This window comes from Sylvia atricapilla, chromosome 3, assembly GCF_009819655.1.
Source record: "Sylvia atricapilla isolate bSylAtr1 chromosome 3, bSylAtr1.pri, whole genome shotgun sequence".
Classification (NCBI taxonomy): Eukaryota; Metazoa; Chordata; class Aves; order Passeriformes; family Sylviidae; genus Sylvia; species Sylvia atricapilla.
The window spans coordinates 45,550,045-45,838,402 of record NC_089142.1 but is presented as its reverse complement, the minus strand read 5'-3'; the positions used below and the strand labels follow the sequence as shown (position 1 = coordinate 45,838,402).

At 40.2% G+C, this 288,358-nt stretch overlaps 6 protein-coding genes across 10 annotated transcripts in view; 3 read left to right on the top strand and 3 right to left on the bottom strand.

The window, feature by feature from the left end:
* The window catches only part of RPF2 (ribosome production factor 2 homolog), a 13,904-nt gene extending 708 nt beyond the window's left edge, over window positions 1-13,196 (bottom strand). Inside the window, exons 1-9 of one of the 3 annotated variants that reach the window (XM_066315246.1) lie at window positions 13,059-13,196; window positions 9,259-9,391; window positions 8,407-8,444; window positions 7,735-7,774; window positions 5,854-5,935; window positions 5,686-5,762; window positions 5,267-5,366; window positions 1,062-1,164; window positions 1-128 (exon numbers count right to left, since the gene is read on the bottom strand). The exon at window positions 1-128 is cut by the window's left edge and continues 17 nt beyond it. In XM_066315246.1, coding sequence (XP_066171343.1) covers window positions 1-128; window positions 1,062-1,164; window positions 5,267-5,366; window positions 5,686-5,762; window positions 5,854-5,935; window positions 7,735-7,774; window positions 8,407-8,444; window positions 9,259-9,315 — 625 coding nt within the window. In that variant the 5' untranslated portion in view covers window positions 9,316-9,391; window positions 13,059-13,196. The other 2 variants (XM_066315244.1, XM_066315245.1) reach the window with 2 other exon arrangements.
* On the bottom strand, window positions 12,561-18,993 carry GTF3C6 (general transcription factor IIIC subunit 6). 2 transcript variants are annotated; one of them, XM_066315247.1, is made up of 6 exons: window positions 18,913-18,993; window positions 17,900-17,980; window positions 15,513-15,576; window positions 14,992-15,036; window positions 14,744-14,857; window positions 12,561-13,201 (listed from the first exon to the last, which is right to left on the bottom strand). In XM_066315247.1, the coding sequence occupies exons 1-6, from the start codon at window positions 18,970-18,972 to the stop codon at window positions 12,906-12,908; spliced, it is 660 nt and encodes a 219-aa protein (XP_066171344.1). In that variant the 5' UTR covers window positions 18,973-18,993; the 3' UTR covers window positions 12,561-12,905. The 2 variants fall into 2 exon arrangements, with proteins under 2 accessions (XP_066171344.1, XP_066171346.1); XM_066315249.1 differs by having other exon boundaries at window positions 14,744-14,854.
* Window positions 18,994-35,734: 16,741 nt separating this feature from the next.
* AMD1 (adenosylmethionine decarboxylase 1) lies at window positions 35,735-53,612 on the bottom strand. The gene is made up of 9 exons (XM_066315251.1): window positions 53,063-53,612; window positions 43,202-43,288; window positions 41,803-41,929; window positions 41,237-41,339; window positions 40,422-40,464; window positions 40,192-40,336; window positions 39,090-39,182; window positions 38,847-39,002; window positions 35,735-37,910 (listed from the first exon to the last, which is right to left on the bottom strand). The coding sequence occupies exons 1-9, from the start codon at window positions 53,191-53,193 to the stop codon at window positions 37,770-37,772; spliced, it is 1,026 nt and encodes a 341-aa protein (XP_066171348.1). The 5' UTR covers window positions 53,194-53,612; the 3' UTR covers window positions 35,735-37,769.
* Window positions 53,613-83,951: 30,339 nt separating this feature from the next.
* Window positions 83,952-203,344, top strand: CDK19 (cyclin dependent kinase 19). The gene is made up of 13 exons (XM_066315259.1): window positions 83,952-84,655; window positions 103,324-103,399; window positions 130,721-130,831; window positions 141,385-141,525; window positions 170,337-170,394; window positions 171,454-171,585; window positions 186,904-187,047; window positions 187,309-187,378; window positions 188,562-188,634; window positions 192,416-192,513; window positions 194,027-194,105; window positions 197,986-198,246; window positions 201,144-203,344. The coding sequence occupies exons 1-13, from the start codon at window positions 84,528-84,530 to the stop codon at window positions 201,273-201,275; spliced, it is 1,503 nt and encodes a 500-aa protein (XP_066171356.1). The 5' UTR covers window positions 83,952-84,527; the 3' UTR covers window positions 201,276-203,344.
* Window positions 203,345-236,571: 33,227 nt separating this feature from the next.
* SLC22A16 (solute carrier family 22 member 16) lies at window positions 236,572-271,257 on the top strand. Its single transcript, XM_066315241.1, has 8 exons — window positions 236,572-236,668; window positions 253,762-254,238; window positions 256,777-256,894; window positions 258,723-259,272; window positions 261,145-261,272; window positions 261,666-261,775; window positions 262,269-262,368; window positions 267,498-271,257. The coding sequence occupies exons 1-8, from the start codon at window positions 236,619-236,621 to the stop codon at window positions 267,708-267,710; spliced, it is 1,746 nt and encodes a 581-aa protein (XP_066171338.1). The 5' UTR covers window positions 236,572-236,618; the 3' UTR covers window positions 267,711-271,257.
* A 3,613-nt stretch (window positions 271,258-274,870) lies between these two features.
* DDO (D-aspartate oxidase) lies at window positions 274,871-284,926 on the top strand. 2 transcript variants are annotated; one of them, XM_066315238.1, is made up of 5 exons: window positions 274,871-274,948; window positions 279,153-279,360; window positions 279,550-279,658; window positions 280,356-280,532; window positions 283,074-284,926. In XM_066315238.1, exons 2-5 carry the CDS (start codon window positions 279,189-279,191, stop codon window positions 283,639-283,641), a joined length of 1,026 nt encoding a protein of 341 aa, XP_066171335.1. In that variant the 5' UTR covers window positions 274,871-274,948; window positions 279,153-279,188; the 3' UTR covers window positions 283,642-284,926. The 2 variants fall into 2 exon arrangements, with proteins under 2 accessions (XP_066171335.1, XP_066171337.1); XM_066315240.1 differs by lacking the exon at window positions 274,871-274,948 and adding an exon at window positions 277,141-277,306.
* Window positions 284,927-288,358: the final 3,432 nt, after the last annotated feature.

Sequence of the window (288,358 nt, the reverse complement as noted above, 5' to 3'; positions counted from 1 at the left end):
GTTTCAAAGACAGCTTACAAAGGTCATCTGAGGCTAAATGTGTCCTCCTCATAACCAGATCTAATGAAGGTCCCATCTCTTCCAGTTCAATTCTGGGTATTTTACAGCCAGATTTCTTCAGAAGCACTCTAGGAGCATAAAAACAACCAAAATCAACATTGTCCCCTGTGCTAGAGATTTATCCATCTTCCCTAACAACAGGTTCAATCCTGCAGTTCAAAATACTGTTAAATCAACTGCTGCCACTAACTCTGTAATTGGCAAAGGCATCCATAAATAACAATTTATAATAAATCAGTCCCATTACAATTTGAACAGATCCAAAACATGACCTGGCTAATGTAATTTATTACATTTTTTAAATGAGACCAGTATAATCAGTATCACTTTTAAAACTCAGCCCCAGTACCCAGAAAGCCATATCACTTTTGAAATTCAAAACAGCACCCTGGGTATTATGAGACATGAAAAAAATTCATTATAATTCACAGCAAAATATCCTATGCATTTATCTGAGAAAGTGTTTTGTTTTTAAGAGTGAGGCTGATTGAAATGATTTTGCATTAGGAGAAATCAAAATCACATGGAACACAAGCTACGAATGTTCACAGCCTCCTAACGCAGGGAGTGACTGAGGGTGAACACCAATGCAACAAGAAAGTTGCATTGTTTTGCCTTTTCCTGGTTTTCCTTGTGCATCTCTGTCTGCAGCTTATCCCCTGTTGTTCCCTGGCAAACACCTAAGTGAGGAGAGTCACAGAAATCAGCCTGAGAACAGACTAAGTCCATCACGTCTAGACAGTACCCAGAATTCACTAAGTTAATTCACACCACCTTACTGAGCTATATGGAAGAGCAATCCTGAGCCAGGAGGAGTTCAACAAGGAAGGAGGCAGCAGATCTAGGGCTCAAGTGTTTTCCTTCTGCTGTACAAATTACACTGGAGCACCACCATACACTGCCTGTTCTAAATGCACCTCAAGCCAGTTCAATTTCACAACTGCAGATTGAAGTTGACAAGTGTACCAAACCCCAGACAAATAGATAAAACACATACTCACTTGTAGCTTCTCATGTAAATTTTCCCATCCACAGCTGTGAAATGCAGAACATACTCTAAACCAGCCAGACGAATACTGGGCACAGTGGGACCTCTGAAGAAATCTAAGAGTATTTAAAAGGAATAAAAGCCAGGCTGAAAATAAAACCAACAGATACCTCTAACAAATTGGTGCTGTGATGTGGGCCCATTTTGAAATAGGAATTTCACAAATAGCCACTTCTTAAAACTGCAGCCTGGCCAATACACAGGACAGAAACTTTACACTGCACGTGTTAGTGTGCACTGGTGAATCCAAATGTGTGTGGATATCCTGACAGGAACACAGTGACTTCCCAGAGATAATTTGGTAGCAATATACATGCTACCTATATATATACACACTTCCTCTAAGTGAGTGCATGGAAAAGAGCAAATACACTTTCAGAGCAGTAACTTAGCATTATTGAGCTAATGCAAATAATTGCATTGTCTATTCTTTTAAATATTCACTTCTAAAATCAGGGGGAAAAAAGATCTTATTTGGTGTTTAGGCCAGTCAATTCTCAGACAAACACAGATCAGTACAGAGAAGTCATTTCCTCAGGTATCTGTTTAAAGACATCATTCAGACCTAATCCTTAAATCTTAAGCATAGCCAGATCTGGAATACTAGAAAGAGGGATCGAAACTAGTACACAGCAGATCAAAACTGCACCTTTTCTACTCTTACCTACATTCTCTCTCTCTGACTTGGGGAAAAAGTTCAGATATATAATTTCTTTCATATCTCCCTCACAAAACACTTCTTTTCTCTAGGTAAAGCAATATTTGTCATTATGTCTAATGTTTTCTCTATTAATAAGCAACACATCTATGAAAATAAGACACTTCAAATACTTGCCAGTTTGCAAAGAGAACACTGAAATACAGGTTAAATACAAAATGAGTGACCTCTAGTAAAGTTCTTGTATCAGGCTATGAAAATCTACTGTGCAATCAGAGAGCCTGCAATGAGCACAGCAATCTGTCCAACATATGCAGAGGGCGGAGAAAGAATGTGACCTTGACCAAGGGAACAAGGTGTGCTAATAAACATGACAGGGCAATGCTGAAACATAGGAGAACTGCTAACAGATGCAAAATACATCACTCTTTTCTGCTCTGTCCTCTTTTCAAATCCCTTGGTTACTTGTCTTTTCCTTCACTACCTTTTTGCAAGGGTATCAGCACTGGAGTAACATCCAAAACACAGTTTGGCTGGCAAATACCAGATTGGAGTCAGCCCAGGAAACTTTCTTGGTCAAGTAAATACTCCCTTATTTTGAGTCTAACTTGTAGTTAGAGGAAACGTTGCAAAGAAAACATTATGTTGGCTTGTGGCATTTTTTTTTTTCACTTCAGTTAGTTCTCTGCAGGTACACAAGCTTACATTCATAGTGGTTTTATTGGCAACACTTCCCTTTCATATTTTCCTGTGGCATCATACATCTTTTTACCCACAGGATGATCTCTTCCAATAAACGCAGGTGGTCAGGAATTTGTTTCCTGGCAACACTGAACAGCTGCAGAAACCTTACACTTCACTACACCCAGAGAGTTAAAGTTTTTTTAAAGTACCATAAATTTACAACTCTTGCTTTGGTTGGACTAGAGATTCGCTTTCTTCTTTCTTTCCATTCCTAGTTCTCTCTCCCCCTTGTCCTCAAACATGTTTCCAGGAAGTCTAATTTACTGTTTGCTACAGAGAGCTTTTCAGGACCTTTCTATTTCCAGATTAAATTCCTAATTGATTTTGGAATGTAACTCTTTCTGTATGAATTCATATCCAAAAGCTGGTAACGCTGTATTCTATGTAGCTTTGGTTAGCATGAGTGCAGTTAAAACATTTCCCAGCCATCCCCTTTTCCGGCCAGAAAAAGCCCTCAAATCTTTTCAGACTCAAAAAGAGTCTGTGTGAGGAAAGGCTGTTTGAAGGTGGCAGTCAGTCCAAAGTTGTGGAGATGTGCAAAGCAACATTTTAGAAAGTGTATAAGACCTATAGTGGTCTGGCCGTTTTTAGGATAAAATAGATGTGCAACAACAGAACAAGCAGGCAGTGTTGTAAGAAACATCTTACAGATACAGGCATAAAAAATTATTAGTACTACTTTAAATGCATTCCAAGACTTACATCATTTAAATGAACTACACTACCATGTTGGAGAGCAATGAAAACCAGAGAAAGGGATGTCTTTGTCTTCCAGGTCTCCAAGAAAATGCATCTGTCATTTATTTTTCCTAAACAGCTTCTTCCACTTCACAGTTGAACTGCAGCATTTGGTTACCATGAAGATAATAATTGACCCTTGCCCTTAAATTTTTCAAGAAGCTGCTGTAAGATGATTGTCGAAACACGCATAAGCCCCTCTGATATCACAAAAGCCAGTTGGCCTGTTGGTTGTTCCTCAGCATCACTGGCATCACACTACTTGGGCAACAAGAAGCTGTCAGCTAGCTGATATTCCCTCTGGGATCCCAACAATACTGGTACAGCAACAAAAATCTGCAGCTGTTGTTATAAAGACATTCTTCTATCTTTCTTAGTAAAAATAGCAGCTTAAGGGTACCATCTTTTGTAGAAATGGAAGGAATCACTCCTTCCTTATTGGTTAAGGGCAGTTTTGAAGCAGGTCAGATTAATACCCAAATGATTTTCATTTGTTAGTGATACCTTCAAGCCTTTACTCTCCTTAACTTTTGTCTGTTTTGCATCTAGGTATTTCACAGAACTCAGCAGAAGAATTAGGACCTGGAGTACCTGGCATATGTTCAAGAAGAAAGATTGGGTGTGGAGTGCATTTGATTGCCTAGTCATTAATGGCTAATAAATAGGAGAGGGGTGAGGACAGGCAAACATCAAGAGAAATAGGAAGGACTAATCAGTTATTTGGCAACTATCTTATTATCCATGTTTCCCATTTCAGCTGTTTGACCATGGGGTACTTGAGCACATCTGGATGTCCATCACTGTGCAGATACCTGAACAAGATACACTTCAGAAAATACACCTGCTTCCTGTGTAAATACTCATTTAGTATTTACACAAACACGAAGCAGTAAAACTCACTTATCTTTGTATTCAATCATCTTCAGAGACGTATAAGTTCAGTTACCACCCCTTCCTCCATCCCCAAGAACCAATCAGTCGTACTGAGAGGACAAAAATTTACTCCTCTCTTGCTCCCTTTCATTCTCATTCCAGATGAAACAATTTGCTTTAAGGAGTATATACTAAGGAAAAAAAAATCTCATTTTTAAATTCTCATTTTTAGGGTCTGTTTCTAAAGACCAGTCATTTACCCATTTGCCTAAAAACCCAAGCATGGAACTGAAAGAACAAGACTATTCTTATTGGGCCAGGTTCAGTATTTTACCAGAACTAAAAAAAAAAAAAAAAAAAAAAAAAAGTAACCTACTTTCAGGAAAGCTATTAAAAAGAAAAATCATTCCACCCCACTGACTAGATCTAGTTTTGCCAAGCAAGAGGCATGTTTGAAGTGTCAAGAGATACAATATCCTATAACTTCTATGTCTACATATAGCTTCTATAAAGCTACAATGTCCTTTATGTTCCAGAGCCTCCAACTTTAGGATAGTAAAAAACTTCATGCCAGTTTGTTTCCTAAGCTCTAAGCCTGCCTTAAATTTAGGGCACAACTTGTCTACAGCTGATTTTTACTGCACTGGTTCTCTCCAGATATCCTATGCAATGGCACACTTGTCAGAATTGGTGGAATTTCCAACAAAAAGGCTTCTATTACAAAAACTGAAGCTGACTTAGACTGATTTGACTTTTCTGTAAGCAAAAATGTGTCACTTTCTGAACTTAATCCACTGATTTCAATTTAGATACTGCAAGACATTACACGAAAGTGACAACCCAGTACAGTTATAAGGCCAAGACATTTTGGAAAACTACAGTTTTCTCACAATCAAAGTAAGGAACTCTGGTGAAGATGAAGTTTTATCTTCAGAGTCTTTTAGGATATTCTTTTATCCTCCCTTTAAAAGTAATCAGAATTAGTTAACTTTAATTTTATGTGACATGAAACCTACAAGTGCTCATTCTTGTTTTCCTTCTGTGCTGAACATAAGCAAGCATTTATTGACAAACTAGCTTTTCCCAACAGATCATATTACTACAGATCCATGCAATTCTACTGCCCAGATCATCAAAATACTGACCAATAAGAAGGCTCTTCAGTCTTTTGTATTCTTCATTCACATCAAACATGTCACCAGCAAATATCAACATAGGTTTTGTCCCTTCGGGACACTTACTGTTCTGTGGAACAAGAATTTTAAAACAACAAAAATTTAGACAGTTAGGGAACATATCACTGATTTAATAGGTGGCAAGCCATTCAACACTGAAATAAAAACTGCTGTGAGCTGTGATCAGTAGGGAGAGAATAGACCAACCAAATTAAATTAAAAAGAAGAGCATAAAATTAACATTCTGGAGTACACAAATTACCAATCCTCATATATTGCATGAAACACGTTTTAAAAAGAACTTCATTCATTTCGGGGGACAAAAAAAATTGCAACAAAGAAAGTCCACCAGTAGGTGTCGCTGAAATACTGAATTAGCAATCCCTTGCCTTGATATCTTTTAGGGATACAAACTTCTCAACGCCCAACTCAATCATGTCTAGCACGTGGTAGTCAAACATGCGACCTGTGAGAGTAAAAAAGAAAATCCAGCTAATTAAATATTCACTGAAAACTACATCTATCATCCCAATAAAAACCCAAGTGAGACTTATTACCTATTATCAGGTTGTTAGGTCGCTTCTTGTTATGAGAGCCAAAGAGAAACAGAGAACAATCTGATTTCTTGGAAAAAAACTCCTGCAATTGAAGGACAGAATCAAACTTCTGAGTTGCAGTTCACAGGGTTTAAAATATTCTGCAAGGACATTTGGCACAAACACATGAGTTTAGGAGCTGCTTAATGAGCAGAGCAACTGCACTTACCAGAAGAGTTTTGAGCATGTCATGAGTGGTTTTCAGCATTTATGCTAAAACTGACAGCTGGATTCAAGATTCAAATAATTTCTTTTTAATTTACCATTGCATCTTAAAATACAAGTCAGGCAATTTTTTTCTTTCCATTTTTTCTTTAATACCCTTTCTTGTAATTCCTGATTATTTGGTTTCACACACAAGATACTTTCAACCACTTCTCCCTGCCTGATGAGTAAGTATTGGCAAGCTAGGCTGCTGTTGTCACATCTCATAGTTTCCCAGCTAAGCTTTATGCAGCACACTGGCTTTGCCTGACAGCTTCTGAACAGCCCAGTTAATTCCCTCAACAGCGAGTCTAACAACATCTGCACTCGGCACAAGAGTCCTACTACTGTGTAACTTCATGTCCATTTATTATTGAAGACTAAGATGCTGCCTAAAACCAAGCCACTGGTGACTATCACACAGATATTTTCTGCAGGAGGAATAGATTAGAGAATCTATTATGGTACAATGTCCAGAGGCAACATTACAGCAGTTCTTTCTAAAGATGTCCAGTTCCAAAGTCTTTTTATGCACTTCTGCCTTTCAAGGCAGCTCCTCATCTTGTGTATCAACAGTGGCTGTACACACACACACAGCTTCCCACAACTGTATACCTGCACTTGGCAGTTGTGAAACACAGGACACTTCATCTCCCACCCCTGCAACAGCAGCAGTAAGAGAGGATATTGCAGCTCTGCCCCCCTGAGAGGTCAGAGAGACACTTGGAGAGGCTGGATTAATTACATGTACAAATCACAGAGCTCAGCATCAAGTTTTGCCACCAGATCCCTGAGAAATGCTGACTCTAGACAGGCCAAGAACAGACCAGAGAGGACTCCCCTTGAAACACATGCTCATACAGGTCTGTTAATCACTGTGTGTTGATATCTATATTCTGTCATAGCTGTATATTTTATTAAAAATATGTAAAAACTCAAATGCTTCAAATGTGCTCCGCACATATTGCAACAACACATACACTGCAAAACTGCCCTTTTAAAAACATGCTTCTAGCCAGTCAGCCAGGACTGCTGCTAAATGATGGAAAGCGGCTTGGTGAGCTTTTCCACCAGCTCCCTAAGCACCCTTAATGGATCCCATGGAGCCTCATAGATGTGTCTGTCAAAGTAGTGCAGCAGGTCACCAACTATTTCTTCCTGCATTATGGGGGCTTCATTCTGCTCCCTGTCCCTGTCTCCCAGCTCAGGGTACCCAGAGAGCAACTGGTGCTGCCATTATAGACTGGGGCAAAGAGGCATTAAGTTACCTCTGCACCTCATCCTTTGTCCCTCTGTTACCCTCTGCAGCCAGTAAAGGATAGAGATTCTCTTTAGCCTTCATTATGCTGGTGATGTAATTGCAAAAACACTTTTTATTGTCTTTTATGGCAGTAACTAGATTAAGTACTAGTTGGGCTTGGGCCCTTCTAATTTTCTCCCTGCATACCCTCACAACAACACCTTTGTGGTCCTCCTCAGTGGCCTACCTCTTCCAATAGTGATATTCTCTCTTTTTACCCCTCAGTTCCAGCCAAAGCTCTATTCAGACAGGCTATTCTTCTTTCCTGGTGGTTCATCTTTTGGCACACAAGGATAGCCTGCTCAAAATTGTAAGAGAAAAACATTGTTTTTTCTTACCAATGATGTCTGGTCCTCAAAAGGCCTGGTAATATTTTTCCTGAGAGGAGGAGAAAAAAACAAGTTAAAAGAAAAGAAAAGGAAAAAAAAAAAAAAAAAAAGAAAAAAAAAAAAAAAAAGGAACAGGCCCAGACAACCATTTCTTATTAATTCCCTGATAATAAAAAGTTTTACATTCTACCAGAAAGTAAAGTAGTAGAGGCTCAGTTTGAGTTCAAATCACACGTTATATTACTACTGCCAGGAATGCCTTAGTGCCATCATTACCATTCTCCTCATTTCCTGTCTCCTGCGGCCTAACCTGCAGAACACTTCCACCAGTAACACTATGAATAACTGTCCTTGCCTGTTCATTCATTGAATTTAGCTATTACAGTTGTTTCTGCACTACATTCAGTAGTATATTCACTACATTCAGTCATACAGACACTGGGTTCCCATTTCAAACAAGACTTAGAGCTGAATCCTGCTCCATACAGAGCAGGGGTTAGCAGCAGCACTGATCACACATAGCTTTTTTCCAGTCTACTGAAAATCATGATCAGTCATCTTCTGCAGCCTGGCCACTGTTCAAGCCCTCATACAAGCCTGCATCTCTATTCATGCCCTGAAACTACCAAAAGCTGTCTGTCTGTCAGAAGACTCAAAAGATGTCAAAGTGAGATCACTTACCTTTTATACAGTACAGCAAAAGGCTTCTTCACAGCATACTGCAAAACACAAAGTTTAACCTATCATCTCTAAAACATGCACAGCACTGTTGTTTTTACAACCCAATGCTTTACAGGATCACGTGAAACAGTAACTCTGAAGAGCAGGCTGGAAGAAGGTACCTCAAAAGGCCTGCTCACAGTAGTACCCTTTGAGCTGGTGACACTCAAAATTAATTAATTTCCAAATTAATTGCAAGAGAAATTATTTGTAGAAACTAAGAAATAAAAAATTAACTGAGAAACAGCTGAAATCATAGCCATGTAATGCAATCCCTCTGCTTCTAAGGGGCATAAGGAAAAGCAGGGAGAGAACAACAACTTAATTATAAGAAGCATAAAAGAACAGGAAAACAACAAAGCCAAGAGAAAAACTAGTGTAGGAAGAGCTGTAATATTTTGAGCCATGGAGTTAGGAGACAAGATTGGTAACTTAGTTTTAGGAGAGGCTGAAAGCTGCCTATCAATACACACAGTCAGCTTACAGGATTCTGGGATATGATTTAGCTGTGTGATACAATCCCAGCTCTGTACCAAAGCCTCTTAATCCTCTTGTTTTCAAACAGACTTGGTAACACTTGGGCTTATATACTAGACAATTGTGAAAATATAAGAGAACAAGCTCAAAACTTCTAGCAAAGAAGAAGCTGGAAGAAAACAATCTCCAAGAAGCTGGTAAAGACACCTTTGGAGTACTAGTCACTCTGAGATTTGGGGTACAGGGACAGTATGAAAATGCTGATAGTGCAGCAGAAACAGCAACTTGTAAGAAAGAAAGAGAGAGGCAGGTTGCATGCTATGTGCAATAACTTACAATGTCTTTAAGCACTTTGGTAACGGTTAAATTTGCATTTCCTCCTTTAATGAGCATAGCATTTTTTGTATTTTCATTTAGCTTGGGTTCTCTCTTCTCAAGAAATCTTTTTGCCCTCTTAGTTTTAGGCTTTCTGTAAAAACAAATTAAAAGTTAAAAGCTTAATATATGTAACAAGACTTGACACTACAGAAAAAGGTGAAGCCAAACAAGGATTGGAACAAGCTGTGTTCAAGTAACTTGTTTCAATGACTCTAATCCCAACCTTCAGAATTACAATCAATGCCAAAAGCCCTGTCTCAGGTCAATGTGTTTTTACTGCCACTCCTCTTCCTCTCTGTCCTCCCCCAAATAAGCAAAGGCGATTTTACAGTCTTGTGCTCTTCAGTTTCTGCTAATTTAGAGATCAAGCCACACTAGAATCCCAGCCCACTGCCAGGCTGAAGGATTCCTGTCAACCAAGCTCCCTCAAAAGGCCAGAAACTTGCTTATGAGAAGAAAACAATTTTCCTCAAAGACCACCAACAGCCCCCCAAAAAAGCACAGGTACAGCACATCCACCTGTTGTCAAGAATCAGCAAGCAGCACTGGGCACATCTAGGTGAAATACCCAAACCATTGCAGGGGCACAGACCTTATACAGGTGGCTACACGGTTTAAGAATTACAGTTCTCCACTAGATTATCTTCTCAGAAAAGCACTAATTTTACTTTCTTCTTTAAAACAAACAAGACCGTCCCCCACCAGAGGCATCACAGCACCGTCAAGGTGGAACAGACCTCTGGAGATCACTGAGTCCAAGCCCCCTGCCCAGGCAGGGCCACCTGGAGCAGGTGACACAGGAACGTGTCCAGGTGGGTTTGCACTGTCTCCGGAGAGGGACACTCCAGGATGTCCCTGGCCAAGTCTGTTCCAGTGCCCCGTCACCCTTCACGTAAAGAAGTTCCTGCTCATGTTGAGGTGGGACTTGCTGTGTTTTAGTTTATGGCAATTGCTCACCATGCCGTCGCTGGGCATCGCTGAGACTCCAGAAATGAAAAGAATTCTCTCAAGTGTACGGAAACACACAAAGTCAACACCAGCTGCTCATCGTGGTTATTTTAAGCTACCAACTGAGAAAGGGCCGTTCGGCCGCCACTAAAAAGACGGCAGCGCTCGGTTTTCTCTTTCCCGCACGTTTTCCATCAGGCTTATCTCTCTGCTGGCTCCCCCAGTGCAACCCGCCCCGGGCCGCCTCCCGCTCCCGTTTCCCAGCGCGGGGTCCCCCGGCACTCACACCACCCGGTCCAGCGCATCCATCGCGGCCCTCACGTGCGGGAGGCTGCGCGGGAGCCGCCGGCGCCGTCACATCCGCCGGGAGCGCGGGGCGGGGCACGGCGCATGCGCGGGGCGCGGCCAGGGCGCTGACCCGGCCCCGCGGAGCCGCCCCGTGTGGGGAGGGGGCGGGAGGGGATCCGCGCCGGGAGCCGCTCCGGGCACCCGGGCTGTGCAGCCTGGAGCTGGGGACACTGAGGAGACAGCTCACTGCAGTCTGCGGCTTCCCCGTGAGGGAACAGGAGGGGCGGACACTGATCTCTTTGGTGACCAGTGCCAGGACCCGAGGGAATGAACTGAAGTTGTGTCAGGGGAGGGTGAGGTTGGATATCAAGAAAAGGTTCTTCACCCAGAGGTTGTATGTTTGCAAAAGTTAGGGTTAATAATAATAATAGAAACAAAAGCTCGACCATTAAAAGTAGCATTTAAAAGATTCAAAAACTCCACCATTATTGTGAATGTACTCATCGTGTACGATACACAAAAAATGTTTTCAAAAAATAATACTGATTACCAGATGAATGAGAACAAAGAAACAGCTTCAGTGTAGCACTAGCTGAGAAGGCCAGAAGCCAGTGATGCTGGAATACTCCTTGTACATAGGGATAAAAGCTCACATACCTAGTGCCAGGCTAAGTTACCAGTTAACAGAACATGAGAGAGTTGTGTGTTTGCATTCTGCCAGAGAACAAACCCTTGAAGCACCTCTCTGTTCTCAATGGCTGAAGCAGCCACAGCAAGAGCCCTCTCTGCAGGAGAGGCTCAGCTGCCACCAAGTGCACTGCGAACCCTCCCTCTGGCACTCCTAAGCCTCCATACTCCCAGGACCATTATTCCAGTTATAATTGTCCCCTGTCTATCAGCACTACACAAATCAAGTGTGAATGATGATGTTTTTAAACTTCCATGGCTGCAGTTAAATCCAGAGGGATGGCTGTGCGGTCTCCCTGAAACCTCAAATGCAACACTACCATGTGAAAGGTCCACACCCAGGCTGGAGGCACACAGAACATGGTCCCTGCTCTTCCTCTCCCTGCCTCCCTTTCCCTTAGGATTCAAGTTGCTTCTACACAGAGAAAAAAAATAAAAATAGAATAATGGGATTGATGGTTTGAAGCTGTTGCCATGTTAATGACTTCTCTTTACTGATGCTGTGCTGTGAACAACGCTGTGGGTGAGAGTTTCTCCTCTTGATCATTACTAATTAAAGTACTACATAATTATGCTGGAATTAATTAGGTGTTCCCATCCTCACAGCACTGTTGCAGTTACACTGTTTTGAGGGAGGCAGAGAAAAGTAGGAAAGAAGAAGGGTCAGGGAGAAAATGTTTTATGTTTTAAAATTGTTGTGCTTTTGAAAACTTTCTCCCGAGTGCAGCACACACTCAACTGTGATACGGAATGGTGCATGGCAGCATAAATAACATAGCAGTATCAGCTCACAGACTAGCTAGGCACCACAATATGGTCACATGGACTAGTCTGGGAACCACTGATGCATGGGTACAGGAACTTAAGTATAAAACCCTTCAGAAAAAAATGCCAGAGAGGAAGATTAGAGCCAAGAAGTGACTGAGGAAGAAGAAAAATGGGGTGACCACACTTCCTTTTGTGTAACACACATTATAGTATACAGAAAATTGGGGAAGCAGCATGACACATGCCTCTTTAAGACCTGGATTTCATTTGCTGACAAGTTTGCAGGGGTTTTCAGTACTTGAGTGGACAAAGCCCTGACCAGCTTGCCCTGAACTTCAGTGTTGACCCTATTTTACATAGGAAGCTAGATAAGAGACCTCCTAAAGTCCCTTCCCACATGAAAGATTCCTAAACTCCATAAAGGAGACAAAGGACACTAGAGAGAATCTAAACTAAGCAATTTGATAAGTACTCAGTCAGTAAAAGCCACACATATTTGGTTTGCTTTCTTTCAATAACTGAAGTACAAGAGCAGAGTATGTGGCTGAATACAACACACAAGGTGAATCTATAGTTGAAAAATTCAGGACTTTATTTTAAACAACATAATTTCTTTCTTTTTACAAAATGTTTCAGACTGTACAATACATCAACGTTTTTCAAAGGTAGGACTTTCTTTTAATTATGTAACCATTTCCACTTGTTCAGTTTTGAGGTAGGGATACATACATTTCCAGTCAGTAATTTTAAAGAACACTTAAGCCCTTCCCACTATAATTCAAGCACAAAAGCAATGCACAAGAGCATAATGTCTGTCTTTCCACTGTTCATTTTTTAGATAAGGTGGAAACCATGTCATGGTCTATAAAAGTTGGCCCATTAATTCCATGAAGAAATCCTGATCAGAGTTAGTATCACAGAGGTACATCCTCTAAGGCAGCATTTCCAGAAGGAGATTCCTCTGCCCCAGAAGCAGAGCTGCCAGGCAGAGGAATAGGGGCATCTATTTCCAAGGTCTGCTGCTTTTCCTGGTCGCAGTTCATGTTAGAATTTCCTTTGCCACTCACCTCTCCCTCTGACTCTTCAGTTGACTTATCTTGAGCCTGAGCTGACTCCTCAGAATCCTCTTTTTCAGGCAGGAAACTGCAAATCATATTAGGCCTGCTGTAGGAAAAGTCTCTGTCCTTGATCTGCAACCACTCTACTCCACCTGTTTTAAAGAAGGATAATTCTATTAGTGATAAAAGGAGTTAACAGCATTTTTTTCTCAAAGTTCACTATTATTAAGGCTGAGCCTGACCAAGATCTAAGTAAAAAAACAACTTAAAATAAGATGTCCATGTCCCTCTCCTAATACTTTTCACATACCCATTTCCTACTCTTCATAGTCAAAAAATAAAATGCAGGACTAAAAAGACCTTTCCTCTGATCCAGTATGGCAGCTCCTGTTTTATTTAGGTGTCTGATGCCACCCTTAGGCTCTTAAAATAACTTAAACATAAATCAAAATGCAGAGAAATAATTTCACAAATGCAACGAAGAGAACAGAATATTTGTTCACCTAAATTTGTTCACCTAAATTAGACCTTCTGGCAACAGGTAATCACAACAGAGACAGGACACAAGTTCTTGCACTCTCTCTAACTCAAGTGTAACAAGTTGGGACAACAGGCTGAAACCAACCCCAAACAGAAATGGGATTTGACTCCCATTTTGATTTTTACTCAGTACATGTTGTCACTTCTTTGTGTGCACAAGTGAAATTCCTGTCACTATACAGAAACAAAGTGGTTTTCAGTACCTATCAGCATTGCTGCTCCAGAATAAAAAAAGGCCTGTGTATTAAGCAAAATACTCTCTAGTCTCAATTTAATATTACTTATACTATCACAATCATAGTTTCAGTTTAATATTACACAATTAATTCTATAGAGAGAAGTGGTGTGTGGTGTTGATAAGAATGCTGATGTTTGGTTAGATTCTGGATGACATTTCATTTCCTATGGCCAGTGTCCAGCTGATATACTACTCATATAAGATAATATAAGTTCATATACTGCTCATATATACTGCTTATATTAAGGTAAAATGGCTATATATTCTTAAAATATGAAACAGTAACACTGACTTGAGTGAAACAAGCAGCTAAAAGCAGCAGGACAGTTCTAATGGGTACTGCTATATATAGTAGGATATTCAGCATTTGACTATGTAAAAGTACTGACTTTTGTACAAAAAAATAAATAAAGGAAACATATGAGCCCTGAGTTCTGCCTGCAGAATGAAAATCAATATAAATGGTCTTCTATTTACATCCATGCAAGTAATTTAAATTCATTTCCATTCAACTGTAAATTCAGTGAGTACAATTCAGTAAATTCAGTAAGTTATAATTCAACAATTACAGAGACTGAGAAAGAAATTATGCAAGTAGGGAAAAAAAATCAACAAAAAGCTACTAAACAGAACTTCTGATTTTGAAACTTCTAGATGACAGAAGAAGGCACCAGGGAGCATTAGCATATGTTTGCCCTGCTCTTACACTTGCTTGTAGTAATCTCCTACTGGCCATTCTGGAAGCAGCACTGGTCAGAAATGCATTTAATTTTTTTTATTTCAATATACACATATGGTGCCTAAAGAAGAAAGTTCCTTTAACTTCCTGCATGCTCTTGAACCAAATATTAATAAAGGCTAACGCTCCCAGGCATAATCTGCTCATGTCCACATGCATAAAAGCAGAATCACTCACCAACATTCTCTTCACCTTCCTTCTTTTCTGTCAGAAGGGTCCGTGTCATGTTCAACTTCTTCACTGTGTGGCACTTGTATTTCAGCTGAACTTTTTGATTGCCTTCTGCATCTACTAAGAAGAGATGAGAAAAAACAATACCCAAACCCAAATCATTACAGTGAATTCCACCAGCAACTGAAACAAGATAAATATTTTTAACCTCCTCAGCTACTGAAATGAAAAGAACATCAAATCACAACAATTACCTTGCTCTGTGTTTTCTTCAAAAACCACACAGGTTCCCAAGGTATCTATGAACAATAAAGTGAGAAAGTTTTAGAGACTAATTTATATCAGCTGCAGATAATGGAACAAGCAGGAATATTATGGTCACTGGAAGTCACTACAAGGGAGGATCCCAGACCATTTTCTTCCAGATCAGTTGTGTCACCACAGAGCAAATGAGACAACTACAGCTTGTGCAACATGTCAGTCCTGCTTACATAGGAGACAACAGCACTTTAAGGCATTTTATACCTCACATTTTTGTCTGCAGTAATAACAGCTGGTGCACCCCACAGTCAGCTTCCAGACATATTTTCCTGGAAAGGATGCATGGTTAATTTAGCAGTGAACTCAGGCTGCTGCTGCTGCTCTACACGGTGTAATACAACCACCCACAATTTCAGCATCTCAGAGGACCAACTGCAATAAACCCACCTGATGTTAAGACAGGTCTTTGGGTCATGAGAAAAAGGAGAGATTGTATTCACGTAAGTTTTCCTACCTTCATATTCTCCTGCAAAAACGTATCTGTCCACTTGTAAAATGGGCCTCTCTGTCTCTATTCCCTATGTAAAGAAGGATGAAATTGCATAATGTCAGGTCTGTATTAGCCCAGGTGAATTTCTCACTGTAAGACCAGCAAAGACAGGCATTGCAGAATCCAGATTATATCAATTCTTCATCATACATGTCCCTTTAAGTATATTAAATAAAAATTAAAAAAAAAAAAAAAAAAAAAAAAAAAAAAAAAAAACCACAAAAAAACAACAACAACAACAAAAAAAAAACCAGATAATACTCTTCTAGTAATCATAATAAAACCTAGTATAGAAAATGCTCTAGTATATTACAATAAATTTAGATCAAACTGCAGCCAATGGTCTATGTAAGTTAAAGTGCTGTTAAATCCTCTAGGAAATTAATGAAACCTCCATTTCAAATTAACAAAAACATAAGTGTTTGCATGAAGATGATGTTATTTTCTAAGCTTCAGTTAATGCAAGTTCTAGAAAGTGGAATAGCTTTCAAATTGGAAAACACACCGGATGAAGATTTCCAGCATAAGGCATTACATCAGCACCAGAAGTGCCACTGCAGGGTCACAGAAGCTTCTGTGATTACTGTGTCTATATGGTGAAGCAGTTAGAAATTGTTGCTATTTTATTTTTTTTAAGCAGGGAGTGGAAGAGTAAGGAAGCACTTCTATCAGCTCGTTCCCTTCCTCTAGAGCACAGGTTTTCCAAATACACAAGCCAGCATCCCATTTTTCTTATATAAGATATACCTGTACACTGTATTTTGATAAAACTCAGTGTCTGAACAGAACACAATATTTGAGGCAAAATGACTTTGAATAGTGAGCATCAGAATTATTCAGGACATGAAGACAAGCACAGGCTAAAAGTTTTGAAGATAAAGCATTATGTGGTAAATTGCATAAAATACAGATTATCACACAGGTTAATATGAATTTGTGCAATTTTCCTCTTAGATACTTCTGTGTTTCAAAAGTACAAGATTTAAGCTCTGGCATTCTCTTTTTTTCCTGCATAAATTGAGAACACCAATAACACAAAGCTGAAATATAGAACATATTTTTGTCGGGTTTTTTCTTCTAGAAGAAATAAATAAAAATAAGAGCACGTCAGTATTAAGCAATAGCATTATGGAGATTTTACATTCAAAATTTTATGTCTTTGGCTGATTTGCACTCCTTTGTAGACTATGTAGACTTGGAGACTGTCTCCCCCTTATGTGACCAGCATCACAGAAAACTTGCTAAACAGAATAATAATGAGCAGACTCTCTAATTAAGGTTTTAACAACACTTAGGAAAAGCCTCAAGGAACGCTTGCTCTGTGGAGGGAATTCAAGTAGACATGGGTACAAGCAGGATACAGTATGGATACTTTAACCTTTTACTAGTAACATTACAAGGGAATCTCAAAGCACAACGTTTAAAAGAATCCCACCAGCAGTACTGAAGCATCTGTAGCCCTTCAGCCATCAGTATGAATGATACATGTAACAAATTTCAAGATAATTAGGTCAAATCAAGGAAGAAAACCTGCTTAAAAAGCATATCCATCCAAAGATGACTATTTTATTAATTTTGATTGTATTTCTACTTCTGAGACATTCAGAATTGACTTTACCACTCACATACATTGTGATCAGCAGCACACTCAGATGTTCTCTTGCATCTTTTCAGACTATAATAAAGGTCTGCTTTCAGAAAGTATTTGCAAATCAGTAGTACTTGTGTCTATACAGCTCTCATAGTCTACATAGGTTTTGAAGGGCAAATAAAATCTGTCCTATACAGATAAAGTGATTAAAAGTGGTCAAAAGGAACAGGACAGGAAAACCAGATTCCTACAAAGACCTTAGAGTGAAGCAAACAACATCAAAAACTGTTTACCAAATGCTTAAGACCCAGTTATCTTTTACAAGACTTGAACTTGCCAGAGACTTGAACAACTGCAAAAAAACCCATTGTAAATACAGTGCAAATCTTAAATATTTTGCTTTACCTGTCTGCTGTATTCCAGTTATTTGAAAAAGTGTGATTAACATATTTTTAATGTGTGAAATACATAATTTAAAAACCCCACAAACCTAACTTAGAACTTGAAATCTGAGCAGGTTCTGGCCCAAGCTTATATGAACTTTAGAAAAAGTTTCCTTATATTTACACAATAATATATTCAAAGACTTTATGCTGTTTCTGAAAGACAGCCCACAACACGCAGCCAAGCACACCACACAAAATGCTCTATCAAAGATCTGATCTAATGTTATCAATGACAAGAAATTCAGAAGCAGCCTCAGTCCCTTGTTCACATCCATAACAACTTACCCCTTTCCTATTGTGCTGTAATCACTCACCAAAATCTTGCACTTGTTTTCACATTTTTCTAAGAAGTCTGAATCAATAATTCCTGATAGCTCGACCATGACCAGTTGCTCCTACAAGAAAAGTTAATAATGTACAGCTATAACAGATAGAACAGAACTCAGGGCGGGGAAAAAAGGCCCCTCAGAAAGCAATCTGCACCAATAAGAACAGCATACAAAGAAACAACCTTTCAGGAGAAATGGACCCCAAGTTGGAGTTCATGCTGCATTTTGTGAAGTGGCAGAACTCTTGTAACATCCAGGGAGATACAGTAACCCACTACTCCCTAAGACGCCTGTTTCACACCTGAATATCCCAGCTTTTTCTTCCTAAGGAGCAATGGGGGAGCACTTTTGTCACCCTTGAAAAATGAGCATCAGCATGGCTCTGGGGACACCCTACAGCAACTTCCAGTACTTAGAGAGTTGGAGAGGGACTTTTTACAAGGGCCTGTAGCGACAGGACAAGACTAACAGATTAAAATCGAGAGTGGATTTAGATTAGGTATCGAAGTTTTTATTAATTTTTTTTTTTTCTGGGGGTGCGTGGCATTGGAACAGGTTGCCCAGAGAATCTGTGGATGTCCCATCCCTGGAAGTGTTTAAGCCCAGGCTGGATGAGGCTTTAAGCAATCTGGTCTAGTGGAAGGTGTCCCTGCCCATGGCAGAGGGTTGGAACAAGATAGTTTTTAAAGGCCCTTGTAACCCACACCCTCTGATCCTGCGATTTTACGGCGATGGGAAGCAACAGAAACTGGAAGTTCGCTCTCTGACCACGCCGTTTCCCGGGAAGCCCGAGGAGGAGCTACCAGCAGCACACAGCTCTGGGGACGGGACCGCTGTGGGGACTGACAAACCCGCCGGCCCCAGGGAAACGCGCTGGATCCGAGACCGGCCCCTCTCCCTGCCTGCCCGGCCGGGCGGAGCGGGGCCGAGCCACGCCCCGCGGGGGCCGGACCCTTCCCCCGGAGCCGGGGAGCGCCCCGGTGTCGGAGTCCACCAACCTGCACCTCGTCCTCCTCCGCTCCGTCGCTCCTCCCGCCCTCGCTGCCCGCCGCCGCCATGTCGCCAGCGCCCGCCCCGCGCCCGCCTCGCGCGCACCACGTGGGGCCCGCGCCGCCATCTTAGAGCGGAGCGGCCCCGCCCCGCCGGGCCCGCTGTGTGCTGAGGGCGGCCACACGGGCCGCGGCCGGCATAACACAGCGCAGCACAGCGCTCCGCCAGGCTTCCCTGCATCTCGGGGGCGGTACTGCAACATGGCAAAGTACTACCCTTACCCCACCTTTTTTTTTTTTTTTTTTTTTTTTTTCCCCCCCCCCTCCCTTCAAAGAGAAAAAGGGCTACCAGACACATCTTATTATTAACGCAAATAATGTCCTGCCTCTGCTACAGACCATTAGTTGAGAACGCTTATATTAGATAATAAAACGTGCAATTAATTTTTACCACTTGCGTCCTTTGCATGGTGCTTTCTAGTTGTCTTGACAGGTTCAAATAGACCCCATCAAATACATCCTTCTGACCGGGGTTTCTGAGATTACGTTTTACTTTATAAGTGCAGGATGTTGTTGTCCACAAAAATCGGATTCGTTTCCCAGTGTGCAACAATAATAACAACATAAGCAAATAATTACACACGTGAGAGAGACATCGATTATTTTATTTCGGATTTCTACAAGGCTGGGTGCCCAGTGGAATCCCACAAATCAGGTCCAACAGCTATCAACATTTTTTACTATTTATACATTTCAGCAAACAGGAATTAGTGTTCAATGGCTACACCTTCCATGATTCTCATATTAATTAGCATTCTGTCTTCTATTGGCTAATGCTTCCCTCACTTCTCGTGCTCATCAGTCCCACGGTGTTTCTCTTCTTTTGGGTGATGGGTTTTGGGTCAGTGATCTGTGAGTTGGTGGTCGGGATCTCCCCCTGCAGAATTGCCTTTTACCCAGTCAGAGCTGACTCAGCACAGGTTCTGGGCAAGGTTTGTTAGTTTCTTCCTTATCTTGGGGATTCTGTCCAATGTCCTTGTGACCCATAAATTGCGCATTCTTTGTATCTGCTGTCAGTGGTATGTCCTTCTCCCAGCTTTGTTAACCTCCCTCTAGGTGTGGGATCACTGAAACCTGTCAGGCCCTAAAGCTTAACAAGGCGATTCTACCAACCAGTAATTTGTCTTTCTAACACCTGGACATCACTTAGTGCCTGTGGGCTGCTCTCTGTTTCACAGACTAAATCTCCCTTCTTGTTGATTAGGTTGAAGGTATAAAAAGATCAAAACATTAAAGAACATCCTTTCTTGAGAAAATTTTGCATATTCCACATTTTGCTACAATGTTGTGCTCCATAATTCTAAGTCTTACACTGATTTTGTAGTTTTCTCAGGATTTTTCCCATATGCTATAGTTCTTATTTTGTATCAAAGGTGTCTCCCTACTCATTGTGTTGAAATCATTATCAAAATGTTAAATAAAATCTGTTTGCAAGAGAAATTGCTGGAAATTTTCTTGCAGCTTCTCCTTCACTTTCATAAGATAGACATAAATATCAGCATTGTACCATATCAAGTGTTTATGTCCAGATAAGTGTGATCTAATGCATTTCTCTTTTTCCTAGAAAAATTATGGATCTTAATAATATCAAATAAGTTGAGCTCTTTTTTTCTTTGGCTTTAGCCTTTGTCTCATTTTCTGTTAAGCTTCACATTTTTAATTACTTTGTCTTAGAGCTTGTTTGGGAATATTGCATACTGCTGTGGTAAAAACAGCCTATAAATCTGGACTTGTTCTAAATACAGAAAAAGATGCTGGGTCATGTTACCTTTTCACCAGGCAAATTGCAAAGGCTTCAATTTTGACTACAGGGAATAAAAGCTGTGGAACAGATGTTTTGTATACTACAAGTGTTAATTATCAGATATTTTAAAATAACATTTTGTGTCATTGTATTTAGCTTTAGTTTTGCACCAGGTCTTCTCTACTTTAGATAAAATTTTTGTTGTTTTTACAAAACCTCTACCTCAATAAAGCAGAGTCCACTCTGTACTCTGAATATTTTTTTTTCTTAATTGTCATAACTGACAGTGCCTCTGTAATGTTAGATGAATACCATCATTCTGTTTTCATAGCTGGGGGGAGGTGAAGTGATCCAGTTAAAAACTACAGAAAGCCCTTACAGGAATGTAAATGTGTGCCAGATCAGCCTGTGTAAATCACAGGAGTGGCATGAACTGCTGTGAAGGAGCAAGTACATTTATTTCCCTTTAAAGCAGCCCAAGTGTCGTGTAGGATTCGGGGTGATCTCAGTCCCCCAGTTTATCGTGATTCAGGGCGTGTAGTTGGACGATGGGAAATTTTTGGTGCATTAGTGCCAAAGGTATTTTAGAAGAGATTACTGCCTTGTCAGGCTGAATTTGCCATGGGCATTAGTGGTTTACCTTGCTCTTTCCTATCCTGGCAGGAGTATTTTGACAACTCATCTCTTAAAAGAGACTGTCCTTGGAGTCTGCCAGTGATATTGAATTGCTTGATGGGATGAATATGGAAATACATATCTTGAGGACTCAGATTTTGGGATTTTGAGGTCTCAGTTAACAGTCCTGTCAGTGCTTGAAAAAGATTTATGTGTGCACGCTGCCAGAGGCCAGTTCCTTGGTGGCACTTACGTAATTCTGAGTCAGTCAGAACTAAATGGTCAATTTAAAATAAATGCTCATGTTTGAGATCTACATACGTAATATGGATGCGCTGGTTTCCGTGGGCTCACCTCCAATTTAGGCACATTAGTATATATTTTATTTTGGGCCATGTAGCTTGCAAATTTTAGCTGTGGAGGTTCATAGATTAGAGGCTTGGACTATCTATTTAGCAAATAAACATTGTTACAGGAAACACATTAAAGGAACATGTTGCTGGAAATATGTTACAGGAAATCAGAGAAAGTTCACTGAAACGAATAATGAACAAATTCTGCCTTACTACTTGGTCTCATTTTTCCATTTTGTTTTGATTTTTATCTTCATGTTTTAAATTCCTTCTCAGCCTTTTTGCAGAAGGGAAGTGCCCTTTCTCCATTCCCTCCTGAACATATTACTTTCTTTGTGAGGCCCTGGAACTAGTCTATCTAAGTAAAAGGTTAAATGATTGGAAATGCACAGAGTAGAGATAAGAGCCTTTGTTTAAAAACTCTTGTGATTTTTTTCTGTCTGTTTAGATTGTGTCTTTGGTTGAAATCCTTTTGTATTATGTAGTGAAAAAAACATAGGATTTAGCATTCAAAAATCACCATAGATCATATTCTTTCAAATATACACACACAACTTATATTTAATCTTTGTGCTATTTGCTGAATTGACAGCCTTGGGAGAAGGGCATTGTACTGCCTATGCTTGTTTTCATTTGAAAATGTAACTAAAAGCAATGATGTGACAAAAGGTGATTGCCTGTGGATGTCAGACGAGAATAAAATGCTACCATATGAAACGTCTAAATGCCTTAATACAGCACTGTAAGGTGCAGAGAGATGCAGGAGAAAGCTTGTAAGAGAATAGTGTGTGTTTCTGGCTGTAGGTCGGGTTGCAAAAGGTAAAACAGCCCCAGGACAAAGGTAATTTGCTGATATTACAGAAGATGATTTCCATTTCTCTGCAGCTACATTGCTGAGCCTCTTCAGTTAGGAATTTGCAAGCCAAAATAAACCCCACAAAACCCCCACTTGCCTGTTTCCTTTGCAAATGTGCCTTTGTCTTTTTCAGAAGTCCTTAAACCCCTTAAGGAAATCCTAGGAGTTCTATTAGACAAAGCAAAGAAGGGTCGGTACAGTAAGCGGTACAGAGCTGGTTCTGTTTACTGTGTCTAGTCTAAAATAATGGAGTGAGATTGTATAGTAGGAAGGGGAGGGGGAGCAGTGGGCTCACATTTTTCCCAGTCTTCCATTTGTCCCCTACAGAAGCACTTCTTGTTGTCTTTGACATCCATCACCAGCTTCAGTTCCAGCTGGGCTTTAACATTCAGGAGCTCATCCCCGCATACCTGAACAATGTTCTGTATTCCTCAGAGGTTACCTATCCTTGATTCCACCTTCTCGATGCTTCCTTTTTGTGCTTGAGTTTGGAGGTGCTCCTTGTTTACCCACAGAGGTCTCCTGGCATTTTTGACTGACTTCCTACACGTTTCCTGGGTTTCCTCTTCCCTCCAGGGCCTTATTCTATGGGGCTCCTGCAAAAGCTGTCCAAGAGACACATTTTGTCGTATCTTCCTTAGGGAAAAAGAGCTTAGCTATTGAAAGTGATGAATGCTGCCTCCAGCATGCTGTCATCTCAGAGCTTCAAATGCTCCTTCCTTGGGAACACCCTGAAGAAACCTGGTGCTGCATCCTCCTCTGGAAGGGATACATCTTCATGTTGTTGAGTGATAGGTCAGGAGGAGAGTGGTGTGGCAAAGCTGAGAACTGTCACAGTGTCCTTCATGGAGTTCTAAAACAGGGATCCCTCTCAGTAAAACTTGGCAGGTGACAATCTTCTCAAGCAGGTGGTAACAGATAGGGAGTAAATTAAATTACTCGTTATCCAGCTGGATCAGAAGGAGATGTCTATCTATAGAGCTGACTTGCTAATTTATGAAATGTCAAAGTTTGGGATCTTTTACAGGACCTCAGATAATCTGGCATCAGTTACATGAGATACCAGGATGAAAATTCTTACTCCTGTTGGGTTGAAAGCAGCTGAAAGCCCTTGACTTCAAAATTCACCAGGAGTAATTATTATTCAGGGCCAAGCTTTTATATAATCCCAACTGGCCTGTCTGTATTTCACCAAATCAAAGAATACCTTGGGTTGGAAGGGACCTTAATGGCTCCCCATTGCAACCCCATTGCAACCCCATTGCCATGGGTAGGACACCTTGCACTGAACTGATTTGCTCAGAGCCCCATCCAGCCTGGCCTTGAACACTCCAGGGATTGTGCATCTACAACTTCGCTGGGCAACCTGCTCCAGTGCCTAACCACCCTCACAATAAAGAATTTCTTCCTCATATCTAATCTAAACTTGCCCTCTTTCAGTTTAAAGCCATTCCCCCTCGTCTTATCTTTCACACTCTTGTAAAAAGTCGCTGTTCAGCTCTCTTGCCATCCCCTTTATGTACTGGAATGCTGTTCAAAGGTGTCTCTGGAACTCTCTTTTCCAGGCTGAACAGCCTCACATCTCTCAGTTTTTCCTCACAGGAGAGCATTTGTTTAAAATGTGTTTTAAACAAACTGATATAAATGACCCTTGGAATTTTTTTGAATACAATTACGTAAAATCAGAAAGTTATTTTTCATATTTATTCACTGATTTTGATCAATGTTCCCATGACTTACTGTTTTATTGAAGTGAAATATTTTTATTGAATTGTGTTTTGGTTTCCATCTACATGAACATCTTTTGTTTGTTAGTGAAGTGCTGCTAAAAGCAATTTTTACATACCTCAAGAACTGCCAGAGTGGTTTTCAGTGCAGGAAATAAAAATTAGTTATTAATCAATCTGCATCAGAAACATCAGTGTCTTGTTCAGTAGACTTTTATTGAGGTGTAACTTGGCAGCAATTTGGAATTCCTGATAGTTTAGTGCTTGTGTAATTATGCCCACTGACCTGCAGAACATGTTTTTAACACAGTATAAAAAGTAAGAACCATATTGTTGAAGCCTGAGGGTCAATACTATATGTATTGTTTTTTCTTACTGTGATATTACTACAAGGTATAAGAATGTTGTTTTTTTCAGAAAAAAAATGAGCTGTTTTAGTTCATATTGTGTGGGTAAAATCATAAAGGGATTCTGTGTCTCCAAAGAGGGACAGAAATGCCCAAAGTGAGGCAGGATAGAGTGGATTTATTGAGCTACTGCTCAATAAATAAGACCAATTGTACAACCAACAGAAGGATGCACTGATTCAGTTGCCTGTGTGTGTATCTCTATAATTACTAAAAATCTATTGTTTCATTAATACCCAAACCTCCCAGAATAGGAGACTAGGAAAAGCTAGTTTAAATTGGGATAGCGTGATACTGTGCAAGTGAGACACTGGAGGGAAGAAAGATAAACACCAGATATAAACTGTGGAGAGAAAATGAAAAGAGCCTTTTGCACTGCTGAAGGATATTGAGACAAATCAGAGTTAAAATTCATTCTAAATAACAAATACATCTTGTTAGAACTGTAGTATCAAGATGGTTGCAAACATTTCCTGATAAGGAAAATCAAGCACTGTAAAAAGAGAAAGCAGTAGAGTAAATATTGTCTGTGCACTCTTGAGTGTTGTAGGTTAATGTCATATTGATCAGAGTCATGAGACTGAAATCTTTGTTGCCATAAATTTTAGGCTTCTTGGCCTGGACTTGATTTTTGATCACCATCATGCATGGTCTGCTTCAAACTGCTTTTATAGAAGAGCCATTCTGAAATAGTGATCTTGTACCAGCAGTTGACGCACTTGCATCAAGAGAAAGATCTGTTTGCATAACAGACTACAGTGGACTGTGGCTCTTAAAAGAAACTGGACTGCCAAGTTGTTGATACAGGTTAGGAGAAAATGGCCTGTTTTCAAAATGAAGGGTGACTATTAGTGCATTTTCATGGAAATTTGAAGCATGAAACATATTTCTAAATTCTTTGTTGAGAAAAACCCTTTAAAAATCAAAGATGCAAAGTGAGACATGGAAGTTAGACAATGGTACTAAATTTTGGGGGTTCTAAAAATGAAAGCAAACTGAGATGTAACACGAGTAGATAGTAAAAAGGCAGGTGAATTGCAACCATTTTCTGTCTCTAGCACTCCTGAAGAATGAGGAAATACCTTTGCATGCTAGTCCTGCCTGTTCTGCTGCTTTGTCCAGGCAGTCACCATAGGCTGATTTAGGTGACAAGGGTACTGGCTAGGTGGGTCTTTGATCTGTCTCACTGTATAGCTGTTCTAGGCTCTCAAATTTGGTTCAGAATGACAACCAAAAAGTTAGCAAACTTGCTACATTCCTTTCCAAAATTTATAAGGGCAAAAATTTATATGAACTCAATGAGAGATTGGACGAGTACTTGAAGGAGGGTTCCACTGGGAATAATAACATGGGCAAATCCTATCCAAGGCCATAACTGAGCTGACAGCTGGGAGCACACCATAAGTACTCGTGTTCTTCATTTGGTGGCCACTGCTGCAGACAGTGTAGTGAGTGAGCTAGACCCAAAAGGTGAAACCTTTTAGGAGCAATAAATTGTGTTTAGCAGCTTTATTTTGAATTCCAGATATTTAACTCCACTGTCTTTTGTACAGAGAAGCACAAGAATATAATACAGCAGAAAAATGACAGCAGATAAAAGCCCAAGGGATGGAAATCCCTGTCAAGTCCCCATTGTCACTTAACATATCATGACATTTGGTATGCCTACAATTACTGCTTTTACTCATTAAGAGATCAGTACTTGGAAAAGACTGTTACTGGGCTCTTTAGGAATTGTGTGTGGGAAGACTGTGAATAGTACTGTGAGTGACTTTTAAGCTACTGGAAAAGTAATCTTGAGGAGTTGTGTGCAAAGCTGGTGCACCAACCCACTGACAGCATGTCTTGCTTCATTTTCAAGAGGAAGGAAGAGTAATGAATAGTGAAGAAGGACCTGAATCTATACCAAAGCACAGTTACCCTTTACACTGACTAAGGAATACCATTCAGAAACACCAAGAAAAAAATGGAAAGACAGACACTGTCACAGTTGACCACATTCTTTCTGTAGTCCTTCCTTCCTGACTCACCTTTTTGTTTGATAGATAGTGTGTTTGGAAAACAAGAACAGAAATGCAATCTTTCCCATGGCAGCTGGATCTCTTAAAATATTTTATATTTTTATCAATCTCTCTGTTTGACTTTTTAAAGTTAGTTCATAGACCAGCTTAGGCACCACACTGTCGTGGTGATGTTGACAAAAACTCACATCACCATTTCCTGTAAGATTTCATTACTCCATTTCCAGTATAGTTTGTATTACGCAATTAACATGCAATTAATTGGAGAACCAATTCCTAAAACTAGCTTTTGTTACAGCACACAGTGCCTAGGGTCATCTGAGGGTACATCCACATGGATGGGGGCAGACAGGCACTCTGTCTGTCCCTGAGCCAGCCAGCAGAGCAGCTGTAGCTGTGATTTGTGTGTTGCTGAACCTGAGTTACTGAGGCTGGCTGCGAAGCAGGATGCATTAGCTTGGGCTCAGAACTGTGCTAATGTGGCCACATGATTTCTGGAAAGAAGCTGGTCCTATGTCCAGCTGGCTCAAAGCATGTAGAGCAAAGAAATTACTGTCTCTGTGAGCTAGTTAGAAATAAGTGTGGAAGAGTTTATCTATACTTTCATAGCCACTGTGAATGAAATTTTCACTTTTATGTAGGAAAATAAACCCACTGCTGATAGTGCTGCTCATTTAGCTTGCAGTAAGCTTGTGATATTTTCAGTAGCCTATATCAGGACAGATTATTTTTAAAAAATAATAATTTTAATTTGTTGTTTTGTTTTTTCCCTACAAAAGCAGCTAGGCAGTTAAAAAAAAAACAAAGATCTATTACTTTTAAGGCTTGAAGATCTTACTGTCCTTTATTACTTATATTTGCAGTGAAGCATAGCTGTTTTTTTCCCAGCAACCAATTGAGAGGGAGATACAATTGTCAGCTCAAATTCCAAATTGGACCTAGGCAGCTCTGGAGGGAGTTATTAGCTGACAGAAAATGCCTCAGCAGCACTTACTGCTGATATGATTTTTTTTTTCCATAGAGATCTGCTCTTACAGGAGAATAATTTATACTTTCTCATATGTATTTCCAAATGGTGGATAGACTTGAGGCACTTTATACAAGTCTATAATGAAAATGGAAAATATTGAATTCTGATGGCATTGACTTTTTTAGCTCTCTTTTATTTGCTCTCTTGGAGATTCTGAAGGCAAGCTGTTTACACTAAGGATCATCTTTTACAGTCAGTAGCAACACGTAAATAACCTCTACACATAATTAATTCAGAACTTCCTGTTCCTATTTCTGCTTTTACAAGTGTGTGTTGTATTTGTAGGTCCCCAGTGCATCACCTTCTAACACCTTCTTTTGTAACTAATTTCATGATTTTTTTTATTGCAGTTCTTGCATTCTGTGTAGCTTATACTGAATAAAATGTTATTGATTGAATGGTGACTGATGCTAAAGTACATTCATCTGAACATGTACTACATGAGGGTTTTTAAAGGAGATTGCTATTAAGTACTGCTTAATCTGCCAGGGTCCTCATACTGTAATTGAACATCAAAATTATAGGAGGTGAGAGAAGATGCCCATAAGTTTATACTGTCATATCTGTATTTTAATCCAATATTTTTGCTTTATCCTCCTTAAAGGATTGAACATGACATCCAAATGGCAGACTTGAACATCTTAGCCATAAGGTCAATCATTGGTATCTATCATGGGCTCAGAATCCCCCTGCAAAGAAGACAAACAGAAGTTTATTTCTGCCATTCAGATACATATGTTCTTATGAAAAAAACACCAGTTACCAGTCTTAAGATACAAAAATACTTTACTTTTGAAGAGGATAATTTTTCAGAAGGTATTATGGTAAAACCCCAAACTTTCTGTATTTAAGTAATAGTTATATAATATTGTACACTTCCACGGTGAATGAAAGCATGCCCTTGGAAGCAGGAGAGTTTTTCCCCCTCTAGAAGCTACAAAGTACCACCTTAGACTTGCTCTCCCTTATTTTCAGAGTGTTAAAACACATAATGATGTGTAACTGGCACGATTTCAGTTCCTTTAAGCTTATCCAGCCAGAACCGCTCTGGAAACCAGAAAAGGCAAGGCAAAGCATTACAAGCATTACAAATACCCTTCTGTCATCTTCATTTTGGGAGCAATCCAGATGGAAAGATACTGCTGGAAAGATCAGCTTTGGACCAGTCTGGGCAAGGGATTGTGTGCTTGGCAAGAGCTTCAGAATGGCCAGATCTGGCATTGCTGACAGGAGCAGTGGTCACTGCCAACATCTCTCTTTTCCTTCAGCTTCTCTAATCAGCTCAGAATTAACAAGCAACAGCCCTGAATTTGTGACTAGAAGCAACAATTAATTTTTTCTCTTTCCTTCTTCTATGCTATTCCAATCAGTTCTTTCCCCCATATTAGCAGATACACAAAGTGACCAGCAGGAAATGATTCATTTACTTGGCTTTGCTGCTTCTCTGGAATTCCCAAACTGCATCCTTTTTTTAGGAACTATAAAACTAATCCTAATCCAGCATTGAAACAAGAGATACTATGATGAGGATTTTCACTGCTGGACACAGCAAAAACTTAAAAAAATATTTGACTTATGCACTATTCAATCTTTACCCTGGTGTCCTTAATCAGTGTCATTTTGGTTACTCAGAAAAGGATGAGTAGTTCAAATCTCTTGACCTGATTTAGAAAATACATGTTTTTATTCTTATGTAGCCTCAAGATCATCTTGTCAAAAGAATCCTCATAATACTGTGGATTTAGGGTAACTACCACTAAAGGATCATTGCACTCAGCCTCTCCATATTACCACATTTTCTAACATTCTAGTTGCCACTGGTGCCTCTGTGAAATGAAGTAAATACCCTTATTTCCATACTATACAACTGGTTTACAGGATTGTGAAAAGAGCAAGCACTTCCATTCCAGCATGCAACCCTCATGACTCACTAGAAGCTCAAGTCTCAAGATGAAGACCTATAAGTCATGTCTCCTTCCCACTTGGCCCTTAAAGCATTTATAGAGACAGTTGTCTGTCTTCCTGTGTGGTTTCAGATTCCATCAGATTTAAGCGTATTCCAGGCTACTTATGAGTACAGTAAAATCCTGCATGGCTTTTTTTTTTTTTTTTTTTTTTTTTTTTGTATGGCAACAGAACAGCCTTTTAAGGGGCAGACGTGTGTGACATTTTTATTCTCCTCAGCATACAAGCAACCATTCCTCTGATTCCAATAGGGTCCCTGAGGCAGTAGGAGGAATGATCCAGCATCTGCAAAAAGGCCTGACTTAAAATCTTCCCATTTCACCCTAGAATACCTTAATATCTATCTTTCTGTGGTTGGTTAGAAGTCCATTAAGAAATTGTATGGGATGTATGGTTCCTGGAACAACAGAAACTTCCCATCACAGAGCTCAGGCTCTACTGCTAGAGTGCAATTTGGTTACATTTGCAGATAGAGCAATCAAAATAATGCAAAGTGCCTACGGAGTTTTAAACAATCTTGAAAATAAAGGATTCCAAAATAATAAAACTTGAGGAACTGCTACAGAAATGGTAGTCTAGAACTGCTTATTTTTAAGTGTCATTATAGTTTTCCATATTTATATATATAAATATATACTTTATATACTTGTGTGTATTTACATTGTATCTAAAATGTGCATTACACATGAAATACAGAGGTTGTAAAAATTTCTTGAGTCACCATCACATGAACTGAAAAAAACAGAATACTTTGAGATTTCAGTATGGACTGAACATCTGTTTCTGTAATCATCTATTTTTTTGTCTATTAATTTGGCTTGACTACTACAAGAAATTGAGCAGTGGCCCAATGAGATGGCAGTTTCCCAAATTCAGTAAGAATAGCTAGGATTACAATTCTTTAAAAAGGAGTTAAGACAGTTTTATTAAAGCTGGTTTAAATGTGATTTCTGTGTGTCTCTGGACTCTTTTCATTGTGAAAAATCAAACTGGATAGCTTTTTTGAGTAGTTTGTTCATTTCCTACCAACTGCTTGACAGAGTAACATGAGCAGTGGAAGAGAAATTTACTGGTTTGAAACTTCTTGTCTGCTGAGCCCTTCTGGGTGGTCTGCATAGTTTAAATATTTCAGGAATGAAGTATTTAAGAGATTACAATGTTAAGAGAGCAGGTAATCACAAAATACATCTTTCTCCTATGTAGCAGCCCACTAAATGGAAAAACTGAAAGACACAAATATAAACTGTTCAGCTTTTTCATGTCACGGCACTTAACAACAGAGTACAACTACAGCTAAACATTTTACTATGCTTAAAACTGGAATATTAAACCCTATGAATTTACAGTTGTTTTCCTGCCTAAAACCAGTGCCAGCACAGCTGAACTAATCAAATACTAGCATTAAAACCAATATTAATCAAGAACACAGACAATTACAACACTGGCTGTTTGCTTTACTGCTTTTCCTAGCCCCATCAGCTTTGTGCTCAGTATCCTTCAGTTGTAGGTACTGTAGCCTCAGCAATTACACCCTGAAGCCTTTGCAGCTTTATCTTGTTGTTATATATGCCAGTTTTTGCTACAGGACTAGGGAAAATGTGCCTTCTGTAAGGGGAATGAGAAATTTTCTTATTTTTCTGTCCTCCTCCTCTAAGCCTCCCCCCACCAATATTTCACAACAGTTTTGGGGAATAAATAAATCAAGACCTTATTTAAATTGCAACTTCATCAACAGTTTGGGGTTTATATCAGGTTTTCAATCTAAACAAGATTTTAGAAACAATTAAATATCAGATCATCAAAGAAGATGAAGAAACAACTTCTGCACTCTCTGAAAAATACACTGTAAGAACCCTTAAAACTGGTAAATCTGGGCTGTGAGAGAGATGGTTTGGATAAATGTAGCTGATAATGGGGCTTTAGGAAAAATGCAGCCTCGAAAGAGCCCAAGTCTCCAAGCCTAATCAGGTGAGCATACAATGAGTAGACCTGATGATACATGTCTTGCAAGATATTGTAACAGTATTGAGGATGTTTTAATAATTGAATAAACACACATTCTTCCCTCTCCTCTCGGATAATGCAACAGCACTATCTTGGCTTTAGAACAACACTATGAAATAAAAACAGGAGAGAAGCACCTTTAACAAAAAGAAGAGAGTTTGGAGAGGGTTACCGTTAGAGAACAGCCCTCAAGGGCTTAAGCCCTCTGGTTAGTTTTAAGTTTCATCCTGAAATAGCAGGGTACACATGTGTTATTGCTGCCTAGTCTGTTAGGGGTTCTGGCTACAAAGTATCGCAGCAGCTAAGAAATAACCTTTTCGTTAAGTACAGCCTAGTTTTATCTACCTTTTTATAGCTTGGATTCTAACTTTGCATTTGAAATCTGACCTTGTATTTGGCTAAATATTTCTGAACTTTTAAGGTCAGTGCTGTTAAAGATGATCCAGTGAAGCTGACAGGTACTTAGCAAATTCCTCTTTGAAAGAAACAAGTCCAAATTTAGGGACTGGAGACAGCTGTAAAGCTACAGTGGCTGGTGTGTTTCAATAATTAACCTCTGGCAGGCAGAGGCCAGTACCTCTTCTGGAAGAAGCAGATGATGAAGAGGCACCAAATTGCTCCAAGTTTCTGAGCAAGAACAATGGATTTGCAACATTTTGTCTTAGTTCTGTTACATCTGTGTAACTCCTGTACACACAGAGAAGAAGCTGAAACTTAAGTCCTATAACTGCAATTTACAATTATGCTGGTTTTTCCTTGTCTCTCTATGGCTTTGCTGGTGCAGCAATTTTAATAGTGTAAAACAAGTACCAAATACTTACTTTTGCCTATAAAATAAGACAATGAAATTGAAGATAGAAATTAGACTGTGAAGCTGGACAAGCTTGAGAAATGAGTCTGTGGTAATCTTAGGAGGTTTAACAAGTGCAAGGTGCTACACCTGTGTCACAGCAGCTCCTGTATCAATCCAGGCTGGGGCATGGACAGATCAAGAGCAGTTCTCCCTAAAGGACTTGGGGTGGGTGAGGTGCTGGACGTGCCCCAGCCATGGGCACTCCCAGCCCAGAAATCCAAACATGTCCTGGGCTCCATCCAAAGCAGGGATGCCACCAAAGTGGGCAGCAGGGCCAGGGAGGGGATTCTGCCCCTCTGCTCTGCTCTGGTGAGACCCACCTGCAGGGCTGCAGCTCTGGGGTCCTAGCACAAGAAGGACATGGACCTGTTGGAATAAGTCCAGAGGAGAGACACCAAGTTGATTAGTGATGTGTCACCTCTCCTATGAGGCAAGGCTGAGAAATTTTGGACTTTCTGCCTAGAGAAGGCTTTCAGTGACCTATTTGCAGCCTTCCAGTACCTGAAGGGAGCCTGCCAGGAAAATGAGGAGAGACTACAAGAGCATGTAGTGACAGGACAAGGGGGAATGGCTTTAAACTGAATGAGCAAAGGTATAGATTAGGTATTAGGAAGCAATTCTTTACTGTGAGGGTGGTGAGACACAGGAACAAGTTGCCCAGAGAAGCTGAAGATGCACCATCCCTTAAGTGTTCAAGGCTGGGCTGGAAGAAGCTTTGAGCAAGTCAGTCTAGTGGAAGGTGTCTGCCCCATGGCAAGGAGTTTGGAATCAGGTGATTTATATCTTTAAGGTCCCTTCCAACCCAAAGAATTCTGTGATATGGCTTTAAACAGGCAGATGCCTTACATGCTATTTTGCAATCTTACTATTTAAGAAAAAATTAGAGTGATGGACTGAGAGGATCAATATAATCTAGAACAAGACGTGTGGAGAATAACAGGAAAGCTATAAATGATATAATTTAGAGTTAGGGATTAGGTAAAGTGCCTGCATTAGGAATTACACTATACAAAAATGTGTGTTCACGTTCTGGCTAATCCAGGAATAAAAAATGCTGAGCTTAAGGTATTCATGTATCTGGTCTTGCTCCTAGAAGTGACTGCACATATTTCACTTTTACACATATATTTAAAATTAATAGCAGCTACCAAAGGCAGAACTAAGCATGTTACAGAAAATGTAAAATTTATGTAGATACAGCTTTCAGACAGCTGCAGAATCAAGACTCTCTAGGGCCTGCTTAATTTTTTAAAATACAACAGCAGCTCCAGTATCATAAGTAGTGTATAACAAGCAATAGAAGAAAAAAGAAGTTAACTTGAAATACTAAGCTTGGGAAAACTCCACACCTTGGGAGCATTTTCTCAGCATTATTTCCAAGCCTTATGCATCTAGATAGTGGTGGCATTGCTTTTGGGATTATCACTAGGGAAACCTGAGTTTACACCACCCCAGTTGGCGAGCTTCAACATTTCCGCCAACACATTATCCTGCACCACCAAAGCAGCAGCCAGACTGACAGCCAGTATCTGTTTCTAGTCATCTCACCCAGAGACAAGTACCAGAGCAGTGTCATCTTTTTGGCATCAACACACTACAGTAAAGGTCTAGGACTGCAAAACCACTGGTTTTAATGCCTATTCAAGTGGCTTGGCACCATGGCAGAAAGCATTCCCTTTCTGCCTCATGTTGAAAGGATGTGAGTGCTCAGGCACAGAACTGCCTTACCCTCTTTCCTGCCCTAATCATGCTACCTTCAGTCTGCCCATCCCCACAATCTAATATAGGATCAGAGAATGGCTTGGATTGGAAGGAACCTTTAAAAATCCCCCTGACACTAGATGAAACATCCTCAGCTGTGCAACCAACAACACTGAGGCCTGGGGAACAGCACTGGTGACCAGCCACCAGCTGGATGTGGCACCACTCACCCCTTCTCCAGGTCTGATGACCCAACCAGTTTTTTAACTCAGCCAAAAGGGCACCCAGTTCTCCAGCATGTTGTGACACAGCATCTAAGCTTACTGAAGTCCAGGCAGACACCATCCCCCTTTCCCTCATCCAGAGCAGGTCAGATTGCCATAGATGGAGATCAGGTTGGTCAGTCAGGACCTGTCTTTCACAAACATATGCTGGCTGGGCCTGACTGTCCTGTATGCGCTGTGTGACAGCGCTCAGTGTCATGACTTACCCTGGCAACAAGGTCAGGTTGCCAGATCCTCCTTGTGGCCCTTTTTGTAGGTGGGCATCCCATTTACTACCCTCCAGCTAAGTCAGTTAACCAGGACAACTGTCAAGTGGCTTGACAAGCTCTTTCACCAGGTCCATCAGTACCCTTCAGTGGTAGATTACTGCTAATTTGTCATGGCTGAGATAGTTAAAACAGGATCTCTCTTGATGCTGCAAATTGGAATGTCTTTTTTTCATTGAGTTTGTTGGGCATTTTAAAAAGTCTTAAGTACTTGGAATAGCTACCAGTTACTCTTTCCTATTCAGAACACCATTAGAGATACGTAACATCACAGATAAGGTTCTGGGCAACTAATGAAACCTGTATTCATTAAATAAACAATTTAAAGGTTTTAGACTTCCAATACCAACACAACACTTAGGTGACTTTAGGGGATATCAGCACTGCTGGAGCTCTGCAGGTATGAATAAACCGCAGCTGCTTTTCCTGTCGGACTTAGCACATGAACTCAAGGAATTTTCTATTGAGCTGGTTGCATCTGCTTAGCACTGACATTCCTAGCACCTAGCTTCTGGTCTAGGTTACTATCTAGATTAGATACCTGCCTACTTTACCTTGAGATAAATCTCACCTTGAACTCTCAAAGCCAGTCTAAGCTTAAGTACATAAATGTATGTCAATTTGGTACTCAGAAGTGCAGTTGTCTTAATTCAGAGGGCTATTTAGAATACTTAATGCTCAAGAAAAAGATACAGGTTAAATGTAGACAACAAATCTTTTGGTTCATTTAGAGAAAGCGTTTTAGCTTCAAGAATAGTGTAACATTTTCACTTGGCTTCATTTCACATGCTGCCTCATTTTAAGCTGCCAGTGTGTTGAGATGCATCCCCTACAGGAGCAGTGCAAATTAGGACAGTATGGACATGAATCAATTTCAGAATTAAACCATTTGGTACTAAAAAGCATGAAGAGAGTGAAGGATAGAATTGCTAGATCATCACTACAAACAATTTAAGCGAACTTTTATTGAAGCGTTAAGTTGTGGTACAGATATTTTTAAATGATCAAAGTCTAACACCACAGAAATTATAAACACCATACTCCCCCCATCCTGATCACCCAGATAGTTCAATAACCCATTCAATAGCTTTCATTTTCATAGACGAGGCTTATACTTCTTTTTGTAAGATGCATTCTTTCAGTATTACTTGAAAAGGGATCTTCAGTCTACTTAAAGGACCTCAAGCCAAAAAAAGTCAGAACAATTGAGACAATGCAAGAACAACAACAACAAAAAAAACCCATTGAAATATTGGTCCTCAATATTAACACCAAAAAGCATTAGTGCCATTTACAGCATGTAATTGATAACATTGGTAAAGAACATCAATAATATGCTTAAAATAAAATAAAAAAAAAAAATCAAAATGTTCCAACCACTTGATTTCTAACCAAGCAGACTTTAGTTTAGAAGTACTGAAAAAGCACTTCATTTATAAATACGGAAGGAACAAAAGAACCATTGCATCAAACCAGAAAGTTAAAACATTGCACGGACAAGAGGGGAAAAATAATCTCAATTTTGTTGTTAACATGCTGGTCTCACAGCTGTTAAAATCCCAGTATTTGCAAACAAACATAGCTGAAAGTGTGCCAGCTTTTCAAAGCCTGCATTTTAGTCAATACTCATTAAAGTGACTTTGAATTACACACTTATTCATGCTCCATGAATAGCAGTCTACTTCACTTCTGTCCAGGTGTCCCAGACAGTTCTTGTTCTACACCTTCACTTAATGCCCTCGAGTCACAGTAAGAGGAACCACCTTAGCAATTAGGAGGAAAAAACAGATGAAGTCACAACACTCAAGTACAACATAAGTCACATGCACAACAATGTCACAGGACTGTCACAAGACAGAGGCATTAGCTTTGCTTGGAACAACAAAATGAAGTGACACTGGACCAGTTTAGAAGCACTCTTTACAGTCCGAAGTGGCAGGTCACAGGTTTTACTGACAATAATCCAAACCAATCAAGACACCCAGACTGGCAAATTCCACTCCTCCACTGGCCCTACCTGCCAGTGCTCAGGAGCATCAGCTTCCTGTTCTGACACAACAGGTGATTGGGACAGAAAATGCCAATATAAACCTGCACTTTGCAAAGCAGTCACACAATTACGCCAAAGCGCTCGAAGCCTGGCTCAGCCCTTCCCCTGTCAAGTCTTGGACCTTCATCATCTAATTCTGCCATTGCGTAGCGGTGTGACAGCTCGGGGATGTGGACAGACAAATGACCATTAGGGTGAGACAAAATTTAGCCTGCACTAGTACCGATACCAAGTTACTAAAGGTGAAAGACCAATGCATTAGCCCAGTTCTACAGGAGAGCTGAGCAAATTCCTACAAGCTTTATTAGAGTATGAAAAGTCAGTCTGATTTAAAAATAAATCAACCACCACCTGTAGTAGCAAAACAATTTGTAACTGTTTTAAGAACTTTCTCCAAACATGAAAGTGTTTATTAGGAATCAGTTTCATTAGAAATCATAGAAGTTCATCAAAAACTGTTTTAGACTGAAATCACAACATAGTTTTTTTTTAAAAAAAGAGTGACAATTTAACAGAGAACTGTCCCCAATGAATAGAGGTTGAGGCTGAAGTCTAATGAGGACGAAAGCCTTGTCTGTGGGGAATTTTTGGTGATACTTGGAGAAAAACTATACTGTGTGTAATTCTACCTGAATCATTTTTACAAGTGTTGTAAAGTTTCATACAGTAAGATTTTTCTACATGCACTTCAATTTCACAGCAAGAGTGGCATAGAGTACCTAAACACAGAAGAGAGCATTCATGCAAGATATCTAACTCCTTGATATAATAATGCATACAATTCAAAATGGTTATACTATGATTACACCTAGGGCTTTCCACAACTACAAGGTGGTGGGAGTGGAAAGCATGGCCCCCTGAATCATTAACTAGAAAGCAACCACCACCTTCTATATGGGATTTCTTTTTGCGCTTTTTCTTCATTCTTAATCAACTGTGCTGTTGCTGGCGATTTTTTGTAAAACTGGTAAAAACAAAATTATAATCACTGAATTGGGCAATCTGGTGATCAAGACGTTTAAACCCCTCAATCTTCTGGGCAGAAGAAAACACTGTGCGACATTTAGAGCTCTAGAAAACAAAAAAAAGGGGGAAGTTACTTCTAAAACTGTCATTTAGAGGTGGATTAGCACACTGCATTTCATATATGGTTCTTACCAACATGTTTTAAAACAATTCTTCCTAACAGCTTCACTCCCTAGAAGTGATTCTGCTCCCTACATATGGAACTGCTGTTCTGTGAATAATTATGGGGGGTGGAGCACCTCTCCTATGGACACAGGCTGAGAGAACTGGGACTGTTCAGCCTGGAGAAGAGAAGGCTCTGGGGAGACCTTAGAGCACCTTCCAGCACCTAAAGGGGACTACAAGAGAGCTCGAAAGTGACTTAGCATGTAGTGGTAGAACAAGTGGTAACAGATTTAAACTGAAAGCAGGTGGGTTTAGATTAGATAATAGGAAAAAAAAAATCTTCATTGTGAGGGTGGTGAGACACTGGCACAGGCTACCCACAGAACCTGTGGATGTCCCATCCCTGGCAGTGTTCAAGGCCGGATTGGATGGGGCTTTGAGCAACCTGGTCTAGTGAAAGGTATCTCTGCTCATGGCAGGGGTTGGAAGATGATCTTTAAGATGCCTTCCAACCCAAATAATTTTGTAGTTCTATGATTAGCTGAAAGCAACACCATTAACAGGAAGTGTTCTGCAAGCTGCAGGCAAATCCAGAAAAATGCCAAAGCAAGGAACTATGCTTATACAGAACTATACAGGAAGTCACTAGAATTCTGGGACTGGGATGCCACATCTTACTGATTCTGAAGTTTTCTGAATATTAGATTTAATACACAACAACGCAAGACTGAAGAGTATTTTAACTTTTTAAAGAAACTACCACTCAAATATAAAGGCAAACTGGAAACTGGTACTCTCCAGCAAAAATCTCTAGCCTTGCTTCCTTTGTGTCTATATGTATTTCATCAGCTGACAAGCTAATGCAAGAAAACTCACCTGATTAACAAAGAGAGTTGTCACAAATTTTCCTGGCTTGAAAACCTCTACAACTTTTCTAATCAGGTCATCGTAAGAGGTCTGACTTATGTTTGTTTCAAAACTAACATAAGAAAACTCTGGTTCTGGAGTGATGTGAATAGTCCAGTAAGTTCCCTGAAAAAAAAAATAAGGTATTATTACCACCAAATGTTTATTTCTTTTTATTTACCAATGTTAATTATTAATGAGTGTAAAACTTACATCCGATTTCATCCCATTCATTGAATACCCACAAGGATTGAACATTGTAGCATCAATAACAGAACCTGGTATCAGGTCACGAATTCCACTCATCTGAAAAAAAGTTAAACAACTCTGCTTATCATGCATCCTTACAGGTGTTTAGATTTAACCCAAAGGCAGAATGAATGTCCATTTAGCAAAAAACCAGAAGTCTCCCAATAACAAGTCAGTCTGGTTGCATGTACCACTGTAGATGACCTTGGCTTGCATCCTGTCACTACATCAATGGCAGTGACAAGCTGCATGCAAGCTATCACACTGCCTCTTACAGAGCCCAGCTGATCCATCCAAGACAAGGAAACAGCTCAGAACTCCAAAACATATTTGCTTTTGCTGCTGAAATGGAAAACAGAGCTTCTCTTCAACCACTATCCACAAAGTGAAGGCTGTTTACATTTACTCCACGGTAAGGATATACTACTTTATACCCTAAGAAGAAGTGTAATCCCAAGTGCTTTGATTTACCACACAGTACCTGAGCTACAGCCAAATCTCAATAGCAAATACAGTATGAGAATCAAAGCTAAGATGGAAAACAAGATGAAGTCAGTGTACTTGTCAGGAAAGCTTGTTCATGTCACATAACTTCCCCATCTGGGAAAAGGAGGCAAACCCATCAAGTTATGCTTAGACCCCAAATCTACCCTTCCTCTCATCCAAATGGCTCCTCCTAATTTAACTCTGATTTGATACCTACTTAACCTTTGCATTCCTTATCCCCAGTCTAAGCCTTACTCCTCATAATCTACATCCTTGAAAGTTACTCAAATTGTGGTTTTATTTCTACTCCTACATTCTTCTGAGTAAAAGCTTCTAATCAACCAAAGCACTGCATATTGCTGCTTTCACTAAAGGAAGGGAATTGAAAACATGAAGTTATATTCCCCAAAACATTCCTAAGTTAAATCCATTTTCCTCCCAAAGTATTAACCTATCACTTTCTACAACATCTCTCCTACCACAAAATAAACCTTGTGAGTGAATGAAGGTAAGTGAATGAAGCATTTTGTTGCCCAATTTCCACCATTCCCCAAAACACTCAGTTTTCAAGCAAACATACACGAGTGACATCATTTGCAGTAACACCATCTTTCATGTAGAACTGGTCCATAACTACTGGGTCAAGCTCACTCATCAGAATTTCCAGTGTCTGATCAGGCTGATTGGATATCCGACTCTCTGGGAAATCCAGGGTGTACAGGTACCTACATAAAGCACAAACCAAGTATGTAACATATACTGACACAACCAAGTTCTATTGTAAAGACTTCAAACTCTTCACATACATACCAGCAATCAGAGTTCATACGCCCCATGCAATAAGCTGCTCCATCTGACAAGACAAAAAGCCGACAATTAATGTAACACAGCTCAACATTTATGTAAAATATTATATTAATTTCTTATTTAAAGACAGGAGGATTTCACAGAACCTCACAAGGTTCACTGATACAGTCAGTGGCTGTAGCAAATAGCCAGGCATTAAACTTCAGGAATGCAAAGTTAATGATGAGAAAAGCAAGAAGTGGGTCTGGACACCCTAGCTGAGAGGCTACTATCAGGAAACTGATATTACAGTTTAGCTATGCACAGAGAGAAACGACCTGGTACTCTTAAAGCCTCTACTAAATGCATTTATGATTATCATTTATTTTCAAATAACTCAGGAGTACCATAGCTTCCATGTTCCTTCAAAAACTTGTCACTTTAGAATTTAGGATTCTTCTTGTAAGTCTTAAACTGTATTAAAGGTTAAATTCAGCTTTTAGCATAGTAATTTCTCTGAGAAAAGCCCACATTTCTCTTCAGTGTATTACTAAATTTAATTTACTACTAGCTTTTTAATAGGGCTTTCAGAATTCTGCAGAGTGACTGAAGTCTGAAGATGACCCCAGTTAAGACAAGGTGCTAAATGTCAAGCTTAGTATAGTTTAGATTTTGATCTTGGCAAGCTAGTATCAGAAATTCAGAAAACAAGTAGCTTTTGACTTTTATGCAAGGACTGCTGAATTCTTGGCCTAGCAGCCTACACCTATTGTGCTGCTCATCACTTCTCACATAACATAAATCCTTCACCCAACTTTGCTGAAGTTTGATCAACTTACTTGGGAAAATTTCATTAAGAAACTCTACTTCTTCCTGGAAATTCCTATGTGGGTACTCCTGGTGGGAAGGCTTCATGAAATTCTTACGTGAATAAAAGAAGCTCTGAAAAAAAAAAAAAAAAAAAAAAGGTGCATCTTCAGTATTGAGCATATCCATCCATCTTGTATCTAAGAATTTAGACAAATGCAAGCATTTATCATGAACTTTCACAGGACCTGCTTTCATTGTCAAAACACTGCTACCTGTACTCCTGTTTCACAGGCACACAGCTATTCCTATCTTAATTTCTAAGCTTCAAGAGACAGTTTACTTACAAACTTGTTTTGCACTAGGCAGCATGGGCACAGTTACCTTTAAGTAACTCAGCACAATAGCATTTGTTAGTTAGCATCAACTAAGAGACAGATCAAAGGGCAAATGCTACAGCAGAGCAATCTTACATTACGGTCTTCCCATTATGGGAAGCATAAACGTCCACATTTCAGGATATTTAATACAAAGAGTGAATTTGAAGTAGTAGCAAAAAGCTTTTTGTACATTCCAAGGAAGATTTTTGACACCTTACCTGAATTGAGTCAAACCCACTGTACTCCCTAGCAAGCTCCAACAGGGGAACCAGTGCTTGCAGTAAGAGGGTGGTACCACACGTCTTCAAAATGAAACGTCTCTTGGAGACAAACATGCTACTCTCACTGTAAAAGAGGCATTAGGAATATACTCAGTGCTCATATAAAACAATCCAGGAGGTAATTGTTAGGTCTTGGTCCTTATCCCAACCAAATGCACTACTCTTACGCAGCATATGGCACAAACATACTTAGCAAATAGATCAAATCAATAGAATACAGCTAACATTTGAGAGCTGTTACAATTTCCCCAAACAAACGCCTGCTCCAAGTATGACAATTCAGAGTTGTCACACTACAGGAAAAGGCACACACATTACACACCCTCAAACTATCTGAGAAATACAAACATGCTGTGAAGTGGGTACACAGGCACAGCTGTATGATATGCCTTATAAACAAGATATAGAAACTAACTATACATAAACTAAGCCAGATCCTTATCTACAGCCCAGCTGAACTGGAGCCAGGCATTGATACTACACCCAGAACATTTAAACATGCTTAACAAGTATCCTTTAATCAGGTAACTGAACAATGGGACTAAAAATTAGCTTAAATAATTTAATTTGGAATGCTGTTTACAAATTCAAAATCAAGGTTAAAATTTCATCCACGATGCAGTGCAACTAGTTACTCTTTCCAGAATTTTGTTTTAAATACATGAAGCTTGATGAAACAAGACTTGAACAGAGTTTCTTTGGCTAGCTTGTTCTCAGCACAACCTTGCCCTCAAGGCAGTCTTTAAAGAGTACAAAAACTTCAGTGTTGGTAATCTGAAGTAAACCAGAGAAATGTCAAATGTGTCTGTAAAGTTCATGTACAAAAAGCAGGAAAGTATTCTGCAAGATGAAAAACACATGGCAAAAGTAGCATCCTTACAAGTAACTGCAGCACAACAGAAATTCCAGGGTTCCAGGAAAGCTACAGTTTTACAGATACTCTTCTACAGATACCAGCTGCAAGATTGTCTTGATTGTCTTATGCACAGTTAAAGCTGATCTACCAATAAAGTTTTTTTGCTGATCTATAAGGGACATCTATAGCGTATTTTGCTGACGTAATTAATACTGAAATTCTGTATTGAGGGCACTTATCTACCCATGGACAAAATTCAGTGATGAAGTGCAAAGCCAGCACAGCTCTGTCCATCCTTTTGGTTAAAGGAAAGAAGAAACAATCATGAAGAGATTTGCACCTCTCAGCAGGAGATCCCTGAAAGTTGTAGCCACCAATTTGCCATTTACCCAAGACTGGATTCTCAGCCAAATGAATCGCATACGGCAGCTTTCACTTTTTTCCCCTCTTAGGGACTGAAAGAATGAGCCAGCGCCTTACCTGAGTACATAAGCTTCCTGCTTGTCAGTTTTTGTCACACTTATGATCAAACAATGCACATTCTCCAGAAGTTTGTCCCACTCAATCCTGCGAAGAAATTACAGAAGAGCACAAACAACAGGTTAAACAAACCAAAGCTTGCTGGAGCCCTGGGTAAAAAGCCCAAATAAGACCAGTTTTGAGTTACTGGACCCGAGAGCACAAAATGGGAAGAGTTTTCATACAGGGACTGTCTCTCACAATGCAGTAATAGTCCCTTCTTTGCTCTTGATAGCTCAGTAGTCCTCAAAATCTGTTACTAAGATTTGCTGCATGCAGAAAACTCCCGAACAGCAACCTCAAGATTCTAACCAGGTGAGCCAGGATAACCATAAATCCTGCATCCCACATGTTGGTAACCTAAGGTATGCTTTAGGTTGAACCTCTATGCACTTCAATCACAGTAGTCATTGGCAACTACTACAGTAATAAACCAGCAAGTTATCATTCAGATGTTTTCATTGACCAGTTTCAAGTCAAGTTAATAATTTAACTGAAAAGCTAAAAATTAATAGATTTCAATGGCCTGAGTTCCTCTTTGACCAACCAGGATCACAGAATTCCTTCATACAGTGCAAATTGTAGCTATGGTGCTAGAATTCAGCATGGTGGTAGAAGTTCAATATTTTAATTCTTTACTAATATTACTCATTCTACAAGGAGTCTGAAACAAACAAAAAAACCCAAACAAAAAACCAAACAACACAAAAAACCCAAGGGCTCAAATTAAGCTAAAAGACTTGCAAGTTCTCAAGAGAAATGATGGACATGCAAAAAACCTACTTTAGTTGTTACTCCAGTCTTGTGTCTACACCAGATTAGTTGCATTCAATATAGTCAATTTTGCTATAAATAAGACAGGAACAGACACAGCTTCCTGACGTCACAAAATTACAAGACTGCCAGCTGTCCTACTTCTCCCTTCCCATAGCATATTCCACCTGCAGATTTCTGCTGGCTCTTGTCCTCAGAGATGTCACAATCCAAAAGATTTACTAACCCAGCATAAAATTAAGCTGTCCATCAGTAGAGCTGGAATAACTGCAGGAGCTAGGAGCACGAAAAATTTGCCAATTTTTCATCAACAAGCAAGCTCAGCTTGCCCTTATAAAACTGTCAGCCTAATCCTTCTTCAGGAGACGGACCTCTCACCCTTTACTGACACTGCAAAAGCCTCATGGCTGTACTCCAGGACAGAGCACTCACTGTTAATTCCATCAACACACTTTCTCCTGCAGCCACCAGTCCTTCCCCTTAGAAAACTGATCAGCTCGTGAAGTTGAAGTTTTAGATTCTGTTGTATGTATAACTAGAATATCCACATATTATTTACCCTTTCTAAACAGCCAGCAAGCAAATGCCTTAACTTATCCCTCAATGAATTCATCCATTCCGGAGAAATGCCTTTTGAAACTGAATTCTGTGCCTTTACTAATACTGGATTATTTTCCCATTTAAAGAACATAATACATGAGAATAGTAATATTTATATATATATGATTCAACCAAAATATATGTTAAGAAAATCCTATCCATTTAAAATACCCTCATAATCAAGTGTACATCTGATTAACCTAGAAATTCAGTGATATAACTGGATACTTAAAATCAAAGGGAGGTTTACCCCAGTTAGTGACCCTTGATGAAATCCTTTTCCACAAACACAGACACTCAAATCTCCATATCAAATTAAAAAGGTTATTTTGAGTTCTCAGCTCAAGTCCTGAACATTTACTCAGCTCTATGCTTGTCTTGTTGACTGGATTTAGCTGTTCCTAAACCTCAAGTGTACATGAAAATGCAAGTGGCTTTTCATCTTAAAAAGATTGGTAAATGCAAAGAGTGAAAGAGATATAACAAACTATCTTCTAAATGGTCCTAGAAAATCATACTATTTTGCTAAGTAAGAGTACTAAAAGGATTTAGTTTTCTCTGGCTACAGCACACCAGTATAAGTTTGCCAGCCACTGTGTGTAAATTGAACTAGGTAATGTATTAGATTGTTCAAACTGTTCCAGCATCCCTACTGACATTTCATCTGCCGTTAAATAAACACCCTGAGTCTGACATTCCATTTGGGAAAGGTGAAGAAGAGTTCCCTGATGCTGAGCTGTACTAACCCATTTGTACATTACAACAAATCTGATTTTGTACTTGTCCAAGTATTAATGGGCATGTAACTATCTTAGGCTTTGCAAGAGCATACGTCTCAGCCTTCACAAGCTTCTTACCGGGTCAGACAGTCAAAACCTCAGCCTTATGCAGGCAAGTGACACCTTTCCTTAAGTATCAGTGTAGTGCAGTTCTGTGAAACTGAACTGAAGGGAAATGTCTTGCCCATGTTTCAGACACATATTAACAGAGAAAGATGTAACAAGTTTGGTAGTTCAGTGAGGGGTCAGTATAGCACCAACAATGCCCTATCATGTGCTAAGTGCAAAGCCCACGATGCAAAGGAAGTCCCATTTTGCTTGCTGGTCCTACAGTTGGTTTTAGGTACCATGGCTGAAATCTGCAGTTGCATGAGACCTTTGCATATGACAACCTTTGCTCAAGTCCTCACTATCATACTACAGAAACCATAGCTGAGAATACACTAAAATGTTGTGTTCAGCTGAGCATACACTAAAATGTTCTGTTCTCTGTTACAGAAACAAAGGGCAAGGTCATAATTTGATCTGTCTAGAGCAGCATTAAGGAAAAACCCTACAACTTTAGAATCAGACAAGATGCCAGGTTTGCTCTAGAAGCATACATAGATTAACAAAAGATTGCAGCACCCAGGATGAGACTTTGCCACATTAGGGAGAAGTTCTGCAGGGATCCAGGCCTGTATCCCTCGTCGTTTAAGAGTACAGAAAACTAAAGAAAGGCTGGATTTGATCCAACATAATCTATTTAAACAAGATGACCTTCGTATTTGGCATGTTCTATTGTTTAAAGCACAGCTAAGGAAGAACATCTGGGACCACTTTGTAACAAGTAGATTAAGTTCACTACAAGCCTAACTCTTGCATTTCTTCCCTTTTTTTTTTCCTCTGGATCCACATAATTGTCACTAGTTGAGACAAGCAATATCTATCCACACTTGAATGAAGAAACAAAATCAACCTTAAAAGTAGTATTTCAATGGTTATGGCTACATGTATTGCTGCTATTTGATAATAAGTAAAAATTCACTAAGTTAGTAATTTAAATATCTGAGAACATTACTAGTTTCATAACTGAGTTAAGTTTTAACTTGGAAGCAAAGCCTGCAACTACAAAAGGGTACCCAGGTAAGACTGATTCTAAATGAAGTGCCATCATGGACTTCTGCTCTTCAAAACTCCCCCTTCAATGACCAATGTGCAAGGCATTACTATTTCCTACAGACAGACATCAAGACAATGCCAGTTTGGAAGCTGCTTTCCTACACTCAAACATGGTAGAATATGATCCATGAGAGTCATTGGCAGCTCTCACTGGAAGCAAGATCTGCAGCAGACCTGCCGACACTGACTTGAGAGTGACTCCTCACTTACGTGGGCTTATTGACCACTTCATTCCAAAGCTGTAAGATCCCTTTTCTGAATTTTCAAATAACTGCTACTTATCCAGAGTCAAATTAGTTTCTGAATGGGCAAGCACAATGCACTTCAATGACTGCACCTTCTCAGAGAATATAAAATCAAAGTGGAATACATCTGCTCAAGTGTGAAGAACTGTCCTTGCTTGAATGGTAAAAAGCTATTTCTTCTACACCTGACTAGCAGAACATCCCAAAAGGGGGAAAAAATAATCGTTTAACCATCTACTCTTATACCTGTGCTGCAGTATTTAGTGCCTTATAAAAACACTTGTTACCAGAGTACAAATAATTTCTTTTCAAACTGCCAATATGTCAGTAGGGAAAGCTATTACAACTGAGAAGTAGCTGAATTTTAGGAAGTATACTTCATGAATAGTCAACAGTTCCTCTCACCCAAGTTCCAAAGCATCATATTTCAGAAGGAAGCTTTCCTTGACAGATAAACACATGCTTTTGAACCAAATTATTGGCCTCTTCTGAGCCTTCACCTTAAGGGGTAAAACACACTAACAAGAGCCAAGCATACCACGCACAATACTGCTGTTTCAGGCCAACTGGAAATGTGCTAACAGCAATTTGAAGAAATTAGGAACTACATCAAGAACTCACTCCTATCATCAACCAACAGCTTCCTCAAGCACACCACCCCAATAACGGGACCTTGCTAGGGCAGCCACTCAGCACAGGGCAGAAAAGCTGTATTGCAGTAGCGTAGGAATCCTTAGGAAATAAATCATATGGAGCTCCTAAAGACAGCTTAATCCATATATATACTCTTGCATAGCTTTTCATTAGAATAGAGCAGCCGATAATTCTATTGGACCATATGTAACAAGCCTTTTAATCTTGAATATGTAAGACTTTGTTCTAATGTCAAGCATTCAACAGCAGAAAAATCTTTTATCCCCTCACCTGTTACCTACTAAGCGTTTTTAGGAGACACATAAGCATCAGTTATCTCATTAGCAGGTTACAGTTAAATAGGCAAATTCCTACCAATACCATGATCCAAGACAGCCCAAAACTGTGTCTGAACTGCCTACACAGAGGAGATGCAGCCAAGACACACGAATGCTGCCCTAACATCGGTGTCAGCAGAGCTGGAACATTGCTTTCAACCATCCTGAAACAGGCAGGAACAGTACAGACCACACAGAAGTCACAAGCATTTTAAAGCACCTCTCAGCAGCTTGTGTATTTCCCTGCAGAGAGTTGCACGTGAATTACTTCCTATAAGAAATATAACTTATAAATTGCTGTTGAAGATAGGTTACCTTGAACTACTTACACAGCCTGAGCTTAAGCTCAACTTGATAAGTTTACATAGGCAATATCTGTGGGGTGCACAGAAGTGTCACACCCTCTATATACAGATACAGAGACTATCCACATCTCCCTTATCTCAGGCCTAAGAAGCCCTCCAGGAACATGCACTTAATCTTGAGAGACAGCTGGGGGGAAATTTCATCTACACTGAAAGTGATTGCAGTACTATGCATTGACTATGCAATACTGCTCACAAAACCCTTCTCACCCAAGCCAACTACTTAGAGCATCACTCCCAAAGGAAACTGAGGTATTTCAGCAATGGCACAAAGATGGCCACAGCTGGGGCTCTGAAGGCTCCATATTTCTCCTGCTGTGGAACCTTACAGTTACATGGAATGGGGAGACTCCATCCTTTACATCCAAAGATACTCAATGGGTATTCCTCAAGTCTCTCATATCCAAGGACATCCAACGTGCTTGAGGAAACATGAGCTCTAGCAGGACTTACAAGCAACATTCAGGGCAAATTGAGTGTAACTTTCTCCAGAAGGAACATCCCGTAAAAGCAGCAGGTATCTACCAAATGCCCCAAGTCTTCCTGTTCTCCTGGCTGAGCAAACAACCATTAGGAAAGCCCTTTGGAGGAATACACCAACAGCTGCTTATTTATTTTCTACAGTCTCACTAAGGGCCCAGACTTTTGACGAGAAGTGACCACCCAAATGCTTCAGCACTTTTAGTGGTAAGGAAGGAAAATCTCAGAAAGTCTTCAACGTAAGTCTTCACTTCCTGCAAGCAGCATCAGAATCAGTAGTAGTGAGAATAGAAAGGCTTATTTCTGTGTATGAAACCATTTTTAATTACAATTTTGAGTTACGAGAAAACATTTTACCTGTAGTTTTGAACCTGATCTAAAATCTAGTTGATTAATATCCTTTCTGATGAGGGGAAGACTGCACTCTTACATACAGTTCTCCAAATAACCTTGCATTGCCCATAAAAGCTCCACCAAGTATATGTGAACAGAAGCACTTATCTTAGCACAGCCCTGCCTTCTTTCCAGAGTCCCTTCAGTTTTGTCCCAAAGCACTGCAGGAGTAGGAGCAGAGCAGGGCTCACACCCAGCTTCCTTGTACCTTCAGTGTTTGTGGAAACAGGCAGGGAACAGTGCCCAGGACTGGGGGAAGGGGCAGAGGTGCAGCAGCACTGCAGCAGTGAGCTAACTCAGGCTACAGGGTGCAGCACACAGCAAGGATTTACAGAACTCCTATCAAATCCTTGACTGTCGGTGCTTGGGAGCTTTCCTGTGGCACAGGATCAGAATGTCATGTCAGTGTCACCCCATACTGCCCATTGCTGCAGTTCTCTCCAGCTTGTGGCCCTATGTAATACAGACAAACTGGAAGCAGGTTAAAAATCCATAAATATGCTCAATTTCAGAGTATTCCTCAGGGTTGAATGCTTGAGATATGAGCTTTTAACACCGGCAACGTTTATTTATGGTTTCAAACGTCTATGCATTCAAGATCTTGATATCCCTTGATATGGAAAATGCATAGCTGCACATCATCTGAAGGAATAAATAGCTTATTTTACTGTGGGGGATAGTGAATGCACTACAATCACCATGGAAATTCAGGGCTTGCAGCAAGTTCATCATGTTTTCAGAAACCCTCTGTTTTCTATATATAGTTTAAGGCTATTTTTTTTAAAAGAAAAAAAAAACCCATACTTTACAAAGCACGGTGAGAACAAGCAATAAAATTAAAGCAAATTATTTTGAGACCACAAAAACATTAACTTCATTCCCCTGCTAGATATAAGCAGGGTAGGCATATTTAGATGCTTGCCACCAACTATTTGAACCACAAGACCTTTCTGTGTAATTCATTAAGAAGTGAGCAAAAACACCCCAAAAGTTAACAACAAAGTACAGCTCAAGTTCCGTATGTTTTAGTTGGGACCTTTATTCAATGTGCTAAGATGACAGATCTTTCTGAAATACATTACACATAATCCAAACTTTTATCCAGAAAGCAGTTTTGCCCATAGGAGGGGAAAAAATGTGGAAAAAAGTCTGAATTGCATCAGCTCAAGAACTTTTTTTGCTGATGATATCCAGCAAAGACTTGAAAATATCTAATCCCTAACAAGCACGCACAACATGGAAATTTTTAGCTTTGAACACCAGCCTAGTCATTCAGTATGTGAATGGTTCGCATTTCGCTACTAAGCAGGTATTACAATACAAAAGGCAAGCTCAACTGGTTTGCAACTTGATTCTAATTTAGCTATTGTTCTACAGTTTCAGCTTTGATTTCAGACAACATAAACGAGCTTATTCAATCACCTCTATAGAATTAGCATAGCAGGATACGTAGTATTCAGACTTTCATTTGCATCTATCAGCTGTAACAGGTTAGTTATTTGTGACAGTTTTCCAAAAGAGAATGTTTGTAGAAGGTCATTTCATGCTAGAAACACAGTATCACTGATAATTACCAATGGACTCAGGTTAATAGCACTTTCAGACGTGTCACAGCTTCCTACCAAAGAAAGTAAGGAACTTCGATTAACATGTTGTATTAAGAGCCAATTAACACAGAAGTCTTCAAAGCCTGCTCACAGCTCTGACACTGTGTTAAAGACCACACGGTCAACAGTTAACAGTTTTTATCCACTCTATTAAAACTTTACAGCCATATCTAAACCACACAAAGGAACTGTCTCAGTTCCTACCCTGCAATTACATTAAATGCTCTGGGAGCAGTTCAAAAGTTAAGCTCGTAGTTTTGCAAACATTCGTCTGAGCTGACAAATGGAAGACCAGAGAGCATGAATGTGTCAGTGAGGAAAGTATTTGCAGAATATTCTCTCTAAACTACATCTGCATATTAACACAAAGTCAAACGAGTACTTTTGGAATCTTTTGCATTTTAGATCAAACACTACAGGACTACTCCAGCAGCTAAGTAACTCACATCTGCAAGTATTTCACCTAGGATTTTCCTTCCATGATTGCCTGGACATTAACTATATAAGCTGTTACCCTGTATCTGCTACACCACTAAGCCTCAAAGAGTTAAAACCCCGCATTTGATGATTTCCATGTTAAGTACATTATTTAGAAAGGTCTAAATAGCTCGACAAGGCAAAGTTACACAAGCAAATTACCTACTTACACCGACAGGTCAGAGGTAAAAATGTATTCTGCAGTGCTTCTGGTACAGCAGAAATGAAGCTCCCCCTAACCATGAGCCATCAGACATGCACACACATGGGCTATTCATTACTTTTTAAAAAAATACACTATGACAAACTCTCTTGCTCAAACTCCTTGACCAGAGGCCATTGGGCAACAGTGATATGCACAAGTAGATCTGGATAAACTGAGAGCCAGATCCTCCAGCAATCACCTGAACAGCTACCCATACTGAAGGTGAACTACTCACATGAATATAACCTTCAGATTTGCCCTGTTTGCTTAGGACAAGCCTACATTTTCCAACTATGCCAGCTGATCCCACCTACATACCATTTTTGTTGCCACTGCAAGCTCATCCATAGTTCTGCAGATTTCGCTTTGTACCTCAAGCTTACAGCCACCATTTTTTGATACTTGCAGAACACAATCTTCTGTGGATCTATATTCTCACATTCAGAAGTCTTAGTATTCCACAGAGTCCTAGAATGGTCTGGGTTGGAAGGGGCCCTAAAGACCACCTAGCTCCAGCGTTTCTACACTGTCCCGCTCCACCACAGAGCGCTAGCAGTGCGCACTGCAGACGGCCCATGCCCGGCCCCAGAGCGGCCCCGCGGGCCGGCAGGTGGCCACGGGCTCCGGCGCTAACAAAGGCGGCGCGGGCACATTCCTGGGCGGCGGGCGGGGAGCGGCGGGAGCCGGTGCCGAACACGTGCGCCGGGAGCGGAGCGGCGCGGAGCGGGCCCCGGGCCCTCCTTCCCCCGCCCCGGGCGGCGCCGAGCGCGGCGCCAGCGCATTCCCCACATGCCCATTGGGTGACGGGCGCGGCCCGGCCCTCCGCGGCGTCCCGCTCCCATTGGCCTCGGCCCCTCAATGGGGGAGAGCCACGGGAGCGGCGCGGCCCGGGAGCGCGGCCAGGACACTCACGTGTAAGCCGTGGCTCCAGCCACACTCCTAGGGGAGGAGGGGGCATCTCCTTCCCCGGTGCCCCCCGCACCGCTGGGAGACGCGGGAACGGTCCCCGGGTACCGCCTGCTTCCCTCGGCGAGAGCCGCTCTATGGACCTGTCCGGCTACGTAGTGCCGGAGGTCGCCGCCACACCGGCCATGTGAGAGGGAACTGCATCAACCCTCGCCGCGACAGCCACAGGGCTCGCCCTTTCCAGCCTGCATTAACGGGTTGGGAGATTCCCGAGCCCCCGCTCTCCGCAGTAAGGCACGGGCAGGGACTTCCCGAGCCTTCTCACCCCGCAACCGGCCGTGGGAGCGGGACGAGCCGCCGCAGAGGGGTGGGCGCCGCAGCCGTGCCCCTGCCGCCAGCAGCACTGCGACACGGCGGCCGCTCCCCCCGCCGCGCTCCCGGCCGGCGCGGCACGCCCGGCTCCGCGCTCCGCTCCGCCGCCACATGTTGCCAGCGGGAACCGCGCCGGGCCGCACGAGGTGGCGGCACGGAATGGCTTCCGTCCCCGGCACCGCCGCCTCCCGCCCGCCGGGACCAGGGGAGCCTCCCTGCTCGAGGGTCTCTGGAGGGCGGCGGAAGGTCACCCCCAGCGGGGAGGTACCGGGGCTGTCACCGGGGAGCGGGAAGGCGGCCGGCTGCGCGGGAGCCCAGCCCCCACCGACGGCCACCCCGGAACCTGCCTTCCCCCCCCCGCAAAGCGCCGCCACGCCCGGGCCATTCAGGGACCCTCCCGCCCCGCCGGCCGCCCCCCAAGGGCAGCGCTGGCCCTGCCGCCGCCTCTCCCCGCTCCGACCCCACCCCGCCCCGGCCGTTCGCGGACCTGGGTATGGTGCGGAGGTCGCCGGACCCCTTGCTCTGGTGCGGCTCCTGCTGCGCGGGCTGCTGCCGGGCGAACCACACCTCCAACAGCTTCTCGGTCCCTTCGAAGAAGTGTGCACCGCTCTCCTTCATGGTGAGACAACTCGGCAACCAACAACCACAGAAATTAAACGACAACCAAACTGCCGCCCCCGGCCGCCACCGTTCGCTGCTGCTGCACGGGCCGCGCTGCTGCCGCCGCCGGGTCCCAGTCCGTCCCGGGCGGGTTTCACCTTCTGGGGGGTTTGCGTAATATTAATTAAAAAAAAAAACCAAAAAAACAAACAGAGGATTAAGTAGAAGAAGGATTTTGTTTTTTTAACGGGCGAAAACCACCCGGAGTGCGCGGCGGCGGATGCGGCGTGAGCGTGTGTGAGCGGGTTACAGTCCGAGCGGGGGTGCAGGCGGGCGATGCGGTTCGGTTCCTTGTAGTCCGTGTGTTCCCCTGTTACAGAGAAGAGCGTTGAGCGAGCGCTAGCTAATGTCGCCGGCCATACTGTGTAAGCGAGGGGCCAGTGCGCACGCAGCCGCCTTTATACCCCCGCAGGTATCCGCATCACGCCGGGTCGCGCTGCACATTGGGCGGCCGCCGCTCCGGCCCGCCCTTCCCCGCTTCCCATAGGGTGTCGGCGATGCCCGTCGAGGCATATGCCGGTTTCTCTGGCCCCTCCCGCTGCAGCCCGCCCGCCCGGCCGCAGGGAGCGGGAGATGGAGCACGGGCGGCGGCGGGGCTGGGGCAGCGCTCGGGGCCGCGGCGTGGCGGCCGCACCGGGCTCGGACCGCGTCGCCGCGAACATGGGTGGGATGCACGGGCTGTAGTCGGCAGGGAGCAGTGCCAAGACAAGCAGGGCTGAACATGGCCTAGAGACGGCGGGGGAGCATCCCCCGAAACCATTCGGCGCGTAGCGAGGGGCGAGCCCGAGAATTCTGGCTCTTCCGGGGCCGCGGCGGCAGCGCTGCGCCCGCACACGGCGCTCCTTCCTCTGCGCCCCCCGAAAGGCGCTTCCCTCGCTCGTAAGAGGAGCCCAGCCGAGCGTTCAGGCGTAGTTCCCGTTCCCTTCCAGGAGCCCAGCGTGTGTGACCAAGAAATGAGGAGTCACCAGTACGCTGCTGTGTGGCACAAGGGGCTACAGACCGGGCAGGGCATGAGCGTCTGTGGCGCACATGGAGGGGACCGCGGATCTGTGTGCGCGGGTCATTACTTGATAACCTGCGACTCTTTTTTTCCCCCCTGATATTTGGAAAAAAATGCTGAAAACCACATAGATCAATGGTCGCCTAAAGCATTTTTAACGATTCTATAACACATTATAAACTCAGTGTTGCAATACTCCGTAATCTGAGGAAAGGCTCGCAACTGACCAAATGAAGAACAGAAAAATACCGTCTTCCCCGATGAGCCTCCGGTGCTCGCACTACATGGGACAGGCAGCAGCAGATGGCTGGGGGCAGATGAATGAGTCCCTACTAGGAGACAGTGAGATAGTATCGGACGGCATAATAGGCAGTGGGCTCTGTCCACCAGCGGAGGAGTGAAGTCACTGAGCCAGTGAGTCACTGCCAAGGCAGCTGGACATGAATCATTCCCTAGGTGGCTGGTTGCCGCTGCCTGCTCCCATGGCACAGCCTTAATAGCTGGCAGAGAACCATGTTCTCCAGTGCTGGGGCTTCACTGGTTTTTGTTAACTTTATGTGAGTTGTGACAACCCTTTAAAAAAGGGTTTTCCTTTCTCAGCCGTTTATCTGTACCTCCATGCTGCTTCCCTCCTTGTGCCAGTATAAGCACTTCACTTGCACGGCTGTGTAGTGGACTGCATCAGGTTTAATGCTGACTGCTTCATTTTAATGATGGTTAATAGTTTTTAATTGTGATCAGCTTTAATTTGCATCACATTCCCAAGCCAGTTCATGTCCCAGCTACACAAATGCTTGTATTGGTATAAATAAGAAGCTGTGCTTGGGCATGCACATGAAATTATGGATGTGGAGTGCAGGACCACTAGTTTCAGTAGTCAGAATGGATTAAACCTACCCAAAGTGCTAATAGAACTACATCTGAGGGTTTGTGGACTTAATCCAGCCATATTCCACATTTACTTTTAATATCAATCCACCCATCCTTCTTTCTAGCTGTGCAGTACTATTTTCTAGTTCTGTCTTCTGTTGATTTAATGTTTTCTCTAGTTTTCAGTCAGGTTTTTGATCCTACTTGCAAGTGATCTGTGTGACATTACTCCAGCCAGATATGTCTTTTTGTTGTCATGGATCCTGTCTCATAAGGTGTTTCTGACTTCCTGATCTTGATATGGTGTGGTCTCACAGTGTGTCTTGGACTGCATGCTCACAAACTTAATCATTTCCTGGAGTCTTGACTGTTCTCTTGTCTGCCCCCTTAATTTGTTCTTTTTCTAATTCAGGACTTGGCACCTGCTACCAGACAGCATTCACTAGAGTCAGAATGGCCCCAACCCACTAGCTGTGACTGTTGTCCCTTGGTCTTCAGGCACACCAATTACCTGTAAGAATGCTTCTAAGACATTTTGGAGGAGAACAAGATTAAGAAAAAAATGAAATACATTATTTTTTTTTTATTATTTCTGGGAAGCTTCCCAGTGGGATGGATAATCTATGAAACCACATGAAGTATTTGTTTGAAAGTTTAACAAGGGACAATGCAGCTCAGTATCACCAGCTGACATGAGGAGGGAAATGATCTCAACACTAAGGAAGATGAAATAGTATTTTTTCTGATGTGCTAGAAAAGTAGCAGGGTAATGTTGTATATTTAAAGCCAGATGACCTAAAAAGAAATTTGTATTAATGCTGAAGGCTGCATGCCTTCCTTCACAGGAGTCTGGATTGCTGACAGATACACAAAAAACAGGTGGAGGAGGGAAAGGAGAGAAACAGTGAAAGCTCTTTTTTGAACTTGGCTGACAACTAGACATGAACAAAGTATTGTCTGAGAGACAGGCTGAGGTTTCAGGAAGGACAGAAGGAGATTGTTTTGGATTAGAGGGAGTTTCTGTGAGTCAGTGTTAGAAAGATGTTTGCTGAATTCATGTTTACAACTGAGATTACCCAGAGATAAAGGGCAGGACAGGAGCTGAAGGACCAGCAGGTTTGAAAATGTCCATTCAAAGGGGTTGCACTAATTTAGCTAGACCAGTTTTGAAATTGTTTTAATAATATTAATCAGGCATTTGAATCTGGAGGAAGAATGGCTTGGGAAGACAGGAAGGCTCAGATATCATCATATGATTGTTAGACACAGGGCCAAAAATTGTTTATGATCGTGTTCCTTTGTAATAATCTGCTGGCACAACAGGCTGTAACTGGCCAGGTACATTCCTCTGTGTGCAGGAGGAAATTCTATGTCACTAAAAACCTGTTGTGACTATTGTTATAACCTCTTTTTTTTTTTTTTAATGTCAGGTGTGTTACCAAGCCCAACAGTCAGAGTGGTTCAGAGTTTCTGCATACCAAAATAGAGCTTTGGGGCAATCAGAAACAGAATGAAAGCTGGGTGCTGAAGCTGCTCCCCATTTTTATTGCTATAACCAGCTGCAGAGCACAGAACTCACACAGTTAGTGAGAAGCTAACTTGCTCTTACCCATATTCTTGAATGGGGTAAGTTTGGTGTCAACAAATAATCAAGTCCAGAAAGAAAGATGAGAAACTATGAGAAACTATGAATTTTTTTTTTTTTTTTTTTTTTTTTTTTTTTGTATGGAAAGTACAATGATGAATTCTGTTTTCTTAGCCAGTCTCTACACTTTCCCAGTAGCACAGAGGGCCTGTAGAGTTCTTGAAATTTCTCCCTAGGGAATACTTCTTGTGTAGAGGTTTCCTCACTTTGAACAGCTATTTTGAGCAGCTGGAACGATCCATAGGGGGCTGTGGCAGCAAAGTCATTTAGAGCAGCCAACTTACACGAGAAGCATTGCCAAGAAAAATTGAGATTCAAGTACGGAATTAAAGCTGCCTTTACCAGCCCTCCACCCACCGGGCAGTAACAGATCGTGCTCACTCTTCCTGAAGGAGAACATTCCTTGTTAATATTTATGTAAAAGTTATACTAACACTAATTCTATGCATCTCTGCTATGTCACCATGAAATGCAAAAACTAGTCTGCTGTGAGGGGCAGCACTCATAGTGTCTTTCTCAATTGTTAAAAAAGGAACAGGGAAAGCAAGTTGCTGCAGAGCCAGTGTAGGCAGAGAGAATGCATGACTTTCAAGGCATTTTTTCACTTCTTTTAGAAACAAAAGCACTCATCTCTACTGTTGCCAACCTGGCCCTGCTCCTCCATTTCCATTTTGATTTACTTGCCCCGCTTCTCAGGTTTCTGCTTACAGAAAGGACAGCAACTGCAGCCAACTTCACAGTTCAGAGAGTCAAAGGTCTCAGAACAGAATTTCTCAGCAAATCTGGGCTGTTCTGCTACATGGCAGAAGTTGTAAACTGTCATAGCAAAAAGCAGAATTGATCTTTCAGTAATGGGAGCTATTTTTAGCTCAAAATAGTGATTTCAGCACCTAATGTTGTTATTCTCCACTGAATAAATGGACTTATTACCCACAACCAGGAAATATCCTTCTAAATTAAATGAGGAAGGTAAATATGAAATATTACCTGTGAAACAATTTTCAGGGTGCCATTATGATTTCCTCTGCAGTTAGTTCAGATTTGACTGAGAATTGTAAGTGTAGTGCTGCTATATTGTTTATCTCATGATAAAAGATTCTTGCTGACCAAAAAAAAAAAAAAAAAAAAGAAGCAGCACTGACAATTACGTAACTCTTGTAGAATTCTGTATGTGTGAAATTGTAAAGCAGAAGTAGCATAACTTTAATACTTGGACAGTGTATGTATGTCTTATTAAGAACATTAAATTACTGAAGCTTCTTAAGGTTTAGTTTGTAGATCCAGTTGCAAATATTTGGCTAATGGAATAATCAGTCAATTACACTTGGAAAAGATTAATTAAATAAAAAAGTTAGGAATTTCAATTTTGACCTGAGTTACTCTTGCTGCTAGTTTATATGTGTTCTGCAGGCCTGGATGTCATGGTGATGGGCCATAAAAACTCCACTGCTGAAATTAACCATCACTTTAGTAATGGATGTGAAATTTGCTCCTCTCCATCCACCTGGCAGTAGACCCATGAACCCACATGTCAGTTCCTTTCAGAAATGTGGTGGAGAAGATGCAGAGTCTTGCATTAATTTTCTTGATTTCTGTTCTGTCCTTGTTCTGAATGATGCTTTGCCCCACACTCCTGCCATTGTCTAAACGGACTTTGCTCCCATGATCAGTCAATGTACTCATTAAAATCTGAGGCAAAGTATTCACTTCAGATCAATAGCAAAATGCAATTTATATATTGCCAAGATTATCTTCTGTTTCTCTGCACTTTTTATTCCATAGCATTATAGTCCTTTTCTTTATTGTCTTTTGTTTATGGGGATGAAGAATCTTTTTTGTTGTTCATTTTTCATATCTTTTCGAAAGTCTAATTCAGCCTGACTTCTGGCAATTCTCACTTTGTCCTTCCTTTTCTTCATCCCTCAGATAACATTTCCTTTATGCTTAAGCCTCTTTGCCATTTTGCAAGTGTTTTGGTGTTTGCTTGTGGTTATTTATTCAACTAGTTCTCTTCAGTAAAACCTTCCTTGCTTTCTTGAGACAAAGTCCACATGCTTTTGTCCTTTTCACTTCAAAGAATTTTATTATCCTCAATATTTAAATTCCTCAGTCCTTGACTTCACAAATAAGTTCTCTGGTTTCTCGAAGCTTGTCTTTGTGAAACTGAGAATACTGTTTGTTTTTGGATCTTCTGCCAAATCAATTTTTACCTTATTAAATTGTTGTATACCTGTAAAACTTCTGTCATTGGTCAATAGCAATGCAATTACTATCATGCCTATATGGGATTTTATATGCATTTGATTAATGAACATACTGAATGCAATAATGAATTTAATTCACAAATACAACATGAATGTTTCATCTTTATCTATGAAATTTACTTAGAAATACCTTTAGCTCAGTTGTAGTTACCTTCAATTTTTATTTGCACCTAATTTACTAAAGATACGATATTATCCAAACAAAATCTAAACCACTTACAGCTGATCTTCAAAGAGGGACCAAAGAAAGAGAATTGGGTAATCCTGATTTTTTCTTATTGGTATTAGTTTTTCAGTGTTCTAAGAACTTGTGTCAGCCCTTACATTTGGGCAATTTAAAAGTACATGGAAACTGTTGCTTAAGATGTCTTGTAGTTGTGCTCCTGAAAATGCAAAGGCTCACTTAAAAGGCTCCCTGAGCAGATTGCTTTACTGAAGATGACAATACACACATATGAGCAAAACTCATACTTTCTCCCCCTTCGCCAATCTCCAAAAGCCCCTCATCATATCAGTCATTTTAGTCCAGTCTAAAGGAAGTCGGTACACAAACTCAGGCCTTGTTCCTTCAAACATTTACACATTTAACTTTGAAACTAAATTTGAGGTCAACAGAAGTACACAAATCTTAGAAGCAATTAATGCACAGAAGTATTAGCAGGCATGACAGAATGTGAGAGAGGCAGACTCCTCTTAGCTCCTTTGGAAGGAAGGAATGGTAATTTACAGTATTATCTACTGTCTTCTGTTACCAGGGCACAGAATAATCAGAACTGACCTTCAGAGAAGGGGTTCCAGGGAGGAAAATTAACTGTGCCCTTTCTCCTCATATTTGACTTTTGATCAAACCAAAATTTTTTTCTACTTATTTTTACAACAGGAATTCAGGTAGCCATGTGCTTGACCTTCTTCCCTCCATCTGCCCATGGTGAGAGACCAGTAGAAACATCATAAAGAATAAGATAGATTAGATTAATTAATTGCATTGGCACATACTGTAGTTTAATACTGAATGAACATGTAAGAGATCTATATTAGAAGTTTCTGTGTCTTGTTTCCATGATGTAGATTGTTAACAGTTCATATCTGAGACCTTTTCATTATCTTCTGATAAGCAGCTGAACTAAGAAAGGTGCAGTAGGCAAAGAGAAAACAAATAATCTGTTAAGAAAAAATCCAACCCCTGAAAAGTTTTTATATTTTAAAGAAGAGATAAAGCTCCAGCTTTTCAAAAACCCAACCTGGGCTGTAGAGAAAACTTAGTTTGAAGGAACCAGCCTGGAAAGGATGGAATGTAAACCACGTGGAGGAGTTTTGTTTACACAGAGCTAACAAAGATGCATCTCTTTTTAATGTTCCCATATACAAGGCCTATGGTTGAAGCTGAAAGGATTTCTGGGGAGACAACACTGAAACCCATGTTTCCTCTAGAGAATCTAGGTATATCCAAAGTTCAGTTTAAAGTTACGTTCCTTTTCTTTTCACTTAGTCTGTCTTTGAGGTTAAGCAAGTTCATTTCTTTCAGACTTGATTGAGGAAAGCCAGCCTGTCTTCTCTTTATGCTGGTTGCTTCTGCAGAGAATGATTGTTAGTGATTTATAATCAGCCTTCCACAGGGAAAATTTCATATATTTATCAGAAAATTAATGAAAAAAATATTTATATAGCTTGTAATTGCTTACATTGTTGCTAATAGCTCATTTATATAAGGAATGGATTTACATTTGTTATATTATCATCAATTTTAATAAGCCTAAGCATAAAAAATCACCAGCTAGGTCTTAAACTAATGAGATTTATTCAAAAATAATGAGATTTCAGACATTAATAAATTGGGATTTGACCTCTGGGGTATTTGTCAATGTGTACATTGAAAATTTCAAAACTCTAAAAATGGAGTGAAAAGAAAACTTGAGGCTATCACATTACTAGAAATACAAATCTTAAATGGAGACACTGAGTGATACTGATAGGATAAAAACAAAATGGCTCTTTATATGGCTTGGGGCACACTTCTATATTTCATCCAGAGCAAGAAAAAAGCTTTATTATATTAAAGAGGAGTAGGTATCAGATTTAGTATCTAATTAGCTGATTTACAATTGAAATAATTTATTCTATTCTGTGTGACAGCATCATTTAAGTATCTCTGTAGACAATGCTAGAGCTAAGCTGCTGTCAGCATTTCAAAAATAAAACCTTTAAACAAAGGTTGTGACTGATTTCTGAAAGTTTCTCTAAGATAAATTGTTGCAGAGACTATATTTCTGGATGATATAAAAAGTGATCTGGCTGTTTTGGAGACTGGCAGACAAAGCTATTACACAATGTTGTCCACAACTGAAGCTCATCATAAAACCCTACAAGGTGCTGTCCGAAAATTCCAGTTATTCATAACGGCAGTCTTTTTTTTCCCTATGGATCAGTAGTCCTTGATTAAACTAGAATCTACTTTGTGTATTTCCTTCTCATAAATACTTCTTCAGTAGTTTAATAGTGCCCCTCCTTCTGTGTTTTCAAAATACTAGCTGAGGTCTAAATTACACAACTGTCTTTGATTGCAGCTTTGAATTTGTGCACCAGGTATGCCAACTGTGATGGAAGACGTACACTGAACTTTTATATTTACTGCTAACTGCAGGTGCAGGAGCCTTTTTGTCACTTGGTCAACAGAGTATCTCTCACCAGTGATTTCAGTCTCTGTGTGTGATTATGGAATATATACTGCCTGGTTATGAAAAGACACAAACCAATACTGTCAGTTTAATTATAATAATTTGATTTTTTTAAACTTAGTATTTGGAACATATAACACAGAATCATAGAATCATAGCATAGTTTGGGTTGGAAGGGATCTTAAAGATGATCTGGTTCCAGCTCCCTGCCAGTGGCAGGAACACATGCCACTAGACCCGGTTACTCAAAGCCCCACCCACACTTTGAATGTTGCATGGGGCATTTATAAATTCTCTGGACAATCTGTTCCAGTGCCTAACCACCCTCACAATAAAGGATTTCTTCCTAATATCTAATCTAAACCCACATTCTTTCAGTTTAAAGCCATTCCCCCTTGTGCTGCCACTACAGGCCCTTGTAGAAAGTCCCTCTCCAGCTCTCTTGCAGCACCCTTTAGGTACTGGAAGGCACTCTAAGGTGTTCTTGGAACCTTCTCTTCTCCAGGCTGAACAACCCCAGCTCTCCCAGCCTTTCTTTGCAGAAGAGGTGCTCCAGCCTCCTCTGATCATTTTTGTGGCCTCCTCTGGACTTACTCCTGAAGGTTCACATCCCTCTCATGTTGGGGGCCCAAGAGCTGGATGCAGTGCTCCAGGTGGGTCTCAGGAGAGCAGAGCAGAGGGGAAGAATCACCTCCCTTAAACTACTGGCCACTCTGCTTTGGATGCAGCCCAGGACAGAGTCGGATCTCTGGGCTCCGAGCACACATTCCTGGGTCACACTGAGCTTCTCATCCACCCCAAGCCCTTCTTCTCAGGGCTGCTCTCAGTCCATTCTCCACCCAGCCTATATTTATGTTTGGGATCACCCGAGTCCAGAAGCAGGACCTTGCTCTTGGCCTTGTTGAACTTCATGAGGTTTGCACAGTCCCACCTCTCAAGCCTGCCAGGGTCTCTGTGGATGACATCCCTTCCCTCTAGAGTCCACTGCACCACTCAGCCTGGTGTCACTGACAAATCTGGTGAGGGTGCCCTTGATCCCAATGTCCCTGTCACAGACATGGATGTTTAACAGTGCTGGTCCCAGTACTGAGCCCTGAGGACACCACTCGTCACTGGTCTCCCCTTGGACATTGAGCCATTGACTGCAACTCTGAGTGTGGCCATCCAGCCAAATGCTTATCCACCCAGTGGGCCACCTGTTCAATCTGTGTTTCTCCAGCTTAGAGACATGGATGTCATGTGGGACAGTGTCCAAAGATAACCTGATTGTACATATTAAAAACCATTATTTTTTCTTCTCCTACCTACCATCTCTTTGATCTCTTTAATTTATGTGTCAAGAAGGGCTTCAAGGCTTTTCATCTGAAGAGCTATGCTGATTTAGATACTTTATAACCAAATCATGGTCTGTGAGCTTGATATTTCTGGCTCTGAGAGATTTTAGCCTGCTAGCAGCTGCTAACTTTTTCCCAAGGAAAATTTTTCCAAGAAAGCTTCTTCCCAAAACAATCTTGGCAAACAACTATCCTTTCTCAAAACAATCTTTCTCCAGGTGGTGTTTTGCTGATTCTTGAGTTTAACCAATAGTATTAGAGAAGTATCTTTCCTATTCACCAATCATGTTAAGTCTGTATCAGAACACTTTATAAAAGGTAGTAAAAATTAGACAATAAAGTCTTTTTTCTATGCTCTTTGCCTTCCAAAATATTTGGAGTCTCTCATCTTTCTTTTTTGTCCTACAACGACAGTGGTCCAGATAAACAATGGTTGGATATTGCACTATTAACTCATAGTTATGTGACACAGTTGGGGTACAAGAGGTTGATAACTTCAAATTAGTTTGTCAAGTTGTGAACATCATATATGCAAATATACATGTACTCCAGACTTCTGTGATCTAAAACAAATTAATTCAGACATACTCTCCAATCTCTAGTTTTATAAGGGAAATGGCAAGATTTATACAGGTAATCTAAGAATTTATTTATATTTCTTTGTATCCATGTTTGTTTATGTCAGGAAAATAATGTAATTCAGTGTGCTAACACTGTTCATTTGACAGGATCACTAAAGCAATGAATTTTTTCTCTTTTTCAGTTTAATTTTCTAGTCTAGTTGGATTACTAAACTTTCCATACTGGGTTTTACATGGGAAACTAGAAAATATTATTCATCTAGAACATCAGTAAGTTCTGCCCAGGTTCTGTCTTTCCTCTGCCTCAGTTTATTGAAGCTAGATTTTTGTATGTTTTCCTGTTGGTGTATTAGTCTCACCTGTGTTTGTATGCATTTATTTTGTAGACAGTTTTAAGACATTAATCACTCTGTGGCAAAAAGATTAGTGGAAAGGCTGATTAGTGCTTTCCTTTGGTCAAATGACTTTCAAGTGCTTTTTTTAAAAAAAAACCCATGTATTTGAGCTCTTTGAAAGGTGACAGTTTTGCTAGGAAATGTCTGAAGCAATTGCAGATACCACCAGAAAAATGAATCTCATTCAACTTTTACATATGCAATGCAGATGGTGATAACTAAAATGAGTCACCCAGGGCTTCCCTTGGTGGTCAGTGTAGCAGAACAGGTAGGTTTAGGGCATGAATCACTCAACATATTTTAGACGAGGATTCATTAAATTTTCTAAGTACACCAAAGGATCTACTTGTTCTACTGGAAGAGTAAGTGGAAGTGTGGCAGTGAAACTTTATGTCCAGTCTGGGAAGAGTGAGCAGAGAAATGAACCATCTGTGCAGGAATAACAACAGTTTTATTACTAATTTTCAGGAGCCCTATAAACTATGTTATAATAAATCATAGTCTATTGAATAATTTATTTTATTAATATGATTTATTTACACTGCTAAGAATTTTGCACATAGACTGCATGAAAAAGTGGCTGCATAAAAATCATGCCTTGCTGTTTCAGGGACTGAAAGACTGATGCATACTCAATACTGAGTATTGAGTCAGTCTTGAGTCTCTCAAGACTCTCAATACTGGAGAGAAAGTATTAAAAAGTTTCTTAGAAAATTTTTAAAGAATTATAAGAAAGATCCCTGCTGAACATTGACCTAAGACCATTTGTCTTCCATCTTTACAGCATCAGCACTGGAATTTGCATTATCTAACTTAAGATGTCTGCAGTTCTAATGTCTGCATCTGACTTGGAGCCAAAGCAGGGTTGGTAACTGACAGCCCCAGGGTTTATAGATGTGGCTCCATGAAAGCCTCTGCTGTCAGCCTGCAACAGCTGACACTGCAACACCAGAGTAGACTCATGCAGGCCTGCTCAGCCTGACACATCCCAGCTTTACCAAGTGTGACTGTACAGGGTGGAGCCACCCCAAAATGTGATGTCACCCTGTGCTAACTTGCACTGCACTCCTCTGTGCAGAATTTTTCCATTCGAGGCATTAGGATCAGTTTCACATATTTCTCTGTTGCAGAGTTTTTATTTTCTTTTTCTATTTAACAAAAATCCATACTTTGCAACTTTCTGTCATCAGCACAAGATCTGTAAAAGGTAATATACCTTGCATTTCTCATCTGCATATCTTTCATATACATGGAACTTAAGCAAGTCCTTCTAAAATGATGAGTCGTGATAGAAAAAGAATGATTTAATTTTGAGGCGCAGGGAAAAAATAACACTATGGAATAATGCTTCTGGGCCTGAAAACCACTGCACCAGGAGGTGAAACTGTTTTGCAGGTCTTGTGTGACTAGCACTGGATGAAGAAATTAAGAGTGAAGAAAGCCACATAAATGAAATTGCATGCCGAAGAGGTGCTGGCCCTGGCCTTCATCAAAGAGACACCAAAGTGAGAGCCACTCTGATGACAGATAAGCAAATAGCATTCATGCTCTAGAAGTTAGCAAGCACAGCCAGCTTACCAGACAGTAGGCAATCAATTGGGCTGGAAAATCCACAGTGAACACAGTTGTTGTGCAGGTCTGCAAGATCATCAAGCATCCCCTACTTTCTTGAGATTATGAATCAGGGTGGTGCCTGGGGAACAGAGGAATCTGAAGCGGGGGATGATGAGGTTGTGGTAGGGAAATAGGTTGGGCGCATCCTGAGTCTGCATCCTCTGAATACAAATGGGCATATTTGTCTATGATGTAAACCTTGTCTGATCAAGGAAGATATACAATACTCAGAGGAAACATTTTTCTTTGGCTGTTTTTTATTGAAGGGTGGATAGTGAAACTTGGCCTTTTCTTCCCAAACGCAGAAACCGAGAAGAAGAGATTCAACCTCTCTTTTAGCAAATGCAAGATGGATGTGGTTGATTTTCTTAAAATTCAGAAGGAACACACTCCCGATTAAGCCTGGTCTGAGTGAAATAAGCATGTCATTATGACTGCTGTGTACTTTTAGTTCAGGTTTTGTGAGGCCTGCTTTAAGCAATAAGAGAAGCATGGGAGTAGATTGGTAAATTGAGTAGGCAAACATCTGGTCAGTTTCTATGGCATTGTTTGGTTAAGGGAAACACAGGATCCCTTCAGAACTGTGTTCTCAGGAGGGTTATTTGCTGATAGTCAGTTTTCCCATTATTGACCTTGGAAACAATAATCGGTTTCAAATTAACTACATTCATTACTGAATTCTCCTTGGTTTGAGGTCAGAGTCCAGAGACTAGAGGAGGGTTTGGAAATATCCAGGAGCACAGAACACACTTTGGAAGCAAAGAGAACATGCAGCACCGATGCAGGGTACTTCTGGGGAATCCTCATCTTGCTGCCACCTACACCATCTCAGTGCACACCTCTAGGAAGGGGTCTGCAGAACAGAAGACCTTGCGAACCAAAATACTAACGTGTATGCACTGGCTGCTCGGCCAGAACATTCTCTCTGAGTTCCCTCCCCCTCTCTTCCTGCCCCTAGAAATTCATCACTTCAGGCAGGCCCTGCTCCCTTTTGGAGCTGCCAGGGAGCGCGGTGCCCGAGGAGGAGCGGCAGGAACCACCCTGCCTGCGCTCAGTCGGGGAGGACAAGGCTGGGCTCGATGATCTCACAGGCCTTTCCCAATCTAATTGATTCTGTGTGGTGTGACAAGTAAAGCACAAGGCAGACGGAGCTGCCTGGAATTAGGGACAAAGCGCATGGCTGTTAAGGGAACCAGGATTGAGGAGGGGGCTGGGAGTCAGAGCTGAGGACGAGGGTGTGTTACAAGGACGTGTGGTCAAACTTTAAATGAAAGTGTTCTTACAGAAACGTCTGTTTTTCAGGCAGCATTGTCATTACAAACCTATTCTTATGCTAAAGAAACTGCTGGGCTTCAGTTGATGCTAACATTAGCATATGGGCACTCAGCACACCGGTAATGTACTCTGCAGTTTTCCACACTCAGGGAGAAAAGCTGAATTGGTACAGTAGAACAACTTCACAGGAAGTGAATTTTACAATTTAAATATCCTTATTGAAACCAAGCAAATAAAAAAAAGCAATGAGTGAGTATGCATATAATCAAGAATTTCTCAACAGCTGATAGATTAATGGCCTAAACCTGCCTTTTCCCAGTGAGCCAGTATGGTTTCTGCACAGGTCCTCGGAGTTTTGCTGGTTTCCCTGGCCGGGTAACCAGGCTGGTAAGGAAGGTGGCAATAGCTGCACTTCTCAAGGCAGACCGGGAATTACAGCTCTGCAGCCATGGACATTTGAGAAATTCCAAGGAGGAATTTGAGCCTGAGGGAAAGCTTGTTTCTTTTGCTCCATGACTCCTCAACTTGTCTAAAGAGCTGATTGATAACAGATGCACCTATCTGCCTTTCTGTTTTTATTGAAGCATGTTGTTTTTCTGCAACAGGATTTTTCCTGTGATCTCCCCAGGATATTTCTCCCTTTACTATATATACTCACGGTCAGCATTCTTTGTGGAATAAAGAGGCTCTGAAAGCATATTATCTCTTGTTTAACCCGTTTTCCCCCTTAATCTGCATCCATCCTTCAGCAATTATGGAGACTGCAGTTTTCTAGGACCTTCCATCAAAGGAGAGATTGTTAGATTTTCTTGGTAACAGCAAGGAGAAGGAATTTGGAAATTCCTGAAACTTCTTTCCCAGCAGGAATTTCTGTCCCTTTCCAAACAGCCTGCTCTGGGTAAAGGCACTGCTCCAGGGAAGCTAAATTGCTGGGGGTTGCCTGTGAGTCCTATGAAAGGGGGAACTGATGTAGTGGATCTTAAAGTAGGAGGACTGGTAGAGTGTAGTCAGTGTCAAACTCAGTACAGGAAGCAGTGGTTATGACCATTGTAATGTCTCCAGCAGTGACAAAGGCTCAGCTACACACAGTTGCAGGTTCCCAACCATATGTACTGGGATGACTCAAGGGCATAACCTCATGGAATGAAAAAAAGCTTGAGAAGCTAAGAAAATTATGTGGAGGGATTATAAAGGACCCAGGAGGATGAAAAGGCCGTTTTTCTATAGGTAAAATATATATTCAGAGGAAATCAGAATTTTCCCCTTGTCTGCAAGCTGAGGAAAATCCAGCTACCACTAAAAGCTTGTTCCTTTCTTATGCTAAGAGACAGAAGAAAAGAAAAGGCTGTTCCTTTCAAGTGAAAAAAAAAAAAGTCAAGTTCAAGCATTCCCTCAAAGGAAAAATCATACCTTTTAAAGTAATATGCAGTAGGACATCCTTGAGCTCCTATCCCCTTTCCTTGATGTACTTGACTCTTTGTAAATCTGTCTCTAATCCCACCCTGTTTCAAAAAATCCCTTGTCTTTCCACACTGAAGCCTGCTCTGCCTTAACACTCTGCACTCTACTTGCTCTTCAGAGCTGGGGGTTTTGATCCATTTCAAATGTGAGCTGTTTGGGGGGATTACATTATTCAGACAACACAAAAGCTGAGTTTTCACATCAATTTTGTGGTGGAAATATGGATAGAGATGACAAAAGTTAACACTTTGCTTGCTATAGAGGATGTATTCATTATAGGTTCGAGAGAGTAAATAAAAAGCCACTCAGCACTATGGCATCATTATGGAGGCTGACCAGCAGAACATACTCTGCAGTGTCCTCTGATATGCTTATCATGATGATATACCAATTAAAAGCAAATAGATTTAGGATCAGTAGTCAATCTGTAGCTCATAGAAAAATAAATGATAAGCCCTTCCAAGAGCCCTTGTTGTACCAGAGAAACGAGATACAAACAGCTTTGGCTTCTTAGAATTACATCCAGCTTTAATAGAAACTGCAATTTTTCATGGGCTCTCATGTAAATGTACAGAGTGACTTGAGCAGGACTCTACCAAAAGCTCTGACCAGTTTAGTCAGGTGTTAAATATGATTAACTGCAGTGGCTTTGGGTGGCTTAACATTTTATTTCCAACACCCAGTTTCTTACAGTGCCATAATACATGAGGCAATCTGAAGATAATGTGGCGATCGATTGTTTTTAATGAAGAAGAGCATTTAATAGAAAACATTAATATTTCAAAATAAGCAAGAGTATGTATGATTACTAACAATACATAAGATAATGTAATAAACATAATACAAAAGTAGCATTCTTAGTATGAGAGTAGAGTGGTTAATTTTGCCACATAATTCCACATGATAATATGGGGACTGTACAAAGGTGGAACATTCTGAGCTACATTGGTTCAAAAAATGATAGAGACAACAAACTCCTTATTCTCTGTATTGTATGTTAAATTTCTCAGAGCCACAGCTGGATCTCAGAGAAACCTTAAGTCCATCAGCGAAATAACAGAGTATCTTCCTGTCAAACCCCACCTCCAGTGCAACTTCTTTCAAGCCACAAATTTGGCTTCTGAGCATTGGGTTTGTTTAGCTCTTCTGGGGCTTGTGCTCCTACCTGTACTGATATCTCACAGTATGTGAAGCTTTATGCAAATGACTTGAAGGTATTTGTGTCTGTCCAGGACACACTTTGGACCAGTTTCTGAGCGTTCTTACATTTTCTGCATAAATGCAGTAGCAGTAGCAGACAGGCATCTCACTGGGATAATGTGAAGGCAGAGTCTGCAGTTCCTGGTACAGCACAGCCACATGTTTACCTGCTTAAACACAGAGCAGTGAGGAACATGTGTGAAATGCTCTGGGCCAGGAGTTGACAAGGTGTGTTTTGGGAAAAAAGGGATATACCACTCCCTTATTTTTTATCAGCAAGGGTGATGGTGCAAGGTGGCCTCTACCAGACAAGAGAGTGCAAGGATAATGGGACCTGCTTCAGCCTTCCCACCCACAGTACCAAATGGTCGTGTTGTTTTGAGCTGCTGAGCAGTTTAGAGTCATGTTTTGTCAAACCTTTCTGAGATGGGGGGTACTTTAAGTTTGCCTTGTGTCTTGATTTCCAGTAGGAAGTGCTGGGTTTTTTGCTTCAGGGGTACTTTTTCTTCAGGGTTCTGCTCACAGGTTTCAGATTCTTGAGCTGGGAAGCACACATCTTCCATCAAACTCTCTCTGTTATACAAGGTTATTCTAAAGGAAGAACAGAGAAGGGTAGCCATAATCCCATTAACTCCAGCAGGATTACAGAATTATTATGGCTATCAGTGTGCTGTTCCAGAATGTGCCCCTGCTCTGGGATGCCTTTATACAATTCATTATTGGGAGATCAGCTCCTGCCACTTCTTTTTGGTACTTACAAGTCCAAATGTTTTTATTCCAGTAAATGGAATCTTGGCTAGAAATAGTAGGTGAAATCAGGTCTTAACATGTGCTTTTAAGCCTCATCTAAATTTTTTTTAATGCTGTATCTAAATAATTTAAATCAAGAAATTAAACTTCTTGCCTTCATATGCTAGTACAGCTATTTTTTAATATTAACAGGCTATTTCTTACATATATATATATATATATATATATATATATATATATATATATATAAACACACACATATATACACATATATATATACATTAAAAAAATTACACTGGAGCTTTCAGAATGACTTCAGCATCAAATCCACTGACTAAGAAAGAACCCCAGTTTGCTATTTTAATGCAGAAATTGTCCCACAGGATCAAATTATTAGATTTGGATTTGTTATAAGATTACAAAGAAGAAACCTCCTGCCAGGATCAGAGTGCTGCAAAATATTTGCATTCTTAAGACATTGTGGATTGCCTAGGTGGAGCTTCTATCAAGCAATAAGGCACTTCCGAGCTCTCTAAATCTGATGCTGCCTTTGGGAAGACTGTCATCCAGTTCCTAACTCTATTGGAAATTTGGGTGGCTGACAGGCACCGTATGGGATTACTTGCCCACCATGTGGCCATGGGCACTGGCAAGTGTTCAAATATGCATTATTGCCTGCAGGTTTTGGTTCTCCAGATCTACTGTGCTTGTCCACAGCTTCACAACTCAGCAGGAGAGTAAGTTCTGAGGACTGTGTGATTCAGGCAAAGGGAAAGGGAAGAGCAGACCTTTACAGTTGGCATGTAAACACACAGAAGGCACAGTGCTAAACTGCACCTAAAAGTTACACCCACAAAGTAAATGTACTGAGAGAAGCATCAAAGCAGCCTCACCTGCGTTAATGCAATCTTATGAGTAGAAAAAGGTAATAATTTTATGTGTCACGTATTTATGCATTCTATATATATTTACACATAGAAATGACTTCTGGCTAGGTTTCTTAAGGAAGAGATTTTTTTAATAAGGGGTGTAAATTTGAAGTATATTGTGTAATAAATAAAACGTTGTGATTGAAGGAATTTAATATCAGAAATTATCAATTTATTCTGCTGTTTTACTTGGTTTCAAGTTGTATCCTTTCAAATGGCCACCAAAGAGCATTCAGGAGACCTGGCTACAGCTGGGGGCTATCAGCAGCCCTCAGTGTGGCACATTCCATGTCACACAGCATGGGAACAACATAATAACTTAAAGCCTGAGCCTCTGAGCTATCCTGCAGCTTCATTTGGCCCTCCTCAGTAGTGTTTTTGGTTCTCCTTTTTTTTTGGCTAATGAAGGCATCTTAAAACTACTTAAAAATTGCACTATTTTACATTACAGTGCAATTAGATAACATTTAATTAAAATGGCCTTATGAGATGACAGATAAAGATATTCATCTTTTCTGCTTGTGTATTAGGTCAGGATGCAACACTACTTCATGCTGTAGATTATGACAAAATTACTTTTTGTATTAGAGAGAAATTTATAGGAATATCCCATCAGTGAAAAAAAATCCTTTAGAATACTATAAATGTGCTTGCACAGGGGGTTACCTGCTTAGCATTATTGATTTTCCAATCAATATAGCAAGTATATTACACAAGGCTGTGTGCAGTCAAGGCTTTAGCATGGTTTAGATCTGTTTACACTGTTTAGCTGTCAGCAGGGCAGCAGATGGATGTTTCCTTTCCAACACAGCTGGAGCTGATGAAGATCCTGCACCTTGTTGCTTGTCACCATCCAGCAGCAGGTTACGGCACCCACACCTGTTATGAAGGTGCTCTTTGGCTCATCCCCTTGGACACTTCACTGGAGGTTCCTGGCCAGGCTCGCTGGCACCAGGGGCCTCTTTGGGGTCAGTCTGGCAGAAAGAACTGTGGCAGTAAATGGCCTTTTGCAAATGGTAAGTGATAAAGGGCTGGGGAGAAGTAATGACTCTGAATGGAGCAAATGTTTGCAAGCTTAATTTGGGCTTATGGTATAAATGTATAGTCATAAAGCAAACAGATAAAAATACTTCCAAGTCGATGTAAGAGAAACCACACACAAAAATTGAACTTGTTTGGTTAATAGCACATGAAATAAGTCCATATAGTTCCTGTGTGAAGGAAAGAGGTCCTGAAGGGGATTTTACGTGACTTGCCTGCTGAAAGCTCTGCAGTGGTCAGGGCACAGCACTTAGATCTGCATTTTACACATGATCAGTTTGAGCTGGGAAATCAAATTGCCCATATTCTGAGGCCTTCTTCCATATTTTATCTTTATTTCCAATATTGTTTCTCATATACATGTGCAGAACTTCTCTATTAGCCCCTTTCTCAGTGAAAGTGTACTATGTGCTCTGCTGCCTGTGCAACAGGAGCTACAGTAAGTGCATACTATTTCCTCATCAGTAATTTACCAAATTTACTCCTCTATTTTCAGTTAATCCAGAATTTGTATGACCACCAGAATGCTTTCAGACATTAAGTTCATAAAAATATGAAACATATTCTTGACACTAGATGAATTTTTCTACTATTTCAAGGACCTGACATATTTTCAATGCAATCCAAATTATTGCCAGTCATAAATAAATTCATTAGGAATGCCACTGAGTTCAGCACGTCTTTGTCTTCCTTCCATCAAGGTCATGTCAAGGTGAATTTGTGTCTGGCTTTTTTTTTTTTTTCCCTCACTTTTAGTGTGTTTTGGAAGGGATAAGCTTGACATGTGGTATCAATATTCAAATGATAACAAGGAAAAGAGATTATACAGAAAAGAAAGCATTCTATTTTATCAGGCTTTAGAACAGGTATCGTGTTACCTGCACTGTGCCAAAACCAGTTCTTTTTGCATCTGAATTCAAGTCAGATACATCCTAGTATGCTCAAAATGTGAAAAAATAATGCACTTAATAAAAGCAGAAGTCCAGCCATACATACATGGCCTATGATTTTCATCTGTGGATGTTCAAGTAGAAGATCTTTTGCAAGCAGGAAGTCCTAAAGGAAGTGAAAATCTTTCATTCAGCAGAATTGTATAGGATGGACTTACGAATACTTTTTTCCTTTTTAATTTATATATAATCCTGTCTAGGATTGAATATAATTCTGACAATAAACTATAACTGTATAAACAGTTATATTTGTTTGGGAAATTATGCCTAACTGCTGGAGAGACATTTAAGAAGGACACATGTTCTGGCTTCTGAAATGTGCTCCCAGTGTCTACCAATTTTTGTATGAATCCAAATAAATCAAAACCACTGTGCTTTTTTCTGCTAAACAGCTTTGGAGATTTCCCTTGAATATTGTAAATGGTATGAAAACTCCCGAGATCAATATTTTGCATATTGCCCATACCTTTGACCGTTAAACCTGACTTATAAACTTCTGGGAACTGTATCTATTACATTGTCAAAGCATACTTCTCTGGGACTGTAAGCCTCAGGAAACTGGGCTTAGGTGATATGTTGTTTGCCCACCCATCTTGTAAGACCCTCTCTAATAAGTTTGAATCCATAAATTCAATTCAGTTACATTTGGCTCAGAAACAGAAAACTTCAGGCTATGAAATTCCTCTAAGTTTTAAGCAACATAACAGCTCAGTAAAGGAAAGACTACTTCCTTAAATTACTCCTGTGACTGAAAGGCTGCTGCCTGAGCTCAAAGGTTATTTATTATGTTGAGTTTGCTGGCAGCCAGCACATGCTCAGCCCAAAAGGAGCCACATCACCTTGTTTCTCACCCAGCTGGTAGCTGGGAGGCAGGAGGAGGGAGCTGTGGGCACTGGGGGAAGATTGATGATGGGCAGTGAACCTGAGGTGTGGACATGGGGAAAGCATGAGGAATGGGGCACAGATCCAAAGCCAGGGATTCTTCATTTCTTAAGAGCAGAACTTGATCTCTACTTGGGAACGACTAGAGTCAAAAGCAACACATCAAAATTAAGCAGACTGAAGTGAGCTTAGCACCAAAATGGATTCTTAGTGTACCTAGCACAATAGTCACCATTTCAACAAGTTTTCTTTATGTTAGTTTGTAGTCTTTTCCATAAGCATCCAGTTCACTACATACAATAGGTTGGGATTTCACTACTGAGAACAGCTTGGTAATCTGATACCAGTCTACTGTCATTATTTCTGTTTCCATTGATAGCACAAGTATTTCTATTTCAAGCATGCTTACTTCTATAACAAGTATGCTAAAGTTACAGCTCCCAGTGTTTTGTCTTATGCCAGAGAATCCATTGCAAGTAATGGAGTCAATGGGTTATATGACGAAAGCTTTGTTTGCACTAGCAGCTATCATTTTGCAATAATAAAGTACTATTAATAAAGGAATGGTCAGTACTCAGAGTGCCCATAATTACCAACTAGATTTGAGACAGCCCTATTAAGGATGTCTAAAGATGATTGTTCCTACTTTATAGCCAGAAGAACTGAAACATATGCAATTTTTTCCTAACAAAGGGGTTTGAAACAGACTGAGTTAAACATGTCTCCATTAACTTACTATTGAAGCTCTATTTAAAGAGTGTACTAAATGCACTTCCTAAAATTTGAGTCTCCTTACTCTGAGAAGACAAAAAATCATAAAACCCCCTTATAGTTGCTTTCCAGCAGTGCTGAAAAGCTCATGCATGTGTAGAATCCAAATTCCTGCAGTACCTCAGAAGTCTCAGGGTTACTGCAGGAGCTTGTTTTACCATAGGTTTACCCATCAATGGAAAAACTTCAGTCAGGGGAAAATTTTGGTTTGGGTGTCATGGTGTCAGACTGGAGCTGTGCAGAATAAAACACAACAGTTTCAGATTAAGGAAGATAAGAGATGAAAGCTCAAGTTCATGTGACACCCCATCACACTAAGGAGAGGTCAAACTTTAGAATGACATTATAGGCTGTTGGTAAGGATTCTGCTGGAGAGTAGAGCTGGGCCCAAGGTGACGGGGTAATTTTGGCGCTTCTGGCCTCAGTTTGTTTGTTTTTTCTAACAGCTGGACATACAGAAGGTGCAAGAACTTCCACAGCTGCACTGCCTGTTATCTGTCTGTCATATCGTGTAGCTCTTGCAGAAGCCACATATGAGCTATAGGTTGCCTATACCTGCATTAAAGGTTGGAAGAAGCAGCACATTTTTTTTAGTTGGTTCCCACAACAGGGACTATTACCAGTTTGTTAATCCCTTTGAGATCCATACTGCCTTCTTGCTGGCACCAGCAGATGGGAAAGAGAAAATTAATTGTAACTTCTTCCACTCAGGCCCTAACAATAGGGATTTGGTTGTTTCCACCTAGCATTGAATAAAAGAGCCATGGCAAAACAATTCGTCCAGTAAGATGCATCCCATTTCCTTCTCATTCTTTCCTTAGAGCTTTTTCTGTGGGTGGTGGGTTGACCCTGGCCAGCCACTAAACACCCACCCAGTTTCTCTCTGAGGTGGGATGGGGGAGACAATCGAAAGGGCAAAAGCAAGAAAAAGGCATGGGTCAAGATAAAGACAGTTTCATAGGGCAATGAAAGAAAAAAAGATGAAGAAAAAGAAGTAACTGATGGAAAGGCACTCACCACCTCCCACGAGCAGACTGATGCCCAGCCAGTCGGCAAGAAATGGCAACTTTGCAAAACCTCCCCCCCAGTTTCATAACTGGGCATGATGTTACACAGCGTGCAGGACCTCCTTGGTCAGCTCCTGTCAGCCTACGTGCTGTGGGGGCAGAGTGAGAAACAGAGAAGGCCTTGATGCTGTACAAGCACTGCTCAGCAGTAGCTCAAACACGGGTATGTTATCAACACTGCTTTGGTCACAAATCTAAAACACAACACCACACAGGCTGCTGTGAGGAAAATTAACCCTCTCTCAACCAGACACACTACCAGAGGCTACAGGAAACCAAGAGCACTTTATCCTTCAAGGAAACATTAACACGGAAGTTAAACGTACTTCAGCTTAGGTGCATTGATTTAACACTTTCGATTGTTCTAATTTTATTGAGTGACTGTGTAAAATTGGAGTGAAGGAAAGACAGAAGCAAGTGATAAGAAGTTAGCAGCAAGGGCTTTCATAATTTGTAGTAAGAGTGATTGTGAATGCATCATCTCCATGCTTCTAGTCTTGTTTCTGCATCTTCTGTGAGGCCAAAGTCAAAGTCACAGTCACCTTCTCCTTGATATTTCCTCCAGCCAAAAAACATTGTAGGAATTTGACAAAAAAATTTTTGAGGTCTGGTAGCAAGGGCTTAAAAAATATTTTTTCTTCAGCGGTCAGAGCTTAAGTCTCTTCTATATATGGCATTAACAATAGGAATTTGACTCAGGATAGTATTTTTTTCCCCTGAGTTGTATTGGCAATATTGTAGCCTGAAGTATAAAAAGATTTTGGTCAGTTCTTTTTTTAGGCTGACTGAAATTTGGAGTGCAAATTTTTTACTGGTTGATGGACAGACCTAGTAAAGCTTAGTGATAATTTTAGTAATACTTTAATATAAAAGTTTTCCTAAAGATGGGAAAATATTCTACCTTGCATTACAGGTACAAAACTTGATGGCCAAAGAAATAGAACCATGCAGGACAATAGAACTTCTGGTTTCTGCTGTCATTAGACCATCTGGCTTTCTTTTAAAATTCAGAGTTGCTCAACTCTTCAGCATTGTGAGCCAGCAGCCAATGCTGTCATTTCCTATTTGGCTGTAAATACAGTTCTGGAATCTAGATAATTTAGGATTTTGCCACTGAGGCACAGATGGAGTTAGGAAATAATAAAATTAGGGTGGAAATAAGAAAACCAGAACTTCAGCAACATATTGAGGCTCTCAGCATAGGAGTTCTTAGGTTTTTCTAAATCTAATTCCACCATAGTTACACAAAATCATTCACAGGCAGGAGGGATTTAGCTCTTGGATCACTTGTTTCTTTTGTTAGCATAGCTCCTCATATTCTAACAAACTGTGTTCCAGTGAATTCCTGTGCTGGAAGTTTCCTCTGGACCACAGTATACAATAGTTGTAAATGACACAATATTAATCAAATATGAATTTTGTCTCAATTTATTTTTTACCATTTATCATATCCCCTCCCCCCAAAAATTTATCCTCCCAGCTAACAAATCCAAATGTATTTAGGCTTTCCTCCTAGGATCATAAGAATGGCTGTAGTAGACAATTAAAAAGTATCTGAAAAGGGCAAGGAGGTAGCAATAATCCCTTCTGTATGCCTTTCCATCTTCCAATAATCTGAGTACTGCAGACTTGCTAAGGTAGTGCCAGTATTTTGTATTTAAAAGCTGTTGATGTATTTGTACTTTGCCATTTTGATTTTCTGGGTTTTGGTTACTCAATGCTGAATGTTACTGTAATCCTTCCTAAATGGACTTTGAGATGGGGTAACCAGAAATGAAAGCAACACGCAAGTAGTGCACTGCACTATAAATGTGTTTTACATTATGTTTTCTTATCCTTTTCCTAAAAAAGTTCATCTTTCTTGTGTTATAAATCACTTCTGAGCACTGAACTTTTGTTCAGAAACCTACTCACAGTGACTGCAAGGCCTTTCCTGGTTGACACTAGCTTTTAGAATTTGTCATGTCTCTATGTTTTTACCCCCTTGTGCATTATCCTGTTTCGTGCTTTGGAATACTGTGTTTCAACTGCCACTACTCACACACTCATTGAAGCCTCTTGCAGTACTTTTCAATCAGTTTTAGGTTTGAATTACTAAATATGTTCTTCAAGTGTTGTCAGATCATCATTCATGTCTTTTCCCAGTTCATTTATATACTGTGAACAGCTCAGTGTTAGGTATGAATCCTTGTGGGATAACCCTTCTGTCCTGAAAACTCACAGTTTACTTCTGTCTTTTGTCTTTTAGCTGGTTAGTCCATGAACTGGGGGTCCTTCTTATGCCACATTGAATAACAGAGACATGGGAAAAAAGGTCTGTAAAGAAACCCAAGAAATCTAATTTCTCATCATGTTAATGCTACCTTACCTACAAAATTTCTGACAGAGGTTTACCTGATTTCTTCTTAAAAATACATAAGGATTTTAATTTTAGTCTAATGATTACACAGTATCTTCAGACAGTTGATTATGTAATTGTCTTTATCACTCAAAGGTTTTCACATATATACATCTCATTTGGTACAACTGGTGTTTGTTATTCCTTGTCCTGTGTTTCCTACCCTAAGATGATTTACTGATGCCCTTATGAACATTTGCTGTTGAAAACACTTGTAATAGGGCATCACAATCTGATTGGCTAGGAACAACACTAAAGAATAATATATATTCTCTCTATATAAATTATGTACATTGTGCAGACCTGTCATCAAATACTGTTCTGTAGCTGTAGCTTGTATATAGGATGGATTCTGCCAATACAGTGGTATAAAACTTACTATATCCAAGGAAAAAGTTGAAAACCTAAGAGTAGAACTCAATGTTGTTCAGGTTATCTTTTTAGCACAATTCTATTTATTCTGTGGGAATGAATTTGGGAATTTGAATGAATTTGTGGGGATTAATTTGGTCTTCTGTGGGAACAGCAGAAAGCTATCAGAGAAGTTTGGCTGTATTCTCCTTTATATGCTTCCAGGGTAACCAAAGAAACATCTTTCCTTTTTCATTACACGATACTCTTTTCCAGTGGATTCTAAGGCAAAGTTTAGAATTACTTAACTCCCAAAACTTTAACGACTGGCAAGGAAATACAGCGGATTCAATGCATTTCAAATATTCATATTTGAGTATGATGGTGCTAGAATGAGAATGCCAACAATGCAGGAATACTGAAACCATGTATACCAATGAAGACAAGGAAACTCAGTTACACTGACTGTGCAGCTCCAAAAGATGAAATTTTAGGCTGCTATATTTGGAATGAGAGTTTATGCTTTCTCCATAATTATGGGTGACTTCTACATTTTTGGAATTCAAGGCTTTTTCTAAATCTCTGCTTTGGAGGTATTATCTTGCCTTCTAAACTAGCTGTCTATACTGATTCTCAGATGTGAACACAAAGGCATTAGTTAATAGTATCCTCTGGCTTTTCAATTATTTTTTTTCTGTCAAACTGAAGCCAGCTCACGATACTGCAGGCTGCTCCCCAAATGAAGTAAGCTTGTGCATTTTTTTTTTCATAATTCACAAGGAGTAAGTGGATATCCTAAGACAGATATACATGTGGTTACACTGCTTGAGCAATAAGGTTGATGTGTAGAGGCATGATGATGAACTCTAGCACAGTGAGCAATGCAGAATTATTTAATTTTAATTCATTCATTTTAATCACTATTATTTCACATTAAAAACTATTTTACTTTGCTGTCTCCCATTGTTTTTTAGTTTATGAATTCTGAATAATTTTGCTTTTGTGTAGTAAGTGTTCATACTTGCTAGTCTGTAAAGAGAAGGTAGGGAATAGCTTTTGCAAGGGTTCTCTTAACATGGAGTAAAGCAGTACAGACTATTCTGAGACCAGGTCCTTGGATTATGCTCAAGAAAAGCAGCACAAGGTTTCTGGTTTAGTACTGTTTGGATTATGGTAAAAATGAATCAAAAAAACCCCAACAAAACAGAGCTAGCCAAATAATTACATCATGAGTGCACAAGTCAGCACTCCCTTATTTCAGTCCTAGCATGCTCTCTAGATTTACTATAAAATCTTGATACAGCCTCTCAGTTATGCACTTTGTTTTTGAAATCAATATAATAAGGTTAATACTTTTACTATAGGGTTTACAAGTTAATTGACATAAAAGGCTCCAAAATTCAGAGTTTTACTGGGAATCATAATGTATGAACTTACAACCAATTGAGGACTTTCTCTGGTATGCTGTCCCACTTTCATTAGGCTCTTCACACTCACACTAATATGTTTAAAAATCCCAAGTATGCCTCTACACATTCTGGAATAGGTGGGCTAGTTTTTCTCTGCTTATGTAGGAATGATAATACTCTATTCATCCTAAGGTTTCTCTACTTGAATCCCTTGGAATTTTGAGAGCCATCCTTCCTACTGAAGAGAAGAAACAATGGCTTTGAATGTGACAGACAGAAGTCAACATTGAGTACATATGTTTGTTAATAACCCACTCAAGATCTACTGGAAAAAAATGCTATCTTGATCCCTAAGAATCAAAAATTTCCCATTAGATTAACAAGTAAAAGCTTACAAAGAGACCGAGTTAAGAAAAGGTGCTACTACTTCCAAATGTGGCCCAGAAAAATAAAAAAAATCCCACTACCTATCTTTTGGTCTCACTAACAAATGAAGAGAGAATTCCAAGAGATTGCCCATGGAATTAAACAAGATGAAAAGAAAATAAGAGTGTACTTTAAGTGCAAGGCAATCTACAAAGAAGAACAATGTTCTGCATGTATCACTTTCTTGACATCAATGCATTACCCCCAAATTTTCCTTTTTACATTAGAAATTAATGTCTTATCTGTGTTGGAGAATTGTTTAGAGATTTGGTGAGGATACTCAATGCTTCAGCTTTCAGTCTTGCTTGACATATCTTTCACCTCCAGTGAAACTTAACCACAGTGACTTGAGATTTGGAAGAGATGGTGATTCTAATGAGTGACAACGTGGCATCTTCATTTAGGCTGGCAGGCTGAAAAAAGCCTTGGCTGCAATCTGCAAGCCCAGAATTTTCTGTTTTTTATGCTAGGGCTACTCAAACTTTCTTCATCAGCACAATTAACAAATTATATGGCACTGCATATTAAAAATGTTTTAGTAATTTATTTTCTGACCAGAAATGAATAATACAATTGGTAAAACACTTTAAAAGAAAACATGAATGCTTTTAAATATGTGTTAGTGGTATCACAACTGTTCTACTAACTTGGAAGAGCAATGAAAATGTCACAGTATTTTTCTGTCTCTTTCTCTCAGACAATTTGCTATCGCTGCTCTGTAAATGGCTGCCTGCTGCTGCTTCTCCTCTGAGAATCACCTGGAGAGGAGATGTCAGGCAGCTGTTTTCCAGCAGGTCTGACAGCCTGTGCCCATATGAACAGTTTTTTCCACCTTTATGAACTTGAAACAGAATCTTGCCGTATCCTCCAATCTCAAGAAGAAACAAATGTGTTCATTTCCATCTTTTAACCATGAATCAATAAAACTTTTGCACAAATGACACAGTTGCCTCATTCTTCCCAGCCTCTCAACTGGCCTGTGCTTAAAGTTGTTTAATTGGCTCTACGCTTTTAGTGGCTTTTGTGTGGCCAACATTCAGGTTCAGAAAGTAGAAGTAGGGCTGTGTCATAAGAGGAGGAATCAGGGCACAGCTCACATTCAGCGTTTTTCACGATCAGCTTTGTACCAGTCCAGCTTTCACTGGAAAGGCTCATGAGAGGAATGAGAAGAGCATGGCTTGATTAGTCCAGCAAAATCAAGGCTGTGTGGGGATGAGACTGCTGTCTATAAATACTTTTGGCAGGGGTGCACACAGGAGAGCGGGAAAGGCTATTTCAGGACAGTATTTGCACAGGAAGAAAAGATGGACGTGGTACTGGTCACAAGGAAATGTAGGTTTGACATTTTTAAAAGGCTTCCAGCTGTTAGAGAGGTTTCTCTCGGACAGCCTCCCAGTAGCAGCAGTAAGAGCCAAAAAATTTACTGGCAAAGCACAATTAATTTACAGAAGAAAGGATAAAATGGCTGCTTGCAACACTAGGGAGCTGTGTACTGTATAGGATGGAAGGGAAAATATGCTGCCTTGGCTTACAGGTGGCAGGATACCATAATGGGGGTGCTCTTAGCCCTCTCTTACCAGCACTGTGGACTTCAAATGAATTATAATAAAAGATAGTCTTGTCAGTACATTGTAAAATTGAAAGAGTAAAAACAAATGCCTCGGTGGTGAAAATGGACAATAATGGCTATTTTTCTTGCTCAAAGAGGGCAATGGGAACTATTTGAAGAGTTTATTATTACCAAGAACAAGGTAGTCCATATTCCTATTGCCAGTTAAAACTGGCAGAATAAACCCGGGTAAAATAACATTCTACAGATAAGTTTTCTTTTTTATGTCTTTGTCCTTTTTTCTCACTGTTGGTTTTGATTACTAGGTGACCAAAGACATGAACACTTTGCAAAATTTAAATGGTTAGCTCTAATTTTAGTAAATGTCTTTAATGTTGACACTGAAAGATCAATATTGTTCTTCCTTCTGTTCAGGAAAATTGCCAGCTCATGATCAGTCCTTGCTCAGAAAGATCCATATCTGCAACTGCAAAGCACTTGCAGTTCCCTAGAAAATATTACTTTGGTAAGGGAGTGATGAAGTTTTCTGAGAATTTCACTTGCTAGCTACCTGTCCCAAGGGAAATTCTGAATCATCTACTGTCTTCTGGAAGAACTAATCACCTCTCAAAATGGTTACACTCCTGCCTTTCCCTGGGAAACAAACTTCTGGCTATGACCTCATGACTTAGCTATGCACTAGTAATCATATATAGCACCGTACCTTATCGTGCAGTTGACACCTCCCTGTGCTTTGTCAGCAATGACAGCTTCTCATCAGCTCCTCTACCCCTCCCATCCAGCATGTGGAAAATCTTTCCATTGTGGTAAGTAATGCTGGCAGAGCAGGTGATGAACTCAGATCGTTTCTGTATATGGAGAGATGCCATTTTTACTGTCCCCTTCTCTAATTTAATTCTGCTTCATTCACTCGCCGCTGGCAGGAGTAATCTAAGGTTGAATACACAAGGTGGGGATTGCCCTTGCTCCTACAGCGGGATGTAACCTGCGGGTTGAATAAGGTCACTTCAAGGTTGACCTTACACGTCCTTCAACTCCCTGAGAGGAAGCTGTAGGTGCGGGTCAGCCTCTTCTCCCAGACAGCAAACGACAGGACGAGAGGGGATACTCTCAAGCTGCACCATGGGAGGTTTATGTTGGACATCAGGAAGAATTTCCTTACAGACAGGGTCATTAGACATCGGAATGGACTGCCTGGAGAGGCGGTGGAGCCGCCATCTCTGGAGATATTTAGGTAAAGAATGGACATGGCACTTAGTGCCACGGTCTATAGTTGATATGGTGGTGTTTGGTCACAGACTGGGTTCGATCTCAGAGGCCTTTTCCAACCTACTTGAGTCCCTGATTCCGTGACTCTTCATAGATTGTTACCTCTCCCTGGTACTTCCATAACGCAAGTAAGCTTGCAGTGACGCTTTTCACAAAACAAATAAACAAAGCGAGAGACCGAGACATAACGTTAAGAGGCCTGAATGTTTCCGTGATCTCGAAGTACTTTTATGAAATCTGAACCTCAATGCAGCGCCGCGGTTGTCTAAAAATCTCTCTGCTCGGGGCTGAAGCGGCACAGCCTTTCTACGGCATCGGATCATAAAGTGGCAGCAATAGGCCTGGGGAGTATCTGACCGCAAACACAGTATGTGCCCCTGTATTTCTGTAATCGCTTTATTTAGCAGCATCTGACTCGAAAGGACGAACCCTCCAAGAACTCCCGTTTCCAACATGGACCCGCAGCGCCACAGCGCTGAGGCCAGCCAGCCCCGCCCAGCCCCGCCCCGCCCGCCGCGCGGCGGGGCAGCACTGACCAATCACAGGGCAGCATCCCGCAGGGAGGCGGGGCCGGACCATGAATGGCAGCTGGCGAGATAAACAAGTCGCAGCACTGTTCGGCGCCCCTCAGCATGGGGTGCATGCCCGCCGTCCATTCCTCTGGTCCTCCCTCCCTAGCTGCCTTCCAGCCAGAGGCGTCTCGTCCGGCCGACCTTGTCGCTCCCGCCTCTGCGCGCAATGTGAAGAGTCAGCAAGTTCCCAGCGGCCGCTGAAACGCTCCGGTGTCTCCGGGGAGGTCAATGCGCCGACGCCGCCCGGCCGGGGCGGCCCGGGGCATGCCGGGATTTGTAGTTCTGCCGCTCCGGAGTCCCGCCTGCGGCGGCGGGGCCGGCTCCCGCAGCCGCACTACGACTCCCGGCACCCCGCGCGCCGCGCCGCGAGGAGCCCAGTTGAAGCGGGTGGCGGCGGCGGAGCGCGCCCCCCTCCCCCCCGCCGAAAAGCCCCAAACCAAAACAAAAACAAACCGCCCCCCCCGGCCCCCTCGCTCGCCGCCCCCGCCGAGCCCCGGACATGGCGGCGCCGGGAGGGGGCTTCGCCAGCTGCGGGTGCTGATCCGGCCCCCGCGTCCCCCTGCCCGCCCGTCCTCCCCGCCCATGGGCGAGACATGGACTACGAGTTCAAGTCGAAGCTGGCGGCCGAGCGCGAGCGGGTGGAGGACCTGTTCGAGTACGAGGGATGCAAGGTGGGCAGAGGCACCTACGGGCACGTCTACAAGGCCCGCCGCAAGGACGGGTAAGGGCCGCGCCGAGCACCCCCTTCCAACCCGCCCCCCCTCACCAGCGCCCTCCCGTCCTCCCTCCCTCCCTCCCTCCTCGGAAAGTTTCTGGCAGCGCGGGGGCTGGGGCGCCGAGCCCGCCCGGGTATCCCCCGCCCGCGCCGGGAGCGGGCCCGGCTGCCCCGGCCCCGCCGATCGCTGCCGGCTGCTCGGAGTCACGGAGTCAATTAGGCTGGAAAAACCCTCTGAGGTCATCGAGTCTACCCTATGACCGAACATCACCGCGTTCGACTAGACCATGGCACTAAGTGCCACATCCAGTCTTTCCTTAAATACCTCCGGGGACGGTGACTCCACCACCTCCTTGGGCAGCCCATTCCAATGTCTAATCACCCTTTATGTAAGCAGTTCTATCTACCGTCCACCCTAAAGCTCATCCTGCTCTGCTCCGCTTCCCCCCGCCGTCTCTGTTGGTGCGGTGTCAGCAGGCTGTGCCCTGGGGTCGTCGTGTTTCAGGTCGTCGCTTTCGTCTTTTGTGTCACCGCGTTGGTACTTCGGCGACCTGTTCCGATTACTTGTGGCGGATTGAGAAGCGAGGGGCACCTGGCTCCCGAGGCCCCTCCCCGGCCGCTCCCTCCCGGGGCGTGTGTTGGTCCCCGGTGTGTCCCCAGCCCCAGGTACCCCTCTGATCCCAGCGCCGGGCACGCTTGGCTTGATGGCCTGTCTGGGATGCTCCTTGCAGGCAGAGCTGTCCAGTACCTACTCACTGGTGTGTCTCCATCAGTTTCCCGTGAGAGAGCAGAGTACAAGTCCCTGTCCCCAAACACCTGGCTGCTGGCTTGATCCAGAGAGGTCCTTTAGGCATTAAGCCCCTCACTGTATGTTGGCTGAGCGAGGTTTCTTCTCTTCTCTTCTTTGGGGAAGAGATAGCTGGCACCATGGGATAGGTATTCCGTGGATGCCATTTTCATGGTACTGTGGTTTGAGAGAGCAATGGGGAGCTAGGGTTGCGATTTGGGTTTGCTTGGCTGGCATGTAGTTGTTGAAGAGGAGCAGTCCTGAGGCCTGAGCAAGGCTCTCATGCAGGTGTGGTTTGCAAATAGAATCCTTCGCTTTCAGAAGAGCCATTGAGCACTTTTTCACTGTGGTGTGTGCTTGGTGCACAAACACAGGCTGTGTTTGCAGAGTATTCTAAGCATACTGTGAGGTTGGATAAAATATACCTGTGAATTGGAGGTGATTCCTTTCTGTCAGAATGCCAAAGGGAATAGCCTTCCATTATAGCCAACTGAAACTTTGCAAAAGAAGAGTCTGAATGTGGAAAAGTGACAACTTTTAAATAAAAATTTGGAATTGGTTAAGGGAATGCTGCTGCTTTAGATTAGTAGAGAAGTCTAGGGATTCTTCTGTAGGAATAAATGGCATTCATGTGTTTCTTGAAAATTTAAACTCTGAATGAGGAGGTTGTAGTATAAAAGTGATTAATAAAAGTAGACACTAATTCCAGTGAAGGATTAAATACTGGGAGATGAGGCCTGATTTTGACTAGCTTGCTATGCTACCTTAGAAATACTAGAGCATAGCTAGCTTGAAATATCAAAGCTTTTCCAGGTTTTAGAGCTGCCACTGAGCTCTTCCAATATTTTTGAGTTAAATGGTCATGGTTACTTTTTTTCCCTAAGCATTTATACATATGTGTAAAACATACGTGGGATATATGAAAGGAAGTAGTTATAAAACCACCAAAAATGCTAGTTAAATGTTTGTTGCTGTTCTTTGATACAGTAAGCCTAAAATTGCTGCTTGTAAGAGCAGCATAAAAAAAGGCAGAGCTTTGGATTTACTGTTTTATGAAAGAAAGAAATTTGATGTAAGTTAAAACCAGATATTTTTCATTTCCATCATCTGCAATGAAAAACCATCATAGGAATTACATTGCTGCTACAAAGCACCATAAAGGACATCTACAAAATCCCTACAATAATAGTATTATGACAAATGCAAACAGGTAGTAAAGGGAAAGTAAATATGATAAAAAGATAGCTGATATGTCAGAGCTGGGGAGTAATCAAAGGGAGACCTTGAGCTGTAAGAAAACCAACTGGTAAAAGGAAGTGCAAAGTTTCAGTGCTGTCAGATAGATTGGCATATAATATAACATGGCACAAATTCAACTGTACTGTATACTCAGAAGCTTTACTTCATGAAGCTTGGAAAGGGGCTTATTTTTTCTTTTTTTCTTGGTCTTTATTTTGTGGCATTGTTGAGTTCACTCTTAGATGCTTTTGTGTAACTTTAGATCCCTGGGTAAGATGTGAACAACTTAGGAAAAAAAATTAGAAAACAGCTAAAACCATTAATATCTGATGATTTCTGTATGTAAACACCTAGCTAAAGTATGTCTGCAGGTTGGAGGATATTTAGCATTAGTTCTGAGCTTTAAGGGGTCCCTAATGAAAGAAATTAGCAAAAGAAATCTAGCAGTGGTGCGTATTTATTGTGTGCTGATCACTGGGGGCTTTTGAGCATCATGTAAAGGAATTCTTCCTTAGCTGATTGCAGAGACTGTTTCAGTATTTCCAATTTGCGAGGCATTCCTGTATAAAAGAGAAAGATTCTGGCTTCTTGCTTTGTATAGTCAATTTACAGTCTCAGGAGGCTGAGGGCAATAAGAACCTTGTAGCTCTTCAGAAATTCCACAGAGAACTTGTCACTTCATGTTTCAAAAAGTTGGCATATGAATTTTATGAAATAGTAAAATGTGTTTATATGGAGCTTGGCAAGCTGTTCGATAAAATGCTTGTAAAAAAAGTGGTTGTGTTGCTTAGATCTCTGTGAATGGCTTGTGCATAAAAGCAGTTTTTTGACAAAGTAACAACTTAGTTTGACTTTTTCAGACTGGAGTAGAAGATCATTTGGGGATGTTTCTAGTGAGCTGATTTCTGTGAAAGTCAGAAGATTTTTTTCTTTAAATAGTCAGATTTGAACAATGTTGGTGTTACATTTGAATGCATGGCATCATTATGTTTTTAAAGATTTTGAGCAGCTGCAGCTTCTATTTAGTTCAGTAGTATTTGTGTGGTCTGATGAGGTCTGGAGGTGCTACTTTTGTTATACATTTAGCTGAATTAGGCACCTGGGTTTACAGAACTTCCATTAATACCTCTGTAGTCCAGAAGATGTATAAAATAAGTATTTATCTTAGCTGTCCAGTCCTTTATTTCATGTGCTCGAAAACCAGACCAGTGACTTTGATGAGGGAAATCATTGTGTAAGCCTCATGATTGCAATTCAGTTGTCAATATTAGGTGTTTAGCTCTTTATGTAGTTGGAAAATCTGTTACAGTTTTTTTGTTCGTGTACCGCTTCAAAGCATCATGTTGACTTTTGCTAAGTATTTTTTTGGACACATCTGCATCTGCTCAGTAAAGTAAAGAGTGCAGCTTTTCCAGTCATGGTTAGGAAAATGTAGTTTTGTTTCATGCCTACCTCTGCTCATTACGATCCTTGCCACTTCTTTGATCACATTTTCAGCTACAATGTTGTGCTTGTTGTTTCACTTCTTGTATCTCCTCCTCATATGAGAGGCAGGTTTTAGGATGAGTGAGGTTTGGTAATTCTGTTTGTTGTGTATGCCCGAGTTATTTTCTTTTACTTTTTCAAAATGCTCAGTCTTTGAGTCCAGACAACTACAGAGTATTTCTGTTCCATCACCAGGATGTCAGTCTACCTACAGGTGGATGTTTGCATGAATCAGCAAACTGAAAAGATACCACTGCTGGTTAGTCAGGAGCGCAGGGAATAGTGGGATACTTGAGTCAAGTAGAAAATAGGCCAGTCTGTTCTTCATTCTGTAGCAGCAACAGCAGATGCAACACTTGCAAAAGCTGTATCTTCATGTGAATAAAACTTTTCTATTTATTGCTTTCCTGTAAACAAACAATTGAGGTGGCTGCCTTTTCTCAGTCTAGGGCTATTTTATTTTTTATCCAACTCATTATCTGCATTTGGGCAACAACAGTTATTATAAATATTACCTATCTATTTATCTATAGAATAAATAAAAAAAAACCCCTTGTCATTTTAGTTGCATCTGTATATTTCAGAACACCTTTCAAAAAACAAGTATGTGCTTTTTAATCTTGTTACTGAAGGAATGACAAATACAAAGCGATCAGCTTTCAAAATGATGGCAGTAGAAGGGTCAGGATTTGTACCCTGGGCAGCTCCCAGGCTCACTGCCAGCTCAGTAGCTGGCGCTGCCCTGGCAGACCCTCCTGCCCTGTTATCCTTTGGCAAGTATGAAAGGTTTGGCACTGCCCTGTACTTACAATGTATCAGCTGAACCAAGTGTGTACATTTATATGCTACTGTAGTAGTATACTTCTGTAACTTGTCAGATTACTTTATTGTTACTGTACCTGTAACTATTAAAGGAGAGTTGACATTAGACAGATTTCACCTTAGTTGCCAAATATGGAATTCCCTTTTGAGAACTGGGCAGCAATGATGCAAGTCCAGAAACTCACTGTGGATTAGGAAGGGAAAGATAAATGAAATATTCTTTCCCTCTTCTTTCCTCTATTTTTCAGTAGTATAAGCTTGTAACTGAAGAGTAGAGTCTGTTTTCCTCCTTGGACTGATTTTGGTGTGCAGAACCATTAATATAAGGTTCTTAATTCACAACATCTAAGTCCACATAAGAGTTGAGCCCCCCTTCCTGGCAGTGTTCAAGGCCAGGTAGCATGGTGCTCTGAGCAATGTGGTCTAATGAAAGGTTTCCCTGCACATGGAAGAAGGGTGGAACTAGGTGATATTTAAAACTGCTTCCAACCCACACCATTCTATGGTTCTATGAAAGGTAGGACATGGGGGGAGAAAGAGGGATGAAGTATATAGCCAAGACAAATATATAATCTTAACACAGGAATGCTGGTTGTGGTTGTGGGCGTGTCAGCTTTTGTTTGTTTTAGGTTTTTTTATTTGATTTACATTTTTTTGAAAAAAATTATTTGCTATGAAACAAGGCTCCATTGCAAAAATAGAATTTCTCCTGGGGCAGCTTGGTGTATTTGGTATTTCTTCTAATACTGTTAAATTGTTTAGAGGTTGGCTTAGGTTGCTGTGGTGGTAGAAAACTTAAAATGTAGAAGAGGTAAAGGTAATCTGCTTGCTCTCTCAAATCAATATTTGTATAGCAATTAATTTGTGTACTGTTCTCCCCATATTCTTATTTTGTAATGTAAGTTCTATAGCAGGAGTTTGTCAGGAGATGAATCTTGCACTCAAGTTAACTAAATGCTGCAAATGAGCAACGTTGGTGGCAAAATGACGGGGGAATGAATACTTGTGTACTGCAGTTGCATTTAGTCTTAAAAGAGCAACAACTCACTGATGTGGTAAGGATTATACTTTCTTGAATGTGAAACTGGAATAATATTTACCAATGCAAGCTGATAAGACATTTGAGAGTCTATAATGATTTATACCTTTACATTTTCTTACTTGCTCTATTTGACATCGCCTTGAACATAAGTAATTTGAGTGTTGTGCTGTAGTTGCTCTTTACTAATATAAACCTGTGACAGGCTAAATCACAGAATTATTGACCAAAGTCAAAATGCAATGCATTAGATCCTAAACAGTTACTTCTCTCTGCAGGAAAATCTCTTATAATTTATGGTATCTGAAAACCTGTGATTTTCTTTCCACTTTCATATTTTTTCTTTTCCTGATGAAACTTCTTATTTTGAGGAGGGTAGAATGGCTGAAGGTGTTTATGCCTTGCTAAAATCTCTCCAAATCAAAGAAAACCTAAATACTAGATTTACCTGCAAATCCTGAAAATACCTCTTAACCACTTAACGCTCTGAATATGTGTGAGAAAGAGCAGCAGAACTAAACCAAACCTGTCTAACTAGTTCCCTGCCATGCACTTTAATAGAAAAGTTCCCATCTAGGAAGAGATAATTAGTACTTCATATCTGTGCCCTAATGAGAGCTGCTGTTGCAACTATACCATGGCTTTGCTTCCTGCCCAAGACTATAGTGCAAGTGGTGATGAGTAATTTTTAGTCCCACAGACTCTTGTATATGGTTTCTCCCATGGCTGTTATGTCGTTTCTTCTGTTACTCTCCCTGAAACAAAGTGCAGAAATGAGCTGTAAAGTGCACCATCACCTTTCAGAAAGCAAATCGCGTTTGCCTGATGTTCCTGTCTGATACTGTGGCAAGCACAAAGGTGGTGTGGTAGTGGTAGGAGCTTGAGGAAGAAAGAGGGTCAGTAAGATGTAGAAGGGGTTGTGTTTTAGAGAAACAGATGAGTTTTTCCCAAGCCTCCAAGGAAAGGATTGTACATAAATTAGCCCATAAGATGTGAAGGAAAAGCTTTCGTAGTTTAGTGGTGTTTTTTGATTTTTTTTTAAAGAAATGAAGCAGGCAAGAAGGTTCCTGTTACTGAGTGAGGAGGTTAAGAGCTTTCCAGTAGAGCTGCAGGAAAAGGAAGTAAGAGGTTGAAGAGGAAGAACAATTTCTTTTCTGCCCTCCATCTGGTAATAGGGTGCAAAGCAAGATAGACCATGGACTAGGTCAGAAGCTAAATACTTCTCATGTGAAGAAGTATTGACATAGCAAATTAATATGTTGTATTTTGGGGATCATCCAATCTAACGTGTTACATTGTGGGTAGATGTGTAGAGGTGTTTTTCATAAATGTATTTTCCACATGGGTATTTTCACATCATGCGTGATTTAAAAAGAAACCAAAAAATCAGCAAAAACCCTGAAGCCCCAGAAATTGCTGTGGTTCTTAATGCTGCAGATGTGTTTGTTCAAGTAACCAGCATTTCTGTGGAATATCCTAACAAAATTGCACTGGAGATTTACCAGTAACGTTAATTTTCCACCTATGTTTTGAAAATGCCTTCTGAAATGCCATTTGCCTCTTCTGCGGCCCTAATCAAGCTCATGATTTGCATAGACTTGGGTCAGGAGGCGCCTTTGTCCTCTGTTTGTAGCAACTGAATTCTGTGTTGTGAAGTGACTGTGTGCTCTTGCTGCTGCTTTATGTTCGGTCCAGTAGGAGGTCAGTCTGTGTGTGATCATGAAGGCATTGTTAGCAGCAGTGATAGGCAGCTCTTACATTCTGCTTACAAAGATGTGTCCTTCTCTGAGCTCCTTTGCTTGCATTTGAGAACTGACACACACTGCAGTTGTGGGGGTTTTTTTGTTTGGTTTTTTTTTTTGAAACAAATTGTTAGAATTTTAAAAAGATTTATGTTTCAATAAGAGTGCATTTGTTTGAAGGAATGCTGAAACTGGTCCAGGACAACTGGATTTAGAATAAATTGGCTAGCTCAGTATGTGACTTAAGGAAATGAAGAACAGTTTCTACTTGTGTAGCAAACACAAGAAGTTTATTATTTTGACTTAACTTGAGTTTCATGTTTTCCAAATAATATAGGTTTGTAAAAGACTTGCCAGCTCTTGGAGCGTGGTTTACATGGTTTGCTTGACTCTAAGTTAGATGACTGACAGATAACAATGGTAGCTGTGATCATACTCGAAATCATTATACCTCTTTTGAAGTTCAATATCTCAACAGATTAAAGAAGAAAAAAGTGCAAAAATATTTTAAACCAAAATTTGTTGTTGACAAAGTCCAGGGAAAGTCTTTAAATCAGCTGAAACTTAACCTCTATATCTGAATTTTTTATTAAAATTTTTTAGACTTTTCTGTGGGAGTACAATCCTTTTATTTAGTGGTGAGAGTTTGTTTGAGGGACTTTATGAAATACTAGTGTATCTAATAAGACTGGAGGAAAGAAATGTTTTGGAGATAGTGTTGACTAACCTGTACGAAATGGGTGTCTGTAAGTGTGGGTTGGTTTTTTCGGTTGGTGTGTTGAGATTGGGGGTTTTAATCTTTTATTCTTTTTAAAATTTTACTTTATTGGAAAGCAAAACTGACTTTTCTGGTTGTGAGAGAGATTGGAGAAGCTGAGATTATTGAAAGAGTGGATCCCTGAAGGGCATTTGTGGTTCATGTTCATGTTTGCTTCTGTCTTTTCTGGGCTTAGCAATCTTAAAAACAATATTTTCAAATGAGGCCACTGTAGAACTGCTCGCTTCTCCCTCAGTTGTCATCTGTTTTCTACAAAATCCATGATCCTGAAATACTCTACACTGAAGATAGATTTTCCAATAGGCAGAGCAATGGCCATAGCTTCCCTGTGTGCTGGGAGTGTCAGGTTGCTCAGTTAAGTGTCAGGGTTCTGGGCTAAATGTAAGCACACATATATAGAATGAGGACAGTCTGGGACAGTGTGGCTTTAAACATGATTTCCCATAAAGTGGGCCTTGTGTGCGGTATAATTTTTTTTTTCACTCCGTGCTGAGTTAAGTAGAAAATGCTATTGATTTCTTTTTGCAGTCAAGTGAAAATAAGAGTCATAGGCAATTGACTTAGAGGCAGAAGCTAAATCTGCTGGAATGGAAGCTTCATCTGGAAGTATGCTTTGCTATTTTGAAGCAATGTATCTACTTTCCTCATGCATTAGTTGAAGGAAGAATCAATCCTTTTTGTGTGGCCAGGTTTTCTGCTTCTTTTGTCCCTCTTTGTTTTTCCATCTTTATTAGAACACTTGGAAGCAGTCACACAGGTAATGCTGGGATTCAGCTCTGGCTGTGATTGTCCCTGACTTTCCCACCTCATTGGTTACGTTGTGGGGCCTGAGAGCCTGAGGAGATACAAGGGCCATTCATGCATGGCATTTCTAGCAGCATGTTTCACTCTGAAGTTGGTTGTTTTGAGAGAGATACTTCTTATAAGTAATGAATTCTGCAAATTCAGAGGTGTTTAGAGAAGATTCTCACCTGTGTTAATAATAAATTACCATGGATTCATGCTATGGTTTAACACCTTGCACATTCAAAAATGCTGTGTTTGTTGCTTGTGTTAATTATTGTCAGTGCAGCTGAGAGTGGGTGTCAGCTCATGTCTTTGAATGTGTCTGTTCCTGAAATGGAGTTTCTGTATCAGTTGTTGTCTTGTTCCCAGGGGCATTGAAGATTTCAAAGTTAGCTTATGTTCATATCTTTTGATTAAAACCAGTCATTGTACTGGATAACCAGTTGTTCCTTTGCTAAGTTCTGTCATGCTTCAAATGAGAAAGAGGTAGACAAATTGCCAAATTTAACTTGATTTTCAGAACAACCAAAAGACTTGTTATAAGTAGAATGCCATTTATTCTACTGCTAGTGTCACTTCAGTGAGGGGGAAAAACGGCATAAAACTTCATCAAGTGATGTTCTTAAACCTCAGATTGGGACAGTAGCCTATTCTGACTATGGGACATGGAGTTCTAAATTTCAAAGGAAGCAGAATGCCCCTCCCTTCCCCCAGGAACAGATATGATAGCTGACTAAAGACCTTGTTTGTTTTTGAGAAGTAGCAAGTATCTTAGTGGCTGGAATTAAGACCTCTGTCTTCAAAAAATCCTCATCTCCTGACACTAAAGTGAGGAAAAAAATGGAGATGCTCTATCAAAGAAAAATCATAAAAAATTATTATTTTTTTACGTTTCCGGCTGAATTAAATTAGACCTTGTGGTGACTTTATGGAGTTTCATTCCAGTCCTGCTTTATTGTGAAGGTGTTATTTCAACTTTGCAACTCTTTAACTGTAATAAATATGCTCTGTCTCACTCTGTCCTACTCTGCTTGTATGGAATTTGGGTCTTGCTTGTTATTTGTGATCTGAGTGCAGCTTTAGTACCTGAAGGCTAATTTACTACTTAAGAATTACACCCACATTGTGTTAGCAAGCTTCCATGTAGGTCTGGCATTGAGAATTGATAATTTCACTGTAGATGGTTTGAGTTAGGATGTCTGAAGGAAAAGAACAAAAAATTTGTGATAAATCTCTGAATATGGGCTTTAGGGGAAGCATTTGATGATGTCATGAATCAGAAAAGGAAAACTGAGTAACTGCAGCTTTTAGGCCATTGCCCTTCTGTTAGGTTTTACACTGGGTCAATAACTCTGCTCATTCTGCTATAGGCAAACCTAATGTATTATAGAGATTTAGAAAAAAAATCTGCACCTGGTATTTCAAACAGATTCTTGCTAAAAAAGACTCCAGTGAAGTACAGGCTTCCTACTATTTGGTGATTTGATAGTAATTTCCCACCTATCAAAGTTGCAGTATTTAGCCAGATTTAGCACTGCATAGAAAGAGCTATGATGCACATGAAGCTGCACTGTGTAGTTACGGTATGGCTTTAGGATTAAAAAAAATCCAAAACCAGACAGGTAGTTTCTTCACATTTGTAGTTAATTGCAAGCATTCTTCTTAAATGATTTTATAAGCAAATGGCAGGTTCTTTTTTTGGCATAGTCTTAGGACCCTGTTTCTATGACCTTGGTATGTAACTCGCTGACAAATAAAATTTGTTTCCTCTTTATTTCAGAGGTATTTTTCTCCTTGCTGCTGCTGCTCTTTGTTTTAAGGTAGCAAATCCTCATGTGTGGTATCCTTTCTGGCAGGGAAGTATTTCCTAAATCTGTTCATTATCTGTAATCAAGTCTGTCTGTAAAGAAATAGAATCAGGTGCAGCTCTCTCCTCTCCTTAAATGTAGCAAATGCTGGAAGAAGCTACCTGGAGAAGCAGAATAATTTTACAGCTTTCAGGGTTTAATATGAACACTTCAGTTTTTACCCTTACAAACAGCCTGTCAAGTCTGCTTACCCCAATCTGCTATGAATGTACTTGTATGAAATTCACAGTTCTCAGTTGCTCCAGATACTTAGGAATCAGTCTAATTTTAGCAATGGCAACAACCCTGTAGCTGGTTGAAGTCTTTGAATTTTCATCAATCAATTTGGATTGAGGGTGGCAGTGACTGAAGTTGTGCCTTCTTTCCTTGCAAATACAAAGTTTTATTATTGTTGTGTAAATGCTAAATTTTAATGGATTTAATAATTTTAATAAGATTTCCAGTGGTCTGGTATTACGTAGATCTTAGACTGTCTGTGATGTGAAGTAATCCGAAATTGTTGTTAGCAGTTAGAAGGTATCTGTGCTACAAAGATTTGCTTTTAAATTTCTGCATTAGAAGCTACTGGAATAAAGAGAAGAGCATATGGTTAGTCTCCTCACATTGATATGAAGAGACCTCTACTTCCCACTCTCAGTCTAGTGAAATTATAGCTGGGAAAAAGCTTCTTTTTTTTTTTAAATGATAGAAAACCTTATCAGTGCTCAGATTCACTTTTTGTCCTTTTAATCAGCTATCTCCTCATGCATGAAGTACACATCGTTTATGTTCGGTGAAGTTTGTGGGGGATTTATAGGTATTCAGCATCTTTCGTGAGGCTCTGTGGGAGCAGGCAATGTCAGGGGCGTCGTGTTTAATGACTAGTAACTTAGCATCACATTAAGAACTTGCCTTGTTCTCCAACATGCACATTTCCCCGAGTTCATAAACTGGTTTACAGAGGAGTAAAGGGGGAAAAGGATAGCTATATCACTGGTGTGATTTAGAGATACATTTCGGGTTGTTCTACTGATTATAAAGCAAAATCTGTTTCAGTTTCTCATAGGGTGCTGTGATAACACAGAGTGTCTATTAATAATATGATGCAGTTGGTATTTTATTATGAACTCTTTTAGTCTGACTGGAACATGGCAGGTTTTCCAGCAGGCAAAGCTGTGTGTAATGGTTATTCTGCCTATTTCTCATAGTGTATATGATGGAAGTCAAGTATCTCTTTAAAAAGCCTACTTGTAGTAATCAGTTGCTCTGTATGTGAATGTATCTGACAATTTATAGTAGATTTAAGCTTAGAATGCTAATTTCGACAAAACCTCTCTATTTTCTTGAAAGGCTTTTTTTTTTAACCAACCAACCAAAAAAGTAATTATTTAAAAATCTCACAGATTGCATTATGATTCCCGAGTTAGTCATTTATGCCACCTGACATTGGCAAGTCTATGAAATTATTGAAAAATGGAATAGTAAACCATACAGCATTCAGGAATTTGGAAATGTTGTATTTTGAGAAGAGTAACATCTAAAATGACACACAAATTTCTGCCTTTTGGATGTGTTTTTAGGTTGTTCTAAAGGGTTTAATGGGTAGACTTTAGGTCATGGAGGTAGTAGAGGACGGGGAAAAGTGCTGCCTCTTTGTGTTACTCTGTGTATATACTGAGCTATCGTGTTTGGAGTGAGACCTAGTCGAGTTCATTAGGGACACCAATGAGTTTAGAAGCATTTAAGCCCCTCTTTGAAAACTGGAGTTGTAAGGACTAGAGGAAAAAAAAATCAGAAATACTGTATTTACTGGAGCGTATTGTCTCCATTCCAAAAAGCATTTTCCTTTTGTTTACCTGGATTAGCCTTGGAAATTCTATTTTCACTCTAGTCCTTTTTAATATTGTATAGTAGAGACTGTCTGGTTGATGTAAGTTTGTTGCATTGTTCCCACTCCTCAAGTTTACTTGTAGATGTTTCAGATAAGATACATGCTCAGTTTTTAAAGATTGCATAGTTATTGCCTGATGGGGAGTTGATGTACCACCCTGCTGTTGTCCACAAAAATTGGATTTTTTACCCAGTGGGCAACAAGCTGATAAGTACACACTCTAGAGAGACATTGATTATTTTATTTCAGAGTTCTGCAAGCCTGAGTGCCCAGTGGAATTCCACGAATCAAGCACAGCAACTATCAAGACCTTTTGCTATTTTTACATATCAGCAAACAAAGGAATTAGTGTTCCATTGGCTACATGTTACATAATGCTTGTATTAATTAGCATTCTGTCTTCTATTGGCTAATGCTTCCCTCACTTCTCGTGCTCATCAGTCCCACGGTGTTTCTCTTCTTTTGGGTGATGGGTTTTGGGTCAATGATCTGTGAGTTGGTGGTCGGGATCTCCCCTGCAGAATTGCCTTTTACCCAGTCAGAGCTGACTCAGCACAGGTTCTGGGCAAGGTTTGTTAGTTTCTTCCTTATCTTGGGGATTCTGTCCAATGTCCTTGTGACCCATAAATTGTGCATTCTTTGTATCTGCTGTCAGTGGTATATCCTTCTCCCCAGCTTTGTTAACCTCCCTCTAGGTGTGGGATCACTGAAACCTGTCAGGCCCTAAAGCTTAACAAGGCGATTCTACCAACCAGTAATTTGTCTTTCTAACACCTGGACATCACTTAGAGCCCGTGGGCTGCTCTCTTTTTCACAGACTAAATCTCCCTTCTTGTTGATTAGGTTGAAGGTATAAAAAGATCAAAAATTAAAGAACATCCTTTCTTGAGAAAATTTTACGTATTCTGCGTTTTGCAACAGTGCCACTAAGAGGAAAGCCCAGGTCCAGGTGAGATGCATGTCTGCTCTTTCTGTGTGAGAAGTCCTTTCCTGTGACTGACACGTGTGATGTTCTGTTTGCAACACCAAGGAAGTTCCCACCAAACCTCTGGGGGATGCATCAGCACAGAGGCCAGCTATGCAGTCCACAGACATTACTGAAACTCTTCACAGTAGCAGAATGAGGTAAATGCCTGCTGGTTTAATCCATTCTTTTCATGGCCAAAACCAGCCAGTTGTAGTGAACTTGTCTGGATCTGGGTTGTAGGAACAGCTGTAGCTGCTGTGAAGTTTTAGCTGCTGCCTGTGAAGGTGAAGAAAGACAAACCTTTTAAAGGGCTAATGTGGTCAGGGATTTCTTTTCAAATTTCTGCTTACCATCCTTACTGTTTTACATTTTGAGTTTTTTATGTAGGTTTCAAAATGAGCTAATGCATGTGCATTGAAATTCAACATGTGTACTGCTGGCTAGAAATAAATTAGGCTCAATCTGTAGATTCACAGCCGCTGCCATTTGTGACTGATTGTCACATGGATGAAAATGAGCTGGCTGAGCTGTTGACTGGATAAGGCTTGGTATGTTTGGAGGATAGCGGTAAAAGAAAATTACTTTCCTAGTCTGGTAAAGAACATGCACCCTAGAGGCACCATGTGTAGATTTTTGATCTAGTAGTTCTTTTGGCTTAGTGACTGCTTCTATATCGATAAAAACACTAAAGCACAAGAACTAACTATGTTTTGGAAAGGATTATGTCCCTTTTTCCAGTCAGTCATGGACTTCTTTTCTCATACTATTACCTTTGTAAAGGGATATGGCCATGTGCTAAGTGTAGGATTAAATCCATGAGCAACTTGCCTAAGGTAATCAGTGCTGGGCATGATGTATTTAGTGGCTTGGCTGCCGTGTTACAGATGAGGTTGTCAGTTGGCTTCTAGTTGCACTTCAGCATCGTGATTTTGCCTTTTCTCAGGGGGGAAAAAGGTTTGCAACTCTTTGTGATATCTTTCTGAGTGATTAACTTAATGCTGTCTGGCAGCAATTAAACAAAGTGATCAGAATGTAACCAGATACCTGTATGGACATTGTGTTCCAGGCAGTACTGTGAAGGACAGTGAACTCCATAGTGTTCCTAGGCTTTGTCCTACAAAGTTACAAATACTTGAATTCCATTAGTGTTGTTAGAGGGGTGAATTGTTGTTTTTTTCTATTACTTTTTTTCCTAGCTAAGTCTTGAAATGGTTTTATGGTGCTTTTTTTTTTTTTTGCTTAAGAAAATGTGCGCTTTAATTATTACTTATTTATGGTACTGTGCACTTAATTTAAGGCAGCTATTATTAGTATATACTGTAATGATAATATCTGTATTAACTGATGTGATAGTCACAGTTCTAGCTTCAGAGTGATTGTAGTCTTTCAAGCCAGTTCCTTGATGTGGATAATTAATTCTGAAGTTGGGATGTATGTTAAATTACCTGTGAGTTCAAGAGAGACCATCATTGAAAGTCTTCAAACTTGAATAATATGGATAAAAAAATTGTTTGAACCATGCACTATTTTAAAATCCTCCTATTTTTCTTATGGTCTTGGGCAAGTTGTTTCTAGTTTTTCATTAACTTCTTTGTAGAGTAGTTTCTCATATGATGGGAGGTCTCTGAAGTACAACTGCAATAGTTAAGACACTTTAGCTCCTTTGAAATGTTGTAATTATTCTAAATCTTCTGAACTACATTTTTAAAAAAGTGAATTTGGTACTTTGTTCTTTCCAAAGCATTTGGAAAATGGAAACTGAAAGTGTTACCCAGGAATAGTAATCATGTTTTCATTTTTTGGAGTGAGTACTGCAGCTGGACATCAACTACTGAGTGGAATTTTTTGGGGCAAGAGAACAGAGTTTTCCAGTGCATGGTACAAATTAAAATATTGACATTAACCTTAAGGATTGCAGAGTGGGATATTTATTGGTGAGGGAGAAAAACTTGAAGACCAAGTTTTTGTGGTGGAGGAATGTTCTCAATACTTGCTGGCATGCATGAGGACCTTTGTGTTTGGGTGCTGCTATGGCAGTCTGAAATACCAGTCAGGAGGTTTTCAGGGGGCAGTATCTCATATTGGCAGTGTCATTTTGGTAAAAAGTTAACGCCTCTTAGAATAGCATGAATTGTATGTAATATTTCTGAAACCAGAAGCAATGCTGATTTTAATCTCTAACTCCTAGTTTTGGATAAGGGAGCTTGAAGCGTAGAGAACCCTTGTAGTGGTGTGATGTGGTTCTTATTTTATCAGGAAATTCTTCTGCATCAGTTTCAAAAAGCATTAATAAAAATTAACTCACAGCTTCCTAAAGTATGTTTTCCCTTGGAGTTCTGCTTTGCTATGTGTATTGCTCAGGTTGGTGAACACATTGCCACCATTAGCCTGGGGTGGTTGTTTGATACAACCTGCTTGATTAAACCTTGATCTGTGCCGCTTGCTTCTTGCCCTCAGACAAAATCCCTTACAGTTGAAGGTTAAGACCTTCAAGCTAGTTGGCCTGTTCCTGAGACAGTGTTTCTGTGGACCAGATAAAAATGGTTGTGGGCAAAGACTTTGCTTTCTGCTTGGCTGTCCCTGGCCTGGGTGCCTTTTGCCTCATACCAGAGCTGTGTGGTTTGTAGTTGTTGTTTGGATTTGGTGTTAACTTGATCATGCTTGCTTCACTCCAGTAAAAAATGTACTGATATAGGATCTGTCAGAAAAGGATTTATAAAAACTTTCCTGCTGTGTAATTCTGTAGAATTTCTGGAAATGTGTTCAGAGTTCACTAGTTTTTCTGAAATGAAATATAGGTACTTTGCCCTGTCTCAAGTGTTTAGTGAGAGCATTGGTCTTTAGCGAGTTGAACAGTGTACTTACCTATCACACACACCATTTGATATTATTTATTGAATTCTTACAAGTGAGGAAATAGCTAATCAAGTACCTGTGTGTTATTTTCTTTGGCTACTTCACTGAATAACCAGAATTGTGTGTTTCATCAGACTGCATTGGCTGACTTGCTTTTCAGGTTTTGAAGATATTTCTTCCCTTTCCAAATTATCTTGAATAGGAAATGTTATTAGCTAAAATACAACTTGGAGGACATATTTTGAAAGTGCTTTAAGTAGCTATTATGTTTCCATAATAAGGACCGTTAACTTTGGAAAAGTATTCGTATAGAATTGCGTAGCTGCCAAAGCAAGTAATTAGTATTTAAAGGAGGCTGTGTTTGACTCCAAAGCTGGGGAAAAAAAAAAAAAAGAAAAAAAAAAAGTCAGGTCGAGAGTATGATCTCTTTGGAGTTCTTTATCCTTGCCACCCATTTATTATAGATAAGCATTTCATTATCCCTATTTTTGCTCATTTTTTACAAAACCTAGTATTTTAGAACTATCTGGGTTGCAGTCTCCTTTTTCCACATGCTGTAATACCTTGGGTTGTTGGATTTTATTTTTTTTTTAACATATTTCATAATTTCTCATCTGTATCCTGAAATCCTGCATGGTGTGGCTGTCTGTCATGTGCTGACAGCCTTGCTGTGGCAGTGATGTTCAGCAGTGCTGCTGAGGGCAGTCTGTGCCAAGTGTCATGCCTGGTCTCTGCAGTGACCTTCACTCTGTGAAGGTCTGAATAACTGGATGCAATTCTTTGCTTGTAGAACTAGTTCAAGGGTGGCCATATCAGTGTGGTCCTGTGCCTGGTTCAGTAGATGTGCCAAAAGAAGGATGTGATGCAGTGCTGTAGTGACTACATTGCTTTGGGATTTCAGCTGATAGTTGAGCACGGGATTGTTTGTGCTGTGTAGTTTAAACATGACCATAGTTTAAATGCTATGATCAATTTTATATGTCCAGAGTTGGTTTTGGTTCTGCAGACAATATAATTTTGTCTTCACAGTTTCTGTAAGCGACCTGAGTTAATGGGGTCAATACTTCGCAGTGTATGGAAATCCTCTGCATAAGATAGCAGGACCATGTATAAGAGAAGATGGGCATTTATTATTTACTGTTTAAATCTTGGACTAATTAATGAAATCGGAAACAATTCCTGTGAGATAAGATGTGATCTTGTCATCTGTGAAGTTACACGTTTTCTTGTGTAGTTGGAAAACATTTGGAATTTTTCTTGTTAAAATTTTCTTTCAAAAAGTGCAGCTCAGTGTTAACTGTAGACATGCATTGAAGGTGTAGCTGCTACTGAAAATTACTGAGCATAGTGCTTGCCTGTGTTATTTACAATATGTGTAGATGGCTATTGTTTCCAGTTATGTCATCTTGTCCCCACATTTTTCCGCTCAGTCACTTTTCATCCCATGCATTTTGGAGGGAGAGGGTCTGGCAGAAAGGGGGAAACAGGCTGAAGCTGGCAGGACACAGGCTTCGAGTTCAAAGCCAGAGAGACTGAAGCAAGTGCAAATTGAGAATCTTTCTGTGTGGCAAAGCAAAATGGTTTGGGACTGGAAGGAGGGCTAACTGGGATCTACCAGAAATGCCACGGGGAGTTTGGATAGGGTCTTGTGGGTTGTTGAATTGTGACTGGTGAGTCTGCAAAGGGGCATCAACACTGTGGGCATTGATGCCTATCAGTATCTGTCATTGACAGCTGAATCTGTGTTGTAGGCTGGTTTTGTTATATCATGAAAACTTCAAGATTGTACCTGATTCTCTTGTTCTTTTGGTGGTCCCTCTAAATCACTTCCAGCTGTGATTATTTAAAAGGATAGTACAGTGTTTGGGCTGAACATTTTCTCATATTCTGGCTTTGTACATCAAAGCACAGAGTTTCATGTGCTGTGTAAGGATCTGTCAGTAGCCAGTGCTTATTATATGATTAGTTTAAAATAGTAGTATTTCAGAAATAAAAGTGGATTGAGAGTGGCTCATAAAATCAAGAAAAAACCTTGGCATTCCCAGATATTTCTAGGAGAGTTTTCCAGGCACGGAATATGACTGCAGTGTTTTCAGAGTAGTAGACAGTATCCTGGAATTTTGGGGAAAATTTCCTCCAAAACTCAATGTTTGCAGTTATCTGTAGATATTATGTCTGTTTGCAGAGGGAAATGGATATAGGGTAACCAGGGGTTTTATTAAGAAGTTTTTGTTTGGGAACTGTAAGGTCTTTGTTTAAAGAAAACTTACTTTTCATATCAAAGTGTAATTTATGCATAAAAGCAGATGTGGCTTTTCAGCTTCTTCATCCAGACCAAATTAAAGTGTTTCACCATTATACTTATATTGATTGGTGTAATGTAAGTCAGAGTTAAATAAATTTTTCTTTCTCTCTTCTTTTTTATGTGTGCACAGAAAAGATGAAAAGGAGTATGCACTGAAGCAAATTGAAGGTACAGGGATATCCATGTCGGCCTGTAGAGAGATTGCAGTAAGTGTACATAAACAAAAGCAATTTTACTGACATTATTACTCAATAGGTATTTTATTTTCCTGGAATTATGTAACATAAAGATTATCCAAATGTTGTCCTTAAAGTATGCAAGCATGGAAGTTTATTCAGATCTGAGCCTTTTTAAGAAGCTTTTAAAATCGTAATTTTCTTTTAGTTCTTTTCAGATAATAGCAGTGCCTCTTTCTGATACAATTTTGTTTCATCTTCTTATGTGTGTTGAGAGGGAAATAAATATGAACGTCTAAATGAAGAGTTACTTTAAAAAGGAATGTTTTTAAAATTACTTGAAAGAAAAAGATTCTGAAAGATTACAACTACCATCTGAAGTCCACTTATTAATAACATATTTTATTTTAGACTAATGGTAACTTGTTTTTTAGTATCTGAGAACAGTTTGTTCTAATATTTAATTTGTTTTGCCAAGTACAGAGAAGTTTCACAGCAAAATGAAACCCAGCTTTAATTTTATTTTTATTGCATGTATCTTTTATTACATACCAATAATTCCTTTAGATTTGGTAAAAAAATAACTGGTTTTAAATGAAGGTAGAATTTGATCTTTAAATGTTTTTTATGTCTGAAAATGTGCATTACTGACAAAATGCTGGATACTGGGTAAAATTTTGTAATGCAAGTACCTTTTACATTGCAAAAGAAGTACACTTGCTTAAATTGCACTTGATTAAATATTTACCTTGTCTTAATGCTGTCACAATGCAGTCAGCTGTTGAAATGTATCTTAGGATTGTGCCTAAAGCTTTTTATAATCTTGTAGTGTTGCACTGAAATACAGCATTCGGATGTACAGTGCAATGTGAGGCATTAGAAACTTACGGTGTCCATGAACTGAACAAACCACTGGGTTGTGTTCAGTGTAGTGTCCGTGGTATTTTGTATGAAAAGACTTAACAGATAAAACTGCTGTCCTTTTAAAGTGCTTGTCACTGTAAGGTCAAGGGCACTCATGGATTTGAGAGGTGGCAGCATTGCTGTCAGTCACTTTACACGGGATTTACCCACTGACCTTTTTTTGCTAATACTTCTGCCTTTGGAGGAAATAGGAAATCCTCTTTTAGCATCAGTATGAGGTTATATTCTTGGTACTACAAATAATTTTTGACAATATTTAGGGGTTTTAGTTTCTTGGATTCTTGTTCTTTGTTTTAAATTGTACTGCTGTGGAGATGTGTGGATTAGTCTGAAACAGACTTTCTTATGGGCATAGTAGCACTGTGTTATGGAGCTGGTTCTGTCTACCTGGACACAACAATATAAGGAAGGAGAGAGTGTCAAATTATGTTTTAAGTCCCGTGATGGATCACTTTTTTTTTTTTTTTTCAAGATTAGTAAAGCTTTGTACAAAGGTCAGTACAACTTGTGAATTTTGACATCTACTGTGTAAGTTACTTGACTGCTTTGAGTGGTTCTTCTGGTAATTCTTCCATGAGTTATGCTTTATTATTCTTCTTCAAACCTTTTTGTAAAACTCTGTAACCTGAGCTAATGCAGCAAATCAGCATTTGCCTCAGTGAAATTTCAGGTCAAATATTAGAAATATGACAAAGGTAAAGGTGAAATAGTTGAAAAAAATTACAAAGTTTACGTCATATGGAAACAGGCCAAAATCAAGTGCATTTTCCATAAAAAGAAACAGACTTCTAAATAATGCATCAATAGCTTATCTTATATTTAAAGGCTTAGATAGGTGACAAAGACAGTAATGTTTACTGATTAAATAAAGATTATCAGCCTGGACAGAGGCCATGACATAAAAATGTCATGAGCAGTTCTTTTGGCATTTAACCCTTCCCCTTCGCTCCAGCAGCAAAACAACCCCAAATCCCACTTTGGAAGATGAGAAAATGACAGGGACACCAGTGTACCTGATTCTGTGTATGTTCAGGATATTTTAATAGTTCTGTAAACTTCAGACACTTGACATTGTACTTAAGAAGTATATTGCTGAACTGAAAGGCATTCAGTTTTACAGTCTAAGACCATTTTGTGTGTCTTACTGCATAGATACCTCTAATAAGATTGGCTGGCTAGACTTCCCTAAAGGAAAAGGCAGACGACTATTCTCTTCTGACATTACAAATCAAGTTGGTCTGTCTTTGCTTAGGACTTCAAAACCATAAAGTTTCTCTTACTGCTATTCATTCATAGGAGCTTTTTCTGGAAGAAAGTTTAACAGTGAAAACATCATACAGGCAGTGGTTCCTGTGGCAAGTGCTTGTTGCTTTATTTCAGCTGTAGAAATGCATGTTTCAAGAATCCTTATTTCAGCCAATTCTGTTTTATTGAGTATGAAAGTATTAGAAAGGACTCTATACCTCAAAGAATTGTGTGTATGTAAAAACCTAATTAGTTCCCTGTAACTCAGGTGTGTTCTGAAGATAACTGAAATGCTAACTATTTCTGTGTTCTTGTTATGAGCCAGATTATTGCTTGGCTTAAGCAACAGCATTTCTTTGAAAAGCGGAGCTGAAAAATATGAATGAGAGTAATGAAATAGTGTTTCTATTTTTAGATGATTGTTTAGTTAATGAATGTGACATTTCTTTCAGCTCAAGGCTTGCATTAGCTTATTTTGGAACCTGAAGTTGGTTGAAAGGAAGACTTTAATTCTCCTGCTTTTGTGTTTTACATTTTTTCCCTACCTTATCTAAGTAGTTTCTTTAGAACAAGAAGTGGAGACACAAGAAACAGACTGGAGAAGTACTATTTTTTAAGCCTGTTTTTTTCCTGGCCATCTGTTAAGAACCAATAGCTGTGACTTTAAAAATCTGCCAACAGGTAGTGGTAATAGAATTTGGCATTTTCTTTATCAAAAAGCACCAGGGTAATATAGCTTTATCTGAGATTTTGTGTCCCAAAGGCTTCACTTTCTGTGAGAGTACATCCGAGTTAATTCAAGGGCTTTGTTTTTCACAGTAAAGAGACTATAAACTTAATTGTGGATTTTGGGAAAAATTAATCAAGAAAAAAAGAAAAGTAATAAGCCTTAGTCAATGCCATTCACCAATAATTTAAATTTTAAATATATGGGTATGTATCCTGTCCCTGAGCATGGGAGAACTTTAGTGCAATTGTTATTGTTACTGGCTTATTTAGCAGATGTGATGAGGTTCAAGATCCTAAGTGAATGGAGCATGTTAAAAAGCAGGATCACAACTCTGGACTTTAGGAGAGCAGACTTGAACCTCTTCAGGTATCTGCTTGGAAGTATGAAGTGAGATACATCCTGGGAGAGGAGTCCAGGAAAACTTGTTGGTATTTGAGGATCACCCTGTCCAAACTCAAGAAAGTTTCATCCCAGCAAGTGGGAAAGCAAGCAAGGGAAACAGGAGGCCTGTGTGGATGAGCAAGGAGCTCCTTATTGAACCTGAACGTGAAATGGAATTAAATATGAATTGGAACCAGGGATAGGCAGAACAAGATAAGTATAAAATTACTGTTTGATCTTGCTAGAATAGGGATTAGAAAAGGCTGAAATGGAGTTGGGTCTGACAAGGGTCCAGAAGGGCAACAAGAAAAAGGATTCTACAGGTAGACGAATATCAAAAAGAAAACTAAAGAAAACATAAGCCTGCAGCTGAATGGGAATAAATGGTATAGAAAAGTACAAGGAACTCGATTTTTTTTGCCTCAGTGTTTAACAGAAAGTCCTACCTTCAGGAGTCATGCTCTTGAGAGCAGAGAGAAAGTTGAGGAAGGAAGCCTTGTCTTGGTGAAGGAGGTCCAGGTTAGGGAGCACTCAAACTGGACATACACAAGTCTGTGGCACCTGGTGACTTGCACCCCCAAGTGCTGGGAACTGCTTGGATTTCATTATGTGACTACTCTCAGTTACCTTAGAAAGATAAGGGTGAATGGAAGAGAACAAGTGTCACTCCTCTTTCCATGAAGAATCAGGAGAACTGCGTGTTGGTCAGCCCCACCTTAGTTGCTGGGAGGGTGGTGAAGAAAATCCTCATGGAAACTATTTCCAAATATATGCAGGACAAGATGGTGATTGGAAGTAGCATGGATTTTCAATGGGAAAAATAATCCTTAACCAACCTGTTTGTCTTGTATAATGAAGTGTCTGGCTTGGTGAATCGGGTGAATGCTGTAGATTCTGTTTATCTTGACTTTAGTAGGGTTTTTCATGGTGTCTTCCATAATATTCTCACAGAGCATTTAACAGAGTCTACAGACAAAAATGACACTACTAAGGGTTTCACGTGAACCAGTGACTCGAGTCAAGACTTGGATGTTCTGTGGCCAGCTTCTGGTCCTTTCTAGCTTTTTTTTGCACCCTTGCCAATGAGAACTTTCCTTCTTCCAAGGATAAATTGCCAACTCTAGTCGTCTTCTCTGTAAAAAATGACCTTAATTCTGAACTAATTCAATGTTTCTGTATCAGGGTGGTTTTATAGCTCATTCTTTTTTTTTTTTTTTTCTGTCAGGGGGAAAAAAAAGAGACCAGGCTGTTGCAGATGATTTAAATGGGAAGCAAAACCACAAACCAGCATTGCTAGCGTAGTGTTTTTTTAAGGAGTGCCCTAAATTGGTGCTGTTTTGCCCTGTGTTAATGTTGGGTCTGGGTCCTGCAACCATTTTAGTTGCCACATCCTTTGCCTCTGTGTGCTGGTTGTTAGGGAAGGCTGCTCCTTCTGGAAGGCCTTGAAATGGTGCCAGTATTCTGTGGCACACTAGTGGGAGCATTCGTTGGCCTTTGTTGTTCAAACTTGCATTTATGGATACAGGCTAAAATAAATTCGAATGATAATGTTAAATGAGTTACTGAAAGCTCAGTTGAACAATTTAGCGTGCACAAATCATTCTCAGGCCTTTTGCCTACTCATGCAGTAAATGTTCCAAAGTACTATAGCATACAAATATTTTGATTTCTGAGGGTGGGCAAAGCTTCAGAAGCCTCTACATCTTTGTAACCTTTTTGTGTTTGTTAGCTCTCTTGAAGGTGACATTTTCTCGCTATTTACATTCTTTTCTGCCTCCCTGCTGTCTGTGGCCTTCCGTTCTTTATGGGCAGTTCTTCTGGGGTTGTCCCCCTCTTCTTGGGCTTGGGTATATGGTGATGTTGTGGTGCTGAAGCTGAGCCGAGGAAGTGAGCCAGACTTACTGTCACCATCTTGAGGCACTTTGTGCCTTTGTCATGTGTTTCCTCTGGTGCATTGGCAGCATGGCACAGGGACTCAAGAGGACATGTGCTTTGCTGGTAGAGCTAGTAAAACTTACTTTTACCTCTGTCAGGTGCTGCACATGATTTACAAGCTGCTCTCACCTCCCTAGTTGGAAACCACTTAGTCAAATGAGCTAATCGTGAAGTTAATTTGAGATTGCAGACCAGGCTGGCCTTAAACATCTTTGGCCTGTCTCTGTATCTCTTAGTAATGTGAAAAAGGTCAGCTGTACAGGAATAAAGATACTTTTTCAGTATTTATAAAACACTTAAAAGTTTTGTAATGCCATTGGCTTTTGTCAAGTGAAGTTGCATAAAATTTTGTAATAGGTACAAGTTCTGTGCCTTGGCTTTATCGGCCTTTTCTCTGTCCATGATTATCACAGCACCTTGCAGTACTTGCTGCGGTGTAGACTTACGTAGACTTTGGTCCCTGGCTTTATTGCAGGCAAGACTGAGTGAAAAAAAGGCGTTAAAAAAGTTAGTGTACCTGAGTATATTTGCTGTAGGAGATTCCTTTTGAATGTCAAGACTTCTTTTCCCATGCCAAGACAGGATAAATGAGTAGAATATTTGGCAATGTAAAATCTCCCCATAAATTCTCTACTACCTAATTAGAAAAGATTGTTTGTGGAAACTTTGAAACTTCACTCCATCATTTCAATAGCTGGAGGTAATGAAATAAGTGAAAAAAACCCTTTTTTTCGAAGGGATTTTTATTAGAGAACTAAGGCATGTGTTGGCTAGAAGTGTCTATGCATTGTGATTTTATGAGTATGAATCAGCTGGAAAAAGGGTTTTTGGTTCAGTTACATGACAACGCATGTTTAGCGTGCCACGGGAAGAATAAAAACTCACTGCATTACATGATCTAATCTTGTATAATCTATGTAATTTAAATGCTTTTTGTATAAGGAGGTACTTAAATTCCTGCTTTGCTTATTCTTCAGAAGGGTTCTGTGGACATTTTTTGTCTTCTTTATTTTATTGCATCTGAAAGAACAATTAACTTCGTTAAATAAAGTATACAAGTAGTAAATATGTGGAATAAAACTGTTTTCATTTAATCAATTAATTCGATGTTTTTATCAGCCCATAAATACACCGTAGTGTTTATGAAAATAAAGTTTCACAGCTTGAAGTACAATTTTATATCAAGAAATTGGACAAAAGTAGAGCATCATCTGAAGCAGCTAATCGGCTTCATTGTCTTAACTACAACTATCTCCTTCAGCAATTTAACAACAAAAAAGAGCATGCAGAGGAGAAAGGAAAAGGGAAATGCTGCTTTTAGATTTCTAAATGCATAATTTGCAACCTCTTTTCATGCAGAGGTTGCTTTTCTTTTCTTGAAGCTGTGTTTCTGCTCAAAGTAGGAGAGCAATATTAATAAATCTATGGCAAGTACATAAAAAGGAAGAAAAAGAAAGCTTTTACCACATTCTAACATGGTATGAGCTGAGGAAATGTCTCTATGAGTTTGGTACTTGACATCAGTTAGGATATAATCCAAATTACCAGTGCAGCTGACTAGGGAAAATGACTGTTCAGTGCTATTTAGGCTCAGTTTCACTTTGAATTTGCTGTTTTGTTCAGATTCTGAATATTCTCAGAACACACAAATGCAAAAACAACTGATGGTTGCCTTCAGCAGAATTGAACAAAAAACCAAAGCCAAACTGCTTCAGATTAGGCTTTAGGCAGCAGTGCACTGAAAGCAAATAGCTACTTTATCACTCAGATGAAGAAAAACAAAGTTGCTAATAATGCAAAGAAGAGGTTTTTAAATAATTACATACCAAACCTAAATACTCCCTGCAAGACTGTGTATGCACACAAGTGAATATATATACTTATGTTTTAAAGCTTCAGTTGAAAGTTTTGTAAGTTTTGTGTTATTTTCTGAATTTGTCATAAACTTTCAGTTTTGTTTCTCATGCTTTCTTTCACGTTGCATATTTTTCTTATATTCCTCCATTTTTGCTTTCCCTGTAGTTAAGTAAAATTAATTTGTATGTGTTTTCATTTTATTCTGTGTGGAGTTGTAAAATTGTTTGAATTAATATCTTGACTATGCATAACTAGAATGTCTCTAATTTAACACTACATATGACTATTTTTATGTCTCAGGCTGAGAGGTGATGGCGTGGGTTTTCAGATGTTTTCAGGGTTATTTTTAAGTTGGAACTCCTATTATTGAATTGTGCATTTAGAAACAGACTCACATTTTCCTGTTCAGCCTTTCATGACCAGTGTAGTAGGAGAAGCTCTTGTTGCACTCAACTTCCCTTTTAAGTGCCAAATCAAGGTGAGCTTCAGCTCTCCTGACACCATCTCTACCTGCTTGGGCAATATCTGTAAACTCCTCCCATGTAGCCTGTCCCTGTTTGCACCTCTATACACTTAGATTTGCTCTGACAATCTGCTTAGCCAAACAGGTCTCCTACTTGTATTTCTTAGTAGACCTGCCGGTTTTCCTGAACAATGTTGCTCTTCAGAGCTGCTTCCTGTGGCTGCCTACCAATTTCTTCAGTAAGCTGAAATATGCTGTCCTGAAGCTCCAGGTCTGTGCTCTGCTACATGCCTTCTTCACTCAGGATCTTAGAACTGTAGGATAATGTAATGGCTTGGGTTGGAGGGGGCCTTAAAGACCTAATTCCATCCTCCCTGCCATGGGCCAGGGATGCCACCACTAGGTCAGTTTGCTCATGGCCCTGTCCAATCTGGCCATGAACACTGTGAGAGATAGGGCATCCATGGCTTCTCTGGGCAACCTGTTCTAGTTCCTCACCACCCTCTGACTAAAGAACTTCGTAATTTCTAAAAAAATCTTTCTTCTCTTTTTTAACTTAAAACTCTTCTCCCTTTTCCTGTCACTGTCTGCCCATGTAAAAAAGTCCCTCTCCTTTTTATAAGCCCCCTTTACGTACTGAAAAGCCAAAGATGATCTCCCTGGAGCCTTCTCTTCTCTGTGCTGAATATCTTCAGGTGCACTAGTTGATGGTTGTGACAGCCAGAGCTACCTTGTCAAATCTCCAACCAGTTTGAGATTTGAAATCTCAAACATTGTTTGAGAACAGCTGTGTTTTATTGGCCCTTTCAGTATGTGTATCAAGAAGCTATTCCTGATAGCCTCCCAAAATTAACTGAGTTAACTCCAGTGGATGTCAAGGAGGTAAATGTCTTATAAGAATGATGGCTTATGGATCAGAGACTTCTCTGAGTTGTAAAGAAGACTTCACCCTATTCCCCATGCTATCAGATGGTTCTGTAATGTACTCCCAACACAATGTCCTCTGTACTGGTCTCTCTGGTGTCCCAGGTCTGTAAACTGCCTGAGAGTTCTTGGTTCCCATGTGAGGCAGAAATGAAATACTATTAGTAGTGCTTAAACTGGATAAATTTAATGCAGAACAGAGATAGCTGGATTGCAAATAGATCATCACTGGAAGAAAAAAATTCTAGGAATTTGATCAAATGTTGCTTTTTTCAGTAATTTATCTGGCATTGTCTTCAGCTCTGTGTTTGGCAAAGTGGATACTGTTTTCAGTCTGCAGTCATATTTTACTCTGCAATTTTTTGTGTGCAAATTGTAATCAGCTTTGTTATTGAAGGCAAAATATCACCTTCTACTAAAACTGTATTCACTTAATTGTATTCCATGTAAACAGTTTCAGTGTGGTTGTTTTCTTGTGTACCTCTGTGTTTATTTCTGTGGAAAACAGAACAGTAGCTGTATTTAAATACAGTTTCTGCTGTACTCTACTGAGATTTTTCTTGTCTTTGTGATGACTTGAGACATTTAATGTGTGGGGGTTTTAAGACAGAGGGAGGCTTTCCTGTTTTGACACTGTAGTTAAGAGTACAACATGGAGTGGATAGCCTGGTGTCTGTGATGCACCTTAGTGTGATGCTTTGTTTGCATTTTGATAAAAAGGTATGAGCATCATAGTCTTAGCTCATAGTTCTCTGCTCCGTTCAGCCATCTAATTGGCAAAATGCTTCTGGCTTGTAGAAGGAGCATTGTGGGGGTGGGCAGAGCCATGCTTCCTGTGTCCCTGCAGTGCCGGGACGCTTCCTGGAACCTGCCTGTTGCCTGCACGTAGTGGATGTACAAAGTTGTGGGTACATGAACGTACCACAAGAATACTTGAGCTTTTTCATATGTTGCCACCTGAGCATACTGAAGTTAATGTACTCCAGACAGGCTGTACTTCTGGAAAAAGTTACTAGTTTTTTGAATATGTGGAATATTGAAAAAAATTACCAGTAGAATGATTTTGATTGGGGGCAGTTATGAAATGGGAGATATACTGCCAGTTCTTGAAGACATTGAGTCGCTGCCTTTTCTTTCTGTGCTAATGAATTTACTCTGTCCCATGGCCCCTGCAAAGTTTATTTCTCAACTGTCATTGTCTTTCTGTATTTTCATTGCTTATTAGATTACTTTAGTTTCATTTTTATCTTAGTTGCCTTTTGTACTATTTCTTTTGCTTTCCTTTATCTCCAGATGTTTTTAATATGTATAGGCAATATAGTGGTTTTGTGTCTGCTAGTTCTATCTTGGGTCCATTTTGGTTTGATTTCTCTAAGCTCCTACCCTAAAAAAGCTTCTTCTTACTGTGATTAATGATCTCGCTCTTACCAAACTCCAAGGTTTGTTCAGTATCCTCATTTGCCTTAGTATCTTTGCACTTCAGACTAATAATTGCTTCTTCTTTTCTGGCATGTTACATTTGTTATGTATTAGTGATTTTCTGCTTACCTAGGTTTCACCTAGTCTGTTTAATTTTTCTGAGGATGGGTGATCCTTGCAGCTTTACATTGTGTCTCTAAATATTTATTATACTTGTGGCCTAAAAAATACTTTACTGTTGCTAAATTGTCTTTTGTACTTTTTCACAATTGAAATTCACTAAACTTTGCTCAAAGCCTTGCAGTCAAAATAAGGAATTCTACAGTGATTATCTGTTTTAATAATTTTCAACTATCTCCATTGTTCAGATTTTCAGTCTAAGGCCAGATGGATGAATTAGTTTTTGCTTCTTCTGGGCATCTCAAATCCAGACCACTTTCTGGCCTTTTTTTTTCTTTCTCAGCAGAGATGAGCCTGGAAAACAGATTTATGATGCTTTCTCACTGGGATTATTTTCATAAAATTATAGAATGGTTTTGGTCGGGAAGGACCTTAAAGATCATCTAGTTCCAATCCCCCTGACATGGGTGGAGACATTTTCCAATAGATCAGGTTGCTTCAAGCTGCATCCAGCCTGGCCTGGAACACTGCCGGGGTGAGCGTCTTCCCTGGGCATCCACAGCTTCTCTGGGCAACTTGTTCCAGTGTCTCAACCCCCTCAAAGTGGAGAGTATCTTCCTAATGTCTAATCACCCTTTTTCGTAGTAAAGCCTTTGACCGTTGTCCTGTCACTACATGCTCTTGTGAAAAGCTCCTCTCCAACCTTAATGAATCTTCAGTTTCTGTGTTCATTAGGCTTTCATGACATGCACATGGGAAACAATAAATCCATCCATCTTGCTAAAGCATGCAGAGGAATTTGGTCGTCTGGTGCACTTCATTGTCATTGTTAACATTTTATCAAAATTTATAGAATTGTGGTGAGTTTAAGGCAATAAAAGACATCTTCAAAGTTCAATCTGCTGCTTCTCTCCTTAATTTGGCTAGAGGACACTAGTGGATGCCAGTAAAGGATGAGTCCCTTTAGTACTAGAATAGCTCCAGTAGTCAAGAGGAATAGCAGTGAGAGTGACTGCTTCTGCACATTTAGGGGGACTGAGCTCACAATTCTAGATTTGATGAGACTTGCTCTCAGAGTACTCATAAGCTGCAGCGTTTTCAGCTTGACAGCTTGGCAGTCACCGTGGTGGAAACTGGCTGAATACAGAGCCTCCAAGTGACTGTTGCTTGGCCAAAGGACAGTGACACAGCTGTTGCTTGCAGTGAATGTGAAAGTGACTAGAGTGTATGCGATCTAATAACTATGGGCTTAATGTTAAAAATCCCAGCATTTGGCTGCATTAGCAGCGATAAGGGAGCAGTGGGGAGAGAGACTATGCAGTGTGACTTAGGCTGATATTGCCCTTTTACAGTGCATGATGCTCAGAAGGATTCTGTTGTCTAGGTAACAGGGTCTGTACTTCATTTCTTAAGGAAGATGGAACAGATGTTCCTGCAAGAAGCAACCAATTATCGCCAATGAGAGCATTGGCAGTATTTAAACTAATTGCTTTGTTGTTGCATACTGTCCGATTCATATGCTGTGAATAGTGAAGAAAATTTAAAGGAAGGAGTCTTCCTTCCATGGATTTTCCTTAATGAGGCTTAAAAAATATTTGCAGTTTATAAAATAGCACTCATCTGTGTGCTTTTTAAGACTTCAATTTATCATTCTTTTTTTCTCTGTATCATCCAGTCTTTAATATTTGTAGTCTCTTTTGTGATCCACTGAGTCCCATTGCTCCATCACATCTGTGTCAGATCACATTAATTTATTTTGTTCCTTTAAAATACCTAAAAATCTGAAGGCAGTGGGTAAAAGGATGCTTGCAGTGGAGTAAGAGATGGAAGGGCTTTTCTAAGTGATATAAGTGTTTTCTTAGATTTTTTTTTTTTGTTGTTGTTGTTTGGTTGGGTTTTTTTGGGGTTTTTTTTTGGTGGCAAAATCCAAGTATAGCAGCTCAGGTAGGGACTGTGCTAGTAAAAGCTGGGGAAAAAGGAAGCCATATAGACAGGTGTGTACATGAAACCCCACTGTGGGCTGCTTAAATGGCAACACAACTTGGGTGTGCTGAGACAAGCAGGTGGTGACAGTGGCAAGAAAGAGAGAAAAGCTGAAGGTGACAGTCTAGAATAAGGAGTGCCCAAGCTCTCTCACTGCAGCACTCAGCAGCAGTGTGCCTTGTTTTTGTGAAAAGTTGTGCTAAAGTAACTTCATGTATGGATTCAAGTGTTTGTTTTCTTTATGGATATGGCTTTGTCAGTCTGGGAGGTTATTGTAGTCCTTACAGCATAAAATATGCTCCTGTCTTTTATGAGATTTAAGGGGAGTAGGGTGTGTAAATCTACTTTTATACCTTTGGGATAAAAATCTGATGTTGGGTACTATATAAGAAGAGAGGACATTGGAACCTGATTCTCAGGACACTCTATGTGAGTCCCTAGCAAAGCTAAGCCATAATGTTACTCTTTTTAGACAAAAGATCTGGCCCATTGCCTGAATTTTTCCATGCTTCTTGCCAAATATACAGGCAAATATTCTGTTTTTTAGGTAGGGCATTGCAAAAACATGTTTTTTTTTTTGTCTTGGCAATATTATTATACGATAAAGGAGGAATCCTTGACTTGCTCTCTTTTTTCTTTTTTTTTTTTTTTCCTCTGATAAAAAACGTGCTGTTTTGATTTTTATCTAACTGTGGAAAATGTCATAGTGAGTGGAAACAAAGTGCATGTTGCTCTTCTTAGATTATTTGGCTGAGTTATTCTATTGTATAGTAGTGACATGTTGATTGGGACAAAATGTCTTACTACATTCAGTTATTTCAATAACCATTGTAAAATATTTGCAGTCTGAGTAGGAAAAAATTATTAATTCTAAGGTTTTAAAATCCTTTTTACCAGAATCCTTGCATGTAATTTGTAATCTTCTGCTCGTTGTCCTTCCTCTGACTCTGGCTTCTGGCTTTTCAAATGTTATCTCTAATTTCTATTCCAAACCTTTTCTTTGTTGTACATTTCTTCTTTCTATATCATTCCTATTCTGTTGCTTAGACCTCCTTATGATATCTGGTGTGTAAGTATTCACAGCTTCTCATTTGTGATTTTATTCCTGCTTACTTTTCTTCTGTTGATACAGTTTTTGATTCTCCTTGCATTTCCCTATTTTATCACAGGATTTGTCAGCAGCAATATTTACTGCCTTTGCTGCTTCTTTTGTATTCTAGACTACCTATAATAAAATCTTAATCACCTTCTGCAGATTTTTCACCTGCTTTTATGAGAGTTTTCTCAGTTTTTGCAGTTTAATTGTATCACATATTGCCAGTCCCAGCTTGTTCTCATCACCCTTGATATAAACTTTGAGCTCGGCTCTCCTTCTGCCACCCCTTTCCATACAAATCATTCTGACTGATTTTATTCCTGAAGGTCATGCTCAAAGAATAAAAGAATTTGACAAGGACCATATATTTTTGCATTTTCTGTCCTTGGAAATAGAAGTTTCTTCCTTATGGCCCTTCTTTTCCCAGCACCACTTCATTTCCCTTAAGCCTAATTTTTTCTTCTTTCTGACCTTCTGCTCACAGCACAGCCTGCCATCTTAAGTAACCTCACTGTCATGGGAACTAATGCTTAAAAGAGGAGAACAAGGGGACAGTTTTGCCTGAGGGTTGGTGGGCCTCTGGACTTTGTGCCAAGGTTAGGAGGAGCATTTGCTGTGTTGGACACATTTCTGTGCATCTCTCCTCCCTTGACGCTTTTTATATTTGCCCTTTGCGTTCCCCTCCACTACTCTTTCCCTCTGTTCTTCCCACACAGTTCATTCTTTTTCATGCTTCCATATCCCACTCCTTGCCTCACCAACACCATTCTTTCTGTCTTCAGCTTTGTTAGTGTCCCCTGCTTTTTTTTCTCATCCTCTTCTTCTTTACTGTTTCCACAGCCAGTTGCATTCCTCAGCACTCATATACCATTGTAGTCCATGAATCCTTTTCACATGATCTAGCTTCTCTCTCCAAGGTCTTGCAGTTATCCTCGCTTCTCCTGCTCCATGTTGCTGAGCAGAGCAGCCAGTAAGATGCTGTGTTCCTCTCCTCCTGTGGCTGCCATGCTTTTCCCTGGGATATTTCTTCAGACCAGCTTTTCCTTCACCTTCTTCCTACTTCTGTTTCTGGAGTGAGTTTCATATCCATTGCCCCATAAGACGTCAGCCTTCTCCTCAGGGATGGAATTGAGCAGGGGAGAAATGAGGGACACTTTGTCCTTTGTTTTAGTGCCAGAGCTGTCTCTGACCTACATAATTTAGCTCTAAAGCTCTTTCTATTGAGTATGGTAAATTTTTTTTTCTTCCCCCCCCCCCCCCCCCCAGGGATAATGAAGCATCAGGTGGCAGTTTGATGATAAAAAATTGCTCAGCCTGATTTTGTTCCTTTGCTAACCTGTGTAGAAGTGCAAAAGATCTCATAATACTATGCAGCTTGTGTAATAAAATTACGTTTATGTCTGTCATCTTTGAATTTTAATGTAGTGGAAATGGGAGGGAAACCATCCTACCTATTTATAGACAGCAGTGGCTTCTTGAGTGATCATTACTTCAGTGCAAGTTGAGGGTTGGGAGAGAACCTTTCTCACTCTTCTTCTGTAAAGAGCTCCAAGATTAGGAGCAGTCAAAAAAGGCGAAGTCTAAGTCACTAGAATGATTTTCTAGTGATTTCCTCAAGTTGAGGGTTGGGAGAGAACCTTTCTCACTCTTCTTCTGTAAAGAGCTCCAAGATTAGGAGCAGTCAAAAAAGGCAAAGTGACTTAGACTTTCTAGTCACTTTGATTTTCTAGTGATTTCCTCAAGTCAAGACCTGACAGCAAATCAGACTTGGTCAACCACATAAATCCCTCAAGTGTTCAGATGATGAATGTCTGTGTTATCCTGGTCCCTTTCCACTTTGGAAGGGATACAGTAGCACTAGTAAAGGTAGAGACAAGGGGAATCAAAAAGTTGATGAAACAAAACTACTTCAGTATGAACAGAGACAAAGTAGACTGGGAAAATGTGGGTTGGAAGGGAGGGAAGCTGAAGGAAGGTGTAAGAGGTCTAAAATCGCAAACTTAGATGGGAAAGTTAGTTATGGAATTGTTATTCGGTGTTTATCAGAACAGAAGAACTAAGGCAACTGAAGGAGAATAGCAGTCTCTGGTTCTTAAATCCCTGATCGGGTGGGTTGCTGGAAGCTGACTGCTCATGTCATAAAAGGCTTGTACTGTATGTGCACTGCTCAACCTCTTCTTTTCCTTGGTGCTTGCCTCAGCTACATTGCAGCAGAATAGTAAACAGACTTGAAATGAGTCTAAATGAAGTACAACAGTTCTTACTACTTTGACTAGGGACATGTATTTTGTGGTTTTATTGCAGTGGTGTTCTTACAAATGGCTAAATGGTTTATGTGGATAATCAGATGCTCACTAGTGCCCAGACTAGAAAATCAGAAGCAATAAGCATGCTGGAGGCTTGCTATATTCTTAGTGGGTCATGGTATCGTTGTGTAAGAAATTTACCTAACTTCTGAAAGATGTAGTTCTTTTTCTTTAGGTAGTCCAAATTGGTTTTTTCAGAAAGAAGATGTACATAAATGAATGCTCTCATTTTTGCTGGGATTAGAAAAATATTATTTGCTGCTGCTAATTGCATGCTTAATGAGGTACTGGAAGAGTTCTATTGCAGGTCTTGAGAGACTTCCAATGACTCCTTTCTGCATAACATCTGGGGCAGTGTTTGGAGTCAGTTCTCAGGAAGAACGTCTAATGTGAGTGTTTATGGTATGTTGTTTTCAGGGCCACATGGCTTTTGCTGCCTTGGGCAAAAAGCCAGTTCGCTACCCATTTGCTTACAGTCAAAGTTACTTTAGAAAAGAAGTATATTTATTGGAAGATAAATGGATAGTGCCACATGCTTAATCTCTTATGTTGGTATTAGCCAGTTACTAATTTCTTCATCTAATAACAACCTGCTGTTGTTTCCAGAGTTCTCTTACTAAACCGATGATGTTCTGAGTCCTTATGGATTGCTTTAAGAGTATATTTATCTTGCTTATATTTTTATCTCTTAGCTTACTAAATTTTGTAACTTGCATTAAGCCACCTTTTGAGCCTTCCCGAGCTGTGTTGGTCCTCATTGAGGGAAATGTGATTTTGCTGCATTCATTGTCTCATTAGAGGACTTTTCATATTTAACAGAAAAATGAGGAAATAGCAGGCTTTAGATTACGAACTGACTTTCTTTATCCAGTTGCAGTCTGATCCTGAGAGTATGAGAAGAATCTTGTGGTAGGCGTTTAATGACTTGGGAGACTGCCAGTGAACATCTTGTTTTAACTTGCTTCACACATTAGATTTGTCTAACGTGTGGCTGAAGATTGGAGAAAAATTGGGTAAAAAATGGAAACCTATGAGCAAAAGCAGAATAAATTTAATGGGTAATCATGTTAATGAACACTAAGAGTGTTCTAGTGTTGTGCTTCCAGAATGAAATGCTGAATTTGTTGTGAGCGACTGTCAACAGACTAATTATAGAACTAATTATAGAGTAAAAATTCTGAAAGACTAATATTTCAAAACTAATCTTATCTGGAAACAATATATAAGAAACCTGATCTATGTGTGCAACTTTTGCTGTTTTAAACAAACCCAGGTTAATAAAAGGAAGTTAAAACTCCAAAATAATACATTATGTCTTGCCGTCTACAGGCATGTTTCTCATTGGGAACATGGTATTAGACTCGATTTACACTTGCAACTATAGAGTTGTGTATTAGCTTGTTTAAGAAGAGGTAAGACATTTAAAACATTAAAGCACATCAGTTGAAGTACATCAAAGTTTAATGGATGCTGTCATTCAGAACTAAAGTAGTTTTAACTTGATTCCCATAAGGAACAGAGGTTTAATATGCTTAATATGTTTTGAACTCATACATCTGTGTTTTCATTTTCTATTTAAAGAGGACTGTAACTATAAATTACGTATCTAAACACCTGCATCGCAGTCCTAAGTAAGTAGAATTAGTACATATGAAGCATAACTATTAGGGTTGTGTTTGGTTGGTTGGGTTTTTTCCCTGTTTTTCCCCCCCTTCTTTTTTCTTTTTTTTTTTTCTTTTCCCACATTAACTATACAAAATTAGTGTTTTCTTTTATTCCTTAAATGCTCAAATATATATAGAGTTGTGACATTGTTGTGTCACAGAAAACTTAATGGGGTTTACAAGACTGTTATTCTTCCATGAAAAATCTGCTGTTTCTGTAGTTCAGCATTCTGAAAATGGTATATAACAGAATCATATCCTGGCAGGAAGTGGCTGTTTTGTTGCTGGATCAACCTTCTTGTTTGGTCCAGATTGGGGCATATGCACTTAATTTAACTTCTTTTGAGTTTCTCAGAGCATGGGCTTTATGTTGGCTTTAGGCAGACAGGTGTCCTGATTCTGGCCATGACAGGGCTAATTTTTGCAGAAGAACCACCTCATGTCATTTTCCAGGAATGAGGGAAGGGGTTCTGGTTGTCTGACCTCTGTGATGTAGTGGTGAGCATTTGCATATGAATCATTCACCTCTCTTGCACACACTTTTGTTATTAATATTATTGCTGTTACTGTTCTTTCTCTTATCTCATTGCTGTTTCCAGTAAATTGTTCTTATCTCAAGCCTGATCTTTGCCTTTTATGCCTTCAGTTCTCTCCAGCCTTCCAGAGAGGCTGGGAAAGAGGGAGGAGTGGGCAAGTAACACATGGTTTAAAGTGGTTTTCCTGGGAAGACTAAATTGGAGAATACTATTCCTAAACCATGACACAGGATAGCTGATACCTGTTCTAGCATACAGCCCCTGGATACAAAGTCAGGGTAAGTTAGTTATTTTTTTGCAAACAGATTTTGAATTACAAAGGAGTGTTCTGTTAGTACTTTGTATTATCAGAAGACTGCCTTCTTAAAATGCTAATGGAAATGATAAATTATTGTTAGACTGTTGTCTCATTATAATTGTTGATTTATATTCCTGTGTATTTCTGTATTGGAGAAATAATTGTCTGCAAGTTGAGAACTTGGATGTGAGAATACTCAGTAGCAGTACACCTGACCTTGATTAATATAGTAAGTCCTTTTACAAAGCAGGGGTAGACTTAAATTCTGAAGTTGGATTTGTAACTTGCAGCATGCATACTTGAGAAGCTGCAATTTTTTGCCCTTTCCTGGGAAAGGGCTGGGATACTTTCCTTCAGGCTGTAGGGAGTCACCTCTTCTTACCTGGAATATTGTCCTGAAGTGCTGGAGCTGTGTCTTTCCTGTGCCTCTTGAGTTCAGCAGGTCAGAGCGGTGGAGAGGACTGAGGCCAGGTTTGCCCCTTGGTGAGTGGATGCTTTGGTTGTTGAGCCGTTGGATTGAGAAGAGATGCTGGCAGTCTCACAACAGTTTAACACATGGCCAAAGTGTTATGAAGCAAGTGGAAATGTATCAATCTCTGAGGGTCCAGCCCTTGCAGATTGGCTTAAAATAATTTTAGCGAGACTGCTTTTCAGAGGTGTTTTGTAAAGTAGAAGGCTTAATAAATGAAAAATAACAAACGTTACAGAAAACAAAAGAAAAGCTCCGCACAGGTGTCTAAGAAAACCTCTGACACCCTGCTAGAAACACTCCAAAAAGCCTCTTCTTTCCTTTGTGCTCCTTCCTAAATACTGAATGTTTTAGGAGGGACAGTTTGACTCTCTGCCCATAGGGAGACGTACGGGATTTGAAGAACAGTGAAGAGGTTCAATAGATGCTAGTCTCTTGGCCCTGAGCCAATCACTGTCACAAGGGTATCAGTTTCTGGGTTGTTTACCTTATAAGAAATGCAAGGGGTGAGTCTTAAACTTTTCCCTATATGGAAAATACTTGCTGGGTGTGGGAAATGCATTCCTACACACAGCCGATTTATTATGGAGCCGAATCTGTTATGCATCATCTGAGAGAGCCCTTCACACACTGGATTTTACAGGTGGTTTTGGCAGAGACTTCAGATCTTGGGGATAGGTTTTGGATCAACTCAGCATAGTCACACTTGATGCACTCTGGTTCTAACAAATGTGGGAAGTTTTCATACCGTAGGATAGAGAACTTCATTTTTCCCTGAGCCCAACAAACATATTTACCAAGTTGGAGGCTGGTTATTGTTACTGTTCAGATACAAAAAGTTGTTGGATGAAAGTTTTTTCAAGGTCTAGATATTTTTTTAATGGTAACTTCAAATAACTTATTTCATAATTTGTGTTTATGCAGTTTGTACTGTGTAAAATGTGGAAAGGGCAAATAATCACAAAAATGAAAAATTGCTTTAATAAGAAAAGCATTAAATAAAGTCAGTTAAGTAGGGGAGGTAAGTAAACCTTAGGACTAAAAGGGAAAAATGGACTGTAAAATATGATCTTTGCAGGATAGTATTGCAATCGCTGCCCGATATTTTGTATAGGTTAGTAACTTACTCCCTTTTGAGATGCATCACTATGGTGCCATAAATTGAGATTGGAAAAACATGCTTTTTGGCTGGTCTTTGCTAAGACATTGTCTCATTCTGGCTCGTGTAACATTTATCTTTCTGAAGTCTTAAGAGGAAAATATTCTTTGAAAAATGGACGATCAGCATTGATGTCTGCTCATTGTATTTGCAAGAGTTATAGAACACCTCAGTTGCCATCAGTGTTTATTCTCTATGAGATACAGCGCTAGAGCAAGGTGATAAATGGTTGCTAGGAATTCAGAAAAGTGTGGAAACGTTAGGATAAGACCTGCAAGAGAAAGCTACTTGCAGTTTAAAACTCCAGACTGAATATGTAGGTTTGGGGAATGGTGTGATGCTATTTGTGATGTGTTGTATTCCCTCTGCCCTGTTGTAATGTTTTAATATAGCTTTTAGTTTAAGAGTCCTTGTTAGTTTGATGGGAAATTTCTTTATCCTTTCAGTAGCAGAAGAAATTTCTAGTCAACCTAGAAAAAAGTTGAGGATATCTTAAAATCTTCAGAAAGGACAAACATTCACTATTACTTTATTAGCAAGTTACTTTCTATAGATGTTTTCAGTTTAGTTGTTGGTGTTATCTGAGTGGTTGGATGTTCTTTTATTGTAGGCCAAATAAGGAGAAAAATCTCTGTAGAGAGCGACACAGAGCTTTTACTTATCTGTACCTTTCAGCTGGGAGTAAAATGGTTATTGCTAAATCTCTGGCTAGACTGACAAAAATTAAATATACAGCTGCCTTTAAAAGAAGAGAGAGTGTAGAATTCAGTTGTCCTAAAGGAAATGAGGTTTCCTTTAGGACGATGCCCAAATTCAATATTTATTTTCACATTTATTTTGCAGAAAAGATATGAAAATAAATTATACATTTAATGTGGGTACTGGAGCAAAGCTGATACTGTGTCATCTTAATGTCAGCATTTCCTTATATAGTTGTATTAAAAATTAAGAAATTTCTTGCTTTGGAAGTAATTTTACAGTAGTCCTTTGTCTATTATTATGAAGTCTGTGCTCTGGTATATGATGCTGGTCAGTAAGAAATGGAAAGAATTCTTATTACTTGTATTTCTTTTCTGCTCATGTGTTCAAGACAAATGCCAAAGATTTTTTTTTTTTTTTTTTCTGGAGACCCTAAGAATTAAAAATGCAATTTTCCTAGTTTCTGTTTCTTTAATTTAGTTAAAAAGTAATACTTACAAGAAGCCTTTTGCCAAGCTTTTGTTTCAGAATAATAATGTTATTTAGCAATGCCAGACCATTTTCAGCTCCTGAAATGAAAATATTTATAGAATAAATACTTTCTTAATCCTTCTCATAGGAGGAGGGTGGAGCACATTTTTGCCTTCTTCCTGTCCTGACATTTGGCAATTTACTGGTTAGATTCTGTTCATTGTCTTCATTTTTTGTTTTTTGGGGTTTTTTAAAACATACTTGATCTTTCTCTTTTGGTAGTTTGGAGCCCTTGCAGTTCGGGCACTGTATGCTTTGAAGAGATGCAAGTGTGAAAAAAGAAGGGTGAAGAATGTGTAAAGCATACTTGGAAGAATCTTTCAATATGAAGGATTGCTTGGGATCAAACTGGTTGAAATCAGATACATGTATAGGAGGAATTAGAGGGAAGAAAAGAGTCTGCATGGACTCTACTTAGATTCTATTTTGAAATGTTTTAGCTTGTTAATTTTAATTTGGAGCTTGCCTTGTAGACTCAGGCAGCACTCCTAGCAGTTTGTGTAAGAATGGCAGTTGTTAATTTTTGGCATTTTACTCTACCTCTGCTACTTGGTTTTGCATGCCAAAGGCGGTCCAAGGACAGGCCTTACCAGACCAGAGCACAAAGAGTATGTCCTTTCTGAAGTAGAGCTTGTGCTAATTCTTAAACTTTTACCTTTCTTTTTAGATTTTTTGGGTGGTTTCTTCTTTTGTGTGTGTGTCTATATCTGTATTTTTCCATGTCTGTTTTTATGTTGCCTGCATCTTTCTAAGACTTTTTATGTAAGTGTCAGCCATGGACAACTTAAAGCTGGAAACAAACCCTCCATATCTGCACTGTTTGAAGTATTACTATAAGGACTTTTGGTACTTCAGTTATGCGGTAACTCTGTAATTGTAATTTCTCCAAGTAGAAATGGGAATCCAAACTGGAAAATCCCTAACTTCAGAATCAACTGGATCACTAAAAAAAAGCTGAATTTTGAGTAGTTTTCTAATGTGGTACCCTGTTTGAATTTGAATTCCCTTCTCTTGATAACAAGATCTGTAGCACAGTTAGCAAAAGAATGTTCTTACATGCTAAGTAAAAGAAATAGCTGCCTGTTGGTTTTTTTTTGGTTTTTTGGTTTTTTTTTTTTTTTTTTTTTTTTTTTTTTTTTTTTTTTTGAGAGGCCCCATGTATACCTTCCTGAGGGAAAAGCTGCAGTATGAACTTGGTATGATAATAGGCAGCAGAGGATCTATGGGAAGGATAATATTCATAACATGGAGGAGAGAATCTAGTATGGATTCATAGCATCTAAACTGGTTGGAATTTTAAAAGACCTTCTAAAGAAGTAAAATTATGATCTTTATGTTTCTTTGAAAAGCCTAACTTCAATTAAAAAATAACTTCAGTGACCCTAGAGGCTTCAAATAGATTCATCACAGAAAAGGTGACTTTAAAATTCTGTGATGTGCAATTGCTTTTATGAGCAGTCAGCTTCATACTTTGGCCTTTTCTGCCTGTTCAACGTTTTTGTTCTGACCTTGAAAATGGTTAAATGCAGTACAGTGTGCATTTCCATCAAAGAAACTACCAGTGCTGTTCCAGATCAGTTGCGGTACATAGATCAGAAGACTGAAGTAAACTATGTGGAAGGTGGGTACACCTCTAAGATGAGATTGCCCCCTGAGTAAATTTTTGAAGGTGGTTATGGGTTTTGTCATCAGTGATACAGAAACACGTTTGCTGCAAGATTTACTAGTGTCAGTAGTGAGAGCACTGGTTTGTCTTCCTGTTTTCTCTAATTTTTCTTAGGTTCCCTTCACAGCGAGATGAAAGTGTCTGTCTTCACCCTGCTTTTGTAAGTAGTCGCTAGAAAGCATTCTTCATCCTGTGGCGTATAAGTATTTCTGGGCAAGATTTATTTCCTTGAGGAATGTACTGTTTCACTTATTTTTAAATGTGCTAAGTGCCCTCGTAATTGATCATGGTTTATATTGGTAACACTGCAGCTCTCCTGTTTGCAGAAGTTGTCTATTTCTTTGGGAGAAAAATGGGAGAATTTTACATATCTCAAAAGACCAAGAGACCTCCTAGTTGCTAGTCTAGTTCTTGTAAAAGGAACTTGCATTATATGGTGATAGATGATTTGCAGGCTCGGTTCAAGCATTTAAACCAAGTTGCTGTAGGACCTTGCTGTCAATCATCTTTTCCATCAGTAAAACTTCACTATACCCATTTTTCATGGAGGCTTCTACAAGAGCACATACTACATCGGCATCTATCTAGGGAATCTAGTGGTGACATATCAAATTCATCAACTAAATTTGTTTTCCAACGTTGATAAAGAAGCAAATGAAATATACTATTTCCCCTGCTATTGAGAAGCTATTCCTGAACCTTCCTGTTCATGAGATGCTAACTTGCAGTATAATTTTATCTCTTATTAGCTGTCTTTCTGTTCTTCAGCCATGATTATCATCTAGTGTAATGATTTCATTCATCATTGATGCTCATGTCTTTGTATTTTAGTGGGTATCCATCCTATTTCTTTCAATATTTGATTAGTTACACTGATTGCAAAAGTTGCAGTAATTGAGAATTTCCCGTTGAGAGATTGTTTTGCTCCTTTGGTCACCCTTTGCCTCTTTCTGGGAGAGTTCATCTTTTCTGTGGGTGTGGAGGGGGAGGTGTTTGAGCAAAGGAAACTGTATCTAGTATTTAAAAAATATATCACAGAAGCCTTTTATGTATTGATATCAATACATCCCATTCTCTCCTGTAAGGACCTCAACTAGGATATCTAATATCAAATTTACCATCTTAATTTTCTTCTTGGTTTTATGGCAGTCCAGTTCTATCACTTGTCACTTGCATCTGCTGACTCTTCAGTCTATAGTAGAAATTTTTGGTTAGTTTTTAACTGTATTAATTCAGATTTTGTGCTGTTAATTTAATCTTGTTCCTGTTGCTCTTTGTTTACTCAGTCACATAATAAAGTTGCACAAAAAATGATGCATTATCACATTCCTTTTCTTCCTTGGGAATGTTGCTTTTATTTATTCAGATAATTTCATTCACACTCATGATGTTGATACTGAGATAGGTTTTATTAATAAACACAGTACTTGTTCTTTGGTAACTACTCAAAATAGTTAATATATAGAGCTAATTTACCTTGAAACTTGTCCCACTGTCAGCTGCCCTTCTAGGGTAAATTTTTTTGCTCACTTTGAACGTATTCCAGTTGTCATCTTTCCCATCTGATGAAGTGTTTAAAACTATTATAAGGCTGAAATTTGAACACAGGTCTTCTGCTTGTGTAGAAAATAAATTATCAGAGAAGAAAGTCAGGATAGTTTGTTTTCCACACTTTTTCTTTATGTTCATTGTTTCAAAATTGGGTTTTTGCGTGCTTTGGATTCACAAGTCTCCAAATGCCTTGACTCCTTTGTGTCCCTTTTTTGAATGTATTTGATGTATTTGCAAGTCGTCTGATACCACCTCTAAGTTTTGCTTGTATATGACTGGTGCTAGTTTCTACTTAAGTGGGAGGCATTTCTATTACCGGAGTGTTCATTCATTCCATGATCAGTATCATAACTATTATTAAAACCTGAGGTAAAACATTACAGACCCTTTATTTTTTTTTTCTTTTGTTTTCTGATATCCTACTTTTACTTGCTTAATCTTGTATAATCTCTTGTGCTCCTTCTCTGGCTAGACAACCATTACTCTTTTCTTATTTTCTGTGCACAGACTACCTCCGCATGACTTCTGACATTTGACATTTCCAAGGCTTCAAGCTTTTATACCAATGATGTTGCCAACTTAACTTTTTTTCAGGCATCAGAGGCTTTCACATCATGACTTTCCCCTTCCCCTGCTATAGGAGACATTCACTTGTGAGGGAAATCCTCAGAGTGTGCATCATAGAGAACTTACTATTCATCAGACAGCTGAAAAAATTACTAGCAATTGTGTATGTAGGATATCCATCTGAGAATCCTAGAAGCTCTTCCATGCTATTTGAGCTATCCAAACACATGATTTTAAACTTTAAGCTGTGGTATCAGCTAAAAATGGTGATAAACAAAGATGCTTGTACAAGCCTCTTGTTAATAATTTTAATAAGAATCATCATAATTTGTTTAGATGAAAACGATTGTACAGGACAATCAAAGTTGCACAGATGTTGACAATTCACTATGAAATCCTCAATATCTTTCTATCTAAACTGCTCTGTGTGCTGCTACAAGAAAGAAATGTATCATAACTGAGACACAGATTTTTATTAGCATTTTAACTCAAGCTGGGTATGATGGAACTTAAAGTTTAGAGGAACATTAAGTTAAAGTACTATTCAGATATGGTGCTGTGTTCATTTATGAATAAATTATAGTAGTTGCAGGTTCTTTTTATGTTCAGGTTGTTATCTTGTAATGCAAGATGTTGTCAGGTACACTGGAATCTTTGAATTATTAGGACAATATGTCAATTTCTTCCTTGTATCTTCAGGCTTAAATCAACCAAATCTTCAAACTGATTTACTTGTGCAGAAGACCTAAGAAAATAATATTGCTATTATGTTTCATTTATCTCTTCTGTTTGTTTAAATTTATGCAGCAATCTGCTGCAGGAAAACTGTAGACAATGATGTATCATATCCCTGAAATTGTCCATGTGGTTCTGGGTAGGGCTGAAATGCACATTTGTGAAAGCTGTTTATGGTGATGCATGGACAGAACAATCATATTACATCAAGGTGCATCACTTACCTGTTAGATATATGTGGCATGTGTAGGGGGTAAATATTCTAGTCAAACATAGATTCAATTGTGATGCAGATAGCTTTGCTGTGTCACCCTAATTTTTACATTGTTGGTTTCCACCTGTCTACTGTAATGAAAACAGAGTTTTTGAAGTCCTTTGTTTCTTTTTCTCTCAGCCTTAGATTGATACTGGTCCTTGAAACACTTGTCTCAAATTTGCTGTCTTTTATTTCCACAGCCGTGTATTCGGTTCTGCCCAGTATTTCTTTCTTAACACGCCTTTCCAGTGCTTTTAGAATGACTTCCCTTATCTGTACTCTTTATGTACCTATGAGTTACATCTCTTCAGTCCCTGTGGTCGCCCTCTCTCCTGCAGTAGCATATTTCCAGATGAGATAGTTTTTAACGTAAATCTGACCAACAGTTTGTGCTTGTGGCTCACGCTCATCCCTTGTACCTTACATGATCATTTTTGACCTCCTCTGGTTGGTGTGGAGCACCACTGCAAGTCCAGCATAGCTAGAACAGGGCGCTCCTTCTTGATGTGGTGTGTTGGCCTCCTAGAGCCAGCATTTCCTAGGTTGCTCTCTCATGCTGCTGAAGCATTGGCTTGACAGCCAAGCATGCAGCCTTGCAAGCCAGAATGTAACAAGGAACAAGTCTCACAAGGAGCTGCTGAGGGAACTGGGGTTGTTTGGCATGCAGAAAGGAGGCTCGGGATTAGGGAAAGAAAGACAATTAACACTTTCTGCATGGTAAAAAAAAGCATCTAAATAATTTCATTTTCTGGATGACTGGAATATGTTTAAGCAGCTATGATATTCTTTAGATTTCTTGTCTTGACAGATATCTGTATAGTCAAAAGATAATATTATCTTTTATTATCTAATTTAAAATCAGTATTTTATTTCCCCTAAAATAAACATCTTGACTCTTTTTCTGTAGGGTGAAAAAAGGGAAGATTATTTTCTCCCAAATGTGTCTTGGACCCCACTCCATTTACAATTTTGCCATTATAAATTGATTCTTGGCAATGTATATACCAGTGCTGCAGATGCAAGCAATTTCCAGACAAGACAGAAATGATCAATCATTTTGGTGACTACAGTGTGTAGAGAGGGGGAAAAAAAATGTGATTGCATGGAAGTTATGTTTTTGGGAGTACCACTTCCCAACTCCTCCGGAGACTGGGTTAATCTGGCAGAAGGATGACTTCAGCAGGAGTACTTGCTTTAATATACTGTCTATTTAGTGATGAGACTCAGTTTTCTTTCTGGCAAGCAATAAATACATTTGGGATTATTTCTGGATTACGGAATAGTAGTTGAAACAACCAGTAGGAAACCCATATTGGTAAACTTTTCCTTGTTTTCTGAGAACAGCAGCCTGTGAACTTTGAGGCAAGTAAGGTAGGGATCCAAAGCAAAAGTAATTATTATATGGTGTTCAAGAGCTGTGTTGTCCAGACAAAGAACGGGACCAGCTGCAGAAGTTTCATTCTGGCATCCTCAAATGCTGATGTTAACCTTTGATAAGAAAACAGTTATATTTGTGTGTAATAACTTTTATTAAGAAAGATATTGGTGGCGAGCAGGATGAATAGGTGGGCTGGGCCAGCTCTATGCTGAGAGTGGGACAGAGAAAGGTAAGTAGTAATGGGCAGCTATGCTGTTAGAACAGCAATCCATGCCACAGAGTTTGTGTATATCCTGCTTTTGATGTTTGTAAGATAATGTGCTGTATCAGTGGTCTTTCCTTCTAAGGGCCTGTTTTAGGTTTACTCGTTTGCTCTTTGACCTGTTTGGTGGTTTTGTTGCTGTGTTTGCTTTTCTTAACAAGCACGGAAGTAACAAGAGCTTCTCTGTTTCTCTGCAGCTTTTACGAGAGTTGAAGCACCCAAATGTGATTGCATTGCAGAAGGTTTTCCTTTCTCACAGTGACAGAAAGGTTTGGCTGCTGTTTGATTATGCTGAGCATGATTTGTGGGTAAGTACAGATTTCCCTGAGTGTTTGAGATTGTGCAATAAGAGCTAGTTCAAACTGATGTGTGTGGTGTACCTTCAAATAGACAGAGATGTGTTAATTTTTTGCTCTGTAATTAAGAGTCTAACTGATAATCCTTTTACACTTTAAAGCCTGCCAGACTATGTAGAATTTGTTTTTTAGTCAGATTGGGTCTTGAAGTGAAAAGGATTTTTCTGCAAGCTTTAATTGGAGTTAAAGAAAGCATTCCTAAATTGAGATCTTCTAAAACTGTGTTTGGAAAAGTATTAAATATACTTTTTTTCTGACATTTTGCACATACACACACAAGAAAAAAAGGAGAGGGACTGCTTTGATGAGTCCTCTCACTGAGAGTGACTGCAATTGACTATATTTTAAACAGTGAATATGTGGTAGTATAAGTGGAAATGAAATAGCAAGTAAGCTATTTGGGCCTACTGATGGACTCTCATTACATGGAAGGGGAGTAGAGTCTTAGATGTCTGTTCTTAGGTTTCTAACAAAATGTGATATGGTTAAGTATAGTCTATTGTAGAGGTGGGCATCAGTGAGATTGTGACTTGAACTCAGATGAAAATATTCAAGCTCCACATCTGTTGATAAAATGTGGGTTACTTGAACCTGGATTTGTGTTTAAACCTGAGAGATATCAATCACAAAGTGTAAACAATATGCTTATAATTCCTATGAAAATACTGGCAAGGTGAGGAAGTGGTAATATAAATTCTAGTATTACTTTTGAAGGCTTCAGTAATATTACTTGCTGTTACATTTGTTAGTGACAAATTGCTCAATTTCTTCATACTTTGCTCTTGAGCTTGTAAATAACACAAAATTTTAATTGGACAGAAAATAAACGTAGATCATTCAAAAAGACACTTCTGTCTCAGAACACATAAAATCATGGTCATTTGTTCCTCTTCAAAAGATTGAAAGATACTTTATTTCTCTTGTTGGCTCGCAGGTTTGTATTTTGCAAATTCTCTTCATCAAAGTTCAGTGGACACTGAGAATTTATGTATTTCACAGAGCTGGTGGCAGTGATGATGAAGAGAAGCACATCAGCTAAATCTCTCTGTGACAGAATTTGTTTGTGTATTAGATGAGTTTACTCATTTTATGGAGCAGTCATAACAAATACATTTTACTGCTACATTTATTTCTGTGTGTTTTAAACACCTTTTTTCCTAACCTTTTCCATTTGATTTTACTTTGGGCGTGTAGTTTTTACACCACATAATGATTTTTCACATGATTTAACAGCTTTAGAAGAATCACTGCAGTTTGATGTTCCTGCCGCTCCTCCCATATGGCTGGGTATTGGATACATTCTCAGTGAAGTTAATTATTTTCTGTTATCTAAGACTGAAATGTCTGTTATAATGAGGTACTTGATATGAACTGGTCTCCCACTTCCTAACTCTCTTTTGGTTTTACTTTTTTCTATGGGACATGCTACACAAATCATTTCTCCTTTCCTGTATAATTGCCCATGTTTGCTCGCTTCTTAAGCCTTTGCCAGGAATTTTTTCCTCCCTTACATAAAGTTGGCCGTGTTCAAGGCACTCTTGGTTCTGGCTTAACCTTGGTCCTCATTTCCTTTACTGTCAGCACTTCCCAAGCATCGCTCTTAATTCCCCTTTTGTCTGTTTTGCTCACTCCCGACTTTGTGTCTTTTTCCACGCTGCCTCCTACACATGGAACAGCCTCCCAATTAACGTACGTAAAGATCCTTCACTATCCTCCTTCAAAAAACTCCTGAAAATCCACTTATTTTGTAACGCATTTCAGTAATACCAACCACTTGTCATTCTGTCTGTGTTGTGTTGTGTTTTGCATTTCCTGTGCTTAACAGCTTGTGTGCCCTTTCAACTCTTTGGGGTAGAAATTTTAGTAGGGGTTTAGCACTTTTTTTCCTTTAATTGCTTAGCACCATGTGCTTCCCCAGCACTACATAAAGACAAAATCAGTCTATTTATCATGGATATATCAGTTTATAAGGATTTAAGTTTTGGAATTGAAGGTGTGCTGTCGCTAGCGAGATGTAGGTATCCAGAGACTAATGTTTTCAAATGTAAGTAGCTTAGAGTTACTCACCAAAATCAGTGAGTATGGAAACTGTCTTTCTGTTCAAACTGCCGAGCTTTAGTAACTCCTATTGGCTTCAGTGAGAAGAATAAATGCTCATCACATTCGATCATTAGATTAATTAAAATCATTATATTTTTCAGCTTCTGTACTGGAAACATTTGGCAAGAGATGAATAAGCTATATTAGATGCTATCTTATTCTAATAAGATAATTTTCTAATACTGAAAAAAATGTCCTGTTCTAAAGGGCTGGTGCTAATTAAACTTATTAAAAAGTTCTTCTGTGGTGAGCAAGACTACTTTTTTTTTTTTTTAAACTTGTAGTTTAATTCCCAAGAATGAAACTGCTCAGGTCTGAAATTTTACGTTTAGATAGTGCGTACTGTAATAATTTTCTGTAACTTCTGCTGATACTATTACCAAGGGATGTAGAAGCCATGCTAATTGGAACTAGTTTAGGCAAGAGTATGATTATGCTGTCCTTGACTACAAAGATAGTCAAGGTTTTAGTAACTAAGCCTATCAAAGATACTTTCTTTTCTTACCTCTCAAATTAGATTATACAAGACAGTGCAAAACCATGAGATTACCATGGATAATAGCTAAGAATATAGGAATTTTTTTGACAAATTGATTTATAGCTAGTTTCCGTTGGTTACCAGAATTCTTAGTCTAATACACAATGTTATAATTATTCTTTGTTATTTGTCTCTGCCACAGAGAACTGGTAAATTTCTCAGGCTGTAGGGATGTTACATTTTGTTTTAAAGGTCAGAAATTTGTTTTAAATTCCAGAGTTCCCGCTGTCTTATCAGCAAAAGAATACTTTCTTTTTTTAATTAATATTTCATGGATGTTCTTTATCACCCTAGTCTTACATTTCTAGACAGTGTGCTGCTGTCCAGAACTTCCTGTGTAAAGCTAGTGCTTTTAAAGACATTATTCAAATTTGCATCAAATGCTTTAGATGCATGATGATTACTAAAGTTGACTTTGAGAAAAGTTTGATACAAATGAGATCTGTCCTGAAGGTGAATTTTTTTTGTCAATCTAGTTACTTTTAGGCACTCTAGAGATTACAATATTTAGAACTTTTCTTTTGTTCCCTTTTACAGCAGATTTCTAATACTGAAACTATTTTCTGAAGCATATGTTTTAGTACCACAGATAAACTCACATTTGATGGCTTCAGTTTCATAGTCTCTACACTTTAAGGATTTTTGATTCTAAGCAACATTTTTGTTGTAATTTTTTTAACCCTTTTGTACTGATAGGTTGTCTATATAGCTTTTCTAGTTATAGTACAGAGGTAATTCTCAGACTCGTTTAGTATGTGTGTATAACGTCAAATTTTTAGGATACCTTTTTCTAGATATATATGTTGTTGTTTAAGTTTATAACTAAACTTAAATAAGAAGCTTCTGAATTGGTTTGATCTCATTCTCAAAAGGGGAGACATTGTTATCATAGTAAAATGTGCTAAATGTGTTTTATAGCAATAAAAACACTGCTGGTTCTTAATGAGTAAGTACATAAATAATTAACTGTGATTTGATAATATTGAATGTGATGATACATTCACTATTCCTGACCAGTTAAACCATGGTCTATGAATTTTTTAGGTTTGGTTGAATGTTTTTCTCTTATTGTTAGATTCCAGTGATCTCTACCAGCTAAATGCTTAGCAGCAAATATTACTGAAAAACATGGAGTAAAATTAATCTTGGAATTATTGTTGATAATAAAAAAAAATATATGGGCAGACTGGCTTTGTTTTATAGGAATTACTTGTTATGTATAAATTCTGCTTTTAAAAATGTAGGGTAGAGATTATTAGCATAGTCATGTGAACCTGAAAATAATCATCAGATAAGGGAAAGGAGAAAATATTTTTCCTACATGTGAATTTCATAGCACTGCTTGATACTCTCAGTCTACAAATAAATATACTTAATTTCAGCTAACAACATTTTGAATAATTTTTTATGGTAAATGAAAATGGGAGAGTGTTGCATACTGGTGTGTGCAATAAACCTGCACATTTGTTTAGTCACATGAATATTATCTAACAGCTGAGATTTAATATATTCCTTAAATATGGTATAATCAGTTATAATTCTTTCTTCAGCAGGCTTCAGTTTAGCTCTTAATCATGAATATAATTCAGACGCTAGTTGATGACAAATATCTTTATATACATAAAAATGCTTTTCTCAGTGTAACAGTTTCATTTTTTTATCTTTCGATTTTCTAAGTCATGCCTACACTTTTGGTGTAATTCAGGTGATTTTGCCAGGTGACTTTTCAGTCTTCTCCCTTGTATGTATATTTATCGATATAGGTTGGAAGAAGGATGTAAGATATGCCAGCCCATTCCCTTCTGTCTTGACAAAGGTCTTTGTCATGATTGATTGCTTCCAAGTGAAATTAATGGGGGTTTTGGACCATCAAAGTGATAGCTGAATTTCTTGCAGAGGGCAGTGCCATTCCTTGCTTCTAGCTCTTTGTCATATTCTCAGAACATACACTTGCTTTTTCTGCCAGACTTGTATGAATTTGAGGGTAGTTTATGTGGACTCATTTTCCATACCACAAAACATGAGAATTGGAGGAAACAACAGGTAGGAGCAGGCCTCAAAACAAAGGCAAGGTTCAAAAGCATAAATGTGTGAAAAACTAATGTGTACAGAGTGGTGTGAGTACTGTGTATTTCGCTTTTATGTGTACTGAAAGGGTAGCTGAATTCTGATGATTTTTATTAACATTGTATAGAGTTATTCTGCAACATTTAGGACTGAAAGATATTATAAGACCTAGAAAGACCCAGGCAAAACCTAGGAAAGTTACATGGGATCTGTTTATGCCTGCTCTGTGTTTCAAAGCTTAGATATTTAAAGCAAGCTGGCATTAGCAAAAGTTGGTGTATGAAAGTTCCTTTCCCTGTTACGGAAAATGTTCACCTCTTGTCACTTGGAATAGAGTCTTTCATTAGGCAGTTTGATTGATGACATTTTAAAGAAGATACTTGATGATGGCCATGCACTGGCACCGTTTAGAGGGAACAAGCTTGCTTTTTACCCCTCGTCTTCTGAAGGACAGTTCATGTTCATTGCTGTAATGTTTCCAAAATTGGAAACAAAAATGATTGCTCTAGAGGTACTTCTGCCCGCTTCTGTTTTGATTTGATTTTACTTGTGATAATTAAATTCACAAAATTTTATTAGTTTCTAAAACTCTGATGTCTGAAATGAGTCGTAAGTGTAGGCATATGAAACTATGATTTATTTTTGGAACAGTAAACAAATGTTACTTGGATTTATTGGGTCTTTGCTTTCTCTTTTTGAAAATCACTGAAACAATGCATGGTTAGCTTTTATACCACCTTAAGATTTTGATTTGTTCTTTCATACCCTTTTTGAATGCTTTGCATTTAAAGTAAATGTAGTAATTTGAGGTAGTTTTGTGTTTAAAATGAGATTGGAAGCCATATAATATGAATCCTCTTGGCCTTAGTACAGATTTAACATGTATTCAAGCTTCCCTCTCCTCAATATTAAAATGTAACTTTACTTTTTATTGGTGCATTGACATAATTCTGTTTTGTTCTCTAAGGCTGGATTAGGGATTGGATGGAACGCAGGGTTTTTGCTGAATTGTGGGAGCACAAGCAGGTTGCTTCAGCAGGGAGAGGCATCTGTGTTGGCTTGATTGCTTTTCAATTTGATGGAGATGCATGTAATTTTCAACAAGCATTGCCTAAAGCAGTAGAACTCAAGCATTCAGGTTTTCTAGAGGCTTGTGTCTGTGAATTATCTCATGTGCATTGAGGTGGGAGCTCATTGTAACTTCATTGAGTCAGACATGCATAAAATCTCTCTGTTAGCTGGCACCCTACTTCTGTGGAAAGTTTCTAGGTCTAACTTGTTTGTTTGTTTTAGCCTCTGTCACACTGAACAGCAGTTCTTGGAATTGGGAATGGGATGTCACAAACACAAACAGACTTGGAAGCAGACTAAAATTAGGATCTTATTGAATGCTCACTTAACTGCTGGGTAAATCCTAGGGATTTGAATTTGCTCTGTGTTGTTATGCATTATGTTTCCCTTGTTTGTGGTGGAGAATTTAGGAAATGCACATAGTCTTCACCAGCCAGCTTTCAAACCAATTTCAGTGCACTAGGTAATGTAGAAAAAGGCAGGCAAACTCCTAGATTGAATGTTGTTTCATACTTTTATTTCCAAATGTCTGTTTCTCCTCTTCATTTTTTATCATTTATATGGTCTTGCCTTTGCAAGAGCTAAAATGGTCTTATTGAAATAATGTGGTTTATCCAGTTTTCCTTGCAATTTTATTACATTTTTTGAAGTTGAAAATTGGAAATAAGCAGTTAGTCAGTAAAACCAATAGTTCCAGATATTGCAAACAGCAAATTATAGCTTCCTTGCTTTCCTGACTGCTAATGAATGTGTATTTTAATGTTGGTCAGTGAAGTATTAATTTAGAATAAAGACTTAAAATCACTTCTACAAAGTTGCTGTCTTGTTAAATTAAAAACAAATTATGTACAAGCAATAGAAAAATTTTTACATTATATTTATATTTAATAGTGAAATACCTAATTGGCTCTCACCATTTTTGGGATCCAGTCAGGGGCAGCATGTGTCTAAGATTTAGGAGTCAGAAATATGGATGCGCAGAGCTAAATGGCAACTTTTGCTGAATAGATTTCAATATTGTGTGGAGTTATGTTTACCTCGTATGTGTTCTTCTTTCATTTTGAAAGATTTTAAATATATCAGAAGAGAACTTGAATCTGCAGTGTTCTAATGAACTAATTAAAATGATTATCAGCATAACATTGTGGAGGGGTTTTTGTTCTGTAGTATGCAACTGGTATGGTGTAGGCTGACAATGTCCCTCATTAATTTTGCTGAATGAGTCTGGATGTTTTCCAGCTTTTTTGGCCAGGTGATCTATCAGGATATGTGAGTTATCTCTAGGGAGTTGCAGTGAAAAAAAAAATGGGGAATGTTGAAGCTTTTTGATCCTATGCATATGGTCTTGTTACAAACAAGCCTGGATTGTGGAAATCCTCATGTTTTGTCATTAATGGTTATCCATTAGGGGTAAGATACAGCAAAGAACTTGGGTATACTTAAAGGTTAAGAAACTTGCAGTGTGCAAGTGCACCTCTTGCTTCCTAGAGAGAGGCAGAACATGCTTCATACCTGTCACGGTTCAGATTTGTACTCTCAACTCACAGGACAATATTAGTTTTGTGCTATTCAGCAAAAAGATTTACTGAATGAGAGAAGTGTAGTTTTGAAGCCTAGTGGTTAGGTCAGTTTTCTGGGAAACGGGAAATGCAGGCTGTAACTCACTTCCTCCACCTCCTCCACTTGCATAGTGAACTTATGTATAAAGAGCATCCAAGTTTGTGTTGATGCCTGTACCCATTTCTATACCTGAGGTCTTGGATTTAGACTCAAATATGAAATATTTTGACATGGAAGGAGCACATCTCCCTGCCATAGCTGAAGTCAGCATAATTGTTCAAGTTTAAAAGTTCCTTTGGCACTGTTGTACTGCTGTGGCATCCTTTGCTTTGAAGCTTACTATACACCTGATCTGCCCGGTCACCAAAACTTCTGTCCTGTTGTTTTCTGATATGATACTCTTATCTATTTTTTTTTGCTTATTTAATTTGATGTATAATTTCCCACATCAGTTGCAGGGCCATATAGATATATTTCTGGAAATATAAAGTAATAAAAAAGAGTAGGCTTGCTTCCTCCAGCAGAAGAGATGATGTTCAGCAACAGCACCTGTTTGCTCTCCTATTTCTTAGACGGACACTGCCATTAAAAATTGTGTTTAGTTAGGTATGTTGTTCTTTCTTCGTATGGCTAGTTGCTTACAACAAATTGGATGAACTACTGTTTTTTTAGGTAACTTTTCAGTGTAGGGTTTGGTCACAAGCAGTGTGGATTCATTCCAATGTCATGGGGTAAATCTTGCTTTTTAGCTCCTTATACTGCTTGTCCCTGCTGTATATTTTTAGGTTTTGTTTAGTTCTCTAAACTGTGATGGTTGCAATCTTTTGGATATAAACTTCCACAGAGTAAACTGGCAACAAGAAGTTTTATTTGCTTTTACAGGAAATTGGATTTTACCTAGTGGTGATATTGCTTGCTTGGAGCAACACTATCCATTTTAATTTGCTTCTGCAATTCAATAACCATTTCAAGAAAGGAACTTGTTTCCTTAGCCTTTCTAACCAGGAGCCACATGGGAGGGCAGGGACAGAAATCCAATGGCATCAACCTGGTTCTCTCTCACTCCTGACCTCCAGAGGTACCAGCGCAGCTCAAGGCAGAACCAGAGGCAGAGCCACATGTGTTGTTCCTCCTCGACATATGTGTGGTTGTGTCCCGTTCTGTCTCATGAAACTCCTTTGTTTTCTCTGTGCCTAAGGACTAACGTTTTGTGTGGGTAGGAGTTGGTTTTTGGATGGGTGTAGAAATCCCTTCTAGTGATTACATGCGCCTCGAAAAAGGGCGGGACTGGACTTATGGGCCTCTGTGTATGATCTTTGCCAGTTGGTTCCTCTGTATTTTTAAATCTCCTGTATTAATAAATATATAATTTGTGAGTTTATGCTATCATTGCTGCTTTATAAATCATATTGTAATTACACATGAAGGTCACTATCTGGGGAGCATCATGTTGTATTAGGGACTCCTAGCTGAAGTTATGAGACAGAATCTTCTTGTGACATCATGAGAAAAAAATTCCCAATTAAATAATCTCTTAAAGCATTTCATTACAGTTTCCAGAGTGATTGCACAACTAAAGGATTAGGTACCAAGAGCTTGTCTTGTTTATTGATCTTCATAAGTATGTTAAAAACTGACAATCCTGCAAATTTCTACTGCTTATTAGTACAAAGCCATAAATATTGTACATTTAGTAGTGGAAGGCTCTGTGGGAACACTGTTGATATTGAGTAAGCAGGCTATTTTGATTTATTTGGCGTTTTCGGCCTTTCTTATTTCTCTTTAAACACTATTGTTTACACTTCTGCTAAATACAGTTTGACAGTGGCTAAAGTACACCTTTACCCCTCTGGTGACAGCCAGAGGTAGCATTTGCCATGAGTAAACATTAACTCATTACCATTTTCATTGAGAGCAGTAGTGAAAAACTGGGTGGGGAGTGGGGATGGTGGAGGAGGGAGCAGTGGTCTAAAGCACAGCCTTTGGCTACCTCTTTGACCTGGGAAGGGAGAAGATCTTGAGCTAGGCAAATTCTATTAAAAATTTGGGTAATTAATAGTTCTACTCTAGCATTTTGTATTGTTTTCAGTAAAAATGGAAACTGGCTTTATCATTTCCACCTTTCAAAAGACACAGAATTGAAAACCATTTTGTTATTTGAGGTGCTTCATTGAATTGTCTTCAAAAAGGAGATTTTTTTTCCCATCTGAATGAACATAATTTAGTAATTTGCTGAATGACCATATTTTGAGATTGGATTTGTGCCTTGCATAGCTCCATCTTATCTGAGGATTGAAAAGGTAGAATGGCCTGATTCCAGTTTATTTCTTGTACAGTGTAGCAAAACCAAACCTAACCCATCACTCCACACTAACCTAAGAATTAATTAGTTTATGACTATTTCATGATCTCTCAGCAGTCTTTCAGTGTTTGGTTGTTTTGTTTTGGGTTTTTTTGTTCCTTCAACTAATACTAGGGTCCTTTACTGCATTCTGTTTTCAAGTGGCGTTTGTCCTCGAGTGGGCAGACTGACTTGTGTAACCCAAGAGCCACCAGCTTATCATCATGAGTGGAGCATGCAGCCATAACTTGGAAGCAACAAGAAAACCATTTTTAGATGTTTGAACACAATCTCATCCAAATGCTGTGGTTGTGGGGATTTTGGAGTTACACCTTCCCCTACTTCAAATATTTATTAAAACATTTCTTTAATCTGTCTACTGGGATTCTGATTTTGGAGGGAATAGTAGTTGCAGGTATGCTATCCTGTATGTTTTTGAAGAGGAGGAGGGAAAGTCTGTGAAAGCAGAGAGTGTGTCCTCCTACTGGTAGATACTCCTGGTTTGAAAAGTTCTGCTCTAGCTGCCAAGGGTAAGAGGATGCCATTTGGAGAGAAGGGAGGAAGGAGAATGTCTAAGACCCTTTAGTGGAGGTAAGTAGCCAGTATTTAGATATTCACAAAAACTTCACAGCTGTTCTTTGAAGCAACTCAGAGAATAAAAACAATTTAAGAGACTTGTGAGTGGATCACTATTACTTTAATTCCAAAGTTCAACAAACTTTGTATTTCATTCCATTATTTAGTGTTAGTAGTTAAAATATCTGAAAACCCTCAACCTTCTCACCTATCACCTAACTTTCTTTATGTTTCTACTTGTTTTATTTCTAGCATATTATCAAGTTTCACCGTGCCTCAAAAGCAAATAAAAAGCCCATGCAGTTGCCAAGATCTATGGTTAAATCCCTACTCTACCAGATCCTCGATGGAATCCATTACCTCCATGCAAACTGGGTGCTTCACAGAGATCTGGTAAGTGTGACATGTGATACCTGGCTAAGAAAGTTCCACGAGTGTTGTTAGGTAGGACAAGAAAAGCCCGTTAGTAATCTTGCATATCGATCCCTACAGCTCTTCCTGTTATTGTTGCAGGAGACCAGTTGTGACTTGAAACACGAAAACAAACTTTGCTTTCACATTGTTTTTATCTGAGTCATCTGAGCTCGGACAATGATGCCAGATCCGGTAAAGGGATTGCAGATACCAATATCCGAGAACAGTACGTGAGACAGCTGATATATGTTGGTTGAACATTCCTACAACTTTTCGCATGACTTTGAAAAGGCATCTAAATAGGAAAGTGATTGATACCCTTTTACATTGTTTGGCTTACGTGCAAGTTAGCATGAAAGCTCGTGAACGAGCAGTTTTTTCATGGAATATTTCTTTTCCATGTGGTATTTTTTTTCTGACCGTGGGAAGAGAACTATAAAAGAGTTATCATCTTGAAATTTCTCATGACCTGAAGTAGCTCTTGAAGTTGATTGCAGATGACTAGGGCAGCCAGTTGCCTTGTCTTAGGTCCCCTTTTCCCTTTAAAGTTTTCCATTGCTTCTCATAATTACGTGAAGTGCTACCATGGTTTATGAAAAGAATACTAATATAGGTGTGCTGCCACTTGCATTCTAACTAGAATGTTTGGCATGAAACAATGTGATGGCTAATATGCCAGACAACACTCTTAGGTATGGTAATATGTGTATAAAATCACTGCTTTTATTTGGTTATTTTTTGTAGTTGACCAGTATGTCAAGATAGGGCCTCCTGCCCAGAAACCTACAGTCACTAATTAAGTTTGGTGAGACATAGATTGTTCTTGAGGTTTTGATAGTATGACGGGACTTTGATTAATTTTTGGTTGTAGAGCAAATTTTTTTAATAGATAAGTGTAATGTAAGGCAGGCCTGGAATACAAGTCACAAACATTTTCTGAACTGAATTTTATTTAATTTTTATTGTAATACCTGACAACAGTGGCCAGGGTGGGTTTCAGTTTTCATTATGGATTTTTTTTTTTTTTTACTTTGTTACTTGGTTGTTTATTGTTGGTTTTTTTTTAAATTTTTAAATTCCAGATGTTAGTATATTTGGGGAGGCGTGGGGGGTGTGGTTTACCTTTGGAATAGTAGCCATGACCAAAAAACAGGAAGCATGTGCAACTCTGATTTTTTTATGTTACAATTACTACTTTCCTAAAGAGTCAGCTGCTGCTTTGGCAGAGTGGTCAGCTGTAATTAGCTACAACTTGAGAAGTAACCCCTGAAAAATCTATATCCAGCTCTGTGCAAGGGAGCCATAGCTGTTCCTGGAACTCTTGATTATATATACGCTTAAATATCATACATGAACTCGATATTTTGATAGGAAATACAAGATGGTATCTAAGATAATAACAAATACCCTTGAGAATTCTCTTACTAGTGTTGTTATTTTCAGCCTGCAGCACCAGGTGTTTTGCATGACTAGTGCTGCTGCTTTACAGTTCTTATCTGTTGCTGAGGATTTGCAGCAAAGCTGTTATCTAATGCCTTTGTCTTTTCTTTTGGAATGTTAGGAGAAGATGGTTGCTATTGTGAAAAAGACCACTATATTTTTTAGTTCTGTAAGGATAGTGCTTGAATTATGTTGGCATAATTGAGAAGGGAGAAGAACAGTAATTTGTGAAGTCTAAATGTGTTCTTGGTCTGCAAATAAATGTAAACTGATGGATTCTTGGATGTCTCAGTAAGACAAAGGAAACCATTTCAAAAATTGCTTTGATACACTAGTGATTTAAAGGTGTAATCAGAATCCTTTGCCTTTATTTTTTTTTCTGGATTTATGAAGAATTCAGGTATGTCAAATAGTTATATCTTGAGCATAGTAAAAAAAATACCTGATGCTATTCTGGATGTGTCTTTGTGTCTGCACTTGCAGTTAGAGGTTAATATCACTAGTAACCAGTTTAAATCCTGTATTAACCAAAAATTTTTATTTATCTGTAATTTTTATTCGTATGCTCATGCTTGTGACTTTTTGCTACTAAGAATGATACCTCAGGAACAATTTCACTGGAACCAGTTTCTTGCATTATACATAAATACCAGCTCCTCCGTGTCTTCTGAAGATGGGGAGCAGTTTTTCTGGTGGTTTTCTCTAAGCTGTTTGAATTTACAGCTGCTGGGAAAAGTATTTTTTAATTTTATGTAAACCAAATATTGCATCGAAAGACCTTGTACTTTCCTGGTTTTATATAACTCTGTTCTTACTATTTTTGACCTGTATTTGGATGTAGACCAAAGATGGTGTTATCCATAAAAGTCAAGTTATGCTTATTTTATTGCTTAAAAAAATAAAATCAGATTCTCCAAGAATATTTATCATAATATTAATCAAATTCTTCTGTGCCATGGAAATGACCTCTGTAATGTATTTAACAAATGTTGTGAAAAAACAGAAACCTGGGAGGTTAAGTATTTGCTTAAAGGTATTTGAAGAACATTGTTTATGTCTTAATTTGCTACTGCCTTAAATCAAAGAGGTTTTTCAAGAAGCTGGAATACCGAATTTGTTACTTAAAAACCTTAGAATCACTAAGATATTTCTAGTGAAATAATTTTTAAGATCAGCAGCAGCTGGCGAGTGCATGACAGGATAATAAAAGTGGTGAACAGTGTGAACTTGCCAACTTGAATACCATGTCCTTTCCTTGGGCTGAGCTAATGGATGGCTGCTACCACATGCAAACAGTCTCATTCTCCTCTTCTCTGCCACCAGGCAGTGACATCCATGCTGATGGCCTGGCAGGGGATGCTCATCTAGCTCATGGTGAGCTCATTCAGGGAGTTAAATCCACAGAAAGTGTCACAGAAAGCTTTTCACCTGCAGAGCTTGTTTTCTGCAGGGTTAGGACTCAGAGAGACCTCATTAGGTGCTTAGCTGGGTGTGCAGGAGCTGCCACAGAGGCAGTGTGAGGCAGGAGGTGGTGGCAGAAAGCTCAACAGAGGCTGTTCCAGCATTACCTGTTGTTACATCTGGTTATTTTATTGTTAAAATGCAATATTTTGATTCTTAGGAGGGAGTGCAAGTGTTCTTAAAAGATTAAATAAGTGTAACTTTGTAATGCAAGACTTACAGAAGCTTAAGACTGCCAACACAAGTCCAGCTTTGGGAAAGTGCTCAAACTAAGGTAAACAGCAAATAGACTTGCACTCATGCTTCTGGGAATTAGAAACTAATTTAGTGTTGTGTATCTTTCGATTTTTTGTAGTATCTAGGTTATTTTGAGTCTGGCTTTTGTGTCCTGAAGGTAGTCAAAAGGTGCAAAATGACTTTTTAGGGGTTTTTTTTAGCTAAGATATTAATTTCTCTCAGTTAAAAAACATTCAGCCTTTTTGGCAAGATTCAAACAAGTATAGACTGTGGGACAGGAGCACTGGGTTACTGATTTATTTGAATAGCTTTGTGTCAGTTTATATACCTTGGAGTTAACCTAAATCTGTGAAAATCTATACATTTGTATTCCTGTCTGCCCATTTTAAGTGGAATTTTGCTGTTGAATTGCATGCCATTGGAAAATGATAATTTTGCCTTCTCAACATAGCAGCATTCCTGAAAGCCGTGCACGAGAGGAGGGAGCATTTGCTGGCTTTACTACTGCTGGAGCATTTCATTATGGACAAGAGGTTAATAGAGATAGATATTGGAGAAAAAACCTTGGAGTATTAAGCCTTTGGCTTTTTAAAATACTCTATATACACTGTGAGCTGTCTGCTTGAATGGTGTCTAACCTGTGCTCTGTACCTTGAGTTAAGAGCAAGTTAGAAGATGAAGCACTTGAAGTACACTATTTCATAGTGTTCTGAGGTCTTTGTCCCCTCCTCCTCTGGAAGGAAAATATTTGGATTCTACAGGAATGTTCAGCAAAGGTCTTAGTTTGCCGAGATGTCAAAAAATGGAAATCTTCCATGCAGTGTTTGCAATGTTTGTTCATTCTAGCAACTGAAAGGATTTGGGCACTTTCTTGTGCTAATAATCTCTCTGTAGATTAAGGTCAAAAGCAGGTAGAGACTATATCCTTTAGAACTTGATAAAAGCAATTTCTATTTGTAACAGAATGTATTTTCCTGAAGGGAGGTTTTATCTATGGGATATTTGAAGTGCACAGAATCCATATGGAGAAATTAATTTAAGATTCCACTTTTGTCCTTGGGCATTTCTTTAGAATACTGCTTAATATTAAAATGACTGGTTGAAAAATGAATACTGGAAATCAAACTCACCAGAGAAATGCAGATTTCTTCTTCCCCTCCCCAGGGAGTTAAATAGTTGCTCTAAGGATTCTGAAATAGAAAACTTGCTTGTGATGGTTGTATAAAGTAACTTTACAGAATGAGCCAAGTTGCTTAAGTGTTTTTATTATATAAACATTTATCTGGTCACATCTATGTCCACGTGGGTTTTCTCTGTGTAACCCTTTTTCTCCAAATCAACCTTTTCACTCTAATTTCATTAATTCTCTAAGGAGAGGGAGGAGGAATCCAGTTGTGGTGAAGACTTTGCTACTGATTTCTTATATCCAGGTTTTTTTATTACCATCTCCTTGTCTCTTAAAAATGGAGAAAATATTATCCATGTTCTGTAGTTTGTTTCACTATGTCATGTCTATTGGGAGAAGCTATTTTCACTGTCTGCTTAAGCTAAGCAGTTTCTCTTTCTTTGTGGAAGGTCTATGTGCTTCTCCTGCCTTCAGAATTTATGGGGAGCTAAACTGGACATTTTTGGTGGAAAGACATAGCAGACAATTGAGGTTGACATGATTTTGACTCCACATATCTGTCTGTATAGTAAATATCTATACACAGTCTTTAAGATGATCAGGCATGTGAGCTCTTGTATTCAGGCATCTTAACAAGTCCCCTGGATACCCAGCTGGTGTAGTAACAACAAGCCCAGTATCTTTCCAAGGGTAAGTTTTAAGCAGAGCCAAGAGATACCAGTGTGGTGTCTGGCTCCGGCTGGCCGTGACTGCACTCAGGGCAAGCTGTCTTCTCCAGTGGTCCCACTCCGCATCTCCTGTGGGACTGTGTGAGTGGACAGTGTAGTATTGTTGTCTCTCAGGGTTATCTGGAAACTGCAGCCATCTGGAACCTGTGTTTTCTTCTGTCAGAAGTAAAGCAGAAAGGGAAATCCCAAACTGAAGGTGTCAGACAGATAACTTTCTGCAGGAATCTGCAACTTCTGTCTTCATAAAAGCACAACCTATTTAGAAATTATTGAACTAAATAGGTTTTCATCCTCTAACCCTGATACTTTACGGGGTTTTTCTAAAAATATTTTTGTTTATTCAGAATAAGTGTTTTAAATGATCCATCACAATGTTTCTATAGAATAGCAACATTTTCATAAATTTTCAGTAATTCAGTTATATTAACTTCAATAAACTCTAACAGTTTTCAGGTTTTTAGTTGACTTTTATTTTAAGAGAAATCCCTGGTCATTTTCTCATAGTAATCCTTTTCTAGCCAGTATGTAAATACGGTCCTCTTACCATGGACCTATACCTGGACTCTGCTCTAAAACTTTGCTCACACATTACACAACTCGCTTGTCTTTGCCTCTGTTTCCCAATCTCTTACCTATTTATGGGTCTATTTCATAGCTCACTGCTTAATGTGCTGTGAAATTGGTATAGTATGATATGGCTTATGTAGGTGACTTATTTTTGTTGTTTGATGCTCTTCTTCTAAAAATAAAAATGTTTGCATGTTGTATGAAGGCAGCAGAAAACTTTGTTATGTGGATACTCACTTCTTTCTTCTGCTTTTATGCTTTCATTTCAGTGCCTTTGATAAATAAATGCCTTTTTTACTAGTTTAAATTACTTAACTACTTCCCCCACTTCTTCCCTGTGCCGTCCCAAGCTTTTCCAGTAAATCATTAGAAAAGTTACTGAAAAAGCGGCAGAACTGAAGTGGTTTTTGAATTTCCCATTTGCATTTTGCTATGCAAGCAAACTGTGGGTTTGAAAAATAAAATGCAAATAGATGAGTGTGGGGAAGTTCCCTTTTACTAGCAATTCTGAAATGGTATTTTTATGTGCTGATATCAAAAATAAATTTAGATACAGGTTCATGCATCCCTCAACAGGCAGCTGCTGTGTAGAAATGTAGAACTATTGGGTCCTGCCTTCTGCCAGTAATTTTGTACTGGCTTGAAAAGCCTTTTGGCCCTGTTGCACCCATTTGAGCATGCACATGACTCCTATAAATCAACATCGAGTCAATCTGTCTACCAGTTTCTTTAAACTTTTAAAACCCACTGTAATTGTAATCCCCACCACTCTGTGTCATCATGTGTGTGCGTGCATGGGAAGGGTGCAGGAATATGTATGGACATGCACCCCTGACTTGCATTCTTCTTGAGTTGTGTATGGGTTCAGGCCTCCAAATAATTTATTTTTCCATCTGCATGATCTCTTTGGGGTGGAGGACATTTTCCATAGTCTCAGAGAACCATATAAATGATCATACTCAGCTTGCCGATTTCCCAAAAAAATAAAAAGGAAAGGCAAGCTAACCCCACATATTTCAAGAAATAAGACTCCATTGATGACTTTAGAAAGTGACTTGAATTTACTAACTGAAAGGACAACATATTTTTCCTCTTATATCTGGTTAGAGAGAAGTTTTTTTTTTTTTTATTTACTGGTGAAGAAGAGCAGTATGTAGGTGCCTCTACACATATCTGTATGTGCTTCTAGATAGATAAATGAACCAGAAATTTTTCGTGCTGATTAAAAACCTGAGTTTTATCAGCATATGCTTTTATCCTTCTTTTTAAGTATTAAGCCTGTATTGAGGGCACCTCTTAAAAATGGTGTGTTTCTCATTACTCAGAACTTTGTTTTTGTCCTTCAGTTATAAAAACTAATCTTCACATGATTTAAAAGGTACTTGAAGATGTGCAGACTGTTACCTGTGTTGTGTACATGGAAACAGCAATTTTTTCCATGGCTGACTAATGAATACCTTTTGGTTTGTGGCAAGAGTATTAAGATGTTTGTAGATTAATTTTTACTAATAAAAATAATTACAGTTGAAGAGAAATGCTTTACCTCAGGTTCTGAAACAAGCTTATGCTCATAAAACTGTGACTGGATATAAATTCAGTTGAGTCAGAAGAAACAAAGGGACTGATTTAATGTTCTTTTGGCTGCGTTTTGCTGCTAAAGTCAACAGATGACATATGGCCTGTGAACTTCTTATCTCTTTTCCTGAGATGGAAAAAGGGTGACAAGGAATTGAAAGTATTAAAATAATTCTAGTATTTATTGTTTTTTTCCCTGACACACAATAAACAGATTAAAAAGTCATCTTTTCTAGTAGCCCCAGTTTAGGTACCATCTGCTATAAGGAGGTTTCTAGTAAATATGTGATGTATTTAAGCTTACTGGTGCAGCAGACCATTTGGAGTGCGCTTGCTCAGTTTTGCCTTGTAAATAAAAATATGAATGTTAGAAGCTGCTTTTAGAAGTTTCTCTTTTGTAAAAGTAGTATTCTTTTTTTTTTTTTTTTTTTTTTTTTTTTTACCTGTTGGAGAAAGTACCTTTGAGATAATGGGATTGACTACGAGGGGATTAATGGGATTATTTCTGTTTGGACTCCTTACCTCCTCTGAATAAGACTACAGAGGTTGGAATCATGTTGTTTTATAGTAATAGAAATTTGTGAAGCTTAAGAAAAGTGTGCTACAATGAGTGAATATAACTAATGTAACAACATATAATCAAGAAAAAAAATTAAAAAAGCATTTTTTCTCCATGTTGCTTGCCATCTTGTGCTTTCTCATGTGCATTTTTCTTCATTTGCAAACGTGCTGTAGTTGTTATTGCTCTACTAAGCAGTTGCAGTAACACTGCAGATTGTCTTGCATTTAAATTAAACATCTTTGATTAGGTATCCAGGAAGCTGCAGTGGCTAGCAAAGGACGTTAGCTTATTTCTCATTTTACTATGTGTGGACTTTGTCGAAGAAACTGGCTCTGCTGCAGAAAATGACTGATCAGCTGGTGTTTCCCAGATGGCTTATCTCAAGGCCTGTGTCTTCTCCAGCCTCCATGCTTTCTGGTTTCTGGCTAATGCTTCAGAAGTCACTGGCCTTATGGTAGTTCTTCAGACCGAACACCACAGTTATGTCAGTTAAAACAAAGGAAATACTTTGCATAACCTGTGAAGTGGCCCTACTGTGTGAAGTGATCCTCTCGGAAACTGGGCATTAGGCCTTCAGAATCATCTTTAGGGAGGAGTCTGAATTTCACATAAAACCATCTTGGAATTAAAATTTCAAGACATTTTACTTATTTCAGGAACAGTTCCTTCAGGATATCTGGACCACTGGTAAAATATTTCTGTTGTTTATTTTAACAGCAGAGCAGCAAAGATTTCAAGACAAAAAAGGCTTGTCATAGTGCAAGTAGTCAAACACACACAATTTTCTGAATACCAACCCTCAGTACTAACAGGATTTTTTAAACTGCTGTTCTCTGTTGTTTTCCTGCCCTCTGGCAGCTAAAGCCCATGTGAATATGACAGTTGTTCTGAAGACCCCATTCCACTTTGTTCAGGACCTCAGTGGTGTTGGAGCACAATTCACCTTCTGGTTTCCTCTTGAGTGGCTTGTAGGAGCAGTTCCAAAGCAGTTCAGTAATCTTTCTGTGCTACTATGCAAAGTAGTTGAAAACTGTGGAAATCCTTTTATTCTATTTAAGTTAGCTGATGGGATCTGAAAAATGTTCTTTATGTTGGAATAATTTACATTTTCCTGCAACCCCTTCCTCCTACCCCCAAGCTAGCCCTCCATCTGTGATGTTTTGGCTCCTACTGGTATAATAATAATCTTTGAATATGGGTTGAGATTATTTTTCTATTAGTTTATTTCTACTTAACCAATTATGGTGTGTTGAGGATGATTTTTGGTGGTTTGTGTTGTTTTTTTTTGTTTTTGTTTTGTTTTGTTTTGTTTTGTTTTAGTTGAAATATTTTACCTAACCAAAAAAAAAAAAAATTATAAAAATGAAGTCAGGTTGTACTAGGATTTTATGTCTTCTTGTTTTGCTAATTTAGATATTAAGCCCAAATCTTAAAATTTAGCATGGTAGTGTTCTGTGTAGCTGGTGTTCTCAAATGTAACTCATGAAAATAAAATTCCACAGCAAATTTTTGCATTCCTGAAAATCCTCTTGGAATGGGGGATTTCAGCTACTCAAGCCATTTTGTCTTACACTGTATTTGTTGCCAAAGAGAAGGTTTTTCAGAAGTGTGTCTTCTGTTCTGCATTCTTCTCTAATCCATGAAATGGACTTGTACATTTTTACTTGGATTTTCCTTTAATGTACTTTTGATCTAACAGTTACTTTTGATGTAACAGTTGTGGATGACGAATGTTAGAATTATGAAATAAATGCAAACTCCAGTAGGTCACATTTTAATGAACTGATACTGGCTTTTAATGCTATGAAAACTGTTACTGTGGCTGTTTAACTGTATGATTAACTATTTGCCGGCTCAGCTGATACAATTTCTTAAATAACATGTGTAAAGTTTGGTTCGTTTCTTGACATTCAGAGTGTGAATTCCAGTCTTCTCAGCCCCAAAACTGTTTATCAAGTAAAAATTAATTTGAATTCTTGATAGCTAAACCAAATAGAATTGAGACCCATTTAGGTTTTGCATAAGGCGTATGCTTGATATTTTGGTTCTAGCTGAATAATATAGTGCATTTTCAGTACCTTCTTAGTAATTTTGCTGTCAGCAAATGTCTGTGCTGTTGCTGGCTGGCTGCTGCTCTTTTCTAGGACGCAGGATTTACTTGAGGCTTGTTTCTATGCACGTCTCCTTGCTCTGGTGGGGAGCTGCTCTTCTTGGGTGCCAGCTTTTGTAGTGCGATGGGAAGAGCTTGCAGTGGTAGTTAACCTTTTAGAGGACCTGAAAGTAATTTTTCCTGTCTATCATAAGAGATAAGAGTGCCTGAGTGTATATTGCAAGTGGTTTGGTAAGTTTGAAAAAGTGTTAGATCAAGCTGTTTTCTTGTTTATCTCATTTCAAGATTTTTTTTTTCCTTCTGCAATGTGAAGTTTTGGTTATTTTTCCGCCTCTCTATAGGGATATGTATTCCTATTCCTTTATATTCCTTTTTATATTCCTTTATAACTTGTAGCTTACTAAAGTGCTGTTCCCCACAGTTCTGCTCACTTCAGGACTTTTCTTTTTGCTTCACTGGAAAAATACTGGATGCTAATCTCTCTTCCTTACTCTCACAGGTGGTGTACATGGGGACACTCAAGAAAGTATGCATAAAATGTTGAAATAGATGAACTAAACTGCATTAAACTTTTGCTGTGGCTCTTCTGAGTGGTCTGAAAAGTACCTGTGTGGCTGTTCTGAAAGTGGTCAGTGCTCAGTCCAGCTGTGTCAGTGCCAGGCAGTGGTGTCCCTGCCCAGCCCTCTGTGGCACTGGGAGCGATGCTGAGTATGATGTAATGTGAGGGTGCTTCTCCACGGTGTCTGGCCCAGCCCATGGCCCCAGTGCTGCCTTTGAGGTGCTAAAAGTGGACTGGAGTGCTACAGCAGAGAAGCCCATCCACTCCAGCCATCTGCTGCCTGGGTGATTATTTCCAGCCGAGACAGCATGGACTGTTAGAGGCAGCAACATTTTAAACTTATGCAACTGTTTTTCATGGTGCACATGATGTGGAACCCTTTTGTAATATTTCAGTAATTTTAATTTAGTTGAAAACCTTAAACTAGTGCAGAGGGTATGACTACATGCACAAGTTACAGCAAGGTAGTCTAGGGTGTGGATTTACTCTGCATTAAGTGCTCTGTAGTATCTACCCACCTGCATGTTTTTATTCTGCAGAAAATGCATAGTCCTTTGATATCTCACCCTATTAAAGGGTGAGATAAAATTGTCCTGTTTACTGTCATTAAAAGGGGACAGCTATTTCATTAATTTCCAAGTGCTTTACATTGTTTCTGAGAGTGATTTCATTAAAATGCAAGTGTATAGAATGTCAGTATAATAATGATAGTGTGGTATTGGGTTTTTTTGACTGGTACCCATATACTGAGCTTGTAGAACAAAGCAGCCTTTCGGGTACAGTCCTCCTACAGTGTGCATTTAGGCTCCAGCATGCAAGAAGCACTTCAGTCTTACAAAAAATTTTGTTCAGAATTGAAGGTGTGAGTGTCTCTTTTCATCTTATTAACATTAGATTTCAAATTGTTAAATGTGTTGATAGCTTTGGGATTTTTAACAGTAGGAACGTTGCAGCCATTAAATCTTTATCAAAACTATTATTGCCTCCAATAAAGCTTCCCTAGACTTTAAACCTTGTCCTAAGTTTGCGACTATTCTCAAAATTGATGTTGCAACTAGAGAGAAGAATTTCATCTGATGAGCATAGACTATAACATGGGAACAGACTAACAGGAAGTATAAAGTGCTCTGATACTGTGTTCTGAAAGGCAGGGATTTTCTCAAAGCCATTTTGTTACACAGTAAACTTCTCAAAAGTCATAATCTGGTTTTGAGTAACAGAACTTGGGTGTCTAGCCTGTTTATGCCATTTGAAAAAAGAAAATAAAATTTTCCACAGGGAGTTTGTTTGCATTTTAAGCACTTGATTTTTGTGAGAATGTCTAAAGACTTATTGGTGATATCAACAGTGAGGTAAATCCTAAGACTTGAGCACTAAAAACAAAGATATTTTATCAAGTGAGCTGAGGCAAATTTGCTGTAGCAAGGACAGTTGTGTCTTACTTTAGAAGTGTGGATGTGTTTGGAGTTGTTTAAGTTTTAAAAAATAAAAATTAAAAAATTAGGGCAGCTTGACCTGCCACTCTTTAACATGCTCATATTTTTGACGTGAATCACAGAATGTTTCTTAGGAATTGGCAGTGTCTCACAGCCATTGCATGTCTATGCAGGTTGTTTTTCATTTTTTAAAAGGACTTAATTGTTGAATAGAAAAATATTATAATTAGTTCTGAACTACTTCAGATTTTGTTTTCGGCACGTAGAACCTTCTTCGCAACTATTCTTTTGGGTTTTTTTCTTGACACAAATCTTTCATTTGCTTCCAACTTCCTTCTCCTCTGCCCACGTTCTGTATCTGTTGATCTGCCTTTTGCCACTTCTCTAACATTACTCATATAACCTTGACTCAGCTTTGACTTTCCTGAAATACTCCTCTATCTCATCGCCACAATCTTAATTATTGCTCCTCCCTTTGGCCTTCGTTACTTTGAGTTCTGTGGCTGGTCTGGGTAGAATGCTGTGTTTCATAACTTGACCCCCATGTAGGAAAAGCTCACACTTTCCAGGTGGAGTGACTATCCTTTGATTTAGGTTCTCATTAAACATATCATGCTCATGCAAAAACTTTATGGACTCACTAAAACTTACTCTATATATTCTGAATTCAGTAAACACTCCTTACTGTAGTGGTTTTGCCTCAGAAAAGATGTTGAGACTGACTTTTCCTAGGCATTTCTTTCCCAAAACAGCTTTTCTGTGTTTCCCCACTCAAAATTATATGTACTAAATCTTCTTTCCCTATCTCTTCTTGCTTTTAGCTTCCATGCTTCCATTAGTAGCTTTATGTGTGAATAGGGTCATGTATTTTAAATTGCTGCAACCTATCGTTCTGATATATCTTAGCTTTTATGTAATTCTTCTAAAGCATCTGGAGATCATTGGGAAAATAGTTTTCAAAATAAAAAGGGGGTTTATTCATTTTGGGTTTGGCAGACTTTGTTTTTTTTTTTTTTAAACAGCAAATAACGTTTTTGTCAGTATACAAAAAAAAAAAAACAAAACAAAACACAAACAAAACACAAAAACCCAAACTTTCCAGTAGTGTTTGTGTTATTTATATTATCAGAAGTATATATAGTAATGGCTACAGGGTTTTTGGAGGTGTCAGGCTGATCCCTTACCATAATTAACCAGCTTGCATGAAAATTGAAAATCTTCAACCACAGACTTCAGTCTGGAATCAGCCTTGTTTGACAATTGATTGAAAAAAAAAAATGAAAAAACTTTTAGTAGTTGGTGCTGTAAACTGTTTGCAGACATTTTAAGTCAATAACTAATTGGCCAATCCACATGGTATTAGATACAGTACAGCAACTTCAGTGTGTAAGAGAGGTCTTGATGCTCCCTATAAAACTGTTGTAAAACTGCTGCAAATAACTCCAGAGACATTAACATAGCTTTATTTAAACGTTAATGTATTAGGTTAAATTTTTCTGAGGTGACTGAATGATTTCTTTGTTTTATGCTGTATGTGTCATTTAGAAAAAGCCTGATCTTCAAAAGTAGTTAACAGACTCTCACATCTTGTCTTAAGCTTGCTTATCTAAAATATTTAAGCATCACCTCTTAATATCCTGCCAAGAAATTCTTTTTGGTTTGCATTAATGAGGACAAGTAATACTAATACCTGATGTATTTGTTCATGAAAGCATGTCTTAACATAATTGTCTTCTGATGCATTTTTATTAGGTAGTAAAACAGAAAATGCAGATTCTGGCAGTATACTACAGAAACGAATTTTAAGAATCTGAAATGCCGTGTTGTAGCAGTATGTTACACTATATAAATATATTTAATGTACTTTCTTTCCCCAAGAAAAGGCTCTTGTACACTTCTGAAGAAAGGAAATAAAGATACAGCTTGCTTTTTGTGTAACTTATTCTGGCCTAGTTGCTGTCACTGCTTCTTCAAACACCGTTTTTTTGTCTGTTTACACTCAAAAATCAACTTGTTTTTAGGACAGAAGATTAGCATTTTGCTTTAGATACTGTGCAACTTTTAAGAAACTGCAGTAATTCCCATTAATATTTCAAGTCACTATATCAAGTATGTTCAATACAAACACTCTTTATCTACCTAGGTTAATTTAAATTTAAGGGCTGAAAAGCTTCCATGTGTATTATGGAAGGCTAAATGGAATACTCATGCATCTGTCAGAGTGTCATCACCTCAATCTTGTGTTGACTTTGTAAGCACAGTAAAGATATTGGGTCAGGTGGATAAACTCTATTAATCTAAAGAGATTTCATCACTGCTCTGCTGCACCTCAGTTTTCATTTCAGTTATCAGTGTAGTCTCTAACCTGGGAAACCTCTTACTCTGAGACTTGCAGGTCAGAGTATAAGCATGTTTTCTTGAAGGAGATGTTATTGTGGCCGAGATGGGGAATACGAACTCAAAGCCCTTTATCTGCTCTACTTGCCTTGTGAGCACGCTTTTACCAGTGGTGTCATGTGGTAAATATAAGCTGTGTTCATGCCTTCATGAAAAGGAGCAGGATGCTTAGTGCTTACTGCAAGATACCACAGGATAACAGCGTGCCCATGGCAGTTACCTGCATGTTGGTGGAGGTGCTGACAGCTCCTGCTTTCATTTAGCCTAATTTGTTCATCTAGCTGAATGAGTATCTGAGGCTACTCTAAACATGTTACTCTGCACGTGACAACACCCATAGCAAATACTAAGAATGTGTCGTAACTGTTTAACAGATGTGTTTATGAACAATTTTTAAGCAGGATCTCACTCATGCTGTGGAGAAGTATGCCATTGAAAACCTACTGCTTTTAGTTATTCAGGCAAATGTATGAGTCCTGGCACTTCCCACTAGCATGGAAGCCCAATGTGGGCTCTTTGTGGCCAGAATTTTTAGGTTCAACAATAGGTTGTCTGAAGTCTTGTGAAATTTTTGGCCCTCAAACACAGTCTCATGGCTAGTAAGAGATTCATAGACTGAAAGGAGGGAGCAGTGTTACCAGCTCTGAAGTGATGGTGGTGTGGAGTTAGGAGCCTTCCTCTTTCATGTCCAGCATACTTTGCCTCAGCATCTGCAGAATCTTTATTTTGAAATTTTGGAGGTGCTGATTTGAAATGAATGGCTGCAATTATTCTGTGGAAAAGCAGTTCTAAATATGTAAGTGATGTTTTTCTGCATGAAAACCTGGAAACTGGATTAACAGGCAAAAATACTCGTGCCCAAGGTGGCAGGGTACATAACTACTTAAAGCCTTTGCTTCCAGCTTGTCTTAGGCTATCACTGTTGGTACTAAAACACAAATTACAAGTATAATTCTTTAAAGTGAAACTGTTTGATTTTCAATATGGTTTTAAAAATATAAATATTTATCAAGCCATGTAAATAATGTGGTATCTGAGAAAGAAATATATTTTTCTTTTCCAAGGCAAGAAAACTTAGCAATCTTGGACTATACGTACAGTAGCTAAGTAACTGGGTAAGTGCTCAAGAGTCTTAAAAGATAATTTGTGGTCTCCATAATTTTTTAATTGGCATATTAAATCTTGACTTTAAATAGTTTTCCTTTTCTTCAACCAATTTCGGGTTTTCAGTCTCTGTATTCGGAGCCTTTTTTGTCCCCTGTTGCTTATATACCTTTCATAGCCTTCATCAGCTATGCCTGTGGCTGGAAGAAGCCTTCCTTGCTCTCTGTCCCTTGTTCCTCCCAGTTTCAATGTTTTATGTATGAGTCTTTGCTTGAAAGAACCTCTCTGGTTACTGTTCTCAAAGTTCTCTTCCTCCCTGAAACCAAAGCCCAGAGCTGTGCTGGTGCAGTTGCTGTGTCTTCCTTACACAGCTTGCACTGCTCTGTTCGCTCCTGTGTTTGGTTGCTGTGCTGGCCTTTCCCAGACCTGAGCTTTCCAAGGCAGGAGCTGTTTTTCAGTACTTCAGGTATTGTGCCCTTTGTGCAAGAAAGGCTGCATAAACAAACAATAAAATACTTGAATTGGGTTTTGTGTAGGCAGTGTTCACTCATGTTTGGAATAGCAGTATTCCAGATTTATGCCTTTCAGTTGTTTATGGTAATTTTGGAAAGTACATTCTGTATTGAAAGGGTTTGTGCTTGTTCCTGCCTGGCCTGTTAGAAAATTATTTTAATCAGTGAAAAACCTTCTTAAACACATATGACCTTTAATTTATATGAATAATTGTTGTGACGAGATGCTTTCAAATTGTTTTGAGACGCTGATAATTCTGAATTAGTGCTGATTTAAGGGTTAGGTCTTCAATTCTTCAGGCACGTCTAGACCATCTAGGCCTTTATTATTACACAGGATTTATGATGGGAGCTTATACTACAAAAGAACACCATAAAAATTTGAATCCCAGCTGAACATTAAGCTCCCTTCCCTAGCATTTACTGATAAAATGAGAAAAAAGGGAATGCAGAATTATTCTGAATTTTACAGAGTGCATTTGTATTGAGAAACATTACCAAGACATCATGAATGTAAACACATGCAGATGTGCTCCTTAGTATCTCTTAATCTCATCTGTGTGTGGGAGTAATGGCAGGTAATGAATACATCTCAGGCTTCAGAAAACAGGTAAAAATACTATAACTTATGAATCCATTTGCAAATACAGCTCTTGTTACCTCCTTCTGACTTTTTCTTCTACAGGAAAAGAGCCTAAAAAGATTTCAGAGAATCATCCTATCTTGTTGGTACTTTTCTAACTTTGTAATATTGAAGTCTATTATTGAATACCACTATAGCATTATATCCAGAAATGTTTTGCTGTGTCTTCTGTGAGGTTCAGTGCCTCATAAAATCTCATCAGTGCCTTTTCGTCCGAGGGAATTCTTGCAGCTCCAGCCATGGCCGAGTACCTTGAGCACACAAGCAGGTTGTTGGCTCAGGGGTGAGCGCTGCACCTACCCAGGAACCCTGCATTAAGGAGTACAGTAATAGAGATGTGGGCTGCAGACACAGGACGGCTCTTGAGCTGGTGTGGGCATTCTGCTCTCCTATAATCTGGTTAATGTTGCAAAACAGGTGCTCTTCTGAATAACAGTGGAAATGAGTATCATGTACATATAGTTGTAGCGTGCCTGACTGGCTGCATTTACTGGTTACTTGAAACTTCACAAGCTGCTTGTTCAGGTGGAGACACCTTCGGAAAATCCGCAAGAGAAAACTAGGAGCACAAGGATTCTCTAACTTTATGTTACAAGGCTGGGTCTGAGATACACCTTTTGCTGAAGAAGCTGGCCATTGATGCTTGTCTTCTTAAAAACCAGAGTCTTCATGAGCCTGAGGATCTCTCTGAAGTCAGGAAGCTGAGAAGAGAACTGACTGAGAGATAAAGAGAGATTTAATCTGAGTCCTGAGGTGAACAGAGTGGTGGTGGTAAATTAGGAAAAAAGTTTCTGTTAGGATGGGTTTCAAAAGTTATGTTTTATTTAGCTTTGTTTGTAATGCATGTGTCAGCTGAACAGTGGTACTTTGTCTGCTTGCTTTGGGGTCTGTAGCTGTTTTTTTTCCCCACTGCAACACACTTGGAGTTGTGCTGCCTCAAGTGATACGAGTAAATTGTCTAAACATGGTAACTGGATGGTGAGTTTGAGACCTTAAGGTCCAGAGGACTGTTAAATCCCACTCAGTATTGCTGTAGGCATAAAGCTTGTATTAGGGTGATAAAATTTCTCCTTGAAACCTGAAAACTGATCTGGACAAACCATGAGGAAAAAGGCTTAACCTAGCCCTGCAAATAGTGGAACTTGAGAGCTTGCTTTAAGAAGATGCTTCAAGAAAGACTATATATAAGGATTTGGGTTACATTACAAATCACTAATCTAGATTGGTTCCACACGCAAAGAGGGTTAATGCCACAGTATAACAGGCATTTGAATTGCTTATGTAGGTAAAGGTTAGTTTTAGTCTTTAGACTCAACATGAAGGAAGGAGGAGAGGAGAGATGGAATTTCACTTTTATATCCTTGAGATAATGAGCATAGAAAAAATAGATCATATGTGAAAATGTATTAAAAATGTAGCTTGATGCTACAAAATTACATATGTAATAAACTGACAAGAGCTAATAAAACTATATTAAATATTATTAGACATAAACCTTTGATTGTTAAAGTCCTGTAAAATTTAATGTTTTTATTGCTTTTCTAAATCTTGCCAAGTTTGTACTCCAATAACAAAAAAAAAAATGTGTTCCATAGTTCTGAGTCCCTTCAGCTATATCCCATGTCCATATGCAGACAAAAAGTGACTTGTTAAGATCCATTCAACATGGAAGTAACCACTTCAGGTAATCATGCTACCCTATTCTTTTCCTCCTTTCAAATTTCCATTAAAGGGCTTTTAATATTTCAACCTAATTCAGTCAATCTAAGCTATCCAAGCAGAAGCTTTTTTGTAATGAAAATGGGTTACATTTGTATCTATTCATTTGGTACTATATTATTTATTGCAGTCAGAAAAGCTTTGTTAATTATTTGACTCTGCCAGGCTCTTGGGGGAATGGAGATATTGGAGTTCTACTGCCAAAGATACTTTGTGAAAGGCAATTAAGGAAATGTTTTATGATGGTGTCACCAGTCTCACTTGCAGTCATTTATTGTCTGATTGGATAGAGGCTTCATCCTCCTGTCCTAATAACCCTACTAAATCAAGGGTTGTCAGAATATTGTGTAAAACAAATACCAGATTTTGGCCGTGGTGCAACTGAAAGAATTACCAGTTATGGTATCTAATTTTCCTGCTGCTGTAACAGAAACAAAATAATGCAAGGAACTCGAGGTGAGAATTGCATCATGTAATTTCCCCCTTTTCTTAAATTCTTGTCCAAAGCTTAGTACAGCATAGGCTTCCTTATGTTAATGTTCTGCCAGACTTACTGTCTCCTGGCTTTTGCCTTTAAAAAGGTGAAGAAAATAGTACTGTTTGTAATGTGCACACTTCATGTGTGCACATATCTTCTCAGTATATTTACCTTTGAATTATTATTCCTAGTAAGGATTACATGTGAAGAATGTGTAATGAGAACTTGATGTGCAGAGATGCACAGTATTTTGGGGCATTAGGGTGTATTTTAAAGAGGAAGAGTTTGACTGTGCTTTTATAGATCAAAATTTATTTCCTCTGGTTTTGGAGTTTTTTGGGGGCTTTTTTTTGGTGGGTTTTTTGTTTGTTTGTTTATGGATTTTGTAATACATTAAAAGCAGAACATTCTGCCAAAGTATTCCTGAGGTGAATCTTTCTTCTGTTCCCAGGCATGGTGGGCCTGCACATCTAACTGTTCAGAAATGAGGTAGCAGAGGTTGGACAATCTGTCTTACCCTGTGCTATGCTTGGTGCTCCCAAAGAGCCCAGGCAAGCTATAAAGACAAGGCCCTAGATGGTTGCTGGGTAGCTTCATGGGAATTTTGCTGGAGTGTGTACTGCAATGTGTTGAAAATCCCAGGGACAATGTGAATTCAGCATATTATTTGAAATTTGCTTTATGACCTTTTATTTTTCATTGAAAATTTATGATCATGTTTTTGTCTTTGTTTCTGACTTCCCCCTTCTTTGTCCTTCTCAAGGTTGCATGTAGCATTTTAAGTTCAAGTATGCTATTGCAGCACTAGTAACAGCAGAATGCTTTGGATAATGTTGCATAGCAACATAAAATTTAATTTGTGTTAAATGTTTTGGCATTCTCCTAATGTGACTTGCTTCATCCTTTTTTTTCACTTAAATTGCATTGCCATTGATTGGTGTGGAAGTATTGGTGCACTGGCACATTGTGAAGATTGTTTCAGTCAAAGCAATGCCCAACATTGAGAATTGTCTGGAGTCTTCATTTTTGTCTTGCACAAGTTTAACGCCCTGTCAGCCATAAGAAACCTGAAATGATGTGTGAAAGGAAGACTGTTTTATTTCTGAACTTTTATGCAGCCCAGAATTATATTCTCTTCTTGTGATTACTCTTATTTCATATTCCCCCTTGTGTTTACAGTCAGTTTTCCAATGACGTAAGTGCAACTATATTATCCATTGGTTAACCAGGGAATAGAGTTGGTGAATAGTCTTTTCCTGTTTCAACAATGATCAAAGCACCTTGAGTTTATAAATTAAATATCTTTTCTAGAAATTGCCTAAGGAACCATTGTTCCAAATGGATGTTGAAGCAGAGTATTCTTATAAGGAATGTGAATGTTTTGGCCATTTTTGTGGAAGTCCTAGACAGAAGTGAGGGGAGTGAATTTAAACAAATAATATCAGTAGATGTATATCCTCAATTACATCTCAAGGGAACATCTGACCTATGAAAAATTAAGTCAAACAGAGACACAAATATTCTAACCTGATGACTGATTTCATTGTGTTAATGGTGGTTACATAGGAGAGTAATGGAAGAAGTAGCAACTTAATTAGCATATATGTCTCTGTGTGATTTGGTTAAAATGAAGGTGGAAGTAGAAAATCCGTCTTTCCTTTTGGTAAAATACCTTTGTAGTTTAGAGACTGGACTTCCAAGCCCATGCTGTAGTTTCAGATACATGCTTCTCTGTTAAGTGTGTGGTTCTGGAGCTGTTCAGCCAAAGATGTAATACGGTTGCTTACAGCAGGGTGACAGAGATGGCTCTGTGAGCATCAGCTGTGCTACCACTGCAACTCTGCAGCATGAGTGCTTTGAGGGGCCTTGAGCTGAGGGGGTTGTAGAAAAGGGGAAGTCTTCTTAAGGGGAATGTAGAAGGAGGAGTGGGGACAGATCCATGTTTTAACAAGAGATTTTGATTAGGTGATGGGAAACAATTTTTTTGTCAGACAGTGCCAGGTATTGCCCAGAGGGGCTTGGTAACCTCCAGTGTCGGAGACTTGCAGCTCCCGTGGTCGTGATATTGAGCAGACTGATACAGCTTCAAGTTTGGCTCTGTTTTGAGCTGCAAGATGTCCAGATGACCTCAGAGATCCTGTCCAGCTCAAAGCATGGTATGATTTTGATTGATCTTCCTGATTCTTGGGCTGTTTAAATCAGTTTGTAATGAAGCTTGTGTAGTGACATCTTTGCTTTTGTTGAAGGCTAGATCACCTGAAGCTTAATTCATGGACTTTTTTTTTTTTTCTAAATATATGCAGATCTATCGTTGCCCTATGGCCAAAGTTTGTTTTTTTCTGCTTTCCTTTACCTTTGCTTTTTTGTACCAAGTCTTATAAGAATATAGAAACATGAAAAGATTTCTTTGCTAACTAGCTTCTGTATGCAAACAGCACATTTCTCCTTTCAACACATAATGAATACAAGCAAGGAATGTGTTTAACCAAAACCTTTACCTAAGGCATTCCAAAGAAATTTTTAAGGTATCTTCTGTACAGTTTGTTCCTACTCTTAGTAATACATTTTACCATCAGTCTCAGGTAAATTCTGCAAATGTAATTTCTACTAGAATTCATGATGGCTGGAGTTAACTGGCTATTTTGACCATATTAGTTCAGCTGCTATGAAATATGTAAGTCACTACCATAATCTCACAGCATGGTTTGTGACTGAATGTGCAGTTTCCATATCTCAGAATCCTGCAAGAATGTGGGGTTTTTTTCTTTCTCTCAAAGAGTGGCATATGCCACTCCATTTCTTTATCAGTTCTGTACACATTTAATTTCTAAATTATTTTATAAGGACCAAGAGTGGAGATAAAAAGTTAATGTGTATTTTTAAATGTTGCTGTTGTCACTAATATTCCTCTAACGGTAATAAAATGAATTTTGGGAATTTATAAAAGACACAGTCTGGTGACACTTAGCTGTAAAATTTTGTGTACTACTTTATGGTGATTTGACCTGTGCTGGATGCCTGGTGCCCACCAAAGTCCCCTCAACTAGACAGGGAAGAGAAAATAGAAAAAAAAAGGCTGAAGGGGTGTGAGAAGGACAGGGAGAGATCACTCACCAGTTGCCATCACAGGCAAACCAGACTTAATTTAAGGAAATTAGTTGAATTAGTTCCCAATCAAAATCAGAGCTGGATTATGAGATGTAAAACAAGTCCTAAAACCACATTCCTCCCCATCCCTCCCTCCTGCCTGGGACTAAGTTTATTCCTGATTCTCTACCTCATCCCCACCCTCAGTGGCACAGGGAGACAGGGAATGGGGTTAGCAGTGAGTTAATCCTGTGTTGGTTCTGCCACTGCTTCCTCCTCATGGAGGGGAGTCCTTCCCCTGCTCCACTGCTGTGGGGAATGTCCCTCCCACGGGGGAGACTCCTCCATGAACTTCTTAGAGGAGTCTTTCCCATGGGTTTCAGTTCTTCGCAGACTGCTCCAGGATGGGGGTGTTGTTTTTTGTTGGTTTTGTTTGTTTTCTTGAAGCGCAGTGCTTTGGGAGTAGGCTGCTCCAGCATGGGTCCCCCATGGGATCACAAGTCCTGCGTCACAATTGTCTTTTGGGCATCCACCTGCTCCAGCATGGGCTTCTCCACAGGCTACAGGTGCATCTCTGTTCCACTGTGGGTCACCATGGGCCTCAGGGGAACTACGTGCTTCACCATGGTCTGCATGAGAATTTTGACTGTGGAGACTAGAGCACCTCCTGTTCCTCCTTCTTCACTGATCTTGGTGTCTGTAGAGCTTCTCTCATATAGTCCCATTCTTCTCTACTCTGACCTCAATTCCTTCTGTGCAATAACTCTTTCTTTTTTTCCTTTTAAAATTTGTAATCCCTGAGGCACAAGGACTCTGCTTGCTGGGATAAAAGCATTCTATGGTACTCTTTGTTTCCTGTGTAGTCTTTTATTTATTTAATGTGTTTACCTCTTATTTTTTTCCTCTTTTTCAGATATAAATAAGTTTTGAGTTCAGATCTATAATTTCAAAGCATGTATGCCTTGTGATTTTGCTGACTCTTTAGATCATGTGCTGTAATAATCAGCTTTATGTTTGGCCTTTTGGTAATTTGATAATATCTGTATTATTACATTATTGATTAGAATGAAATGATAAATATCTTCATGGGATTTGTTAATGATATTACTTTGCAAGGTCAATCACTTCAACAGAATAGAGAAATAGTGGAAGAAAATTGTATGGATTACAAATCTAGGCCAAAAATGTAATGAAATATGGTTTGGGTTTTGTAACATTAAGGAAAACAACTGATAAAAACCAAGCTGAAAGTGATGCTATGTAATCAGAGTAGTGACTCTTAAATGAGTTTGCAGTGTGTAAGGTTGAAGAGAAGCAGATGTGAAGGTATTTTGCTCTATATGGTATACTTCTGTCTAGTGCTTCAGTATCAGAAAAATATCGACCATACGGTTTTACAAAAAAAGAGAAGCAGGGATAACAATTTTCCTACATGCATTTCAATATACAGAAGTATTTTAAATGGAAGTAGTAATGATTTGGAGGTTTGCAGTGCATAATAAAATCTTTTAAAAATCTTTAATTTTTTAAATTAAATTTTATTAGCTCAATCATTAGCAACAAGTGTTAGTGCCTATGTGCCAGTTTATTGATCTGAGCACAAAGTCTGTGTTTGAACAGTTTAAGGGTTTAAGGCAGGGAAGTGCTTACATTTCCTTACAGATGAGAAGAACAAAAGCTTTGTTTGCAAATTTCTGTGAACAATCAGCATCTCCCTCTTACTCTTGAACTGAGAGTCTTGGTGGTCTTTGGAGTAGTGCCTGCAGAGTGGAACACTGTCATCTCACTCAAGACCTGTGTCATTTGGGAGCAGCATGCTAAAAGCTGAGACAAAACCGCTATTGCTCTCCTTTTGCTTATGAAATGAAAGTATCTCTGTGTATCAACACTCTGCTGTTTACAATTTTTTTTTTAATAATGGAGACTTGAAAAGACCTCATCACAAGGCAGTGTCAGTAACTGTGGGGAGAGCTTTTATCTGTAAGGCTTCAATCTCTTTTACAATAGAAGCCTCCTACTTTGAGATTATTCTTTGTCCAGTGACACATTCCAAAAGGGAAACACATTTGTTTGGCTGTAAACAATAAAGAATGGTGTATGGAAAGTAGTATATCCCTATGGGCATTTTCTCACAGGACTGTAATTCTGCACCAAATCTCTTATGAATTGTGTCACTGCTGTACTTAAGGCGATAACAACAACCATTAAAATTGAGGTGTTGCCATCTATTGTTAGGTTGTTGTTCCTGTTTTGGACTGTTACACTCTAATACACTGGTTTATTTTCTTTCAACCTTTCTCGTGTTTTACTGTCTAAATACTAAAACTAGAAGCGTATCTTCAGATAGTATGTATAAGTCCCAGTCATAATACTTCTAGTATTTGTGAAAACACACTTGTTAGTCCAGCATTTTCATTTCTCTCCCGCCAAGATTTTTTAATTGCTTTATTCCTTCTCCCCCACCAATATAGAGAAGTAAATGTTATTATCCATGCTTATTACTTGTAAAGAACCTATTGTAAAGACTCGTAAAGAATCATTGTCATCTTCATCCCTTTTTGCAAATGTTTCAGATTTTTGCTTCAGTTGTTTGTTGCTGATGACCTTGCTCTTTTTGCAATGCTTTTTAGACAGTCAAACCTCAACTGAATTTCTCAGCAGGGATTTGCCTGTTCATTTTATATATTATATTGAATGTGAGACTCCTAATTCTTACTGTTTCTGTTGTTCCTATAGCAACTAGATAGGGGGAGATGCAGCAGCATCACTTCACTTCCCAGCTGGTGTTTGTGTTCTCAGCAAGAGGGGATAGTATGAGGAAAAATAGTGTGTTATTTAGGATGTAACTGGTTGAAAAGTATATTCCTTGTTGGTTTGCCTCACCCTTTACTCCAGAGGAGCTAGCTAATGATTTTAAGCTGGGCTTCTCAAACTTTATTGAAATTCTCTCCTCTTGGATAGAGACATGGTATACTCTAAGTATGTGCCAGTTTTTTGCCTTCTAGCTGCTGCTTGGTTCTTGATGATTCCTTCCAGCTAAAACCCTGTTTTCTTCTTCAAATGGCTAGCAGTAGGATTTGTGTCAGGAACTAGACTGGTGCTTATGACTTATATATAACCTGAACATAAATGAAGTGTGGGGCTTTTAAATTACTGCTTTTTAATCTGATTTTTGCAGCTGTCCACTAACTATAGTACACTAAACTGTAGTTTTATTGTTGACTAAGTGACTATATCGGCGTAAAATGTTTTGATTTGAATTTAATTTAAATGCTACATTTAAAGAGAGATTACTAAGAACTAAGGTAGAACCAACATGTTCTACCTTCTCCAAGAAGCAGAGGTTGTTTGAATTCTCCTTTAGTAGTCCTTTCTCTTACCTCATGATAGAAACCTTCATAACATAGTTTTCTGAGGATCTCTGATGCCAAATTACTCCCTCTGGAGTGAAGCGAAATCTTTCCTCCATACTTGAGCACCTGAAGTTCTGCTGCTCTGCCGCGGTGCCTCTTGTTTAGCCAACCACTAGTGCTCTCTGAGGGTTGTGTTTCACCATGGTATCTGCATTGTGAAGACTCTGGGGAGAGTTTTACAGTATTCAAGCCATTATTATATAAACCAACTACAAAATATTTGACCTATATTTTAAGCTCCTCTGAAGCTGTTTATTAAATAAAATTTCATTAGTACAAAATATATTATATATGTGGATATAATATATGATATATATGGATATCATATATTGCATCTCAAGAAGATGGGTCCCCATCAGGTTTGGCGTATGTACATTGAAAAGCCCTTCTTAGCCAGAGCAGCTCTGACGAGCAAGAGGATCTCAGACAGTGCTGATTAGTAGATAATCAAGGGGTTAATTTGCTCGTGTGGGAAATAAGAAGTTGAGATGTAGGCTTCTTGTTACTGAAGGAGCAGGTTCGAACTAAGACTTCTCACCTCAAAGGAAGGTGCCACGATGTTGCTGACACAGTGGGGATTCTGCAGGCATCAGGTTGCCATCCATGAAATCCCTGCTGTCTTCACTCTGGTGGCGGTGCCTTAGGAGAAGCTCTTGCTCTTTTGGAAATAAGTTTTTAATTGTTTCCCATTTTGTTCCCCCTGCCCCTGACTCTTTCAGAGGGGTTCACAAAAGCTAATGAACATGACATCTGCTAAATTTATAAATCTGTTTGTTTCTCTGCTGGCTCCCTAAGCAGGGTTCTGACCCTCAGTGGATTACATATTAGAACAGATTTTAATTTTAATCAGAACAACATTTCTTCAAAACATTCTGGCTTTAAAAATACATAAATGGACAAGTCTCTTGCTTCCGTAGACTGTAACCTAGTGTATCTCCTGTATTCATGGGACCACTAAGTCTTCTAGGGCTTTGGGAAGTCTTTCTGAGGCTGAGGGTACTGGGGCTATTCAGTCTTAAGGAGAGAAAGCTCTTGTGGGGTCTTATCAATGTGTGTGTCTGATAAGTGTGAATAAAGAAAACTTGCAGACTCCTTGCAGAGCTATCCAGTGGTAGAACAGGAGGCAGTAGATGTAAATATAGTATATTGATAAACCTTTTTTGCTGTGAGAGTGGTCAAAACACTGGGAGAATTTCAGAGAGAGGCAGTGAAGTCTCCATCTGTGGAGAAGTTTAAAACCCAACTTGGCTCAGGCCTGAGCAATCTGCTGTAATTAACCCTGCTTTGAAACTTGATCTCTAGAGGTTCCTTACAACCTGAAATATTCTGTGAATATTGTGGATTATGTCAGCAGATAAAAGAGTTGGGAGCCTTTTTTTCTGTGAAGAAATTGCTGCTTGGAGAATATTGTATTGTCAGAGAGAAACTATGGTTTATGTGAGATGTTTTGAAAATCCTGCTTAGATTTTAATTTTTATCTTAGTAAATCTTCTGAAGTTATAATATTTATTTCTTACAACCTAATTTTTTTATTAGAAACAGCCTGTCCTATAAATTACTGCAGTAACAACATTATCAGCTTTCTTCACTTGACAAATAAAGGCATTTTTAAAGTGCTTAAAATCCAATCCTGAATATAAAGGTCTGTTGAAGTGTTTTTGATTCATAGAATTGCTAAGATTGGAAAATCCCTCTAAGATCAAGTCCAACCATTAAACTTACACCACCATGTGTAGAACTAAATCATGCCTTAAGTGCCAGATTGTCTTTGTCTTTGTTTTGAACACTTCCAGGGATGGTGGTTCAACCAATTTCTTGGGCAGCCTGTTCCAATGCCTGCAGCTGCAGCTTTCCAGCCACTTTTCCGCAGCCTGCAGCATTGCATTGGGATTGTTGGGCAGGACCCAACACTTTGCCTTGTGGAACTTCTTACAGTTGGCTTTGGCACATCAAACCAGCAAGCTCATCATACTCGACTCTGAATCAAAGTTGCTAGGCAAAAGTTTAGGAAGAATTTCACCAAGAAAACTGGAGTTTTGCTCTCTTGGTTAGGACAGTTGCATTCATATGATTTCTAACAGAGGCTCTTGCTGCCTGGTTACTGAATATGCAGAAAGTGATTATTCTGTTCTCTGGAATATTCAATTCAGGGTTATACATAAATGTATGACCAGAGTTTGACAATTGCCTTGAGGTGTTGATTTTATTATCATTAAATATTAGCTAAGAGCAAGCATCATCTTTCTCTTTCCTAGATTTGCTGGTGTTTGCTCAAGGTCAATTGAAATAGCTCGTGTTTTCCAAGAAGTGAGTGCATATTGCCTCTTGAATGGTTCCAGTATATGTTGGGGAATTAAAAGTCAGTGATGATGTTGAGAATTACAAATTAAAAAGGGAAGAATAAAAGAGGCATCTGGAAAGAGAGGCAGTGGTTGGAGCCAGGGGAAGAAACAATGTTAGCACTGGGTGTGGGGTGGGAAGAACAGCTTCCAGGGGGAAGGAGAAAGAATAGGTGAAGTAGGGTGCTTTGTTTATTTGGTTGCTTTTTCAAAAACGCTAAAGATGTGTAATTTTGAGCCAAATTAGTAACCCTAGTTTGATTGTCTAATTTCAGGTAAATAGTGGCAAGGAACTGAGAATTTAAGTGCAATTCTGACATTGGTTTTCTGGACATCTCTTTCAGATTCTTTAACAAATCCTGCTTGAACAGACCCCTCTGCATGCATTAAGGATTCAAATATGAATTGAATCCTTATTGTTTGGATGAACACTCCAAAATTCTGCTTTGAAGCTTTGTTATGCATCTCTTCATTCAAATCACTTTATGTTTTCAATCTTGTTTACTTTTTTACAGCTGTTAACACAATAGGGCAAAAGCTTCCAAGGAATGACTATTGATGTCTGAGGGAACCTAGATCCTAATTGCAGAACAATTGCTGTGATGTCATGTGCAGATTTTATGTGGTGTTCACAAACAGCTGGTTGCAAACAAGTAGATTGCAAAAAATGCCTATAAAGATTTTGTTCTTGTAAAGCTGCTGTGTGCACTATCAAAAGTTTTTGGGATGTAGCTGTGTGTGAATACTCGTGTTTCAAGAGAATTCTCATAGCCTAAATCAACTTTGTGGAAAAAAGTTCTTTTGGCCGTGTGATTTTTATTACTCGTAAGCTAAAAACAAGCACAGCTCTAAAAATGCAGTTATATAGGATGAAAACAAAGGTGACTCTCAACCATGTATTTGCATACCAAGATTTAGGATCACTTTAAATAAGTTATATCAGCAAGTGTTCTTGCCAGATTGATGTGTAGCATAAAAGTTAGCCTAATATAAAACTTTCCTCTAAAAGAAAATCTCTCCAGTGAATATAATTACTATAGTAACAATAGAAATGCACATTTAGTTAAAGATGGCATTTCTTACTGTGAAATGTCAAAGTATATTTCTATTTTCCAATTGTAAAATTAGTAACTAGAGATAAAAACTAGATGCCAGCAAGATAAAGGTATGGTAATTTTAGATTTCTAAGGATATTTCTAGAAATGTTTTCATTATAAAATAAATGTATGTAATTTTATTATTCCCAAAAATAATCATCAAAGGCTGATCAGCTAAAAATTCTGATTTTGTTTTTCAGAAACCAGCAAACATTCTGGTAATGGGTGAAGGTCCTGAAAGAGGAAGAGTCAAAATAGGTAAACTTTTTTGGAAAATTTAATTATGCAGCTAAGAGATTACTATAATAAAAAAATGCATCTTCTGTGTAAGATAGAAACAGATCTTCAGTGTTCTTTGAGTGTATGTATCTACAACCTCTAGTTCAATTTTAAATCTCATTCACAGAGTTTACAGGCTTAAAAAATTCCAAATAAATTTTTAGACATTTCTAAACTTGCCAAGGGTATTGGATGAGGCATAAAAGCATCTCTATGAAATAAAAAAAGTAGTAAGCACAGAGAACAGTGGTGATGATCAGGGGGTTTTTTTGACTTCTACTATGATTAGTTAGCATAAGTTAGCATTGTTACTTATAAATTGTGTTTGAGTTTCTAAATTATTTTTATTTAAATTACATTACTGCACAAAGTTGAATTGGATTTAAAATGTGTGGGCTTGATGGTACACCAAATTTTGTGATTTGCCATCTAGCATTTATTACTATAACTTACCAGAATCATTCTAAGGAGGATTTTTGAGTTCTATAGAATGAATGCTTAAAATATACCACCATAACAGTGCACACTGACTGAATCTGGAGCTCATTCCTCCAAATCATGGAGGAGGGATGCCTTGCAATATAGTGCAAAACAATCTGCACTGCAGTCACTTCAGTTTTGCACTTTGGGTAAATACATAGCAGTCACAAGGACTCACGATTTTGTAAGCATGTATAAAAATAAAGGGGGAAATGTACATTAGAGACCTACTACTGTTGACTTCAGTTAACCAAATTTCTGTTACAGTTTTAAAAAATGAACAGGCATGTGTGTTATGTAAAGTTTTACAATAACATCATGAAAACATGTCAGATGTTATCCTTCATAATCTTAGGAATGAAGTAAGTGGAATTTAGCCTTAGAAAAATTTGGTCCAGTATTGTTGTAAGTAGTTTGTGTTTTGTTAGAAACTTTGATTTGTAATTTTTAATGTTTTTGAGCTGTTGCTGTAATTGTTTTTGACAATACTGTTGAATTTTGATTTATTTGTATTAAAATTTAAATACTCTCCTCATTTTTTTTCTCTCCATTCCTCAGCTGATATGGGTTTTGCAAGATTGTTTAACTCGCCTTTGAAGCCATTGGCAGACTTGGATCCAGTGGTGGTGACATTCTGGTACAGAGCTCCAGAGCTGTTACTTGGGGCCAGACATTATACAAAGGCCATTGGTGAGTTGTCCTGTTGGAAGATGTTTGCCTGCAAGTTCTGTAAGGATAGTAGCCTTATAATAGATAGGATGGTCAGCTGACTAGCTAGTTTTGGGGTTTTGTCACTGAAGCAGTAGCAGACAATTCCATCCCTAAAAGATTAATCAAGATTAAAACTTTTTGGGGACCATGCTTCTATTTTTCAATATAACTTAGACATTTAAAATATCTAGTTTGTTTTGTTTTAAAAGCAAAAATATCCTTTGAATTGGTTTATATGGTTTCTTAATATTGGCTTAAAAATCTTGCAGTGTTTTAAACCTCTGAAAGCTATGACATTCTTGTAGGGTGTTACATGTCCAGATGCTTCTATAAAATGTGTGGCTTGATAAGCAGAAGGCTTGGACTCCTGTGCTGTGCATAATTGGCAAATCATTTGCTCCTGATGACTTATGAAGCTCCATGTTCAGGAAATGCTGGTAGCCAGGTTCTTTCTGCCCTAGTGAGTTCCCGAAGGACAGTCAGCCTCCAGGCCCAGCTGTTTGGAGAGTTAAAGCATTGAGGTGTGTGGCAGGTATCCTGGCTGCATGGTTGGCTTATATATTGAACTGCAGAGGAAACAGCATCATCACTGCTCCCTCATCATGGTCACCTCTGTGTATGTACAGGGGCGCTGCTCATAGATTGCTCTTCAGTCTGAGCAAGCCCATATCCCTCAATATCCTCTCCTGGAGCAGGTTCTCCAGCTTCTAACCATGCTGGTTACCTCTGCTTCTTGCCTTTGTTACTGCACTGTTTCATGGTTGTTACAGCAAGGCTGCCATTGATTATCATATCCCTAACCAGTTCTTCCTTCTTCCTCAGCAGCAGATCTGAGCAATGACACATATAGTTTACCCCCAAGTCCACTAGTAGTCTTTTCAGCATCCCTAAAGTGACCCTGTTTGTGTTCTGTTTGTTCTGCATGGTGCCCCATGGTCTGTTCATCTACTCTCACAGCTCCTTCTGCTGGTGTCCCAGTGCCCCAGCCAGAGTGTATGTCCCTGTATGAGGCCAGTGTCACCCTGCAGACTGAATCCTGTGTGGCAGCACCCTCCTTCTGGGGCTCTGCCTCAGCTGAGACTGAGGCTTCTCAGATGTGGTCCAGTGGGAGCTGGTGATGGAGCCTTGTAATGCCCCTGTCCCCTGCATAGTTCCGGCACAATCCCATGGTGGCAGGAGCATACTCTTAGGGCCTGAATCACATCACTGGGCTGCTAACTACTAAGTGTGCATTTGCTGAAGTGTTTTAAAGAAAATGCCAACAGGATTGCCTCAAACACCTCTAAATTAGATACTTTAATTGCCATATGATCATAGTGGAAAATACTGATGTGAATGGACCAGCTTACTGAGTGACCTGCGTGTGTGGTATGGGGAAGTTACCTCAACTGACAGCTACCTGGTTTTGATAGATGGCATATTGTTTGGAGATTTGGGTGAGTGATATGTACCACTATCTCAGGGTATCTCTTTGGAGGATGAATTAGTATAATGCTGTTGTTTGTTTAATTATGTCATAAATAACTTGGTTCTTGCCCTGAGGGATCTCTAGCCTATACTAAAACACAGGCAGAAAAGTTCCTATGAAACTTCAGAGGATGATGGTACGTTGGAGAGATCTGGATTTGCTAGTAGTTTATTATTTCTGAGGCTTTTATTTCTTGTATCACACCAATGAGTCACCCAGGAGGGGTGTGAATGGTTACATAGTAGTACCTGACATGCAGTGTGGGTGCTGAGGGCACTCAAAACAGTTTGGGCAGCAAACTGAAAAATAGGGAAATGAAAACAAGGAAAGTTGCAAGTTGAGATTTGTAGGCTGACTGAAGGATTAGAGGAGCATGTGATTGAAGAGAAAAGAGGTACATGGAGCTGATCTATGTGCAGCTTTAAGGCAAAGGGAAGAAGTGAGTAACAAAATGACAGTAGTGATGATGTTCATGCACTTTATTAAGTCCAGACTTGTGTTTTGCTTCTAGCACTATGTGCACTTTAAAAAGGGCCATTTTAATGAGTTAAGCATGTTAGTGAGAGTTTAACTTGAATGCTAATGTTTTTGGCAAAGGATGCAACTCTTAAAACTTTCTCTTAAATCTCTGTGCAGGAAATACAATTTTAATATCTCTTGATATTACATAATTCTCAGAAAGCCTAGTGTATCACTTTTAGTAATAACTCAGAAATTAAGTAAGATTCTCATTTAATTGCTCTTGACTTGGAAACAATAATTTAGAAGGAAGTTGATTGGATATAGCAAATTATGAAAAAAGATTATTTAGTATAGCTAATTGTTTTCCATAGCTATCTTCCCATGTCTCTTGGATAATACATAAGTTTTATTGATTAGTAAATACATATAAGGCTAAAGGCAGAGCTTTTGCTTTCAGTTTAGTCATAGTGAGAAATATTTTTGTTTGAATTTACTAGGAAATCGTTGTCATCAGTTCTCTTCTGCAGTGTCCTGACATTGTCCAACAGTTGCTATATGATTCAGATATTTGCTCAGGCTTTTACTGACTTCGTCTTAATTTCACTTCATTTTAAATGTATTTGTTGTATTCTACATGTACTCTCTTCCTTATCTTTGTTTCACATATAATTTAATTATTAGCAGTATATTCAAAATATCCTGGACACTGTCTACTATAGTGTCCAATTTGCTTTTATTCTTGTAATAAAGGATTCAGGTGCACTTGCTTACATGTAAATAATTCTCATACAAGATCAAAGACTAAAATTAGAATTTGACTTTTGACTTCTTCAGGATTTTAGTCTTTGATTTCTAGACCTGATCTTAGTTACATTTTGTGGGTTTAACTTTGAGAGAAAATTGGAGTAAATATAATCTGTTTAGAAAGTGCTATATATTACACAAAACAATATATAAGCATATTTCATTATTTTAGGGGTGAGTTTTCAGTGATATTTTCCTTTATTTAGTTTGTCTCTTAATATTAATTAAATATTCTACTTTTAATTTATTTCCTTGCAGAACAGATAGTTGTTCATCAGAAACGTTACATTATGTTTTAAAGAGATACAGGAATCAGGAAAATACTATGGTTGAAAAAACAGAAATAGCTTTTGCTTTCTGCGTGTTAAAAGGATAATAAAAATCCCATGTTATGGTTTCATGGAGAGTAATACTTCATTTCCTGAATTGTTAATGTTTGTAATGTAAGCCCTACTTACTAATAAAAGTTTCACGTGTAATATCTGCTACCATAGTTACAAGTAACTAACTTACCAGATGAATACATATTGGGAAAATGGTGTTGTAGAAGTCAAAGTTCATTGTCTATTCCATTACCACAATATGAATTTGTAATAAATTCACTATAGCCTGTGAAGGTTTTCTGCATTTTCATCATCAAAATTCAAAACCAGAATATGTTCCTCTGTGTTCTTTAGGTCTTCATACTTTAGCAAAGACATAAAACCTGCAAATAAAAGTAACTTGAACAAGCTTCAGGTGAAACCAAGTAGCTGCAAAAATGTAAATTGCTTGCAATCATGGAAACTTTAATAAAATTACTGAACAACTAGAAAGTTCAGCATAACAGAAAATGCCTTTATGCTCAAAATGCTTATGAAATAAGGTTGAAGTAAGTGGCAAGGTATAGTGTTCCTTTCATGTATGGGCAAAGACTTCTGCAGTTTAATTTTAAGGAAACTAAAGGAAATGACTGTGGTAAAATGCAGGAAAAGTTAAGCTGACTGTGAGCTTGAAAGGAGACATTAATCAGAGTGATTTTTTTTTTTTCATTCTGGGAACATCAGATTAGAAAAGAATGTAGGTAAAAGCAAATAGTGAGAACTCTTTCATCACAGGTTTTTAAGAAAATACGTGGCATTCTCCGGTATGATTCATTCTGCGGCATCTTGTAGCATATCAAGGTAATAACATAATTATGACTTGTTTTTATCAAGCTGCAGCTTGTATAGTTATCAGTGCTATCAAACAAGCATGTTATCTAACCTCTCTTTACCACTTGCCTTAATTAAAGCAATAGCATGTTTGATAAATGGCATCAGATGACTTACAGTATTTTAGGTGGTTTGGATTTTGTTGACAAAAGAATTCTTTAAAGTGATCATTTGGCCACCCATTAAGCACGGCTTAAACACTGTCCTGAACCAAAATAAGATGGGCTTGTTTATAGTGAAAAAACAAATCTGGGAACCTGAGAAATCTTCATTTCTTAGGTACCTTTTTTTGCACTTGTCAAAATTATAGGTCAGCAGTAATGTCAGAAATGGCTGGGCACTTACCAGGCCAAATGAGACTTAGGTGTAGAGAAACTGTAACTCAAAGCCTGGGTAGTGCACTGTCACCTCATTCTATTTCCAGACTACCACGCAGTTACAGAAGCTGGAAATGTGTGAAAGGTATAAGCAGATATCAAAATGCTTTTGAAAGCAAATGTCACAGGAAAATACTCAGTGTATCAGAGGGAATGAATTTATAATGAATACTGTGATCAGTCAGAGTTTCAACAACTCCATTTGACCTGATGCAGGAATAAAAGAGAGGGAAATATCTGGGGTGTATTATGTAGGATTTAGGATGGAAATATGTGCATATGTGTTCCATATTTCCTATGCAGTGAGTCCCACACATTCCGAGTGCATCAGATGTCCCTACTGTGCGTGCACAGATTGTTGGCATGCTGGCCAGGCTGTGGGGCCTCTGGAAATCTTGGACTGATGCCTGAAGCACTTTTGGGCTCATGTTCTGGGAGGGCTGGAGGAAAAAAAATAAGACCTATCTGGAAAATCTGGTAAACCAGAAATTACAGGTTGGATCAGCCAGAAGATTGAAAACTCTTCAGGAAAAATGTACAGGGGAGGTTCCCACCTGTTGTCTGTGGAGCCACAGGAGCAGGGGGTCTGCTTTTAAGCATCCATGAGAAATAATTAAGAAGAACAAATCCATAGTCAGTCAGCATTTGTTTGCTGCATAGGAATTCACATTCTTGTTTGTGAAAGGTTGTGATTTGAGGAAGGAGTTGTGAAAAAACTAGAAAAATAAGTTAAATTATCGAGGTTTGGAAAATATTTATGTGCTGAAAAGAAAAACTCAGGCTGTACCAAGAAGGGAGCCTTGTTCATGCCCTGGGAAATGTTATACAACATGAGGAGTAATTGGATTCAGATGATATTTTGTGATAAACTTGTTTTGGCATGTGATAAACTTTCTTAATTTTGATTATCAAAGTTGTTCTTATGCTTTTTCTGAGAGGCAAAATATTTTAATACAAAGGATTAATTGTTGCTCTTTTATCTAGTTATTGCAGGTACTGGATGATTTACTGTTGTTTTTTCCTCTTGCTTTCTAAAATAGCAAAATATAGCTAAAATACTATACAAGCCTATTCTTCTATTAAAAAATAAAAAGTAATTCTAATAAATGTAAAGATGTTTAAAGGATTATTAGATCACCTAGTTAGAACATTTTAAAGCTGTATTAGTATTTTGGGAAGCTTGGGATGCTGACAGCAACTCAAGGAATATCGTCTGCAGGATCGTTGCACACTTTAACTGTTTTGTGATCTAGTTCCTCCCACTTTCTAACACCTCTATTACTCTTGCTTCTCAAAATGTTAAGTCTGGAAATTATCTGGTGGCCATTGTCAACTCTGAAGAGTCTGAAAGGCGTGTAGTAGTTTAATTGTCAAAATAATGAGAATAGTGCTGTGGGTCTGACCTGTCTCTGCTGGTGTAAAACCAATGGAGGTACTGTAATGTAAGGCCGACTAAGTTTCATTTGTTAGGATAGTAAGCTGGGTCTCAAAAGACTTGGCTTTAAATACTCATTCAATGCCAAGGGCTGTATGTAGTTGGCCACATTTAATTTATTCCATCCCAAGTGTTGTTTCATTATCTATAAAATAAGGACACTAGTTGTTGGTGTTGTCCTGAAGATAAAGTCAGTTAAGGATAATAGGGAACTCCAGTATAAGTATGCTGTAAATTGTTTTTTTTAACTCAATGAATGGATTGTCTGTCTAAGAACCTGGGATGTTACTTTGCATCTGCAATTAACATGACAAGTTTACCCATTCTGGACATTAAAAACAAAAAAGGAAAGAAAAGGAAAACAAAACCACTAAATCTTCAACACAACTACAATCTGCTAGTTGTCCTGATTTGGATTGCTTGGTAAATTAACCTGTAAACTTCCACATACTCATACATGTGTCTGAGTGTGTATTCATACATCTGTACATAAACATACACATAGTGGTCACCCAGTACTTTTTGTATTCTCATTACTCTCTCCCCTTGGAACACTTTTGAAGGGAAGTACTGGATGCTTTTCCATCTTGTTTAGTATTTTGGCAGATTTGCTGCTTCATGATGATTACTATGACTTAACTGTATATGGCTTATTTTATAATAGGAAAAATAATATAAAAATACTCAGAAGGCAGAATATCCTTTATAGCTCTGTGATAAAAAACCCACTTTTGAGCAAGAGGTGCCTTCAAAAATCTGCCTACACTTAGTCCCATGTACATCAAAGGTCATCAATTATTTGTGGGCCAAAAATCTTCCATACTGATCATAGTTTTTGTTCCATGTCTTTTTTTCCTTCTGTTTTCCCCTCCAAGTATCAGATTTGTGTTCTTCCAAACTGTTAATAACCATGGGGCCTGTTAATAACCATATGGGCAAGCTTTTTCTTCCCTAGTATCTCACGGACTTTGCCCTTTACCAGACAGGTGAGTTTTGCAGCAGCACATTGATCCTCTAGTCCCCCTGAGCAACATATGCCATGAACTGAGATTAAAAAAAGATTTAGATTTTTTAAAAGAAAGATTACCTAGGGAAGTAAGACAGGAGCTTTTCTTGTGAAAGTTGGTTCCATAAACATGTTACCCTCACTATACTGTGCAGTAATGAGTAGCTTTTAATGTGCACTTTTTGCTATCAAATCTGAAAAGTTGGCTCCTAAAAGTTGATTTTGGCTGAAAACCAAGTGCCTACTATTCTAACAAGATGCATACTTCTGGTACAGAGGAGTTGTTTTAACTGATCCATCAGTTTGATCTTCAGGCATAATTACTTCAGCAATATCAACTAAAACTTTCAACATTACTGCACTGATTAAGTAGAATGACTGGTTTTCAGGACAGGTGCGATTGCTTGTCAATAACTGTCATTGACAGCAGAATTGCTCTTCACACCAGTTTATTTAATGTATTATCCGATGGAGTTGCTTGTAATTACATTGGAGTTATTGTCAGTGCCTTATAGAAATAGCTGAAAGGCTGAAACCTTACTAATAGACATGTTAAGATAGTGTAAAGTAAAACACTCTGTTTGGAAGGACAAAGAAGCTTCTTCAGTGGTACTGTCTGGGAGGTTTCTTCATGTGCATTCCTCTCCATTGACTGAAACAAAGTAGGCATCAAAAACTTTGATAACTTCTAGAAAAGACTGTCATGGCTTGTGAATTGGAACAGTGCAAGAAAGTATTCTTCACAGATGTTCCTAGTTATAACTCAGTCTGCCAGAAAGCAGGGCTTTTGCTCACCTTATGTTAGCTCTGAAGGTGCTGACATATTGGATCTATTAAAAAGTTGTAATAGTTAAAGATATAAGCCAAGTAAGAGCACACAACACATAACAAACTCCCTGTTCCTCTTTAGTCAGCATGGAGTTAACCTGTAAAGACTTCCATGGTGTACAAAAAAAAGCTGTTTTATTAAAATATTTTGCATTTAATTAGGAAAAAGGTATATTTCCCTTTCGAAGAATATGTACTGCTTTCTTATTCACTACTGTCAGTATTTTTTTTTCATATGATTTTATGAAATGCAGAGCTGTGCATATTTTCTGAAAAGCTTTGTAGATACTCTTTTACCAAACAGTGGCTAATCTTGCCTGTTCTTAATTCTGTCATCATTATAGGAGGAAATAATAACAATTTCTGTATTAGACTTGCCTAATACTTTGCAGAATAAGAGAGATTCATCACCTTTGCAATTAGTTTTCATACTTCCTTTACTTGCTGCCGTTTGATATTTGGTTGTGGAAAGTAGCCCTGAAACTACAAAGCTGCCTTTTGTCACCCATTATATTCTTCAGACTTTTGAAGAGTTTTCACTGAAAGGCCATTTTTCATTTTACCCTTGTTTCCATGAAGAGCTTGCCAGGGCACCTCTTGGACCCTCTGAGGTATAAGCATGGCTGTTGCTGAAACAAAAGTAGCAGTAGATTCTTTACTGAATCTTTGATAATTGTCAAATCTTGTCATAATGTTCCTCTGCCATCTCCAACCATCTAAAGATTTAGGATTAGGGAAAAAGCAAGACTGTAACACCCTTTCCGTGCCAGAACTAAGCACTTGTCCCACTGACCAAATTCCTTACCCTGAAATGACACCACCTGAGGCTGGAGCAATCCCAGGTTCTGGAGGAACTGAGAGAAGAAGAGAAAGGAGATGAAACTGTCACTCTATTCTGCTTTCATGCAACCATCACTCTATGCTCCCGAGGAAGTTAGCTGCTCTACTGCTAGCTAATTGTTGTGGTTTGAAAACAAACCAAGTGAGAGGCTCCAAGTCAGAAATACAATTTAATGAGAAGAAAAGGAAAAAATATAAAATTAAATAAATGCAACAATACAAAAAGAAAAACCACTGACAGAGTCAGAATACAACCTGATCAGGGTGATGGAAGCAGTCCAGATGAGGTGGTCTTCCTGAAGCAGTGATCTCCTAGAAAGGTCTGGTAACTCCCATCCTCTGGGAATCAGTGGATGAGGGCTGCTTCTACTGTCCCAAATCCCAGCTTATATACAGGTGAGAATGCTTGGCTCCTCCCCCTGGGCGGAGCATCTCACAATGGGATGATGAGTCATGGAAGAGGGCCTTGATGGCCCATTAAAGAGAGAGATAACTCCCGGAGGGATTTATCTATGAGTCATGCAAAAGGCATTGATGGGCCATTAACTGAAGATGGTGATAGAATACATCCTAAACTACAACCCAGGACACTAATGTTGTAGATAATCTGGTGTATACAGAAGTCTTGGAGACACAAATGAGGAGTTAAAGAATTCTGGACGAAAATGTGGTATATAAGATTTGGGGGACAGAGAGGGGAAGGAGAGTCTTTGAGAAGACAGCCACTGAAAATTCTTGCAAAAGCAATATAATGTTGGTGAAGGTTTAGTTTTCAAGGTACCAATGCTGGCAAAAATAAAATTCTTGTGCTCTGGAGTTAAAATTGTTGGTAAGATTTCAGTGTTGATGATTCCTGTCTTCAGGAATCTGCACATTTTAAATAGGTTTCACATGGAACCATAAACCTGGATTTTCCAAATTCTTGGATGTGAAGTTCTGTAAACTAAGGATTAAGTTCTTTTACAGGATTTTGCTGTTTGAAATCACATTTTTTGCTGCATGAAAGGACTACTTAGGCCTTCTGGATTTGTCGCCACTCCCTGTATTAAATCCATTGTACCTGTGTTGTCAAGCTTAGCACAGTAATTTAAGTTAATGTTGCAAGCTAGATAATGTATCTAGTGCATAGCAGAAGTCTGAAATCATATAATCCAGGATCTTCATTTAATGATACACTAAGGAGTAGAAATTTAAGTAGGAAAATAAAATATTTTGACAACCTTGAATACCTCCGTTAAGAGAGAATGATGAAAGCCTAGCCCATTAAAGCACTGCAGAAAATGACAATTGCTTTAAGTGAACTCAGAATTTCAGTTAAGATGCTTTAAAAGGGGTTAGGGTTGTATTTATTGAAATTAATTAAATTGTTAGTGCAAACATGAGAAGAAGACAGTTTATAATGCTAGGATTAAGGCATAGAGGTAAAAAGAAAAGCAAGGATGGTGGATTTCATTATCAATTCAAGTTAGTATGGTTTTGCAGTTAAAAGTTGTGAATTATCTTGACATTACATCATGGCACAGAAGATGGTGCACTTTTGAAATAAAACATTGTTCTTAGAGACACGGTTGGCTGGGTGTGAACATCCCTCCGATTAGGGGGAGGTGTTGTTTCTGTCTGCACCACAGTCATCTTTGTGGCTTTACAAGTGTAAGTTATTCTTCAGTCAAGGTCTCTTGCAATGCTGTTTGTTAAAAATTGGTCTACATTGCCTGACATCAAAGAGTGGAAGCAAATTTCTGACCCTTAACCAACTGACACCATTTTTTGCTTCCCCTTGAAAAGCCTGTCACATATAAATCTTTGTAACTGTCACATGTAAACTGAACCATTTTCAGTTCTTCATAAAAGCTGTCAAAAAGTTCTTCATAAAAGCTTAAAAGGCTAGTAACCACTTCCTCTGTTTTGCTGACTAAATTTTAAATGAAGGACATAAAAACTGGGACCTTAATGTATGAATATGAATGGGAAGGTCTTTCCCTTGTGTATAAGTATGATAACAGAACATATGTAACAGGCATGTTCTGTTCACCTTAGCGAAGAAATCCCTGTTTAAGGATACATTGTTTTCTTAAATCTGATTTCTAATGCTAAAACCAGCATAAAAATTAATAAACTCTTTCTCTATACTATCACTGTGCTCCTAGACTCTTGTGTATAAAGATTCCAGGTAAGTCTAGAATGTGCTGTTGTGCTCAGCATGCAATGGAATATTTTTTTTAGTAGAGGTTATATCTTTTCATAGACTGATTGATGACTGTTTGAAAAAATGAGACACATTTGCCCGTACAGTCCCATTTTAGGTTTCCAGCCCGTTGGTGTGTTTGATGTTCTTGCCTTGACTGGAAAGTTTTGGAGGATCTTAAGTAAATGCTGTAGCTCTTACAGGTGGCCTGAAAAGCCCTGTTTGGGCTAAGGCTTTGCTATCTAGTTCTTGACTACCCTGGTTGTGGCATTGGCCCTTGACAGGTGCAGGGAAGCTGTATTCTGCTGTCTGTCCTTCTGCTCTTCACTGCCTTTACCAGCATTCACATGTGTCCAAGGGTATAGACTTTGTGTTCAAAACAACAACAGGAAAAAAGCACTTTGGTTGAATACTGATGGTATTATGCTAAACCTCAGTAATGATGAATTCCTCATATTGACAGCACCTAAATAGATGTTTTCCAAGTCTTTACTTGCTTTCTTTAAGAGAATTTTATTAAGGAATCCTATGAGATTAAGAGATTGTTCGTTTGTTTAATTCTTTTCTTGGATATAGTTAAGAATTAAGATATATTTAATCTTAGATTCTGTCCTGTGTTCAGTGAAAAGTTTTGGTTACTATGCATGGGAAAAGATGTTTTATTTTATGAGTCAAGGCTATTGCTTAATAAATTGTCATACTGTCTTAAGTGGTCATGGTATTCTTAAAGAATGTTTCCAAGATACTGAAAGAAATACAGAAATGAGATTATTGTGTTGTAGAAATGAAAGAACACATGAGCATTTGCCTGCTTAATCAGCCCTATCACTGAAACAGCATCCCTTTGTTCTTGCTTCTTGGCTGCAGTGCTAAAGTAGAGCAGGACACGTAGGATTTTCTCAGCTGACCTATAAAGCTATTAGAATCCCAGCTTTTAAAACTGGGACATAGACAGCCATACAAATGTTTTAATAATCTGTGCACACAGGCATTTTTATAGAAGTCTATTTACCAATCACAAGTGTCCATCCATAAAGGGCTGGGGTTTTGTTTTTTTTTCTTTTCATAAAATTATGTAGTACTTGAGAAGTATTGTCAGAGTGGAAGGATATGTCAATTTGAGAGAACAGGTTTGAATGGAACCTGAGGAAGTTGCATGGTTAAGAGTCACTCCCAGCCCTCTTTCCAGAGCCAGAGAGAAAAACTGGCTTGCACTGGGGTCCAGTGTAAACTTGGGGACATGAGGAATCTGTAAGTCTTGGGGGTAGACTTCAACAAAACAACACAGCTCAACAGACAGTAAAAACCTTTACCATTGATTAGTCCTGTAGCCTAATGACAGTAGAAAAGACTGTAGGAAACAGAACCATATTTACAAGAATGGTTGTGTTACTCTGGTAAACCTGTTAGTATCCTCTCAAGACATCAGGTGGGAAGTACCCAATGCAACTCTGTAGGACCTTTGTGTCCCAGTTTTCAATGGGTCTGGGACATAACAAATGCATACCTTCAGTAGTTTTAGCTTTGGCTCAGGAGGGGTGAGGCCACTCACTGTTACGATCATTAGTAGAGAGGAGAGGAGAGAATTAATTGTTGGATAATTTTTGCCACTTATTTTGGTGCTCGCTTTTAAAAAAAGTTCTATTTTTAATGAATTTTTTATAAAACATTATAAGAAGTTCCTTTAGTGCTAGAGGCAGATGATGTGCATTAGAAGAATAATACACTATACTTGAAAAATACTACTTGTGTGTTTTAAACTCTGCTCTGTTAGTGCCCACTACTGAAGAGTAGTACGTGTTACTTGGAATATATTTGAAACAGATGTTATAATCATTCATTTTTAAGGATCATAAATGGAAAACCTTAAATGGCACTAGACAATGACATTTTTCCCATAGTTTTTATTTGGTTGACTACTATGAACAGTGTAGGAGATTAAGACCTATTAAGACTGCTTATATCTATGAAGTGTTTAAACCTAACAGAATTTAATGAAGCATTCCTGCTAGAACATGTGCCACATGTGGTACATTATTATTGCAAATTATGAATGTTTTTTAGAAGAAACAAACAAAAGGACTAGCTAATTTTGGCAGAAAATCATTAACTGTGAATGGTATCAATATATGCCAAGGATGTGTTCAATATCAGGTTACGTAAAAGGTTCATGAAGAGAAGACCCTGACCTGCTTGAGCTTCCTGGCTTCAAGGCCTTTTCCATCAATTTAATCTTTTCTTACGTACAGGTTTTCTGTACCGAGTCTTTTGGGTTACTTTATATTAGTTCTTTGGAGATGAAGAGTATCTGGCAAGAAACATAAAGAAACCCCAGCATATGAACTGCTAGAGAATATAACAATTGAGAAAAGTTAAAGTACTCTCATGCTTAACTTGCCAATAATGCCAACCCACAGAAAATCATAACACCATCTTCTCCAGTGTTTATTCAGATGTAACATCCAGTTGGTACAATTTTTGCCTTTCTGAATTCTCAGAGGTTTAAAATGCACTCTCTCTACCCTGTATAGTGGCTCTTCTCTCACACAGTGCAAGTGATAAAAAAAAAAAAAACAGTTTTGAAGTTTGCTGTGTCAGGTCAGGGAGATTTCAAAGTTCAGCTTTACTGTCAGGAAGAGTAGAATTTTTATTTTTTTTTTTTTTTTTTAAATTTTTTTTTTTTCCATTGAAAGGAAAAGGTCAGTCTGGATAGAGCAGTAGTGAATGGAATAATGAGCAGTGGCCTGGACTCTCCCTTACAATGTGATGGACAGTGAGCACCGTAGAAAGCCATGAAAACTAAGAGAGCTGCAATTCTTTTGGCCTCTAGATAAGCCATCTCCAAAAGGATTTGCTATCTGTTATGAAAATGAGTGAATAGATACTGTTAAATGAAGATTCCATTCTTCAATTAATAAGTCATTTCCATTCCGGAGATAATTTATGCCTACTACCCAGGCAGCAATTGTGATTAATATGCTGCATTAGTTGCTTGAGCAGATAAAATCTCAACAGCTAAAGATCTTGTTTTCATGCAGATAAGGCTAATAGGAAAATCAAAGGAAGATAAAACCTCGAGAATGTGATGTAATGCACAGAGCAAGTTACACCCTGTTGAAACTGTAAAGTCTGAATGAAATGTTATCAGATTTTCCTGTAAGGGAGGTTTCAAGAAAGGGTTATATATATTGGGACATGTCAAGCTCCACACCTGTAACATGATGGAAATGGAACTGACCAGTTTTGGCAAATAGAGTGTGATGGCTTGTTCGTTTATTTCCTGCATAAGGAGAGCAGTGGTTTTTCTTAAGGACACCCTGTGTCTCATGGGCAGCATGGGCCAAACACCACCATTGACTGTAAGTGGGGTTTGGAGTCTCAAATTAATTGCAACAACCAAGAGACTTTTCTTGGTGTTTTCTTTAGTCTGAATCCAATAAACTAAACTCTGGTTAAAGAATTTTGTGTCTCTTAGAGTTATACATTAAAGTTATATTGCTTTTTGTATTCATTCTGTTAAATTAGGAAAAAAATAAAAAAAGGTTTCCTAGGATCATCTAGTTTAACTTCAATTACTACACAAGTCTTCACACTCTTGTATTCAGCAGACTAAGCTTATTATTAATTTGATCTCAAATCTCAAAGTTATTGGAAAAGGTGTTGAAACGTGCTTATTCCAAAACACGTTTCCAAAGTTCCCAGTATACTTGAGGCATATTTATCAGTGTTGCAAATCCCTAAAACTGTTTTGTTGTTGTTGTTTGCGGGAGGGCAGGGGGTTTGTTGTTTTTTTTTTTTTTCTTCTTTTTTTGAGCTGGTAACAAGCTTCTTCTCACTGGCAAATTCACATTTTCATTTTAAGATGCATAGTAAACCACTTGGGTCATACAGAACACTAAGATGCATGGCAATGAGCAGTAACTAGAATGTCTACATGTAATCTGAAAAACTATTCTCTTGTAAATTAATGTTTCGATCCACAATATATTTAATCTAAAAAAGCATATTAATGGGAGTTTTATGAAAGAGAAGTGTTTTTTTTTTCTTTCAGTATATAGAATCATTAAGGTAGAGAAGATCATCAAGTCTAACTGTCAAATATCATGCTGTCGTTTTCTTTATGTACATGAGAGGTAGATAAGACAGTTAAATTATTGTTACTGTGGGAGTGAGTTGTCAAGTAGGATTTTAATTTTTTCAAACTTTGATAGTCACTCTTCTACACTTGATTAAAATTAGGCTCTTTTTTTCTTCATTTTAGCTAGCTTGTACCATTTGGTTAAACATATGAGCCATTAGTCTTCTCCTTCGTATTTGGCTATCAATTATCTGTTTGGAATTGTTCTGAAATATGTGGTAGAAATATTATTTCAATGTGTTTTTGTGAGGGATAATCTTTGGACAACTGAATGCCCTTTAAGTTATGTTACAAGCAAATATTGTGTAGCTTTCTGACATAACTGTGAATATGTTAAGGGCTGAACTGCCACTGTGCAAATTGGCTTTCAAGACTCTAATTTTGGTTTAAAGAAAACATCTCCAGATGTTACCCTTTTTAATGTATTATATTAATGCATTGCTTTTAAATGTGAAGCGTTTTGTCTTACTGTGGTTATACATGTTGAGAAATGGTACAGAAACAAAAACCAGAGCGACTGAGTACAGTAAACTTTCATTAATTATCCCCCTTCTTTTGTAGATATTTGGGCAATCGGCTGCATATTTGCTGAACTATTGACTTCAGAACCAATATTTCACTGTCGCCAGGAGGACATCAAAACAAGTAATCCTTTTCATCACGATCAGCTAGACCGTATTTTCAGTGTAATGGGATTCCCTGCAGGTAATTTATTTTCATTAAAGCAGCAGACATAACGCTATTGAGTTGTTTGTTGGGTTTTTTCTAAAGGAAATTACTAGTTGTTTGTATAGGTACCGAGAAACTGTCAGTTTGATGGATTTGGAAATGTTGACAATTAAAGAACAATTGCACTGGCCAACAAACAGGAAGTTAAACAACTCCTGTAGTTATTTCTTCCTGAGTATTACTTAACCTGCAGATTCAGAATTGTAAATGCTTTTTTTTTTCCCCACACTACTGAAGATAAAGACTGGGAAGACATAAGGAAGATGCCAGAATATCCAACTCTTCAGAAAGACTTTAGAAGAACAACGTAAGTAATGATAATATAACAACAGTTTGTTGAGCGTGGTGGACGCAGAAATCAGCTCCTATACTCTAACTTTTTGGGGATATGGGTTCTAACACTGTGGCAGCTGTCCTGTTTGAATTAGCTGGTTTATGTGAAAGATGTTCTCCTCCTCAGCTGCTTGTTAAGAACATCAACTGAGTGGCCTCCTCATTTCTCTAGAAGGGGTTGTTATAATTGTAATTTAGTCTATGGTAGGCACAGATAAATGAGCTTCCTTTACCCATTTCTATTACATATTCAAGATAATTGTTCATTTTGTGAGAGGAAGAATAGGGAAGCACTGGTATTTTTGACAAGTGGATATGTGGAGGCAGCAACGTATTGGACAGATATTTCTATTGAAAGTAACATGTTCAATAGGTTGTGATTCAAAGCCTGTCTGGGATCTGAGAATTTTCTGCTTTTCCTGTTTGCTGGTGCTTTGACTAAATTATTCAAGTGGTGATAATAGATCAGAGCTGGTAAGGAGTCACATGGACTCCTTAAAGTAAGGCAGAGGACATGCATTTAGGAGTTTTGGATTCTGTTACCAGCTCTGACATGGATTCATTACATTGGCTTTACACAAGATAGGAAGCTTATCTGTGCATGAAGCTTCTTTCCTTTGAAAATGGGTATAGATAACCTCTGGAGGTGTAAATTAAAGGCAAGGCACAGCTCATAGGTATTTAGGGCAATTTTGAGCTTGGGAGCTGTAAGGACTGTACAGTTTTCTGGAATTTGGGGAGACAGAATGGTAATCTAATTGCTCTGCCAAGTTCTAACGGGAAACAATAGCTTAAATGTTGAGCTGTGATCAACTGTTGAATGCTTTCTGTGGCAGAGCTGCTTTAGAAAAATAGAGTATAAACTTCAAGTTGTGTCTCTCTCTGTCGTTATCCTTATCAACAGCTTATCCATATACCATAAAAGTTTCGTGTTTCATGGAGATAAGCTTTACACAGTGGATAGCGGTCCTGTTGATGAAAAGCACACTTTATGTGTGCAACAGCTAGATAAATATCTGACATGTCTTGCAATAGCAGTTCTTCTTACAGTTTACTTACTGAGGGTTGGGAGATGTTTCTGTGATCACTTGATAAGAGTTTCATGTTTTTAATGCACTATTATTTCAGACATGTCTTTCTTTAACTGTATTTTTCAGATATGCCAATAGTAGCCTCATAAAATACATGGAGAAACACAAAGTCAAGCCTGACAGCAAAGTTTTTCTTTTGGTAGGTGCAACTTGAAAATTGCTGTGATGACAGGAATGAAATTGCATTTCTAGGGGTAATATCTGTGTTTGCTTTCCTATCCCATTTTAATGAACCCCAATGTTAAAGAAAGCTATTTATCACTAACTGGCCATTTTTGAAATGTGTTTTCTTCATACAAAAATTCCTTAAACTGCTGGTATTGAAGATCTGGGAGTCTTCTCTAATTAAGATCTGCAAGACACTTGTATATGCAGCCTTACCTTTAGGTCTGCTGTGCAAATAAGCGAGTGAGTATAATATGTGGCTTCAGAGACCTAAAGAGCCCCTAAAAGCTAAAGGATTTTGTGAAGAAGAGGAAGAGGAATGAGAAATTTATTTCCTGTGGTAATTTGGTTTTCTTTTTCTTCCCTCTGACAGTAGTCCACCACTGTTCTGGGGATGATTCCAAACAAAATCCCTAAACATATATTTGCTGGTTGCCTAGTTGAGTCATCCATTTTAGGCCAACACAAGGTTGCTCTGTCAAATACAGCATCATTTCTGGATGTCTGTGTGATGACTTAGTGCTGTCTAAATTTAGGAATGAACTTCAAAGTGACTTTGCTAACGCTGTGTACAGGGAGCTCTGTAATGAGGCTCCTAGTGCAGCTTGACTTTCAGTAGTCTGTTACAAATTCAGCATAGCAGTCATTTCTCTATGTCCTGGCAAAGATTTGTTCTTTGACTCATTAGCTGCTGCTGGATGATGACACAAATAGCTGTGGAAACAGAATAGGTTGGTTCAAGTGGATGGAAGGGAAGACATTTCCATAAGAAGAGTGAGAGTTGAAGAAAAAAATTAATGAAAATTTCTTAAACTCAACTTACTTGGTACACATTGGAATCACCTGGAGAGTAAGTCTAACTGAAAAATTGACAGTTTTAAGAGACATTATTAGTTAGCACATGAACTTCCACGTTTTCCCACTAAAAGTGGAATCCACCAGAAAACCTGCCTTGCTGTCAGCTTGTATTGGTAATTTTCTAAGGCTGAACACTGAGCTGAGAGTCATCTTGGGTGGGTTGGCTGCTTTTCCCAGGGGAAATATTAACCAGATCTCTGAAGAACAACAAAATCAACCATACATGTACCTTTTTGCTGAACATCATGAGGACAACTTAGTTCTCTAAGTAAGGTAGTTTGTTAGATTTTTCTCATAGTTCAAGGAGTGAATAAGAGTGGTTTAATGATCAGCTACAGAGACAGAGGCTGATCTCAAATAGGTCAGTATCCCAAAGCTCTGAATAAAAATGTCCAGGAGTATGGACTACCTTCCTGCTATCTAATTGCTGTATGTTGGAGGTACATGTATTGTGAAGCAGACTCCCTAAAACTCCTTGTTCATATCCAAGGTAGTTATTTTTATTAGATGACCTCTGTCTTACAGGGTAACCTCTGAAGACATCTGCTTTGTAGCAGTCATTGATTGAGACTGTGCTAATGAGTATAGGAAGTGTGGTGCATGGGGAACAGATGGCATCAAGTAGATCAGTGCACAATAGCAAGTGACTCTTGACAAAGAGAATGATATTATGCCATTCTGCTGATTGACATTGAATGATAATGTCTACATGAAGGGCAGAATGTTTTCCATTCAGGAAGAGGCATCTGTTCTTGCTGTCCTGGAAAAGTTACAAGCATAGTATTCATAGCTGTCATGTCAGGCCAGTGGAGCCTGAGAGCTCGAGACCTGCTGGGAAGTATAAGATTTTGATGAAATCTAGTCTCATTGGTTTCCTATGTTGTCTTAGCAGCTGCTGCCCTGAAAACAAATTGTCTCCAGACATGGTTTTTATTTATTTCCCTGGAAGCTACAGATAATCAGAATTTCTCAAAGAAGTTGGCTAACAGTAGCATCACCAATAGGCTGATATCTTGCTGGGAGTGATATTGTGTGTGGTATTACTTGGAATGGGCTAGCTGATTGTATCCTTGGGAGTGAAGCAGGAATGCCACAGGAATGACCAGATCATTAACAGGGCCAAGATATCTTTTGGTCTTCTGCTGCAGTGCATTAGCCTTACCTGTGAATGACAAAGAATACAGGTCATGTTTGGAGACAGTTTATGATGACCGTGTTATATAGCAAAAAACTGGAGGAGCTTTCACTCGGGTAGGGTTGCAGCAGCCAGGTCTGAGGCAGGAGTCCAGGGAGCAGAGGCTGATGCTCTGTTCTCTTCTGTCAACGATGACATTTGGTACCAAAGACCAGGAGTTGCCTTGTACAGAATATCTCTTTTTCTCCCTGCAAGTCACTGTGGAGGAGCTGGGAAATTTGCATGACCTGTAAGGGTGTCAGAAGTTTCTCTAGCTGACAAAAAATTTTCATGTAGGGAAAGGTGATTTGAAGTAACGATACTGAGTACCAAACTACTGTCAATATTGTATTGTGTGAGGTCACTATGTAGAGAGCCAACATATCATTAGAAGTTCAGTTTGTTAAGATGCACAGAAAATGTAGGGTTAAGAGTTATCTCACCACACAAAAATACAGTAAATAAGTACCCATTCAAACCTCCAGGTGTATACAATGCAGGAATATCTTGAGGTGTATCTCTAGGCAAGCAGCAGAAATCCATTTAGGAGCTAGTTGCAAATGAACTGATGGGTGGAGAGACAGTTCAAATGGCTCTGTTTTGCTGTGAGTGTGTTGAGGTCTGTGGCTCATAAAGTATGTGAATAAGAGGTGGGAAGGAAATGGCAAAAGTACAGAGAGTTTTGAGACCTTATCTATCAGATGGGGTTAACTACAACTATTGACAAAGATGATTCCTTATATTTCCATTCTTGAGGAGGGTGAGTGCTTTTACTGTGGCTGTTTGCTGTAGCATATATATAGAATATAGAATTGTATGTCAAGTTATTAATTTATTGGAATAAAAAGCCCCAAATACCCATGCCGAAATCACATTCTTTTGTTGAATATCCAGGCAGTTTTTGTTGGAGTCCTGAAAGAGAGTTTGAGAGAGAGAGAATTATGAGAGTATTGTGTGAGAGCAGGATACTGTATAATGTAATTTGAGCACCCAAATTTCCTACTGTAAGTTTATCAGAATGTGATAAATAAGTAACTACTTAAAATGGTGTGATATGTCTATAATTCCTCTTTTATAGTACTAATATATTGTAATCCTCTTTTATAGCCTGCTCCAGTCAAAAGCATTCTAGCTAATAAACTTGTGCTTGTTTTCCTGCTAGCAATGAAGAAAGGTCACTAGGAAGGGTCTGCTTCTTCTCATTTCAGTACCAATTAGAGTGGGTTTGGGGGCTGCATGAGTAGCAGAGTGCTCTCATTCTGGAATGTTGCCAGTGCAAGAAATGAAGATTTATTGTTTCCATTCCTAAAGCGATATGGAGAATCCTGGTCGTATTCAGTCCATTCTGACACCTTTTTCCTTTTGTGTCAGCAGTGCAGAACAAATGCTATACATCTACCACAACAAAAAAGTATTATTTGGAAATGATGTTTAATGAACCTGTAATAGTTGCATTTAGCATTGCTTTAGTGCAATGGTTTAGCCTGAGCAATTAATACTGCCTGATACACTTAACTGTTTGTTATATGAGAAGTACTTCACAACCACAGTACTTTGATGGATGTGCCTTGTAGTTCTTGGGAACTTCACTGAACAAGCAATGCTAACTTAGGCTTGTCTGGACAAGCCAGAAATAATTTAGCAATCCACAATCCAAGACATACAAGTCATAGTTTGAAAAATGATGGTTTGATAAGCTTTTTGCTATTGTTATGCTTTGCAGCTTCAGAAGCTTCTTACTATGGACCCTACGAAGAGAATTACCTCAGAGCAGGCTTTGCAGGACCCTTACTTTCAAGAGGATCCTCTGCCTACATCAGAGTATGTATTCCCTCTTCTGTGCACATCTGGGGTGACTTCTTTCTGTTACATGCACTAGACGTGACATGACAGCTGAAAAATTCACAGATACCTACCTGTGTCCACAAGAAGTAGCAGCTCAGCCGTGCTCAGTAGAAAGTAGAAAGTACAAGCGTCCCTATCTACTGGTGCCAGAACTGAGTGGTCGTGAAAAGTAACCCAGTACCACACAGTAGTGCTGTAATTCTGACCATACTACCAAAGCCAGAGTGACAGCATTACTGCAGCATTTAGAGAATCAATCTCTGCCCTCTTCTGTTCTGCCTTACACAGCCTCACAGAGCCCTGTTCTCCGTTGCCTGGCTGATGTGCCTCTCCCTAGGAGTGGGACAGTTATCTGACCTACAGCCCATTCCCATGCCCTCTTTCACAGGGTAACAGTATGAGAACATGAAGAGATAAATGGCTGCCTAAAATAACACAAATCCCTTGTTCAGAAGGCTTGAGAGTACAGAATTGATATCTCTGTATATTTTGTCATGAAAAGTTCGAATGCCATATTCAATTCCAGCTGGCAGACGTTGTCAGTTTCTCTTCCCAATTTTTGGAAGCATGGAGGTGCATAGCATTGTGGTCTGTATGAACATGATGCAGGTAGACTTCTACCTTCACTTTCACTGTTTCCTCAACTAGCAAGCAACACCAAAAGGAGGGAACAGTCACTGGAATGCAAAAGGAGTCCAGTTGAGACTAGTTGGGTTTTTAAATTTTTTTTTTCTGTCAGGAAAAAATCAAACACTACATAGCAACAAGATTAAGAACTGTACACACCCTTGTAAAAACCACATCATGTTGATTGTAATTCTGAATGTTGGCACAGAAATCTAAGAAATTGATACTGGTCAAGATCTATAAGTAATTTTCTGCTTAGTGTTTATCTGATGGTATCCTGTGGAGAACTGTAGCTCCCCCTGTAGCTACAGGATAACATTATGATAAGGTCTCTGCCATAAACATTAAGGAATATTCCAAATTCCATTGGTCAGATGAATTTAAAAGTGATCTTTTTTTTCCTAAACAAGACCTGAGAAGCTTAGTGAAAATAACTCTGCAGTTGTGATTGGCAAATATATTGAAGTCTGTTGTAAGCCAAGGCAGGCTCATAAGACACTAATACTCTTTGGATCAGTCTCTTTATTCAATGAGCCATGCATGTTCCAACTGGGTGTCGTGGAACCTCTGACACTGTGTTCATTTTACCATCTGGATCAACAAGTGGTCGGTCGTTCTGGCATTTAGGCATGTTCAACCATGCCATGATTTCTAAATGACAGCCTTGTGCCAGCAGCAAAGAGATCTGACATTACAATCAGCACCTATCTTGGGTGCTCACACTGCCACTCGCTTGTGGAAACAAGGATTTGTCAAATAAAAGAAATTAAGTTGTTACATGCACTTGTTTTTAACATAGCGTTAAGTAAATGTATGCCATGTGTACATATTTATGGAGTGTTTACTGTTTACTGTGTTTCAGTGTGTTTGCTGGCTGTCAGATTCCGTATCCAAAAAGAGAATTCCTCAATGAAGATGAACCTGAAGAGAAAGGGGATAAGGTATAATTGTTTGGTTGGGGTTTTTTTTTTACTTTCAAGTATGCAATAACAAAGCATCATGGTGCCAAATGAAAACTAATGAAACATGAAGACTTAACCAAAAATGTGTTTCCAAGGCAAAGCTCTCTTAAAACTGTTTCTCAGACAGCTGAAAAGTATCAGATGCCTTGGGCTGTCTCAGGTGGTATCACCAGCCCTGACCTGTGGGGAATGAGCTGGATAGGCTGTTCTGTCAGCAGTAGCCTGCTCTCAGCTGCTGTCGTTCCAAGAAGACCCTGCTACCTCCTCCAGCATTGCATGATGAAAATACATTGTGAGCACACGAAAAGAATGGCATTTTCATTCTATGACTGGCATCCATCCAGCCATTTGAATGTAGATGGCTGTCGGGGTCTCAAATAAATAGTGGCAGCCTGCTTCTGGCACTACATCAGAACATTTCATCCATCTGCACACAGTTTCCCGATCGTGTTTTAAGGGCCCTCAGACAAAGCAGTAATAAGGATTCTGAACTATTCTGGTAGTAGCAATCTGCTCTGAATATTCTCTTTTCCGTAGCCCCATAGATATAAGTGAGAACTTGTTTGTGTGCATGATAAATTTTGGAGTGTTCGGAGCAAAATCTGATCTGCTTGGTGCCTTTAGCTCAGCTGTGCTGTGTGACCACAGCGATTGTCCTGTGCTGTGAAGGCCAGACAATGGTGCTACAGTGTAGGTATTTTCACTGAACAGGGTACAGTGAGGCACCAACAGTGATGTATAGCTAACAAATTGTGAAGAGAACAGTCTTGAACTGTAGTTATCTGAGGACTATGTGAGAAGGGCTGTTGTCTTTCAGAGAAACCATTTGACTACATGAATCTTCTGTTTTCAACTTTATGCCTAGCATGACAAACTAGCTGAGTTTAAACTACATTTTAGAGAGCAAATTTCATTTTCAGAACTGATATTGCAGATTCTTCTTTACTGAGAACAAGTGGTAGTATCCATGATTTTTGTGTCCAGATAATTTTTTCCAAAGGAGAAAACAGACCCCTGAACAAAAATAAGATTAAATTCATGATACTGGTTCCATTGTAATTTAGTTACTGGTTTTGCTTCAACTCTCACACCTTCAAAATACAAAAAGAAACCATATGAATTAAATTTACTCTGGCTTTTTTGCATTTAAGTCAGTGTACTGGAAAGTAAATATCTGTCTTTCCCTGGATATGTTGCAGGGATGATGACAATTGCATGTTTATATTTAAACCAGCCAATATATAAATGGTTTTGAGATTGTTGAGGGCAGTCTGGTATTTATGCATACTCCAAATCAAACTTTTTCTTAGACCATTTAGGTCATACAAGTCACGTAACTAATTAATTGTGTTCCCACAGTGTAGAAAATGTGGAGGTAAAGGCTATTCTGAAAGCTGAATCTGTGCCATGTTTTGTTGTTTTATGATGTTATTGTAAATGAAAGCTTTTGGGTTTTTTTAGACTGGTTTCTTACTGGTTTGTTTTTAAAACTGTAAATACCTGTAATGATCATTTGGAAACCTGGAGAGGTTGTCTCTTTATTTGGAACTTGCATCTGAATTAAATAACATTAAGCATAAACATCCATTCTGCAAAATGGTTGTTAGTTAGCAAGACTAAAATGAGGGTTTGTAAAACAAAGTGAATTTTTTTTCCTCATTTAAATTCTGTTAGGCAAGTTTCTGCTAGGTTTGTTTCTAGGTAGGACTGAAATTTCATTTTGGTAATTCGTGCCTGAGAGGTGACATGTGGCAATGGGTTGTTAAGCGTAGACCTTTGATGAGTTTAATCATTTAGGAACTGCCATGAACCAGACTGACCTAAGGACAAGGTTTTTGATGGCAAAAGCTGTTTTTGTGCCAGAAGGTGCTGCAGCCATGCCCCAGCTGGAGACTGACAGAGCAGGTTTCTGTCTCTAGCCAGGCAGTAGCAGTAGTGTTTCCACACAAGAGCAAACTCAGGCTAGTCAACTAAATTTTGTGCTAAAATCTGAATCAAAAAACCTGGGACCTACAGCAAGCTCTTGCCTTTAATTGTGAGAGTCCCTTCAATATTTGTTTACGCATTAAAAATTAAGTTTTTCAGCTCACACAATAGTAATTCCATTACTTGCATCCAAATACTCCTATGAAAACACAAATTTCAGAATTCTAAGACAAGAAGTTCCTTAGTTATTGGTGTTTTGTTTGTGTAAGTGAAGCTCAAACCATTTTGAAAAATAAATTGTTTCTTAATAGGTTTTTTTACAAGTTAGTTTGATTAACTTTTTAAATTACTGAAGTTCAAATCTCCCAGCTGAGGACTACATGCGGGAGGATACATTATGGTTTTTGCTAAATGTGAAATGGAATTGCAAGCCACCTCTTTAGTCCTTGAAAATGCAAGTCTTCTTTGTAGTCTTAAATTAATACATTGCTGCAAATGTTGGAATGTATCTTGGGAGACCATTGTGATGAATGGCATAGATGCAGATCTTTTATGTCAATTATCTGAGGTGACTAAAAGTCTCTTGGTGAAGGGGGCATCAAGAATTTTCTGCTAGTGGCAACTGGTTGTCATGATTTCCGAGAAACTAATAAAGTAAGGATTTAATAAAAGGTTGCCGTACTAAAGCTGTAGTCATGATGTAAGCAGATGTTATAGGGAAAAAAACCCCTATACTAGAATGTTCCCTACAGTATGTTAGGGGAAAGATAGCAAGGCTTTTTAAATCAATCCATATCAGTTGAAGGTTTTTTCCATGATGAGCAAATGATGTATGTCACATTTGGAGTGAAACTGCATTTCTTTGTTATTTTCTTAGATGGTTTAGTGCTGGGATGGAGGAGCCATCCCTGGTGTTTGAAAACAGATGAATGTGTTGTCTTTCCCAGAACTCTAACCATGGGTGGACAGAGTTGCACTCTGTTAATTTTCTGACCTTCCCTCCACTTCCTCAAATACTCCTTTTAGTCTGTAGCCCTCTGAAGCCAGAAGAGCTCTCAAGAAGAGTTCTTGTGTTCTTCTTTCTTAACCTTTTTTTCCCTTCTGTGACACTTTTCTCTGTTAATTTTCCTGCTAGGAACCAGTGTCATCCTAATTAGCTGGCTTCTCTTGCTTTGCTAGTCTTCTCCTTCCCTTGCCAGATTCTTCTTTCAGCTGTTTCAACCTCTTTTGTCTTCGACATCTTTGGTCTATTTTTACTTTTCTGCTATTTCATTATGAATTTCTGACCCTATATGTTGGGCACCGTGCTGGGCTCTATTTGCACTCTTTGCAAGGTGCTTAAAAGCACAGGCAACCAAAATGGAGTAATGAAACCTGTTTCTAGTTTTGCCACAGAATTTCCTCGCAACCAGGAAGACGTGATGTAATTCCTTTGGTCTCAGTTGGTTCACTTTTCTGACAGTAATGCTGTCAGCCTTCTTCAGGTGAAAAGTGAAGGTTTGAAAAGTGGTTTTGACTCTGCGTTAACAAGGCCATTGAAGCACTTAGAACAATTTATTGTGGTTCTCCTTGTCTGCCACTGAGCACTAGTGAAATTGTGTGTGCTTTGATTTACTTCATTAGGTGATTACTGCTTTATAAAGGGTTCCTTTTATCTTCTCTGAGCACCTGGGTGGCTGTAGGAGGCACTAGACTGTCTTTCCAGTGTAAGTCCAGCTTGTTGCATTAAAAAAGCAAAACGACCACAAGTGGGACACCCCACAAGGTGTTCAGGGGGCGAACATCTCCGAGGGTGAACTTCTCCAGCACTGAGCCTTGCCGTAATTTCCCACTGGGCCTGCCTCCCCCTCGGTGACACCGCGGCTGGCAGCTCCGCGAAGCTCCCAAACCTAAGTCAGAGCGAGTGACCGGCTTGTGTCGCTTCTTCCCCCAGAACCAGCAGCAGCAGAACCAGCATCAGCAGCAGCCGGCCGCGCAGCAGCAGGCGCAGGCCGCGCCGCCGCCGCCGCCGCAGCAGCAGAGCAGCGGGCAGACGAACGGCACGGCGGCGGGCGGCGCGGGGCCCGGGGCGGCGGGCGCGGCGCTGCAGCACAGCCAGGACTCCGGCCTCAGCCAGGTGCCTCCCAGCAAGAAGCCGCGCATCGGCCCTTCGGGCGCCAACTCGGGCGGGCCTGTCATGCCTTCCGATTATCAGGTACCGATGCAAATTTCGCTGCTTCTGATACTGTAGCGCCAAGGGCCAAAATGTCGTTTTTCCCCTTCCCAGCTGCAGGAACAGATCGCGTTTTAATGAATTGTTGATGTAACCTGAGGCATGCTGAGGTTTTGTTCTGCGATTAGTAGTTTTCAATAGAATAACGGCTTGAGTTGTATCTACTGCACCCTGTAAAGTGTTGGGGACTAAGTCCGCTCCAGGAAGGCACTTAAATATTTGCTTAACTTTATATTTTAGAGTAATCTTGCTGAAGGCAGTGGATGTAAATGCTGCATTGCATCAAGTACTCGAGTCTTGGCAGTATTAAATCCCACGTGAGGCGCAGACGTGAGACAATCCTGAGAAGGAGAAGCGAAGTTAGAACCAGGCTCTCTCATTTCCTTCTATTGTCACATGTATGAAGTGGTTCTGTAGTTTATTCTGGTATCTTTCTAAGTCTACCTATAATGTTAAAGGAAAAAAATGCATGTAAGCACAGGAATTATGATTTGGTTTATCCGTTTGATTCATGCCAGAGTAGGGACAAAGACGTGCATACGTGCATTGTTTCTGTGACCACAGTAGAGCAGATATCATGTTTTCCAGTATAGTAGCATTCATAAGGAAAAACACTATCATTGAAAAATTTTTGAATTTGCATGCTTGTCTTTGCTGACTAGAATTACATTTTCCACTGGAAAAGTGACTTACATTAAATATAGAAAGCATTGAAGTTACTGAGGTCTTAAGTACTGCTGAGTTTATACTTGCTGGAGCAGTAATTAGTTGAAAGAAGTTTAAAAAAAATAAAAGGGTAAAGTACATATTAAGGGTAAACTTTAAATTATGCTAGAGGTTCTGTCTGTTCCTGGCCTCCAAGAAGATCCCACCTCGGAGAATGGTCTTTTCAGGCTGCTTTGAAGTTAAAATGAGTAGGTTTTAAGGCACCAGCTCTAGAGTTGTCTTGACTTAGCCCTCCAGACCTTCTCCACAGACAATTGATTACAGACAAATTTCCCCCATTCTTGTTGGACTCTTTTAGTTACAAATGGTCATGAAGGCAATGAAGACAATTTAAGGGGAAAGGCAACTAAGTTTCTTTTTTAAAAAGTTCCAGACAGGCTTGAGGCCTGGACAGAGCAGTACATCTGTCTGACTGTACAGTATTTATGGCTGGTCTGGTCTATACTTTGAGGACTGGTGTGCTGCATTTGATGATATCCATTACAGAATTCTTATCCAGTTCTCTGAACTGTTGGCAAACTTCTCCCTTACAAGTTGCTAGCAGTCTAAATATTCCTTTTTTAAGATTTTTTTGCCCTCTATGATGCTTTCCTTCTAAACTTTTAACAGCACAGGCATCAAAATCGTGATCTGTATGTTTCTTTTATGTCATTCACTAAATTGAATGGTCTGATTATCCATTTTTACACTTGTGTATGGCTATCTGCCTTTAACTTCTAGCTGACGATCTTCTGTTCCAGAAAGGAATGTCTGCAATTTGTCCAAGTCTGACTTTGTAAAAAGCAAATTCTCGTATGTGGAACAAAAATAAGCATGGACAAGTTAATGCATTCTTGTAATCTTAGGACATTAATTTTACTCCATTTTATCTTATTCAGAAGTAGATAGAAGATTCTCTTTGCTCTGAGTTTCATTTAGCTTGTGGTCTGAAGTCTCTGTTGAAGTTTTTCTTGTCATTTACCAGCCTCAATATATATTGCTTCCACAAATGACAGTGCAAACTCTTTGTTGAATTTTACTGAGCATTCCTTTTGTGACCTGGGGCATTTTGCTTAGCATGGTGAGCTGATGCTTTTCATCCAAAAAGAGGTCCTATAAAGTCTTAAATATCATATCACAATTCTTTTTCTTTTCCATTAGAGATTGAAAAAAATTTCCAGAATACTGAAAAAATTTTCAGGTTTCAGGTCACAGAATTTATCACAATTCTATTTCTTTCCCATTGGAAGTTGAAAATCTTTCCCAAATTTTAAGAAAAATGTCAGGTTTCAGACACTGTGTTACATAGCCAGACTAATCATATGGATTGTGGTGGGGTTTACCTTTCTGGACAGTCTCCTGTACATTGAGCAGTAATTCTCCTGCCAGGTGATTTTGCAACTTGCATTGTTAGGCAGCTCATGATTAATTCTGGATGGGGAATGGTTATGATAATGAAAGGGCAAATTCAGCAGGCTGGAGGTTGCAAGATCCATGATTTTGTCTTGCTAAGGGTTGGAGTCCACTGAGCTGACTGCCCTAGACTGTGGAGGGGAAAAAAAAACCTTCAGGAACATGGATGTTAGCTTATGTACATACACATGCCCATCTCTAACCAGTTGGCCTTGTTTGTAGTAGCAGGTTGAAGGACTCACTTAAAATTACATTATTTTATCTTAATGGACAGCTTATCATTTAGGTAAATTGAGTCGCTCTTAAGTCATGGTTGTCTTTTTCTCAGAAAATAATAAAATGTACCCCTATAACATTTAGTACCGCTTTTCTTGAGAAGGGTGTTTGTAGCCTTAGCATTAATAGCATTTGCATTAATAGCAACAATAGGTTTAAGTTTAAGAAACAGATGAATTTTGAATGGGAGTCTGCTCTCTTGTCTCTAGTGTATTTTTTTATTTTTTTTTCCAGAAAATGGGTATGTACCTGGTGTACTTTTATGTGTCTCCAAGGGGTTCTTGTGTATTTTGTGTGCTGTGTTAAAGCTGATTGCAGATCAGAATGATGATTTGTTTTATGGGACCCTAAATAGTAGCACTGTTTAGTCAACTTCCCCAGCAATCATGTTTTAATGAGCACCAGGGAGGTTAAAAATCTCCTGAGCTGCATGATCCTGACAGGCTATGTTTCATTCCTTTGATTCCACTCTTTTTTTCCTGCAGCACTCCAGCTCGCGCCTGAGTTACCAAAGCAACATTCAGGGATCTTCTCAGTCCCAGAGTACAATGGGCTATTCCACGTCATCTCAGCAGAGCTCTCAGTATCACCAATCTCATCAGTCTCACAGGTACTGAGGGGCCTGACAGGCTGCACTCAGAAAGGAATGGACTAGAAGCCAGAAGACTCCAGCAATATGAAGTTCATAACGATGAGAAGACCAAAAATACAAACTGTGATGCAGAATTAAAATTCATGATGACAAAAGGAAAACTTCACTCACTGAAGACTTCCCCCCACCCTTGCCCTATCCCCATCCCTTTATTGCCATAAAGGAGATTCTTGTGAAGTTTTCCTTCTTCCCTGCCCTTGCATGTGCTCCATTGTGGTTACTCTAATGAACCCTTCTGATCTGAACCCAGCACTTAACTTCTTTAACCTTTGGAATTTTGAAGGATTCCTGGTGCACCTTCCTTATGCTGTAGTGATTGCCATAAATCTGTCTTTTCAATCTCTTTGATGGGATTTTAAAGTTTTAAAATCTTGAACTCCCAGGCTTTCAAGCTTGTATATAGTTAGTTTTATACTAGGCAAACCAGTTTAGCTATACAGGTATATTGCACCTTTTTAAAGCACTATGTTATTTTCACAGGATATTACTGTTTTGCTCATGGATGTCAAGAACAGCAAAATTTTACTGTTCCAGAGTATTTTACTATTCTGTTTTTATTAGTCTAGTTTTCAGGCAAAGTATTAAAATTAAAAAAAATTAAAAATTGATAAAAAATGAAAAAAGATAAAACCCCACCCAAGTCTCTGCAGCAACAGATATGCTTCATGCTACTGGACTGAATGCCAAACAGAAGATTGCTGATATTTCTTAACTCATTCACATTGAATTTTTGAAATCACAGTGATCGTGCTCTGACTAGTTTTAAATTAAGCGTTACTTTAAATGAAACCAGGACAGTCACATAAAAAGGAGATGCTTTGAGGATCTGTTGGAACAGAAGAATGGAATGTCTTCCCAGGCTGGACACCAAAATAGTCAGGAAAATGAATTTACTGCCCTCAAGTCTCAGTAGGAATGTGGATGACGGGCTTTTTCTGTTTTTCTGCTAAGTAGCTTATTAATGTGTGTGAGAGTTCTATAAATTTAGCTTTCTTTCACATTCCTGAGTCAGTTCTCAACATTTAAAGGTGACAGAAATACTAAGACTTGCAAAAACAAATGCATTTAATCATTTTATGTTAGAATTTTTAATTAAGAAAAATTATTGTGCAGTTTGAAAAGCATGTTGAAAATTGTTCCTTTTTCTTGTTTATAATGCATATTCTGTGTCCCTCACATTGCTGTGATTAACCAGATTAGTTACACCAGATGCGCTTGATTGCACTGAAATGTTTCTTTTTCCCTAGAGCAAACATGTTTTGATTGTGCCTAAGGGACTGTAAGTGGATGGGTGGTTGGCAGAAAATCCCCAGTAATTAAGCAAGAGTTCAGAAGCATAATCAGAGGATTATTGTCCAACTTCTGGAACCACAGTTATTCGGAGAGACACAACATGTAATTTGGGACAGCTTAATTTTTGCTTCAGCCTTCAGAAAAAAGGCTGACTCCTATGGCAGAAAACCTAGAGGAATGCATTCAGAAAACTGTAACATCAGTGAGCTTCTACAGCTGGTGTTCAGAGAAGAGGTGAAGGGAGAGGGATTCAGGTGAAAATGGTGAGTGGTAACAAGTTTTTATAGGGCAGACTGTTCTCTTCTGCCCTGTGCCCACACAAATGGTGAAATAGTTTCACACAGAAGCTGTGATCAGATGTAGCCCGATGAGTAGATCTGTTTGCTCTGAGGAGAATGCTTTTCGTCACAGCTAGTCACATACATGGTTCTACTGGATTTGATTTCCCAGTCATCTTTAGTGCCCCCTTCCTCCTCAAATGCATGCTGTTTTCCTACTTTTTGTGAGCAGGTGGCTTGCTTTGGCCATCCCTGCCATCAAGTGATTTGGACAACACCCAGCTGCTCTGGAAAAGCAGCTAAAACCTGCTTTTGTCATCAAATGGATAAGGAGGTGGTGAAAAACTAAATGAAGCAATTGAAAGGAAAAAAAATTATTTCTGGGGAAAAATAATCTTCCAAAGGCTACTTTCAATGTATAACCCTTGAAATGCTGACATTTTATACATACTGTAGTACTCTGTTTGAAAGAACAGGTTTTAATTATTCCTTTATTTCAGTGATTCTGGGGTGACATTCCTTCTGTCTCCCTCCCCTTACTGATGTTAGGATGAGGTACTTTTGATCAAATGAGTATTTGGCCAATGTTGTTAAGTAACACTTCTTTTATACTTCTGTGGTTTGAATGTCACGTTTCTGAAAATTAACTTATGGCAGAGTGATTTTTGTCCTCTCCTGTTCTTATCCTCCTTCTGTTCTCTCAGAATTATTTTGTCTTTTCTACTACATTTATCTAACATTTCTTTTCCCTGCTCGGACCTGCAGCTGATCATTAAAATTCATACGAGATCAGGAGGTGGCAGGGAACCATTGGTTAATTAAGGTGGACTCTTGTGCCAATAGGGCAAAATCATGGTGTAGATTAATCTGTATGCAGAGTGTGAAACTTCACAGCAATGTAAGGTGCTTTAATCAAGTTAACTTCCAGCTTCTAGAGTGACTGCCACAACCTCTCTAAGCTGCACTTGCATTTCTTGCCTTGGTTGGGTTGATAGATGACCACATGCCATTCCTGTCTCTTAGCTTTTATGTGCACAGGTGAAGCCAAGCTGACTTCCTCTGTTCCTTCAAATTCACAACCGGGAAGACAGCAAATAAAAGCAGCAGCGCTGGCTGCAAAATGTAGGCTCTGCACACTCTTGTAGTTTTTTCTTGGGGTGAAATAATTTACCTTTTTCTTGGGAGCTTGATGCATGCTGCCAGGGTGGGTGGCAGTCATAGTGGAAGAAGCCTTGCTGCCTAGGGGTTATCCCATGAGATAAAAACTCTCCTCTTTCAGAAGTGAATTGTGCAGTTTGTCGTGGGAAACCAGGACCATGTAATTTTTTGTGGTTGTTTTTTTGTTGGGTGTTTTTTTTTTTTTTTTTTGGTGGTTTTTTTTTGTTTGTTTGTTTGTTTGTTTTTTGTTTTTTGGTTTTGGTTTTGGGTTTTTTTTTTTTTTTTTTTTTTTTTTTTTTTGCCTGTGCAGTTTCTCTATTACTCAGCTCTGTCTCTGCCCATAACCTGTAGATCTTCACCAAAGCGTTTCACACCTGTAGCGAGAGGCACAGAGCTGTCGTCTCCATCCTGGTGGGGGAGCAGGCTGCTGAGCACAGCTTTTCATGTCATGGCTCAGAGGAAACAAACGTGGGCACATAGTGGGATGAGCAGCCTGGTCTGGGTTGGTGAAGTTTATGTAGCACAAACTGCACAATGAAGGAAAAATATAGGGAAAGCTGCGACTCCTGCACTGTATCTGTGACACTGTATCTGGGGAGGGGGAGGGAAGCGCATTCATAGCGGGAGGGGTGGCGGGAAGCTAGAAGTGTTCAAATATGTATGATATTTTATATAAACATAATAAGCTTAGTTCCCCTTCATAATCTTCAGGAATGGTACTTTAACACCATTAAGCAAAGAATTGTTTTAGGATTAAATAAATGTATTGTACATAAGGCCATACATAATCTTCTAAAAATGTCGCCAGACACGAGCGATGTGTATTACTATATGAAAAAAAGTCCTTAATGCACTGTTATCTCCTAAATATTTAGTAGTAAATTAATGCTATTTAATTTTTTTAAAAATTTGTCTTGTGTAGACACTAAAAAGTATTACACAAAATCTGGACAGAACATGTCCTTTTTAACAGCAATTTAAAGAACTTTTTATATATGTAAGGTAGTAACTTTTCAAGTTGTCCTAGTTGTATATTCCCATGTTTACTATTTGTGGAAGTGTGCCTGTCTCTACTCAGTTATTTTTTTTTTTTCCTAATGAGTTCATGCACGCATCTTTCATTTTTGTAGTTTCCATTAGAAATTACCGTGTATGCGCCTGGTGCTGCCACAAAACTTTGCCGCTCTAGATCTATGGTGGCCGCATTCAGCAGTGCCCGTGCCAATGGGCTACCAAAACCACAAAGCAAAATACTTGTTTCTCATTCTGGAGTTGAGAGTTTACTGCTTTTAAGTTGTCCTGATGTCACTCTTGAAATGACTGTTAAAACTAAGCTATGAGTTCATTGCATTTATTTTATATTCTTGGTTGTAATGAAATGGAATTGACTTTGCTTCAGTGTGAATTTTTTTAATAAAATAATATACATTTGTAATAATAATAAAAAGTTCAAATCAAGTAAATGTGCAGAAGAGTTTTTGTAAACATCAACTTTGGGCTACCAGTAGAGAAAATACAGCCCACAAAATTGCAGTTGTAATTATACTCAGGATGTTTATGATATCGTACACCACACAAAACAAAGCTTGCAAAACCTCAAGAGTTGAAATTACAGCTTTTAAAATGCTCACGAGGATATTCATGGCTATGTGTCTATCAAAATAGAATGAAGCCTTATGGAAAGCAGGATTGACGGAGTGTTCACTCAGGTTTTGCTCTCTGCTTGGAAGTGTGCTGGTGTGCCACACAGATGGCACAAGTGTGCTTGCATGACAATCCTGTAGATGCATCTTCTGAAAAAGAAAGCTGGTTTACTCTGTTCTGGAAATAAATACCTTCCTGCTTCCTCCTCCTGCTGGACCTTGGAGCATTTCAAGTGTTTCAGGTGGCAACATGGAAAGTATGACCTAGAGCATACTGGTGGGTTTTCAAAGTGGGATTTTGTGTGCTTTGCTAGGCTGTGTGTTTCTGTTCCATCTAACTCTTATTGGATGGATGGATGGATGGATGGATGGATAGTGTCTTCCAAAAATCCCACTTGTCTTCTCCATAACAGTTGTGTGGGTAAGAATGGTTGGGATTTACTTGCACTGCCCATTGCCTTAAGAAATAGGCTTTGTTTTTTGATGTACCTTTTACACAAGGGTGAGAATAGGAGTGGCCTTTTGACAAAAAGCTCAGTCTGCATCTCTGATACAAGACAGAGCTGTTCCTTCAGCCTCAATGCAACTGAATATTCCCAACTATGTAACCCTCATGGTTTCTGCTTCTATTGTCCTTTTGCTGATACGATTTTGCTTAGTAAACAGCTTTGACATGGATGTTTCTAAAACCTCCTGTGTCAACTCTGTCTCAATTCAGCTCTGTCTCCATTCTTCTACAGTGTATCTCTCCCTGGTTTTCCTACCTGGTCATGCAGTTTACAGTCTAATCCAGCCTGATCATGCTGATCTGAATTATGGTGTCCCTTTTTTTGTCCTTGACAGCTAAACAATTTGATTTCACAGCCACTGAGAAAGTTGCAGAGCAGGTTGTTTATTAGTCTTTTGCTTTGACTTGTTGCTTCTTGCTTTGTGTTGCTGCCCTGGCTCTGCCATCTCTGTTGCATTAGTTGTAAAGCTTCTCTCTTCACTTGCTCATGACTGCCAAAGCCTGCTGTTACGCCATCCTTACTGAAATCAAGATATCATCTAAGTTATCTCTTGGTCGGATTGTGCCACCAGGTCAGCCTCTGTGCCCTTCATTTTTAGACTTCTAAATAAGGATTTTTAGGCTCTGTTTCCAATTGCCTGTTGTTTCTGGAGGGCTGTCGCATAAATTTCTGGAAAATTCCCTCCTAGGTGTCTTCTGCATCCCTCATTAAACCCCCTTGGCTTTGGTATACAGAAGTTTAGTATTTTACGCTGCTGGTGTGCAAGGAGTTACATCTGTCGTGTTAATGAAAACTGTTCCAGTGTTCATTTTGCCTTCCAGTCTGTCTGCATCCATCTATCACCTCCCTGCTTGCCCTTCACCAGCTCCCTGTGACAGGAACAGTCATTTTGTTCTGATAACAGTAGCTTCATGACTGGGGCTTGCAGCACTCTGGAATATGAATAATAATCACTGTAATATCGTGGTGGTTTACTGCTGGACTTTACACAGTAGTAGTGTTGTCACTTTACATGTGCTGTTTTATCACAAGAAGCATCATGTTAGTGCCAAATACCAATTTCATCTGGCTAATCACAAAACATGAGCAAGCATTGTTCCAATATCTAGCAAAGGTTAATGATGGTCTACCTGTAATGGTTTTTTAGCAGATAGGTTCTGCCTTTTTACTTTCCAGGGAGCTTCATGTCCTTGTTTATGATCACAGAGAAAAACAAAAGGTTTGGCTTATTTTGGTGGTTTTATAGTAATTTAGAAAATTATTATTGCATAATTACTACGATGGTTCTTTTCATTTGCGAGAGATATTTATTAGAACAGTTGTTGAAGTAGATTAAAATCACCAACAAGGTTATGAAAGATGTGTGTGCAGTCATAGCTGAGCTGCTGAAATTGCTGGGGGAGTACCACAGCGTTTATGTAACAGACATCCAAGTTAATTCGGAGTAGGTGTTTAAAAAATTATTATTGTTGTTCTTATTATTACTATTATTATTATTGCAACTCTGAAAGTAATACCAACCTACCTAATATTTTTTTATATAATGTACTTGCCTTGGAATAGGATCAATTTTTCCAGCTTGGTGTATTGGCATACTGCTATGTGTATTGTAGGATCTATAACAAGCTATTTCTATTATTATTATGTGTGTTCTTTGAAGCATTATGAGGGGGACAGACAGCCTGAGAGTATTTAGCTTCTACATGTGCATTGCATGCACAGAACATGTGGCTGAATGAAGTATTCAGCAATATATTTCCTTAGCTAAAATATCCTATGATGTTGTTCAGTAAGAAATCGTTTGAATAAAGCTGTTATTTTGAAATCATTACAGAAAGGATACCTGTGCACCAGTCCATTCCCAGAATGGATTTCTGCTTTGCTTGCACTGTCAGTAAACATGGTAAATAAATTAGTAAAGGAAAATCTGAATTATTTTTAAAATATCACTTTAAAAAAATTAGTTATTTGTTACTGAATCTTGGATGTGATAGCCAACAATAATACATTTTATGCCATCACCATCCCACAAGACACCATGTCTTAAGTACCAAAAAACCTGATCTGTGAAGCACTGAAGAAAGGAATTCGTCTTACCTATCAGTAGCAGACAAAGTTTTAATTATGAACCAAATATGCCAAGTAATGTCTGGCTCAGACATCCTTCCTATGGTCTGCATATAAGCCTACACTGGTAATTCTTCCCTGTATCCACAAATAGGAATTCCCTGGGATGTTGTGGAGGGAAAGGAGGAGTGGAAGCATGCAGCCTTTGATTTTTTAGAAAAGTTTTAATGCTATCAAGTTTAGGTATCTGAAGTTCTCCAGATCATAATGAAATTTTAAATACTTTTATGTATTATTTCACCTTTGTTAAAAATGTTTTCTACTCTTGTCTGGGCAATGTGGCACAGCGCTGCTCTGAAAAGATAACCTCAACTCTGCATGCATGACCTGGTCAGGGGCACAGTTGTCAATTCAGAGTCTTGCAGACAATTTACACAAATGGACGCTGAACTTTAACCTATAAGCTCAGGTCTGTGGAAAAGCAATCAGCTTTTCCAGAAAACAAACTTACTTGGCTGAAAGGTGAGCCAGAGAACTGCAAAATTAAAGGCTTAAAGTCTTACGCAAAAGGCTCCTGTGGCCCCCCAGTTTGACAGACAGTGTTATGAGATGATTGTAAATTATCAGATCATATAATTGCTGCTTGGCTGTGCAGTTCTAAAACATCTATTGCTCTAAAACATCTTGCCATTATCTAGTATGATGTGGAATGAATAATTTGTGAAAGTGCAATTATGATTTTTGGTTTTCATCCTTTTGTAACTGTATGACTTGTTTTTGCAGTGGTACAGAAGAAAGAAGGACAGTTTCCAGTGGTTTGGTTTTGGCAGTAAAACTCAGAACATTAACTTGCTAAGGAAGAGGAACCAAAGGAGATCAGGCTTCTCCCTTGCTGGTGTCAATCCTTCCACTGCAGCAAAGGAGATTCAAGGAGGCAGATCATACCATGACGTTGTGTAGTAACTGCAGTTCTTGGGAAACACTTGCCTTTGAAAAAGAAATATTTATAAGTGCAGCATCAGAACAACAGAAAGCAAAGTTGATGTGAGTTAGTCACCTTTGCGAAATTCCCTGCATATAGCAAGCAGACTGACTTGATCACGTTGAGAAGTTTATAGACTTTGGTCTTGCCCGCCCTTAAATGCATGAAAATCTACATAGTTTGTGGTTTCAGAATACTTCTCCTGGTAATAATGGAGCTTTTCTTAAATATCTGAAAGTTTTCTTGTAGCTTGCAGTATCCCACAAGCATAGAAATATCTATATGATTTAAGAAACAATAGGGCCATCTACTAACACACCCTGGTGGTATGTCCCAATGGGGATTTATCAAGAGTTGTTTCTACATCAATGCTGCTGCTAGATGAAAGCTGGAAGTCCCCTGTGGTTTTGAAACAGTTGGTTCTGGAGAGCAGGAAAGGAAGCAGCTTCTCTTGTCATCCAGAGTGATATTTGAGGTGTTTGAAGTGCATTTGGGTCATCTGAGATTGTGACATATATAATATTTAAACAGTGGCCATACGCTTCCAACTCCAAGAATTCAGTCTTGCTTGATAACATTTACATATATTGTCTGTGGAGACGTGCTCAACTGAGACTTGCTAATGTAAATCTTATAAAATACTTGTCAGTGGATTGTGTGTGCTGGAGGAGGTAAGGAACAACCTGCCAGCTCTATCAGAACCAGGAATATTCTCTTCCCGCCTAATGTGCCAAGCTCATAAATCAGTCACAGTGCGTCATGCTTTTATTAATACACGGTGGTTGTACTATTCCAAGACTGCATTATCACTGCTGCTTCTCGTGCATCAGGGATGTGGTAATGCATCTGTATTCTGCCTTGCTCCTTCGGGATGCTTTGTGTGTGGATGTGGGGAGACTAGCAATGATCTGGCCTTGACTCTGGATAGCCTATACATCACCTTGAAAATAAACTCAAAGGAGCACCACAGCAGCATTCAGTCTTGTCCTTATGTGGGCTGAAATTCCACTGCATGCGACATGGCACGTTTACAGAGGGGACACGGGAAGAGAGTGGGAATTACTCCTGCTTCTGTGAGATTAAGGATGGTTTGTAGAGGTGCTACATGTGAATATGATAACAAAATGTACTTTTGCTTTGGCATTTCAGGGTCCTACCTGACAGGTGAATTCCTAGAGTGGGTACTTTTAAATTACTGGGATATGTCCTAAGTTTGTTTAGGCCAGTGTGATTAATAAAACTGTGTTGACATTGATAGTTGCTATCACTTTGTGAACTAAAAAACCTAAGAAAGTTTCCTATGCCTTGCTGCTCTCATGCACATATCCAAATGTGGAGCTAAGGAATAACTTGTTTCCCAAAAATGCTCTGAGAAAACAGGATACCCTGTGTAGCCAGCATAGCTATGCATCCTAAATATAACAACGCTGAGCATTCACAGAGCAGGGCTCAGGTTTATGCCACGTACTGCAGCCCGGAGTGTTCGGGGCCAGACATCCCCACCATGTAATGGGATCACTTCCTTGGGTGCCAGACCAGCTCCCAGCCCTGCAGCTGCTGGCTGGGAGCACAGTTACCTGACCCAGACCCACCACCTCCCAGCTGGAACCGTCCCTTCTGCAAGGGAACGTGGTGTGTGGCGTGTTCTTAGCCCCTGCACAGACCTGATGTGGAGGTTTGCTGCGGCTGCTGGATGTGAGCTGTTGGGGTGGTCTGCTGGGAGGCTCTGGGGTGGGCACAGAGGTCCCCTCTTGGCTGGCAGCGCCAGTGGTGCGTGCAAGGAGCAGTGGATGCAAGGAGCCACCATGGGGCAGCTCCGGAGCAGGGCCTACCTGCGGAGATGGGAGGGAAGATTGCCCAGCCGCCAGGAGCCTGGGCCCCCACCTTCTGCCAGCTGTCCACACACGTTGCAGCAGTGGGCGTCCTGGGAAGGTGCCCGCAGTGCCTGGGGCGGCCTGGAAGAAGGTAGCACCGCTGGTGTGCCAGTCCTCTCTGGGACAGAGATGCTCTGGCACTGGGATCCTCTCTCATGGACACTTTACAAACATTCCGTGGTGCTTCACAGAAGCTCTCCGGGCCTCCTGAAGGCCCATGGCAAATCCCAGCCCTGCAAACTGGGGCACGAGCAGCTGGAAGTGTGAAGGAGGCCGGTGCCAGCAGCAAGGTGCCAGCCAGCACAGCGATGGGCATGTTGTGCATTGCTTCCCCCCACGCACGCCGCTCCCCGGGGCCTCCGGCGGGGAGAGGCAGAGCAGAGGTGCCACGTGAAGACCAGCTCACTCCTGACTGGAAGGGTGGCACTGGGTTTCCCAGCACCGTGGTTGCGTGCCTACATGGAGTGGGGCTGCAGTACCCATCTTACGACGTGTTTTTGGCCCTGTGGTTTCTTGGACAGTCACGAGTCCCACGTGTGGGTGAGGGTAGGACACTGGGAAGTTTTGAGAAGCGTGTTCTGCTTCTCTGCAGTGCCCCAGATACAGATCTTGTCTTGCTGTGCTGTCCCACAGGAGGTCTCACAGTAACTAGAGGTTCGCTGGATTTAGGTGGAATTCAGGAAGGTTTGATCCCTTCCAGTCTTTTTTCCCTGCTGTGTTCTCATCTGCTAGGGCTGCTCTAAGCTTTGGAAAAAATGCCCCTTTTCATTTTATGGCTCAGCTTTGCCTAGTCCTACACAAAGCCTCTCTTCTTCAGACACCTGGCAATCTGTACCTGAAGAGACCATTTTATGGTAAACAGCAGATGCATTTAAAAAAATGTGTATTTGGAGGGCCCTTGGGTAGTTTGTTTCACTTTACAGCCAGGGAGGGTATCTGCTGCCAGTGCTGTCTGCTGTCCTGGGGAACTGTCTGGCAGCTTGGATATTTGTGTGTCAGGATATGTAACATGACAGCACGTATTTCAGAGCACAGACTGAGCCCTCTTGGGATTACAGTCTTCAAATTTTCTTATATATGATATACCATTGTGAATGAAAGCATTGTGTGCCTCACTGGAGACTACTGAGGATCTGTGAGTAAAAGTCCTACTTGGGAGAGAGTTAGGCAGTTCAGAAGCATGGCAGGGATCATCTGCCATGAAGCTGGATCCTCTACTTGGGGAGCACAAGTCTGCTGAGGAAATACATCTAATTGACCTGCAAGTTAAACAGTAAGGGCTGATGGAAACTTGTATTCCTTGGCCATGGCAGGCAAAAGGAAGTCTGCAAAAACTATGCTTGTGTGAGGCTCCAGATGGCCCATCTGGACTAAGCAAGGTGTGGTTCATGCAAGCCCTCTGCAAGCAGGAAGCTGCTGCCTCCTTAAATCATCTGCTGGGCCTCTTGAGGGAGGGGAGGTAGCAGAGGGTCTGAAGCAAGAAGGGGGTCTCCAGTATCTTGTTGCTGGGCTGCAAGGTGATCATTGCCTCAGACATCAAGGAGGGGACTGGCTGCCCCTTGTGCTCTGCAGAGTGGGACCCTGAGCACCCACTGGCATCATCATCCTGCTCTCCTCTCTCTGTAGCCTGACCTGCCTCCCCAAAAAGTCCCAGAGAGCAGATGCTTTGGGGGAAGATTCCCAGTTCAAGACTACACTGACCCAAATGACTTTCCCCCTGGGGGAGAGGAGGGTGAGAGCTAGACCCACTTCCAGAAAACCCTTGAAAATGTGCATTTTTGCTTCCCTTCCAGATACTGGCAGGGAATGAAGACAGGGTCATTTAGGGAGGATCTGAACAAACCCTGACAGAATCCATTAGAGAGACTGACATGCTGGTAGGAGGAGAGAGGTGGGACAGGCTGCTAGGCCTCAGGGGGTGCTCTTTTATATTTCATTTATGAACTGTTGATTTTATCTGGCTGGGGTTTGAGCCCACATGAGTCACATTCACACGGGGAGGTGGGAGTGGCCTCATTATTTTCTCTTGAATCACCCCACATTTCTCTGTCACCAGAACATGCTTTAACAGCCACGTGCGTGTGGGTATGTGTGGTGCGTGCCAGACCCAGCCAGCCTGGTGGGAACAGGCTCAGCTGACTTTGCCTCAGCTTGGTGGACTTGGCTGTGTGCTCCTTACAGTTGGACTTGCTGATCTTCAAGCTCTCTTTCAACCTAAATGAATCTAAGATTTTATGATATGTGAACTATGGTATTATGAACTGTGAGTAAGTGGCATTCCACAGGAGTTTCCCACTGCTTGTTTTTTACACAAGGCTCTCCAGTGAGGGGGTCAGGACCCCCTTTTTGACTCCTCCACTGGATTCTTGGAACACCAGCATGCTTATTCTCTTTGCTTTGTAGCTGGGCAGCATGAACCCATAGCAGTCACTGCTGTTGGACCTCAGTAGTGCTAATGTCACTACAGACCTGCCGAATGGTAGAATGGCTTGTTTTCAAAGGAACCTTAAAGATCATCCAGTTCCCCCCCTGCCATGGGCAGGGACACCCTCCACTAGATCTGGTTGCTCAAGTACCTGTCCAACCTGACCTTGAACATTTTCAGGGATGGGGCAGCCACAGCTCTCTGGGCAACACGTTTCAGTGCCTCACTACCTGCGCAGTGAAGAGTTTCTTCCTCACGTTTAGTCTAGACCTACCCTCTTTCAGTTTAAAACTAGTGGCCCTTGTGGTGTCACTATCTGCTCATATAGTCTCTTCGCCTTCTTTTTGTAAGCCCTCTTAAGGTACTGGAAGGCCACATGGAGGTCTCCCTGTAGCCTTCTCTTCTCCAGAACATTCCCAGCTCACTCAGCCTGTCTGGGCAGGAGAGGTGCTCCATCTCTCTGACCTCCTCTGGACTCACTCTAACAGGTCCACATCTTTCTTGTGCTGGGAACCCCAGAGCTGGATGCAGCACTCCAGGGGAGGATTCAGAGAGCAGAGTAAAGGGGCAGAATCACCTCCCTTGACCTGCTGGCCACACCTCTTGATGCAGCCCAGGATGTGTTTGGCTTTCTGGGCTGCAAGTGCTCAGCTGGCTTATGTCCAGTTTTCATCCATGAGAACCCGAAATCCTTCTCCAAAGGGCCGCTCTCTGCTCTTTTTGCAGTCTGTACTCACCTCTGGGATTGCCCTGACCCTACAGCACTCGGCCTTATTGAACCTCGTGAGGTTCCCTCTGTTGTGCCAACTGCAGCGCTCAGCTTTATGCCATCTGCAAACTTGCTGAGGGTGAATTTTGACCCCATTTTCTATGTTCTTGATGAAGATTTTGAAGAGCATCAGTCCCAAAATAAGAACCTGAGATCTCTCTGAGCCACTGGGCAGCCTGAGGACATAGACCATCACATGCAGACAAGGTGCTGAGGTGCCCAGTGCTGGGGCTGCAGCAAGTCCAGGTTTCTGGGCAGCTTTTGGGACAGCTGTTGCTGTCCCAAATGCCAAACCCCAGCTTTGCTCACCACAGTGCCTGGCAGACACCCCCTGCAGGAGTGATGGCTCTCCAGGCTCTCCTGGCCTGGAGGAGCTGGTGCAGGCCCCGGAAAAACATGCATGGAGGATGGGAGGTGTGGAGTAGCACACACCCTCTGTGGGCAGAGCTGGCCCTATGAGGGCCGTGCCATAGCTCCTGACATGCTTAGAGAGGAGAGCAGCCTTTCAACCATGCTGGGAGCACATCAGCTTGCAAACTGTGTGTGTGGGAACAGGGCAGAGGCAGCCAGGCCACTGGATGCTGTGCTCAGTAGCCCTCTCACACTCCAACCTGCTCCTGGTGATGCCAATAGGAGGGCAAAAATCTGCTGGTCTGCTGTGTCCACTGAGAGCTGCTGACCTCCTCTGAGCTGTTGCATGTGCACTTGCAAATGGAGAACTGCAGTGAGAAGCACCTCAGCATGTGTCCAAGCCTTGCACCTCCCAGGTGCCAGAGTGTGGGTAAGGCACAGGCAATATCTTTGGCAGCTGGTCAGAGTTTGTGGTGCAAGCTGGAGGAAGGAGAAGAGCCATGAGGTCCCATGAGCTGCGGCTGCTCCACTGAGCTGGAATGGCCACAGAGCCAGCTCTGTCCCACCAGCAGCAGCCACAACTCCTGATAAGCCTGGGAGAGCTGGGGCTTGCAGGCCTGCCAGCAGAAGGGTGGCCCTTTAGGAAGCGGGTGCTATGTATTAGTTAGGGGGTTATTTTGGTGGGTTTTCCCCTCTTAAGGTACCTACAATCAAAGGTGAAATTCACATTTCTCCGCAGGGCTTTGGCTAAATACTCTCCAACGCATAGACCAGAAAAAATTTGAACATGGTTCTGAGCCAGCTCCTTTCCTAGAACCTTTTAGAGCAGGCTTGTCACCAGTTTCACTGGGAGGTTTCAGCAAAACTGTTGCGTCCTGGCTTTGATTTTGCAAACAGCTTCTTGAGGCTTGAAAAAGGAATGCCTGTCCCTAGCTGTTGCCATTTGCTGCTTGGCGAGAGTCTCTGGCAACAGAGACACCTCCATCCTGTTATGATGGGGTTTGTGAAAGTGGTTTGTGTTGGCCCTTGTCCTGCGCAGTGACCAGGGTGAGCAGGTACAGGGCCCCAAATCTGAAGTCTGTGGTGCTGTTGCTGTTTGCTCCTTGGTGTTGGCATGAAGTGTTTGATAATGGGCCTCTTCTTCCTTAAATATAGAAGTGGGAAAGGGGCCAGAGAGCTGGGAGGAGATTTTCTGCTGTTCAGGTGGGACTGAGGAGTTCAGTAGCCAAGCGTAGCTGGCCACGACTTCTGTGGCTGGCTGGCGAGGACCTCTGCCAGGGGTTGCCTGCCATCTGCTGGCAAATCCCATGGGATGGACGGCGCCCAGGAGAGCGCTGCAAAAGGAAAGCTGTTGTGGTTAGGTAGTATTGCTCTGGCCAGAGACAATATTTGTGTCAGGATCAAGGGTCAACGGTTCATCACTCTGTTGCTCCCAGCTGGTGAGACTGAAGCCTGCATTACTGCCCAATACAATTCCATAACCTCACTGCTCTGGAATGGTTGCAGAGGTATATGACCTTCAAAGAGAAGCCCTGAAATTCCTGATCTGCCACTGCCTGGCATTCACATACATCCTGACGGCAGTATCTTGTCTCTGTGTCCAGCTTCTGCCCACCACTACCAGGGCCTGCAATGACCACCATCCCAGACTCAGCCTGCTCTCTGCAGTTTTGTAGCCCTGAGCTGTGCTGCATTCAGGGCTGTGGCACTTCCTTGCCAAAGCAGGCATCACCAGTGCCTTTCCTCTGGGGCTGCAGGAGGATGAGTTGAGGGTGGTGGAGTGTTGGCTGTGGTGTCAGCAGGACAAGACCACAAAAGGAAGCAGGACTGCCCACGCCAGGACCAACACCACAGCCGAGGGTGATCTCCACAGGCCGAGGAGGAGCTGCTGAAGAGCCCAGCCGGGGCAGGCAGAGCAGTCAGGTCTGTGTGGGCAAGGGGGGAGCAGGCAGCTGGGGCAGATGTTGCTGAGTCCAGAGTGGCCACCTGGGAGTTCTGTGCCTCTGAGTAGCAATGCCTGACTCTATTTACATACCAGAATGCTCTTGTGGTCTGGGGCCCAGGCAACCAGGCGAAGAGTACATGCTCCTGGTGCAGAAAGAGCAACACTGTGCCTTCCTTCCCCTATCTCTGTTGTGGAGATAAGCAGTGTTTTGCCTGAGTCTTGCTGTTTACACAGGGAACCTGTTTTCCATGTTACTTGACAAGTATTTATCTTTCTTCATGTCTGAGCTGTCAGATGATGCTGGAGTTAATGTGCAGAGCAGAGGCACGGTGAGGGCTCAGCCTGCTGGGTCAAGCACCATTAGCACCACCAGCAGGAGCAGCAGATTGGCCCACATGCCAAGGGCTGCTGCAGCTGATCCTCTGCTCCGTGCTCTCCACCAGCTTCCCTCCTCTGCTACCAGGCTCACTGCTCCTTGGCTGCAGAGAGTGAATGCCACTGGCAGTGAGGACAGCAGGCAGCCCCAGGCAGCACGTGATGGGCTTCTGCAGGAGAGCAAGAACCTGCCCAGGGTTGAGCTGATGGCTCAGTCTGCCTTCTCTCTGCTCTTCTTTCCCCTCTGTGAATAGCTGGGCTGGAATAAACTGCTCTGCATTGCCTATCATGTGCATGATTTTTTTTTTCTCTCCTACTAATTTTCTTTTTTTGCATCCAGTAGGACTAGATTAAGCTGAGTGGCTGAGCAGGCTGGAGTAGTGTTAGATCCTGGTTGTGAGCAGTGGTAGCTGTGTGAGACAGAGATTTTGGGCCCTTTTTTTTCTGGGAAATTGTGAGCACATCCATCTGTGCAGAACCAAGGCAGTATGTCTGCTCAGACCCTTCTGTACATTTTGAACCATTCCAGAATTAAAGCTATGGGCAGTTCAGAAATGAAGCTGGGAGCAGTTCTGGTGCCAGAAGACAGTCATCCTCTGGCTCCTGTGACAGTGACTTCTTTTAGCCTTGAGAGTTAGAGGAGCCAATACCTGCAATGATTTTTGCTACATCTTAGCTTTGATTTTTTTACCCTCTAATTTTCCCACTCTGTTTCACTCTCTGGTCTCACTCAGGTGTGCCAGCTATGCCTCTTTTGTAATAAACTTTTAAGCACTTGCAAAGATGATTGCATCTCTAGCCTGGGAAGGGGATTATTATTGGTTATGTAGAAATCCTTTCTGGGAGCAGTAAGCCCCACTGCAATCACTTTGTATCAGCACCTGAAGGCGGACACATGGCCCTAAGCATAAGGCCAGTATTTATAAATGGGATGGGTACCATGATTATAAAAAGAAGTTTAATGAGATGGCCTGTGCTATGCGTGTGTGTGACTTTCACTGCAAAGCTGTAAAAACTGTCCATCTTTCTCTCTGAGCTACTTTCTGGCCATGTGTCTGTATCCCCCACAATACAGAGCTGTTGAAATAGATCTAAGTATTCAGGGCATTGCACAACTTGAGATAACGCTGCCAGTCTTGCTCAATGGCAGAGGGATAATAATGGCAGGCTCTCACAAAAATACCTGCAGGGAGAGATCCTGGTTTCATTGGTTTGTTTGTTTTAAGCTGAACTGCTGTGCTTGCATTTGGTGGTGCCAAATTATTTTGCTCCCTCTGCCACAGAAGTGAACGCTGGCTTAGTTACCTTAAAACGTAGCATGAATTCCCATCCTACACTAACTGCTGGAAAACATACAGCTGAGGAGAAGGGAATTCAGGCGTTTTCAGGACATTCTTCATCAGTGAGACTGGAAGGCGATGCTCAGGAGATTGGCACCTCACATGCAGCTCTCCAAGGAAACTCAGTCCGGGGGGAGGAAGGAGTAAGAGCATTTCTTCCTTCTCTTGCAGAGCCGCAGCCTTTTTGGTTGAGGCTTTTCCTGAGGCCCCTCACCACCAAGCTGTCCTCGGTGTTTTAACCATACCCTACTAATGGCTGGCATTAAAAATAGAGGGGCTTCTGTGCCGTGGCGGTGGAGAGGGTGTCAGCCCCGGGCCCTTTGGCAGCAGCGCCGGGGCTGCCGTCGGCTCGGAGCGCTGCCAGGAGCCGCTGCCGCCCCGCGGGGCACAGCCCGACACCGGGCCGCAGCCCGGGACAGCCGCCGCGGCCACACACCAGCGCGCCATTTGGAGGCTGACACCGGGGCACAAAATTGAGCTCTCCCTTAATATAACCTCTTGCAGGCAGCTAAACCGTGCTTCGCAGGAGGAAATCGCATCTCCCGCAATATATCCTGATGCCGTTGGCTGCGCGGCGGCGCTCTGAAGGCACCATAAAATCTTGAAAAGGCATCAGACGAAACGAACGTTTTTCTTCCAGTGTCACAGTAATCCCGATTAGGGCTGTAACGCGGGAATGTGTGAGATACAAGGTTTCTTAAACAGGGGCTGTTTATGCAAGCATTTCCTTGCCATGCCTGCTGGGAATACAGCCTCGACAGGAAAACGACATTTGCAAACAAATGAGCAGAGAGGCACCAGCAAGTTCTCATCTCGGAGGGAAATTAGCATTTTAATATTCAGTGCAGGGTTTTGCTAGGCGGCCAGGGCTCGTGGGTGTCGTGTAATAATGACACCAATAATTAATAATAAATCTGATGCTGAAATGCTGCGGAGTTGGGGCTGTCTGCATCCCTGGAATGTGGCAGGGGCTCAGAATGGGAGCTGTTCTTGTGGCAGACAGCTTCCTAAGAATATTTTACAAATGGGCACAGGAGACTGACTCATGGCTGAAATGAAGGGATAAGAGGGGTGGCTGGTAAGAGAGCTGGCTGGCATGGAAGTGAGGAAAAACTTTGGTGCTGAGAGAAAGAAAGACAAAGGTATCATTGGCCTGCTGCTGTTCCTGATGTTGCACTGGGGCAGAGCATCCTTGAGCAGTGCTGGCCCAGGCTTTCCACCCCCTGCAAACTGCTGGGCCCAGCTGGGCAGGGACAGTGAGGACACGGTGCCTGTTGCATGCGGAGTGGGATAAACAAGGATGGAGGCAGGGGGCAGTGCAGACCCTGCAGCTCTCTCCGTGGGACCGGACCTGGGGGATGGGAGAAGGGGTGGACAGAGCCACCACTGATGGCAGGCTGCGAGGGAGCATGAAGGGAAGGCAGGAGCTGTTGGCTGGCAGGTGCAACCCCTCTGTGCCTCCAGGGAAGTGGATGCTGCTGGGCTGAGTGCCTGGTCTGGGGACACACATTTCTCCTTCATAGCCTTGTACAGATCTGGGAGGAGATGCTGCTGCATCTGGCTGGCCCAGCTCTACCATCCATCACAAAATCTTGTAAAGAAGGAGTGCAGAAAATATGAAAACCATATGGAACCTTTACGTGGAAAACACATCTCCTATGAGCAGCTCCTCCTGTGGCTGACTCAGGACCAGCAGTTTAAGATCATGAAGGTTTGAAGACTCCTTGGCACAGGCTCTTGGACCTCCACTTGTCCCAGAACTACAGGATCCAAGCTAACTGGGAGTGCTTATCCCACCACATGGCTTAAAGGGATTTTGTTCCCCAGCAAGCTGTTTGGAGGGATGCTCTGAGTGGTGGTTTTTCACAGGCAAGGCACATCTTGTAACACCACTGTATGCCACATAGCCACAGTGAGGTGTTTCTGGCAGCATCTGATGCCATGGCAATTAATTAACCGTGGGCACAGCAGGTGCCTCTTTAACCCGAAGCTGCAATTTCACCACAGGCATTTCCCCATAACCTGATGTGATTTTTCTGTCAAATGTATCTGTTGCTCTCACTATTTTTATTTTTTTCCCTTTTTTTTTTTTTAATTTTAAATTTTAATGATGCCTTTTACTTCTCTCTCCAGAGCCATTTGCCAGCTGCTGCAGTCAGCCATTCTCCACACATGCAGAAGAGGCTCAGATAAGGGCTTCATTTCACAGAGGGTGAGAAATGTGCAGGCTGGGACTGGTAACAGGCATTGCTCCTTCCCAGGGTACACTTAGAGGCCCAACTGCTCGTTTCTCTCCTTCCTGGGCCTGGCCAGCACAAACTCATCCTTACTGCTCTGGGCAGGAGCCTTTGACAACTGACTGCTCTTCGTTGTTTTATCTCCTATTTCTGTACATGTATTTTGTAGGTCTTTCTCTGAGGTCTGTCTGGGTGGCTTTTGCCTCTTTTATGGGACTCTAAAATTACTGGCTGAAGTTTATACTCTTAATTGGATGAAATGCTTACAGCCTTTTCCTAAATCTGAACAGTTCCTCTCTAATTTGTGTTTCTATCTTCTCAAACCTTAGAGGGAGAGATATTTTGAGTCCAAATTAGTTGTTTGAAAATTGTGCTTTGAGGGGAAAAACATGCTGCCAACTGTGCAGTAGGGAAGTTGGAACCCAGCTGAGGGGGAGATTTTACTCAGACCCCTTTCTTCTCAAATGCCTGCCCATTTTTGCTGGGCTACATGTACCGGTGGTGTAAAAGGGAGAACTGATTTTAGGTCCCTGATTTCATAATAACATTATGGGCTCTGTTGGGAAAGATGGGACAGGAAGGGCTTATGGATATGATTGTCTGGTAAGAAATACTGGAGATATAAAATCTGTGAGTGAAATAGAAATGAAAGCTAGCTTTGAGATGTAGGCATGGCAGGCAGGAAGACAGTGATTAGCTGGAGATAGGTTGAAGGACAGAAAACGAAAGGACCCAAGAATGCAGCCCGTCTCCACCCTGCCAAAGTGTCAAGGAAAAAGTAGACAAGAAGAGTTGTCTTTAGAGTTTAGAATATAGGATGATATGGTAATTTAGTAGTTCTCATAGTTGCATGCAAAGTTTGTAGGTTTTGTGTCTTGCGCCAGTTGGTCACTGTAAATTAGAATATTCAACACCAAAGGAGATACAATGTGTTGGAACAAGGTCCTCGCTCTCTTTTTTCCTCTTGCCTCTTTGCCCCTTCTCTTGCCTGCTCTCTCCCTCTGCTTCTTCTACCTCCCTCTCTCCTACCACCCTGACCCCGGTACTCTTCTTACCCCCCTTACCTTTTACCCCCTCTCTCTCTCCCTCCCTCTTTGGGGCTTCCCTTCAGCCAAGGCTGGTGGCTGAAAGCAGCCCTCTTTACCCACGACCCTTGCAATAAAACCACGTGTTTCTAGAGTATCTCAGGTCTGCAGAGTTCCTTGTCCCTGCCATCCATGGATGTCTCTAGAGGCTCGTATCAGTAGTTGCCAAGAATGTTGTTGGCTCAGACTTTGGAACTGGGTGAGGAGGAAGCAGGGTAGCAAGTAAGATTACAGCCATGGACTTGAGGAGAGCTGAAGCTGCTGAATGCCTTCTTTGCATTAGTCTTCACTGACAAGATCCCTCAGGAATCTCTGACCCAGGGGACCAAGGTAAAGGACTGTTGGAAAGAAGACTTTCCATTGGTCAGGGAGGATTTGGTTAGAGAACACCTAGGAAAACTTGTCATCCACAAGTCCATGGGCCCTGATGGGATGCATCCATGAGTGCTGAGAAAGCTGGTGGACACCATAGTGAGGCCATCCATTTCATTCTCTCAAAGGTTGGGGCAATCGAGAGTGGTGCCTGAGGACTGGGAGAAAGCAAATGTCATCTTGGTCTTCAAAAAGGGCAAGAGCCAGTAGCCAGGGGACAACAGTCCAGTCATCCTCACCTCAGTCCCTGGAAAGGTGATGGAGAATCGCCTCTACCCGTACAGATGACATGAAGGTGATCAGGAGTAGTCAGCATTGGTTCACTAAAGGTAAATCCTGCTTAAACAACCTTGAATGCCTTTTGTGATGTAACAACTACCTGGATGGAGGAGGGGAGAGCAGTGGATACGGTCTACCTCAGCTTCACAAGGATTTTGATACTGTCTCTCACAACATCCTCATAGGTAAATTCAGGAAGTGTGGCCTGGATGAGTGGAAAGTGAGGTGGATTGAGAACTGGCTGAACAGCAGATCCCAGAAGGTTGTAATCAGTGGCACAGGGTCTGGTTGGAAGACTGTCACTGGTGGTGCCCCCAAGGGACTAAAGTGGGCCTGGTATTGTTTAACTTATCCATCAATTACTTGGATGGAGGGACTGATGCCTCCTCAGCAAGTTCTCTGATGACACAAATCTGGAGAGGGTGCTGTGCAGCCCTTCAGCAGGACCTCAACAGGCTGGAAAGATGGGTAGACAACTGTGCAAACTTCAACAAAGACAAATGCAGGTCCTGGACCTGGGGAAGAATAACCCCATGCTCCAATACAGGCTGGGAGCTGACCTGCTGGAAAGCAGCCCTCAGGAGAAGAACCTGGGGGTCCTGGTGGAGAACAAGCTGTTTGTGAGTCAGCAGTGTGTCCTTGTGGACAAGAAGGCAAATGGCATCCTGGGATACATTAGGAAGAGCATTCTAGCAGGTCAAGGGGGGTGAGCCTGCCCCTCTACTCAGCCCTGGTGACACCACATCTGTAGTGCTGGGTCCAGTTCTGGATTTCTCAGGACAAGAGAGATATGGAGCTCCTGGAGTGGGTCCAGTGGAGGGTAACAAGGATGATTAGGGGTCTGGAACATCTCTGTTACAAGGAAAGGCTAAGGGAGATGGCCCTGTTCAGCCTTGAGAAGAAATAACTGAGAGGGGACCTTAGCAAAGTCAGTATCAGTATCTGCAGGGAGGGTGCCAAGAAGATGGAGCCAGGCTCTTCTTGGTGGTGCCAAGCAACAGGACAAGAGGCAATGGACAGAAACTGATGGACTGGAAGTTCCACCTGAACATGAATCAGAACTTCTTTACTGCACTGGTGACCAAGCACTGGAACAGGTTGCCCAGAGAGGTTGTGGAGTCTCTCTCAAGGGAGATATTCAAGAACTGCCTGGACAATCCTGCAATCCTGTGCCTTGTGCTCTAGGATGACCCTGCTTGAGCAGGAGGGTTGGACCCTCTGTGGTGCCTTCCAACCTGATCCATTCTGTGATCCTGGAGAATCTTAATGCCTCATGCAAACTACTGAACGAAGCCCAGGCTCCTTAGTTTGAGTTGCACCTTGCCCTCTACCACGAGGTGTCCAGAGGTTTGGTGTCTGCTGTTGCCCTTCACAGGCCATGAGCCAGACAATTCTCAAGCTGTGAAATTCTTCACAGGCTGGTGGCACTGAAGCCACAACCTAGAACACCTATGGAGTGGATCCAGGCTGAACAAGGATGAGCTGGCAAGACTGCAAAGCAATTTCTTCAGGCAATGGAGACAGAAAGAGGCAACAAATGGCTCCCAGCTAAATGGGTGAGAGTGTGTTAGCAATGGTTTTAGGACAGGCAAAATGATCACCTATGTAACTCACATAGCTTCTGAGAAAGGAATTTCAGGCCTACAATTGGAGCAATAAAAGGGAAAGATCTGCTGTGGTCCATATTTTCAGTTATTCCTAGCATGCCTGTGAGGCATCAGGCCAGCCACGTGGCTTAGTGTTAGGCAAGGGCTTTCTTATCCTGCCACCCTTTGCCTGTGCTCAGGACCACATCCCTCACAACCATATCAGCCTTGCCCTGAATTAAATGATATATCAATAAATAAGGAATGACAAAAATATTGCCATTTCAAGCAGCGTTTATCCAGATCTGTTCTATTTTTTCGTTATGATCTGGTCAATTCTTGCACAAGTGTGGCTCTGAAGGCAGTTTGTAAGAGCTGGAAGCATGAGAGCAGATTTTCCACAGACAACTGTGCATATCAGTGCTTTACACTGCTCTGCAGATCAGTGATTTACACTATTTTTCATCTACAGTGGGAAGAGAACTCTGTTAAATAAAGGGAGCTTTTTGAGAGAAAGTGGTTGCCAAACACTTCCAGAATATTTCTTTGTCAGAGATGAGGAACACATTATTTGCGTTCTCAGAGATAAATACATTTTCTTCATCTCACTGATGCCCAGACCATGCAGATTCGATAAAGAGCTCTGCCTTCAGTGCTTCTCTCATGTGCCCGTTCATGTACATACAAAGGATCACACTAGGAAGCAAGCCATGTAGCTGAAGTTGCAGTTTTTCAGCTCTGTAAATCTAGCCAGGATTCCCCAGTGAGGTTTTGGATATTAGATGGACTGCAAAAATCAGCATCTGCACAAGCAGGAGGTTGTCTGTAGCCTGACTTTCGCATTTATTTTTATTTTTGAATCTCTTCTCAAACAGGCTGTCACGCTGCCTCCCTGACTCCGCAGTGCACACATGCATCTCGGATGGAGATAAAGTATCACCATCTACTGGCGGCTGAAAGGATAGCGGCAGAAAATTTTAGAAGGTAATGGCGCTTTTGCCAGGTACCGGAGTGAGATGATGCAGAGAGCCTTGTTCCAAGGACAGGGAAGGTGGCTCACAGCCTCCTTGGCTGCATTAGAGCAGCTGAAGCCTGGCAGGTCATTTCTCATTTACCCTTGCTGTGGCTGTACCTGTATTGGTCCTGTGTGCATTCAAGGTTGATGCTCCTGGCACTGGTTTTTCCCTGGGTTTGCATGATGTATGATGGGCTGAAGCAGTTGTGGCTTCACTGCCTGGAAATGAGAACTGAGGGCTGAGCCCATGAACCACGATGCTGCAGGAGAGACCCAGTCCCCCACAGGATGTGGGCTCAAGTTGCTGTGGTTTGAAAACAAACCGACTGAGAGGCTCCAAGTCAGAAATACAACTTAATAAGAAAAGGAGAAAAATAAAATAAAATAAATGCAATAATACAAAAAAAAAAAAAAAAACAAAAAACAAAACAAAACAAAACAAAAAAACCCCAACACAACAAACAAACAAACAAAAAACCACCCAGGACACAAGTCTCTGGGCTGTAAAGGGCTCCAGCCAGCTGGACGCCTTCCAGGCTGTCAAAGCCAGGTGTCAAGTGCAGAAAAGATCCTGTTTCTTCTATGCCTTTTACAGCAAAGTAAACCACAAGCCCAGAGCAGGGGTGTAGGAAGGTTGGAAGATGCTACTTGCTGCTCTGATTCAAATGTGTTGATAGGTTGTTGAGATCATCCAGGGATGTTGCAAGCTGTGATGACCCAGGGGACAGAGAGGAGGTGGGGATCACCTCCTGGTGTCAGGGAGGATGCTCCACAGCCCACAGCTTTGCTGCTGTCCTTGCCTAAATAGTGGAGGAGACCACAGCCATGGCTTGTTTTGTGCTCCTCAGCAGAGACATGGGGTCACACAGCCCATGCACAGCCCTTGGCAGGTGAGTGTAGAGGGAACACTGCTAGAAACAGGATATGCTGTTCATACTGCTAACTCAAGGGTCCCCATAGCTATGGGGTCCCATCCACTGCAGTCAGAGAGGCAGCGGTGTACAGGCAGTGGCTCTGAGCAGCACCTGTGGCATAGGCACACTTTTGTTGAGCTCAGAGAGTAGAGACTACCAGCAGAGGGCAGGGGATCTCCTGCACCCACCTGGCATAGCTTCCCTTGAGAGCTGCTCACAAGCCCTAGCCTGTCTTTGGCCAGCACTCACCAGCTCCTTCAAGATCTGAGGGAGATGGAGCAGAGGAGAAAGGGAGATGATGGGAGAAAAGAGAGTGAAGGGGTATCAGAAGGCAACTGGGAAACTGAGAGGAGAACACCCAAGGATTTAATGGGTGATCACCTTGGGTGTTCCCAGGATACACACAAGGCCTCCAGGATCCACCTTAGGCACGACAGGGCCTGACCAGGCTACACCCAGGGTGGACTAAGAATGGTCACAAAATGGCTGACTGGTCATGAGGTCTTACAGTTTTTATAAGTTTTGGTCCATTTGCATATTGAGGTTTAATTGACCGATTACAGCTTCAGGTTGTGAGGTCTCATCCTTCTTGTTTTCTCTCTTCAGTCCACTGTTGTTTATGCTGTTGGGCTGAAAGTTGTCCTTGGTCTTCAACAAGAAAAGGATTTGTTTTGTCTGCCTACTCTGTGAAAAGAGATTATTAACACTTAATAAAAGGCTCAGAACTACACCTAAGCAGCACAAAATCTGAAAATATGAAAGCTAAAGCTTAAGGCATCACAGTAATAGCAGCTCTTGCTCTGTTTCCTCAAGATACTCTTGTGACTTGTTCTTCTAATAAAACCTTGCCTTTGGTTCACATGCAGAGCGTGTCAAGGCAGCAACCACCCTGGAGGTTACAGTATGATGTACATGGCTTTATTCCCTACATGGTCATTCATTCCCATGAATTGAATGAGGTCCCATTCTGGATGGGTTTTGAAGCTGGGGCCGAGTTTTGTGTTGCTGCAGATGCCAGCATCCAAGTTTTAGCATGGACACAGTCTCTGCTGAGACAGTGGGATGGAAACCGTCTGCACATACCTTTGTGTCTCTTGTCAGTAAAGGTGCATAGGAGACATGTCTCCTCTTCCCAAGCTTCTTGGACCTGCTGTGTTGAATATTTCTTAAAGGAATTCATAATAACAGCAGCATTCAGCAGATGGATCATGTGGACTTGTAGGATAGATACCATCATGCTCCACTAAATCTTGACTTGGCTTCTGAATCCAGTTAAAAGGCAGTCAGAGGGAAGAGGGATCAAGAGCCACCCCATCTTTAGTTGTTTTATGTTTTTTCTTGCTGAGGGTATTATAAATTCTCTTTAAGTACCAGCATCTCCCCTCCTCATTTGCAAAAGGCCACAATAAAGCTGAGAGAAACACCTCCAGGTTTCAAGGAAACACTGTTCAGGGTGAGCCTCCCTGTCCATCCATCACTGCTGTTTCTCTCTCTTCAATCTACCATTCTTGGCATTTGCAATGTGCCACAGCAATCACAGCCCACATCCCTGCACAAGCAATGCCTGTTGCTCACTTCTGTGCCTGTTGCCAGTGGAGCAACTGCTGAGCTAGGAGCTTGTGCTGGGAGCCTCCTCTGACAGTCACAAGGCGTTTTAATATTTTGGTCTTGTTCCACCTAGCTGCAAAAACTCCAGTGTGTCAGATTTTTTATGGAAAGGACTTGCAACCTTGGCACTGGAGAAAGCAGGAAGTCTCAGACCCTGGAACCGATGGACCTGTGGACTCCTGAGAAGTTGAAAATAGAGCAGCTTGTTTTGCTAGTAGATGAGTCCTTGTTAGGCAGCCAGGGAATGGTGCTGAGGGACGGCTTAGGACAAGTGTGGGCTTCTCTGAAACTTTGCCAAAGTCATAGCCTTTCCACAAAATATTTCAACATCACTGAATTGGCAAATTCTAATGAAAAAAAAAATATTTCAGTTGATTTTTCTTTTCCAGGGAAGAGACCCAGCTTGGTGAAACAAGCACTTTGGTAACACATCCAAAGCCACAAATTTTCCTTTTTTTGGTCCCCTCTATCTTCTTCATGTATGCTTCAAATCAATCATAGCTTGATGTTTCTCAAACAAATGGAAAAAAATGCCAAGCCTCACTATTTTACTTCTTTCATTTCACAACTCTTTGCCTGTTTTTTTTTCCATCTGAACTGAAGTAGTGTTTTAGGATGGTAGACCCGATTTTTTCATCTGCACAAGTTTATGTCAGGAGTAACTGTCCTGGGCTGATTTTTGTTTGTATATTGGGGAATCTCAGAGAAGCAGGTAATGTATAGTAAGCACACAAAATTACTCCTTTAATTTCTTGAATTGCTGAGTTTTGAGCTGTCAAAACACAGAGTGGTTTGATTTGGTATTAAAATCAAGTGCATTTTAATAACACCCTTTGGAAAACCCAGTTGTGTATTCTGTGTGATTTGTTTTGAATAGAAACTATATTTAGTACCTTAAAATAATTGTCTTGAGAGGACTGGAAGTCCTCAAGCCTGTGCAGTCTTGGTTCAATCCCTCTTGAGGCAGCCAAACATATTCAAAAGTAACAGGAGCAGCATCCTAAATAATCACTGCTTTCTGCTTGAAATCTCACACAGGCCAGCATGACAGGGTGTAGGAGGAATACTAAACAAACTGTTAATCCCAAAGGCTTGGCAAGAACTTGCTGAGCATACCTGCCTCACTGTGGTCTTACAGCATATAGCAGGCATCAGAGATCCAGTAAAGGAATAAACTGGGTCAGCTGGGAGTAAAGTAACTGGGAAAAAAAATATTGGTGTAGTCCAGGTCATTTTCACTGTGAGATTGAAGACCTGAGTGTATCAAAGTGAAAGCAAAGCAGCTGAAATGTCTTGGATAGGATATTGGCTTCTCTAGCATGTCACCAAAGTTCATTTGTGAAAGTTCTTTCACAAAGTTCTTTCATATTTGTCTCAAGAACACAGGGCCCTGCAAACCTGGAACAGTCACACATGCCAATTTCAGAAGTGAAGAGGAGGAACAGCTTCAGATGGTATCAGATTAAGCTAGCAGTGGTTTTCTATAGCTTCTTTAAGCAAGGGGAGGCAAAGGAAATGCAAAGGTTTTATGGTGCAGGGTGTGTGTGCTGGAGTCTGAAATGACATCTGTTGTGGGATTCTCTACCCAGATATAAATTACCTTGTACAGGAAATTAGTTACAGTTAAGTGCATAACCGCCAAAATTGTCAGTGAATTTTGCTCAAATTTACAAACTAGGTAATTTTTTCTTGTCTCTGTTGTCTAGGAGTACTGGTATGCCTTCAAGACAGACAAGAGCATCACCATCCTAGAAGGTCCTTGCCATAGAGTTATCCATCCATGCTGCTTGGCTTTGGCATTACCTTCACCTACTTCTGTTTCCCTTGTTCTACTTTTGTATGGAAAAACCCATCTGGGGTATTGCCTGATGAGAGTGGCTTCTCCATACCCCTTAAGAAACAATGGACGTGGCCACAGGGCTCGACACAAGGTTTTCTATGGGGCTGTGCTTCAACAAGGTTGTAAAATTAGTTAGGATTTGCTTCCTGGCCATTTGTGGATTTTGCCTGGCTCAGCTTGGCAGCAATATTCAAATCTTTGAGGTGTTTATGTAGCCAACATCAGCCTGAGATTGGGCTTCCTGAGTGAGGGATGCTTGCATGTCCCTTTGGAAAGTCAGCCTCCTTTTTCTTAGACTCTTCATAGCCTAAATGCAAGCAGGCCAGTGAATGCAAATTCACCCATTTTGTATCCCTAAATGGTATGCAGAATAACTGTGCTTTTATAATTGCGTGTGGCAATAGCTTTTGAATCTGTTGACAAAGTTGTATAAAATTTTTGCCTTCAAACTAGAAGTTTTGGTGAGAATATCTGGCAATATCTGGCTGCCTATCCACATGTAGCCTCCACCTGCCTTTTGTGAAACACACACACAATGTCTCTCATTTTTGGTACTTTCTCTTGCACTAAGGAAGGAATTTTTTCTCAGAATTTTCAGTTACTCTTCATTCCTCATTACCATATGTTGAAGTCACATTACATTAGAAAATGAGTAGCTCCTGTTGACGCATGGTCTGCTTTATTAGCCAGGGTGTTATTTTGCAGTGCACAGTACACACAGTATGCTTTCCAGATCCCTGAGGTGCTTGTTCTTGGCGTCCTTCCTGCTCTGAAATCTGTGCTGCCACTTCCTCCTTGCTGAGACCACCAACAGACAGGATCTGGGAGCCCAAATGCAGGGGTTTAAGATACTGCTGGCACTCAGGTCCAGCCCATGTTTCTGCCAACACAGAGAGGGCCAAATAATATGAAACCTGAACCTCATCCAGGCTGTTTCACAGACCATATATTTGCTGAGGCATCATGCAGAGGGCATGGAGCAGACACCTGGTACTGCTATCATGCTCAGTCAGTCACTTCATCTAACTCTGTCAGATTTGGGTCATTGGTTAATCATGCTAAAGAGCTTAAGATAACATGATGTGCTGCTGGTTTGCCTGCACTGTTAAGCACTGTTAAGGAGCCACAATGCTTTTCTTTGAGGTCCCAGAGAAAGTCCAGTTTCAAAAGAGCTCCAAAGAGCTCCAAACATCGGCATGGCAGCAGTGAAAGGAATTCAGTAATTGCCAGCGTGGTTTTACTAATCCACTGCAACAGAAATTTCACCTCATCAATTTTCTCTCTGAATATATTTGTAAGTTAGAAGGCACTTCTTGCATGTCTAATCATTTAGATAACAAAAGATACAGGCTTCCAACTTGGTTTATTACATAACTCATATGATAAATATTTCTGTATATGAGAATATCTCTATAAGAGCAAATAGGTATCTATTCGTAGAAGACAAAAACATCTAATTTGATGATGTTTAGAAAATTTCAAGGAGTGGAGAATCCATCAGTTCCTTTGGTTGATGGTTTCAGTAATTATTTACAATTTCTGCTATGGCCGTGGACCTTGCTTCTCATTTTAATGGATCTGGCTTAAACCTTCAGCTTCTAGTTTATATTATCTCTGTCTCTGCTAGTGTATAGGGCCATCTGGTTATTGTATTTTTTCCTTATTCAGGTTCTAGTGCAGCATAAACTCTAGTCACTTCTTTATTTTCCTTTATACAAGATTCCAGAATTGAACTGTGAGTTCCCTTCACCCTCTTTGAAGCATTTTCTTATCCATATATTTTGGTAAGAAAGGCACTAAAGATCAAAATATAACCAGTATAAAATGCAGAATATTCTAAATTATACATATTCTAAAGAGGCCTCCTCGGTCCTCGAACTAAATACAGACTGGCAGAGAATAATTTGGTAACCCTGCTAACACTGCTGTTGCAGTCAATGCTGCTGTTTTAGGAGGTCTCTAGGGGGATCACAAGGCCACATTGTCTCTTTGCTGGTCACATTACTGTCCCGGAGGTTGTGATGAAAACCTTAGAGCAGACAGAACTGAGAGAATATTTCCCACTGAGCCTATGTCTGCTGGTGAGCTTTCTGAGGCTGGGTCCTGGTGAATGTGGGATTACTGGCAATACAGGAAGGGAGGAAAACTGCTAAGGGAATAATGCTGGAATCATAGAATGGTTTGGGTTAGAAGGAAGCTTAAAGATCTCCAGTTCCAACCCCCCTGCCATGGGCAGGAACACCTTCCACTTGACCAGGTTGTTCAGAGCCCCATCCAACCTGGCCTTGAACAATTCCAGGAATGGGACATCCTCAGCTTCTCTGGGCAACCTCTTCCAGTGCCTCACCACCCTCACATGAAAGAATTTCTTCCTTATATCTAATCTAGAATTGTCCTCTTTCATAATAATTAAATAAAAATCAAAGAGGGGATTTTGAGTGTGCTGTGTTTTATTGAATTACAGAACTCTCTTCAGAATTTCTCTTAAAACTTTTGCTAAAATGTATTTTCATGACGCCTATCAGATTTTTCTTGTCTTTCATACGACATTCTTGAAGAGCTCTGTTGTGAAGTTATCATGGAATTTAGCTTCTACTTCCCCTAAAAGGCAAACTCTGTGTACAGCCTGTAGATATATTCTAAAACTGAAACAATATTCAGATAAATTCTCATTGCCGTCTTTCTTAAAGACTAATGGGCTCCTGTTACCCCAGAAACCTGAGATGGAGTAAAAATTTCATTGTTTTCCTGGGCATTCAACTTGCTTTTCTGAATTTCTGTTCGATTTTAAGATTATTCAAGAGAGGTATTTATTTATATTGGACCAGTAAAAAAAGTTTCCCTGATGAAACACTCTATTCACATACATTCAACATCTGTATGGCTGTAATAACTAAATACAATACAAAAGCACACTGTGGAGGAAGAGTTCTTGAAAATGTGAAGCTGAAGTGGCCCACACTGAAGTATCATGGTTAGATGTCTCCTTGTGGGTGTCCACAGTACAGCTAGGAAACACTCTCTAGGCTTTCAAAATCCTATCTGGGCCTTTATTGAACTGAATACAAATCCTGAGTGAGTTCTCCAGAGGAGCCTGTCATGATTATTCCAGAGTTCTGTCCAGGAGCCAGTGAAAGAAAAAAATATAGCCAAAGCCATAGTGAATGGCTTTGGGCTGCTGCCACTGCCTCATGCCTGCCTGGCCTGCTTTGAGCAGCAGCAGGGAGGAAAACGAGGTGTATTGAGCATATTTGTAGCAGCTGCCAACAAACCACTCTCCCATCAACCTTGCTACAGCTCTGGTTCTTTCAGACTGATGAGACAGTGCTTGGACTCCTGAGAAATTAAGGAATTGCAGATTTCCTTCCTTGTAGTTCAGAAGAATCTCAAAAGTTTTTGCTTAGCTGGGTATGTGTGCTGATCTGCTTTATCACTGCTGACCACGTTTGTGAATCTGTTAAATGTAAAATTATGAACAAGATACTGCAATGTAATCACAAAACTTCCAAACTGCCAAAGTAAATGGCAAATAATGCCTTGGTTTACTTTCTAGCAGATAAAAAACCTTTCGTAAAGACAAGTTTCCCGCAAGTGTTCTTTGACACCAGCAATTCAATGGCTGACACACATTTATGCAAGCAAAGCTTGTTTTGGGCTTACTCTCTAGAGGTTGTGTTTTCATTGATAAATATGTTTGCCTGGGTCCTGTAGGTTTTTTCCTGCAAGAGAACAGAAACTTCTAACTTCAAAACAGGAAGTGAGAGGTTACATTCAAGATGTGTTGTGGTTGATTTCAGCACGTTTTTTTTCACTAGTGTGATAAAAGCAGATGTCAAGAGAGCAGTCATGGAGGGACTCTTCCTGAAAGCCTGGGGCAGAGTAGGCAGTAGGTAGATCCTGTGTTCCTGGTTTCTTCCATTTCCTGTACCGCTCCTCATCTCTGGTCTACAAACTTTGCCAGTGGGAGTAGGGAAACAGATTGGTCAGGACTTGGCTCAGTTTAAGAAGCCTTTTATCTGTGTCCATGGAATGATGTTGGCAGCACCACCGGTATCTGCCATCCACACCACTTTGGTGTGTTGGGTGCAGCTGCAATGTGAAACTCTGTGTACAACATGGATGTGTTAGAATCACGTCACAGGCACACTCCTCAAACACCTCTCATGTATTGGTGACATTGTTATTTGACTTAAAAAGGGGGAGACCGTGAACAGCCCTTACCAGTAGGTGCTGGATTTTTCCTAGTGGGAATGTCAGACTGAAGGAGATTATTTTGTAAACCCTCTCTTCTCCTGTTACAAGTTGTAAAGTTCTATCCTTCTTCAAGGATTGTGCAGTATCAAGTGTCTCTGTTGAACAACTGCCTGCTTGTGAGTGCCAGAAATTAGGTTAATTCAAGTTTTCTTGTGATTAACCATTGCACATTCCCCTTGCAGGATTAAAAGACTAACCTTTTAAACTTCTGGAATACCCTGAAGAATGTTTTTCTGTTGTGAACACCCTAGATGTTCCCACCTAAAGACATTATAGGAAAGGAATCACAACCTTGCTTCAGTTTCTTTTGAATAAATCTCTAATAAAAATCCCTATAATTCTTCAGTAAGCAGAGTTTAAGTGTGGATGGCCTCACCATGACCCATTTTAATTACAGAAATCTTTCATGCCTTCTCTGATGTTTCCTGTATTTTCTGTTGCACAAGAGTTTATCATGGAGCACAATCCTTTGGGAAGAGAGCTGTGTATGTGAACAGTGCTATGACTATTTCCAAGTTCCTGGTGAAAAACATCTCAGTGAGGAATGATGGGGACTAAATGCACAGTTACTACTTCATGTAGGATTGGCATAGCAGGATAGGAGAAAAGGCAAGCTTAAACCATGTTGAGCATCTTCACAGGCTTGAAAGAAACAAGGTAAATCTCTGACCACCACAAGTTTGAGAGCAGACACTAAAGACATTGCATTAATAACCCTTAGAAATGCAGGCACGTGGGAGTTTATTATTAACTTTAATAGGAGTGCATGCAAATTTCTTTCCTTTACTCTGCTATGGGCAGTAAAGTCATGATATTATCAAAGATACAAGAATAGAAATGTGTACAAGAATTCCTACAAGAGATTCTAAAGACAAAAATCTATTTATGGATATTTTAGGCTTCAAAAATGACACTGAAAGGGATTAGGTTTTCTCTTGTGCTAGACTTTTACACTGAAATTAGATATTCCCTACTCACCATAATGCCGCTGAAAACTGATTAATTTACTTGTAGGAAGCAAGACACTAAAACCAGGCACATGACCAGCAACACAATATTTAACCAGAACGTTTACTATTCGTTGGTGTTTGTTTATGCAAATATTTATTTGGCTAGTGTAGCTCTTTGAAGAAAGAAACGCTTTGTTAAAGTACCTGTGCTGCATTCAAGCACATACCACTTTAAACCTGAAAAACGTTCTGCAGGAAAAAAAAAAAAAAAACAAACCCACAACCAAAAAAACCCTCAAACCCCAGGATGATTGAATTTAATGCTGGTATTTATAAGGTAAAACTGAAGCCGTTCAAAAATTCTTACCAAAAGAAAATAGGTCTATCCTTAGTCTTTCTGGCTTACATACCCTAAGAAAGCAACTGCAACAAAGTCTAGATTCAGTGTTAAGAACGCCCTTTGCAGATGCACAGACACGTATGGGGAGCTTTGCCAAATGTACCAATGCCTTCAGAGCTGGTGGATGAGGTGAGTGGTCTAACAATTCACCAGCTGCAAAGAGCAATCCTCTGCTGAACTCATAATTCAGGTTCCTGGTCGTATAACTTACTATTCGCTCATTTTACTGGTGTGGTCAGGAGTCACTCAGAGCCAAGGAGCCTGACAAACATCTGTTTTTTCCAGGTCTATGCTGGAACAGATTGTCACCCTGGAGCCCCAACATCTGCTCTGTGCAGAGGAGCAGTTGTGGTACTTGCCTGGTGCCAGATCCTCTTAAAGGCACATTTCCCTGTGAAGTAGCAGAGCCTGAGTGTGGTAGCAGAAGGATTTGGGTCAGGTTTTGGAGACAGAAGGTTTACTTCCAGGGATTTAACAGGGTTTTACCTCTCAGCTTTTTCTGTGTTTCCTAAAAAATGAACTACACAAGTAAGTAATAAGGTTGAATTTACTACGGGTAATTTTTTTTCTCATTTGTTTTGTTTTGGTCTTTTGTGTTTTTCAGTAGTGCAGCCCAGAAAGAGATCATGCAATCTGCTGGAAAATGTGTCTTTCATCACAGAATCATAAAATAACTTAGGTTGGAAGGAGACGCTGGAGGGCATCTGGTCCATCTTCTTGCCCTGAGCAGGGAAAACTTGCAACTTGTATCTGTCTGGAAAGAGAAATTAAGTTCTCTAGGGAAGAAAAGCCTTAAATATAAGAGCTATACCTGCAACAGTTTCGGGATTTTTTTCCTCTGTATCTAATTCTCAGAGCTCAGACTGACTGGGCTGCTAAAGTGCATCTGTTCCAACAAAACTCTCTGCTGAGTTAATTACCAAGGTCTTCTGTTGCAACTCGCTTTGCTAATCCTCAAACAATTTCAAATTGATGATCTTGGCCTTCTGTGGGCAAGACAGAAAAGTATCTCCAAATGTAATTGAGGCTTCATTACAAATTTGAGAACTAAAGACAGCCAAGCAGATATTGGACATGTTACATATTTTACTTTTATTAAATGATAATTTTGTTTTACATTGTGCGCTAAAACTTTGGGGGCAGGGGAGGAAGGTGTCTCCAAAGAGCAGTGCAGATAGTAAAGTCATTAAAAATGATTCAGATATTGCTCTGAGGGAAAAAAAAAATGGGTTTACCCTCCTTTAACTCAAAACGTCCACCTGAAATAGACTAGAGCCTAAATACATTGGATTATTGGATTGTAACAGGAGTATTTAAGCATATAACTGCCTTCTTTAGTTTCGTTTTATGGTGAAAACCATGAGCGGGCTGAGGTGCTCGGTCAGTGCGGAGGTTGAACCGCTCTCCCGGCAGCCAGAGCTCCACAGCGGCAAGGCTGGGGCTGGGACTGGCCCGGGGCCAGCCCGGGGCGCGCAGGGCCGCCGAGGGAGCTGCCAGGGCCGCCGAGGGAGCTGCCAGGGCCGCCGAGGGAGCTGCCAGGGCCGCCGAGGGAGCTGCCAGGGCCGGCTCCCGGTCCCCGCTGCCGGGTCCGGCTGCCGGCACCCGCGGGCAGCGGCCGCCGCTGGGCGCGGTCCTTCTTCCCGCCCATTCCCCGCGCAGGGCGGGCGGGGCGGGCCGGGGACGGACGGGACAGTGCCGTGCCTGTGCCCGCACCGCCGGGACAGCGACGCCGAGGCTCCCGGCGTGCAGCCGCCCCGCCATGGCTCTGAGCTCCGAGCGGCTCTTCGACTCGCTGGGACATTTCGGCAGGTACTGGGGGTGCCCCGCGCAAGCGGCTGTCACACCCGGACATCCCGGTGCGGGGACCGATGGCTGTCCGCGCCGGCCGGGTGTCGCGGCCCCCCGGGCTGTGGGGGGACAGCAGCGTGCGCTCCCGGCATCGCGCAGGCTGCGGGGCGCTCGCCCGGACACTCGCACGGGGACTGTCACACGCGCGCAGAAAATGACACGGGCGCCTTCGCGGACCGCACCGCGCTGTAGGAACCCACGCGGGACGGACAGGCACTGAGGCACTGCTGCCTGTATTTGCAGCACTCGACGCCCCCCCGTGCGCTTCTCCTCGCTCCCACCGTGCAGCACATCCCTGTGTGCGCCGCGCTCGCACATGGCCTCACGGAGCCGCCGGCACCACGTGCCTGCTGTCACCCAGCCGGGGCCGTGCACTCTTACACACCGAAAACTCACACATTGCCTGCGCCTGTGGGCTCACAGACAGAGACACGCACACACAGAGCCCCAGGGGCTGGAACGTCCTGTGCACTGCAGGGGTGACAGAAGGGCAGGATGCAGGGGAGCACTGTGTGACACTCAGGCTGCTTCTGCTTAGGGGCGGAAGGTTGTTGAGTGCAAGACATCATGTGTTTTTTATTGAGGCTGGGTTTGTTGCCTTTGTTACGTGGATATGGAGAATGTGCATACATCCTTATCAGCAAGGGTTTACCTGTACGGTAAATGACGGTGGCGAGTTTCCTTTGATGTGCTTTGTGGCTGTGGGGAGTGCGTGTGTACAGAGGCCTGGCTTTGTGGGATGGATACACAGACATGGCATGTGTGTGTTTATGCTTCTGTAGCTCTGGATGCAGGGCTGGCATCTGAGACTGCTTGTAGCGGGTAATGGAGAAGAAACGTCAGGCAAGGAAATTAAGTTTTAGAGGATATGATTATTAAGGCTAATGGGTGCACATCCTCACAGTGAGGTCTCTCCTGCACTTCCGTGATGTGCTGAGGTTTGCAGGCACACGCTCCTCGGAGCAGATGGCTGGAATAGACCCAAGTGTCACAATTCGGCTACGAGTTCAAGCTGTTGCATTGCAGTGCTGTGCTTTCTAGCTCGGTGACCAGTGAGCCAGCCTAACCCACAATGTTGATCTTCTCTCAGGGGCGGGCAGGAGCAGCATTTTGGACAAAGCCTGGGAGCTCCTTGTAATGGTTGAAGTGCCTGAACTGCAGCAGGAGAGGCTCTTAATATCATGTGCAAGCAGTAGTGGTGGGTATCAATAGCCTCTTCAGATGGTTAGGATGGAAAGACATTTTCTTGCTTGTGTGGCACCTATGCTTAAATTAGATATTTTACTAAGTTGTGACTTACAGGCATGTGTATCTGAACAAAATCTCATTTGTTATCAGTCCTGGGTCAGCAACAAAAATGCCTTGTTCTGTGTGAACAAGGAGAGAAATCCTAGCAATCAGTTGATTTTGCTGCCGCTGTTGTTCTCCCGTTTTGTGTGCTCTTTGGGGAAAGCAGGCTCTTGACTCTGAATACTGAAATAACACAGAAGTAGTTATTTTTTACTACTGGAGTAGTTTTCCTACTTGAAAACATTTATGAGTACTTCAGATAAGGTTTTCAAAACTACTCGTTGCAATTAAAAGGAGACCAATTCTACAGCAATGATCTGACATCTAGGGACCAGATCATTTGACATGCAGTTCAACAGGAGCTGCTTTAAGTTTAGGAGCTTTGAGATGAGATGCAGGCTACCAAAATTTGCATAGTCTTGTTAGATTTATGGCTGTTTGAGATTTCAAAGGCCACACTAGTGGTATAGTATAACAGTAAGTGTAATGGCAGCTTATGGTGGGTGGAGCTATTTAAAAATATTGTAAAAACTCTTTTTAATCCCTTGATAGTGCTAGATAAATGATCCTATTTCATATGAAAAGCTGTTCATAACTGCAACCATTGAGTTAGTTCTGTTCAGTTTGCAGCACCCTGGCACTGAGAAATAATCAGTGGTTCATTTCTTCAGTTCAACCAATTCCCATATAGCCCATATAACCTATCCACTATATATAGATTCTGTAGATTTGACACAGTCAGATTCTGTGCAATCCAAGCATGACTGTTAGTATTTTGAGACTGTTTTGATTTTCTTAAAATCTGACAGATGCAGTAGAGAATGAGCAGCTGTTCATACATATATAAATACAGAGAAAGCGTGTTTGCATTTTATATATGTATATGTAATATATACTACATAGTTATATAGAAGTTTTTAATATACAGATATTATATAAATCTTTCGCATTGGTTAAGATTGTGAATTTTACAGAATTGACATTCACATGGATGCTGATAATATTTTGCTTTCTGTTTGGGCTCTCTTTCACAAGTCTCAGTGATGCCGTTGTTCTTAATAGGGTCTTGAGACATGCGTGAACAGCCATAAAAATGTAATGGCTCCTGTAGCCTATGCCATTAAAGGGACACTTTATGCCTCTGTTTGAATTTGGGCATGGGTGGCATCTGTGGCCTATAAATTCAAGAAGGTTGTTTTAAACATTGTTCTTGAGTCTGTGGAGCATGAGATCACTGGTCACTGCTGCAGAGATTGGATGACAGACAGACAGTGCTGTCTGGCTCAGATGGCCTTATCACTAAAGGGCTGCCAAGCCTTAAAGCTCCCAGTGTACCTGCAGTGAAGTGCACCCTTCTCCCAGGCAGCAGATCCTGCCAGACTGCACTTATGGGCTCTCCCTCTCAGCCCCCTGCCTCAGGCCCTCTCTGCCCACCCACTCCAGCTCCAAAAACCCTCTCAGGGGCCCATCAGGTAAAGTCAGGTGCAGCCAGACTGTGGCTGTCACTGGCAGGCCCCATGCTGGAAAGGGGAGACATGAACAGTGGCCATAAGGTTGGCAGCAAAGTGGGTAGGTGAGCTTTAAGACATGGCTCACACTGCCTGTACATCTAATTCTCAGGTAAACTACAGGTCTTTTAATAACTTCAGTGACTTTAATCTACCAGCAGGACACAAAATGTGCATATGTGGCTGCTGGTGAGAAACAGGCTCTGTATTCTGTCGCTCTGATCTGCACCATGGCAGTGTGCTGAGTAGGGACATGACCTAATCAGGAATTACTGTCCAGAGAGAAATGTGGGGAGGTGCCCTTATGGTGTGTGTGGATGAGTGTAAGGATTTGATTTCCCAGCTGGAACGTCTGGTAGCTCTGAGATGTAACTTACACAGTACGCAGCGTTTTCCTTGTGATTAACAGTTTTCAAATCTTGGCTTATACTTCAACTAAAAGCAGGTGGTGAAAATTGTCAGGGAGAAAGAGGAAGATTGGGTGTCACTGACACTATTTTCAGGTTTCGTAATGAAGTATTTCCAGAATCTTTTAAAAGATTGCCTTTTCTTCTCAAATATTCTATCTTTTACAAAGTTGAGTACATTACCTAGATTTTCAAATGTTGGTTTTATAAATAATACACTTCACTAGCAGCTAGACTATCAAATAAATTAAAAATTACTTCTATCTATCTTTGCTGAGATGTTTATGTATTTATTCAGGCTTTGACATCTTTGCTCTGTTGTCTTCCATGAAGTTTTTGCCTGGTCAGTGGAGTTGCTACAGTTTGAACTTTAGAAGCAAGCAAACCAAAGATTAGCAATGGCTATTGTGAGCAGGAGGGAAGCAGGACAGGCTGCCTGTTTAGATAGAACAGTGACCTGCTCCAGCCATGGGTTTAGCAGACATTAATGTACTTATGAACAGTTTCAACATCTTCTCTTTTTATTCTCCTAGAAATTTCTAATGTTTATAAATGTAAGAGACAGTCTGCTTGGCTCAAAAACTTGCTTGACTTTTGTAGAAATTCTTTGTAGTGGACTTCTACTGACTGCTGGTCAGTGCCATGGTAGCAACATTTGAGTGACCAGTGCTAACACTCTTCCTCTTCTCCCTTCTTTGCAGAGCTCTTGGTTCACTTCTTAAAGCTCTACACCAAACCGTCTGTCTTCTTTTCACATCTCAGAACTTTTCCAGGCTCCACTTTTCATGCTGTTGCCCTTATCCTCTCTCTTGTTTCACAGCTCACAGCTCTTGTGATCAGGTTACATCAGCAAATTGTGCTGTGTACATGTTACTCCCAGAAATTCTCGGTTTGTATCAAATAACAAGGAGTCCCAAGTATTTCAAAGATCGTGCTCACCACTTCTTTTCACAGAAAGAAAAAAAGAACACTCTCAAGCAATGGTTTTCAAACTTCTATAGATACCTTGAAGGGTTCTTTCAAAAATGTATTTTTCCAGTGGAGAAGTGTGCTTGTTAGATATGGAAAGAAATTGGTTTTCCTTTTCCAAGTTAGTAAGAAGCAGGCCATTGTATTAATATTCAGCATTTGAACAGAGAAGTTTTAATTAAAAAAATGGAAGCATTACAAGATTTTTTCTCAAATACTAATGCATTTAGTAATTAGTACATTCTACACAAAATTAATATTTTTAAACAATATAATGTGAATTTCTGTTTAACCTTTGAGTAGTTTCTTGAAGATGAACAAAATGTCGTGATTTGGTGGTTGGTTAAAAAAAAATCCTTTTTCTCCCCATATGCTACCTTATGCAGTGGAAAAGTTTATTGCAACATATCTGTCATTCACTTTTCAAAATGTACCAGTGGACAGCTGTTTGTATTTACTGGAATGTGCCAGACAGAAGAATCTCAAATCTAAGTCCTCCTTTGGCTCCTAGTCAGGAGTAGTGTTTGACAGAAACGTTTGATAAGTGTTCTTACAACTATGCTATACTATAACGTCTGAGTCAGCCTGTGGTCATTTCAGATGTTCATAAGATGAAACAGGGGGACTTGGCAGCAATTTCTTTTCCCCCCCTTTATTTTTTGTGTGGGTGTGGGGAGCGGGGGGATATTTTGCAAATAGTTCTTAATCCTGTTGGTTGAAAAGCATCATAATAGCTTTGGAGAACTGAGACAGCCCATGTGTTTTCAGAGAGCAAACTCCAGTAGCTTAAACAAAGGCCTTATTATCTATGCCTGACTAGGCAAAAGTGGAAATATTCTCAAGACTCAGAACCAAAGCTGGATACTGGCAAGTGCTCTGGGATAAGGGTGGCAATGCACCAGCAACGTGGTCTGCAGGAGGTTCTAACAGCATTTGCTGGGATCCAGGTCATACCAGGGGCAGTGTAAAGCAAGATCTGCATAGACAAAAGTGCTCTGCCACAAAACATGCTGGCATCCTCACCCTGGAGGTGCCTGCCTGGTTTTGGCTTGAAAAAGTAGATTACAGTAAGAGAAGTAGATTAAAAAGTAGATTACAATAATAGAAAGATGACTAAGTAAAAAGCAGGATGAAATTGCACCTGTACTATCCATTACTCCTCTAAGGCTAGAACCTGCAGTGTGAGCAACACTGAAACTTTAAAGCTGTTAAATCAATTATGATTTGTAAACCAGACGGTTGAGATTCACCTCTGAAATGTTGCCAATCCCCCAGGGTGGCTTCTAAACCAAGCTGAAGCACAGACACAGCACAAGGAAGTATTCACACATGTCAGGGAGCTGATGATCAACTGTTTCATCCTGAAATATTATGGTGTGAATGAAAAAGAAATATGTGAGGCACTGGACAGTGTGTTCCCTGTAATACAATTCCTAGGACAGGGATACCATTCCTATAAAAGCTGTGTCATATTTTCTTGTAATAGTACTAATTTTCAGCAGTATTAAGATATTGCAAAGTTGGAAGGAAATTTTTTTAAAAGGCCTTACTCATGGAAAGGTTGACCAATTTTTTAGGAAGTAGAAAACACCTTTAAATTTAGGGGATTTTTTGAAGACCCCAGGAGCTTTTAGCACATTCTGTGACAATTTCTGTGCCATCATTTTGCTATACACAACAAGGATGGTACTGAGATACATACACCGCTGACATTTTATTTAAGGTAGCCTGAGGCACGAAACTATAGCAGCTGAAAAAGAACATGAGATCCTCACCTTCTCAAAAATAGGGAAAAATAGCAAGCCAGAGAAGATACCAGCTGAGGTAGCTGTATCTTGTTTACAATGGCAAGACTGGAAAAAGTGTGATGATGAACTGTAGAAGACAGAGATTTGCAAGTCCTAATAATGATGCTTGATCTGTCAAATTGTCCATACACTTGGAGAAAAATCTTGGCTGTCTTCAGAAAATACTGAAATTGCTTAGAGAGCTAATGCATACCTTAATATGGTACATTGATGGCCAAACCGTAGTGCTCACCTCATGCAGAGCAGCAGTTCTTTGAAAATCACAAGTGATGAAAATATGATTAGAGGAATCTAGAAGCACCATCCATTGGATCATAGACTGAACCCTTTCCTCAAGAAAATATTTTCATCAAGAGGTGAAGTTAGGTTTCCTTTTCCTATTATCTGGAGGCATTACCATTAGGTAGCTACATCAGAGATGCAGCTGCAGTAGTGGTGCTGATGCAAGAATACAGGAAGAATAGATGGAAAACCTTGACCTATAGATGGAAAAGGCCAATAAGGCAGCAAGAAGTAAAAAAGAAGTGCTGAGAAGGTGCTTCAAAGAACTGAGAATAATCTGCTGCTCTATAAACAGCAATCAGCACTACATTTTGGATGGAGTTCAGTGCCATTTAAATGTGTTATATCCATGATGGCCTGAACTTTTCTAGCTGTATTGTGACTTCATTCTCCCCTTTAAATTGTGAAAGAGAAATGAAAGCATCGAAGTTCCTACCTGGTACATCTGTAAAAGTCTGTTCTATGTGTGTGGTGAATCAGCTCTCCAAATCAAAGCACCAGTGAGCTCATCTCAGTATCTCTACATGCCTGTAGTGTAAACTTCAAACATTTGCTAAGACACTTTGACCAAAGGGAGAATTGGACCATGAAGGACATGACCCATCTGCCTTGTTTTCACTATGTGGTTTAGGACAAGGTAAATCCTGGTTTGTCTGTGATTCCTTGCCAAGTGGAAAGGAGATTTAGATAAATGGTGTAGATGTATATGGATTGCATACTGTATACATCATATTGCATCTAAGTGAACTGTAAGCATGGTGAAATTATACTGCTAATATCCCATTTCATTTAAATAATTTATATTTACGTATTGTATTCCAGAACAAATTGTTTGATCTTTTTTCCCTGTGTCTTTAGAACTGGTGCGTGTCAGCAGAGCTGGGAATACCATAAAGGTGCTACAGCTCCACCTTTTTGAGAGAGATAATTTATGTTAGTTCTAGTTTCAGAGAAACTGGAACCTCATCTCATTTACACCTGTATTTTAGGCTCCTTGAAGAACTGTCATCCTTTGTAAATCAGTGTAGCAAACTTCAGTTCTGTCCCACTCATTGAGAATAGAGGGGCATTTAGTACAAAAGTAGATTGATGTAGAAGAATCCTGGTAGGTGCAAGCAGAATGCAGCTTCTTTATTTTTGTGGAGAATGGGACCTCTAAAATGCTTGTAAATATTAATGTGCAGTTAGTATATAGGATTGTTCCAGATCATTCCCTTATATGAGATACCATAAGGGTAGAGAAAGAACCTGACAGTACTGTGGAAGTAAAGAATGGGTTATGCATTTGCAGTGAAGAGGAACAGTTTGGAAGGAAGATGAGCCACGAAACTGCAAAAGAAGCTGTAAGTCCTCTTGCTATCAGTAGCCATTTTTTCTGTGGGTTTAGAAATAACTTGCCTTGCCTTGGAGAAGATGTGCTGCCAGGGCTACTAACCTGAGACCCCCAAGAGCTCTTGAAGGATTGGTGGTAGGTCATTAGTGTAGACCCTTAAAGAGAGAGAAAGAAAGGAGATATGTTTTACTCCTCTTCCATGTCCCAGCTGGGTTTTAACAAAGCCTGTAGAATACTTTGTTAAAGATTCAAGCTCCTCTGTTACAGAGGGGGAGAAGAGCTGTCAATGTGGAGGCTGTTTAATTTCTCGTGTAGAACATAGCCATGAAATACAGGTGTACTTAAACAATTCCAGAAGCTAAACCATGCTTAACAGAAGAAAATACTTTGACCATACCAAACTCTGCATTAAATTGCATCCCTTTCTTCAAGCTGTAGAGCTATAGAATTGAAAATGTAGGATTCCATATAGGTAGGATTGCAACTGGCAGTATTCTCTTCAATAGAAAAGAATCTGTGGCTGACACTGAGTTGCCTTTTCTGAAGCGATGCCTTGATTTACATGATGACTTTGTCCCAAATTTTAGAAGGCAGAGTTCTCTAACACTGAATTCTCTTAATGTGACATCTTGTTAAGTGGTATTTTTTTAAAAATTTAAATATTCAAAAAAAGCTAATAAAGCAAAGGTACCTAGTTCAGCTTTTCTGTTTTGCTTTTGATGAAGGATCACTATGGTGAATGTCAGAATTAACAAAGAACATTGTAAGAGTTGCAAATGGAGCCAGGGAGCGTAAAATGACACATTAGCTAGTTAAAACTGCTTTATGTAGCCCACAGAAATAGACTAAATTACCTCAACCATATCCAAGGCGGCAAAAATAATGCTATGGATAAAATCACTGCTTATATTAAGGAAGATTGACAGAATGGAGCAACCCAAAATTTCATTACATTTCTCTCAAGTATTTACAGAAATTATTTAAACCTACTTTGATCCATGGAGCTACTATTTCGTATTATTTCTAACTGAAAACTCAGAAGATACTCATATGTACAGGAACAGCTACAAACATTCCCTAGGGAAGTAATGTCCAGTGTTCTTAAATTAATTACACAGACTTCTCATTTGTTTTACATTTTTTCATGAGAACTTTCAAAGACCTGTAAGAATGTGTAATCTTACAATTATTTTCCAGGAAGGAAGGAATTAAATTTCAAATACAGAAATTTAAAACCTTGGTAATATGCTTAACAATGTGTGAAGAGAATTTATGTAGAATTTTCACTGAAAGTGAGCTGTCTGTATCAAATCTTCTTAGGTGTGGCTATAAATAGGAAACAACAACAATAACAACAAGTTCTGAAAAGGCATAATTGTAACTATGACAACTGTAAGGCTTAATTACTTTGTGAATTAATATTTTAAAAAATGGATTGCTCATTGCTTCAGAATAGGCAATTTTCACCACTCTGAAGCAGATATTCAATTCATGTGTTTGTACCATCAGCTGCAACAGATTCAAAGTTTTGCAGAAGAAAAATGTAAATAGAATAACAAAGGAGTAAGAATGTAATTAATATGACAACTAGTTAGTTTTATTTCAGGATTGTAGAGAGAAAAAAAAGGTAAAATAAATATAAACTGGTTTGAACAAAGTTAGTCCATTGTGTCAGCCATGTAACCAGCAGAAAATAGCTAATTTCCTAGACAGGAAAGGAAAAATGAAATATAATTGTTTATACATGAAGTACTGTCTATGTCTATAGTTAGATGGAATCTTAACAAAAACATTAAATTCTATTAGACACTTTACAGATTATGGTGTGAAATTATTTGCTTACATAAAATGATGGAAATGGCACAGGGTGGATGGAAATGAAATAGCTAATTTGGCTTTGTCCACAAAACAGAGGCTGACCAAAAGAAAACAGTGTTACCAGAGAAACTGGAATGGAGTTTTCCCTTTGACAAGTAATGCTAGTAATATATCATGCAGAGTACATGCAAATTTTCTAAATGGTAGATGTTTATAGAAATGCCATTCCTGGAATAGAAACTTCCAAGTACAGAGCCTGAAGTGTTACTACTGTTCAAGTGTAACCACTCTGCTGTGTGTAACACTAGTCCAAATAATTCCAAAACAAAGCTAAAACACTTACAAACTGCATGGCCATGCTCTCTCCTAATTAAATTACCTGGTGTACGTCCTTAACACATGTATAGCAGAAAGGACAAGAGGGTAACAAGAATAAAAAAAAATACTGACTCCAGTGTTGAAGTTGCTGCTGCTCCTAGTGATGTGTTCCATCTTAATCAGAGGTTTATTTCCCAGGAAAGTTGAGTGGAATGTTTATGTGTGCTTTGGTTGCTTGAGTGCAAATCCAGAGCCTCTGTGCCTTTCCCAGTTTTAGTGCCACTTGATTGAGAAGGCTGAGCCATGATCACACCATCTTCCTGCCTGGCTCTCTCCTAGGGGCAGCCACCCTTGGCAGAGGGGCAGCAAAGAAACACCGGGGCACTTTTAGCAGCAGCTCCCTTTCAGCTGTGTGTGACTGTCCACAGGTGGAAGCTGTGCTGCTAAACTGTTGAAACCCGGCAATATTTATTATTTTGTCACAGGTGATGACAAAAACCTTATGTGCCTGATTTAAATAGTCAGAAATGAAGAACCGTAGAACTGTTCTATTAAGTTTCAAAATATATATATATATGTATTTTTTTAAAGTATTGCCCTTAATTCTGTACCACTGTTTCTTTATTTTCATGCTGATGTGACTTCCTTCACCTAAGATGTCATATCAAATGCAGAGTAGTGAGCAGCCAATCTATTTTTCTTCTTGACTGTGGTGAAAAAAATGCTGGACTTGTCTTAATCAAAGGCAAATGTGCATTACTTTAATGGGATAGAAGTGAATTCTTCAGAGAATCAGTTTTAAGTGGAAGAATGATTTGGTGTCTGATGTTTGGTGACTGTACATGGATGCCCACATTCCTGGGGTCTTCCTGATCTCCACAGTTTTCTTTATTCCTGTTGCATCTGTGCTGTTGATAGGTTTAAAATGGACGTCCTACAGAGCATCTTCTGCCTCTAAAAACAAATTCTGTAAATAACTATGAGGGCTGAGATTCTCAGCATAGTTCAGACTGCTCTTAGGAGGGAAGGAAGTTTATTCTTGACTCCATAAGTCAAATACGGCTGTGCATGTTGTATATTTAAGGCTGCTTCCAAATCTGTATCTCTGCACCATAGCAAAAATACTCTGGAGTCACATTCAGTTCCTTTCCTCTCAAAAGATAAATGTGGAAGTGCATCATAGCTTTTTGGTTTAGAGTGGAAAGAATGCTGAATGGCTTTTCTCACATTAAAAAAAAAAAACAAACAAAAAAAACCCACCCAAACCAAACCAACCCAGGATGGAATACAGAGGTTAAAGTGGTTACCGAACACAAATTCTTTCAGAAATAGTAAATATCTGGAGATTTCTAGATTTCTTTCCACTGAATCCATCCTGTTGAGTGTACACTGCACAACAAAAATGTACTGTGTTTTCTGACTTAAGCAATATACAAATGAGGTTGTTGAGAAGACAAGCAGTAAAAATAGTTCTTGTAAAGCCTGTGGAATAGTACAAATCTTTTGCAAATCACAGAACAGTTTTGTTATTCTATTCTGCACCAAAATTATTTTAAATGTTTATACTAGATTTTGATGAGCATCTCATGATTTCCCCTCTTCTCTTTTTGATGGACAGAAAAGGAAATTGGAATCATATTTCATTTGACACAAAATTACTCTCCAACAACAAGTTTTGTCCCTGCTTACAGTGCAATACCTGACAATGCTAAAAGTACTCTGAGACTGGGGATTTATTCTCTAACATATATGTGGCAATGTGCACTTCAAGTACTTTTGCATGCCAGATGCACCACTTTTCAAATAGATTGGTGTGCATCATTTGCATGGATGCAACATAAATTAGACTGAGCAGTTAGTCTAGCTTGTTTGGTTTATGTTTCTTTTTTTAATAAAATTAGTATCTCTTTTGACTTTTTTATTCAAGTCAGATCAGTTTGCCAGACAAAGTTCACAGATGGTTCGCAAAAGAAATACCACCACAGCTGAGGCTAGAGTGCACTGTGTCTCAAGGGGGGAATAAACACTGGCAAAAAGAGAAGGGAGAAAATATCTTGCAGTGTCAGTGCTACAGAGATGTTGTGTCATGAGACTACAGCCAAAGCAACAGTGGTCTGAGATCTAGTTCATTGTTTTTATGGAACAGTGTTTCTTATATTCAGGTACTGACATGGTATTACCAGTTGGTTTTCTTACTGATCTTAAAACTTGTGCAGAGGAAATAGAAAATGCAAAAATCTTATTTTACTATGAGCTGCAAACTGAAGAAAAATGACTGTTGAGAGCTATCACAAATATTTTAAGAGGGACCGGAACACTTTCATGTTGTGTCTTGCTCAAGCTTTTGTGAAGACAATTTTAGGCTCATTTGACTTCTGGCATTCATTAAGCGTCTCTATACTGGAGCAGTAACCTATAAAGTCTACTTGATTTCTATATTTGACACTCCTGGCAAGAGTGACAAAATGTACTTGCCAAATAATTATCTCCCATGGCAAGTCACTGAAGAGATGGAAAAACACTGAGAGAAATTATCATACCTTTTAGGACAGTCATCATGTCCACAAAACTTTTTTTCAAATGGCAAAAAGTGGGGTTTTTAAAAGGAAAACATATCAGTAAAATAGGTTATTGAAAAATACTGTTTGCAACAATATATGCTATATAGTCTGTTGTGTATACATGAAGATGATTGGTATCTAAAATCCTGTTGCCAAAAGCTGCCCTTTTTGAGATCAGCCCAGGAAAACAAATCACAGAATTTGCTTTCTCTTTGTGAATTTCAATACTACTTTTTGCTCTTGATATCATTGATAGTTTCGTACCATTTTGATGCATGTACAACAGTATTTCTTTATTCAGGGAAATTTATCTTTCAAAACTGAGTTGGTGTGGTTAATAAAGGGATTATCGTATATATTTGTCTGCAACAGATAGGTTTAAGCTCAGCGAAAAAGGACTTTCTTATCGGTTTGGTGGTCTTAAATTAAGAATTTGGGAAAAAAGTTAATAATTCACTGTAGGGAGCAAGGACAGCCTAGACTTCACCCTGTGTCACAGGGTGGGTGAAGTGGATGACCTGTGTATGCTGTGCTGTGACCTCCTGGCCCAGCACAGCCTCCAGGGGCTGCTCTGGGCTCCTGCAAAGGCCAGAGGCTGCTCGGCCATCGCATGACCACAGCTCCAAGGACCTGTCCCAGGGCTCTGAGGCTGGGGCAGGGCATCCACATGGCCACAGCACGGGGTCTGAGATACAGCTCATGTGCCAAGGAGTTCAAAGGGAGGCATCCCAAGTGGCAATAGAGGAGGCAGCAGCTCTATGCTCCTCCTTGCTCAGCACTCTCTGCCACCCCAGTCTCTGTTCCAGTGACCCTCTGTCTGCCCTAAGGCTGGACATGTGTCTTTGTCCCTTTTCAATCTCCAGCTGTTCTGGAAAGCAAAATTCCATGAGCCTGTAGTATTCTCTCATCTCCTCCCATCCCTACATACTTATTTTCCTACATCCCTACATATCAACCTCCCTACACACTTTCATTCTTTCCCTACGTTGTCCCTAATGGTCAAATTTATTCCCCTTTGGTAACTATACAAATTAAGGAATTCCCTGACATTTACAGCACTGGTCTTTCTGGAAGAAAAGCTCTTCCTACCCATGGGAGATTGAAAAGCCCAGCCTTACAAGCTTCTGGCAATCTAGGATCAGTAGGAATGCTGTTAAAACACTGCTGTAGTGAGCAGTGGATTTTGCCTTCACAGCAAAACAGGGCTTTCAGGATAGTTTTTGTATATACAAAAATATGCACATACAGGGTATGTACAGAGAGAGGCTCAGCCAGCCTAGTGTGGAATTTTACTGGAGAGAGCAGTAAATAGTTTTTGTTGGCAGGGAAGCAGCCTGTTAGTGTAGTGCAGAATGCCTTCAGACCCTGGTGCTTCCAAATGCTTTCCTAACTTCACATCAGGCCTTATTCCCCCTTATTCCAGCTCCCCCTGCCTGCTCCTTGGCTCTTTTATTGAGCAGGTAGAGGTTAAAAACTGCAGTGCAATCCCTCCTGCAAAATTCTGAACAACATGGTCATTTCACTGTAAAAACCCTTTTTCCCATTCTTAAATGAAGTCATAGTAGAATAAATGATGTCTGTTAATGTATATCTGATATTCTAACTTCTTGTGTTTGCTTAGCATTGGTGCTGCAAATTAGCTAAGGAAAATAATGGTGCTACAGAGTGGACTTCTTTGTTGAATAAGATTTTTCATAACATTGAAAATGGAAAGACGTTTTTACAAGAATAAGCTTTATCTAATTTTAAGTTAAACACTTGCAAAATGGGTGAAATATTTTATGACAGATATTTCTTTAAAATGAATCCTTTATTACTTTTTTACATATGTGGAAAGAAAGAAGGGACACAAAGAAAAGGAAAGGGCAATAGACTGTAGTTTGTATGGTTGTAGGCAGTAAAAGGAGGAGGAGGAGAACTGAGAATTCTGTACAATGAAGTGATAAAAGAAAAGGAAGATTATTCAAGGTTGCACTAGGATGTTTTATAAGCTAATAATAGTCTTGTATTTGAAAAGGGGACATAGAGATTAGATTTAATGAGAAACTTTCCAACAGAAAGATTTGACAGTGGAGCAGTCTGTCAAAATGGTCATTGAAGTATGATCACAAGAAATGTTCAGGAAGAGATAAGATAAAACGCTCAATTGAGTAGTGAGAGCAAAGATTAACTAGACCTGCTTATAGCCCTGGTGATGTTGTTGGGCTTTGAATTTGTAAAGAATTGTTTAGTGCATTGTTTCATGCCATCTTCTCAGACTCTATCCCTAGAAGTCATCTCCCTTCAAGCCTCTCCAACAAAAAAAGGCATAAATATATTTTTCCTACTCACTCTGACTGAGTTGAAGATAAGTGATGAGCCTGATACTTTTTGTATTGCAAGAACTAATTAGGGGACTCAAGAAGTGTGTATGGGAGTTTGAAATTATTTCATTCTCCTTCTCTCTCAGAAATACCAAGTGATTATTTGACACCGCAATTTTCTAGTGCATGATGACAGATATTGCAAATACTGGGGACCCTGGTTCCAAGTATGCCACTTGTTACTAGCGGGGAGAAGATGTAAGTGACAGCTTCTAGGGGTTTAATTTACTATTATCTCTTTCTAGTGTTCTGCTTACTGCAACAGTAGCCCAGGTTGTTGAATTTGGTTGTGCTCTGCTATTTTTAAAATGAGTATGTGTCTTTTGATGGGAAGAGTTTAAAATTAAATCAGAGAAGAGGAACTAAAAAACATCGTTGACCATATTTGTCTGCATCAATAGGGTCCCAAGGGTTACACTTCAAAATAACCTTTGCTATTTATGGACCAAGATAGCCCAAACACCTTTCAGAGCTGCTGCAGCCTTGCTTTGATCTATGGCTAGCTACTTAATGCCCAAGAAGCTACTCTCTTGAGAGAGAACTGATCTTAAAGGGTTAAAGACTTAAAGGGTTGCTGTGGTTATGTTCAGTTTCTCCTGACCACATCTCTCGGTTTTGTTGAGAAAGAGCAGCACAGCACCTGTGTGAGGATTGCCTTGCAGTGTCCTCCAGGAGGAAGTGGAGCCAGATTTTGAGCTGCCACGGTGGGTTTAGCAATTCAACTCACTCCTCAGACTGCTGTAGAAAAGTCAATAGAGCTGTTAAGTCAAGAGAAAGGGGGATAAAAAGCAGTGCAGCAGAACGACAGTCAAATGCCATTGGAAGGACAGGATAGGCCACTGGGTTTATGTTTACCAAGGAAAGAAATAAGAATCAAGATAAAAGGCAGAGCAGAATGAGGATGGTGAATGGAGGTGCATTTTACAAGAGAACTCTTTTATTGGCAAAGTTATCTGGATATTAAGACAATGTAGCCAGTAAATTGTGCTTCAGTACTTTGTTTATACATAGTTTCAAAATTATTTAGAAATTTTGATGACAGATTTAAAAGTCCTAGGCTATGTACTGTTGAGATCTGTATTATGGGAATTCAAGGCTAGATTAGATACATTTTGGAGAGGAGTATCTAGAGGCTGCATTTGTTACAGGGATTGGAATTGCTCTGACTTTTTCCAAAAGACATTTCAAGGTAATTTGTTTTAGACATTATTTCCTACAACTTCAGCAGAGATAGCCTCTGATCATGTAAAAAAAAAAAAAATCTGCTTTTTGTTTCACACTGCCAAGGCCTGCTGCGTCCTGCAGTAAGAATGTATGCATAGAAGCTCATTGAATACTTCTTGAAATTATTGCAATTGATTGGTCTCCAGGAAATAAAAAAGGGAGGAGAACAAAAGCTATTTTGTTTTTTCTGAACAGATGTTGTGCTAATTATATGCATAATTTAAACATTTAATTGAGAAAATGACTCTTTATGCTTGAATTATCAGAAACTGTCCAGAATTTGCATACAGTGACACTAAAGTTCATTGCAAGTCTTTTGAAATTCTAAATACATGTGCAATTTTTATACTAAGGTTTACTTGCCTCTCAAGGAAGTTTTAAAAGCTGTTAAAATGCCAAAATTCAGGCTATGCATAAAACATTCTTTTACTAGGTTTGCTTTATGATACAATCTTTAATGGTTATTGCACACCCTGTTTAAGCCAAAACCCAACCCAGTTCAGAGCTCTTTTGGTACAAAACATTTCACATTGTTCAGATTCTATCTTCTACGTGTGTCTACACGTACTCTCTCTTGGTCTTTTGGCTGTGATAAAGAGAGATGGAAAATAGATGGAATACAGCTATAGAGATACAGATAGATGGAATTAGGGGTGTAATGTGTTTGGTTTGTTTTATTTGATGCACATATGTCTATTCCTAAGAACCTGAGGTTGAAACATTTTGGTTTTCTAACAATTCAAGTAATCTAAGGCTTTATTTTAAGGGGATGTGTTACAGAGAATTGGGGGGTGGAAGGTTGCTTCAAATTAAGTGTTTAAGGCCAGAATTGTTGAATTTTAAATGGTCTTCTCTGTAGGACTAAACGCATAGCTTAGAGCAGCACACTTTCTTAACAATAGATTACTGTGGATCTTTTTTTCATCTTTGCTCTCTTGCAAAGCTTAGCTAATGTCGAAGCAGTGCCACACAACAAAACACTAAACATGTTAATGATATCTCCATTTACTGATCTACCCCAACAATTATGCTGAATATTTTTTTCTCATATAGAGGAAATATGATAAAATGTTTTCTTTCCCTTTACAGATTTCAAGCATGTGTTTATTTTGCATCTCTCTTTCAAGCTATGTCCTTGTTTTGCTCAATAAAATGTTTTCTTTCCCTTTACAGATTTCAAGCATGTGTTTATTTTGCATCTGTCTTTCAAGCTATGTCATGTGGTATTCATTACTTAGCATCTGTGTTCATGGCTGTTACTCCTAACTTTGTATGTGGGTTCCCTGGAAATGTGAGTAGTGTTCTTTTCCACAACTCCTCTGCATCAAGTATAGAGGACATCTGGACACTATGGACATCAACAGAAAATTACATTGTAGTCCAGCTGGAAAATGGAGACATTTGGGAACTTGATCAATGCAGCAGGTCCAAACGAGAAGTCAGTTTGGCTCTGGCATATGAATACAAAGGCAACAAATCCGTATTTCCTTGTTCTGATGGATTTCTCTATGATGATACCAAGTGGAAGAGCACTGTTGTTACGCAGTGGGATCTGGTCTGTGACCGAGAATGGCTTGCAAAATTAATCCAGCCTACGTTCATGCTTGGAGTCTTGATTGGAGCAGTGATTTTTGGTGACATTGCTGACAGGTAAAGTGCCACCCTCTGAAAATTGTAGCTTCAGACAACAGTAACTCCATGAGTGTCTAGCTGGTTTTGTTGTTTCCATTCATTTTGTATTCATAACTACGTATGTAACATTCAGAAGTTTTGGCTATTGCTTTATTCACAGATCTGTTTAACTTGGATTCTTTTTCCTATAACAAGAAGTAATTCTAAAATGTATTCTCAAGTAATTTACTTTTAAAACTTTTTCATACTTGGTCATACACTGCTCTAGGCCTTGATCACTGGAATTGCCCTGTGCAGCTAGTATTTGCCTTTAGATTTTTATTTGTTTGTTTGTTTGTTTATTTTGACAGGAATAGGAATAGCTCCTTGTAATACAATGGTAAAACCTGGGAGTAGATTTTCACCTCATTTTTCATGAGAAGAGGTTTCCCATGGAAATCCAGATTTTTTTTTTTTTTTTAATATGACAAACAGCTGAAGGGCTACTGGAAGGTTAAATATCATGTGTTTGAAAATCACCTTTCCTAACCTTTGTCATGAGTACAGCTCAGTGGGGCTGATGCAAGGGCTTCAAGGGTTTAATCAAGCCCCACCATCTTAAACACCCATATACTGTTTTTCCTTGCTGTCCAATTGTAGGTTTTCCCTGAAAAATTAGCTTAAACTTAATTCTCTTGAAAGCTCATGAACATAAGAGGAAACATGGGCATAGGTGAGCTGTGCTGTAACTTCAGTTATTTACCAGCATGTCCAAAGTTCTGTTTGAGCAGGAGGAGCATCAGCCCTGGAGGATCTGCTCATGGTTCCAAGGCCCATTCCTCTCCAGTGCTTCCTCCCTGGGTGCTATCTCAGATCATGCACTGAAATCCAGCACCAGAGCTGGACTCAGAAGCAGCACTGAGCCTCAGGGTGTACATCTGTGGCCTCCTGCCTCAGTTGGTTTTCTCTCTCAACACAAACAGACGTATTCCTGCCTGAGAAGAGCACCCAGCCATGCCCATCTGTCCATATGAGAATCAAATATCCAAGCTATGTTGAACTTAGCTTGGTCTTGGGCGCTTTCTGTACCTGTGCTTTGCGTTGAAGGCTGGTTTAGATTATTTCTATCTTTCTATAAAGGAGCTTGTTGACTGAGAGTTCTGTTGGGCGAAGAGTGACATTTCATCCCACATCTAACAGTGTAAGCAGAACAAGGAGATCAGGCGTGTTGTTTTCTGATTTTCCTTCATTAGCACAACACTACAGTGTGACAGTCACAACATGGGAATGCAAAAGCAATTATGAATTTTTTTTTTTTTTTTGGCTTTTAGAACACATGGAATCAATCTGCCTCCCAATCCCAGGCTGTGTAAAACCATATTTAATACAAAACCAGAATATAATGCCAACATCTGTTTTGAGTCCTTTTAAATAATTCAAAACTTTATTAATTAATACTTGGACATGATTTATAAGGTTGGGATTGTATTGTTCTCATTTTCATTTATTCAACCCATGGACAACCAGTTAAGATAATACACACGTTTTGAGTTGCAGATTTACAGCTGCAGAATTTACAGCTGCAAGTTATTATTTTCTGACACATTCTGGCTCATGGGAAATAAGTTTGTGTGTCCCTCCCATTACCAGTTAACAGATTTCCCAACAGAAGAGTTCTGATAGCTAAGACTTATTGGGATCTTTTCTGGCGGGGATCAAAGACCAAATCATGACTCCAGGTCAAGTCTGGAGAAAAACAGGAGGATTTTTATTGGAGTACAAAATACTCACAGAAAAAAAAAACCCAGTCCAAAAGTCCTCAAACTCTCTGTCTAAAAGTAATATCCCTATTTGTAAAAACCTGTTTACAATGGAGGAGATCATAAGAGATCAAGGAATTATTATCAGGGAAGAAAAATAATTCCATGCAGTTTGTGTTACAGAACAGCTGTAGATAAAATATAGTGAATTCCCAATAGAGTCTTGTATATCTGCTCCTGAGCTTGTATTTGACGTGATTTTTTTTTGCCATTAGTTTGCTTTCTTCCTGGATTTCTGTGTTTTTATATGCATGCCTATGTGCTGTCAGAAATCACAAAATTATGGGATTGTCATTTGTTAGAGAATTCAGTTTTAAAGAACTGGACAAAGATATGTTACAGAAACCTTTCTTTACTATCAAAATTGGTTGTTACTTTGACAAAAGTTGGCATGTGTTACCACAGCTAACTTTTGTCAGAAATTTTCAACATGATGCTACTTAATATAAAATATCTGAAAAACTGATTTATGTCCTCATAAATTAGAGTAAACTTACCAAACAGTTCATAGAAGTTAAAACTGCATGTGAACATATGTAATGCTCACTGCGCATTGCTTCCAGCCAAGAATTGTGGAATGGAAGTTCCACTCATCCTTTTTCTTGGAAGCAGGAATTGCTGACAAATTAATACAGGTAACTAAACCAGAGTTTCTGTGGTGAGTTACCAACTTCCATCTAGGCTCTCTGGAGCTGCAGGTGTATTTTAATAGAATGTCTGCGGTTGTTCATGATTTTATTACTGCTGTGATTTGCAGGCTGGGAAGACAGCGTGTTATATGGTTCACAAGTGCTGGTCAGTTTGTATTTGGCATCACAGTGGCCTTCACATTTGACTACTACAGTTTCGCGATTGTGCGCTTTCTCCTTGCTATGGTAAGAAAGGATGCTCACCCTGGCCCTTTTACTATGTCATTTCTTACCCCTTCTCAGGAAAAACCTCCCTTTTGTTATTATTTCCTCCCCTACTTCACTATTCTAAAGCCCCGTCTGTTGCACTTATTTCAGCAGAGCAGGGAGAGTCTGAATGTTCTTGGACCACAGCAGTTTTCCTCTTTGAATTAATAGAAAGCGTCTGTATGAAGCAGTGTTTGGTACTTCCTCCTTCCCAACCTCTGCTGGACTGGTAATTAAATACCAAGTGTGAACAGCAAACTCTGGATTCTGCATTGCAGCTGCTGTTGCATTTCTCCTTATTGTTAGAAATGGAATATATTTCTTCTTGAACTAGCAAATCTATAATAAGTATTATTTTTACCTCTACCATTTTGAGCGATGGAGGAGAGATGCACATTTTCTGTTCCATGCATCTCTTTGGTCTTTTAAGCTGTATCTGGAATACTAAATACATAGGCAGACATGTTTAACACCTAGATGTTTTGTTCTGTACTTAAGGGTATTTCAGTATATGTGTTTATGCAGACCAACACACGCAATTTTATGTGTGTGTGGTAAATATCCCATATCTGACACATATTCAATATTTATACATAGTAACCAATTTTAAATAACTATTTTACAGCCCAAAGTACATTCTTGAGCTTTTCATTACATAATGAATAAAGAAATTAGAATGCCATCACAAAAAAATTAACTTATTTGACATGGCTTGGATATTTGAAAATATTCCTGTAATTTATTCTCTTCCTGCTGACAGTGCATTAGTCAAAACAGGACCTTGTACCTGGAGTTCCTTTTGCCTGAATTTCCTAGCAGGAAAAACTGCCTCATATCAGCCTTGAACAGGCTGGCCCTCTGCTGACTGCCTTGGATGTTGATGCCAGGCCCTGTGGTAGTTCAGAAAACCAAAAAACTCTGACCAGATCAATGCTGTAGGTTTTATCTGGCCACTGGGTCTGATTTTCAAGGTGCAGTCCTAAATTCTAGCCTCGTGCCACTGAGGTCAGTGCAGCTTTACTATCAGTGGGTTCAGAATTGGAGAGTATGAACTGGAATATTGTTAATGGGAAAACTGATTAATCAAAACAATATACTGAAATATTTTCTAGTTTATATTCTCTAGCTGTGTTTTGCAATTATATATATATATTCAATAAAGAAATACTATTATGCCGAATATGCCAGTAATTGCATTCACTTAATACCATATGAGAACCTGTAATTGTGTATATATATATGAGATTCTCTTCCAATATTGTAAAAGCTTTAATTTACTGAGATATTTTACAAGGGTGTGCAAGGTAATTCTTCGTAAATATGCAGTTTTCTGACATGCAGGTTATTAATAGTCTGCTTAAAAGCCAAGATTAAGATTTTCAGAAGTGACAATTACTTCAGGGGCCTCTCTTTCCCAAGTGTCCAGTTTGTGATGTCATTAAGCAAGCTGATTTTTGGAGGAGAAGGCCATAATGACATCAGCAAATTAAGTTTCTTCACAGCTATCTCTTGCTGGCTGTCCCCCACTACAGAGAAGCATCCAAATTTACTTCACATCTTTAAATAGTGTCCAGGCAGTCTGAAAGTTTGAGTGAATTTTTTCTCCAGCTGATTCATTTTCATGGTTGACTTTTTTCTGTCAGTGTGAGACAGGCCAGTGCAGTCACAATTACCACAGGTTACACAATTAACACAGGTGTGGAACACTGTTACCTGTTTGTTTTTACTGCTGGTGCACAAGGAGAGTAAGAACAAACCTCACTCTGTTTTGGTTTCTTTTTTTTCTTTTCTCTCTCCCACCCCCCAGGTTTCAAGTGGCTATCTGGTTGTGGCTTTCGTTTACGTGACTGAATTTGTTGGCATTAAGGCACGAACCTGGGCTTCTATGCATGTCCATGCTTTTTTTGCTATGGGAATTATGGTTGTGGCACTCGTGGGATTTTTGGTTCGGACCTGGTGGGTCTATCAGATATTTCTCTCCATAGCAACTCTTCCCTTTGTCATGTGCTGTTGGATGCTCCCAGAAACACCTTTTTGGCTCCTGTCAGAGGAAAGATATGAAGATGCACAAAAAGTGATTGATACAATGGCAAGATGGAATAATGTCAGCACTCCCTGCAAAGTTTCTGAACTGTGCTCAGTCCAACAAGATGATCTATCCAGTGGCAGAATGGGTGATGATGATAGATCCTCAACAAAGAAGCACAACATCTTAGACCTTTTTTGTAACTGGCAAATGGCAAGAAGGACCATCACAGTCTGGATGATCTGGTTCACTGGGAGCTTGGGGTACTACGTCTTCTCCCTCAGTTCTGTCAGTCTAGGAGGCAATGAATATTTAAATCTCTTTCTCATAGGTAAATATTTTTGTACCTTATTTTGTTAATGAAAGGACTGGAACATAACATTTTAAAATATCTATAGATTTGACAGGCAATTTTTTACTTTGTTCATTCAGTTGTGAACCGTGTTCAAAAAGTTTCTTGCTAACTCCTTATAAAGTTGAGTAACACAGGAGGAGTATCATTCACTCCAAATTTCACTGTATCTGAGAAAAAATAATTAGAATTTGTTGGTGCACAGAATTCCTCTCTGTCTGTCTTTCTGATTGTAAAACCATATTCTTGCTTGTCTTCTCTTTGCTCTGGAAGCTTAGAGCAGATCCACACAAACACCAGGGGAAGCAGACAAGCAACACAAAATCCACACAGCTCTGTTAAAGGCACAAACTAGGAAAATGGGAGAAAAAACATATTCCTTTTATCACTTATAGTCATGGTATGTTGAGTTTGTCTGTGTAGAAAACATAGTCATAATTTTGAGAATGAAGTAATTTCAGTTTTCTCAAAAGTGTATTTTTAATTAAGTTGTAATGCTCTTCTAATTTTATCATTCTGGCCGTAATCTTTCTCTGGCATGTAAGTTGTTTATAAAGGCAGCTCAGTGCATTCAAGGCTTGATCCAAAGTTTGTTAACATCAGTGGAAATATTCCACTAACTTCAGAAGACTGCAGATCAGACGTGCAGCTCTGAGCCAGTAAAGAATTAAATCATGTGCTTTGCTTTGTGCAGCTGAGTACTCTCAGTGAAGTGAATGTGACTAATCGCGTACACAGCCTTACAGAAGGACTGGGGCTCTCATTATTCCAGTTTGTTTTGTCATGTATTGCAGTGTATTGTTAGACTGATGTGTTGAAGAGTGGGTGCTGGTATTGCACAGATAACAGAACTGCTATTGCGGGGTACACTGCACCCACCTCTTCTAAACATATTTTAGCAGACTAACAGACACAGAATAATTACAACCTGCTTTTTCCAACACAACCCCAAAAGATCGTTTCCTGGTATTATAGGTGTATCAACATGCTATATGTACTTAGTAAAGGAATCCAGGCTGTTCAGGGCTGTACCTTATGTTCTTCCTTGATTTTACATTGGACATTCTTCCTGAGCAAATTGCCTTAAAACATGTCCAAACTGGCTTTGCCTCAGTATTTTTTGTCTAGGGGAAAATCATGTTTACACAGTGCAAACAAAACTCTAAATGCCAGATCCTTTAGAGTGGCAGAAGTTTTTTTCTGGAAAGAAACATTAGGAAGGGATGATTAAGAGTGGGATATTGTAAGCCCTCTTTTTTTTATGGAGAAGGGAGAAAGCTGGAACTGCACTCTGTATTAGTGGGGCTTACTCAGAAAAATGGATGTGGACAGACCTATCTTGCCTTTTACTCTGGGATGATTTTGAGCTGATGCTGGGAAAGGCACCTGTGGCTACCATTCCCTGTCCAGGTGGAAGCTGGCAAATCCTGAGCGTTGTGTCAGTGTGACATCAGCAATATTCCCAGTGGGTACACTTGAGCTGTTAATGTGAAAATGCCTGAAGGAGAAGAGCAGCAAATGTAGAGCTTTCAGACAGAAGTGTCAGTGTCATAGAAACTGTGGCCTTGCTCTTTTCTGTAATTTTCCACCCCAAAGAGAACTGCAGTTGCTCTGTGCTGTGAAATCTGTTTCCCTTGTCCTTCTCCACTCCCACTTCCGTATTTTAAGCTGTTCTCTGCCTTCTGTCACACTTTCTGTAACCAAATGAACTAGCCCAGCACACTGATTATCTTTAGATTTTACTTGTTTGCTACCCCCTAGATCAGATAAATTCCTCATAAAGAGGAAGTTACAGTTATAAGATGAATATGTGTAATCATGACTTAAACTGAGATAATTTCATACTGACAGGTGCTGTGGAGTTGCCTTGCTATATCATTGCTTGCGTTGCGATGGACAAACTGGGAAGGAGGAACACACTCATTCCATTCCTTATTTTAAGTGCACTGATCTGTGTTTTAATTATGTTCATACCTCAGGTTAGTCATGTATGGTTGGAAGTGTTCCTATAGCAAAAATTAATTTTAAAGGCTCTTAAGTTGGTAGATGCAGCTGCTCTTTCTAAATCATAGAATAGTTAATTAAAGGCTGGCATTAAGTTGTAGCTGCCAGTCTAAGATGGATTTCTGTATTTTCAGTACAAGTTTCACTGTCATTGCTGGAGTCGCACATAAAATGCTCCCAGGGCTTCAGTGAACCAGGACTGGTAAAAAGTGATATGGAAACTAGTAGCTTATTGAGCAATTTTTAAAAAGCAAGCAATGAGTATTGCTTATTGTTTAAAGAAGGGTCACAAGTTTTGAAGAACGTAAATTATGTTTGGAAGGGTGTTATTTTCTGGTGATGTATTTATTTGTTCTTTCTTTTAATAGGATTTCAATATATTAATTATTTTAGCAAACATGGCTGGAAAATTTTCCATAGGTGTGGCGTTTGGCCTTATATATCTCTACACAGCAGAACTCTACCCAACAATTGTAAGGTAAGAACTTTCGCCAGCTACATATTTTTCATTAATTTGATGTTGATTCACTTTGTTATTCTATACCAGATCCAGCAGCTCTTGGCATCAGTGGTGGTGATCTGAAAGACTTGGGATGGGATGAATTCCTCATCTGCCTCAGAGCTGTCTGAAGTTTGGCTCTATTGTAGTTTTTTATTTATTTTGCATTCCATGTCCATTGATAGGTTCCATTGAAGAACTAGAAGAATACTCAATAGTTTCTTAAACATTTTTTATGCCTTTCTTATAAGTGCTGGTCATCCCGTGATCTGTGCTGAATGATAATTATATTTTTAATCCTAATTACAGAAGCAGCTGAATTTCACTACAGTATAAATTTACATTGGCATAGCAACAGCTTCCCAGTATAATTGCTCAAAGACACAAATCCTACTGATGTTTTAAGTGTCTGTGTATTTCTAATTGTTTCCTTTAACTGCCAGAATCCTTCATCAAATTCTTTTCTGTCTAGATCACTTGCTGTTGGAAGTGGAAGCATGATGTGCCGTGTAGGAAGTGTGGTTGCTCCTTTCTGTGTATATCTGAGAAGTGTTTGGATTTTCATGCCTCTTGTAGGTATTTATTTCAATGATGAATGTTTTTTGAAAAGGTGTATGTGTCACTTGTTTTCTTTTTAGTAACTTACCAAGAACATTTTTCACATGGTAATGGAACCAAAAGCTGAACATTTATTTCAAACAGAAAATTGAGTAAATTCTTGTTTGAAATTTTCCAGTCCCAAAACCTAGTAGCCTCATATTGTTAAAAATATGCTGCTAAAGCAAAAGGGAGATTTTGAATCACTGAAATATTCTGAAAAGGTTTTATCACAAAAAACAGAAAAATATTTCTGCTCTGAATCCTAGCATAAAATTGATAAAAATATTCTGCATCTACCATGTAACATTTAGGAAGTGTCATAGTCCAGACTTTTTTGCGGGCCCACCAGTTTTTGACCATGCTGCTGATTTAGTTTCACTTTTTTTCAAAGGCATAGTTCTTTCATTCCTGAACTCACTACAGGTGGCTGGGGTTTCTTACATTATGCCTTAACATTTTCCATGTTTCCATGGCTTCTTTGGGATGTTGCATCTTTGGAATAGCCTCCCAAAAGATCAAGAAGGTTTTGTCCTTACTATATTTGGTCTCCACGCCTGTCACGAAGCTCCTGTTCTGTGTTCTTCACCAGAACTGAAGGAACCAATTAATGACATAGAAAAAGAGAAAGAAATGGTATATTGATGAGCTTCATGGTGACTTTGACAAGCAGTAGAGCCTTGTATTGATTGAGCACATCTTACTTTTTAGGTTAACTCCAGGTCAGGTCACCATTAGGTTTTGTCTTTCACCACCAGTTGCCCCAGAAAAGAGAGATAGGACCATTCCATTATGTTGTAGATCCACTTTGGACAAAATATTTTATGTGTTTCCTGCTCACACATGAATCACATTTCTTCGTTGCATTTCTGTTATGAAACATTTGCTGCTTAGAAATCCTGCAGCAATTCAATCCATTTTTTTTTCTTCTGAAGGATAAATTATCCCTATATACCTAAAACCAGATGGAATTACAAAGTTTGTGTTAAAGCTTTAAGTAAAGAAAGTTTATTCATGGTTTAAAATAGTTTTAATTTTTTCAAAAACCCTTTAGAATTCACTGTGACTAGGGCACTGCTGTTATAGGTAGATTATACATGTCAGAAAGTGTAATGGGACGTGCCTTTAACCTGGATTCTTAGTCAAATTTTATCCACCATATTGGAGTTTCCTAAACAAGGGCATTGTGTTCCTTTGATTTGGCAACTATAATATCTTTAATTACAGATGCCAGAGATTGTTTCATAGAATTCTTGTGAGCTCATTTCATTATTTAAATTAATTACTTTTGGCTGTTCTCAATGAAAACTAAGAGGATGAAGGAGGCCACAAAATAATATATTTCTTCAAGTTCCTAAAAATGTTTTCTTTCTTAACAATGTCTCCACACAAACCAAGATATGATCCCAGAAAAGACAAAGAAACATTTGCACAGCAGAGTAGTCATGGGAGAACATTTCTTTTTTCCACTTGTCAGCATTTTGCCTTTACTGGATGAAATAAGATTTATTTGTGCAGAAGTGCTGCAGTTAAACCACAGATGGGGGAGTGCTCAAACATTTTGGAGAGCAGTACAAATGACAGTATAAACACAGTAATTATTTCAGCTATGAACAACTCTCACGGTACAAAAATTATCCAGAGTTTTTGTAGAGTTGAGTAGTAGTTCACAGTGAACATGTTTCCATTATTAGCTCCTGTTATAGAGCATTTGTCAATTTATTAAATAGGCTTGTCTTGAGTTGGAGCATAGCGTGCCAAGTCTCAGGTCAAGTAAGTGTTTTGGAATGGAAGTGAAATCAAATGGATTACATTTGTAAGTAAACTGATACATATCAACCTGATCTATTGCAAACACCACACACTGTTGAACAGTTACTACTCCTATTTGTTTGGCACTCTGCCTCATACAGTTATGCCACCTGTGAGTACTGCAAGCATCATATTTGAGTGCCTATAAATCTTGAATAACTTGCCAAGTATGTTTTTCATGTGACAACTTTATAGAAGATGTGCAGTAAAACAACTGCTCCTTATATAACCTATTTCTGTTGCTCAGCTGTTAAGAATTATGTTGCAATAGCCCTTTAACAGGCTTGATTTTTCTCTCAGTAAGAACATAAATTAGAAATTTTAAAAGCCCACACTGATATTAATAAATGAATAAAACCCTCTGTCAAATACTATCAGTTTTTCACGTTGAAATATGACCTTTTTTGTAGAAGTAAGAATTTTGTCAATAAGATCACATTTTCGATTGGTTCAGAGCCATCGGATGTGACTACAAATATAAATATAAATATAAATATAAATATAAATATAAATATAAATATAAATATAAATAGCAGACTATAACAATAATTTGTTCTCAGAAGTAAAGGTATTATTTTGCAGGGATATTTAATTCAAATTATCTTTTGTCCTGGAGTATATCTATATCAATATTGATATAGATATAGATATCTCAAGTCCTAGTCTTAGAATTAAAAATGTTGCTCCAGAAAGGGAAGAGGACATATCAAAAATTATGGTAAATATTTTCTGAAGATTTCGATGGTATCTGTTAGAAGCTGCTGGTTGTACTGAAGTGTTGGGAACACTCTAAGAGTTTGACTAAGCAGAAAGTCAGATTTCAAATTAACACCCTGAATACACAATGCATTTAAGCAGGTATGCCTGTCAAATTAACTTCAACATACTTAAACATACTTCAATACCTTGTACAATAACACAAATGCACTTTATTTGCACACATAAGCATTTTACCATATCAGGGAAACATTTTCTGATACTGAATTATGTATTTAAAATAGTAAATACACACATACAAAATGCACACGTTTGTAGTGAGCAACCAAAGGGCTAAATTATGTCAGATGCCTTATGAAGGAAGAAGTGTGCCAAGACTGCAAAAGAGTTGCTTTTACTAAATATGCATCACTTCATAGATAACTGTGGCTACTGTCCTTGAAAAGGTAGATGACATTTGAGAAGTCATTGAATTAATACACTGCGTCTTAATTGCTTCATACTCTGTTGTAGGAAATACTGGAAAATGCTTTGAGGGTCACGGGGAAGGGAAATGTACTGAATTACTCAGCATGCAGCAGCTTTCACATAGAGGATTAAAAAAAAAAGGAAACTAACATGGGATGAAATAGAGTTATGAGAGCTGAGATGAAAAGGAAGGAAAGATAAGATGGTGGTGTGTACACTTAGAGAACAGTGAGAGTTCTCAGGGGAATGAGAGGTAGGATCATGAGGAGGGAAAACATGAGAAGAATGCCAAGTGTCTAAAAAGAATAACAAAAACAGAAAAGACACACATATTCAAAGCACATAGTGTTACTTTAAGCTTGTTCTTTTGAGTATCAATAGTGACCCAGTTCTCATGCACTCCAAATTCATGGATGTCCATAAGAATCAACATCCTTTACAGACCCAAATATCCTCACCTACAAACTTCTGACAGTCTAAAGTGTGTACATAAAAGAGGATATACTGGAATAGCTGCCATGTGTCAATTCGTCCTGTCTTTCCAGGGCAGAAAATTATGTCTGAATAGTAGAGAAGAAATTTGACACTCAGAGATGAGATTTTAATGTTTTTGAATATTTCATAAAATACCACTCCTGCCACATATATGTCTAAATGGATCTCACTCCTTTTGTGCATTTCCTCAGTACTATTACTGCTAGGATTTTTTTTTTAACTTTCATGGCAAAATTGTGACTTTTATTTTCACTGTAGTTTGTAGTATTTAACAGTATTTTGGTTTTTGTTTTGTGTGCCTCTATATTTACTGCAAATGCAAAAAGGAGGATATGCAACAGTGTGCCTTTTGCTTCTCAAAAGAATATGTGGGACAAATGGTCCTCTTTTTTTTTGGAAAGGAAGAGAAGCAAAACCAGCATGGTGTATGGGCAGGCAAATAGCACTGTTCAAGGTAGGGAATTCTGATTTTAAAGCACCTTTCTGACTTAAAATCTGGCTTAGCAGCAAATGGTAGCTGGGCAGTTCTTGTCTCAAGCTCTGTGTGGGAGACATAGACACAGTGATTCCAAATCTTCTCTCACCCTTGGAAAGAAAGTATTAAACAAAGGACAGACTTCAGAATCAGTACAGGGCAAGATAAGGATAATACATCATCAAAGTTCACAGTCACAGAATGGAAAAACACTGAGGCAAGGCAGGAGGTTCTGTGTGAAAGTTTTTCTATCAGGAGAGAATTGCCACATTTATAACCTGGTGTTGGAGGACTGTCAGGGGTTTAATCCTGTTCTGTACCCAGAGGAGCAAAGTGGGAATTGGTGTCATTGAACAAGACATAGAAATAGCTATGTGAAGGGAATGAGAAGTAAAAGAGTAGATATTCCTGGAACAAGTGAGTGTTTCTCTACCTACATCACATTATCTTGATCCTTGCACCACTCATGCTATTGTTGTGGAATTGTGTACACCCTGGACAAATCCAAAATGTGATCCCAGTGCAAATGTCAGTAGATGTATACACTCCTAACAGTTCTTTGAAACTGAGTTTAGCAAAGTATTCCTGCTGAGAGCTAGCTCATCATCTGCTGAAGAGCTCTCCTGAGCAGAGATGTGCACTTTTGTGGCTCTGGGCCAATGAGCCATATTGAGAAATTCCAATCGGGCTGTGTAGAGAAGGAACAAGCACACAGGTACAGGTACACAGGAGCTGGAGTGTGAATTGAGATTATAGGTGGCAGGGAAATTGTAGCTCTGTGAACATGCCTGTAAAAATAAATGTATGCAATCCTAGAATCAGTTCTTAAATACACACCTGGAAATAGCAAATGAAGGTAATATGTGATGTTTACTCAAACAGAATTATTCCTGCTTGCACTGTATTGATCCCCTGTGAACAAAACACTTCGCTTGCTCATTCATTAATTCTGCTGCATAATCTTTTCATTTATGCAACAAAAAAGGGTAAATCTTTTATACAGGCAACATTTAAGACTTATGATCTTTGCTTTACAGTTCCTTGTGCTTTATTTTAAATTTACTCTTGAGCAAGATCAAAACTATGGATATCTTGAAAGACTTATCTACCTTTACAACTACTGTTTATTTCTTTCAGTTGCTTGTTGGAATCATGGCTCTTCTGAGTGGAATATTAACCGTAATGCTTCCCGAAACACTGGGAAAACCATTGACTAATACTTTGGTGGAAGCTACAGAAATGGGAAGAAACAAGAAAAGCAGTTCTGAAAACACTCCTCCAGCACATAGTGGTGCAGCATTAGAAAAGATAGAGATGTTTGGTCAAGAAAGAATCAGTGCTGACAAATAAAGCAGCGGCAAAATGGCTGTTCCCAATTTTAATGACTATCTAACTTGTAAGATCTCTGTATTCAAGAAAAGCGACTGTTCTATAACATCTGTGCCTTTTACTTTGTATTCTGTTTTCCCTTTTCAATAGAGCAATTGTATGAAACCTTTTCAAAGTGACTGAGTTACTGCAGAAAATTTGATAGGATTTCTAGATCCCTTATCAAAATTACCCAGACTTTAAAACACCTGTCTGATTTGCTGTGACCAGTTGGAATGATTGCTCTAAATGTTGGAACCTACCTGATTACATGTATGTAAAAAAAAAAAAAAAAAGGCCAATTCTTTGCTTCACATTTTCTGCAGTTAGATTTGTAAACATACAATAAAGTGCCCTGCCTTGTCTCATCCTGTTGTAGCTGCCAGTTACAGGCTTGAGGCTTCAGAACACAGTAAACTGTTGCACTTCAAGACAGAAGCCTTAACATTGCATCAGGTCATATCAGTAATTTTAAACTAATTTATTCTTTTTTTTTCTTTCTTTCAAGTTTTCTACTAGAAATGGTGCCATTGCTAACAAAGGATAGTATTCTATGGCACAGCTTCTGACTGAAAAAATAGTACTAAGTTTGCAAAATGTGCAAATAGTTTGTATATTCATTCTGTTGAATGGCAAATGTATTTTTATTAGGGGTTTAAAAAAAAGTTCACTGGATCTACTGCCATTTTAGTTAGGTAAAACCAAACTGCCTGATCCCATTTAAAGTCGTATTCATTCCAGACCATTATTTCAGTGCTCCCTTCCTCACTTACTTCAGCTCAGATCTAGCATTGGATTTTTCATAACTTCTAAGAGGTAGACCAGCAACTTTGCCAAATACCTCCAGCAAGGTCTTAATAGTCCTCAGTGGAAAAGCATAAATGACATAAGGCTCTTATTCAGGCTTTCTGCACAGAAGTGGATTTAGTTATTAATTTTTGGTAGAAACGGTTTCCAGTCTCCATTTTTCTCATTGATCAGCTGTCTGTAACTCATTTTTTCCTTATTGTATTACACAAAACCAGTTAGAAAAATATAATTTAAGACAGCAGCTGGAGGACACTGATCAATAGAAGAGTTACTAATAGTAGTTTTAGTCAAAGTGTCAAAACATCCCACTGCTGCTACACCTCATGTGTGCATCAACACTTACTGTTGGTGCAGTGGTACTGCCTTATGACTGGACTCTATACAAAACTGATAGATAGGATTGCATCATTCTGGCTGCTTCTTTTATGGCTTTCTCCCACCTCCCCTTTTTCAGTCCACCTCTAGGGCTGAAACCTGGGGGGTTCTTCCTTGTCTGAGGATCTGCATCTCCTTTGCTTGACCACCCTTGGTTTGAGGGGAGCAGCACAGGAACTTTTGCATGTTGAGGTTCAGACAGCCTTCTCTTGCCTGGGTTCTGTGAATTCAGCCCTCCCTGGTTTGAAATCAGTGTTTTCCCCTCTTAGGCCCCTAATCTCATGGCGTAGTCTCATCAAAACAAGTCTTCCTTGTTTTTTGCCATGTACCCACCCAAAAAGATACCTGTATTACTGTAGATATTCTATATGCTGCAGAAATTAATGGCCACATTTTTCGATTATATCTGCACAGTTTATTAGTTTCATTGACTTCTGAAACCAGAATAATGGTTTATATCCCCTTATAAAAGATTTTGTTCTTCACTGCACTGTCCTAGAATTTGGTCCTGGTATTAGGAGAAAATAATAGCCTATATGAGGATTAACATGCTTTGAAGCAAGCAAAAATCAGTAAGTTTAAGTTTAGGGAGTTTCTCTGAGATAAATACATAGACAGCAGAAAGGAGTCCTTATGCTCCATACAATTCTGCTGGTGTTCTGGTGTTTGCAGAGAAAACCCCAGGAAGACCTGCATAGAATACTGTGGCTTCTGTCCAGATATATGAGTTCAGCAAAAGCACTTAACCTTCCCGCTGTGAGTAATCCCATCATTATTCTGAGAATGACTTGAATACATCCTTTGATGACTGAAGATCAGATTACTCACATGCTGTGGTTTTTTATTTTGCTGAAGAGCAGACCCAGTATTCTTCCACTGCTTTCAGGTCCCCCTCCACTTCCCAGAGCAGAGCAGCTCTCTTTATCTGCAAGATCTGCAGCCAAACTCTGCCTGCCCTGCCTTAAATAAGGGTTTAATCATGCAAAAAATCACCATCTTGCAACACACTTAACGAGGAATTAAACTGGTACTGTCTTGCCTTACAATCACCCTCCCCACACACAGAGCTCCAAATTCTTCCCTTATTTTGGGGCTCTTTCTGATACTCCCTCTTTTAAAAGTACATCTATCTTAAAAGTCACTACTCATAACTTTTAGGAACAGTACAGTCTATTTCTAACAAGGTACTAAAGAATATTTACAATTAATTTTTCTATTTCCTTACATGCTGAGTAACAGATTTGTGTCTTACCCTGCCAAGAACAGCCAATGCATATTCTGTGTTCCTTTGGCTTGAGGGACTCAGGGCCTGGTCCTCTGCAATCAGTACACTTAAGGTAAAGTAAAGAACAAGAAAAAAGTTAAATAAACTATTATGATAGTGTTTACAACTAACATTTAGTTATAATTCTAGACCACAATGTAGATTGATGCCTTAACCTTAAAAGCCATTTCCTCCTGTCACTGAATTCAGTTGGTATTTGGTCTTTGATTCAAATGACCCCTGAATTTCCCTGAACTAATGATGTTACTTTTTTTCTTGGAAATAAAATGTTTGTTGATTTACAGATACACTTTTTGTGATTTTTATGCATCAATAGCTTAAAGATTGCCTTGGGGTATTCTATTCTTTAACTTGAGGAAGGATATTATTTTAAAGAAAAAGGAAATAGCATGTATCTCTATGTTTCTAGCATTTCTCTTAGCCTGGTTTTTTTCCATATGGGCAAAAATATGTTTGACACTAGTCATGCATTATAAATGTATCAAAATCAGGGTGAATTGATTTCTTTCTCTTAAATATTTATAGATTTTTTAAAATCCTCATGCAAGAGAGCACTGAGTTTGAGAACAAATGCTTCTGTTCCTGTGAGGCATATTTTCATTTCAATGCTTATAAAAAGAATTAATTTTCCTAGTTTCTTACTTCAGTTCATAAGTCCTTTTATGTTTGTATTTGTCATCCTTATCTTAATGCAAATTCTTTGTGCTCATCAATGTCTCTGCAGTTACACACGGTTTTATGAGATAATGAATTAGAATCCTTATCTGTCTTAATTGCTGGTCACTATTACATTATGGCAAATGTATCTGTCTGAAATTTGATATCCAGTTTTATTAGACAGTTTTGCAACTTGTTAAGGACATAACTTTTTCAGTCAAACATAAGAATAAGAGCAACTATTATTAGTTGAATGATAACTAAGGAAAAGTAATAAGTACATCTGTTTGATATTTCAAAATTGTATTAACTTTTATGAAAAAATGAATTTTCTACTTTAACAGCTTCATTCAATTTCTCTGTGCAAAATTCTATAATTTAAACCACTGTGTAGGAAAAAAAAAAAAAAAAAAAAAAAAAAAAAAGCTATGCAAATCATGTGTGTTTATCATATGCTTTGGGTGGTACCCTAAATGTCTGAACAAGGGGTGAAGCCTCCTTGAAGGCTGAGGGCTTTTCTGTAGTGGCTCTGTGGAAAAACAAAATGGCCTGATATCCCAGCTCTGGGATGGAGTGAAGGACTTATTGGCATTCTCCTGTGTCTTTCACAGGGTTTTTTTTACCAACTCCTTAGGTGCAGTCACTTAGGAAGCCTCTGTGGCATCAGGCTCAGCAGTGTGCAAGGCCTGAGAGTGTCTTTTGGAAAGGCTTAGGAAAAGGTGAGCTCACTTGTACTATGGACTCTTGGTCCAGAAAGGCATTTGTGACTGCAAAAAGGAGGCTCTGGATTCATCCTGCACCCTTTACAAACATCTGAAACATGTTTGTCTGAATCCTAGAAGAGATTCCTAGGGGAGAAATTAAAAACTAGGACTAAAAAGAATATTTTCAATAGAGTGTTGACAAAATGTGAGTTTATTCTATCAGGGAACATTCTAGTCAATGCTGACAATTAGTTACCTCTCACAGGAAGAAAGACTAAAGCACATCTATGTTCTGGTAGCCTAATAATTTTGTACAAGATTCTGTACTACATGGTGTGTGTATTTTGGTTACATGGGGGAAGTACGTACTTGTAGGAAAGAGGTTGTTTGCCCAGAATTTGTGGATTTAATACAATATATTTTAATGTGTTTTTTAAATGTGTATTTATTATCTGCAATTATGTGCAAGAATAAAGTCAGACACACATTTTTTAATCTTTGCACCTTTACCTAATTTAATGAACTTCTATCACCAACTCTTCATTTAGTTCACACTCCCTTAAAGGGGCCCAGCACTAATGAGGCCTGGCACCATAAAGAGGTGTTTTGGCATTCCATGGAGATCCTATGGTTTAGGATGGCAAATATCATTTGTGTGTGTCTTTTCCCTTTTTGTCTTTGCAGGTGTAAACCAAGATATGGGTAATGTGTTAGGTGGTGACAATGACAAAATGTGCATTAAAAATGTGACATGTTTTGCATTTCAGTTGCAGGAAAAATTTGATTCTTTCTTGCCTTTGTATAAGCTGACTGGAGCAGTAGTCCCTCAGACACACTCAGTAGTGACAAAAATAGCTGCAGATACTGAGGAATTACCAGAAAAGAGAGTAGGTGACCACAGGAATGACAGAACAATGTACTTGTAAGCACGTGGTGTTCAGTGCATGTGAAGACTAACTATAGCTTCCTCATGTGGGAACTGGAGTGGGCTGACAGGGCAAGGAAAATACGAACTGCAGCAATCCATAGCTCTATTGTTATTTGTCCCCTTAGAGCTTAAATAGCAGGAACCTATTTATTCTTTACTTCCCTTAAATCTCAAATTAGTGCAAACGACTCAACTTTCCATGCACATTTTATTAACCTTGTGTTTTCTGATCAAGTTACACCCATCACTTTGCTTCATCATTTGCATTTTGAAGGCTTAATGTGTCCTTGCCGGGTGATTTATGTTCCTCTCTGAAAGTAACTGGAGTGAATGGTCCAAATAGTTATTGCTAAAGCTGAGAAACTTGAATCAAGCCTGATAGACTGATTTCAAGAGCACTGGGCTCAAACAAGCTGAGAAAAATCAAGTCTGAGAAGTATATACTTCTTAGTATATATATAAAAAGTGATTCTTTTAAGGGCTGTCTCTAGTCTCACTACCAGTGATGAGATTAAAAAGTGGTTTTGACTGAGGTAATCAGGAACATGGAGAAACAACCAGGGATAAACGGGCTATCTCTCAGTAAATATTTTCACAAAGCTTTTCAATAGGAATATCATCACTGCTGGTTTCTTCCTTGTAGAGAGAGAATTCCTGCAGAAGTAAATAACATGGGACAACAGCAAAATGAGGCACAGCTGAAACTCCTTGCTGAAATAGTAACTTGCCATGGACACTGATGTTTGACCTGAACTGGTTAAAGAAGTGGCAGATAAATGGTGCATGCCATTCACAAGATCTGAAATAGGTCAGCACTGCTGTGTTCAGAGAGGTCATTTCTTCCCGTTGTTATGGCTCTGTTCAGGACAGCACACAAAGCAAAGGGAATGCTAAGGTAAAAGGAAACACTTCTTAAGCACAGCTTGAGCTGGGTTGGCGGTGTGCTGGGATGCCACTGCTAGTCATGGTTCAGGAAGAACTCCAAGTACAATCAGGGTTGTGTTTGTTCTGTGCCAGAAGGCTGGCAGTCTCTTCCCAAACACACAAATCATGACTTGCACTTTACCAAATACAATGTTTTTTGTTCACCTTTGCAAAATACTTTAGCCCATAGAGATTCTTTTCAATGACATTACATTTGATATCCCAAAACAGCTTGAATTTCCTGCATCTTATTCTCAGGAAAAAAACACACTGGGAATTCCCTGAAACATTCAGACTTCCACAAATATCTGTCACAGAATGTTTTGATCCAAATAATTCAGATTTGGCTAAGTTCTAAGCAATAACCAGTAGAATCTCAGTAGCAGGCAGTTTTTATCTTAGCTGTCAGCTGGAACTGCAACCTCCGTTTATATTTGTAGATTTCCATATGTGAAAGGATCCTCTCCCAACCTATTGCAGATACCCTGCAATGACTTAGAACAGTGCTCATTTTACAATACAGCAGGCCCATCAAAATTTTAATTTCTAAACAAGCAATCCTCTGTTGCCTTCCCTGTCTTAACCCCCTATTTTCAGAAAAATCAAGCCATATAAAAATTTGGAAGAATTAGGACTTGTTCCTGTCACTGTTGAAGGGAAAACCCTTAAAAAAAGATGTATCTTAAAGATCAGTGATGTGTAATGTATCACGGCTTTAGTTTAAGAGCATAGCTAGATTGGGAGGCTGTGAAGAACAATCCAAGGTGTGTGGTGCCCGCTGCTGCTGTTCACACAGATACCCTTTGGATGGCTGCTGGTCTGAGTTCAGAAGGCTGCAGAGAAAAGGCATCTGCTTGGAAGATCCCTGGCAAATGCTGCTCGACAGGTCTGGAGGGGAGTGGTCGGCAAACACTGTCCTGCTCGGGGTGTTCAGGGACGAATGCTCAGGCTGTCAAACATTAGCCAAAATATCCTGCCGACAGCTAATGCCCCGGAGGCAATAAACCGGGGTCTGTGGCATGCAATTTGATCCTAGAGCTCCTGCAGAGAGGTTTGTTTTTGACAAATCATGGGGTTTTTTCTGCTGAAAACAGCCCTGCCTGGCTGCGCTCATCGGGGATTTGCGGTCTGTCGGGAACCCGCTCGTTCCTCCCGGACCTGCGGTGTCTGGAGTTCCCTCCGGGCCGCCCGCCCATTGCCCAGGCGCTGCGGCAATCCTCAGGCAGCTCCAGAGACACTCAGAACATGACTGCCTGTGAGGGAGCGAAAAGGACAGTGCGTTCCCTGCCGCACAGCGGGTCCCGTCGGGCCTCCCCCGGAGGGAATATCAGGGGGAAAAGTTGTGGCAGGCGGCGGAGGCCGGGCCCCGGCAGAGGCCGCCGGGCGCTCCGGGAGCGCTGCCAGCGCCGGAGGCGGCCTGGGCCGGGCACACACAGCTCCGCCATCCCGCGGGGCGCCCCGGGACACGGGCTGGCGGCCCCGCGCCTCCCGGGAGGCCGGCTCTTCCAGGCGGGACCAGGGGCCTCCTCCTCACCAGGTATCGCCTGCTCCCCCCGCTTGCCTGGTTTCCAGACCGTACTTGTAGGTGAAGAAGTAGATGTTGGATGCCAGAGCCCTGTAGCTGCCGAGGGCCGGGGAAGCGCCCGCAGCGGCTGCGTGGGGAATTCCCGTGGGGAGATCCCGTCTCCCGGCGCCAGGAAGGCTCAGCCCACACAGCGGGGCGGGAGGGGTGACCCGCAGGGCTTAGCTGGGGAGGTCTGGGATCGCAGCTGCTCCCTGTTCCCTCTCTTCCCCGCCCGGAGCGGCGACATCCCTGCCCTGCGGGGAGCGGGGATCGCAGAGAGGATTGCTTTCCCGTTTGGGAGGAAAGCAAGAGCATCGCTCGGCGTGTCGGTGCTCATGGTGAAGGGGGGTCTTGCAGGTGGGTGATGGAGGGGTATAACTACCAAAAAGTTATAGTGTGTTCCATGCTTGCAAACAATCCACCTGAAGGAGGAGCTGAGGCCTCCTGGTAGCCCCGGGGTCCCCTGTGACAGCGGCTTTCCCGTGGTCGCCTGAGAATCCTGCTCTCTGGCAGCGGTGCTGTGTGTGCAGAAAGGCTGAGGGGATCCCGAGGAGCCTCTTAGAGTCCTTTGTTCGGTGGGGAAAGGTCATCCTCGCCTTTCTCCTGCAGCACTTCCTAAACGTACATCTCACAGGGCAGCCCAAAGAGCAGAAAGGGGACCTGACCAGAGTCAAAAGGCCAAAACCAGGGACTCCTCCGTAGCAAACACCCAAGATTGGATCAGTCTTTTCCCAGAAAAACCCCTGTCTGGAGTCATGTGAAGGGAAGTAACACCAAGGGTGCTTGTAAACTGGGGAAGTGATTAAAAAAAAAAAAAAGAGGGGGGGGAAATTTACACTTACTTAGGATGAGAGTCAGTTAAAAAAAAAAAAAAAAAAAAAAACAAAACAAAACAAAAAAAACCAACCAAATGAACAAACCAAGGCCTTAAAATATAACAGGTTTTGGTTTTCTTTAGTTACTTCCTGTTCTGACTTTTCTGGTCAACAGTTCAGCTGGGCTTTTTCCACTGTTTATTTGGGTGTGTAAATATGCTTATTTTGGTAGGCCAGCCGGGTTGCGACACAGGCAGCGTTCAGCCTGCTGTGACCATGGGCTGCAGCTGCAGCTGGCAGTAGATGTGCATGTTCCTCTGTGTCTGTGTGTGCTGGGGAACAGTGTATTTATCCATATTGGCCATGTTACCCACTGCCAGAATGATGTTAGAGCTGAAAGTTAGTGTCACTTAGTGGTGACATACAGCTATTTGAGGCAAGAAAGAAGAAAGACCCCCTTGTGTCACATGAAGCTGACATTGTCTCCTCAGCTGAGGGAGTTGGGAAGTGAAGTCATGTCACAAAATGTCTCAGTATTTTTAAAACTATGAGAAAAAAAAAACCTAGGAGAAGCAGGAGGGTGGCAGGAACACGAAACCCACATCAGGCAACTGGTGTCCTCATTGCTGGGGAATAACAGCTCCAGGTGACTCTCTCTGGCTTCTGTGCTGGTCTTTGTACACTATGAAGGGGCAGAGAGCTCAACAGTACCTGACACCATTCACCTCCCACCCCAGCAGTTACTGCAACTGATCTGCCTTTTAAATGCTGATTTTTGCAAAATGCTCAGGCCTATCTGAGGTGGTGAGAAGTGTCACCCCTGCTGGGACTAAGCTGGGCTGCCACATTAGCTAAAAATAGTTTCTCCTCTGCTTCCCACCCAGCAAGATGCAGGCCTTGCTGCCAGGGCAGAGCTGTAGGTGGGCCTCGCACTCAAAGGGGGGTCAGTGACTCTGCAAAGCCTGAGCTGTGCTCACTCATACAAGCTGTGTGTAGCCTCTGCTTTGCACCTAGTTAGTTTTTGGCATGAAGGCTTATTGTGCTCCTGGACTGCAGCAGTAGGTGCAGGAAAATGGTGTGTTGAACAGGTGCCTGTTGTGGCCTTCTGAGCTGCTCCCACAGGCTCCAGCACTGTCAGCAGCCCCTTCCTGCCCTCACTGGATTTTGCAGCATAGGGATCAGTTGATATCAAACTGGCTCATCTGCAAAAATCCCATCTGAACTGGGTAGACTTGTGAAACCTGAATCTCCACCAAGCCACAGCTCCCCTTTCTTCCCTGGGGACAGGGAGGTCAGTCAAGAAATTCAATCTCTACATGGTCCAAGGGCTTCAGCAAAGAAGAGTTGTGAGGGACAACAGAAAGCACATCTCTGGCAGGTGGATAATGTACCCGTTGCATATGTTCCAGGGCAGCTGAAAAAGCAGGGCTCTGCTTGTCTGTGGGCTGCTGGGAGGCTTGCTGGGTGCTCTGAGAGCCACATACCGTTTCCACAGCTGCCAGTTCTGTGTGAGAAGGTTTGTTCATAAAGATGTGTTTAGATGCCTTTCTCAGAACCAGTTTTCCTAAGTAATTACAGAATTATTACCCAGCCCCCAAATTTCTTGCTACTAATATTCCTCCTTACTTTCCTTTTCCCCTTCCCGAGCATTTTTCCAGACTGGGTTTCCAGGTGTCAGCCATGCAGGGCAGCAGTTCTGGTCCAGGGTCCATTTTCCCCCCTTGCACTGTGTCCTCTTTCTCTGCTCTGCGGGCACTTCTGTAGTCAGCTTGTGAAAGAAGATGTGATAATTAACAGAAAGAAACTTAAGCATTACCCTGAGAGGAAGAAGACGGGTTATAACAACCCTTGGCTGTGATGCAGGAGGAATACAATGACAGACAACAGTGCCTGCTGCTCTTTCCCTTCTTACATAGCAGAGACATCAAATTTTAAGTAGTAAAACCTCAGGGGTAAGAAGGTGAAAAGCTGTGTGAACAGTTATGAGCAAGGATCTCATAAATAAACCTGACCTATCATAATTCCACATTGTCTGTCTGGTCTAAATTTACAACAAAGATGCCAAAAGCCACAGGAAGATGGTAAATCAGCCTTTCATTGTGAGTGCAGGCACTGGTTTCCAGTTCTCAAAAAGCAATTAGCAAGGCTGGATTTCTACAGCCACTGATAAGCAAGCCCCATAGGAGAAACCAGAACCATCAGGGCACAAAAGTGAAGGTCTGTCTTGCTCAGCATCCTCTCTGAGAGTGAATATTGTAGCTATTCCAGGAAAAAATTAGTTATAGGCAGAAGGGATCATCCCCCTATGTCCCTGGTCAGATGCTGGCAGTAATCTATTGAAAGGGTTCCTGACCCAGCAGGAGCACCCCTACTCACCTGGTTCATAGCTGCTAAAGGATTTATCACCTCTGAGGTTTCCCAGTCTCTCTCTTCTGGGCCCATTTAGTCCTGGCTTTGGGAGTTTGCAAGATGCACAGAGCTGCATGGTTCTGCTTGGTGCCTTTGCCAGTGTGAGACCTGAGCTGGCCATGGCCAGGAGCACAGGCTGGCACCTCACTGAGGTGGCAACCAGGTGACTGTCAACCAAGAGCTGTGTGCCACTCCCCAGGACAGGTGCCAGCTCTGAAACTTGCCCAGGACAGGGGAAAATACAGACATTGCACTTCCTGGAGCAGTAATCAGTGGATGAGAAGTGGAGTGAAGCTGTTCCAGGACATGAAGCAAGTTTTAAAGTAAGGCAGAGAGAGTCAAAAATACAGGCCCTTGGAGCAGCAAGACTGGCTGGCACCTGGGGACCACAATGTGCTGCTGGGAGAGCATGGCAGCCTTGGATGCCCACTGATGTGTCCAAGATAGTGGGTCATGCTGGCAGGTACAAGGAGCAACAGTGGATTGGAGATTTCCAACATGATTTGCTTCTGGTGCCCAGGCAGTGACAGCCCTCACTACTGGAGATCCCAATATTCAAGTAACCTTTTTGCTTCAAAAGCTTTAAAAAAGCCAGTTTCTCCAGAGCTCTGTACCTTTTGCACCTGACAGGATAGAAAACTTGATGGGTGCCTCACTCCTTCAGCTTTTATTGAGGAAACCTTCCCCAAACCAGCCCAAACACTAGTGATGCCCGTGCAGATCACTCTCTTGTGCTGAGGATGAGGTAGTGGCTGCTGAAAGACTTTTCAAAACTTTTTTGTCATATCAAAGACTGATTTTTTTTAATCCTCACCACAGCCCTGGTTGTGTGCAGCAGTTACTCTTTGATTAGTTGTTGGAGGGGGGATTATGTTACAACTCGTGTGGGTATGTCATAGCCTGATACTCGCCCTGGATGACAGTGACATGTGAGATGTTGTTTCCAAATGCAGGTAGGAACCTCCCTCCTCTGGCTCTGCATCCTGGAGATGGCCTCACCCAAGGTTGCAGTGGTGGGCGCGGGAGTCATCGGCCTGTCCACAGCCCTGTGCATCACTGAGACTTGTCCCAGCTGCTCTGTGACGGTCCTTTCCGACCAGTTCAGCCCCAACACAACGAGTGATGTGGCAGCTGGGATGCTCATCCCTCACACCTACCCAGGTTCGTTTAATTCAAGCCAGCACAGCCCATGGTACCTCATGCAGCTGTGTCCAGCTGTGCAGAGGTGTGTAGAGGAAGAAAAGTGCCTTGACCTGTGTTCCCTGTCTGTCCCATATCCTTGACACTCCTTTGTATGCTTCTCCTCTTTGCATTATTACTCTCTGCACGTTTGGGTTTGTTCACATGCAGACACACCGATCCACAGGCAGAAGCAGTGGTTCAAAGAGACCTTCACTTACCTTTTTGCCATCAGCAACTCAGCCGAGGCATCAGAGGCTGGCATTCACCTGGTCTCTGGGTAAGAACAGCCTGGGGCAGCCTTTGGTACATTTGTGCTGTGTAACAAATGCAATGTATTTTTAGGCAAAATTCAGGAACAGGTGTGCACAGAAATCCCACTCAAGTCTGCCCAGCACCAAATACCTTTTAATAACCAGTGTTTTCCACACTACTAGTCACCCACTATTTGTTTGCAGCAGGGATCATATCCATAGGGATGGGACTGCAGGATCCTCTAGCTTCAGCAATTAGCTACTGGGATTCAGCTGGGGGTGTTTTATGCTTCCTATTGTATACTCAGAAATCCGCCTCTTGCAAGTATTGAGACTGAGCACTCTGTAGCTTTACGGATACCCAAGGAATGCTGAACAGGTGTGCAAGTGGCCCCACCAGGTCCAGCCAGGTGTCTTCAGTTGTGGTGGGAACACAGTGTGAGGGCACTCTGTACATACACTGTCACTGGAAGGGCTCTCTGCAATTTATTAACATGAGTGTGCCACCCTCAAGCTCAGCTATGCTGACCGTGTGCCTGTGGGCCCAGGCAGGTATTGCAGGAGCAGACAGCAATGTTTCCCCATTGGTGTTAACCTTGCAGAGCTGCACTGATAGGGGGAAAGAGGTTCCTGAGCTCCTGGGTTTGTGCTAAGATTGCCATGACACATAACATGGCAGAGCAATACCAGTCAAGTTTTCCAGGTTTTCCTCTGTCTTTTTAGTTGGCAGGTCTTTAAAAGCACTCCCAACGAGGAGTTACCTTTCTGGTCAGATGTTGTGCTGGGATTTCGAGCAATGTCTGAAGCAGAACTCTCAAAGTTCCCACAGCACCGATTTGGTCAGGCCTTTACGACCCTGAAATGTGACTGCCCACCCTACCTGCTGTGGCTGGAGAAAAGGTAGGTTTTGCTGCAGGCTGGGCATGCAGGGGGAAACCCTGGCAGAGGGACTGGAGGCAAGACAGGGTCTCCTTGACAGCCTTAGATTTGAACAAAAACTGGAAAAAGGCTGTTTCTCATTGCAGAAAATGCAACAGGCTCTTGCTTGGGGAGAAGCACAGAAAAAAAATACTCAACTTTTCAAAAATGTGAAAGGCCCCATTTATGCAATATCCATTTTTTGCCAGTGTGTCTGTACCGTGGGAGTGTGAGTGACCCTAGGCACAGGGCCAACATAGCCACAGGGGCCATGCTGGGCAAGCCAGACCTTGAAGGTACATCAGGAACCTCCCATGCACTAAGAAAACATTTGGCTGTTCCACATTTGCCAGATTTCCCAAATAATATTGCATTGTTTTCTGAATAAACATCCAGCCCCAGAGAGAATAAGCATGTCTAGGAAGGTGTCTTCTTGTAAAGTCTTTGTGCTTATGAAGTAGCTGGACCAATTAATCTCAAGTTTGTTCAACAATTGGAGCAATTTCTTAATCCATTTAGATGAAAAAACTCCAAAATGTTAAACAGCATCTCTTGTAACAAACTTTTTGAAAATGTTTGCTTGCATAAGATGAGTGATGCACTCAGAGGAAGTTGTGGCTTCAGAGTTCATGCCTGGATTGACATCAAAGTTAGAAAATCTGCCAATTTCTAAATTTTTAAGTTTCCCTCCAATACCTCAATTTTGGAGAATCACAGGAGAGACAGGATGCAGACCTAAAAGGGCTTTGACATCTTGGAATATACTGGGATAAGTGTTTCATCCAAGTAAGTACCTCTAAAACGAGAAAATGGCTGTATCCTCTTGAGAGAAAGAGACAGGCTGCAAGCTGATTTGGGGTTAAGTAAAGAGATGTGTACTGGCACCGTGGTACAAATTGCCAGCTCGGCTGGTTACTTGGATGCCTTTCATCACACTGCAAAATGTGAAAAAGCATTTCTTCTTGTAGCAGCCAGGCGAACTGGGAGTTCTCCTGTGGCACCAGTGCCATGTGAGCTCTGTGCCGTCTACTCAGTACACATGATCTGTCATGTTTCATTGCCTAACTGAAGCAAATTTCTGCTGCAGGACATCTAAGTTGTACAACCCATTTAGTATCTGCCATGTGATTTCTGCTCCCTCCTCATTCCTGCTGTAGTCTTCTTATTTCCCAAAGGATGTACTCTGATGAGATGATCACGTTCTTTTTTTTTTTTCTTCTTCCTGGTGATGAGAAATGAGAGAATATTAAACATGTAACTAATTCTCAAACCCCTAGTGACCTGAGCTGTATTTATAGACAACTCTCCTGGCAATCCACAAGGAAAATTGTTGTTTTGCCCACCTTGCTTGGCCAAAAATAGACTTCAGGAATTTTTTCCTTCTTACTTGCCCAAATTCAGGAGTTTTCATCAGGCTTTTTCACTGGTGTATTTTTATGGCATGGTGACAGAGTCCCAGTTACAACTTTTAGGAGCTCTCCTTGCAAGTTGCCCAGTCACAGCTGCTGCATGAGATCTCCCCTGTTCTTCCCAGACAGCTTAAGTGTCCTGCTACATCAGGCCTCAGAGCATCAACTGTGCCCTGGATTCTTGGCTCACTCACTGCTCTGTGGGAAACCACTGCCTTTATAGTGGGGTTGATGACTTTGCCAGCTCCTAGAATGTTGCAGAGGATGGGATTTTCCACTTAGAGCATCACAGACCTGTCTCTTGACTTGCTTATGCTAAAACCCCCAGCACTGGGATCCAGCAGCCGATGACTCCGTTTCATACCAGTGATTTTCCACAGGGAAGGGCTTCAAAATTCAGGCAAGTTCAGGGGAGGAGTTGGCTTGAAATTGAGCTCAAAAATGCATCTGAAGAAGAGGTGACTTTCACTGAAGAGCAGACACGCATGTGTAGTGCTCTGAGCCATCCTGGCTGACTCCTTGGCTGCTGCTTCAGAAGGGTATGGACACCCTGGGGGTCCTGTGCCACATCTGCCCAGCCTCAATGCAGATCTTAGGGCTTGGCACAGGGCACTAGATGGCTATGTAGCTCAGGGGGTGAGTTGGGGATGAATGTGACAGCATATAACAAGCACATTAAAAGGATGTAGTATGATAGCTCTGCCGCTAGCATGAGCAAGTTGGTAAATAAATCTGTTGTTCCCCAGCTTGCTTGGGCTGTTAAAGCTTGTTGCTATTACAGAAATAAATCAAGACAGGGAGGACCTGACTGCTTACGTCTGATGCCACACCCTTCTCTAAACTGCTCAACTTGCTGTACTTTTTCCAGCCCAACCAGGCTAAATACCTTTGGTGAAATCAGACAAATCACAAACAGAACCCCCATGGCATTTTCTTTGCTTTTTGTCCCATCTATTTATTGGTTGTTGATCTATATGTAAAGGCAAAGGCAATCTATCTCATTTTCCATATTTTTTTCATTTTCATTTCCATATTTTCATTTTCAATGTCCATAATAATTATGTAAGGGTTTAGGGGTTTCTTTTCTGCCTCACTTCTGCCATCTTTTTTGCAGGTTGAAAGCAGCTGGCACCCAGATTTACACCAGGAAAGTGGCAGACCTGTGGGAGCTGCACAGTGACTATGACATCGTTGTCAACTGTGCAGGCATGGGAGCCCACCAGCTGGTGAGGGACAAGCAGCTCTTCCCTGTCAGGGGACAAGTCCTCAAGGTCCATGCTCCTTGGGTGAAACAATTCATCCGAGATGGAGATGGCTTAACTTACATCTACCCAGGGATACACAGGGTGACCCTGGGGGGAACCAGGGAAAAGGGGAGCTGGAGTCTCTCCCCTGATGCTGGCGCTACTAGAGACATCTTTGACAGATGTTGCTCCCTTGAGCCCTCACTGCAGGGAGCTCGAGTTATGGAGGTGAAGGTGGGCCTGAGGCCGTCCAGGCAGTGCGTGAGAGTGCAGAGAGAGGTTTTGAGCCAAGGAGGAGTTGAGCTCCCAGTGGTCCACAACTATGGGCATGGGCCAGGTGGCTTTTCAGTGCACAGGGGCACAGCCAATGAGGCTGCTCACCTGGTGGGAGAGTGCATTTCTGCTCTGCAAGGCTCCTCATCGAGGGCCAAGCTTTGAATCCCAGAGGCTCCTTTTCCATTTACAGCTAGTGCTGCATCTCCTAGTAGAAGCTTGGACTTTTAGTCTGCTACTGTATAGAAGGGAGCTAAGTCAACTAAACTTGTTCCAGTGCAGATACTCAGTGATATCTTTTACCACCTTGGAAATGCATGATGTGTTGATCGAAGTATTAGTCTAGCTAATCATCTCTTCCATCTGCCCTGGGCATTTGTCCTAGCCTCACGTGAAGAAGACAAGATGCATAAATTCTCTTCACATAACAGTGATCAGATTGCTGCACTATAATACAAATAACATCAATACAGTATTTCTGCATCTGCATCTAAAGAATGTCAGATGCAGCAGGCTCAGATTCAGTAAAAAAAGGTTATCTACCCTTGTACCAAATCTAATCTAGAATTGCCCTTGTTTCTGCCACCTTGCTAACAAATTTTATCATTGTCTATACGATTTAGAAGGAAAAGAAAACCCCATGCGGTGCTGCATTACAATGCGTCAGGTCAGCTCACAGTGATCAGACAAGTGTGATTTTGAGAGCAGGTCTGTGATACCCATCACTGCTCATATTGCACTTCAGGGAACTTAAAGTGTCTGCTAATATTGCCCCACGTGAGCTACAGTTTTGTGCATCTTTTCTCACACTAGTTTGCAAACCTGGTTTGCTCCTTCAAGGCCCTCAGATTTTGCTCTCAGATACCAATGATTTCTGCCCAGCCCCTGCACAGCAGCTTTTGTTCTACTGAAGAGGATTTTTCAGAGTGGGCTTGGGAATGTAACATCCCTTTTCTACTTCACAACAACACTGTCTGCTTTCCTTGCAACAGCTGATGTGGATAAATTGGAGACAAACGAACAAGGATTCTAAACACCAGCATCAGTTTCGTAGAAGAGCCATTTAAGACTAGATAAACACTCTAAAGAAAATTTTGTCTGTAACTGGACATGAGCAAACTCCTCTGCTGTAAGAAAGCTGAGTCATCAAAGCCCAGATTCTCTCACTCCATGGCAGAGGCTCTGTTTGGCTTTACACTCCCCTCAGCAATTCAAGCCCTTTGATGTGTCTGAAGATAATCACTCCCCAAAATTGGATCTTACCATCAAAGTACAGGTCTGACTTAGTGATTAAATGCCTCATTAAATCTTAAATGGCTCATTTGAGAATGTTATCATCCATTTTTGTCTAGCTTTTTTGTCCATAGATTTGCAAAACTATTCAAAATCCTTCAATAATTTCAGTGATTAAAACTAATTGGTAAATAAATTTCTAATAATGGAGCAAAGGTCACTTCTGTAGTGTTTCCTTTCATAAGCAAGAGATTTTCTTTCATTTGGGATGGCCTGAAGAGGGCCAAGAAAGGCCACATTCAGCCATGGCTGCCAACTCCTGCTGTTCTCAGGGGGGATGAGGACAGTTATCATTTGCAAGCGGCAGCTGTCAGAAGAAACATCACCAAATTAAATTATAGGTCAATAAGCGCCTGGGACCAGCCTAAGCCAACCTTGCCTTCAGCAGCCTCTTTTTCTCAGTCATGAAGGCTAACTTTGCATTCCCCCCTCCATGCCTCCCATTTGTCCTTTCCAGTGGTATGAGAGGGCAGAGCTGCAGCTTTTGGCAGCAGTGTTGGCATAGGGCTTGTCAAACAGCAGCTTTGTCCTCAGCTAACACAGAACATTAAAATACATGGAAAAAGAACATAAGAATGGGCTCTTTTTTCTTAATCTTTTTTTTTAAGCTTAAAAATAACAAACAGTGTAACTTATCCTGGAGCAAGAAACACTACTAATTCTAATAGGGTGATCATAGACCCATAAGAAAGCAAAGCTGTGTTTGTGCACTTCTTCTCTGCAGGGTGATGGGGTTTCTTCTAATCTACTTCTAAAAATTGTCTGGTTGATAGAGTGTCAGAATAGGTTTGGCTACAAAGCCTGTCTGGTGTCCTAGCTCATGGCCAGCAGGGGGGACAGCCACTTCTGGCCTAGGGTCTTCCTCATCTGAGGGGTAGCTTAGTATTTCAGATGATTTATCTTCCGCACGGTTGTTGACTCGTTTCTAAAACCATTTACAGTGCTTCCCCAATATCCTGTGAAAACAGGTTCTGTAAAGGGAGAAACTTCTTTGTCCAGGAGCAGAGCTTGTTGCCGTCACTTTTGTCTTGACCCTGAAAACATCATCTGATGTCTCTTTTTTGCATGTTATGAGAGGTAGTGACTCCATGGCCCATTTGAATTTATAAAGCTCCACCATACTCTCTCCTCAGACTCTTCTTTCCCACCTTGATGTATCTTGGTTTACATAATACATAAGTGCCTCACTTTCACAAGCCCTGGTTCTCATGGGGACTTACCTGTTGGAGAAGACAGCACAGTAAAGCATAAGCAATCCTGGAGGTTTCTTCTCCAAGTGATAGGGCAGCCAACAGGGAAAGGTGCTATGCTGGACCCTGTTCTTGTCAACACAGAGGGGCTGGTGTCACAAGTGAAGATATTTCTCAGGGGTCAGTATTGGGACTGTTTAAAATCTTTGTCGGTGACATGGACAGTGCACCCTCACCAAGTTTGCCAATGACACTAGGCTGAGTGGTGCAGTGGACTCACTGGAGGGAAGAGATGTCATCCAGAGGAACCGTGGCAGGTTTGAGAGGTGGGACTGTACAAATCATGTCATGTTCAACAAGGCCAAGCACGAGGTCCTGCATCTGGCTTGGGGCAATCCCAAACACAAATGCAGGTTGGGTGGAGAAGGACCTAGGGGTGTTGATTGAGGAGAAGCTCAACATGACCCAGCAATATGTGCTCACAGCCCAGGAAGTCAATTGTATCCTTCCCTACATCAAACCACAGTGACCAGCAGGTTGAGGAAGGTGATTCTGCCCCTCTGCTCCGCTCTTGAGAGACCCCACTGGAGTGCTGCATCCAGCTCTGGGGGACCCCAACATAAAAAGAATATGCACCCACTAGAGTGAGTTCAGAGAAGATAATGAACAGGATCAGAGGGCTGGAGAACCTCTCCTATGTACACAGGCTGAGAATTGTGGCTATTCAGCCTGGAGAGGAGACAGCTCTGGGGACACTATACAGCACCTTCCAGTACCCAAAGGGGGCTTGCAAGAGAGTTGGAGAGAGACTTTTTGCAAAGGCATGTAGTGACAGGACAAGGAGGAATGGTTTTAAAACTAAAGAGAGTGAATTTAGATTAGAAAGAAGTTCTTCAGTGTGAGGGTGGTGAGGCCCTGGCCCAGGATGTCTAGAGATGTGGGTGCCTTATACCTGGAAGCATCCAAGGCCAGGTTAAATGGGGCTTTAAGTAACCTGGTCTAATAGAAGGTGTGCCTGCCCATGCTGGGGGGTGGAACTAGAGATGATCTTTAATGTCCCTTCCTACCCAAACCGTTCCATAACTCTATGACCTCTCTTCACTTCATAATATATTAGAATGCTTTATAGTCATTAATAAGCATTTAAGTGGCAACCAGATACCTGTCCTGAGTAGTACTAGCTACTACTACATGTTTCAGAGGCCATGGCTGAGGCTGAATAGTGAGGCAGTCTTTCTCCCAGCTCAGCCAGGTGTTTTTCTCTGCTGTTAGCTATACTGATTTTCACCTGCCATTACTTTGTGCAAACTCCTGAGATGGTTTTTGCAACTCCTTGAGGCAGTTTGCATTTTGCTGCCTTGAACAAACTGCTACCACCAGAAGATCAGTCATTTACCTGTCTCATGGGTCTGAATGAGCACTGGCCCTACTCTGATCCCTCTAGGATGCAATTGGTGGCTTCTCTCCACTGTGAAGGACGGATGATTTATCCTTACCTTGTCTCTCTATCCTGTATGCAGTTGCTGACTCATGAGAGGATCTTCCCCCTCACCCCATGCCAGATTAGCTTCTTAAGGGGTCCTTGGTGACAGATGTTGTTAAAGGCTTTCCAGAAGCTGAGCAGATCATAGCAAGCGGATTGCTCTCATCTGTAGCTTCAGTTTCCTCTGAAGCTGTCAGAGGGTGGTGGAGCACAGCTTCATAGGTTCTCACTGCAAAGCTCTGCCAATTCTCCCCTCTGTCTGTGTGCCTTTCCTTGCAATTATTCTGTTACTATGGCTTTTGCTGTTTGCCTGCCACAGGTCTCAGATTGAATGGTTTGCATTTCTCTAGATCTCTTACAGCACTTAAAACAGTGTCACTTGCCATCCTTTTTTTTTCTTTGTCTGTTTTAAGTAAAAACTTATACACTGGCTCTAGTAGTGCCACAGTTAGCATTCCTTAAAAACCAGTAACAAGCCAGTAACATCTGCTTTTCATGAATTTGCTAGTATCCCTTGCATTTATTTGTTCTAAAGCCTCATCTAATGACCCTTCAATCTGAGGCAGCTTCCCTGCATTATCCCTTTAACAATGGTTCTGCCATGGGAATTTCACTTTTTTCAAGCTTTTCTGTGCTGAACACAGACACAAGTAATCTGTTTAGCTGTTGTGTTAGGACATGTTTCCTCTCAAACTCCTTTGGCACCCTGATCATCTGCTGACTGCACACACTGGTCACCTGCAGAACCCTCCAGCAGGCTCCCTGCTTCTGCTAGGATAGAGGAGGCTTTTTGTCTAGAAGCAAGTTTCCTCAAAAAATTTTTTTAATCTTCCTTTCTGTTTCAGCTTTTAATTTGACAGAGTTCATGTCCTTTTCCTAATTTGGAGGGGATCTATTTTGGTTCTTTCCCATGTAA

Bases quoted from the DNA above. Each gene is read 5' to 3' on its own strand.
- GTF3C6 (XM_066315247.1), bottom strand. From the start codon at position 18,972: ATGGCGGCGGCGGGCAGCGAGGGCGGGAGGAGCGACGGAGCGGAGGAG. The intron at 15,577-17,899 runs GTGAGTGATTAC...TTCTTTACATAG, and splicing joins AAAACAAGTGCAAGATTTTG to GGAATAGAGACAGAGAGGCC. The intron at 15,037-15,512 runs GTAGGAAAACTT...TATTGTTCATAG, and splicing joins TTTTGCAGGAGAATATGAAG to ATACCTTGGGAACCTGTGTG.
- AMD1 (XM_066315251.1), bottom strand. From the start codon at position 53,193: ATGAAGGAGAGCGGTGCACACTTCTTCGAAGGGACCGAGAAGCTGTTG. The intron at 43,289-53,062 runs GTCCGCGAACGG...ATTTCTTCGCAG, and splicing joins GACCTCCGCACCATACCCAG to GATTGAGTGGGACAAACTTC. The intron at 40,465-41,236 runs GTAAGTTGATCA...TTGTCTTGTCAG, and splicing joins TCTTAATGAAATTTTCCCAA to ATGGAGCAGCTTATTGCATG.
- CDK19 (XM_066315259.1), top strand. From the start codon at position 84,528: ATGGACTACGAGTTCAAGTCGAAGCTGGCGGCCGAGCGCGAGCGGGTG. The intron at 84,656-103,323 runs GTAAGGGCCGCG...ATGTGTGCACAG, and splicing joins AAGGCCCGCCGCAAGGACGG to AAAAGATGAAAAGGAGTATG. The intron at 188,635-192,415 runs GTAGGTGCAACT...TATGCTTTGCAG, and splicing joins ACAGCAAAGTTTTTCTTTTG to CTTCAGAAGCTTCTTACTAT.
- SLC22A16 (XM_066315241.1), top strand. From the start codon at position 236,619: ATGGCTCTGAGCTCCGAGCGGCTCTTCGACTCGCTGGGACATTTCGGC. The intron at 254,239-256,776 runs GTAAAGTGCCAC...TGTGATTTGCAG, and splicing joins TTTGGTGACATTGCTGACAG to GCTGGGAAGACAGCGTGTTA. The intron at 256,895-258,722 runs GTAAGAAAGGAT...CCCACCCCCCAG, and splicing joins TGCGCTTTCTCCTTGCTATG to GTTTCAAGTGGCTATCTGGT.
- DDO (XM_066315238.1), top strand. From the start codon at position 279,189: ATGGCCTCACCCAAGGTTGCAGTGGTGGGCGCGGGAGTCATCGGCCTG. The intron at 279,361-279,549 runs GTTCGTTTAATT...GTTCACATGCAG, and splicing joins CATCCCTCACACCTACCCAG to ACACACCGATCCACAGGCAG. The intron at 279,659-280,355 runs GTAAGAACAGCC...CTGTCTTTTTAG, and splicing joins GGCATTCACCTGGTCTCTGG to TTGGCAGGTCTTTAAAAGCA.